Source organism: Phocoena sinus, chromosome 3 (genome assembly GCF_008692025.1).
Source record: "Phocoena sinus isolate mPhoSin1 chromosome 3, mPhoSin1.pri, whole genome shotgun sequence".
NCBI classification, from domain to species: Eukaryota; Metazoa; Chordata; class Mammalia; order Artiodactyla; family Phocoenidae; genus Phocoena; species Phocoena sinus.
In genome coordinates, this window is record NC_045765.1 from 11515858 (window position 1) to 11780601 (window position 264744).

General features: G+C 54.3%; 12 protein-coding genes, 1 long non-coding RNA gene and 2 pseudogenes across 41 annotated transcripts; 7 read left to right on the forward strand and 8 right to left on the reverse strand.

Annotated features, from left to right (window-relative positions):
- Nucleotides 1-11025: 11025 nt before the first annotated feature.
- On the reverse strand, nt 11026-16056 carry TMEM59L (transmembrane protein 59 like). Of its 5 annotated transcripts, none has more exons than XM_032625591.1 (8): nt 15799-16051; nt 14742-14901; nt 14547-14656; nt 13256-13321; nt 12582-12684; nt 12116-12233; nt 11896-12013; nt 11026-11650 (listed from the first exon to the last, which is right to left on the reverse strand). In XM_032625591.1, the coding sequence occupies exons 1-8, from the start codon at nt 15958-15960 to the stop codon at nt 11522-11524; spliced, it is 966 nt and encodes a 321-aa protein (XP_032481482.1). In that variant the 5' UTR covers nt 15961-16051; the 3' UTR covers nt 11026-11521. The 5 variants fall into 5 exon arrangements, with proteins under 5 accessions (XP_032481482.1, XP_032481481.1, XP_032481480.1 ...); XM_032625590.1 differs by having other exon boundaries at nt 13256-13408; XM_032625589.1 differs by having other exon boundaries at nt 11896-12233; nt 15799-16053.
- A 6428-nt stretch (nt 16057-22484) lies between these two features.
- CRLF1 (cytokine receptor like factor 1) lies at nt 22485-37678 on the forward strand. Of its 3 annotated transcripts, none has more exons than XM_032625585.1 (9): nt 22485-22725; nt 27348-27629; nt 27966-28095; nt 28263-28432; nt 29446-29603; nt 29738-29906; nt 31834-32021; nt 32135-32177; nt 32695-33037. In XM_032625585.1, exons 1-9 carry the CDS (start codon nt 22614-22616, stop codon nt 32706-32708), a joined length of 1266 nt encoding a protein of 421 aa, XP_032481476.1. In that variant the 5' UTR covers nt 22485-22613; the 3' UTR covers nt 32709-33037. The 3 variants fall into 3 exon arrangements, with proteins under 3 accessions (XP_032481476.1, XP_032481474.1, XP_032481475.1); XM_032625583.1 differs by lacking the exon at nt 32695-33037 and adding an exon at nt 35708-37678 and having other exon boundaries at nt 22570-22725; XM_032625584.1 differs by lacking the exon at nt 32695-33037 and adding an exon at nt 35708-37678 and having other exon boundaries at nt 22571-22725; nt 32130-32177.
- On the reverse strand, nt 33283-35692 carry REX1BD (required for excision 1-B domain containing). Its single transcript, XM_032625594.1, is given in 5 exon segments — nt 33283-33514; nt 34068-34217; nt 35191-35325; nt 35328-35429; nt 35432-35692. Coding segments are annotated over 5 exon segments (414 nt in total). The 5' UTR covers nt 35454-35692; the 3' UTR covers nt 33283-33509.
- UBA52 (ubiquitin A-52 residue ribosomal protein fusion product 1) lies at nt 37525-39986 on the reverse strand. Of its 3 annotated transcripts, none has more exons than XM_032625595.1 (5): nt 39923-39986; nt 38908-39021; nt 38558-38644; nt 37808-37910; nt 37525-37722 (listed from the first exon to the last, which is right to left on the reverse strand). In XM_032625595.1, the coding sequence occupies exons 2-5, from the start codon at nt 39008-39010 to the stop codon at nt 37629-37631; spliced, it is 387 nt and encodes a 128-aa protein (XP_032481486.1). In that variant the 5' UTR covers nt 39011-39021; nt 39923-39986; the 3' UTR covers nt 37525-37628. The 3 variants fall into 3 exon arrangements, with proteins under 3 accessions (XP_032481486.1, XP_032481487.1, XP_032481489.1); XM_032625596.1 differs by having other exon boundaries at nt 38908-39018; nt 39923-39966; XM_032625598.1 differs by having other exon boundaries at nt 38908-39924.
- A 146-nt stretch (nt 39987-40132) lies between these two features.
- On the forward strand, nt 40133-44260 carry LOC116750660. Its single transcript, XR_004349054.1, has 3 exons — nt 40133-40261; nt 42131-42174; nt 43660-44260. It is a non-coding gene; the product is annotated as an uncharacterized LOC116750660 (long non-coding RNA).
- KXD1 (KxDL motif containing 1) lies at nt 40648-48303 on the reverse strand. 2 transcript variants are annotated; one of them, XM_032625592.1, is made up of 5 exons: nt 48162-48303; nt 45462-45583; nt 44269-44421; nt 42807-42853; nt 40648-42004 (listed from the first exon to the last, which is right to left on the reverse strand). In XM_032625592.1, exons 2-5 carry the CDS (start codon nt 45560-45562, stop codon nt 41775-41777), a joined length of 531 nt encoding a protein of 176 aa, XP_032481483.1. In that variant the 5' UTR covers nt 45563-45583; nt 48162-48303; the 3' UTR covers nt 40648-41774. The 2 variants fall into 2 exon arrangements, with proteins under 2 accessions (XP_032481483.1, XP_032481484.1); XM_032625593.1 differs by lacking the exon at nt 48162-48303 and adding an exon at nt 48127-48147.
- A 4723-nt stretch (nt 48304-53026) lies between these two features.
- Nucleotides 53027-62688, forward strand: FKBP8 (FKBP prolyl isomerase 8). 8 transcript variants are annotated; one of them, XM_032627559.1, is made up of 9 exons: nt 53027-53154; nt 54541-54863; nt 57207-57376; nt 57531-57619; nt 57915-58135; nt 58706-58878; nt 60781-60858; nt 61359-61490; nt 62149-62688. In XM_032627559.1, the coding sequence occupies exons 2-9, from the start codon at nt 54566-54568 to the stop codon at nt 62233-62235; spliced, it is 1248 nt and encodes a 415-aa protein (XP_032483450.1). In that variant the 5' UTR covers nt 53027-53154; nt 54541-54565; the 3' UTR covers nt 62236-62688. The 8 variants fall into 8 exon arrangements, with proteins under 8 accessions (XP_032483450.1, XP_032483452.1, XP_032483451.1 ...); XM_032627561.1 differs by having other exon boundaries at nt 57918-58135; XM_032627560.1 differs by lacking the exon at nt 53027-53154 and adding an exon at nt 53253-53277.
- Nucleotides 62689-70515: 7827 nt separating this feature from the next.
- ELL (elongation factor for RNA polymerase II) lies at nt 70516-152517 on the forward strand. The gene is given in 13 exon segments (XM_032625191.1): nt 70516-70669; nt 122615-122662; nt 129373-129453; nt 129455-129495; nt 129871-130034; nt 132198-132472; nt 136004-136128; nt 141558-141654; nt 142891-143365; nt 148065-148131; nt 148354-148525; nt 149680-149724; nt 150310-152517. Coding segments are annotated over 13 exon segments (1842 nt in total). The 5' UTR covers nt 70516-70534; the 3' UTR covers nt 150427-152517.
- Nucleotides 152518-155789: 3272 nt separating this feature from the next.
- ISYNA1 (inositol-3-phosphate synthase 1) lies at nt 155790-159189 on the forward strand. 2 transcript variants are annotated; one of them, XM_032627076.1, is made up of 11 exons: nt 155790-155963; nt 156070-156198; nt 156349-156510; nt 156902-157034; nt 157127-157320; nt 157515-157664; nt 157747-157962; nt 158075-158239; nt 158349-158462; nt 158536-158753; nt 158879-159189. In XM_032627076.1, the coding sequence occupies exons 2-11, from the start codon at nt 156079-156081 to the stop codon at nt 159078-159080; spliced, it is 1674 nt and encodes a 557-aa protein (XP_032482967.1). In that variant the 5' UTR covers nt 155790-155963; nt 156070-156078; the 3' UTR covers nt 159081-159189. The 2 variants fall into 2 exon arrangements, with proteins under 2 accessions (XP_032482967.1, XP_032482968.1); XM_032627077.1 differs by having other exon boundaries at nt 155933-156198.
- A 230-nt stretch (nt 159190-159419) lies between these two features.
- Nucleotides 159420-176402, reverse strand: SSBP4 (single stranded DNA binding protein 4). Of its 9 annotated transcripts, none has more exons than XM_032627086.1 (17): nt 175326-176394; nt 167162-167234; nt 166730-166791; nt 166560-166644; nt 163102-163191; nt 162311-162370; nt 162156-162225; nt 161929-161996; nt 161777-161844; nt 161414-161459; nt 161287-161322; nt 161171-161186; nt 160978-161048; nt 160821-160899; nt 160403-160431; nt 160040-160263; nt 159420-159785 (listed from the first exon to the last, which is right to left on the reverse strand). In XM_032627086.1, the coding sequence occupies exons 1-16, from the start codon at nt 175382-175384 to the stop codon at nt 160054-160056; spliced, it is 1122 nt and encodes a 373-aa protein (XP_032482977.1). In that variant the 5' UTR covers nt 175385-176394; the 3' UTR covers nt 159420-159785; nt 160040-160053. The 9 variants fall into 9 exon arrangements, with proteins under 9 accessions (XP_032482977.1, XP_032482972.1, XP_032482975.1 ...); XM_032627081.1 differs by having other exon boundaries at nt 161132-161186; nt 175326-176391; XM_032627087.1 differs by having other exon boundaries at nt 159430-159785; nt 160156-160263; nt 161132-161186; nt 175326-175647.
- Nucleotides 176403-188250: 11848 nt separating this feature from the next.
- Nucleotides 188251-192058, forward strand: LRRC25 (leucine rich repeat containing 25). 2 transcript variants are annotated; one of them, XM_032625366.1, is made up of 4 exons: nt 188254-188439; nt 188959-189758; nt 191626-191802; nt 191932-192058. In XM_032625366.1, the coding sequence occupies exons 2-3, from the start codon at nt 188968-188970 to the stop codon at nt 191762-191764; spliced, it is 930 nt and encodes a 309-aa protein (XP_032481257.1). In that variant the 5' UTR covers nt 188254-188439; nt 188959-188967; the 3' UTR covers nt 191765-191802; nt 191932-192058. The 2 variants fall into 2 exon arrangements, with proteins under 2 accessions (XP_032481258.1, XP_032481257.1); XM_032625367.1 differs by having other exon boundaries at nt 188251-188361; nt 191626-192058.
- A 2523-nt stretch (nt 192059-194581) lies between these two features.
- On the reverse strand, nt 194582-196979 carry GDF15 (growth differentiation factor 15). Its single transcript, XM_032625369.1, has 2 exons — nt 196666-196979; nt 194582-195495 (listed from the first exon to the last, which is right to left on the reverse strand). The coding sequence occupies exons 1-2, from the start codon at nt 196946-196948 to the stop codon at nt 194852-194854; spliced, it is 927 nt and encodes a 308-aa protein (XP_032481260.1). The 5' UTR covers nt 196949-196979; the 3' UTR covers nt 194582-194851.
- A 384-nt stretch (nt 196980-197363) lies between these two features.
- PGPEP1 (pyroglutamyl-peptidase I) lies at nt 197364-256550 on the reverse strand. Of its 3 annotated transcripts, XR_004349042.1 has the most exons (6): nt 256424-256550; nt 254293-254345; nt 238011-238127; nt 229219-229451; nt 198221-198407; nt 197364-197463 (listed from the first exon to the last, which is right to left on the reverse strand). XR_004349042.1 is itself a non-coding variant. In XM_032625370.1 (5 exons), the coding sequence occupies exons 1-5, from the start codon at nt 256455-256457 to the stop codon at nt 224128-224130; spliced, it is 630 nt and encodes a 209-aa protein (XP_032481261.1). In that variant the 5' UTR covers nt 256458-256550; the 3' UTR covers nt 221861-224127. The 3 variants fall into 3 exon arrangements, 2 of the variants coding, with proteins under 2 accessions (XP_032481261.1, XP_032481262.1); XM_032625370.1 differs by lacking the exons at nt 197364-197463; nt 198221-198407 and adding an exon at nt 221861-224320; XM_032625371.1 differs by lacking the exons at nt 197364-197463; nt 198221-198407; nt 229219-229451 and adding an exon at nt 221861-224320.
- LOC116750572 lies at nt 210810-212132 on the reverse strand (annotated as a pseudogene).
- LOC116750573 lies at nt 235698-236569 on the forward strand (annotated as a pseudogene).
- Nucleotides 256551-264744: the final 8194 nt, after the last annotated feature.

Consider the following 264744-nt stretch of genomic DNA (forward strand, 5'->3'; position numbering starts at 1 on the left):
TTTGAGGTTCATCCACATTGTAGCATGTGTCAGTGCTTCATTTCTTTTTATGACTGGGTAATATGCCATAGTATGGGGATTTCCCTGGCAGTCCAGTGGTTAAGACACTGCGATTCCACTACAGGGGGTGTGGGTTCGATCCCTGATCGGGGAACTAAGATCCCACATGCTGTGTGGCATGGCCAAAAAAAAAAAAATTCCACAGTATGGATGGACCACGTTTTGTTTATTCATTCATCCACTGATGGACATTTGGGTTGTTCCTCTCTTGGCGATTGTGACTAGCGTTGCTGTGAACATGCGTATACAAGCATCTGTCAGAGTCTCTGTGTTCACTTTTGGGGGGGCACAAACCTAGGAGTGGAATTGCTGGATCACAGGTTAGCTCTATAAGGAATTTTTTGAGGAACTGTCTTGCATTTTCTTTTCTTTTCTTTTCTTGTTTTTTGGCCTCATGGCGTGCGTCGCTTGCAGGATCTTAGTTCCCCAATCAGGGATTGAACCCGGGCCCTCAGCAGTGAAAGCGCAGAGTCCTGACCACTGGACCACCCGGGAATTCCCTGCATTTTCTTTTCTTCCTTATCCTCTGTCATCTCCTCAAGGGATGGGGACTCTGTTTTCTTCCTGGCCACTCCACAGAGCCCTGGGCAGCACCCAGAATGTTAAGTAGATACACGATGCATGAACAAATCCATGTGACTGTTGGCTGAAAAAGAACTCTTAGGTTCTCTGGGTTCTCAATTTCCATATATGTGAAATGCGAATGGACTCAATCCTTCCCTTGGTAAGAATTAGTCCTGGGCTTCCCTGGGGGAGCAGTGGTTAAGAATCCACGTGCCAATGCAGGGAACACGGGTTCGAGCCCACGTCCAGGAAGATCCCACGTGCCGCGGAGCAGCTAGGCCCATGGGCCACAACTACTGAGCCTGCACTCTAGAGCCCGCAAACCACAACTACTGAGCCCACACGCCACAACTGCTGAAGCCCGTATGCCTAGAGCCTGTGTTCCGCAATGAGAAGCCACCACCATGAGAAGCCCACGCACTGCAACAAAGAGTAGCCCCTGCTTGCTGCAACTAAAGAAAGACTGTGCACAGCAACGAAGACCCAACGCAGCCAAAAATAAAATAAATTGAAAAAAAAGAAGAGGGAAAAGAATTAGTCCCCCTTTCTCCAAAAAGGCTGTGAGCCTGACACTCAGATGCCCACAGTGTAAGCACCATGGGCTGCTAACTCGCCCCAAGCAAACAGTCACCAATTCTGCATCTCTTCCTCCCACTGCTGCCTCCACAGATGCTCAATGGCCGGAACCTGAACAGCAGAGAAGGTCAAGTGCAGAGATGGGGAGGGGCTCCTGCAGTTACACAGCAATGGCTTTGGGCTCTGCGCCTTAAGGAGTGGGCCGTCTGGGAGGCTGAGACAGAGACAGCTCTGGGGAGCCCCACCTCAGTTGGAGCACTGGGGGCAGACGCCAGTCCACAGCCAGGCAGGGCCAGGACTGCTGCTTAGAGGTGAGCCAACCCCAGGGAACCTCATGCAGGGTGGGCAAAGGAGGCCCCAGTAACTGATCCCCAGTGGAAGTGGGCTCTGGGCGAGGGGAGGAATCCCAGCTTCCTCCGTTGTTACTATTAATAACATAGTAGCCACTATGGGCCAAGTGTTGTGACATGTCCTCCCAGAAGCTTATTCCTATGAGCCAGGGGTCCTGGTAGCTCCCCAGGACCAAAGTCACATGTGAGTGTCTGGCAGAGCCCAGCCTCAAGCCAGATCCAAATCTCACCTCGTAAAAAAAAAAAAAATCTCACCTCGTTTCAAATCTACACTCTTCACAGCTGACTCATCCCCTCTCAGCCTCAGTTTTCTCATCTTTAAAATTGGCGCACACCCAAGGGACGTGAAATCGGGTGTTTAAACAAATACACATGCACACATGTTCACAGCAGCATTAGTCACGACCGCCAAAAGGAGGAAACAGCCCAAGTGTCCATCAAGTGACGAATGGATAAGCAAAATGTGGTCCATTCATACAATGGACTATTACTCAGCCATGAGAAGGAATGACGCTCTGACACATGCTATAACGTGGAAGAACCTAGAAAATATGCCGAGTGAAAGAAGCCAGACACAAAAGGTCACCTTTTGTATGATTCCATTTATATGAAATGTCCAAAACAGGCAAATCCTTAGAGACAGAAAGCAGACTGGTGGTTGCCAGGGGCTGGGGGAGGGGGGTGGGGAGTGGCTGCTAATGGGAACAGGGCTTCATTTCGGGAAAAATGGAAATGTTCTGAACTAAACAGAGGTGATGGTTGCACAATATCGTGAATGTACTAAATGTCACTGAATTGTTCACTTTAAAATAGTTAATTTTAGGGAGTTCCCTGGTGGCCTAGTGGTTAGGATCTGGTGCTTCACTGCCAAGGGCCTGGGTTCAATCCCTGGTCGGGGAACTGATACCCCTCAAGCTGCACAGCAAGGCAAAAAAAAGGTTAATTTTGCATTATGTGAATCTCACTTCAGTAGGGAAAAAAGGGGGAGGGGCATAGAGACCACGTCCTTCCAGGATTGTGAGCGGGGCTCAGTGACAAATAAACATAGTTGCCCTTTATCTTGCTCTCTCGCTGTCACCCCAGCCGGCCTCACTGCAGCGCCCCCTTGAAGTCAGATCTGCACCAGGTCCACCTTCTCTAACTTTACCTGCCGTCTAGAACGTTTCCTGCCTGGGTCACCCTCCCGGCCCACCACCATAGCTATATACCTCCTAAGATCATACTGGGTACTCAGTGACCTCCAGACTTTGACCCTCATCCTCATAACAACCTTGCAAAGTGGGGAAAGTGAGACTCAGAGAGTGGAAGCGTCCTGCCAAGGCTCAGGAGCAGGAAATGGAGCCCCCAATCTCCGACTCCGAAGCTACGTACGCCCTCTCCAGCACCCCATGCTGACTCCCTCTCCTCCTTTTCTTCAGGCATTCAATGAGCACTTATTGACAGCTTCCTATGCCCCACACCCTGTGATGGGCACGGAGTACATGCTCCAGACAAGGCTGAGACAGCCATACCCCCAGGAGAACAGTCTCGCTGAAAAGAAATTGAATAAACACCCTCACTGTACTGGGTTGAATGGTGTCCCCCCAAAGACATGTCCACCTGGAACCTCAAAATATGACCTTTTTTGGCATAAGGGTCTTTGCAGATATAATTAAGGTAAGGATCTCAAGATGAGATTATCCTGGATTGGGTGAGGGAGCTAAATCCAATGACTTGTGTCCCTAGAAGAAGGGGTAAATCCAAACAGAGGGAAGGCCATGTGAAGATAGAGGCAGAGATTGGAGGGGTGTGGCCACAAGCCAAGGAATGCCTGGAGCCACCAGAAGTTGGACGAGGCAGGGAAGGATCCTCCTCTAGAGCCTCCAGAGGGAGCACAGCTGCCGACACTTTGATTTAAAACTTCTGGCACGGCAGAAGGGCTGGTCAGTGTGGTCTCGTGCACCCTCCCATGTTCTTCAAACCCACCACAGGTCTCTTCCTCCAGGAAGCCTTCCTGGCTGCTCAGCAGAGATCCCATTTCCCCTCTGCCTAGTCTGGCTGCCTAGCCTGTGTCCAGATTGGGGCCTTGCCAGGTTTCCAGCCTCTTGAATCCAGCACTGACTGGCAGCAAATCTGTCGGTGAATGAATAATATTTTCTTGTGCTGGCTCTGCTCTGGCTTTCCTTCGTTGCTTCCAGCCTTGCAGCTCTCTTGGGCCTCCCAGTGTCCGCACTATCACCCCAGAACCCGGCCCCCACTGGCTTCTCCTACAGGGCGAGAGGGTCCCCAGCCCGAGCTCCCTGTGTGTGACTTCTTCTAGGGAAGAGCAGAAAAACCCAACATTGAAGACAGATGGAGCCAAGTTTGCACCTTCTCTGCAATTTTTTTTTTTAAGTTACCATTTACAGAGTGTTTTCAATGCCCAGAACTGTGCATTCTCGTGTATTCTCACCACACCTCTGAACAGTTATTAGTGTCCCCATTTTACAGATGGAAAAGTGATGGCTCTTACGCTCATCTGGTGGGAATGTCAACTGGTACAACCACTTGGGACAGCCGTTTGGCAATATTTGCTAAAAGGGAGTATTTGTACACTCTGTGGCCTAGCAATTCCAGCCTTGGGCATTTTACGAGTGTCCTGGGGCTGCCACAACAAATGACCACAAACGGATGGTTTAAAACAGAAATTTACTCTCTCACAGTTCAAGAGACCAGAAGTCCAAAATCAAGAGGTTGGCAGGGTTGGTTCCTTCTGAGGGCTCCGAGGGAGAATCACGCCTCTCTCCCAGCTTCTGGTGTTGTCTGCCATTTTTGTCATCCCTTGACTTACAGCTGTATCACTCCAATCTCTGCCTCTATCTTCACATGGCCTTCTTCTTGTGTCTCTCTGCATATTCATTTCTGTCCCTAACCAAGACACTCTCACTGGATTTGGGGCCCACCTTAATCCAGTTTGATCTGGATTCTTAGCTAAATTCCATCGGCAAAGACCCTATTTCCAAACAAGGTCACATTCTGAGGTTCCAGGTAGACATGAACTGGGGGGGATTTGGGGCACCACTCAACCCACTACAGGTATCCCTCCAACAGAAAGGAGGACAGGGATTCACCAAAATATGTAAACATAAATGGTCATAGCAGCCCCAAACTGGAAACAGCCCAAAGGTTCATCAACAGGTTGATGGTAAACAGACAACGACATGTTCAGTGATGGAATACTATGCAACAAGGAAAAAGAATGACCCACTACTACATGTATCCCACAAGGGATTTCACCGACACTAAGCAAAAGAAGCAAAAAGGACACATGTTGTGATTCCATTTACTTGAAATTCACAAACAGACCACACTAAACTGTGGTGACAGAGGTTGGGCCAGGGGGGCCACCTGGTGGGGGTCATCAGGGAGGCAAATCAGTGACCACAAAGGGACACGGGGCCTTGGGGTGATGGAAATGTCCTATATCTTGATTATGGGGCAACAGGGGGGATTACATTTGTCAAAATTCATTGAGCACTTAACATGATTGTATTATTAAATGTAAAGTTTGCCTCATTAAAGCTGATTCATTAAACAAAAATAGGGAGTTCCCTGGTGGCCTAGTAGTTAAGATTCCGGTGCGTTCACTACCGTGGCCCAGGTTCAATCCTTGGTAGGGGAACTGAGATCCTGCAAGCTGCATGGCGTGGCAAAAAAACAAAAACAAAACAAAACAAAAAAACAGGTCGGGGCTTCCCTGGTGCACAGTGGTTGGGAATCCGCCTGCCAGTGCAGGGGACATGGGTTCGAGCCCTGGTCCGGGAAGATCCTACATGCCGCGGAGCAGCTAAGCCTGTGTGCCACAACTACTGAGCCTGCGCTCTGGAGCCCGCGTGCCACAACTACTGAAGCCTGTGCATCTAGAGCCCGTGCTCCGCGACAAGAAAAGCCACCGCAATGGGAAGTCAGTGTACCACAATGAAGACTAGCCCCAGCTCGCTGCAACTAGAGAAAGCCCGTGCGCATCAAGGAAGACCCAATGCAGCCAAAAATAAATGAATGAATGAATGAATTTTTTAAAAAAAAGCAGGTCGGATGGAGCCAAGGGGACAGAGGTCAGATGTGGGGCTGCCTCTGGGAAGTGACTGGAAGGGGGCACAAGGAAGCCCCTGGGGGCTGGTGGGTACTCTGTATTTGGGTCACAGGAGTGTTACCATTCATTGGGCTGCACAGTAAAAATGGGTGCGCCTTGCTGTTTGTAAGTTACATTGGATTGAAAAGAAAAAACCTGGGGCTCAGAGAGGTAAGTAACTCACCCAAGGTTCCAGCAGGACAGTGTGAGAGCTGCCTACCCTGGAGCTCATCCCCACCTCCTGGTCTCATCACCCCCCTCTCTCCATTCAATCAACAAGCACTTATTGTGCACCTGCTATGCACCAGGGGCTAGGGATTCAACTGTAAGCACACGAGACCCGATCCCCGTCCTTCATGTTCCAGAATATTCTGGAATGTATATTCTAATGGGAAGGACAAACCTGAGACATACAAACCAATCAATGGCCAAGATCTTTCCAGATGTGATAATTGCCATGAAGGCAATGGGCTGAGAGTGACCGAGTGCGGAAGGACTGCTTTAACCAGAAGGCTGGGGAGAGCCCCTTTGAGGAGGTGATGTCCCAGCATTAATAAAGCAGGAGACAGAATGTTCTAGGGTGTTCTGGGACATTCCAGAACATTGTGGAAGGGCCCAGAATGTTCCAGAATATTCCAGGTGGAGGTAATGTGTATGGATCAAGCCAGGTGCCTGAAAGAGCCTGAGGAACAGAGGTGAGACCACATTGGCTGGGTTGACATGGGCAAGGCTTGGAGCTAGGAGGGAGCGTGTTGACAAAGATGTATTGAGGGCAGCCTCCTCAATGTGTGGGACACAGCTGTGACCGAGACTGCTACAGTGTCGCATCATTTATTAAACCAATCATCACACAAGCAAAGAAGCAATAACTTAATTGTCAACATGATAGAGGCTTGAGCTGGGGCGTAGTGATTTAGGGGGGCTGGGCTGAGCCATGAGATCAAGGAGAGACATTCGGGCTGAAAAGTTGGCTAGGAAGAGATCAGAGTCTTCCAGCCAGAGGGAACAGACTGTGTGCGGACTGTAGGAGCCACAGGAACCTGGTGGGACTGGGTGTGAAGGGGGTGGTGGGCAGCATCATGTGATACAGGACCCCTGGAGACTTCAGTTTCCCTGTTGGGCTCACACCTGGCCCCAAGCAGGGACTTAAGCAATCCTCAGCTGGGATCTGACTTAAGCACTCCTCAGCTGGGATCTGGCCTGCACCTGACCCCCCTCACAGAAGAGAGAGACATGAGTCCCCATTCTTCCCTCCAAGATCTTGCAGAGTGTCTCCAGGGACGCCTCCCTCCCTCCCTTCCCACCCCTAGGCCCAGACCTCAGGCCTGTCGCCAGGGAACCAGGACTGCAGGTTGCCATGGCAACCCTCACTACCCAGACACATGGGCGCTCCTGCTTGTTGCCATGACACCAGCCACCCACCCACCTTCCACCAGGCCTGCACTGGGGTACGAGAGGAAGGCGGAGGGAGCGGCAGAGAGGGTGGCATCCCAGATGCCTTGTGGAGCTGGGGGGAGGGCTGGGGACAGACGAGGAAACTGAGGCTCAGAGAGCTGCAGCAAGTCAGGACTTATCTGTGGGTAAGCTCTATGGACACCTGCCCCTGGGAGGAGCCTCTGATGGAGGTGAAGGGCTCCCTCTCTCCTAAGACTCCAGAAGAGTCTTCACTTGGCACTTGAGGCCCCTTCTCTAGTGAAGCCCTCAGAACGGCAGGTTATGTGAGTAGGTATTACTTTTCTCTGAACGTACACACACACCTTCAACACGCATACCCATGCACCTGTGACACCCTCCCTTCTCCCCGGATTCTACCCATCCTTCAAAGCCCAGTTCAGCTGCCACCTCTTTCAGGCAGCCATCAGTCACCACCAGCTTGGAAGGGAATCCTCTCTCACCTCCACACATCTACAGGGCTCACAGTTTCTACCCGCACCGAATGGCGTTACGCATTCCACAACTATGAGGGATCCGATCTAGGCCCAACCCTGGGCTGTTCACCGGGGTTTCAAGAACGAATGTGCTAGGGACTTCCCTAGTGGCGCAGTGGTTAAGAATCTGCCTACCAATGCAGGGGATGAAGGTTCGAGCCCTGGTCCGGGAATATCCCACATGCCGCAGAGCAGCTATGCCCGTGCGCCACAACTGCTGAGCCTGCACTCTGGAGCCCACGAGCCACAACTACTGAGATTAGGTGCCACGCTACTGAAGCCCACGTGCCTAGAGCCACCGCAATGAGAAGCCCACGCACCGCAACCAAGAGTAGCCCCTGCTCGCCGCAACTAGAAAAAGCCCGTGCGCAGCAATGAAGACCCAGTGCAGCCAAAAATAAATTAATTAATAAATTTTTAAAAAATAATTAATGCACTAGGGAATTCCCCAGTGATCCTGTGGTTAGGACTTCATGCCTCTCACTGCCAGGGACTCTGGTTCAATCCCTGGTCCGGGACCTAAGATCCTGTAAGCCGTGAAGCAAGGCCAAAAAAAAAAAAAAAAAAAGATTTAATGCACTAGACACACAGCAGCATACAAACAAAGCTCTCTGCCCTTGCAGCTCAGTCTTGAGAGAGGGGAGGGAGGACAAAGAGACCGGGATCAGTCACAACTTTTCAGTTCCAAGGAACCCAACACAAACTGGCTTAAGCTAAAAGATCAAGGACAAGATGGCTTCAGGCACAGCCTGATCCAGGACTTGCAGCAGGACTGACATTCTCCCAGCTCAACAACCCCACTTAACAGGGCATGTCTCTCTCCCAATAAATCCCACCAATACCAGAGGAAGCTTGGGTCATGCTGCTCAACTTCCCCTGAGCCACATAGCTTTGATCAAACCAAACCAGAGTTCGGTTAGAAAGGAAGATGAGGGTGACAAGGTGACAGGTAGATTCCTACCAAGTCTATGATGGTGTTCTGAGCAGAGGGAGCAACTATAGCAAAGGTCTGGAGGCTGGAACATTGATGTCCCTTATGTCTTCAGACTAAAAGTTTGGAGGAACATAAGAGGTGGTGGCTGCCAGCTTGGTGAGGATTAAAAGCCCTTAAAAGGTAAGCAGAGGAGGTACTTCCCTGGTGGTCCAGTGGGTAAGACTCTCACGTGCATGCCGCAACTAAGAGTTCGCATGCCGCAACTAAGAGTTCACATGCCACAACAAAAACCAAAAAAATCCCGCATGCCACAGTTAAAAAAAAAAAAAAGAAAAGGTAAGCAGAGGAAATTAGGTGGTGTCCGAGGGCAACAGGGAGCTTGTAGGAGAGGGACAAGGTCAGACTTGTGTAGAGAATGGACGTGACTAGGTGAGGCTGCTTCTGGGGTCTGAGAGGGAAACAGGGAGACACCCAAGCAAAAATAATTGCTGGTCACCTGCTCCATGCCAGTTCACAGGTGAGACCCTAGGGAGCTGCCTTCCTGGAGCTCATAAAATTATGTTAAACGAGGCTGACATTGAAGCAAATAATTATTAATCGACTGTAAATGTGGTAAGCACAGGGAAGATGAACGGGGAGCTGAACGTGGGTATAACAGGGGATGCTGGCCGAGTCTGGGGTGGTGGGGATGTCTTTGGTTGAGGAGGAGCCCTTTTTGTTGAGAACTTTGGTAGAACAGGGCTTTGAGGGTGTTGCTGGCAGAGGGAGATGCAAGTGTAAAGTCCCTGGGGCTGGAAGGAACAAGGTAGGGTCGAGGGATCCAGAAAGAACCCATGTCAGCAAGGGACAAAGCCTCTGTAGAAGCGGTTGGAGATGCTAATTGGGCCAAGTCATGGGGGTCCTTGTGGGTTCGTGTGGATATTTGGGCTCCTCATGGCAGCACTAGACCCCAGAATTAGGGTAATCATTTAAATAGATAATGGTGATAATTGCACAACATTGCAAATGTACCTAATGCCCCTGAATTGTACTCTTAAAAACTGGCTAAAATGGCAAATTTTATGTGATGCATATTTTTTACCACCACGAAAAAACAGAGGAAAAACCTTAAATGTACATCAACTCAAACTAAAGAACCAGGAAACAGTCCTTGAGTCCCACTAGCCAGGGCTGTGCAACACCATGTGGCTGCGGGTGGCGCAGACAGAACGTTTCCGTCATCACACAATGTTCTGCTGGGCAGCGCTGGCCTGCCATCACTTCTCACCTCTGTCCAGGTCTTATTTCCTGGTGACGTGCCCGGGGCTGCTCTGAAAGCCTACACTGGGCCCAGAAATGTACTCAGGGGCCTAAATTGTCTTTATGTTGAGTCCTGATGCTCATGATATCAGGCAGGGTCCTGGCAGCAAGCAGGAGCCAGTCAGAATGGAAGATTCAGGAGAGCAGTAATAAAGGGGATATTTACAAAGGTGCAGCAGGGCTGGGTAACTGACATGGGGTGGTGCAGCACACAGGATGGGCAACAGTGGGGAGCTGTTAACACGCCCAGGCTGAAGGCTCATTTGGTGGAGTTGTGGCATTGGGTTGGAGGATGCAGGGAGAGAAACCCCCAACTTCTCACTCCTCCTTCCTTCCACCTCCTGCTGGTGGCCCCCCGGCTGACTCTAGCAGAGGCTGAGGGCCCAAGTGAATCAACCTCCCAGGACACAGGGCGGGGTGAAGGGTGGTGGGGCAGATAATCAGCCCCACTCAGCTCTCTCTAACTCACCTTCCCCCAACCAGTCACCCATCACCCACAGCCTCCATCAGACCTTGGAAATCTGTGCCACATTGACCACCATGTCCCTCATCCCAAACTCTTCCCAGGAGATGCGGCCCCCACCAGCCAAGAATCTCTGGTTGCCAGCAACAGAAACAACTCTAGCCTACTTAACCAAAAGATTTACTGGGAGGATCTTGGGGAGTCTGCTGAATGGACAGGAAGGATGGAGTGCCATGGCTGTGGCCTCATCAGGGTGGGCTGTTCCTGTCCTACAAGACTCCTCTTGAATGCAAAGTGCAGGCAAGAACGCCAAGTCTGGACCTCTTGGGTAAGGAAGGGGAGAGAACCTGTGGACAGGACCCTGAGACTGCCCCCAAGGGGGCAGAGCTCCATCCCAAAAAGAAAGGCGGATGGAAGCCAGGTGGTGACAAAATTAACAAATGTCCTCTTCAAGATGTGACCTGTCCCTTTCACAGGAGCCACGTGGAGGCCCAGGAAGGGGCACTGACCCACCTGGGCCAGGCAGGTGGCACAAGCCGCTTATCCAGAGTCACCCCTAGTTAGGAATGTGATGTGCGCTGGGTAGCAGAGGGGCTGTCCTTCCAGGTGTCAGCTGGTTCTCACCACTCAAGCCACGGGGAGTTCCCGAAGTTCACCTCCCCCATCTCAGAAAGGGCCTGGTGGGCAGGGGTCATGGCCACGTTCAGGCCAGTCCCCAAGAGACAGGTGGAAAGACCAACAGAAGCAGGCTCAGTCCAAGATGGGTTTTATATCATGGTTTATTCCTCCCGACCACCATGCTGCAACTCCCAACATGGAGCTACCCACCACCTCCCCTCTTGGGGGTGGGGGGCCTCCTCTCACGAGGCTACATCTCCGGTGGTGGGGTGGGGAGAAAGGGGGAAGCCCTGGAACAAAGCGGCTCCCCTGTGGCCTCAGCCCCCCAGAGGGGAGAAAGGAGGAAGGACGAAGGCAGCACAGAACTGGGGTTGAAATACTCAAGAAGCTACACGATAGAAGACAAAAGTAACACGCTCTGGGGAAGCGGGGTGTGGAGGAAACAAGGTCAGATCCCGCCCCCCAGGAGGGGCAGGGCAACCCCAGGATGGGGGGGGAGGTGGGAGGGGGAGGGGCGGGACTGGAAAGAGAAGAAGAATTTGGGGAGAGGAGGAGCCCAAGGACCGTCCCACCCTGACCCAGACTCCTAGGCAACGGGCAAGTGAGACCCAAGGAGCTCCTGAACTTGGCAATGGAGGCCTACAGCTTGGTCAGGTCCAGCTTCAGCTTGTAGGGCGGGGGATTGTCTGCAAAGGCGTGCGACGGGGGAGGGTACAGGGGCCAGTCTGGCTCTACCATAAAGCCCTTGTGCTGCTCCAGAGACAGGGGCTGCAGGAGGGGGAAGAGGGAGCGAGGGCTATGAGTCCCCAACCTGGCAAGGCTCCTTCCCACCCCTGACCTGAGGTTGCCCCTACTAAGGGTGGGAGTTGTTTCCCCCATTTCATAAGGGAGTGAAGAAACTTGCCTAATGTCACGCAGCAAGTCAGGGGTCCCTGCCTCCATGGGAGAGGGGGCAGCCCTATCCAGACGAGGGAGCAGTTCTCCTCCCACCCCTGCCTGTGGGCCCCGCCCACCTGGAACTTGAGGTGCTGGCCAGGTGCGGTCACCAGGGTGGAACAGCTCAGCCACAGCATCACCAGCACGGAAAGAAAGAGGCAGCAGGCCAGGATCCAGCGAGGAAGCCCGGAGCGCCTGCCCCACCCGGCAGGCACGCTCAGTGCCCCTAGTTGGGCCAGATAGTCACTCCCCTCTGGCCCCAGCCGCCTCCACCATCCCCAAGGTTCTGCAACCCACCGGGACATGCAACTGAGGAAGTCGTTGTCCTGCAGCTCATCGGACTCCACCTTGGCCTTGCTGCTGGTCTTGACTCGAATCTTGGCCTTCCTTACCTTGTCCAAGGGGCCTACAGGGTCTGAGAGAATAGATCACCTCTCAGCAGCCTCCAGGCCTTCGCCAAGAGGCGACAGCAGCCATGGAGAACAGAAAGGAGGCCAGGACCTGGGGCAACGGGGCATTGGGTCCTGGAATAAATCAGAACCCTGAAAGATGGACCACGGACCCTGGGAGATGAACCATGGAACCCTGGGAGATGGACCATGGAAACTTGGGAGATGCACCATGGAACCCAGGTAGATGGACCAAGGAACCCCAGGAGTTGAGAGATGGAAATCCCAATCCTCAAGGGCTCATTTGTCAGGAGAACCCCTTGTGACAGTGGAGCCACCTGTGGAAGGAACACTGGTCTAGGCTTGGACCTTACCAACATGCACCTCCAAGGCCTCAGGGTGGGATCCCCGCCAGGTCACCTCCACTCGCTGCAGACGGGCCCCCTCATGCCCCAGGCTCTCTACCACAGGCTGGGTCTGGGCCAGGAACAATACAGCACAGAGAAGCCCTTTAGAAAGGCACCATCTTGGCCCTAGGAGGCACCTCTCTGTGCCCCCTGCAGGTTACATTGTCCCAAGCCCAGCTGGCACCTAGTTCCCCTGGGGACAGAGAGGACACCCTCTATGGAGCTGTGAGCTGTGATACCAGGGATGCTGTTCCCTGCTAATGTGGGGCCCTGATTTGTCTTGCTCCTAAAGTAGGGATGTGATCCAATGCGTGCCAATAGAATCACAGGGATTGGCTGAGGGGTTATCACATGACTGAACCAGGGCCAATCCGCTTAGTTAAAACCTCAGAGAGGTTGTCATCTAGAGCCTCAGGCATCCACCCTGCTGTGAGGAGGGATGTGCTTGCCTGAGAATAAAGCCACCAAAAAGGGCAGCAGAGTCCAGCAGTGGAGTGAGACACTGAACCCCTGGATCCAGCTGTGCCTGAAGCCAGTTTCCTGTGGACTTTGCATCCCATGAGCCAAGAACCAACTCACCCCACCTTCTTACCCTGACCACCCAACCACTGCTCTAGTGCGGCCCCTGCCAGAGCCCTCACCTGGAACACCACCACCTTCCCATTGTCAGTCTGCAGGTAGTATGTCCAGGTGGAGGAGACGAAGCCCTGCGCCGAGTTGACAAGGTCATTGCAGAGGGTGGAAAACAAGTCCAGGAGCGAGAGGGCCCCACTTGGAGCTTCCAGGACTTTTCTCTGCCAGGGGGAGGCCCAAGGCACAGAAATGTCACCAATGTAGGGCATTAACCAGTGGGAGGGGAGCTGGGAGAATTGATTGTGATCAAAATTCACTAAGTGGTTTGAGGCAACAGGGCTTCATACAATGAACACAGACCTCAGCACTGTATTTGGCTGACTGTGTGCCCTTGGGAAAGTGGATTGCCCTCTCTGATCCCTGAAATGGGGATGATTCTCTTCCCTCGTGGGGTTGCTATGAGATTTCAACTAGACAATGGTACAAGTGCCTAATACGTAGTAGCTACTATTATTAAAAATATCACCATCATTGTTCTTATTTTGACAGCATCAGGAGAGAACTCAGAATAGGAAGAAATGATAGTGCACTGTGCTTTTATGAACAGTGAAAGCCTGGAAGGGGTGGAGGAAAATGAGTGAAGAGGGAAAGGGCTTTCTGGGGAATCCCAGCCCATGCGTTTCTGGCTGTGATGAAGGATTTCCTGTGCCTCAGCTTCCCCTGGTGCAGCGTTTTCTAGACTCTCTCACAGACTCTGATAGGTGAGCAGTTATTATTTCTCCCTGGAGTGGGGGGAGGGGTACTACCTGTGTGCTTGGGAGGCTGCTCCCTGCACCTCCGTTCTGAGCCACCCCAGATGAGAGTGGCCACTTGTCCATCACGAGGAACGTGATTAGACCAGTAGCTGGCATGTAGGTGGTCAGTAGTCAGCTCTTGTGGCACTGAAGATGAGGGAGGTGAGGGGTGGTCACAAGCCCTAGTGGCACTGGCTTTAAATCCCACCTCTGCACAGCCCTGTGTGACCTTGGCCAGTTGCTCTGTGGGCATGAAATGAGGATGACACTGTCTCAGGTGCCTCCGGGAGGCCCAAGGAATTGAGGACAGGCTGAGGTCAGGCCTGGACCAGGACAAACGCTTGCTAAATAATGTAAACGGTGGCTGTTTTGGTGGCAGCAGGGGAGGGGAGGGGGAGAAGTCAGAGATGATAATTGAGCCTTGGGATGTGAAATGGCTTAATCAAGGACACCCAGTAGGCCCCGAATGGAATGGAGAGCTTCAGAGACGCTGGATATGAATGCAGATTTGGGGGGTAGAGGAGAGGGGGCATGGGCCTGGGGCCACAGGTGGGAGGGCGCCCACCTTCTGCTCCAGCTCAGGCTCGGCTTCGGGCTCCGGCTCTGGATTCTGGCTCCAGCAGCCCTCGCTGCAGGCCTGCTGCTCTGTCTCCTTCACGTAGGCCTCCACACAGGCTGCAAGAGGCAGGAGAGGGTGACTGGGGGCACAGCCCTTCCCAGGCCACCTCTCCCCACCCTGGCCCACCCATCCAGTCCTTACCTGCTTCACACTCAGCCTGTGTGGCATTGGGCTTGGAACTCCTGGCCACGAATCGGCAGATGGAGAAGAGGCGGCAGCCTCGCTCGCAAGCACTGATCAGGACGGCCCTATTATGCGCATTCGCTTTCCGGGACTCAGTGGGGTCCTCCTCCAACTCCTCCTGGAAGCGAAGATGTGGGGTTCAGGCCAGGGGAGGGGCAGGAGGAGGGCAGCGCTGGAAGCCCTCATGTGAGGAGGTAGAAGATTTGATCCCCCCCAAACCTTCTAAGGAGTTTGGGATGAAGTTGGGGAGGAGGCTAAGCATATTAGCAGGGGCTCTTAGCTCTGATGAGGAGAGAGGGAGAGGGGGCTTGAGAAAGAATAAACAACGGAGGTTGCTGGGTTTGGGTAATGGCTGGAAAACTGCGGAAGATCGAGGGAAATGGTCCCCCCCAAGGCTCCAGGGAGGAGGGCTTCTCAGGCCTCAAGAAGGAGGGGGGCGCTCAGAGGAGGTTTTGTCACCCTTCAGGCCTGGGAAAATTGGGATCCGACTGGGGGGGCATGAGGATAGGAGTGGGGGCTGGTAGCTCTGAGGGGGGGAGGGAGGAGGATGTGGAAGCTGCTAGGTTAGAGGGGGAGGAGAAGGGGACTGTCAGGCCTGAGGAAAGTGGGGGTTGGACGCCCCAAGGGTCCTTGCGCAGCAGTGTGGAGCCAGAACCCTCTAGGTAGCATCAGGAGCCCCAGTCTCCTCCCTGCCTCAGGCTTGGAGAGACTCCAGCAACACCGAATTCATCGGAAGGACCCGCATCCCTAGAGGGACCCCACGGCCCCTCCCCTGCGGGAGGAACATCCCCATCCTCATCGGAGGGACCCCCGACCCCTGCGCTCACTACCATCGAAGGAACGCCAGCCCTTCCCCCACCAGAGGGACCCACCCCCATTGGAGAGCCCCCTTCCCTGACCCCTTCCCCCTCCGAGGGACCCTTGTCTCCCGCTCCAAATGGGGGGAATCGCATCCTCAACCCATCCCCCATTGGAGAGATCTCTGGTCCTCCCGCTGGCGCCGCATGCGCTTCACCTGAGCGGGCTGCGGATTAGGGTAGCGGTCTCGGCACCGCAGCTGGCAGCTCTGCGTGTCCCCGAGCTGCAGGGCGAAGGGGTCGCGGGCAGGCGGCGCGGGGGTGGCGGGCGGAGGCTGCAGCAGCAGCAACAGGAACGGCATCAGGGCGACCGAAGCCATGGCCAGGCCGGGCGCAAGGAGCGCGGGGGACGCCGGCTCCTGGCAGGCGCGGAGGATGCGGCGGCGGCGGCGGGGACCGGTTAGCTGACGTCACCCGAGCGAGGCAGCCTGGGAAGGGGGGGTGGGGGATGCGGAGAACTGGCGGGGGAGCGGCGCTGCGGCACCGTCAGGGTGCGGGCAGGGCGAGGCAGGTGGATCGTGGCCCTTGCCGTCTGTCCCATCTCGGGGGTGCCATGACACCTCCCTAGTATCCACGCACGAGGGATCTCAGCCATCGCTAGGGGCCAAAAGGAAACAAATAGGGTGGTAGGGTGGGGGAGAGATCTATTCTCCAGGGAAGCAAGGAAGGCCTCCCGGATAGGCAACGTTGGAGCTGGCCACGCGAGGAGGCCGAAGGAACAGCGAGGGCCCTGAGGAGGGGATGAGCTTGTTGGAAAAGGAAGTAGGAGGGCGGTGGTCGTGGCTGGAACCCAGCCAGAGAGTGGAGATGGAGGGTCGTGAGTGTCGCAGAGCTGTGTTAGAGAAGGCCTTCTGAAGGTCTGTGTCATCATCTACTTTGGTACCCAAGACAGAGATCCGGTAACGTGTGCAGTTTGCCTCCTTTAGGAAGCCCTCCCAGACCCTCCAGGGCTCCCCCAGCCTCTCCTCCCTCTGACCCAGCCCTGATCTACAAACCTGGGGGATCTGGTCCCTGCTCTCCCAGACTAGGGGCCCCTCGGCCTGGGGCTGAGAGGGAGGCGGCACAGAGATGTTGATAGGGGTGATGGGGTGCTGCTAAAATTTCTAATTCTCATGGGAAAACTTGGGACAAGCAGGAACACTTCTGACTTCCATCGCACTCCAAGGTGACAAGAGTGTAGCCCCATGAATCTTGGGTTAGGAGGTCCCCCTAGCTTCCTCTCCGGCAGGCATGGGAGTGAGGGCTCCCCTCTAAGCCTGAGATCTTGCAAAAATGACACCCTCCCTCTCTCTGGCGTGCCCCGCGCAGGTGTCTGCCGCCTGCGCATCTTCCATCCACCCTCTGCCTCAGCAGACAGGGCGGCAGCCACTCGGGGTTTGCGTGTCAGAGGGCGCCGTAGGTTCCGGCCGAGGAGGAGGGGACTGGGGGGGGGGGGTGATGGCTGGCAAGCCCCCTCCCCCGGCCGGCCGCCGCCCTTTCATCTCCGCGCCTCGGCCAGCCCCCACATGGCTTAATCAGGCGCGGCTGTGCCTGGCGGACCCTGTACATCTGGATCCCCGCGCGGCCCTCCCCCGTCCCGCCCCTCCCGGGCTAGGCTGACGCGACCCTGCGGCTAGGGCCTCCAGCCTGCGGTTTGCGCGAGAGCCAGGGAACCCCGCATCTAACCCACCGCGCGCCAGGCCTGCGCCTTGGGAAACAGCCATTGGTTATGACCCATACTGTTCCCCGTTTCACAGGTGGGAAACCTAGTCCCCAGGACCCTTCCGCAGAGCCAGGTTTCAAGCCCACACATGTCAATTCCAGAGCCCAGCGCGCTGAAGCCGTCCACAATTACTGTTCTTCATTCATTCCAAACAAAACACTTCCCAAGTGTTTTCTTGTAACAACCTATAAGGAAGAGCTGGCAGCGTTGTCCAATTTACAGCTGAGGAAATTGAGGATCAGGGTGGCAAAGGGGGTCGGCCCAGGTGACAAGCGAGGGAAGCCAAGGGAGGTGGGCAGACCCCTGCCAAGACTAGGAGGTGGGGAGTCAGGGGAATCGGGCTTAAGAGGCGTTTCTTAAACCACAACAGGAAGGAAGGAGACCCGCGCCTTTTTAAAAGCGGAAGGGGATGGGGCTTCCCTGGTGGCGCAGTGGTTGAGAGTCCGCCTGCCGATGCAGGGGACACGGGTTCGTGCCCCGGTCTGGGAGGATCCCACATGCCGCGGAGCGGCTGGGCCCGTGAGCCATGGCCGCTGAGCCTGCGCGTCCGGAGCCTGTCCTCCGCAACGGGAGAGGCCACAACAGTGAGAGGCCCGCGTAACGCATAAAAAAAAAAAAAAAAAAAAAAAAAAAAAAAAAAAGCGGAAGGGGAAACTGAGGCTGGAGGAGTTGGGACGCTGGCCTAGGTCGCTGGAGAGGAGTGAGAGGGTTTGATTGCCTCCCACTCACCCCCTTTTCCGCTGCAAGAGGCCGCCTGGGGCGGGAGCGGAAGGAGGACTTGACCCCGGCCCCCCAGGTGAGCCCCCGCGCCCCTCCTGCCGTTCCCGAGGGAGCAGGTCCAGGTGAGGGGCAGGCGGGCCGGCGGGCGGCCGGGGTCGGGTTTCAGGAAATCCGCCAACATTCCTTCGGGGCTTAAGAGGGAAAGTTGACTCGGCGCCGCCCCTCGCGCCCCCCCCACTTCCTACCCCCCGGGGCGGCAGGCGGGGTGGGGGGGCGGGGGGGGGCGGGCGCTGCGGCCGGCCTGGGCGTGAATCAGAGGCGGGCCGGGAGTCCGGGAAGCGGCAGCCGAGGTCAGGGCGGGCATCGGACAAGCGCCCTTTATCCCTTCCCGCCCTCGCCACGACCCTGCTGACCCCCACCCCCAAGCCGGGTACAGCCTGGGGAGCGGGCACGGCTCCCTGGCGCCGGCGGCTTGCAGACAGTGGGTGGGGGGAGGGGAAGGGGCACAACTGTCACCCCCAACATAGCTGGCGCCTCCTGGAACCCAGACGTCTGAGGTTCTCCAGGGTGCAGAGAGGCAGGGAACCCAGGCCTCCGAGGCCCGGTAAACACTGGCCCTGACCCAGACACAGGCAGCTCTTCACTCCTGAGATCTCACCTCCAATGCCTATGGGGTCTGGATTTTTTTAAGTATAGACTGCACAAAGCTTGGGACCCAGGCAACCCAGCTCCCCAGGCTGAACTTCCAGGGTGGAAATGATAAAGCCCCGCCTTCCCTTGCACACATGTCCTGAACCTAGGTTCTGCTGTCCCAAGCCCACGTCCAGGCGAGACCCTCACTGTCCCTGCTTCCTGGGCACACGGGCCTGGAACACAAGGCAGCTAATCCCATACTGAGGGGTCTCAACATGGGAGAGGCAGCTCTGTGCCCTCCTCACTCCCAATGTGACCCTGAAGGGGCTGTTACCACTGCCTCTCCCTGGGGCCCCCTCAGTGCCCTGGAATTATGCAGGGAGCTGGGCTGGAGGCTCTCCCCTAAGGTAATCCTTAGGTGCAAAGACTGAGGAGCCCCTCCCCCATGTGGGGCCCTCCCTCCATCTGCCACCTCAGTACATTCCCAGCCACCTTCAAGGACTTGGGTCAATATTTGTCAGAAGTTCCATCAACGCTCATTCCCCTTCCTGCACAAAGAGGTGGTGGGACTGATGAGGAAGGGGTTAAGCCACCTGGAGAACCAAGGGCAGGGAAGGGTGCACCTAGAGGCCAAATCACTTTCCTTAAAGTCAAAGGCTTGAGGTAAAGGTCACCCAGAGGGCAGAGGGTATGCTCCAAGGAGGGGCTGGGTGAACAACCCATACCCTTCTACAGGTAAGGATCAGAGAGGGGTGGCTACCAGGTTGGGTCACACAGCAAGTCCAGGGCCTGGCTGGGACCCCAGACAGCATGATTCACTGGGACTGAACTTTCTTGCTACTCTGAGGCACTGAGAATTCTCCATCCTTTCATTTTGCAAATGTTCACTGAGCTCTTCTCCTGTGGCCCTCACTGGGCCCAGCATGAGGTCCTAATGGCTCTCAGGGTGCTCACAGTCTAAAGAAAATATCTCAAGAGAAAGATGATGTTCGAAGAACTGTGTTACAAAGATAATTTAAAAAGGAGAAGGGGATGGAGGGTGCCTGGGTAGGTTGGGGGACCCCTCTGAGAATACTTGACCTGTGACCTGACAGAAGAGAAGGTGCTAACCGGTGGAAGATTTGGGGGAACTGCATCCCTGCAGGGGGAAAAGCAAATGTACAAAGACCCCCTGATAATAAGCCTATGTGTTTGGGAGAAACGGGTGCAGGAGCTGGAGTGGAGTGAGGGAGAGGAAGAGAGATGAGAAGAGAGGAGAAAAGGAGGGGGGAGAGGGTGGCAGGGCAAAAAAGACCTGCTTTGCTTCTTTTAAAAGCTCCTTCTGGGGCTTCCCTGGTGGCGCAGTGGTTGAGAGTCCGCCTGCCGATGCAGGGGACACGGGTTCATGCCCCAATCCAGGAAGATCCCACATGCCGCGGAGCCGCTGGGCCCGTGAGCCATAGCCGCTGAGCCTGCGCGTCCGGAGCCTGTGCTCCGCAACAGGAGAGACCACAACAGTGAGAGGCCCGCGTACCGCAAAAAAAAAGAAAGAAAGAAAGAAAGAAAAGGCTCCTTCTGCCTGCTGTACAGACAAGGGCAAGGGGATTTACCCGGGAAGCCTAGGAGGAGGCTGGGCGGCATCCCAGACGGAGATGGTGGGGCCTGGAGCCGGATGGGGTGGAGGAAAGGGGTCCGAATCTCAGAATGGGGATGTGTTTTGGAATCAGCCAACAGGATTTGCTGATGGATTGGACGTAGGGGATGAGCGAAGGAGAGAGTTGTCACGCGCACCTCCAGGTCTCTGGCCCGAGCACCTGGGTGGATGGGGGAGCCTTCTCCCGAGACTGGGGAATGACTGGGGAGGAGCAGAGACTGGGGAGGAAAATAATCAAGATTTTGCTCCAGAAGCCTGAAGTCCTCCAGGAGGGAGTCAAACGTTGCAGGACAGAGGTTGTGGGGGAGGGGGTGGTATATATCCTGGAAACACAATTCCAGCCAAGAACTGCCACCTCCACTTAACTCTCTGGACCACCTGGCAGGTGGGACTATGGCCCCATTTTTCAGAAGTGACAAACTGAGGCTCCAAAAGAATGTGCCCCCGGTGCCAGACACTATGCTAAGTGTTTAGACCGTGGAGCCTTCTGCTACGTTGCAACTTCCCACAGAAACCCTTAGGCTGGCTAGGAGTCACCCACTGTGCTGAGGAGGAAACTGAGGCAGAGAGGCCTGGTGTGCCCCAGTAAACGACAGTGCAGTATGCCAGGGCTTTACTCTCTCCTTCACAAACCCATCCAGCGTCCAGAATGGGGGACTAGAGGGGCGCACCCCGGACTCCATCCTTTAATCCTCTTTTCTGACAGTCTGAGGTCTGAGTTGGGGACCCAAGTAGCAGGGGTGGAGGGCAGCCGTGAGCAAACGCGATGGGAACTCCTGAGACCTCCTCAGACACGTTTACCTGCTTGGCTGGTTAGGGACCAAGACGGAGGGTCCAGATCTCTAAGGGAACCCCTGGAAAGGGGAGTTAGAGCCCTTTCCCTCTGAGGGCACGCGGCTGGGGGCAGGGCTGCGACTCTAACAGCCGGGCTGAAGGCGGCCCCGGAACTCTCATTTCAGGCTCCCCCTCCACCGGGGCCTTGGAGGTCAGGAGCCCTTTTATCGTGGGCGCCCGAATCGGGTGGGGACCAAGAGGAGGGGGGTGAGGCGCCCGGGCCTGGAGGGGTCCCGAAACCCAAGCAGTGGCCAAAAATAATAACACGGAGAAGGATCCCTATGCAAAAAAAAAGGAAGACAAACTATGCGTCGCTCGGGGCAGCCGGCGTTACCTGGAGTCGGCGGGCGGCGGCCGCCCGAGCGATTAGTCACTGCGTGGCGCACCCCACCCGCGGGCCGCTGAGCGGATTTTTCGGTGGGGAGCGGTGTCAGCGAGTCGGGGGGCGCCTCCTTACCGCTCTCCTCCTGGGAATCTGTCCTGCCCCGCATACGGGACCCGCGCAAGCCCCCGTCCCCTTTCCCACGGGGGCCCATTTCTCCCAGCCTCCCCACGCGGGAACTCCCTACTGAGGCCCCCGGGTGCCCCCAAAGAACCTCAGCTCGGTCCCGCTCGAGGGGGACAGCTGAGCCAGGGTAAGGTCCAGGGACGCTGTGCCTTGCGGCTTTTTCTCCGTCTTCCCTCCAGCAAAGCCTGGGGCCGAGGCTTCGCGCGCTGGAGGACCAGAAGAGGCGGGATGAAGTGGGAGGGGGAGCGCTGGGCCAAAACCCGTGGGACCCGCGCGCCGATGGCGTGGGGCGGGAGGGAGGACGACTTTTAGGCCCCTGGGGAGGAAGGGGGGCTGGAGATGGGAGCAGGCGGGGCTCAAGGACCGCTCAGTGGGGGGCGGGGCCAGAGTTCGGGTGGGGGCCGAGACAGAGGATGGGGGGGGAGGAGCGGGCGAGGGCTGGGGGGCCTCAGGGGACGCCGAAGGGGCACATGGCTGAGAGCAGGGTGCAGGGAAGTGGGCGAGGGTATGGAAACCCGACTGGGGGCTCCAGGTCCCAGATTCGGGGTAGGGAGCCTGGAGCTCGCGGGGTTGGAAAGGGAGGTCCCAGGTCGGTAAGGGTAGAGTGGGGAGTTTGGGGCTGCGGGAAAGGGCGCGTGCGGTGCGCGGCGGGGCGGAGGCCGGACGGGTGGGGCCCGCGGTGCCCGCGGGCTGGCGGGCGGCGGGGAGGCCGGTGCGGGGCCCGCCGCTCGCCCCCCCCCGGGGGCCGGGCCGGGGGCGGGGCCGGGCGGGGCCAGCGGCGCATTAGCGCCTTGTCAATTCGGTTGCTCAGACTTGCTCTGGCCTCCGCGCCCGCGCCCAGCGACGTGCGGGCTACTTGGCCCGCGCCCCGCCTGCGCCCCGAGTCCCTCGCCGCCGCCGCTGCAGCCGCCGCCCGCCGCGCGCCCCCGGCAGCGCCGGCCCCATGCCCGCCGGCCGCCCGGGCCCCGCCGCCCAATCCGCGCGGCGGCCGCCGCCGCTGCTGCCCCTACTGCTGCTCTGCGTCCTCGGGGCGCCGCAAGCGGGATCAGGAGCCGGTGAGTAGCCGGCGCCGTGCTCCCCTCTTCCCGCCTGGGCCGAGAGCGTGCGCCCCGGGGGCAGCCGCGGGGGGAGGGGGCGCGGGCGCCACCTGGACGGCCCGGGAACAAAGGAAGGCGCCCCCGGCGCGGCCCTCGGGGCATCCTCACCTGTGGGGCGCACGGCGCCGAAGTCCCCTGGCCCGAGGGTCCGGCTTCCGCTGCCGAGGCCTTTTTACCTGGGCTCTCCTCTGGAGGACGCCCGAGTCGGCCCAGGGGGGTCGAGGGGCCGCGCGGCCTGGGACCCTCTGCACTCCAGGACGCGGTGGGCGCACGCGATAGCGTCTGCTGACTCGGAGACGCGGGGACCGCGGGTCACCGCTCTTGGGCGGCGGCGCACGCGGTAGGCGCGCTGGGTGCCGGCCCTGAGCCGGGCCCCCCCGGGTGGAGGGATGAGCCCCGTGAGGAAGGCGGGGCGGGAGGGGGCCGCTCTGGCCGCCTGGCGCGCGGCCCGGGGTCCCCGGGGACGCGCCTCTCCGCGGGCCGGCGCCGCCGCCCTCCCCCTGCGGGACCCCGCGCGCGGGGGTCCATGGAGTCCTCTCCACTGGCGGCGCTCAGAACTGTTCCCGGCCACGCTGCGCCGGGCTAGGAGACTCTAGCGAGAGAAATCTTTGTGAGAGAGTGGGTGAGAGTGAGAGGGAGCGGGACCCAGCGAGTCCGGGCACCGCAGGCCCAGCCGTTGTTGGGGGGAGCAGCCACCGGGAGCCCACAGCCCCCGCAGGCCGAGACCCCCGCCCGGGTGGGAGCGCCTGGCCTCCGGTACTCTCCGGTCCCCCACCCAATGCACACCCCCGCCAGGACACGGTCTCCACATCCAGACCCACTCTGGGACACACCCAGAGACACACAAAGACTCACACTGGCTTGTGGCCCGTCACCCTCGCCCTCAGATGTGCACACACTGCATCCCAGATGTACATTCGCACACCATCGGGGCGCACACACACATTCCATCCCTGACACACACACATTCACGGTCACACTCTTTCCGAGGGAGAGGCAACACAGGGCACGCACGCAGGCACAACCTGCCCTGGATGTTCGCAGTCACTCCACGCACCCCATCCAGGCACACAAGTCGACCCGGGTCGGCAAACACTGCACCCCAGGTGGGCCTACACTGCACAGAGCTGTTTGCAGGCTCCCTGCGGTGCTCTTTCAGAAAGAGCAGGGTCCGGTGTCCTGGAGGCACTTGCTGAAAGCCTAACATGCCCAAGGCTCCTGGGCAGGTGAGGGGCTGTCCCAGGCCCTTCTGGGGTTCCTGATAGCTCTGCCAGGCAGTGCGCAGCACCTGTGAATGCCACCTTTAGTGGCAGGCTTTGTTTCCCAGCCAGCAGAGCGGCAGGCAAAGGTGGTGGTGGTGGAAGGATTGTTGTGCGTGTGTTTTTTCCTTTAAGGGGGAAGAAATGAAAGATTCTCACACCTCGGCAATATGTTTCTACTTACGGTGTGGTGTGTCTTAGCACCTGACCAGCAGGCGGGTGGGTCGTAAAGCGTCTGCAGGTACCAGCGGGACAGGAGATGGGGACCCCCATGGGGACCCCGGGTGGAGGCCACCCTCCTGCCTTGTTTGCAGAGAATCTCACACTTTTCCCTTTTAAAACACATGGTGTTCCTTTTTAATAACGGCAGTGGCTCCAGATTGGGAAGGGGGAGAGAAAAAACTTTTAAAGGCCCCAGCTCTGCGGGAAAGGCGGGGAGGCAGGGAGCAGGGGAGGGGGGCTGTCCAAAAGCCTAGCCCAAGGATCTGCTTAAGGGAGCCTTCTAGGAAGCCCCCCAAACCAGGCCAAGGGCCCTCCCAACCTCAGTGGGCTGTCCCCAGCTGCTTTGCCTGGGCTGGAATGTGTGCCTCCTGGTCCCAAATGCCTTGGCCCATTGTCTGGGGAGGCCTGGAGGGAGTGCACCAGCCAGCCAGGGACCCCAGAGCTGGGAGGGGCCCTAATCCCAACAGTTGCTAGGCACTGCAGTGTGCTGGGCCCTCTGGACGTGGTGAGCTCATCTCATTCATCTCCCCAGCAGGTAGAACGTATTATCCTCCCATTATACAGAGGAGGAAACTGAGAACAGGGGAGGGGAAGCCAATTGCCCAGGTGCCCCAGCCGAGATGGGCACCCACATCCCAGGAGGAGAAGGTCTCCCTGTGACCTTTCCTGCTGGAGCTTGGGGTGCGGGACTGGCCTGTCCAGGCCCGCCTGGCCTTGCCCTCTTGCCCTGTCCCCCGCCCAGCCCTGGGAGGGCAGCTGCAGCTGCTGGCAGGCAGGCCACACCAGCCCAGGCCAGGCTGGTGTGGCAGAGGGGCAGTGCCACAGCCAGCCAGGACCCCCCTGAGAGCCCCCTTCCTGGACTGGCCGTGGGGGGTGAGTGGGGGACAGGAGGGCCGTGACCCACCCCTGGAGGTTTGAGAATGGGCCTGGGGTCCGGGCAGGCCTGGCCGTGCCTCCCACCCTGCTGGGGGGGGCCCAGGCAGGAAGCGGTGGGTGGGCCGGGGCAGAGACGCTGGCACGCCCGAGTTCATGCTGAAGGAATTCCGAATTAGCGGGCGGCTGGCTGCCTGGGACCTCCAGGGCGGCCCCCTGGCCCCCCGCCCCCCAGCCGCCCCCGCCTCCTCGGCTCTGGCCGGCACAGCCGGCTCCTTCGCACGGACGCTGGGACCTCCGGCGAGCCCTGGGCCAAGCCCCAAACGCAACTGCGATCCCAGGCTCCAGCAAGACATGGCCCTCAAGCCAAGTTTGCCCCGGAAAATCGTCAGGGCTGGCCCCGGGAACTGTGTCCACCCCATCTCGCCCATTTGGGGCAGTGAGAGCCAGCACAGGGCAGCCGCTGGCATTTAGGGGCCTCCCAGGGAAACCAGGATCACCCTGTCCTTGGCTGCCAGGGAAGCTGGGCTGCCCCTGCCTCTCTGCCCCCCTGCAGTCCCTTCTTACAGCTGCCCAGTGATCCTTTTAAAATATAAATCCCTCCCTTGCTCAGAACCCTGGAATAACTCCTCCCTGCAGGTCTGGCCCCCTGCTAACCTCCCAGACCTCATTTCCTACCACCCCTGCCCCCCCAGTATCTTTGCACTTGCCGCTCCCACTGCCTAGACACTCTCTTTTGTATATTTTCATGGCTACTTCTTTCACTTTATTCACATCTCAGCTCAAATGCCACCTCCCCAGACAGGCCTCTTGGGCCATTTAGCTGCCACCACTGATTCGTGCTTTATTTTCTCCCTTACGTGTTCTCCTAGACATTTATTTGTTCTTTTTCCTACTGCTCCTTTGGATTCAAGGTCCAAAAGGGCATGAATTTTGGGTATCTTGTTCACCATTGTGCCCTCAGGTCCTGGCACACTGTAGGTGCTCCTTGAATGAATGAATGAACGAACAAATGAGTGAATGAGTCCTCACTACCACTCTTAGTGGAGGGAGGGGCCCCTTCCCAAAGTCTCAGAGAAGTAAAAGAACTGGGTTAACCTCCAGAGTGACCTGGGGGCATTCGAACCCAGCTCAGCCTGGCTTAAAGATCCCATAGGGTTGTCCTTAAGACAATATTTTCACTCTTCTCAAACAATCTCATGTGGCTGATACCATGATGCCTACTTCCCAGGTGGGGAGACTGAGACTCAGAGGGGCATCAGGGGCTTGAACTGTGCATCCCCTCCCCCTCTTCTGTGCCTTGGTTTCCCCTTGGATAAAAACAGCTCTCTTTTAAGCTCTCATCTTTGGACTAGAAGGCTTCTCCAGTGGAAGGCAGGAGGAAAGGCATCAACCACGGCATCCCAGAGGCCCCTGTGCCCAGCACCCAATTCACACACAACCCAGTTTAGGAAGTCACTTCCCATCTGATCTTCCCAGTGGCCCTGGGGACCGTGATTTTACTTGTTCCCATTCTGCAGATTAGGAAAACTGAATCGAGGGAAAGCATGATGCTGGCAAGTCCCTTTGGATGGGGGTGGGGAGCCTAGAGCTTGCCACGGTCACTTTCAATTCCAGTGGCAGTGCAGAGACCGAGAAATATAGGTTTAAATAGTGTGCCCTTCTTCTATTTGGTGACCTTAGGCAAAGGACTCCATCTCTCAGAGCCTTGTTATTTTTTTCATCCATAAAACGAGCAGGATTCTAGTAGGGGTCAGAGCACCCCTTTTTAGAAGTGCCTTCCTCCCCACAGAGACACATGTGTGAGGTTCTGGGGGTAGAAGAGAAAGAACACACAATCTGTTACTTCTAATTGTCAAAAATAAAATGGAAAAAAAAAAAAAAGCAGAGTGTGGTGGTTGTCAGAAGTATGTGCAAAGCAAGAGGTACTTGGATCTGAGCGAGGTTTGTAACCACTCAGAAAGCCCTGAGCAAGTCAGTGAGGAAGTGCTTTGGGAGGACCTGAGTTGTGGAATCAGACGGTCCTGAGGCTGAATCTTGGCTTTACCACCAACCTTGGGTTTGTCACTTGACCTAATAGAGCCTCAGTTTCCTTCTCTGTAAAACGGGGACAATCATATAAAGCTCCTTTGCAGGACTACCGTGAGTCTTGGAGGGCCTAGGATGGTGGGGGATGCTCAGGGCAGCCCCATCCCAGGCCTGACAGGTGCTCCTCTCTGACCCCAGACGCGGCTGTGATCAGTCCCCAGGACCCCACGCTCCTCATCGGCTCCTCCCTGCAGGCCACGTGCTCAGTGCACGGGGACCCACCAGGGGCCACCGCCGAGGGCCTCTACTGGACCCTCAACGGGCACCGCCTGCCCCCTGAGCTGTCCCGAATGCTCAACGTCTCCACTCTAGCCCTTGCCCTGGCCAACCTCAACGGATCCAGGCAGCAGTCGGGGGACAACCTCGTGTGCCATGCCCGTGACGGCAGCATCCTTGCCGGCTCCTGCCTCTATGTTGGCCGTAAGTGGGCCCCCAGGACACCTAGGGGTAGCTCTTGGGGGCAACATCTCCCTCTGGAGAGGGGCATGAATCACGGGTCCTCTGGTCTGGGGCTGAACGATGGGTATACTGGCATAAGTTGAGAGGTACAGGCCACTAGGGTGGGAATGAGAACCTGGAGACCATCCCCCCCACAAGACCATCCTCAAGAGAGCCATGCAGGTGGTCCTGCCAACATCTGCTCTGTCCATCCTCCTTCCGCTCCAAGGTGGGGGCCCCAGCTGGCAGCCAGCAACTCCCCCTTTCACCTGTCCACGGCCCATCCAGACCCTCAGCCCCTGCACCCCCCTTCCGCAGTTCCCCCAGAGAAACCCTTCAACATCAGCTGCTGGTCCAAGAACATGAAGGACCTGACATGCCGCTGGACGCCGGGGGCCCACGGGGAAACCTTCCTCCACACCAACTACTCCCTCAAGTACAAGCTGAGGTCGGTGGTGGCCCTCGGGTGACATGTGTTCCGACCTGGCTGTGTGGCCTTGGCCACGCCTTCCCTCTCGGAGCTCTGGTGTCCTCTCTGCACTCCGGGGCTGCTGGGGGGAGGTTTGGGGGCCCAAAGGGACCCTCACATGTCCTCCTCCCCTCCCGCCCCTGCAGGTGGTATGGGCAGGACAACACATGTGAGGAATACCACACGGTGGGACCTCACTCTTGCCACATCCCCAAGGACCTGGCTCTCTTCACACCCTATGAGATCTGGGTGGAGGCCACCAACCGGCTGGGCTCGGCCCGCTCTGATGTGCTGACACTGGACATCCTGGATGTGGGTGAGCCCTACCCCCCCCGCAGGGCCAGCCTGGCCCACCTGGGATCGACCCCCTCCCCCTCGGCCCCCACCAGCCCAGCCACACTGCAGCTCAGCTGAGGTCTGCGCTGCTGGTTGGGTGGGAGAAGCTAGGCATCCACCCGTCTGTCCCCAGCCCCCTGAAGCGGCCAGGATACCCCTACTCTGTGGAGAACACCTGGCCTGGCTGCCTCCCCCTCGGCAGCCCAGGTGTGCTGAGGGGGGCCCCCGGGGAGCTGGGAGGGGGGCGCCCAGGTCTGGAGGCGCCCCAGGAAGCAGCAGCCTGTAGCTGGGGGGGGGCGTGCAGGCGGGAGGCAGGAAATGGATGATCTGCGAGCAGAATTGGGCCTAATCTAATTAGGGTGTTTCTCAGCCCCAAGCAGGCCTGTGCCTTAACCCTTTCGGCCCCTCAACAAGGCCTCAGGGGAAGAGGCCAGCCCTCCCTGCTGCCCAAAGGGCTCCCAGAAGGTTCCTCAGAAGTGTTGCAGTGACTCCGTCCTCCTGCTTCCCACTTTGCTTCCTTAAGTCCTGAAGCTGCAGTGGGCATGTTCTAAGCCTCAGTTGTCCCTTTGCACCGAGCAAAGCCGTCACGTTGAGGACCTTTGTGAAGTTGGAAAGAGCAGGAGGTGGGCAGTGGGGGGGTCGGGGGGAGCTTCCCAGGAGTCTGGCAGCCCGAGGGCTCCCTGGTCTCCTGGGCATAATAATAATAATATCATCATGCAGGCAGTGTCTGCTTTTTACATAGTTCCCTGAAGATAGGATTATGTTTCTCCTGTCACAGATAATAATGGTGATAACAGCTAACATTAATTGAGTGCTTCTAGGTGCTGAGTGTTTCCTGAATATTATCTAATGTAATCCACCCGTCCTGAAGGGGGGAGAGGGGAGAACGGAGGCAGGTGCCATCTAAGCCACGTTCCCTGGTATTTGGACTCAGACAGGGACCAGCCAGGTCCAAAGAGAGCCCGGTGACTAAGCCCCGCCCCGCCCCCCTAGTGACCACCGACCCCCCGCCAGAAGTGCACGTGAGCCGCGTAGGGGGCCTGGAGGACCAGCTGAGCGTGCGCTGGGTTTCACCGCCTGCCCTCAAGGACTTCCTCTTCCAAGCCAAGTACCAGATCCGCTACCGAGTGGAGGACAGCGTGGATTGGAAGGTGCCCGCACCCACCCCCCAGTTCCGCTCCTCCCTCCTCCTCTCGCCCCTCCCCACCCCAAGCTGCCCCTGCCTCTGACCCTGCCCTTGCCGCCCAGGTGGTGGACGACCTCTGACCCTGCCCTTTCTGCCCAGGTGGTGGACGACGTGAGCAACCAGACCTCCTGCCGCCTGGCGGGCCTTAAGCCAGGCACCGTCTACTTCGTGCAAGTGCGCTGCAACCCCTTTGGCATCTATGGCTCCAAGAAGGCAGGGATCTGGAGCGAATGGAGCCACCCCACGGCTGCCTCCACCCCCCGAAGTGGTGAGCACCCCAACAGGGCTGGGTGGTCCTGGGACCAGCCCCAAACCAGTCTGGGCCTCTGTTTCCTTGTTTCCTTCAAGAGAGCAGAGGTCTCAAACTCTTGGCCCCGAGGGCCAATTGTGGCCCTTGGATCTATTTTCTTGGCCTGTCATTTGGAAAAAAAAAGTTTGACCTACTGGCAGACTTTTAAAAACAATAAGTTAGAACACAAATATCCTAGATTCCCTAGAAAAATTGTCTAGAAAATGTAATAGGACGCAGCCAGAGTTACTCCACAGCCCCCATCAGCAGAGGCTGCCCCTTAAGTCAGGGCCCTTACTCTTTCAGTTGCGCCATCCCCACCTGGCCTGTTTCACCCACATGTACCCCTTCCCCAGCCCCTAAGGGCAAGTGAGTTTGAGACCCCTGCTTCTAAGATGATGGGCTGCCAACTCTCCCTATGACCGGCTTTGATTTCCCCTTCTGTTAAAGGTAGCGGGACGGGATGATCAGGGGCTGGGTCTGATTCCCTTTGCGGTCGGCGGGGGGCGGGGGGGGGGAGGTATCTAAGCCCATGGACCTCCCTTCTCTCCTTTGTGAAATGGTATGAACTCTTATTTGGTACGTCTGGCCTCAGCTTCCCTATCTGGAAAGTGGGGATGGTAATCATGCCTGCCTCAAGCTACTGTGAGGGTTAGATGAGAGATAACCCATGGAAAGTGCTCTCATGGTGGGTGCCACCCAAGCGTTTGCAAGTGGTAGTTACTGAGACTCCCATCCCCTGCTCCCCTAGTGGTTTCACCTAAGAGAGGGCCCCTTTTCTGAGATGAGGACACCAAGGCCCCAAGGTCACACAGGGATCTGAACTCAGTTCCCTTGAAGTCCTGGCTCATGCTCCTGGGGTGATGGGGAAACCAAGGCCCAGAGAGGATCCCGGAGTCAGGGAGTGGCAGAGCAGGGCTCCAGCCAGTTCCCCAGACCCCATCCCGGGCCCCTCCAGGTTCGGCGGTGGGCGGGAACTAGCACAGCTGGGAGGGGCCTGAGCCTTGGCCCCTGCTCGTGCCCAGCACCTGTGATTCTTGCACGTGAGCCAGCAGGCGGCTGCGTCCGCTGGGGAGGCTGGGGAGGCCAGGAGAAGCCGGCAGGGGCGGTGGGGGCCGGGGCTGTGCCAGGGCCTGTCAGCGGGTCCCCGGCGTTATTTATGACGTGAGGCCAATGTCCTTATCCACCAGCCTGCTCAGGGCTGGCTGCGGCCAGCGACTGGACCGACAGGCCGGCCTCCCACCTGGCCCTCCTGGCCCACTCCCCATCCAACAGGCTGTACTCTCAGGCCTGTCCTGGGGGCTTGCCCCTCCCCCTCAGAGCCACCTCGAATTCTCTGTCTCCCTTCATCTCTCTGTCACTCACTCTCTTTCTGTTTCTATCTTTCTGCCTTTCTTGGTTTCTGCGTCCCTACACCCCCAGTGTCTCTGTCCCTCCCTGCTCTGGCTCTCCATCTCTCGAGCCTCTGCATCTCCTTGGCTGTCTCTCATTGCTTTCTCTCTCCCTCTATCTGTCTCTCCTTGCCTCCATCGCTCAGTCTCTGTCTCTCTCTCTCCAGCTCTTTCTCATCAGCGTCTCTCTCTTCCTTCCTCTGCCCCCTGCTCTGTCTGCTTCTCATCCCTTTGGCCCTGGCCTCTCTCTCCTCCCCCGCCCCGCCCCCTTCCACTCACACCTGGCTCAGGCCACGGGAATCGGGTTCCTAGAGGGGATGTGGAGGAGGAGCCCCTTCCTTCCCCTGCCCCCTATCTCCTTGGGGGCGCAGCTGGGCTGCAGTGCAGGGCTGGGCCGTGGGGAGGATCGGGTCCCATAGAAACAGGGAGGGAGGTGCCCTAAGGGAACATCCCTCTCCTGCCCGCGCGCGCCCTCTGCCGGGCGCGCCCTGACGCTGCCTCTCCGCCCCCATTAGAGCGCCCGGGCCCGGGCGGCGGGGCGTGCGAGCCGCGGGGCGGCGAGCCGAGCTCGGGGCCGGTGCGGCGCGAGCTCAAGCAGTTTCTGGGCTGGCTTAAGAAGCACGCGTACTGCTCGAACCTCAGCTTCCGCCTCTATGACCAGTGGCGAGCCTGGATGCAGAAGTCACATAAGACCCGCAACCAGGTAGGAAGGAGGGACGCCCGGGCGAGAGGTGGAGGGGTGGGGCCAGGGGGGTAAACGAGCTGGGGAGGTAGGTCCTCAGCCCTCAGACACTGCCTCCTTCCTTCCAAGCACAGGACGAGGGGATCCTGTCCTCGGGCAGACGGGGCGCGGCGAGAGGTAAGGGGGGCCCAGGTGGGTGGCCAGGCAGGGAGACAAGGGCCCCTCCCGGTGGCCGTAGGCCACGGGCCCTCCACCCTCAGCCCTAGTTACTGAGGTGCAATCCCTTCCTCCATTTCTTACCAGCATTTACGTTTCTCTTATCAGCGTTTACGTTAACACCTACTGTGTGCCTGCCCCTGTAGCCCTTAGTCTAGTAAGAGCATCCAGACCCCTTTAAAATGTCCAGAGGGGAATGTCATCCTCAGGGATGAATGCACATAGCCACCTGGTAGCATTATATGAGCGCCTACTGCATACCGGCCCTGTGTCAAGCACATTACCTGCAGGACACCCCATGGAATAGATATTACTTTTCAGGTGGGAAAACCGGTGCCTAGAGAGGGGCAATAGCCTACCCAAGGTCACCCAGCTGAAAGTGGTGGAACCAGGACCTGAACTGGGGCCTCCTCATTTGCTCTGTGCTCCTGGCCCCTCCCAGGCTCCTTGCTAAGCCTGGCTTCCCCTCTGCCTGCAGGTCCTGCCAGATAAGCTCTAGAGGCTGGGGCTGCCCTCCCTGCTGCATGGAGACCCAGGGGCCACCCCCAGACTGGGGGCCACCTCTGTACCCTCACCTCAGGGTGCCCCAGCCCTCTCGGCAGCAGCTGGGGTGAGCACTCTGAGCTCCGAGGGCCACAACAGCTCTGGCCTCCACGTGAGGTGCACCCCAGTGGGGGGATGTGTGTGAGGGGGGCTGAGCTTCCCAGAACGCCTGCCAGGGCTGGGGGTGAAAAAGGGTCATTACTCCCCCCTACCCAGGACCACTCCAAAGAGTCTTTTTAAATAAACAAACTATTTAGGTGCCCTGACTGTGAAGGTGAGTTTGGGGCTAGAGTGGCCTAGGGTGGGGGCTGACGAGGAATCCTGATGACCCTTTGGGATGGGAATCTTGACCTCCCAGAATTTCTGACTCTCTCCATGATCTGAAATATCTGGTTCCAAACTCCTTGGAGAGTGTGATTCAAAACACCAGAGTTTTTACACTCATGGAGTGGGGGAATCTTGCACCTGCCATCCTTGGCTTTGTGGGATCCCACCGCAGCACAGAGAGACAGTGGAACAGCTGCAGACGAAACGTTCTTTAGGTTCTTTATTATGAGAGGTGAGGCGAACTTGGAGAGGGTCAGTGGTCCGGTGGGGCATGACCCCAGCCAGCTGGCAGTCGGGGCAGAGCGCTGTATTTCCCATTTCCCATCTCCTTTGGCTTGTCCCTGGGGAGCCACCATCACTCTGCAGATTCTGCATCAAACCTGAGATCCTGGAGAACCTCGCTGATCGCTTCCATGGTTTTAATTACCCTACAAGAGTGGAAGGGAACTATAAATAAAACCCAGATGGGGCGAATTAGCCGCCGCTGCGCAGCTCCGAAGGGGCTGTAGCCAGCCCCGGGCCCTCTTGCCTGCCGCCAAACCTCCAGGCAGCGCTAGCAGCCAGAAGGACCATTTAGGTGCCTGGGAGGATGGGTGGTCCCACGGGTCCCGAGTGGCAAGAGAAAAGGCCATCTTGGGTGGGTGTGTGCCATCAGGAAGGTGTGCAGGGTGACTGTGGCACATATCCAGTGGGTGTGCACACGTGTGCGCTTGGGGGGCCAAAGGAAGGAATGTGCAGGCGTGTACCGGGTGGGGCCTGGGCGACCATGTCCAAGCTCGGAGTTGAGCCATGTGAGCAGGATTGGTGTGTATGAGGTGCGCAGCTGTGTCCTGGGAATGCACAGCGAGTCTAGTGTGAAACTGCATAGCCTGTGCGCTGGGGGAATGTGTGTAGTACATCTAGGAGTCACCGAGTGAGTACTCTGGCGTGCGCACCCTAAGGGTCGTGTGCGGATCTGCCCTTGCCAGCCCTGGGGCGCACCTGGCTGGGGGTGGGTGCCCAAGGGTGCATGTGCAAATCTAGCATGGTCAGCCCACTGGGAGGCGGTGCTCACTTCATCTTCAGCTGGTGCATCTGCAGGTTGTCCTGCCCGGTCAGCTCTGGTGTCCCCATCAGCTGCAGCAGGGCCACCTGGTTGGGGAATAGGCAGCAAGGAGGATGTCACAACTGGCAGAGGCCACCCCCTGCCCTCCCACATAGTAGGTTAGAAGAGACACTGAAGCACCGGGAAAGGCAGCGCAAGGATGGGGCCACAGCAGGTGCGAGTCTCAAGGGGCAGTACTTCGCGCAGGAGGAATCTAGGATTAGGTTTAGGGGGGCTCCTGAGGAGAGGGGCCGAGTGGGCGGGCCCTAGAATCAGTGCAGAGCGCAACATGGTCATGGCCTCCTGTAGGCGGGGAAGGGGAACAGTGGTGAAATCTCAGGCAGGGATAGGTGGGCGGGGGCGGGGGTGGGGTGGGGTGGTTGGGTTGTGAGGGTTGTGAAGTAGGCGGAGTCTCAGGGACCTGCCAGGGAGTTACAATCCCAGGGTGGAAGTAGACCGGGATTGGGTCTCTAAAGCAGCGTGGCCTGGGAATCCCAGCGTAGAGTGATGTGGGCGTGGCTTCGCGTGGAGTTGGCCTGGGAATGGTAGTGTATCTTGGTCAGGATTGGCTGTAGAGGCAGAGTAGGCTGGGCCTTGGATCCCTAGCGGGAGGAACAGGCCCAGAACCTAGGCTGGGATCGAGGGTGTACCCGGAAGAGGACCTGGCCTGGAAATCCAAGGCCCCCAATCAGCAGGGGGTCGAGTACCTGGCCTGGGGCGTTGGGACAAGCCAGGGCGGGGTAGGAGCATTGTAGGGGCGGGGTCTGGGATAGAGTGGGCGTGTCCTGGGACTAAAGATCTGGATGAAAAGTGGGGGCGGACAGGAGGGGGCTAACCCTGAGACTCTCGAGTGAACTTAGTGGATGACTGAGGTGGGGCAGGAAGAGGGGGTGCTGGGGCGCCAGGGGCGGGGTTCGAGGGGACGGAATCTGGCCCCTCCCCCAAGGGGTGCACAGTGGGCCAAGGCCCGAGAGACAAGACGAGGAGTAGGGGGATACATGGAGCGGGGCGGGACCTAACCGTGGCCAGGCGCGTCTCCTCCAGCTGCTGCAGCCTGCGCACGTGGCTCGCGAGCAGCGGCTGCGCTCGGGGTCCGGCTAGCTCGGCCTCCACCGCCAGCACCTCCCGCGAGGCGGCGGCGAAGGCCTGGGTCACCTCGTGTACTGTGCTCCGGTAGCGCGGAAAGTCGTAGGGCGGGCCGCTGCTCAGGTACTGTCGGTGGCCTCTGCGGCAGGCGGGGATCCTGAGGCTACGGCCCCGGCTCTCAGGCCCTGCACCCGCATCGACCACCTGAAAGCCCTCCAAGTGTCCCCTAAACCCCAGAGTGTGGAGGACGTTCTGACGCCCGCAGGGTAACCCGAGACGGGCCCACCCCTGCGCACGCGGAAGGGAGCGATCTGGTCTCCCCGCAAATCCCGCTCCACCTCTGACACCGCGGCCCAGTGGGGACCCAGTTCCTCCCCCAAGGCACGCTCATCCCCGGAGCGGGCTGTGGGCTAACCCCTCCCCTCCCCTACGCCCTCACTTACTCCTCCAGCCGGCGGAAGGCCTGCGCGCGCTCAGCCTGCAACTGGTGGATGCGCTGCACCAGCGCCCGTATCGCGGCATCTTTCTACGGGGCGAGGGGCACGGCTAGGGTATGAAGCCGGCGCCCCCGCGCCTGCACCGCCCGCCCCGCGCCTGTTCCCGCTCGGGCTCGAGCTCACCCAGGGCCACACCAGCTGCTCGCGCTCCGGGGCTCCAGTGGCTTCCGCATCACCGGGCACCGCGGGGACAGCGGACTCTGCCGCGGCCTCAGTGATGATCATGACTGCGCAGCTCTGGTCCCACCCGGGAGCAGGTTGCTCCGCTGCGCCTGGCGCCCCCTGCAGGCCCGGAGGCCTCTGGAGCCAGCTTGTGGCGACCAGCTAACCTAGAGACCCCAGGGGAAGAATGGGGAGCGAAGACTGGGGGCTTCTCAGGCCTGACACCCTCCACCCACCTCCACCCCTGTGCTTGTTCCCGACCGGCGCCTGCTTTAACGTTTTCGACCTTAAATGTACGGTTCTGTATACAGCAAGGCTGTCCTTCGGCTTGTTTCTATGCAGCTATGTCAAAACCCGACTTCAGGGCTTCCCTGGTGGCGCAGTGGTTGAGAGTCCGCCTGCCGATGCAGGGGACACGGGTTCGTGCCCCGGTCCGGGAAGATCCCACATGCCGCGGAGCGGCTGGGCCCGTGAGCCATGGCTGCCGAGCCTGTGCGTCCGGAGCCTGTGCTCCGCAACGGGAGAGGCCACAACAGTGAGAGGCCCGCGTACAGAGAAAAAAAAAAAAAAAACCCGACTTCACTTCCTCACATCCCATCCCCACTAATATAAAAAAAATTGAATCCAAGAAGTGATAGCCATCATCTAATGCCACAAGGTTGTGACAAGAGTGGGATTTGAACACAGGTTCTGACACTGGAGAATTCAAGTCACTGGCACCCACAGGTTCTGTGTGAACTGCTTTGAAGAGGGGGGCCTGTGCAAAAGGCCCTGAGGTGGGAGTCTGGTGCAGGCCTGAGGTCAAGGGTGGGGGATGGGAGAGTTCCTATTAAGTACAGAGAAGGCCTGGGAGCTGGACATAAACTGCCTAGTTTGAGCTTCAGGAAGCTTCCTCCTCCCTTCCTCCTCCAGGAGTGGACACAGGGTAGACCAGAAAGATGGTGGTGGCCTGGCCTTAGGGAGGAGGGGGCAACTGACAAAAATGAAACTCAACTGAGGCCTGAAGTGACAGCCTTTAGCTGGCACTCCAGGTCTCAGCTGTTCTCAAGCATCACCGTCTAGGCCTGGGTTGTCACCTACAGGAAGCCCCAATCACCCCAAGACAAGCAGAAGCATGGCGTTGTCAGGGCACTACCAGCCCTCACCTGGCAGACATCAGTCTTGGGTGGGACCCAGGAGCTCCTAAAGGTCAGTCAAAATTGAGAACAGGTATTTTACGCTAGGTGGGGTGTTCCTTCCTACCCCACCATCCACCTACACCCGAACACCTCCAGGCCCCAGACGTGAGGGTTGTTAACGTGCCTGAGCAGGTCCCACCGGTCCCTAGGCTGAGGTCTTTATTCCCATATTACAGGTGACAAAATCCAGACGGTCGGGCTCACTTAGGCTACGTGGCAGAGGGCCAGGAGGGAGACTTGCCTGTGCTGTGGTTATGACAACTTCAGACATGAAGGGCAGAGACCACAGCCCACTTTACTGGTAAGACAACTGGAACCCAGGACAGAGGACCCCCAAGAGCTATGAAGAACTGACTGACAGGAAGTCCCTAAGGGAGATGCCCGCACCTCAGCCACCTCCCCACTGGACAGACCAACCACATGGACACCAGTTACTGCTCCAGTCAACGAAAGGGAAACTTTACTGAGGGCCCAGGGCCATGGGGCTTAGGCAGGAGGCCACCCTGCGGGCAAAGAAGCAGCCGGTGGAGGGGGCTTATTTGACCTTCTTCTTGGGGCGCAGGTTGTTGGTGTGGCCACACTTCTTCTTGCGGCAGTTGACAGCACGGGGGTGCAGGCGAGCGTAACACCTGTGCGAGGACACGAGCGAGTCGTGAGGGCACATCCCGACCCCCACCAGGGCCAGCCCACACCCCCAATCTGAAGAGTACATACTTGCGGCAGATCATCTTGTCGCAGTTGTATTTCTGAGCGAGCTGGCGAAGGGAAGGCTCGATGATGCCACCTCGCAGACGAAGCACCAGGTGCAGGGTGGACTCTATAGGAAACGAAGGGCAGAGAGAGACAGTGACTGAGCCTAGGCTCACCACCTCAGTCCCACAGGTGCAGGGCAGCCTCCAGTGCCCTGCAGACCAGAGCTTCTCATGTGTGACAGGGACACATCGGAATCCGTTGCGTGTTCTATGTGTAGATGGACACACCAGCCCAGCCCACCCCACAGAACCTCCACGTTTTTATTTCCCACCAGTCCTCGGGGAGGCTGAGACTAATATAAATATACATCAACAGTGGTGTCCATCTGGGTTTCCCCAAGGGCAAGGCAATTTCTAAGTGGTGCGAGGACGACCTTTTATTTTCCTAGGTAAGACATTTAAATCTTTTGCTGCAAAAAGTGGTGCCGATTTTCTTTATAGTAACCACGCTGAGAAACACAAGAATTAAAGAAAAAAAGTGAATAAGAACATGAGAAACCATCGCCATTTGGAAATCCTGGTGGAGATCTTGAGATGGCTTTCCAGCGATGGAAACAGTACCTTACAAAGCAATACTCCCTAGCCCTATCTGATCCTCACCTTAAGAACAATCCTCCTCTACAGCCCCCTCCCGGTGCTGAAGAGGCTGTTAGCTACCCATCCTGGGTCCTAGGCCTCACTGAGGTCCTGTCTAGCCACCCCACCCCCGTACCTTTCTGGATATTATAGTCTGACAGAGTGCGGCCATCCTCCAGCTGTTTGCCCGCGAAAATCAGACGCTGCTGGTCAGGTGGAATGCCTAAGAAGAGAGCACTTCAGTTACTAAAGCTCTGGGAAGAATACTACCAGCAGATCTCCCCTCCCTCCACAGGGCTGTGCCAGGATCACCCAACTGTCAAAAGGGAAAATGAGGTAGAGCGGACAAGCTACCTTCCCAAGATCACACAGGGGAAGCACTGGCATGGCTGAGATCTGTTCAAGCACCCATTCGCCAAGGGACAGCAGATCCTCAGCGCTGAAGGGCCCCTATTTTGCGGAGCACCCAGCCCCAACCCAACTCACCCTCCTTGTCTTGGATTTTAGCCTTGACATTCTCAATGGTGTCACTGGGCTCGACCTCTAGAGTGATGGTCTTGCCCGTCAAGGTCTTCACAAAGATCTGCATCTCTGCGTCTGCTAGGGAGACAGGGGGGAGAATGGACGGATGGAGTAGTGAGCACTGAAGGTCTGAGCAGCCCGAGCTCACAGGCTGGCCAGCCTTAGTTCCTGACAGCCCTGTGCCGGCATCGACTTCAAATGCAGGCCTGCCCCAGTGCCTGTTTCCTTCCACCCTGCAAGCCAGCAGCTTCGTCTTTAAAGATGGAACGAAAAGTACAGGTCTACGGCACCACCTTGCCAAGAACGGTCTGGAGGTCCCATCCTTCCTCTCCTCCGCCAGCCCCCAGTCTTCCTGCAGCCGGGGTGGGAATCCCATCTTAGTAGCAGCCCCCCAACACACAAGCTTTCCTCCCTACAGTCCCTTCTCCTAATTCCAAGCTCAGACACCCAAAACTTCCTTCTGGGTTACGCCCTAATCCTCAGACCACATTTCCTGCCTTTGATCCAATCCATAAGTAACAACAGCCAACCACGTGCCTGATACTTGTTTACACAGGTATTTCCGTTTTTTCACTTTCCAAGTCTAGAAAACGGCTGCTACTACCAGACTCTACTTACAGATTTAGAAAAGGAAACAGAGACCCAACTCAAAGGCTTAGTATTTTTAAATGGACTGGCAGAGTGTCTGCCACGAGACAAAGTTACAGTTAATACTCCTCCCCATTAAATCGGATCTGCCCCGAAGGACACATCCTCGCCCCAAAGCCTCGTCAGATAGCTGAGGCCGGCGGAGCGGGCAGGCTCCTCTTCCAAAGGCCGGCTTCCCTCCCGGGGCCCAGTTCGGGCTCGGAACCCGGCCCAGTGTGCCTTGCTAAGCCGCCCCACAGGGCCTAGCTCGCCTAGAAGGAGTCCAGGCCGTCTCCTCCGCTGCCTGGGCCCCCGCAGGCTACCGCCCAACCCTGCCCAGGCCATCACGTACCTGCTCCGTCGTCTCGTTGACGAGAAAGAGGGCGGTTGAACCGGAAACCGCCGATTCGCCGCCGAGGGCGCCTGCGCACCGAGCACGCTGCGCGTCTGCGTCACAATCCGCGCCGCGCCGCGCCCCGCCCTCGGCCCCGCCCCGCCCCTATGTTGCGTGCGGGCGCACGAAGCCGAGGTGCCTGTGAGCGGCCGCTGCCCACCTGCCTCGGGGTGCGAGCTCCGCCCGTCGCGTCACGTAGGAATAATGCCGCACCTTTCCTGGTGTTTCTGCTCGCTGTTTCCAGGCCGCCTGAAGACTGCCCGCACGTAGCGGGTGCTCCGGAAATATTTCAACAGAGTAGGGGAAACTGTTTTGTGCTAAAGTGGAGGCATTAAGCAGAGGGTCTGCGGGTCCAAGACGCAAGGGTCGAGGCAGGAGGCGGCGTAAGGGCCGAACGTGTTGGAGCCACTGGAGGCCGGCCGCTGTGCACAGATGGATTAAAGGGCGGGTCCGTACAGGAGCACGGAGAGCAGGTGGGGTGGTGCATTCACCCAAGGAAATGGGGTGGGACCCAGGGTCTGTTTAGGATATAAGACGGAGGAGACTCAAGGATGGCTAAAAAGTGCTGGGCGCCGGAAAGCGGTGAGAACTGAGAAGATACCTGCGGGTTTGGCAGCGTACCTTATTTCCTTGAACACTTCCCGGCGCCCCCTATGGACCAGGCAAAAGCAGACACTCTGAAGTCTGGGAAGAGGCCTTTAATAACATAATTTCTAAGTGCTCCAAAGATGAGGGGACTCTGTGAGAGTGTCTGATGGGGAATGAGACCCCAGCTCCTTGAGGAGCCCACCTTAGGGCTGAGATTTGGAGGAGGAGTTACTCAAGGAGGTAAAGGAATAATGTTGTGGGCACTGGGAATAGCACATTTGAAGGCCTGGTTGGTGACAGGAAGTGGGGTTATTATGGTTGCCACCACTGGAGACTCCCACTCAAAGCACAGCAGCCCACTTCTTTCCAGCTCAGTGGTGCCTGGCTGTCCATAACCATCCTGTCCCACATCCAGCACTTGCCCCCATTCTGGACTGCTGGGCCCAAGGATGGAAGGAAGCCACTGCTAGGTGCACCCTTCCCTTTTTAGTAACAGAGTCTTTTTATTGATAACTTCCCAACAGCATCTGTAAACATCGGGTACAAAAATATTCTGCTTAACTCTGTTCTCCGAGGTGGCTCGGCTTGCTCCACGGAGGCCCCAGGAGAAGCCTGCTGGGCCCTCAGGGTCCACACCTCTGGTCCGAGAAACAGGGCCTAACCAGGCTCGGTGCTGAGGGGATGGCTAATCTATGCCTTGAGGCTTCTACAACTGTCTCAGAAACCTCTTTGAGATAATGATTGGAGAAAGTATTCAATACTGTCATTGGAGGAAGGGGCAAGGAGACCAGAATTAGTAGGCACAGGGGTGGGCTGGGGTGAACTCAGACATGACAGTGCTTGGCCACCTTGAGGAGGTCCTGACCAGGGTGCTGGGACAGAGGACATCTGGCTCTGGTCTCTGGGAACCTTTAGGTGTTGCTCAGAGCAGACCTCAGGCCTGGCTCTGCACCCAACCCGACTCCAGCTGGACTGGTCATCCCCTGGCCTGGCAGAGGGGTCTACAGAAGAGAGATGTTCTCAGTGAGGAAGGAGGGGGAATGATAGATCCCCAGGAATTCCATACCCCAGGGAGGGAGACTTGTCCCCCAGTGAGCCCCAAATGACAGAGTAGGGTGGCAAAGCTGACTGTCTCAAGGCAGCGTTACCCACTGCCACCTCAGACATCTGGGCAGTGGCACCACTGCTGCCCTGAGACCCGTCTGAGCTCCTGGGAGTAGGGCTACTCGCCCGGCATCTCCTCGTCATCTGTATGGCTGTGGCCATTGATGGCAGGGGAGCCGGGCCGGACGTGGGACAGGTCCTCGAAGCCGGGGCTGAGGGAGGGCGAGACTGTGTCGGGGCTGGTGTCACATGAGCCCGTGCTCTGTTCCGAGGTGGCAATGGTTGTTGTGGTGCTGGGCGGGATGGGGTCTTCATCCTCGTCTTCCAGGAGGGACGCCTCCGGGATGTCTGGGGGAAGGAGGCCCAGGAGTTGGCTTAGTCACCATGCCAGGCACTGTGATGAGGGATTAACTGGGCCCAGGACCCCTGACAGCTACCCCCACCCCATGGGACATAACTTGGTTCATTTTACAGATGAGGAAACCGAGGTCCAAGCAGGTGAGAGGCCTCTCTTTAAGGTGAGGTAAGGTAAAGACTCAGGTTCTCTGGGGTTAGGCCTATGTGGGCCCTGGGGGCAAGTCTGAGCCTGGCTCTGCCCTCTTGACTGTGTCACCTGGGCCAGGCCCCTCACCTGCCCGTGTCTCAGCTCCCTGCTCTATAAACTGGGAATGATGGCATTGCCTTTATGCCTGTGGTTGTCAGCGGCCCTGGAGTGGGGAGCTGTTGGCCCATTCTGCAGACTGGGTAAACTGAAGCTCAGCATGGAGGACGCTGTGCTTCCTCTGACAAGTCACTGCCCCTCTGGGCACAGTCCCCACCTCATAGGTGTTTGTGGGTAACAGCCTGGCTCGTAGGAGTACGTGACATTCACTGGGCTAAGGACTGTCATCATTCTTGTCCACATTCCCTCGTGTGACCTCCCCCAAGGGAGGAGGCTCTAGTCCCAACACCTGCTCCGCAGGTTGCCAAGAAGATCAGGCCAGCACTCCCGCCCCTGCCCCAGGTCTTACTGGACCCACTGCCCACTAGGGCCCGGGCTTGGTGTCAGCCCTTGAGGTGACCTTCCAGAAGCCAGCCCTGGGCTGAGGGCCCTGGCATCCAAGGGCACAGAGCCCAGAAGCGGGATGTAGGAGCTCTGGGTGACACTTACGGCTGAAGGCCTCCGGGTGCTGCCTGGCCAGCTTCCCTTTCAGTGTCCTGCAGGGGAAGGGAAGGCACACAGGGCTGAACCTGCAGAGTGCGCAGGCTGGGCCCGGTGCAGGCCAGGAACCTCCCCGTCACTGCTTGTCATACTCTGCTCCAGGGCTGGAGGTAGGACTGGGCGCTCAGCCGGCGGACCTCCCACCCCCGGGACGGATGGCAGCTACCCAGCTGTCACCCAACTTCTGCGTGTCCTTGGTGCTGGCTCTGCGTGCTGGCTGGGCCCTCTACCTGCAATGCCTCATGTCTAAACCTCTTCTACCAGGACAACCTTCCAGGAAGCTTCCCTTCCCCTTGCCTCAACAGGCACTCCTCTGGGTGACTTGTCCTAGCTTGTCTCTCCATCCCCGGGGTGAGGATGTCTGTGGGGGCCAGGAGTGCTGACTATCCACACCCCAAACACCGAACACTGGCACTCACTAAACTGAACTTCACAGAGAAGCACCTGCTTCCCTTTTTAACCTGGTTTTTCCTTTTTACCTGAAGTAATGCAGTTCTGTTTACAAAGAATTACAAAAGGCTCTTCAGAGCAGTCTCTCACCCTTGACTATGGCCAGCCAGCACTGTCCCCCCCAACCCCCTCCCCCGAAGTACCACTGCTGCTGCTGCATCCCTGCCTGGGTGGACACACTTATCTCCTTCCTGAGTGACACAGATACACACAAAAGGTGTCAACCCTTGTGGTTCCTACTCTACTTCCACCCCTGCAACACCACACATGGGCAACCAGCCTGGTGAGATGCCCCAGAAAAGATACGCTTTGATAAAGGATTTATCCGGCCTGTCTTGTGATTTCTGCACAGAGCATGCTCCAAGGAAACATGTTGCCCTCAATCTGTGGCACCTGCTCTGCCAGCAGATGCGGCTGCCCCCGGAAAAGAAGAAGCAGCACAGTCAGCCAGAAATACAGCTGTAGTGCCAGCTTGTTCCAGGCCTCGGCGCCCCAGCAGCAGTTGTTAACGGCAGCAGTGGTGATAGGAGCTCCGGGGGCCGTGTCAAGCATTCTATGTGGCTAGGGACTTGGACATCATCTTTCTCTGTCCTCATGGAAACCAGCTTGAGAAGGACCCGCAAAATCTGGCAATCTCATTTTCCTCTTGAGAGAAGTCCTGGGTGGAGGCCAAGGGGGACATAAGGCTAGCCTTTCACTGTCTGCTCCTGCCTGCCTTTTGCATTATGGGTCTGGCACTATGTTGCATTTTCAAAAAAGGAATAAAATTTAAATTGAGAAACTCCAAGATTTTCAGATCTTCTCTAATACTAAGTGTGCAATGAAGCCTCGTAAAACAAGCTGAATCTCCCCACCGCCCTGCTATGTGGAGAGGACGGCCCTTATTGAAAAGAGGAGGAACCCTCTTTTTAGGCTCAGAGGCTCAGAGCAGGAGGCAGAGACTGGAGAGCCAAGCACCCACCTGATCCTGCGGAAGATGCTGTCCAGGTCCCGTTTCATCTCCACCAGGGTCCTTGTGTGGTGCAGAAAGCGCTCGCTCATCTGCTGCAGGCGGGCACTTGACAGGTTGTTGAAGTTGAGCAGCATCTCGTTTGTCTTCTCAAAGCGGTCCAGCCTGGTGGCGGAAAAAGGGCACCAACTCCTCTGCTCAGCCTCCAGGTCCCTGCCAACTGATCCTGCTAGGCCCTTTCCTGCTCCATGACCTTTGCGTAGACCATTCCCTTGTCTTGTGGAGCTCTACCTGGTGTTTGAGCCAGCTAGCAAACTCCTATTCAACTTTCAAAACCCTACTCAAAAATCCTACTCAAGTGTACCTTTCTCATGTAGCCTTAACCCTCTCCCTCAAGTAGACTCTTTGACACTCTGACTCCCCTAGCCCCAGCTTCTTTCTCTTGCCCAGCCCTGATACCCCGAGACCAGGAAGGTTCAAGTCTGATTTTGTCTCCCCTCAGTCTGGGAGTTCCCCAGAGTCAGGTCTGAATCTGAACTAAAGACCTAGGAGGGAGATGGGTATGCTGAGACCCAGACATATCCAGCACCACTGTCACAGGGCAAGAAAGGTAAGGTATCAGGTCTGTGCTGTGTTGTAAATGGAAGGAAGAGCCTTTGGCTTAAAGACACAAAAATGAAGCCCCAGGAGACCATGTTTCCCCCCGAAGGTTGTGTCAGCCCTTCTTCCCCACAGAGCAGGCCGGAATTAGGGTGAGGCTATGGTGGACACAGTGCCAAGCCCCAAAGAGGGCAAAGGCCATTCACAGCCCTTCCAAGTGACCCTGGGTGCTCCACAGAGACAGCCTAGGCTCTGAGAGAACAGGTTCCCAACAGGAAGTGAGTCGACTGGCTCCCTTAAATCCCCCAGCAGTTCCTTCCTTATCCCCCTCAAGTCTCCCCACCCCAGGCCTCGGGAAAGGAGCTGCTATGGTCCCCGCCAAACTGTCCGCAGCTGCGAAACTGTCCCAGAGCCCTGCTTCCTGTGCCAAGGCCTCGCCTTCAGACCAGGAAGGAATTTACTTTGGAGCCAGCCAACAGATTTGCTCATTTCCTTCATTTTATCACCAGTGTGGGCCCGGGGCAGAGGCGGGCAGGGCAAGAATGCTGGCCAGCAAGTGGATTCCTTCCCATACCGGGGGCCCAGGGCCCTTGGCTTCCACTCACATGTTCTTCTGGGCCAGGATGATGGCGTTGACATCGTCTGCATTCACCATGCTCAGGATGCGGCTACAGAAGACCCTCGAGGCCGAGTCCGGGGGGTCCATCTCTTCCTCCTCCTCCGCTGCCTGAAACAGGCAGGAAGAAAGTGTTTTCAGTCTGCATCAGGAAGTGGGGGGAGGTGGGATGGAGAGGAGGGGCTGGGAACCCCACAGGCCACCTGTCCGTAAGTGGGTCATGCCACCTGAGCCTCAGCTTTGTCATGCCAGGAACTCGGGGGTGTTTCGAGAACCACAGGAGCTCCTATTTATAACTTGCACCCAAGCACATCACAATCCCATCACCCCTCCCACCTCCACACCTGCCCCTCTCCATGTGCCCAAAGCTACAGGCACCTTCCTCCTGCATTGACCTGCCCCCCTCCTCCTGGCTGCCCCCTCAAATCATCACCCCCTCCAATGCCTTTTCTCCCAAGAGGTCTTTGATGACTACCCCTATTCTGGTCACTTACCACTTCACCTTTTTTTAATTGCTCCACTGTCTCATCGCTTCCTGAAATTATCTTAGTTATCAGTTAACCCTTTTGCCTGTCACCCCCACAGCAACATTAGCTCCAACAGAACAGAGGCGTGTGTTCTTTCTTGCTCGTTGCTCTGTCTCCAGAGCCCAGCCCAGAACCTTGTTCACAGCAAGGGATTGCCCGAATTTAGTTTGATGAAGGCAAACAGAACCTTTCAAACTCAGCTCTGAAGCTAGACTTATATCAGCAAGTTAAAGCCAAGAATTTCAGGCACTGGCAGCCAGGCTGTGGGCCCCAGCAACCCAGATGGCTCTGTGGCTCTTGGCTCCCAGCTTCCCTGGCACACAGATGCTATCCCAGCAGGTGGGGACTTCCTGGACCATGCTAGGGCAGGAGGGACCACAGCTTCAGCACTGACCCTCCTAAGGAGGTTCAGGAAAAACCCAGAATCCTGACATAGCTTGGCTCTGAGGTCTGCACGTTTAATCGTCGACTGAAAGGCCCACTTGCAATTGGTTAAGATTCACACACAGGATCAGGAAGGGCTTTCGGAGCCCACTTAACTACCCTCCTCTTTATTTAGCACCTACTGTATATTAAACAAGACACCAATTTCAAACCCTGACAATTGTTACCATCCTTATTTATACATGAGAAAATTGAGGCTCAGAGACTGAGGAACTAGGCCGTTGTCGCACAGCCAGTGAACATGGGTCACAACTCAAACACCCACAGACCACAGGATCCACAAATATGTGACTCTGACGTTCAGTAGCTACCTGTGACAGGACAGCTGCTTCTTGCAGCACCTGATTCCTGCCAGACTTCTGATTGTTTCCAGAAATAAACCTGAAATATGGACTTCTTTTTCCTGTGAAATCGCCTCATTTACAAATGTTAGCAACTAATATTTTTCTTACCCCAACACCATAGAGGCCAAAAGTACATATCTATTTGTGCCCAGAATCTGGCTATCAGTTTGCAGCCATTACGTGCCTTCTGGAGATAAACTGCCACACCTGACGAAATCCACCACCTCCCCAATCACCATGTTTGAGCTCCTTCTATGTGCCAGGCATGGACACCCACACCCTCCACATTTCCAAAGAAGATCATGTATAAAGAGGACACTTGGACTCTCAAAGGACAGAATGTGGCGGGAAGCCCACAGCTAGAGCCTGGCAGGTGCAGGATTTGGACCTGTGGGAAATGGTTCTGCTACAAAGATGGGCTCTTTCCTGTCTCTGGCTCCCAGATGTGAGGGCTGAGGGATTCAAGGCACACTCCCCCACCAGCTGCCTCTCACAGGAAGCCTTCCCTGACTAACTGCTAATCTGGCCCACATACAGAGTGGAAATGACCCAGCATGGGCTCTGATCCCTGCTCCAAATATATTTATGGGGGACACACGCAGAGAGGGAGACTGTGTGACCTTGGGAGAGTCACCTCACTTCCTAGATCCATTTTCTCACCCAGAAAATAGGTATAACAAAGAATCTGAATCTCACAATGCTGTCTGTGGGGACTAAAACCAATAGTGCTAAGAGGTGCTGGGCTCGGAGCAGTCAGTTTCTCCAAGTGGAGTGTGAAGAAATCCTAGGACAGGGCCCGGGAATCAGTATTCTAATGAGGGCCTCCCTAGTGCTTCCAAGAATACAGAACAAACACTTATATAGCACTTCATTTAATCCCCAGTCTCCCCTACAAGGGCATCTCCGAGGGCACCAAAGGCTCCCAGGGGTGGGCTCAGGTCACACACCAATACGGAGAGGCGCCGCAACTCCACCCAAGTCATTTAACAGAATTTAATTTGGCTGCCCAAGCTCAGCAAAACCCGCGAGGCGGGGCGGGGCTCACAAATCCCCTCATGCCCCGCCCCTGTGAAGCGGGAAACTGAGGCCCAAGCAGGTCAACGCCCGATTCCGGGAGACACGGCACAGCCTGAACACAGGCGGCCCCAACTCCCGCGCCTCGGATACATACTCGGCCCATGGCGCCGCCCGCGCGTCCACCGCGCAGACGGGGAAACTGAGACCTGTGCGCAGGAGGGGTGCCCAGATGTTGCCAGCGGCGCGCCCCACCCCGCTACAACCCGAGGACCGCTCCCGACCCGGCCCGGCTCCCCAGAGGCCCCTGCGTCCCCAGCCCCACCCCGAACTCGGCCCCGGCGTCGGTGGCAGCAGCACCTGCACATCTGGCGGCCTTGCTCGCGCTTCCGGGATGGCGCCCGCGCCGCCACGACGTCACCACGCACCATGCGTGCGAGCGCGCGTGGCGGCGACGTGCCCTGGGCTGACTTGCGTGCGTGGAGGCGCGGCAGGAACGGGTGGAGCTTAGATGCAGCTTCTATTTGCGGGCGCATCACAACAAATAGCCAATCAAGCAGTCTCTCTCGCGCCTGCGTAGTTTCCAAAGCCTGAGCTCCAAGGCAGCCCGGAAGGGGGGAGGGGAATGGGAAGGGAGGATGAAACAACCGATTTTATAGATAGTAAGACTGAGGTCCGAGAGCGGCAAGCATTCCCACAGGGTCATATAATCCTCGAGTGGGCTGTGGTGGATCCAGACCCAAATGTTCTGCTTTCCAGGCTGGGAATCAGATTCACTCGGGTTCAAACACCCTGCTGCGTTTTTGGTAATCTTTTTCTGGGCCAGGATCCTGCATTGCATTTAGTCATGTCTCCTTGGTCTCTTCCACTCTGTGACAATTCCTGTCTTCCTTAATCTTTCATGACCTTAATACTTTTGAAGAGTACTGGTTTTGTAGAACACCTAACATTATGGGTTTGTTCAATATTTCCTCATGATTAGACGGAAGTTGAGCAGCTTGGGAAAGAATCCCACGAAAGTGATGTTTCCTTCTCAATGCATCATATCAGGAGACACTGGGATGTTGATATGTCTCATTGTTGGTGACGTTAACTTTGATTACTTGCTTAAGGCAGTGTCTACCAGCTTCTCAACTGTCAAGTTACTCTTTTCCTTTGCAATTAATAAGTATCCTATGGGGGGATACTTAAGAGACTATGTAAATACCATTGGTGTTTTGGTCTTGGGTTTTTTTTGTTGTTGTTTACATATTTTTCACCCTTTAGTTTTAGCATCCATTCATGGCTCTTGGCAGCAATAATGATTACTTACTATGTGTTTGCATAATGGTGATTTTTAATTTAATTATTAATTGGAATTCTGTTGTAAACAAGAGCTGTCCATTCTTCTCAATTATGTATTCAAGTATTTATATCACTATGGAGTCATGAATATTTATTTTATTCTGTGGCTTATAATCAATTTCTATATTATTTATTTTACTGCCCCTTTAATTTAGCTCCTATGTCCTTTTAATATGTCTTCATGTTTCTGTGAGTACGTCCTTACTTTTGGCATCACAAGATGTTCTGTGCTTGCTTTGGAATATCCCTGGAATCAGCCATTTCTCCAAGGAGCCTGGTTCTGCTTCTTGGAGAATGGTATTTAGAGACCAAGATCTGGGTGCTGGGTGTGCTCACTGCTACCCAGGTATTATTGCTTAGAAACCCTCTCAGCAGTCAGAGCTAGGAAATACATGTATGTCTACTAACCCATGCATATACACATCTATTTTTAGTTCTATATCTGTTCCCTTGTGTCTCTACTGAAAACCATGAGTTCATACTGAGATGAGGATGTGTTAAGTGAGATAACCCAAGTTAAATGCATGAACAAAATGGGGCAAATAGTAATTGCTTGATAAGTGTTAGCAATTATCATTAGTTTCTGGGGTCTTATGAAATGTATGTTATATATTATATGTCTGATTTTTCTGTGTCTCAGTTTGTTAACTGTGAGTCTGGGTGAACCTAGCATCTGCCTCTTAAGGTTGCTAAGAGCTTGAGAGATACACACATACCCTTGGGCACATGGAAGACTCTTTGAGAGCCCTGGAATTGGCATATCTGAGTTCTAATTCCAGCTGTCACATCCTAGCTCGGTAGCCTTGAGCAAGTGGCTTAACCTTAAGAAATCATGCAGGTTAATTCCTTACAAGAGGGGTCCCCAACCCCGGGCTGTGGACCAGTACTTGTCCTCGGCCTATTAGGAAACAGGCTGAACAGCCGGAGGTGGGCGGCGGGTAACCAAGCAAAGCTTCATCTGCCACTCACCATCACTCCCCATCACTCACATTAGCACCTGAACCATTGCTGGCATTACGGCCTGAACCATTGCCCCACCCCACCCCCATCTGTGGAAAAATTGTCTTCCACGAAACCAGTCCCTGGTGCCAAAAAGTTTCGGGACCGCTGCCTTACAACAGAGTTTGGCCCATTGTAAGCCCTTGGTAAACTGAGGGTAAACTCTATTATTACTCTCACACTCTCCTGCCTTCATTCATTGAAAAGTAAATGATGATCAGGAATCTTATACATTCTTATAGTTCAACCAACAGTTTTAAAAATTGTTCAGTAAACCCTCTAGTCACCCCTTCTGGGTTTGGCCCATATTCTGAGAATCCAGAAAATACTCAGTCCCTGCCTAGCCTTGGAGGATGAAGGAGAGTCTGACACAGACAATCCCAGCCCTGAAGGGAACAATGTTGGGTTAGAGGGAGGAGAGACTCAAGGCTGGAGGAACCTACAGAGTGGGGTTTGAGGACTTCTGAAGTCCAGGAAGCAGGTACATCTGGATGGAGTTTTGAGGTAGGATTAGGAGTTTTGCAGGTGCTGACAATCATTCAGGACTGAGGGGATCACAGGAGCAAAGACAGGATGGTGGGAAAGCACATAGTGTGGATTTGATCTTTTAAGAATTGTGGAGCTCCATGAACCAGACAGCAGCCAGTGCTGAGAAGAGCCTGGGTGGCGGCTTCTGGGTAAAGTAGAACTGTGGCTCTGTTTGCATGGCTTTGCCAAGCTGTAGCAGAAGAGGCCCAGACTGGAGAAACCAAGCTTTTCAACGGGTCTCTTGGGCTCTGTTGGAAGCCAGGGAACAATTACGAGGGACCTGGAAGGGGTGGGGCTGCACATTGAAGCCAAAAGGGACTTGGCTGGTCCAAAATGTTTTCCTTTTTTATTTTGTTTAAATTTTATTTATTTATTTTCTTGGCTGTGTTGGGTCTTTGCTGCTGTGTGCGGGCTTTCTCTAGTTGCGGCGAGCCAGGACTACTCTTCGTTGCAGGGCGCGGGCTTCTGATTGCGGTGGTTTCTCTTGTTGCTGACCACGGGCTCTAGACGTGTGGGCTTCAGTAGTTGTGGCACATGGGCTCAGTAGTTGTGGCTCGCGGGCTGTAGAGCGCAGGCTCAGTAGTTGTGGTGCAGGGCTTTGTTGCTCCGTGGAATGTGGGATCTTCCCAGACCAGGGCTTGAACCCATGTTCCCTGCATTGGCAGGCGGATTCTTTTTTTTTTTTTTTAATTTTATTTATTTATTGATTGATTTTTGGCTGTGTTGGGTCTTTATTGCTGTGCGCGGGCTTTCTCTAGTTGCAGTGAGCAGGGGCTACTCTTCGTTGCGGTGCATTGGCTTCTTATTGCTGTGGCTTCTCTTGTTGCGGATCATGGGCTCTAGGTGCACAGGCTTCAGTAGTTGCAGCACGCGGGGTCAGTAGTTGTGGCTCACGGGCTCTAGAGCGTAGGCTCAGTATTTGTGGCACACAGGCTTAGTTGCTCCGCAGCAGGTGTGATCTTCCCGGACCAGGGATCGAACCTGTGTTCCCTGCATTGGCAGGCAGATTCTTAACCACTGTGCCACCAGGGAAGTCCTCCCCCCCCCCCCCCACCTCTTCAGACTGGGCAGCCTTCCTTCCTCCCTGCCTTCCTTCCTTCCTTCCTTCCTTCTTTCCACAATGATTTCCCTGAATACCTCCCCCTGTTTTGTGCCATGCAGCATGTAGGCCTCAGGACTAAAACAATAAGAAACAATGTACCCTTCTCAGATTTTGGGGGTCTTCCAGTCTACCGGGTGAGGCAAAAGTCAACTGATGGCACAGACACAAGTGAATCAGTTATGAAGTGGAGGTTCATTTTACCAAGACTGCGGCCAATCAGGACACCTGGCCTTGCCATGGGGAGGTCAGGGATGGCTTCCAGTAGGAGGTGACCTCAGAGCACCTATCTGACAAGTTACCGCCAAAAGCCAGTTACCTTCTCCAGTGTTAGCTACCTCCAAAAGCCAGTGTCCTGCTCATGTATTCATTAATTCATTCAATTATTCATTCATCTATTGAACTCCCATAGGGCCTTAAGCATCATTCAAGGAGGTGGTGAGGACAAAACAGACAAAATTCTTTCCAGGCTGGAGCAAAATGGGGGGAAGGGGGGAAGCAAAAGAATGAACAAGATCATTCTGGAAGGGGGTAACTGCTGGGAAGAAAATAAAACAGAGTAAAAAGGAGTAAGTGCCCCCTCTTTCAAAACATGAGCCATAAAAACCCTTCTAATCAATGCTGCCACCTTCTCCTGGGGCCGTGGGCACCTTATCATGCTCTAACAGAAGGTGCAGGGAGGAGGGACTCCTCCCAGTGGCCCTGCTCTCTCAGCAGTTAACCTAGCTGTTATTGAGTTCCTCCTGTATGCACCAGGCCACCCTCCCGGGATTAGACAGACCAGGTGCAGGGGCGGTGTAGCGGGGCGGAGGTTCTGTGTGCTCTTGGGCACGTCGCTCCCCCTCGGGGTCTCGGGTCTACAGAAGTAACTAGCGGTTCAGAGTGGGTTATCCAGCAGTCTGGCTGCCCTGACCTGCAAGCCTGAGCTCCTTAAGGAAATACCATTTAGTGTTGTCCTCCCAACAGCCCCCAAGGTGAGAGTGCGCGCATAGAGGTGTTTATCCCCATTTCACAGATGAGCAGAATGAAGCTCAAACAGGGGTTGTATGTCTTGCCAAGATGCGCGGCACTGACCCGAGAACTGACTCGGATCTTCAGCCCCCCGCCCCCGCCTTCGCCTCCGCCCTCGCCTCCGTCAGGGGTTGGCGCGACGGCCTCTGCCCCTTTAAGAACGCCCCACGGATGCAAGCAGGAAGGGGGCGGTGCCTGTGCCTGAGACGGATGTGCTCGCGCACCAATGGACGCTGCAGTCACCGCGGCGGCGTCCAATGGGCGCGGTGAGGGCGGTGCTGGGCACCAGAGCCTGGTTCCCGAGGCGCGGCGGCCGCGGCTGGGGGCGGGGAGGGGGGCGCAGGACCCCAGGCTGGGGTCCCGGAGCCGGAGGCACGTGTCCCGGGGCGCCGGCGGGGTAGCGCTGGCCCGGAGCGCTGCCCGGACCTGGGCTAGTCCGGGGGCCGGCGCGGCGGGGGCTGCGACTGCTAGGCGGAATGAAGGGCCGCGGGGGAGGCGAGCCGGGGGGCGCGGGGGTTCTGAGTGCCGGAGAGGGCGCGGCCTGGTGAGGGCTGCTGGGGGTGGGGGCCACGGAAGGTCAAGGGCAGCGGCTGGGGGCGCTGCCGGCGGAGACGTGCAGTGCCGGGGGCGCCCGAGGGTTGCGGGGGGTCGGGAGCCCCAGACTGGTGGCGTCAAACAGGCGTGGGGCGTTGGGAACTTGGGTGGGAGGTTGACGGTAGGCCAGGCCGGTGCAGGGGGCGTCTGGAGAGCGTAGGGTGTTATGGGATGGGGAGGGGGGGCGTCTGGGGATATCAAGGTGTTGAGGGGCGACGGGCCAGCTGTGGGGGAAGCTGGCCCGGGCTGGTGTCGGTGCTTGGGGTGGGGGGAGGGCTATTTATGCGAGCGCAGGAGATTGTGAGGGTGGGGGCTGGGAGGGTCTCAGAAAATGGGACCCGAGCCCCGAAGGAGCAGGCAGGTGAGGGTTAGGGAGGGGATGCTGTGGGTTAGAATGACGGCTCTACCACCGCCAGAGCTTGGGGCCTGGGGGAGGCGGACAGTTCTTGATGGTCCAAGGAAGAAGCCGTGGGGGTCTCGACCACTCCTCCTCAAAGGAGGCTACTTTGAGAAGGTGGTAAGAAGGCCTGAGGAGAGGAGAAAAGGCTCCCAAGGAATGGCTTGGGTCAAGGTCCCTGGTGTTGGGGGCGGTGGTATTAGGTTCAGTGTATGGAAGGAAAGCCTTGGGGTTTCTGGGTGGCTCCCCTTAGGAGAAGGGACAGCTGGAGGTGGGGAGCTCTGGTAAAGATTCAGTTATTTTTCCCTTGGGCTCTAAAAAATAGTCTCCCCAAGATCTCGGGGGTTGTCCCCCTGAAAAAAATCCCAGCACCAGCTCTGGACATTTAAGCAGATAAAGCCCTAGGTTCAAATCCTGCCTCCTGTGGTTGGCTTGCTCTGTGACCTTGGGCAAATGGCTTTGCCACTCTGGGCCTCAGTTTCCTTTTCTGCAGGGGGAATGTTCCCTACTTCCCCGGGGTGTTTATAAAGATTAAATAATAGTTAATAATAGCTAACACTGTTTGAACCTGATGCCAGGGCTTGATGAGTGGGTTGTTAAATCCTTTGGACAAACCAGGGTTGTTACTCTACCCACCCTGTGGATGAGGAAACTAAGGCCTGGAGCCCCTGAGTCACACAGCAAGTGATCGGCGGTGTGGAGAATGGAGGCAGAGGAGATTTGAGGGGCTTGGTGGGATTCTTACCCTCATCCATTCTCCCCACCAGGGCCAATTCCCATCCCCCCAGCAGCATGGCATCCTGTGCTGAGCCCTCTGCTGCGGACCCTGAGCCCACTGCCCCGCCACCTGCTGGGGTCCCACCACTTGAGGACTTCGAAGTGCTGGACGGGGTGGAAGACGCAGAGGGCGAGGAGGAGGAGGAGGAGGAGGAGGAGGAGGATCTGAGTGAGCTGCCGCCACTTGAGGATGTAGGGCAGCCCTCACAGGAGGAGGCCGAGCAGCCCGGGGCCCTGGCCCGAGAGTTCCTGGCCGCCATGGAGCCAGAGCCTGAGCCCGCCCCGGCCCTGGACGAGTGGCTGGACATCCTGGGTAAGGAGCAGGGGTGGCTCGGGTTGACCGACAGGGCCTGGACAGCTCAGGTTCAGGAGTGACCTTGGCCTAGGCCCTCTCCCCCTGAGCCTCATTTCCCCATCTCTGTTGAGAAGGAGGTTGGAAGTAAAACATGTGGTAACCACGATGATCGCCAGCCATAGGCAGTTGCTCGAGACACTTCATGTTTATGGCCTTTTCTTGCCTCCCCACCCCATGACTTGCTTTCGCAGAGCTGTTAACAGGGCTCAGAGAGGCTGAATCACTTGCCCAGAGCTGCACAGCCAGCACAGCAGGCACTGGCAGCTCCCAATCCCCACTTTTCTTGGCATTTGTCTGGCAAGTGCCTGTCCCCAGAACAATGTGTCCTGAGGTCAAATAGATCTGTGGAACATTCCATTTTGTTCACCCCTGTGTCTGGTTCATAGTATTCATTAGTGTGCTAATTGTTCAGAAAAGTCCTGCAAGAAAGAAACTAGGAGAACCCACACATGTGCCACCCCCATGTACCCCATCACAACGACTCTAGAAGATAAACACAGCGCTACTAGTTCTGATATCTAACACACTAAATAATGCTAATGACCACACAAATAATAGTAAAACATTATTACTACCATCATTAGTGCTAATGATACAGTAATATCAAATAATACTGGTACTGGTAAAATCTAATTGGTACTGATTTCACCTCCACTACAGATATAAACCTTACTGCACCTAAAAATAACACCAGGTGATATTTACTGAGCATTGGTTCTGTGCCAGGCCTGTGCATCATCTTATTTTATCCTCACAACAACCCCACGATGTAAGTCCTACCATATCCCCGTTTTACAGATAGGGGAACAGGCTCAGAGAGGTGAAGACACTTGTCCAAGGTTGCACAGCCTCCTTGGCTGTATTAAAGTTTGGGAAGCTCTTCTCTAATGATATTAAGAGCTGCCCTGCTCCCTGCCTGAGCATGAGGATGGCTCTGTTTGTTTATATTCGAGCCAGCTGCTTTCTGAAGTCAGAATTCAGGCTTCTAGACAAGGAAACTGAGGCCTTGAGAGGGGATGTGATTCTACATCCCTGGGTTTACCTGGGTGAGAGGCAGTGCCTGGTTGAGGTCCTACCAGCATATCCACTATTAGTGCCCAGAAACCTCAAGACACAGGGGTCTCTTGGCATCCACTAGATCATTGGTTCTCAAACTGGATGCAGGGGCATGTATAAGTTGGGGAGCACTGCAGAAATTTGGAACACTCTAGAATATTCCATAGTATTAATAGATCTCTCTGCCCCTAACCTTTAGACTAGGGTCTACTCAGACTCATGGTAGTATTTTCTAGACCAGTGGAATATTACGGAATACAGGTACTTGTTGGAACATGGGTGACTGCAGATGATGTCAGTCTGACGTGCCCCATAGGTGTAAGCCCTCTATTGCCCCAGCAGTTGTCATGGCATGACAGTGGGTGTCATCATTGCGGGGGCTCCTTGAGTGGATTCATGAGAGCACGGGGCCTCATGCCTGGTACTCAGTAGGTGTTGGCTGTGGCCATTTGGCCATTCCTAAGATCGTTTGGGGTATGGGGGGGAACATAGTGGTCTCTTCGGCAGCTGGAGGGGGGCGTTGGGGGCTACTTTTGCTTATAGGTCCTTCTGTGATGTGGTGCTTTGGTCGGGACACAGTCCTGGCATCACAGGTGCTCTGCTAACCAAGCAGACTACTCACTAGGTGTCACCAGGATACCCCCGATCACCCCATTTCATGGCTGGGTAAATTGCGGTCCACATGTCACAGGGCTGAGATTGGAACCGGAGGAGGGAGGAGAGGGTAGCTCCAGAGTCTCATTACTGGGTATCCCTGCTGCCCTGACTGTGGTAGGCAGGATGGCTTTTCTCAGCCCTTTGTCCTCACTGAGCCTTGACTTTCTTTTTTTTTTCTTCTTTTGGCCACGCCGCCTGGCTTGCGGGATCTCAGTTACCTGACCATGGATTGAACCCGGGCCACAGTAGTGAAAGCCCGGACCCGGAATGCTAACCATTAGGCCACCGGGGAACTACCTTGGTTTTCTTAAGATAACAGACCAGCCAGCGTTCACTGAGCCCATCCTTGGAGCCAGTATCGTCAGTCCCCAAATCAATCCTTTCATGCTCAGTGTCCAAGCCGGGGACACCGAGGCCCAGAGGCATGGGGTCACCTGCCCATGGCAGAGTCACCACTGAAAACTCAGCTTGTACCCTGGTGCTGTGCCACCCCCAGGATAGGCAGGGCTGGGGAGGGGGGAGTGCCCAGGGGGCAGCTGCCCATCTGAGCTGCTCAGTGACAGGCTGCTTGTCCCTGCTCCATGGCAGGGAATGGGCTGTTGAGGAAGAAGATGCTGGTTCCAGGCCCACCAGGCTCAAGCCGCCCGGCCAAGGGCCAGGTGGTCACCGTGCAGCTGCAGACTTCGCTGGAGAATGGCACACGGGTACAGGAGGAGCCGGAGCTGGTGTTCACTCTGGGTGACTGTGATGTCATCCAGGTGGGAACGGTGCAGGGCCTGGGCAGTTCTGGGTGGGGAGGGGCTGGGGTGAGATGCAGGGGAGGTGGTGGTGGTGGCGGCGGCCGGGTGGGTGGGCACTGCTGTGCTGCACCTGGACCCACTCAACTCATGCCGCTCCCCTCCCCGACCCCAGGCCCTGGATCTCAGTGTCCCGCTCATGGACGTGGGAGAGACGGCTATGGTCACTGCTGATTCCAAGTACTGCTACGGCCCCCAGGGCAGGTGAGTACCTGCTGCCTGCAGGGGTCCCTGTGAGGGTGAGGAAGTGGGTGGGACGGGTTGCTCCCCCATCTCACCCCATCTAGGTGCACATTTTATAGAAAAGGAAACAGGCTCCGGGAGGGGAACTCCCACACCAAGTCATGGAGCTCAAGAGTAGCAAGAGTTAACTTCCCTTGTGTTTCTACTGAGGAGGGGGTGACGGCCCTTTCCCGCCTGTTCCCACTGAACCTAGTGTGTCTGGCGTTCAGTCATGGTGGCCGCTGGGTCTGAGTGCTGTCCCCACCCCATCCCCCAGCAGGAGCCCATACATCCCCCCACACGCGGCCCTGTGCCTGGAGGTGACCCTGAAGACTGCCGTGGATGGGCCTGACCTGGAGATGCTCACGGGGCAGGAACGCGTGGCCCTGGCCAACCGGAAGCGGGAGTGTGGCAATGCTCACTACCAGCGGGCTGACTTCGTGCTGGCCGCCAACTCCTACGACCTCGCCATCAAGGCCATTACTTCTAGTGCCAAAGGTGACCGCCAGGTCGAATCCCAGCACCTCCTCTGCAAAGCCATCCCCACTAGTGCTAGAAACTTCAAGCCACAGAGGGCCCCAGATTCAAAATGTTCTAGAAAATTCTAGAATATGGATAGATGTTTATGCCTAGTCTTTAGATATTTCTAGACTTATATCCCAGGTCCGTGGACTGTTACGGAGTGCAGGTAGGTGTTGGAACGTGGGTGACTGCAGATATTGTCAATCCATGATCAGGCCCTCGTTCACTTAGGCTCCATTTTTGTCGACTCCTTGGGAGTGCCCTGAGGACGGCACTGGTCTTGGCCCGTGTTAGAGATGGGGAAACTGAGGCCAGAGAGGCCTGAGGTCCCCCAGGGAGTAGGTGGTAGAGGCCCCAGCACTGGCATCTTGAAAACCCCCCATTTCCTGTGACTGGGACGCTCAGAGACCCTTCCCCCCGAGTCTCCTCCAGTACCAGCTGCAGCGGGGTGGGCCTAGGCCTGGGTCACATAATCCCTCTGCAGATGGTTGTGGGCGGCTGGCGGTGTGGTAACAGTGGCTGTAGTTGAGTGCTGTCCCCCAACAGTGGACATGACATTCGAAGAGGAGGAGCAGCTCCTGCAGCTGAAGGTAAAGTGTCTGAACAACCTGGCAGCCTCACAGCTGAAGCTGGACCACTACCGTGCAGCGCTGCGCTCCTGCAGCCTTGTGCTCGAGCACCAGCCCGACAACATCAAGGCGCTCTTCCGCAAGGGCAAGGTGAGCTACAGCTCACAGGCAGCAGGCGGGCAGGCTGGCTCCCTGACCTCAGAGCAGTGGCGCTGGTCCCAAACCCTAGATTTGAGATAGGCACAGGTATCAGTCAGCCAAGCTCTCTGGGGTATAAATGGGGAAACTGAGGCTCAGACAGGTGCAGGGGTGTGGCCTGGGTCACAGCAATTCATTGACTGAGGCCAGATTTTTTTTTTTTTTTTTTTGTGGGCTGCACTACACGGCCTGTGGGATCTTACTTCCCCAACCAGGGATCAAACCCGTTCCCCCTGCATTGGAAGCGTGGAGTCTTAACCACTGGACCACTAGGGAAGTCCCCTGACTGAGGTCAGATTTGAACCCTGGGTCTTAGGTTCCCTCTACTCCCCGACACTGCCCTTTGGCCCATTGGTAACTGTTCCTTGCATATAACCCTTTGTGACTCCCATCTCCCTCAGAGTAAAAGCCGGGTTCTTACTTCAGCCTTTAAGGCTCTGAGCTATCTGGTCTTCCTCCTGCCATCATCTTCCAGTGTACTCTTGCTTTTTTGCATGCTGCTTAGCTTCTCCACTACTTGTTGCCTGGGCCAGGTCTGCTCCTACCCCCGTGCCTTTGCACAGGCTATGTTCTCTGCTTGAGATATTCATACCTCAAATACACCTATGGGTCCTTCTCTCACCTCCTTCAAGTCTTTGCTCTGATGTCACCTCCTCAGGAAGTCCTCCCTACAACACCCACCCTGACCCTCTGCCCTGCCTTCATGTTTCCTGTGTCACTGTCAGCGTGGCCAGGTGTCATGCCTCTTGTCCATCTCCCTTACCAGAAGGTGGGGATTTTGTATGTTTCCTTGACTGCTAAATCTCTAGCCCTTCAAACAGAGCCAGGCATACAGTAGGTGCTGAGTAAGTGCTGGTAGAATGTAGGAGTGAATTTGGCCTGAATGGATTTGACTTTAATTGCTTTTGTCCCCATCTCTGTTCATCTTCACTCTGTTGGGATAGGGGGTGCTTTCAGCATTTTTTAGCAGTAAACCAAGGAAACTGAAGTGCAAGCAAATGCAGAGTCACCTAGTGTGTTAATGAGAGGCCTGAGCAGGCCAGCCAGCATTTTTTAAGTACTTTTTGTGTGTAGAGTTCTGCGTAGAAACGGAGAGGAGAGAAAAGATGTTGTCCCTGTTTTTCAAGGGTTTAGAATCTTCCTGTGGGGAGTGAGACCGTCTGCTCATGTAGCCTTATACATGTTTGGGTCTGCTGGTTGAAGGTGATGGAAAACTACTCAAATAGATTCAGCCAAAGGAATTGACGACGTGTGGAACTGCCAAGTCAGGGGTAACTGGCTTCAGGCACAGCTGGATCCAGGTGTTTAGAAATGTTGTGCAGGTGCTGTGTCTGTCTGCCGCATTTCTCTCTCAGGCAGGCTCCTCTCTCAGGGTGACCAAGATGCTCCGTCCTGCTCTGCCAAAAGCTCCAGGCTTCCATCCCTTCCACTTAGCAACTGGCCTCTCAGTGGTACCAGCAGAGTTCAGGCTGGATCTCACTGGCTGGCTTGAGTCACATGCCTGGCTCTGAATCATTCGATGTGGCCAGAGCTTTGGCAGCATCCATTTGGCTTCTCGAGCCAGCCGAGGTGGTGAAGGAGGAGGAAAGACCAGCACCTGGGTCTCCTGCACAGGATGAGCCAGACACCCAGGAGAAGGAGCAGGTTAGGGGAGTGACACCAAGCCTGGTGGTCTGCTCATGTAGTCTAAGGGCTCAGGGGAGCAGTGTACGGGTGACTGGACCCCCGGGGCACTTGCTAGAGATACATTTGGGACTAGTCAGGTGGCCAGGAGCCTGGCAGGGCTGGGTCTCTTGAAGGAGAACGTGGCCCACCGTGGGTCCAGGATGATATACTCCCCACTTCCTCCCACAGGTGTTGGCCCAGCAAGGCGAGTACAGTGAGGCCATCCCCATCTTGAGAGCAGCCCTGAAGCTGGAACCTTCCAACAAGGTGAGCAGAATGGGGGCACCCTGGGATTTGCTGTGCCGGCCTGTCTGGGAAGTTTTTCCTGTGGTCTGCCCCTTAGCCTTCTTGCTGTGGCTCTCCCTATGGTGTTTCTACCTGGGAAGTGGCAGGGGGTAGGTAGCTGAAGGGCCCCAGCCCACCTGCTGAGACCCTTATTGACCCTTGCATAGGCAGTCTGGACTCACCCCCAACAGGGGTCCCAGAGGCCAAGGGCACTAGCCAGCCTGGCCAATGCCAGTGTCTTCAGCTTTCTTCCCAGAACCTTCCTCTCTCCTGGCCACCCTTGCTCCACTCCATCTTCTGGCTTCCTAGGAGGATGGAGATAGCAGCCCTCACTTCGCCGATGCCCAGAGAATAGCTGACAGAATTCCCATGTCCCAGTGGTTCCAGCCCCGAAGGGCCCCAGAGCCCCAGAAAGGCAGACTGCTAGCAGTGATCGTTGGCTTCTGCTGCCACCTGCTCTCACAGACACCCCCCTCTCACAGACGATCCATGCAGAGCTCTCAAAGCTGGTGAAGAAGCACGCGGCCCAGCGGAGCACTGAGACCGCCCTGTACCGGAAGATGCTGGGCAACCCCAGCCGGCTGCCTGCCAAGTGTCCTGGCAAGGGTGCCTGGGTGAGCTGGGGCCGGTGGGCACAGGGAGGCTCCCAGAGTAGGGGCAGGGGCTATGGGCAGGGTACGCCATGCAGAGGGAGTTTCTTCATTTTGCAAACATTGATGTCTTCATGAACTGGGGTGTTGTGGACCATGCTGGGGACACAGAGAAGCCCCAGTGCTGTGTGACCAGGACTAAAGCAGAAGATAAAACACAATCTGGGGCTTCCCTGGTGGCGCAGTGGTTGAGAGTCCGCCTGGCGATGCAGGGGACACAGGTTCGTGCCCCGGTCCGGGAGGATCCCACATGCCGTGGAGCGTCTGGGCCCGTGAGCCATGGCCGCTGAGCCTGCGCGTCCGGAGCCTGTGCTCCACAACGGGAGAGGCCACAACAGTGAGAGGCCCGCATACCGCAAAAAAAAAAAAAAAAAAACACACAAAAAAACACAATCTGGAGGGCTCAGGGTGGGGCTCATCCAGAGGGAAAGGGGAGGTGTACCAGAGGAGGGGACATTTGGCTTGAGTTTTGATGCATGAGTAGGAGTTTTCCAAGAGGCAGGCAAGGCATTGTCAGGCAGTGGTTTCCTGGGAGGCCTTTTTGGGGCCTGTTGCTAGCTGAAGTGCAAGACATCCGTGTTGACCGCTGTCTAGCCTCCTCTTCCCTCTCCTTTATCCACAGTCCATCCCATGGAAGTGGCTGTTTGGGGCAACTGCTGTCGCCCTGGGGGGCGTGGCACTCTCTGTGGTCATCGCTGCCAGGAACTGACCACCCAGGTGGCTGCCATCCCCTCCACTCACCGTGGACCCCACCCTGCGCTCCCTAACTCCCCCAGGCTCCCTGTCCACTGCCCTAACTGGCCTAGCCCCCTCCTCTGGGGCGGGGGCAGTGAGGTTTGGGGGTCGTGTGGCCCAGCGAGCAGGAGGGACTGAGCCCTATAGGAGGAAAGTGAGGCAGGGCCCGGGCCCCACGTCCAGCCCGGAGCAAGGGGGCCGTCATTCCTCCAGACCCAATTCCCACCCCTGACCCCACCCCCTGGGTTAGGTCCCAACAGGGTCCAGCCTCAGTTTCTCCTTCCCAACAGGCCTGGGGGCAGCCCTTCCCCCACCCATTTTCTGTCCAAGCGCCAACTCCTCCTGCCCCGCCTGCTGCCCTCTGTCCAGGTACCCCACCCCCCACCCCCCACCACACACACAGTGAAATAAAGCCTCCCACCCCGCACCCTGCTGGCTCTGGAGCCTTCTTCCACCATCGCTTGGGGCTGAGCCAGAGACAGCCTGTGCCTTGTCCAGGGTCACACAGGACCGTGGATATGGCCAAGCCAGGACTAGAGTGGGGGTTGTCTGCTCTCAGGTCACAGCAAACCATCTTTACCAAGGGGGAAACTGAGACCTGGAATAGCGGGGCGTTATGCTCAGGGTCCCTGGTCAGACTCTGGGGGGGTTCACAGCTAGCTATGCTCCTTACCCCACCTCTCTTGACTCTGTTGCCTCATCTGAAATTGGGGACCTTGATGGGACCTAACTGGGGACTCTGCTGAGCCCTCAGTGACCACAGGGGTCTGGCTGTGCAGCAAGAGGACAGGCCCATGTCTGGGCAGCAACATAGCCAGTGCAAAGGCCTTGGAGCAGCATGGAACCTCGTCTGTTCAAAGTTGATAAAGGTGGGTGGTCAGCAGAGCTGGACCCTGCAGGGCCTTGGGGGCTATGGGGAGGGGTTGGGTTTGATTCCAGGAGCTCCATCCCATCTCCTTTTCCCTACAACCCAGGGCTGTTGGAGCTTCTTTCCAAAATGTTGCCCACTGTCACAACCAGGACAGCCAGAGCCGGTGTTTGGGCCTTTATTAACCTGAGTTCCTCTCACTGCTGCTGTCTCTGAGATAGACCACACAAGTGTTCGGCCTGCCCCCATCCCTTACAGTCCAGGAGTAGAAGCAACTGGCCACAGCCACCCAGCAGAAGGTGGCCATCAGGCCTGGAAACTAGATCTTTGCCCTGCCTGCTCCAGGCCTTTGCTGGGCCACCTGGATTACTCTCAGGGCATAAATTGGGGTGGCTTGGACCTGCTTCTCCTCTCCACCATTCAGCCCCCTTAGGTTTCTACCTTGTCCTCAGACAGGAAGGGGGCTCCATGGAAGGTGCTGGGGCGGGGACCATGGGTTGGCCAGGCTCAGGAGACCTGCATCTCAGGCAGGATACCCCCTCTTTCCTCAGTCTCCTTGACTTCAGACTGGGAAGCTGGCCTGAAGGTTGGCCAGCGGGACTGTGGGCCAGCTGGGGTGACTTCCTGGCCTGGGTGTGAGAGTCACCACCGCTGACATTCCTGAGCACTGATTGTATGCTGGCAATGGGGTTAGTCCACTGTTTACCCACAGCAGCCTTGTTCTGTGCCCATTTTTCATGTATTCTGGGGACAAGTCCTTTGTCGTATAGGTATATTGTGAATGTAGTTCCCACTCTGTGGCTCACTTTTCATTTTCTTAATGATGTCCTTCAAAGAGCAGATATTTAAAATTTGATGCAGTCCAATTTGTCAGTTTATTTTCTTCCATTCCATGTGCTTTTTGTTAATATTTGCTGAGCCCAGCTTGTAGAGATTTTCTAGGTTTTCTTTTAAACGTCCTATGGCTTTAGCTTTTGCATTGAGATCTATGAGCCACTTTGAGTTAATTTTTGTATGTGGTGTGAGGTTGGGGTTGAGGTTCATTTTTTTCTTCTTTTAAAAAATTAATTAATTAGGCTGTGCTGGGTCTTAATTGCAGCACACGAGATCATCGTTGCTGCATGTGGGACCTTTAGTTGCAGCACACAGACTCTTAGTTGCGGGCTTCCCTGGTGACACAGTGATTGAGAGTCTGCCTGCTAATGCAGGGGACGTGGGTTCGTGCCCCGGTCCGGGAAGATCCCACATGCCGCGGAGCGGCTGGGCCCATGAGCCATGACCGCTGAGCCTGTGCGTCTGGAGCCCGTGCTCCGCAATGGGAGAGACCACAGCAGTGAGAGGCCCGCGTACCGCAAAGAAAAAAAAAAAAACCTCTTAGTTGCGGCGTGTGGGATCTAGTTCCGTGACCAGGGATCGAACCTGGGCCCCCTGCATTGGGAGTGCAGAGCCGTAGCCGCTGGAGCACCGGGGAAGTCCCCATTTTTTTCCATGTAGCCATCCAGCTGTTGCAGAAACATCTGTGGGGAAGACTTACTTTTCCCTAGTGAGTTACTGTGGCAGCTTTGTCAAAAGCAACTGACCGCACATGTGTCTTTTCTGGACTCTGCTCCATGGTGAGGGTCTCTGTGTCCCCTTGGCAGGTTCCACACTGTCCTGAAGACTGTAGCTTTTTAGTAATGATGGAGTCAGGCTGGGTGTGCCTGACTTTTCTCCATGGTTGCTTTGGTTGTGTCCCATTATTAGCTGAGCAGACTAAGGCCCAGAGAGGAGACAGCTCCTGTCCAGGGTCCCACTACCTGGAAGCAACAGGCAGGATTTGGCCCAGGTCGGCCTGCCTCCAGAGCACATGCTCCACCCACCAGCTGGTTCTGCATCTTACTGCAAGTTAAGGCCAGGAGATGAGAAAGGCCTTGAATGCCATGGCCAGATGTGTGACTTTAATGTGTTCACCCCCTTGGTCATTCCATCCTCGGTAGTCTGAACAGGGTTGGGGTGAGGAGCCAGGGCATCCAGGACGAGGGGCATCGAAGTTGCCCTAAAGGCACAAGGAGGCCTTTGGTGGGTGGCAAACGGTGCTTGCTCCTGGTTCAGGCATAGCATGTGCAAAGGTGTGCTGGCTGGATGGTGCGTGGTATGTTCAGAGGACAACTAGGATGGATTCTTCTTTCACATCAAAACGTATACCAGTGCCTTCTGTGTACCCTGTCTTGGGCGATGACTCAGCCTGAACTTGCCCTCGAGGGGCGCGACTCTCAGTGGGCTGTGAGTTGGAAGTGAACATGGTAGAATGAGCTTTGCGTGTGAGAGCTCATGTCTCCCGAGCACTTCAGTGGGATGACCTTTGCATACTTCCATCTCATGTCATCCTTAAAGGACAACTTCCCGGTGGGGAGTGTTGGCTGGGGTCACCCAGTGTGGAATCATCAGTGTCTCTGAATGCTTGTGTTCTATTTCTCCTCCTGGTGGAACTCACCTTTACTCCTCATCATGCAGATGGAGCTGGTTCCCCACCAGCCTTCAGGGGTGGATCTGCAACCCAGGCCTGACCAATCAGAGCATTCTAGCCCCCTGGCCACAGTGATTGGCTCCTGGGTGGTCACGTGACACACAGTGAACTATTAAAGCCTTCTGTGGTACTTCTGCTGGAGCCATGAGGGCACCTGGAGCCCCACCTGCTTTAGAGTGGTAAAGAAATAACTCATCAGGCCTGGGTTGTCCAAACTATGCACATTTAAAGGACTGGCCCTTGACTGGCACCTGGGAGGTCACCTCTAGACTCTTGGAATGTCCTGACTGGTATAAGTGTTTACCTGAGGTCGTGGGCCACACCAGATAGTCCATGCTAACAATATGATTTAGGGTGGGGGCTTTTGGCCACATGGTATCAGTTCAACCTCTGGATGGGCTGGAGACTGAATTTCATCGCATGGGTGGTCAGCCATATCTGCATGACTGACCCCTCCTCCCCAACAAAAACCCTGGACAAGGCTCGGGTGAGCTTCCCTGGATGGCAGTATTCCATGTGTGTTGTCACAGCCATTGCTGGGAAAATTCAGTGCTGTCTGCAACCAGAAGCTTGTGCCTGGTTTCTCTTGGTTTCTGCCTTATGCACCCTTTTCCTTTGCTGATCTTTATCCTTTCGCTGTGATCAACCACAGTCACGAATGTAACAGCTTTTCTGAGTTCTCCTAGTGAATTATCAAACCTGAGGGCGGTCTTGGGGATCCCTGACAACAGATGTCTTTACCCCCATCCCGAGAAGAGCTGTGAGCGCCCCCCTACCCATTGCACAAATGAGTCCTGAGGCCCCAAAAGGTAGACTTGCTGGCTCTGAGGTGCCCAGCTAAGGGAGCACCGGAGCAGGCTGCTTGCTGGCCACCCCACCATGCAAAGGGGCCAGCTCCAAACTGAGTGTTCTCATGGATCATCACGTTCCCTTTGCTGCAAAATTGTTTGCTTCAAAATCCCAAAGGTCCATTTGCTCTGACTTAGCATCTCAAGTTTCAGGAAGTTCTGGGACAGATGTGCAGAGATGTGTCTCTAAGGGCTGTGCGTTGCAGAAGTTTTAAGGAGTTTCTAAGATTTCTCATCCTGTGTCATCCCCGGTCTGGAAATGTGTTAGACCTCACTCCCATGATTGTGTTGTTATTGGGCACAGTTTACCTTAAGATAACCTGGGTGGGCCTGACCCTGCTGGTTGTAGAAGAGGAAGTCAGAGGGATTCAACATGAGGGAGGTCTCTATTGCTGAGATGGAGGGGGCCACGTGGCCAGCGCCTGAAAGTGGCCCCCAGCTGACAGCAAGGAAGTGGGGACCTCAGTCCTACGACCACCAAAAAATGAGTTCTGCCAACAACCTGAAGGAGTTTGAACACAGATCCTTCTCCACTTGAGCCTCTGGATGAGGACACAGTCAAGCCAATACCTTGATTACAGCCTCATGAGACCCTGAGCAGAGAACCAGTTAAAACATACTAGACTTATGACTCACAGAAACTGTGAGATAATAAATGTTCCTTATATTGAGTCACTAAGTTTGAGATACTTTGTTACACAGCAATAGGCAGCAATAGCAAACTAATACATATATTAGCGATAGCCAACTAATGAATAGTGGGTGTTCATCCCAGTGCGGTTTAAAAACCCACAAACTGCAAAGAACATAAATGTCTAACGGAAAGAGGTTATGTACATAAACTCTTGTAAACCCATTAATAATAATAACAATTTCCATGACGATGCCATTTGCCTTTGGTCTAGGGCCAGGCTCTTGGGTAAATGCTGTTATTATCCCTATTTTATGGATGAGCAAAATGAGGAACAGAGAGGGTGAGACACATCCAAGGCTACAAGGGGTGAGGGTCAGGCTAGGGTCACTGTTCCCATCACAGAGCTAGACCTTTTTCAATGGGCTTGTTAAGTGGAATGTATGTTGAGAGGCTACTCAAGGTGATCAACTGGCTTCCAATTTCTTGGGTGACCTAGTTCTTAAAGGCTTTTGGAGAGCATGCCAATGCCTGATGATTTCCTCCATTATCATTTCAGGGGTCCTGTTGGGAGCCACTGGGGCATTCAGTGTAAAGTGGAGAAAAATCAATACTTGTTACCAAGCACTACAGCCCATGGTTGCATTGTTCCTAAGTCTTTTAACTTCTCTAAGGGCTCAGTTTCCTCATCTGGCAGATGGGACCAAGCCACTGTATCCACCCCGAAAGGCAGTTGTGGGTGCCAGACACTGAGCACAGAGCCTTGTGTGTTTTAAACACTCTACGTGGGGTGACTCTTACTAGTACTGTTGTCTGTTTCTCAGATGAATCCACTTACACTCAGAGAGGGGAAGTGCCTTTCCCAATGTCACACAGCAAGCTGGTCAGCACTTAGAGCTGGCTCCTCCCATGTTCTACTCCATTCAGCAGTCTGGCTGTCTCTCCCCTCCCCATCCTCTTAACTCCAGACTGCCTGCTCCACAGCTACCCTTCTTGCCCTTCTGTGGCCCTTCTAGGGGCAGTGCAGCCCTGGCCTGCTCCAATATTTTCCTGGCCCAGCCTCCGGATACGCAGTTGGCCACAGCAGTGGGTAAATGGGTCAGCGTGTCTGAGCAAGTGCTCGCATGTTGGTGGTAGGATGATCTGATCCTAGGTGAAGGGTGGAGGATCCCAGAGCTTTGGCCCTGAGCTCAGACAGGCTGGAGTTGGAATCTCTGCAGCAGTATTTAAGACCTTCCAGATTCTCCGAGCCTCGCTCTCCTCATCCCTGAAATGGGCTGATAGCTGTGTTGTGAGGATTAAATGAGATCATTTATTAATTCAACACATATTTCCTGAGCACCTACTCTGTGCTAGGCCCTGTGCTGGGGTTGTTCAATGAGGAAATACAGAAAGGGACCCAGGTACCAGAGGCAGGATGAAGGGTAATCAGGAGGGCTCTGGATCAGAAAGATCCAAGTTCAAAGTTCCAAGCAGCCCATTCACTGGTAGGGTGAATATCGTCACATGTTGCCTAACCCTTTTGAGCCTCAGTTTCTCCATTTGTAAATGGAGATATTAATGACAGGTATGGAAAAAGGTTTCACAGAATCTAGCATTGCCTTTAGGGTCAGCAGTTCATGATCGGGGGTAAAGAGATGGTAGTGCCAGCCTGGCACTGGTGGGCAGAACTAATGAGACCACCTGGGTAGAGACATACACCTTCACCTTCCTGTCTTGCCTCAAAATATTCATTCTATGACCACCGTAAATTAGATTCAAGCGAGAAGGAAAACAACTCAGGAACTTTTTGCAGGTCAGAAGACCCAGGAGCCCAGGAGGAGCTTTCCTGGGCAAGCCAGAGCTGGTCTTCAGCTTTAGTTTCCCCACATGTAAAACAAGAAATTGATAAAATGGCGCAGTTCCTGTGAAAAACAGTTTGGCAGTTTCTCAGAAGGTTAAACATAGAATTACCATATGACTTAGCAATTTCATTCCCAGGTATAGATCCAAGAGAAGGGAAAACATCTGTCCACACAAAACCATGTACATAAATGTTCACAGCAGCACTATTCGTAATAGTGAAAAAGTGGAAACAACCCACATGTCCATCAGTGGATGAATGGATAAACAAAATGTGGTTTATCCACACAATGGAATATTATTCAGTCATAAAAAGGGATGAAGCATTGATACAGGTAACAGCATGGACTAACCTTGAAGCCATCATGCTGAGTGAAAGAAACCAGTCACAGAAGGTCACATATTGTATGATTCCATTAATACGAAATGTCTAGAAAAAGCAAATTCATAGATAAAGTAGCTTAGTGGTTGCTAGGGCCTGGGGAGGGGGGTGAGGAATAACCTGCTTAGTGGGTATAGGGTTTCCTTTAGGGGTGATGAAAATGTTCTGGAACTAGATAGTGGTAGTGACTGCACAGCACTGTGAATGTACTAAATGCCACAGTATTGTACACTTTAAATGGGTTAATTTTATATGTGAAATGTTTTTTTTAATAGGAGAACTGGACAACCACCATCTCTCAGGGCCTGTGGGGATGTAGGATTTTATTCTATTAAAAGTCTACTCTTGGGACTTCCATGGTGGTCCAGTGGGTAAGACTCCGCGCTCCCAATGCAGGGGGCCCAGGTTCAATCCCTGGTGGGGGAACTAGATCCCATACGCATGCCGCAACTAAGGCCCAGCGCAGCCAAAATAAATAAATAAATATTAAAAAAAAAAAAAAAAAGTCTAGTCTTATTGCGAGCAAAGTTTACCAACCCCAACAATTCCCCAACAACCCTAAGGAAGCCCCACCAGCCCAACCCAGCGTCCAACGCGCGCTCGGTTTGCATAGTCACGCCCACCCACTCAGCCTGCAGCTGGTTCCGCCCCCCCCCCCCCCCCCCCCCCCCACCAACGTGTTTTGCGCCGGCCTGGCCCCCTCCGCGCCCTCGTTGGGGCTCTCAACAGAAGCCAAAGGCGGAAGACTTGGAGAGACTGCATAAGTAATACATCACGTCAGCGGCTGGTGGGGCGGGGCTTCGACGGGCCTGGTTGTCAGGGTCATGAATAATACACATTGAGGCGGGGCCTGAAGGTGGGCGCGTGTCGGGGCGGAGTCCGGGCACGAAAGTGGACACCTCTAGAGTCTTGAGAGGTGGGGCCATCCGCGCCTTATGAATATGCAGGAAGTCCGGGCAGTGACTGTGGGCCTCACTAGGCCCGCAGGGTGGCGTGGCCAGCCGTGTCTCACGAATAATGCAGCACGTCGGCGGGGGGTGCGGCGGCGATTGTGGTTCTCGCTGGATCCGGAGGGGGCGTGGCCAATCGCGTGTCATGAATAATGCAGCGCGTCAGCGGGCGGCGGGGTGGGGCGTGGCCGGCGCGCCTCCGGCCCTGGAGCCGGGAAGGGGGGGCGGGGGAGTGATGGTCGCAAGATGGCGGCGCTGAAGGAGGCTCGGAGCTACGGGCTGTCGTGCGGGCGAGTGAGCGACGGCAGCAAGGTGTCCGTGTTCCACGTGAAGCTCACCGACAGTGCCCTGAGGGCCTTCGAGAGCTACCGCGCCAGCCAGGTGAGCGGCACGGGGCTTGGCGCGGCCGTCGGGGACGTCGGGGCGCAGGTCGGCCTCGCGCGTCCCTCTCCGTGGCGTCCTTGCCTGGGGGCTCGGGGTCCGGCGTCTGAGGTGCTGATCGCGGGTTCCTGGGCCAGTGGGGCGCGGGGTGGGCGCCTGTCCGGCTCGGAGCGCGGGGAGCCTCGGCGCGGGGAGACGACCCTGGCGGGCGGCCCAGGGCGGCCGAGGGGCCCGAAATCGCGCGCCTGGTCCGGGGGACGTCTGTGTCGGCACCTGGAGGCGTCCGGGGCCTTTCCCGACTTACCCGGCACCTGGGCAGGAACTCGTTTTTTCACCTGACCAGGGGAGGGGGTGGAGGCAGCGCCGTCCGAGCACGGGAGGTGGGGGTTTGGGACTTCTCAGTCTGGCTCCTTGCAGGGTGGCTGGTAGGGAAGGCTGACTGCACTCCTGGGGAGCAGCTTTTCCGTCTAGGACGCTGTCAGGGTGGGTCAGTGGGGCACTGCTGTCGGGGCATCTGTGGGGTCCTGTTCCGTTTGTTTATGGAGGTTGTGTCTACACTTGGGGGCCGTCTTTGATGCTTTCCAATGAGGCCTCTGGAGTTGGGTTCACTCTTGGTTCTTGTGAAGGGGAGTTTGGGCAGAACCTGACAGCTTGTCCCCAACTCCCTAGGTGAACCTGAATCACTGGACACCTTTAGAAAGTGGGAGTGTTTTGGGGAGGGAATTGCTGGCATGGTGCCTCTCCCAAGCTGGGAGCCTGTTGTGGGCACCTGGGGAGGAGCTCTGGCCACTGCACCTGGCTGCTGACTCAAACTTCTCAGGGGCCGATTTGGGCCCATCTCGGGAAGTTCGAGGCGTTTCAGTTCTGCCACCTGGCCCGGGGGGTTGGGGAGAGGCTTCTTTCTACCTTCTTTCAGGCCTGACTTTGGGGCACATCTGGGGCCCGTGGTCAGAAACTGCTTCTTCCCATTTCTGTTTGTGTCATGGCGCCCTCCTCCTGTGTTGGGACAGAAGTTGCAGGTGCCCAGTGGTCAGGTCCTGAGGGGAGGTGGTTTGGGAGCCCTTTTCCTCCTTTCCTGGAAAGTGGGGGCTTCATAGTCAGTGGCTGTAGGGGGAGGGGTCTGGCATCAGGTTCAGGGAGGCCCTGCCGTGTGCGTGTGTGTGCGCGCGTGTGTACTGGGGATGGGGGGGCCTCGGGCGGGTGAGGAGAGAGACTAACTAGGAAGGAATGTGGCTTTCTTCCTGCCCTGGACTTGTTCGGCACCATTAGCTAAGCTGGGAATTTCTTCCCCTGTTTTGTTCCCAGTGCCCACCCTTCCCGCTCTTCTTCCCCCTTTTTTGGACAATTTCCTTCCTGTCCTCATGTCTCAGTTTCCCCTTCATAGAACCGGGATTTCATCTTTCTAGAAGAGTGAGTTCTCACCTTGTCAAAAGGGATTCCCCAAGGTGAGGCTGGGGTGCCAATGCAGGTGAGGAGGAGGGGGCACGGTGGCCAGCTTGAACCTCCTTTCCTTGTGGAATTCCAGCCGGGAGTCTTTTTCCCAGGGCAGTTCTGACTTGTTCCCCTGGAAGGCAGGATTTCCTAGAAACAGCTGGGGGAGAGCTTATGCGTCATGTAAATAAGGTGAGCTTGGTACCTGGTCACTGTGAGTTCGGAGCCCCGCCTTCCCTGCCATGCTGCCCTCCCTTGATCTAGTTGTCCGGAAGGCCTGCCTGTGCGTCCACCTCATGCTGTCACGCTGCTATTTTTAATTTAGGGTGTTGGTTACATCCCCTAAGCTGGATCTTCCTCCTGTGAGGGTGAAGGTATAACTGTAGACTCAAGTTCGTCCCACGGAGAGCCCAGCTGTGTATGTTTGTGTTGATCAGCCGGAAAGGGCTCCCTCGAAGAGCTTCTCCTTCTCAAGCTACTCGTGTTAACTTGGCTGGCTGGGCTAAATTTTGAGGGTGACTCAAACTTTCATTTTTCTCAGAGGCTGACTTGTCATTTAAGTTACTTGGCAGTTTTGTATTTAATCTTATCCAGTGGGCAATGTAGTGGACTGAAGTAAAATCAGGGCAGCTTGGGCACAGTCAGTGTTCTTGGGTGGTGGGCATGGGGAAGGCGACTTGAAGAACTTGTTTGTGTGACTAGTGAAGTGTACTGGTTATTAACAAAACCCCATATGTTTGACTGTCAGTAGCGTCTAGAGTTTTCTGTTCTCTAGCGCTGTGGTTATATGGTTCGCCAGTGGCAACTTGTGGGGAGGGTTTTTACTTTTACAAAATTTTTACAGTTGCCCTTGAACAACACAGGTTTGAACTGCCCGGGTCCACTTGTATGTGGATTTTTTTCACTAAACACATACTACAGTACTAGGGGACCCACGGTTGGTTGAATCTGCAGATTCAGCACTCAGGATATGGAGGGCCGACTATAAAGTTTATAAGGGATTTTTGACTGCTCAGGGATTGGTGCCCCTAACCCCCGTGTTGTTCAAGGGGCAACTGTAATTGCAAAGAGGTTTTTACAGACTCAGATGTGGCAGGGACCTGGAGAGGAGCATCCTTCAAAACTTTCTCTGTGGCTCCTGGGAGCCTAGCTGTTGGAGTAGCCGGAGAAGTCCCTGACAGCTTCCCTCTGCAGAGAGGTCTGGAGTCTGAGCTGCCTTTGTACAGACCTAGTGGCCAGCCTGGAACATGGTGGAAGGTAAAGATGTAGTCATATGTGCAGCTGCCACCGTCCAGACTTGGGCTTCACGCACTCTTGAGTGCATCCCAAGGCACTCCCATGGATCTCCCTTTTCACCGTGATGGGTTACTTCCGGGAGAGAAGAGAGGGGAAGCGTAAACACAACCCATCTTTCCAAGACAGCATCAAGCGCCTGTTCAGAGAAGTGTCCCTGACGGTGATTGAACGGAAGTGGCCTTCCCTGGGGCACCTCCCTCGACCACCTGAGTATTTCATCCTCGGATTTGGTGGGCTCTGTTGCTGAGTGATCCTCCCCTCCCCAGATTAAAAGGTCTTTGATGAAGAGTAGCATATTGTTGTTCAGGAAAAATTGAGGGCCCAGGGAGGGGCCCAAACAACCTGGGAATTGGAGCCTATCTGGGTTTGAATCTCTGAATCTCGGCTCTACCTGCGTGAGGCCTTGGGTCAGTGCCTGACCCCTCCCAGTCCAGGTCCTCCTCCTCAGAGCTATGAGGATCCCAGTGGCTGCTCTGGATCCTTCTTCTCTTTAGGATTATGAGTGTCCCAGTACCTGACCCCTCCCAGCTCCAGATCCTTCTCTCCGGACTCAGGGCCCTGCCCTCTCTGAGCTCTGGCTCCTCCTCTCAGGGCTGTTGGGATTCCTTTGGCACACGTGCGGCCCTCAGTGCAGCCCTGACCCTTCCCAGGTTCTCAGCACTTGGTGTCGGTACTCAGGGCTGGTTCCCACCTGGAGGTTTGAGCAGAGAATATAGGAGAGCCTGGGCTCCTACATTTTCCCAAATCTGATTGAGCGCCTGGTCTGTACAGGGACACTGCTCAGGGGCTGGACATTTATAAGTGACCAAATGAGTCCCCGGTCTCTCGGGCTGGCATTCTAGAGGCAGGAGACAGATGATGAACAGGGTGGCACAGAAATCATCATGAAGAGCTTGTCAGCAGTCATTGTCAGGAAGGAAATAAAATGGGGCGATGTGAAAGGGCGCTGCCTAGGAGATGCCAGAGCTGAGGTCTGCTGGGCGAGGGGTCCCCTGGGGGGAAGGGGTGTGAGTTCCAGGCATGGCACATGCATAGGCCTTGAGACATGAGGGGCTGGGGAGGGTGTTTGGGCAGGGGGCAAGGCCCAGGTAAAGACGTGGAGGCAGCTGCAGGGCTCTGTCCTGGGACGGGCTTAGGAAGAGGAGGTCTGCAACAGTACTCTGTGACTGTTCTGACCCACGCTAGGGGCTGCTTGCCTGCTGCTAAGGGGCTAGCTGCGTGGGTGTCAGCCTGGCCACCGGTGGCAGGAGGAGCCTTAATTTAGCCTCTACTCCCCTCCCACTGTGAGGCCCCAGGAGGTGGGTTTGTCTCTCCTTCCTGGGGGGCCGCCCCACTCGGCCCTAACTAGGTCACTTCTTGCCAGCCCTGTCTGTTTTTCATATGAGCTGTCTTTATTTTTTTAATTTTTTTGGCTGTGTTGGGTCTTCGTTGCTCCACACAGGCTTTCTCTAGTTGTGGCGAGCAGAGCCTGCTCTTCGTTGGCGGTGCACGGGCTGCTCATTGCGGTGGCTTCTCTTGTTGTGGAGCACGGTCTCTAGAGCGCAGGCTCAGTAGTTGTGGCACACGGGCTTAGTTGCTCCGCGGCATGTGGGATCTTCCTGGACCAGGGCTTGAACCTGTGTCCCCTGCATTGGCAGGCGATTCTTAACCACTGCGCCACCAGGGAAGTCCCCGAGCTGTCTTCAGGAATAGCTAAATTTGCTGCCCCTCCTGGCCTCTGGCCAGGCCCTGTAAGCCCTTTGTCCAGGCACGTGTCACCTTCTTGACAGTTTTGGCAGGAAGGCTAGCTTATTGTTCCCACTGTTCATTGGGGGCAGTTGAGGCTCTGAGGGGCAGCGTTGCCTGCCTGAGGTCATGCTGACTGTCCTCACTGGCCCAGGCTGCCTCTCCAGTTGGGCGGGAGTTTGAGCCACAGCTATGAAAGGGAGTCCCACTGTGGTCTCAAGTCCTCATGACATGCCAGCATCCCAGGGTCCCGAGAACATTGGTGACATGAGTGGCCATGCAAATTCCTGAAGTCGCCAGCTTTGACTGTACCGTGCCCTCTCCCCTGAGAAAGCTTGCAGGTGATAACCAGTGCCTGTGGATTGTGCCCTGCATGCCAGCGCTGGCCTGAACTGTACATGTTACTTCATCTTGTCCCCTGGCTGTCAGCCCTGTGGTGGGGAGCGGTTCTCAATTCTCAGGTGAGGAAACAGGTAAAGACTCTGGGAGACCGAGTCACCAGAAGGAGTCTCCCAGCTGGGATGGGGCTGAGAACCGGGCATCTGGCTGGAATGCAGTATGTGTGGCCTTGAGCTTTGTCTTCTCTGAAGGGTGGTGGCCGAGTGGACTGGGCTGGCCCATTGGTGTCAGGAGCATGACGTAGGGGTTCGGTTTGCATGTGTGTTTCAAGGTGGGCACTCAGTAGGTCTGGGTGGGGTGAGTCCCTCCCAGAGGCGCATGTCTCATAGTTACTGAGGGAAGGCGAGCAACCTGGGGTATGGAGTGAGTGCTGGTCATTTCTGCAGATGGCCTATGAGGCTGTGTGAGTGGCCAAGCCCCGCATCTGCCACTGTGACCCTTGACTAGGCTTCCGGCAGCCATTCACCATGGTGACTGTGTGTAAACAGCCGGTGGCTCTCGGAAACCCACCCTCTGTTGACTCATCGGCAAGGCCAGAGTTCATCACCCTTGAAGTAGTTTTGACATCACACCCGGATTGTGACATCTCTGGGGAGTCCTTGAAAAACAAGACTGTTTCTCCTGTTCCGTGCATCTCTTGTCCCGGAGCAGACACTGGTTTTGGGAAATCTGCTTCTTCATGGCAACAGCCCTGCTCAGCGTGCCTGGCTGGAAATCCATCCTGTGCCTTTGGGTTTGCCTCCCCTAGGTCCTTCACTTGTAGGGCCTTGCTCCCTTGCTCTCTGCCTTTATGACTTTCTCCTTGGTCTGTGACTCGCGTGGCCTGGAGGTGTCTGAGATCTCACCTCTAGCGATACGTGGCCACTCTGCAGTCACCCAGAGACCACAGGGATGCTTTCCAGAACAATCCCTGCAAACAGCCTCTGACCTGTAGTGCAGTAAGTGACACAGACAGCCACCATGTGCAGTTTTATCACTTTGCTTTTTAATAAAGAAGCTGGTGTCCAAGTAAACCATTCAGGGGGAGATCTCCTGTTCCCACACTAAGTCGCTGCACTGGAATCCGATGCTAATTATATCCTCCTAGCTGGGTCCCTCCCTGGCCACACTGAGATGCGGCTCCTGGCTGAGTCACCAGGTCAAAGGGGTGCGTTGGTGACTCGCCACAACCCTTCCAGAGGGGAGGGGGCCTCACATGTCTGTGAAGTTTGTGGGGTCACCGAACTCCTGTTTAAAAGCGACACATGTCAAAAGTTTCTTTCTTTTTACCACAAAAGCTGTAGAGTTCAGTGAAGAACACTAGCAATTCTCTGTTCCATGGGCTGTTGTTGGCACCTCAGCGCCTTCCTCTGTCTTGGATCCAGAGGAAATGGACATCACAGTGGTGTCCTCATATAATCTTAGGTCTCGATTCTTTTTTATCGCAGTGCTAAACTTTGTCTTTTAGTGGCTTTAGTCCTAGTCTGCTGTCCGGTACTGAGGGCTGTGCAGAGATGCTGAATTGCAGTGACAGGCATCCCTGGTGTACCTGTGCATTTGAGAGTGGAGCTGGAGGTTGCAGGTGCTGAACGGTGCAACTACTGTATGTTGAAATCGAGGCCCAGGAGGGATATGGTCTGGTTTGTGGTGTTGGATGCTCAGGGAGGTCAGGCCTAGAGGTGGGGAGGCTGGGGGTGGAGACTTTGATGGCCTGAGCTGGGGTCCACTGGGGTCGGGCAAGGGGACAGATGTAGAAGTATTTGGGCTGTACCTGGTTGGGGGAGGTGGACATTTCTAACCTTTCCTGATTCTGGCCATAGGGCAGAAGTGTCTTTGCACGCTCGGCTTACTGTCATGCCTGAGCTGGGTTTGTGAGAGTCGGGTTATGCAGGGCTTGATGAGACGCTGATGGTCACCTCTGGAGTGACTCTTGGCTGGAGGAAAGGCGACTGTGGCTGATCAGAGAGCTGCTGCAGGTCTGTGGTGGGTGAACAGCATCAGCATCATCGTCATTGATGTGGAGCGAGGTGGAAGACGTGCGTGTGCAGCCGTGGTGATGCTGCTTCAGGGCCCGTGTCTTTCTGGGTTGCTACCTTTGTCTCAGGGTGTGGATGTCATGAGTTTCTTGCCAGTGTCCTAACCAGTGCAATTTGAAGGCGGTTTAGAACGGATGTGGTGGCCTTGGAAGCCAGCAGCCTTTCTTTTTCTGGTTCTTGGATTGTGTTCGTTGCTCAGGGGCAGTTGGATAGCAGGTTTCCTTTATTGTGCTGGCATTGACCAGTTTCTGGACAGTGGGTGTTCTGGACACTGGGGGAGCCAAGGCTGGGCCTGGACATAGGGGCTGCACCCTGAGACAGCATTTGGGTGTCAGTGTCACCCCAAGTCAGCCTCATGGGCAGGCGAGCAGGTGGGCTACGCCGTCCAAGTGCAGATAACATTGGGTCGAGGGCCCAAGGCTTGCTTAGCACTTCCCAGGGTTCCCAGGCACACTCCATAACAGGAGGTCCTGGAGAAGTTCAGCCCGCCTTGGACTGCTGTGCTTTCAAGAAATTAATGAGCTGCCGATGATCAAGGGCTGTGGTTAATACTCCACATCACTGCTCCATCGTCGGTGTTCTCCTGGTAGACCTTCAGAAAGGGAGACTGCGGCTTGGCGGGGGCCCCGGGCTGCTGGCTCCCTCCCAAGCCTCAGTTTCCTGGGTTGAAGCAACACCTGCAGTTGTAGTGGCCTCCCAGGTCAGATGGGCGAAACGTATGGATGCTGACCACTCCTGCCCCCGTGTGTGTGTGTGTGTGTGTGTGTGTGTGTTTGTGTGTGTGTGTGTGTGTGTGCGCGCGCATACTCTACAAATGATCTGAGAAAGTGAAGCCCTTCAGAATTTAAAATATCTACTTCTTTGCCTCTATCGTCAAGGATTTTTTTGTAAAGTAAAGAATGACTAGATTAAATGGATTTCCCCAGTCTTTTTTAGCCACTTTCCTGCCTGGAAGTCCACCGCACTGTGTCGGAGGGAGCTGGGCCCTCTCATGCATCCCGCTTCTTGATCCCTCGAGCGGCCTCAGTGGGCACTACTGATGGAGCAGGCAGTGAGCAGAGGCCAGATGGAGCTGAGGAGGGACAGGAGGTCGTGCCCGGGTTTCTGGAGACGTGTCCGGCTGGGCCTGGGGATGACTGCTGAGCCTACTGGGTTTGTGGCTGCTGCCGGCAGAGTGTGAGAAATCAGCCCCAGAGCCCAGGATATGGTGGCTCCATCTTTGCCTTCAGGTTGTGCTCAAGCTTGTGAGTATTGGGGAGTCACACAAGGGCAGTCTCGAGGGGCCAAACTCCCTCTCCATTCGAGAATGCTGTTCCCTAGGTATGTGAGGAGGGGTTCCTGGCCCTTCCATCATCCAGCTTGGCTGAGTGTGGCCCTGGCAAAGGTGTGCAAAAGCCGAGTAACGAGGGGCCACCCTGTCCGCCCCTGCCCTTTCCTGGGCCCCTCGGCTTCTTTTTGGACAGGAGTGGCAGGACACGGGCATGAGAGGCCTGAGGAGTCCCTGGCCTACCTCTCTCCCCATCTGGATGTATGCCCGTGGCCTTCGTGTCCTGTTTATTAGACTGACTGACTTGGTCTCACCCTGCAGTCCCCACATCCCTATGGGGGAGGCCAGCTGAGGGCATGGTGATGATGGCTGCCAGGCGGGAGAAATGCAGCGGCGATGGGGAGGGAGGTGCCCTTGGGAAGCAGGGCAAGTGAAACCATCCGGGAAAGGCCTAGAATGTCAGCGTGAGATCTGAGAGAGCGGCTGAAGGAGGGAGGCTGGTAGGGAGGCTGGGAGGGTGGAGCAGCCAGAGGAAGTTGGGGGTAAGGAGTGCCTGAGCCAGAAGTTGGGGTTAATTTCATCATCCAGGGAAGCCGTGAGTGAGTAGCTGTGACTCCTCTGCTTTGTGTGGGTGTAGACGGCTGCAGCCCCTTCCTGGGGGCTCCCTGTGGAAGGCTCGACCCCATGGCTGATTTCACTGTTTGCATGAACATTTTCCCTTGGGGGCTTCCTCCTGTGACAGGCAGGACTGGGGCCAGGGTTGTGGTCAGGGAGGCCTTGGGAGTGCTAAGACCAGTCAACCCCAGTCTTTACCTGGGATCTCTCAGAGCCTTTTCTAAAAAAATTTTTCATTATTCTTATTTTTTATTTTTTGTGCGGTATGCAGGCCTCTCACTGTTGTGGCCTCTCCCGTTGCGGAGCACAGGCTCCGGATGCTCAGGCTCAGCGGCCGCGGCTCATGGGCCCAGCCGCTCTGCGGCATGTGAGATCTTCCCGGACCGGGACGCGAACCCGTGTCCCCTGCATCAGCAGGCGGACTCTCAACTACTGCGCCACCAGGGAAGCCCTATTGTTATTTTTTATCTTTTTTTTTTTTTTAAGAGTGAAACCATATATAGCTGAGGCCACTCCTATTTATTTATATCTGTGTTGGATCTTTGTTGCTGCACACGGGCTTTCTCTAGTTGCGTGGAGTGGGGGCTACTCTTGTTGTGGTGCGCGGGCTTCTCATTGCAGTGTCATCTCTTGTTGCAGAGCACGGGCTCCAGGCGCGTGGGCTTCAGTAGTTGTGGCACATGGGCTCAGTAGTTGTGGCTTGAGGGCTCTAGAGCACAGTCTCAGTAGTTGTGGCCCACGAGCTTAGTTGCTCAGCGGCACGTGGGATCTTCCTGGACCAGGGCTCAAACTCGTGTCCCCTGCATTGGCAGGCGGATTCTTAACCGCTGCACCACCAGGGAAGTCCTGTTATTTTTTATCTTTAATTGTAAAATTCACATAACATACATTTGCCATCTTAACCATTGTTAAGTGCACAGTTCAGTGGCATCAAGTATATATATTCACATTGCTGTGCAGCCATCACCACCATCCATCTCCAGAACTTGTTCATCTTCCCAAACTGAACCTCTGTCCCCATTAAAAACTAACTGCCCGTTCCCCTCCCCCAGCCTCTGGCAACCACAATTCTGTTTTCCGTCTCTATGAATTTGATGGCTCTAGGGACCTCTTAAAAGTGGAATCGTACAGTATTTGTCCTTTTGTGACTGGCTTATTTCACTTAGCCTAATGACCTCAAGGTTTGTCCATGGTGTAGTATGTGTCAGTATTTTCTTCCATTTTAGGGCTGAATAATTCTCCATCGTTTTGATCTACCACTTTTTGCTTATCCATTCATCTGTCAGTGGACATTTGGGTTGTTTCCACCTCTTGGCTGCTGTGAATGATGCTGCTGTGAACATAGGTGAACAGTTATCTGAGTCCCAGCTTGCAGTTCTTTTGGATATACACCCAGAAGTGGGATTGCTGGATCATATGGATCATATTCTATGTTTAACTTCTTTTTTTAAAAATAAATTTATTTATTTATTTTTGGCTGCTTTGGGTCTTCGTTGCTGTGCGCAGGCTTTCTCTAGTTGCGGCCAGCTGGGGCTACTGTTCATTGCAGTGTGTGGGCTTCTCATTGCAGTGGCTTCTCTTGTTGCGGAGCACGGGCTCTAGGTGCACGGGCTGCAGTAGTTGTGGTGCCAGGGCTCAGTAGTTGTGGTGCATGGGCTTAGTTGCTCCGTGGCATGTGGGATCTTCCCAGACCAGGGCTCAAACCCATGTCCCCTGCATTGGCAGGCAGATTCTGAACCACTGCGCCACCAGGGAAGTCCTATGTTTAACTTCTTGAGGAACTTCCATACTGTTTTCCATAGCAGCTACACCATTTTGCATTCCCACCAACAGTGCACAAGGGTTTCAGTTTCTTGACATCCTCACCATCACTTATTTTCTCCTTTTTTTTTTTTTGATACACGGGCCTCTCACTGTTGTGGCCTCTCCCTCTCCCGTTGTGGAGCACAGGCTCCGGACACGCAGGCTCAGCGGCCATGGCTCATGGGCCCAGCCGCTCTGCGGCATGTGGGATCTTCCCGGACCGGGGCACGAACCTGCGTCCCCTGCATCGGCAGGTGGACTCTCAACCACTGCGCCACCAGGGAAGCCCTATTTTCTCCTTTTTTGATAGTAACCATCCTGATGGGTGAGAGGTGATCTTGGAGCCTTTAAAATGTACTAAGATGCTTGTGACTCTCTGGTGAGAGTTAAGGTCTGAAGGGCCTCTGGCACTTGTTGGACCATTGATAGGCTCAGGAGTTCCCTGTGAAGGTGACAGAGAACCTGACCCCAGCAGAACGGAGGCATGTTGGTACCCACACTTGAGGTGGGCTTGGGCTGGCTTCAGGTCCTGCCTGAGGGAAGATTTTGAGAGGGTCACCCCTGGGAGCAGATGACAGGAAGGGCAGGGAGAGCAGGTGTGGCCCCACCCTGAATGAGAAGCTGTGGTCAAGTGGAGATGACAGTGACAAGGGGAGGATAACAGTAATGAGTTGAGATAGCAGTGACTGTGTAGGAGCCTGGGCCCAGTCAGGACCCGGGTCTCTAAGTTGGGAGAGTTAGTACGTACCTTGGGTGGTCTGGAGAACCTGTGGGGGGGGCAAGCAGTGGGGACTGAGGGCCAGGGAAGGGTGGGAGTGTGTGTGACATGGGGTCAGCTCAGGTAGCTCAGCTCTCTGCCACCCTCACCACTTCCTGCCCTTCCAAAGGCAAGACTTCTGTGCTCCCCACTCCCCCTAAAACCAAAGAGAGGCCCTGAGGTCATGTGACAGGGAGGGTCTGGGCTTCTCCCTGCGGGCACCTGAGGCTGCTGGGCCCTACCCTAGTCATGAGCTCCGATGTGGCAGAATCTACTCGACTTTTGTGAGTTTAGCAGTTTGTGTCCCATGTTGAATCACAAGGGGACTGTTTCAGAAAATGGGCTTTCTTCCAGGTGGGAAGCGGCTTGGAGACCCCAAAGGTCAGGCACTGCCCTTTGTGGGGCACTGGGCAGGTACAGGCTGAGCTTCAGCCTTCAAGACCTCCAGTACCGTTGACCCCGCTCCTGCCCTTGACCTGGCCTCAGGGCCTGTGTGAAGGTGCATGAGGGGGAGGAGGAGCAGTGTTTTTTTCTGGACCCAGTGGGCAGATGCAGCCCGCTTGCCCTCGGGGGGGACTTCAGCAGGTGGGCTCCCTGTGCAGTCCTGCTTCTGCCTCCAGTTCTCTTGCATGGTGTGTGTGCATGCGTGCGCACGCACAGCGTGCACCCTGGCCCCCATGCTTTTGGTTCCCTCCATCCAGGGGAGGCTGATCTGAGAGGGCCCGAGGGCCCTGGTTGGGGTGACCACCCTGTTATGCTGCCCTGGGCTCAGGGTGACCTTGCCTTCTCTTACTACCCTGAAGAGAGTAAGTGGGCCGGGAGGCTCCTTTTTCCTTTTAAAGTTTTATTTATGTGTTTATGTATTTATTTAGGCTGCACCAGGTCTCAGTTGCAGCATGTTTTAGTTGCGGCATGCAGGATCTTTTTTTTTTGTTTTGGCTGTGTTAGGTCATCGTTACTGTGCGCGGGCTTTCTCCAGTTGTGGTGAGCGGGGGCTATTCTTCGTTGAGGTGCGCAGGCTTCTCATTATGGTGGCTTCTGTTGTTGCAGAACACGGGCTCTAGGCGTGCAGGCTTCAGTAGTTGTGGCACCCGGGCTCAGTAGTTGTGGCTCGTGGGGCTCTAGAGTGAAGGCTCAGTAGTTGTGGCACATGGGCTTAGTTGCTCCGTGGCATGTGGGATCTTCCCGGACCAGGGCTCAAACCCGTGTCTCCTGCATTGGCAGGCAGATTCTTAACCACTGCGCCACCAGGGAAGCCCATGCAGGATCTTTTTTGTTTTTAGTTGTGGCAAGTGGGCTTCTTAGTTGCGGCACGTGGGATCTAGTTCCCTGACCAGGGATCGAACCTGGGTCCCCTGCATTGGAAGTGCAGTCTTTTTGGGGAAATTCAGCTTCCTGCTGTGGACCTTGTGGTTCTCCCCACATCTGGAGGGAGTGATTTAACGGTCCCGGTGCAACACTTCCAACAAGGGGAAAACCCACTGAATTGAGTCAGGACAGCCTAGCTCACAGGGGCTAGAGTGGGGGCAAGCTCAGCTTGGCCTCGCCCTTGATGGTGGGTCCCTCCCTGCCACATTTTCAAGGTCCTGACAGTGAGCCAGTGCCACATCGCCCTTCTGACTGCTCCCTTTACCTGTGGGATTAGTGGTGGAACTGATGGGCCTTCTTTTTGGCCCTGAAGAATCTGAGGTCTCTTGGGCCCAGTGTTGCTGCTGTAGCTGTTGGCCCCCAAGACCAAGGCCTTGGTAGTTTGCCACCATGTTAGGTGAACAGAATCGGATAAGGATGCTGATGAAGTGCACTGTTACGGCATGTTCCTTTTTTCAGTGTCAGCCTTAGAATCTAAAATGAGGGCCAAATCTGGCCCCCACCTGTGTTTGTAAATAAAGTTTTTTTTTTTTTTTTTTTATTAATTCATTTATTTATTTATTTATTTTTGGCTGTGTAGGGTCTTCGTTTCTGTGCGAGGGCTTTCTCTAGTTGCGGCGAGCGGGGGCCACTCTTCATCGCCGTGCACGGGCCTCTCACTGTCGTGGCCTCTCTTGTTGCGGAGCACAGGCTCCAGACACACAGGCTCAGTAGTTGTGGCTCACGGGCCCAGTCGCTCCGTGGCATGTGGGATCTTCCCAGACCAGGGCTCGAACCCGTGTCCCCTGCATTGGCAGGCAGATTCTCAACCACTGCGCCACCAGGGAAGCCCTAAATAAAGTTTTATTGGGACGCAGTGGTGTTGTCTACGGCTGCTTTTGCACTGCAGCGGTGGCAGAGTTTTTGCAACAGGGACTATCTGGCCCTCAAAGCCTGAGACATTAACTCTCTGGCTCTTTACAGAAGAAGCCTGCAGTTGCTGGTCTGGAGTGTTGGGATGGGTGTGTTTAGCAGACTGTTGCTGTCCTGAGGGAAAGCTCAGGCCTCGGACCCCTGGTCCCTGGGCTGTTGCCTGCAGCCCTGTGAGCCCTGGCAGACAGCTTGCCATGGCATCTCAGGGCTAGACCGATGCTTCAGAGGGTCCTTTTTGTCCAGCCTCTTCATTTCATGGATGGGGATGTCTAGAGAATGGTGGTTGGCCCATGGTCACATCAGCATAGATAAATCGAGCCTCAAACCCAAGGGTGTCCACTCTGGGACTGCCTGCCCTCCCAATTTCATGGAGACTCCGAGGCTTCCTGCCCTTCTTGTGAGTCACTGGGTTTCCTGGGAGCAGCTTTTCTCAGGCACAGTGACAGGTTTGGCACAGCTTCCAGTGGGCCTGGCCTTTTTATTTGTGACCTTCTGGTGAACTCTGGAAACATAACTGTGCAGCCTGGGTGGGAAGGGCTGTGTGCGTGTCCCTGGCCGAGCTGGTAGGGTGGGCGTCTGCCTCTGATTCGAGTCAGGCTCTGGCTGAAGTCCTCCTCGTCCCTCAGCCTCAGCTCCATGGGTGTACAGTGGGGCTGGTGTCACCTTCCGAGGGGAGATTGTGCCCAGTAAGGGGTCAGTTCCCACAGTGTTTTCGAATGTGTTTCATGACATGAGGAACAGTCAGATGACAGTGGTTTCAGATGGGTCCCTTGTGTGGAGACGACGGACAGCAGGCCTCTCCTGCTCCCCAGGAGTGAGCTGTCCTCAGGCGGGGCCCGGGGGTTGGCGTTCGGTGAACCTTTGGAGTGTTCTCAGCTCTGGACGAGTGCTACCTGTAGTTAGATTCTGACAAGTGCCATCTGTAGATGATTCTGAGTTGGACACTAGAGAAGGCCTTCTTGGGCAGGCCTCTGCCAAGGGGCCGCGGTTTCTGGGTTCTGTTCGCAGAAATGGCATGATTTTGCTGTTATCTGATGTCATTTCTCCCTTTGTAGAATCAGATGGGACTGTTGAGCTGTGGCAGGGTGGGCAGGGGGACGGTGTAGGGGGAAGTTCGAGGCAAGGGGGAGGTCCACAGGGGGATCATACTGGGGACATCCCAGGGTGGAGAGACTGCTGGGAGATGTCTAGGGCAGGGACAGGCCACAGCTAGAAGAATGTGTTCCTTCCTCCTCTGGTTGTACTGTTTTTGGTATTGGATGCTCACAGATGTCTGCTGGTTCCAGCAAAATATGCTCAGCTCACAGTGGATCTGGCTAGTGCGATGAGGACAACCAGCCCTAGTCGCCTATGTCCAGCTTGTCTCCAGCCTGCTCTGGGGAGCGCACCAGGCCCATGCTTGCTCCCTTACCTGTGCACAGCGTCCCACTAGTCGAGAGCCTTGTTTGTAGAGCCACATGACATGGTGATCCGTGCCAGCTTGCCCTGACAGGAAGCGGAGCTGTGTTAAGAAGGATTCTGAGGTGGTGTTTGGCCTGGAGTGTAGGATTAATGGTATGTGGCCCCTGGCCCTCCCTGGTCTTAGCCCTGCCATCTAGCATCTCTATGGGGAGGGTCCCTTCTTGTTATTGAGCAGGTGAGGTTAGTGACCCCCCAGGTGAGCCTGGGCTGTGAGAGTGGGGCCAGCGAATGGGGCCTGCCAGTGCCTGGGTATGCGGGGCTCGGCTCACAGGCTGTCAGTGGAAGGTGGACTGATGCCATGCTACAAACGCACAAAGCTTTGGACCTCTTTTTCCCCAGGGGTTGAAGGTGACTCTCCAGGGTCTGTGCCCCAGAGCCGTGGCTCTGATTGCACTTTGTCCTGGGTCTTCACACAGCTCCTGCCACCTGCCTCTCTTCCTCCTGGTTTTGGTCTCTCATGTAAGAATTCACTGAGGCCTGGATGCTTTCGTGTGACAGGAATTGCCAAGTGTGTGATCTGCTGGGCACAATTCAGCTTTGGTGAGTGGCTGGTCTGAGCAGACGTGGCTTCTGCCTCCGTGCCCTCTTCTTGGAGCTCCTGGTGCTGTTCCTGGGGCTCAGCCATTCAAGAGCGAGCACACAGAGTGGGTGTCCCCCTGCTGTTGCTTAGCTCAGGGGACGGGGGAACTTGGAGGTGTTGAAGCAGGTCACTGGAGGACGCAGGGCCCAGGCCTGGGGCAGTGAAGCAGGATGCCTCGAATTGGCTGAGCTGGGGCTGGTTTTGAGCCAGCCTGCAGACCTGGGGAGGCTGCACACTGCTCCGTGTTCATATGGGCACCCAGCAGGCCTAGGTACAGAGGTTCCGGGTGTCTGAGCTCTGTACCTCAGACAGCTGAGGGCCGGGGTAGGGAGGCAGGCCGTATTGTTTCTAAACTCTCACTGGTATTGACCATGCATGGGCTGGGTGGCTGCAGAGTGCAGCGCAGGACACGGGTTGGGGAGAGGGGACTGGCTGGACAGTGGCACCACTCTCTGGACCTCATTTTACCCCCCCGCGGGATGGGGGTCATGTTGCGGGGTCTGTGCCTTCCTTCCATGCTGCAGCCCTAGCTGTCTAGCAGAAGAGTCAAGGCCTGGGGTGTCTCTGAAAGGTAGGCGTTTGCTCCTCTGTTGGAGCCATAGGCCAGGGATCTCCTGGGTGCAGTCATCATAGACCTCAGGCTAGCCGGCTCCTCTGCTGCTCAAGGTTATGGGGTCTTTGCGGGCCCTCAGAGCCTGTCGACTGGGCAGGTTGGTGGCCAGACTTGGTGGTGGCTGTACAGTGCTTAGCAGAGTGGGCATGTTCCATTGTAAATAGCATTTCCCATGACAGCCCTTAGAGGACATTAGAGGTGGTGAGCGGGGACACAGTTCATGCACAGACGCTGCCGGGCCTTAGGCAGGATGCAGGCTGGGGAGCTCTGTTTGTTTAAAGTTGGGTCTTGTGTTCTTGGTTGTTACTTATTAAGCCATTGATTAACCTTGTGGGTGGTACCGAGCTGGCCTTAGGCCTGGCAGGTGGGGTCTGAGCTCTGCAAGCTGGCCAATTCTGGACGGAAGAGCATTGTTGCTTTGAAAACCGGGTGCTGGGATTGAGGATTCTGGAGCCTGTAGTTGCTTCCCCTTCTGTCCCAGTCATAGATGAACGTGACTGAAATCAGACGTGCACAGCAGTTTCACATAGGCGTCCAGGAGGAATCCTGAAGTCTGCGGAAAATTTAGGGGAAATTTAGAACAGTGATCCCCACGTCATCATTTTCACTCAGGATGTGCATTGAGATTTTGGTAACTCAGAGAGTCACAGGACTGCATTTGAAAAACAGAACAGGAGTGGCGTCAGTCAGCCCACGCGGGCAGATCCCTCAACAGGGTGGCTGGCCTCCTGCCTCTCTTCAGTCCCCTGCACCGCCCCAGCCTGTCTGCATGGTGGCCGAACACCCGTTGCCCAGGGCCTGAAATGAAATAGTGTGTGTGTGTCCTCTGCACACTGCAGCCACCTGGTGAGTCCTCCCCAGGCTCTGAGGCCCAAGCGACGCCCTGGCCGCAGGGAGTAAGCAAGTGGGATGCTGACATGTGGGGTCCTGGTCAGCCCCAGGCATCTGGCCCAGAGCACCTGTCCTTAGGTGGACAGGCCGGGCTGTAGCCAGGCCCCAGGTGTGACATCCCAGTTTTGGAGTGCCTGGCCCTGTGCCGAGCGTTGTGGGTCCTGAGTGAAGAGCGACAGTCCCGTGGGCTCTAATTCCACCTACAGGTCAGGAGGGTTTGCTGGAGAAGGAACATTTGCTGGAACCTGTTGGAAAAGTGGAATTCCTGGGGCCAGAGCCGGTGGTGGGGAAGAGCCTACACCCCAGGAGGCCCAGGAGGCTGTGCTGAGGAAGAAGCCCGGCCCTCTCCCAAGAGTGCTGAGATCAGACAAACAGGTCAGAGTGCTGGGGAGGGTGGCCAGCACACGGCACCGGAGGGCACAAGCTTCAGGAAACAGCGTGTGTGCCTGTGCCTCAAACACTTTTCCTCTAGGTCTCTATGGGCCTCTCCCCCCACCTTTGTAGTCTCTGCTCAGAGGGCTCCTCCGTGTGTCCCCGGCACTCAGCGTGTCCCCTGAGGTGTGAGTGCTCCTGTCCCAGCGTCTGGCGCCACATCGGCACTCTGTAGCAGCAGGGTGAACCATACCATATGAACATGTGGTGGGACCGTGTCCAGGAGGGGTGCAGGCCCTGTGTGGTTGCCTTGTCCAGCTCACTCTGCCCAGTCTGTTCTGTCACTCCAAGGGCCAGCATCCTGCTCCAGATTCAGGATGCCGTCAGCTCAGCTCCCTCAGCAGACCCCTGCCCTGGAGGCCGTGACTGTTCTCAGTGGGGGGACTCTCCTCAGTCACATGTGTCTGATTCTCTCCCTTCCTCATTCTCCAGCTCTGCCAGATTCCTTTTCCAAATATAAAAGCTCTGCCACCTCCTTCTCACCAGCTTTATCCCAGTGCTCACCCCAGGGTGGTGGTATTCCCTCCCAGAGCACCATAAAATCCCCTCTGGAGTTGCTTGGGGCAGCAGCGCAGGCCCCAGGGTGGACAGTGCCGCTGGAGGACCAGCGGCTCACGACACCTCCTCTGCGGCGGGTCTGGGCCTGGTGTGTTATGCTAATTTGAATGTTTTTCTTTTTGAGCAGGGTTCCCTTTTTACCAAGTAAAACCAGCTTAAAATGCCACTTTATAAAGCAGGTGACAGGGATGACTCTGGTGGGGGCCGGGGAGTCCTACTGGGTGGCCCATGCCATGGGGGTTGGGCCCCAGCTCTGCCCAGGAACCCTTGGTGAGATTCTGGCCTCATCCTGGGCAGTGTCCTCCCACTCCCAGGGCTTTCCAAGCCTCCACAGCCTGCCTGGGTTGGGGGCACCCCAGATGGCAGCATTGGGGCATTTGCTTGGTGCCCCGTATGCTCCTTCCTGGGCATTGGCAAACCTTGCTAGGCTGCTGAATGCTTTCCTCAGGTAGGGGCTTTTGGATTCTGCATTTATGGGCCCAGAACTTCTTCCCTAAGTGGGCTCAGAAGCAAAAAGAGGAAGGTCATTGAGTTTCCTCGCAGAACCCTGACCACGCTGCACGCACACGTTCCTGCTCCTCTGTCCTGGAGATCTGGGATGCGGCCGCTGGCGTTGCTGCTCTTTGTCTTCCTTCATGGATAGGGTTTGGGAAGCCCAAAAAGCCGCTGTTTGGGGTCCTGGAATGTCCTTGGTGGGGATATTTGACCTTTTGACTCTAAAGGTTTCCTCCTAATTTGGCTGGTTGGAGGGTTTTCTGTGGTGGTGTGGTCCCCATTTGCAGAATTGACAAAGGCCGGCTCACCCTGGGTTCTGGCTGCCCCAGCGGTCTGCAGCACCGCTGTCGCCAGTGCCTCCACCTGGAGCAGTTGATGCAGGCCTGCACCCCTCCCTCCCTAGGGGTCTGTGCCCCTTGCCCCCCTCACCTGGGATGCCCTCTGTCCCCTCCTGACTCACTCCTGTCACACCCACGACTCACGGAAAGCACTCTGTCAGCATAGATAGCTCTGTGGTCATGGCTCCCGGAAGCCTCCCTGCACCCACAGACACGGGGCCTGCCGTGTGTTCTTGTGCCGTCACCCCAGGGTCGCCGTGTCTCTTCTCTGGTTACACTGCTTTCCTGGAGCCCTCATTCATCTCTGGCTGGGAGTGTGGGTCCTTAACGGGATATCCAGCCACAGTGATAGGGGCCACTCCTGTCCTACAGAGCTCTGGGACATTTGGTGGCCTAACGTGGAGTTTCTGCCACCTGTTACAAACCCCTCATTTGTAACAGCTGGGTGGTGTTGCCACTCACTGCTGCTGGGGGCCACCTGTGGGCGGCGATGTGTGATTCACAGGGCTCCCGGGGACCCCGCTGCCCAGGCCCCAGCATTCTCTCCTTGACAGCCAAAGGCCTTTCTTTGAAAGTCTCCTCGGGAATTCCCCGGCAGTCCAGTGGTTAGGACTCCTCGCTCTCACTGCCTAGGGTCCGGGTTTGATCCCTGGTCGGGGAAATAAGATCCGACGAGCTGTGCAGCACGGCCAAAAAGAAAAAAGGTCTCCTTTTTAGTGTCGGTGCTCTTGCTGCCTCCCCTCCTTCCTGCCCACCAAGAAGCACACTCCTGGAGTCCAGAATGCTCCCCAAGGACGGAGTGTGCATGAGAGGGCCTGGCACACACCAGGCCTTTGCCGTGAGCCTGTGAATTTGATTGGGCCTTCTCTTTCTGGATCAGTGGTTTCCGACTTTGTTTTGCTCTTACATGGTGCAGCCAGCTCTTAGGCACCAGCCAGGTGTGTCAGACCAGTGGGAAGTGCCTCACTCCCACAGAGCACACCCTGCTGAATGCTGAGGCCCCTCAGGTCCTGCCCCGTGACTCCAGTGCAGCCTCATCTGCTCCCGTGAGCAACTGGCACCTGGCTCAAGATACTTGGCCAGCCCGACCACAGACTCGAGGGAGGGCCAGGCTCTGCTGTCCTGTGGGTTGTGCCTTGTTCCCCACTGCCCCTAGCAGCTGACCTTTCATGCCACCTCTGTGAGCGTGTCCCAGGACGTTTCCCACTTCTTTTTGCATACTAGATTGTCCTTTTCTTCCTAATTTTGTGGTAGTGCTGGGCAAAAATGGTATCTCTCATTTGTGTTTTCTTGGTGGCATCTCACGTATTTTAGCCACTTGTACTGTCTTCTCAGTCTGTGCCACTCGTCGCCTTTTCCTCTTGGTGTGTGTGTGTCTTTGAATGGGGCTCACTCCCGCGCCAGTTAACCCCCTCAGCTCTCTCACTGGGTGCCACCTGAGTGCTGTCTGCTCTCCAGAACGGCATTGCGGCGTGGTCATTTCTTCTCCCAGGTGTGACCCACCACACACTTTTTTTTTAAAAAAATACATTTATTCATTTATTTATTTATTTTTGGTTTTGTTGGGTCTTCATTGCTGCGCGTGGGCTTTCTCTAGTTGCGAGCGGGGGCTACTCTTCATTGCTGTGCGCGGGCTTCTCACTGCGGTGGCTTCTCTTGTTGCGGAGCATGGGCTCTAGGTGTGTGGGCTTCAGTAGTTGTGGCACACGGGCTCAGTATTTGTGGCGTGCGGGCTTAGTTGCTCCGTGGCATGTGGGATCTTCCCAGACCAGGGCTCAAACCCATGTCCCCTGCATTGGCAGGTGAATTCTTGACCAGTACACCACCAGGGAAGTCCGAGAGCCACCACACTCTTGACCGAACAAGATCGCCTCGGTTTTGGCTTGGCTGTCCCTGTGAGTGACACTTACTCATAGGCTCTTCTCTGGCAAGTCGGCTGTGTAAAGCTGGCAACCAGCAGGCCATTTGTCACTTGCTTGAGTGTGACCGTGGACCCAGCTGGCCAATGACTTTGAAGCACTTAGACTGTGCTGTTAGACTATTTTCCAGGGTCTTGGGTTTGCTTCCATTTACCTCAGTGACATATTAGTGGGAAAAACGTGCTTGTGGATTGGAAAATACTAGTCTGTATAGTCCCTCTTGGTTCCCAAAGTTATTCCATATATATATAGTGTTTGAGCCCACGCCAACTTCAGGAAGCAGGGGTGGTCAGTTAGGGCCACTGTGCCAGGCCATGGGAGGCACTGCTTGTCCCTGGGTCAGAGTGAGGGCTCACTGAGAGGTCCGGGCTCCTGTGCCATGCTGGCCTTGGCTGGGATGAGGATGTGCCATCCATCAGCCCCAACACACAGCTGCTTCCCTGAAGGAAGCCATAATTCCCCCATCATCCCTTCATCCTGCAAGGGTGGTTCCTATTTCTACCTTTGACAGAATCAATTCCTTGAGGAGGAATCTGCTGACAGGTCCTGCTTGGAGAAAACTGGATTTGACCTGCAGGATTTCACATGTCATGACCAGAGGGTTGATGGGGCTGCTGTTAAAGGAATCCACGACAGACGTCTGCGTGGTGAGTGCTTGGTGAGCACCATCTAAGGGGTTCAATCAAATGCTGAACATGCACTGGGGTCCTTACGGAGATACCCACCACGTACATGGCAGATGTGGAAACATGAGTGTGGCTAGTAATCATGTTTTACTTAAATGAGCTTATTATTATTACTTTTATTATTATTGACTTGTTATCACCTTGTTGAATATTATTTGAGGTCATCAATACAGTTTTGGGAAAGGTTCCCTGGCTCTGATGGTTCCCTTGGTTTGGGGGGTGGGGTGCTCCCTTTGTCTGGGTCTGGCCTGTCAGCCGTCCCTGGTGGGGACAAAAAAGGCAAGAACAAGGTCATTCCCATTTCTCAGATGAGAAAACTGACCACACAGCTGGTTAGAGGGTGGTTTCCCTCACTCTGGAGGTCCTCGGAGGTCTCTTGGCCTTGCCTTCTTCCTTGCGTCAGGGTTGTTGTTTGTTTTGTTTTGTTTTAAAGAGTGTTGCAATACTTTATTTTCCAGCGTTCAGAAACTGAGAGGCAGGAAGGAGCCGGAGGTCACGTGCGTGGCAGAGCCGGTTTGTGCTGTTCTGTACGTTGTTTCAGCACAGCCCCGTGTGACCAAGCCAGAGAGATTAAGTGTCTTACTTAGGTCACACAGCTCTTAAGTGGCAGATCCTGAAGTGGAAGCAAATCCTCTGATCGTAGTTCTGGGCCCTGAGACAGAAGTTTTGCTTTTGAGTCCCAGCAGCTGCTGAAAGCCCCAGTGTATCATTCCTGTTCTTAAGCCTTTGGTTCCCTGTCTCTGCTTGGACCGGTTGACTGATGTGGAAGCCTGGCAGGTGCACTGCTCCGATCTCCTATAAGGAAAGGACAGGACACCTCCAGGTGCTGCCTCAGCTTTCAAGCAATGCCCAGCCCTTCCTCCCCAGCTATGGGTTGGGTTTGAATGGCTTGGAGTGGTGTGGAGGAGGGGACCCTGGACCTTGGAGCGGGTTAGAACCTTTTGGCTTATCGTCCCTGCATAAGGCTGTGAGTTTCATGTGACGTTCTCCTTAACCCAGCCCCCGGGGCAGCGTGGTGGTGATATGAGGCTGGACCAGCCGAGGGCCCCCAATTTCACCTGACCTCTCATCCTGGTTGATTCTGTGTTCCTAGCCTAGAAGTCCGGAAAGCGTTTGGACTGTACTGTGCAGTCTCACTGCCGATGCACGCGACTGTCAGTGCCAGCGAGACACTTCCGTCTTCCTTTCCTAAATAGACCTTCTGGTCCTCCTTCCGCTGAGGCGGCTGGCCTGGAGTCCTGCCAGGTTCTCCTTCTGTGATGGCGCAGATTGTAAGCTGCTCCCGAAATCTAATTTCAGGCCTGAGATAAAACGGTTTTGTTGACCTGAGGTTGTTGAGTAGGAAGACAGGAGACTTGAGTTTTTCCTTCTAGGGGTTTCGTGTTGCTGGAGTGATGTTTGCTCGCTTAGAAGACTCGGTATTCCGGCCATGGTGAGGGTCCACTGTGCTCCTCCTGTCGCTGAGGCTGGCCTCACTGTGTCTCCTACACAGACCACCCTTCTAGAAACTTTAAAAAAAGTTGTTTCTTGCGCCTGACCTGGTTTTATTTATTCTCGAGCTCAGGAAGACATGTTCTGTCACTCACAGGTGTGGCACGTGGCTGGGTCTCCTCAGGTTTGGCCTGTTGAGCAGCCGAGTGGTGGAGGCAGCACTTTCCTGGGTCACCCCTCGGGAGACTCTGCTGCTTCCTGAGCCTGGAGGTTGCTCTGGCTCCGTTGTCTCCGAGATTACAGAATGCTCACTGCAGGAGGCTCCTGCCTCTTTTGGAATCTCAGCCAGTGTCCGGGCTTGAGGTCCTCCTGTGTGAGGCAGGGGCTGCACCACCCCTGGGCTCACGCATGGCTCTCCTTTGCTCCAGCATGCCGCGTGGCACACGCTCAGGCACGGCCGTCGCAGCTCGAGGTTGTCAAGATCTGAAGTTTGGCTTGGTGATGCCTAAAGGCACCTGTGTGGGGACCTGGCCGGTCTGGGTTGAGTCCTCCTTCCCTCGTCGTGGGGCTCAGGCATGGCCCGAGCCTCCGTTTCTCCCTCTGTGAGGAGGGAGCAGTTGCCCCTTCCCTGGAGGTTGCGAGGGACTGAGTGGAGTGTCAGATGAAGGGCCACGTGAAGGGGTGTCCTCTGCTCATCGCTGTCACGCTGGGGAGAGGATGCACTCGGCCACACCTCCACGCCTGTCCAAACCCTGGTCATCGTCTTTTGGGGCGTGCAAATCCTCGCCGTCAGGGCAGAGAGCAGGTGTGCCAAGGAGAGGCCCCTTCTGGAGAGTGCAGGGGACTCTGCTCGGCCCTCCTCCCTGAGCCCTGTCACCCCAGGCTCAGGTCAGAAGGTCAGCAGAGGCACTGGCCTCTGCCAGATCTTTCCCTCAGCCCAGGCTGAGGTACTTGGGGTCAGCCCGCCCATCCCCTACCCTGGTGCAGACTCCCCGGAAGTGGCTGTGCAGGGGACCTGGCTTCTGCCGGCCCTGCCTAGCGCCGGGGTCCCCTCTTCCCTCCCATCACTCTACTCTGCCCAGCTCAGCATCCTTAAGACTGGTCTCTCTGTTTGGACCGCCCCCCCCACTTTCCTCCCTCAGCTGCAGTGGGGAGCTAATGGGGACACGAGTGAGAAGGAATGGCAGAGGCCAGCAGCTCCCATCTGGGGTCTCCTGCTGCTCCTTACTGGCTCCTGTTCTGTGCCCCAGCTGCCCAGAGCAGTGGTTGACACGCGCGTGGGACCAAGCAATGCCCCTTTGGGTGCTCAGGCCCTCTCTCCCTGCTCCGTTTCCCTGGTCTGGCCTCCCTTGAGGTCTGTCACCTCCCATCCTTCTGGTCTTGGCTTAGCGCCCCCTCTCATCCCATCAGAACAGCCTCTCCCAGTGTCACTCTATTGTCCACTCTTAAACTGTGCCAAGGGACCCTGAGTGGACAGGGCAGCGTCTGTCTTATTGGCTGCTGGGTCCCCGCCTCCTGCCTCCATCCTTCCAGCTTGCTGTAGTGCTTTTGCTGCCTTCTCCAGCTATTAAGTCCTAGGCAAGATGGTTCTGAGATTGTACCTGCCAAAGGTGCCAGGTGTCCAGGTGTTGCCAGCTCAGGAAGTGGAGGGAGAGGATTCCAGTCTGGCATGGGCAGAGCCAATGCAGCTCTGAAGGCAAAGAAGATGCTGGGAGATGCAGTTACCTGGTCTGGCGCCCAGAATGCTGGCAGATGAGTGTGGGGTGGTGGGAGGGGTCCAGCTGAGCAGAGGTAGGGAGTTGGAAATCTTCGTCTGTGGTCTTTAGTGCCAGGCAGCAGAGAGGAGGGACCTGGGGGGATTTCAGGGAGGGTCTTTGGTCTTTGGGGATCCTCATGCCCTGGGATAGATTTCTAGTATTGATTTTTGTTTCTGATTACCTGCCTGGTGAGAGAGACCTTACTGTGCCCTTGTAGGACAGGTCACCTCTTAGGGGTCTCTGGGACTGTCCCCTCCGGAGGGCACCTGTGTGCTGGGACCAGAGCAGACAACACTGGGAAAAGTGATCAGTGACCCAGCAGGCCTTTCCCAGGCTGCAGGGTAAAGGACAGTGTTTCCCAGGGACCAGGTGGCTGGTGGGCCCTCTCCCTTTGTCTGTGGGGCTGTCTAGGTATGGACGCCCTGCCTGCCCTACCCGTTGGGTCACCTGGGTAGGTTAGAGAGGGAAAAATATGCCATGTTCTTGTCATTTCATCCTCCTGAGTGGGGCGTCTCGCTCCCATTTAATGGTCTCTGGTTTTTGCCCAAGATGAAGGCCCAGACCCTGCGTTCAGGGGAGCCCAGCCCTTTCTGCCCTGGCTAGCAGCCTCAGAGGGGACAGAGGTGTCATTATGCTGCCTAGAGCCCAGGCAGGCTCTGCAGTGCTGCAGTACAGAGACGGTGTTTTTTGGTAGGTGCTGGGTAGAGCTTCCCAGCAGGGCCTGGTGGGCAGCTCTGGTGACAGCGGCCCCTTCTCACCACCCTGGGGTCTGAGCTGCCTGTGACGGTCTCCTTCTTTCCTTTTTAGATTCTCATACAAATCCCTGGGCTTGTAGAAATGGTTTGTCTTTGGTACATCCCCCGCTTTCCTTCTTAGTTACCCTCCTGGTCTGGTCTTGGTGCAGAAGACGAAGGCAGCCTGCCCTCGCCTCTGCTTGTCCAAGTGGCTTTAGAAACCGCACCAGATCAGGAGCAGCAGTTTGGCCCAGCCTGCTCTGTGAGGTGTTCAGAGCTGCCCTTTTCATTTTGGGGGTGGGAGGAGGTCTTAGGAGGAATTGCTGGGTGTGGGGGGAACAGGTACTTATTCTAGCCTTTCCTGGTGTCATCTCAGCCCAGCTGATGGAGGTCCGACTGAGGCCAGCACACAGGCTCTTCCTGCCAGGGGGTTTGGGGAGATGGGGCAGGAGGGACAGCCACTCCAGGGAGTAGGCAGCCTGACGCTGCAGAAGGGCAACCTGAGTGAGAAGGCGAGGCTTTAGAGAGGGGCTTGCTCAGGGGGAGGTACTCCAGACAGGCGGAGAGGGGGGGTCATTCATTTCCAAATGTCCTCTCAGTTGTGTGACATCTTGTGGTGCCTGCATGCACCTGTGTTCATGATGTAATAATGGCATTTTAAATAATTGGAACCAAATGTTCTAGGACTCAGCCATGTGTTCCCCACTGCATGGAGGACCCCCCCGCTCCGTGGGCATCAGCAGTACTGGTGTGGAGGCCGGGGTGCTGACATTCCATGCCTGAGTTAGCACTTTACGTGGCTTATCTGGTGATTCCTCACCCCCAACTTTCTGAGGCCAGGAGTAAATAGTGTTTTAGAGACAGTGGATTAGTGGGGGTAATTTTTTTTGAACACAGCCTACTTTATAAGCACCTTCCCAGTCAGGCTGTCATGGCCACACCCTATTTGGGGCAGCTCCTGGTAAGTCACTGAATCACAGACAGGGGCCTCGGCCCTTTCTGGGCATGATCCCTCTCAGATGCCTAAAATATGTAGAATTACCAAGGAAATGTGCTACACAGAGAGTGAATAAAGTATTAAAAAGGAATGTGTGACCTAGTAACAAATTTATTATGTTGATGTGTTAAGTGATGAGATCTAGCAGTGGATCTAGTTGCTGTAATTTTGAAATTGTGGTGAGCAAAAATGGTGTTTGAAGACAGCAACAAACCATTATTTGATGTGCTAAAGCATATCAGAGTTAATACTGCTCATAACTGCTGTAGTTTGTTGCCTGCCTTTGTAACTGAAGGAAATGCTAAGTTACAGTTAGTGGAAATAGATGTGTTTTTTCTTCCCACCCAAATTCAAGGACGCCCCAGATGTGAGCCCTGTTCTGTACACTTCTTCCGATGTAGGGCCCTCAGCAGCTGTCTCGGGCATGGACCTCTGTAATCTGCTGTGAGGAATGAGGAAGCTTCCTAGTCTCAGTCTTGGAACCGGGGCTCCTTTGAGAGCTGGACAACCCCTTGGCTCTGGCCAGAACCTCTTGTGGTGCTAGGACGTCAGAGAGGTCCCAGAGGAGGGCGGGGATGAGTTGGGAGCCAGCACCAAGGACCCCAGGGCCAGTCTGAGACAATCTGAGTATCAGGATAAGTAAGGACTGGAATGCACTTGAGACCATTGCAAAAGGCAGTCCATGAGTCTGTCCATATCAGGGCTCTCCAGAGAAACAGAACAAATAGGAGTGAAGGAGTGAGAAGAGACTTGTTTGCGTGTGTGTGTGTGTGTGTGTGTGTGTGTGTGTGTGCGCGCGCGCGCACGCGTTTGGCTGAGCCTCGCGGTTTGTGGGATCTTAGTTCCCCGACCAGGGATTGAATCCAGGCCATGGCAGTGAAAGTGCGGAGTCCTAACCACTGGACCAACAGGGAATTCCCTTGTGTGTGTTAAAAAAAAAATTCTTTTTATTGAAGTACAGTTGATTTACAATGTTGTGTTAATTTCTACTGTGCAGCAAAGTGATTCAGTTATACATATATATACATTCTTTTTAAAATATATTTACTATTATGGTTTATCATAAGGATATTGAATATAGTTCTCTGTGCTATAGGGTAGGACCTTGTTGTTTATCCATTCTGTGTATAATAGCTTACATCTGCTAACCCCAGCCTCCCACTCCATCCCTCTCCCACCCCCCCTCCCCCTTGGCAACCACAAGTCTGTTCTCTATGTCTGTGGGTCTGTTTCTGTTTCATAGATGGTTCATTTGTGTCATATTTTAGATTCCACATATAAGTGATATCATATGGTATTTGTCTTTCTCTTTGACTTACTTCATTTAGTGTGGTAATCTCTAGTTGCATCCATGTTGCTGCACATGGCATTATCTCATTCCTTTTTATGGCTGAGTAGTTTTCCATTTTATATAGGTACCACATCTTCATTATCCATTCATCTGTCCATGGACATTTAGGTTGTTTCCATGTCTTGGCTATTCTGAATAGTGCTGCTATGAACATAGGCGTGCATGTATCTTTTTAAAAATTATTTATTTATTTGGCTGCTCTGGATCTTAGTTGCGACATGTGGGACCTAGTTCCCTGACCAGGGATCGAAACTGGGCCCCCTGCATTGGGAGCGCTGAGTCTTAGCACTGGACCACCAGGGAAGTCCCATATGTATCGTTTTGAATTAGAGTTTTTGTCTGATGTATGCCCAGGAGTGGGATTGCTGGATCATATGGTAATTCTATTTCTATTTTTAGTTTTCTGAGGAACCTCTATACTGTTTTCCATATTGGCTGTACCAACTTACATTCCCACCAGCAGTGTAGGAGGGTTCCCCTTTTCCCACATCCTCTCCAGCATTTGTTATTCATAGTTTTTAAATATTTATTTATTTTATTTATATTTATTTTTGGTTGTGTTGGGTCTTCGTTGTTGTGCGTGGGCTTTCTCCAGTTGTGGTGAGCAGGGGCTACTCTTCGTTGCGGTGCACAGGCTTCTCATTGCGGTGGCTTCTCTTTTTGCGGAGCACGGGATCTAGGCGTGCGGGCTTCAGTAGTTGTGGCACGCAGGCTCAGTAGCTGTGGCTCACGGGCTCTAGAGCACAGGCTCAGTAGTTGTGGCGCACGGGCTTAGTTGCTCCGCGGCATGTGGGATCTTCCCGGACCACGGCTTGAACCCGTGTCCCCTGCATTGGCAGGCAGATTCTTAGCCACTGTGCCACCAGGGAAGTCCTCGTAGAGTTTTTAATGATGGCTATTCTGACCGGTGTGAGGTGATACCTCATTGTAGTTTTTTTTTTTTTTTTTTAAAGACTAGGTTTTATTATGGTTTCTAATTTAAACTTGAAAATATGTTTCTATTTGTTTTTTTTTTTTGCGGTACGCGGGCCTCTCCCTGTTGTGGCCTCTCCCGTTGCGGAGCACAGGCTCCGGACGCGCAGGCTCAGCGGCCCATGGCTCACAGGCCCAGCCGCATCTGTGGCATGTGGGATCTTCCTGGACCAGGGCACGAACCCGTGTCCCCTGCATCGGCAGGCGGACTCTCAACCACTGCGCCACCAGGGAAGCCCCTCATTGTAGTTTTGATTTGCGTTTCTCTTAATAATTAGCAACGTTGAGCATCTTTTCATGTGTCTATTGGCCATTTGTGTTTGAGAAGAGACTTCTTGTAAAGAATCGAGTCATGCAGTCATGGGGGCTGGCAAGTCCAAAACCTGTAGGGCGGGCTGGCAGGCTGGAGACCCGGGGAAGAGCTGATGTATCTTGAGCTCAAAGGCTGTGCGGGGGCAGAAGTCCTCCTTTTTCCAGAGGATCTTGGTCCTTTTTTCTCTTACAGCCTTCAACTGATTGGGGGGGTTGTGGAGGGTAATCTACTTTACTCAGAGTCTATTGATTTAAATGTTAATCACATCTAAAAAATGCCTTCACTGCAGCTGGTATTTGACCAAGCAGTTGGGTTCCCTGGCCTAGCCAAGTTGACACATGAAATTCACCATACTGCTGATGGTAGCATGTAAATAAATTAGTGGGGAAAAGGGAGGGCTCCTGCTTATGGTGGGATGCCGAGGCTGCCAGAGACAGGGACTGAGTTTTACAGTCACCACCGTGAAGCTGTGGAGGGTGGGGCTGGCTGAACCCGGGCTGTGGGTGGAGAGCAAGCGTCTGTTGTGACCCGCATGGGGAGAAGGCAGACCGAACAGGGTGGCCCTGCCTGGGTGATCAGAGTTAACCGTCCCAGAAGGGCAGACAGGGCACTCGCAGAGGGGAATGGGGTGCCGTGGAGGACGATGGTCACCTCCCGTCATGCGGATGGAGCACAGCGTAGTTCATCACAGTTACACTAGGTAGACCCAAAATGTAGCGTGCTCTAGTAAAGAAAAGGCAGGGGCGCCTGTATCCTTCAAAAATGTCAATGTCCTAAATGTCAAAGAACAGCCAAGAGGGCTTCCCTGGTGGTGCAGTGGTTAAGAATCTGCCTGCCAGTGCAGGGGACACGGGTTGGATCCCACGTGCCGCGGAGCAACTAAGCCCGTGTGCCACAACTACTGAGCCTGTGCTCTAGAGCCCACGAGGCACAATTACTGAGCCCACATGCCACAGCTACTGAAGCCCGTGAGCCTAGAGCCTGTGCTCCGCAACAGAAGACACTGCAATGAGAAGCCTGCGCACCGTGACGAAGAGTAGCCCCCGCTCGCCACAACTAGAGAAAACCCACACACAGCAACAAAGACCCAATGCAGCCAAAAATAAACAAACAAACAAACAGCCAAGAAACCTCCAGATTAAAGGTGGCTGATGAGGCGGGGTGGCTCAGTGCTGTGTGCTGTTCTCCTCACTGGAGGGAGGGCAGTGGCAGGACACCACCGAGCCAGGTGGCAACGTGGAAGGTAGACAGTGGTGCACAGTGTCCCGTCAATAATGAACATGGTGAAGCTGGCGGCTGTCATGTGGTTTACTCCTAGGAGACGCACTGAGTGTTTAGGGGTGAAGCGCAGTGATGTGTGCAGCTTACTCTCAATCGGTTTGGGAAAGCAAGCATGCGCACCCAAATCTATATGTTATGGCGTGCATGTGTGCGTAGGGGCAGAGAGCTTGCGGGCAGGTGGGGAAGAGTTAGCGGCAGGTCAGTGTGGGGTTTAAAGGTATTTGGGTATTCTTTGTGCCCTTGCAGCTTTTCTGTGAGCTTGGGATTATTTCCAGACCATATTTAGGAGAGATAGCCAGGCAGGGACGTTTGTTCCCTGCTCCCGGAAGCAGCGTCTCACCTGCCACACGGTGTGGTTAGGGCTGGCTCACGTCTCTACTCTGCATGCAGCTGAGCCCTGACTTGGGTGGCCTGGTGCCAGACCATCTGCCCTGGAGACCAGCAGTGATAGGACATCCTCCCTCCTGGGACTCATCTTCAGACCAGCCCAGCACGTCTGTCAGGGAGATGTCCTCACCTGGTGGCAGGAGTCCGAGTGAGCGTGCCCCACTGGGAGCCTTTCTGAGGAAGCCTCAGTTGAGGAGTCAGCCGGATGAATCCAGGGAAGAATGCCTCGGACAGTGGCTTGGGGGGTTGTCACACAAGTGCTGGGTTTGAATATCGTAAAGGGGGTCACCGTGAGCCCCCAGGGCTGCAGGATGTGATTTGACGAATGCTTGTAAGAGTCCTGGAAGGACTCCTCCTCATTTACATCTACACTCTGTTCTTACTCAGATCCGCAGTTTGCTCAGCAGAACTCCAGCTGCCTCCTGGCTTCTGGGGCGCATCAGCTTTACACAAATACACAATGCTTAATCTCGTCACTTTGAGCCGAGATCAGTCACTTCTGTTTTTAGGCAGGTGACAAGATGTTCTGTAAAAAGGTGGCTGACGGTTTCAGACTTCTGGCTCATTTGTGCTTTCAGGGCAAGACTCTCCTCCAGCAGGCTGATGAATGAAAATGGATCTGCAGAAACAGGAGCGCCCTGTGCAGCTCCGGTGAGGACGCTGGTCAGCCAGTTGAGGAGGGTGACAGGAGCATCCAAAGCAGCATGGCCCCATTGATGCTGAAGGAAAGGCAGTCAGGGGAAAAGGTCTGTCCTAAAGTAGTAGAGGGCCCTCCGCCTCCTGGTTTGGGGGGCCGTCCTGGGTTTGAGTGTGTGCTCTGCCGCTTCCTGAGCTGGTGACCTTGAGCAAAGCTGCTGGCTTCCCTGAGCCTCAGTTTCCTCATGCACCCAGAGCTGATTGTGGAAACACGTGACCTTGTCCACGGGAGGTCCCCACGGTTAGGCTCTTGAGGGCCAGTGGGTGCAAGCTGCTGGCAGAACACATGCTGCTCCCACCCCAGAAGAGACCAGCATTGCTGCCCCACCCGCTCTGCAGGATGGGCCCAGTTTGGTGACATTTCTCGTTGGGCTGTTTGCTCTGGGGGCAGGTCATGTTTCTGGGGGGGCAGTCAGTTAGTGGACCTTGGTGGACACCTGTGCACAGCTTAACCCAGGAACAGGGCTGATCCTTTTGCTGATGGGAGCCAGGTGGCAGCTGATGTGTTTGGAGAGGCGGCCTGGGCCAAGCGTCACTCACTGCTCACCTGCCGGGGGCCCGTGGACACATCTCTCAGAACTCCAGTTCAGAAGGAGTGTGGTGGAGGCAACCCGCCCCTCAGACTTCCCAGTCAGCCCGTCTGTGCTCAGAGGGGGCTGTACTCACCACCCGGCAGCGGCAGCTGGCAGAGAGCCCTTTGAGGGGTTGGTCTGAAGCCAGTGGCTGGGATGACAGCTGGATGGGCAGCTGGGCCCTGCCTCCCTGGGCTCCAGCAGCTCCTGAGTGTCCAGAGTCTGAAAGTCCAGGTTGTTCCAGGAAGGCCTGTTCTGTCTGTCAGGGTGATAGAGGATCCTCTTGTTCCCAAAGTCTGACACCTGGGTCTGTCGGAGGCCAAGCAAGGATCGGAAGGGACTGATCCATTCTGTGCTCTGATAGTGATGAGACCTGAGTGCCCGACAGCCACACGGGTCCTCACTGTGGAGATGCTCTGCAGGTGCAGGACTCAGGGCAGCGTTGGCTCCCAGGGCCTCCCCGAGGGTCCAGCACAGCCTGGCCTCGGCCAGGTCAGGTTAGGTTCTGTTTCTCAAAGACAAGTTTAAAAATATGCCGATTTCATACAGCCTGCTCCATGTCAGACCCTGTGAAGTTGAAGGCTTTCTTGGGACATGTAGCTGGTAACTAGGGGCCCATATCTGAGCCAGCCACCTGGCTGCTCAAAGCCCTATCCCCAAACTGTAGGCTGCACCCAAGCCCAGCTCCGTGCATGGTGCCCTAGTGCTCCTCCAGGAGAAGGAAGATCGTGGGCTGAATTCAGCGATGTTGGCTTTCTGAGGCCTTGCTGCCCAGAACACACACCTCACACGTGTTTGTTTGTCACGTTTGTTCTTCTCTCTCCTGCCCCACACATTTGAGGGCAGGCCAGGACGAGCCCTGGGCCCAGTCAGTGCCCACCCCCTGGTGCCATAAGAGCAGGTCAGTGACCAAGGGACCTGTAGGCGGGTCCCAAGCCCTAGGCCATCTTTTCTCCCGGATTTTTTTTTTTTTAACAAATTCTTGTTTTATTTCTTTTGGCCCTGCCACGCAGCTTGTGGGATCTTAGTTCCTGAGCAGGGATTGAACCCGTGCCTTTGGCAGTGAAAACGCAGAGTCCTAACCACTGCACCACCAGGGAATTCCCTTCTCCCAGATTTTGATGGCTCTTTGAGACTATTGGAGTTTTCTGGCTCAAAATATCAGAGTTGGGCTTCCCTGGTGGCACAGTGGTTAAGAATCCGCCTGCCGAGGCAGGGGACACGGGTTCGAGCCCTGGTCCGGGAAGATCCCACATGCCGTGGAGCAACTAAGCCCGTGCACCACAACTACTGAGCCTGCGCTCTAGAGCCCGCGAGCCACAAGTACTGAGCCCGTGTGCCACAGCTACTGAAACCCGCGTGCCTAGAGCCTGTGCTCCGCAACAAGAGAAGCCACCACAATGAGAAGCCCGCGCACCGCAACGAAGAGTAGCCCCCGCTCGCCGCAACTAGAGAAAGCCCGTGCACAGCAACGAAGACCCAACGCAGCCATAAATAAATAAAATTAATCTTTAAAAAATATATATATATATCAGAGTTGCTAGAAAGAGAGAGGTTACCCAGCTCTCTGGGGAGGTTGGCTTGTCCAGACGTTTCTCCAAGCCTCTAGGATGTCTCTGGAACCCTCAGGAACAGTATCCCAGCCTGTGCTCCAAGGCCATGTCTCTGACCCAACCTTGTGGTGGAGGCAGCCTTTACTGCCCAGCTGCTCGAGAATCGGCTCTATTCAGAGGCAGTCTCCCTTCCCGGGGTCCCCAGCTGGTGAGTGGTGGTGTGTTCAAGGCAGGGTCTGCATGGTGAGGCCTTTTCTGTGGTTCTGAGCAATTAGGATTTACTCCTTTGCAGTGGTAGAAGTGGCGGAGGGTGTTGAACATGGCCTTGAGCTGATGCCTAAAGCTGGTCAGAGGCTGGTGGGGTGGAGAGGTAACATGGACTGGGAGCATGTGTCCGAGGTGACACGGTGGGACCAATGCTGAGTGAGCTCCTAGGCTGGGAGGGCGGATCCCTGACCTGGCAGCTCCCAGATCCAGATTGCAGGTCATTTGTGTGTGTGAGAAGGACATACAGGAGAGTGACCCTGCTGTGGGCACCAGCTGGAGGCCATGGGGTGGGGTGGGGGATCACATCCCAAAGGGGAGGGAAGGCCGAGTTCTCAGCCATGGTATTTATTTGTCTGTAATTTGTGCCTGCATCTCCTGGGACAGGTTTGGGGTGCTTTGCAGGTGATGAGAAGGGAGCAACTCGAGCTGAGCCCCATGCCGAGATGCAGACCAGCATCCTGGGCTGCGCCCCAGAGTACCCGGGCCATCTAGGTCAAGCCCTCAGCTTCCTCCGCTGTTAAGATTCCATCCTCGTCACTGCTGTCTGGGGGGGAGAGAGAGAGAGAGAGAGACAGAGAGACAGAGAGACAGAGAGAGCAAGAGAGAGAGAGAGACAGAGAGAGAGAGAGAGGGAGAGAGGGAGTGTGTGTGTGTGTGTGTGTGTGTGTGTGTGTGTGTGTGTGTGTGTGTGGTCATGTTGCCCCCAGGCCATGGGAAGAGGACAGGTTTGGGCACAGTGAAGTTTGATGCTGAGTTCAGTGCCTGTCCCTGGCAGTCCAGTGGTTAAGACTTCGCCTTCCAATGCAGGGGGTGTGCGGGTTTGATCCCTGGCCGGGGAGCTAAGATCCCATATGCCTTGCGGCCAAAAAACCAAAACCTACAACATAAAGCATAAGCAGTATTGTAACAAACTCAATAAAGTCTTTAGAAGCGGTCCACATCAAAAAAAAATTCTTTTTTAAATATTAAGAAAATAAATAAAAAATAAAAAGGAAAAACAAGCCCACTCAACATTCAGGCTCCTGGCGAGGCACGTCAGAAGCGCAATGGTGCAGAGTGCCCCAGGTATCTTTCTGCCTTTTTGTCTGCATTTCCGGAGTGCTTCCATCAGCCTTGTCAAGGGCTCCCTGAAGGAGAGTAAGATGAGGCCAAGGACACAGCTCCCTGAGGTGGGCTTCTGCTCAGAGGGAGGGGGCCTCAGGTCCCCAGAGCAGAGCAAGGGGCCTGGGCTGCAAACTCCAAGACACGGTGCTGTGGTTCTTTGCATAAGCTTGCTCTGTTCCCACAGGGCAGCGGTAACACAGACAAGATGAGATCCGAGGTTTGGCCATCTGGGGACAGGGAGCTGAGTCCAGCGTGTGGACCTGGCTCCTCCGCAGGCTGTGCTCAGTGCTGCAGGCTGCATGTGCCGGGGGCGTGCAGCAGGTACTGACGTGGGGCGGCTTCTTAATGTTTCTATTTGAGGAAAGGCAGATGGGAAAGATGAAATAATAACGAGGCAAAGGTGTTGAAAAGAGGGCCTGGCGCAGGCGTGGGTTGCAGAGCTCAGAGAGGTGGCAGGGTTGGTGGCTCATGAGCGCACACTCCCCTGGAGGCAGGCCTGGGATGTGCTGCGGGCAGCTGTGGACGGAACAGGGCTCAGCGGAATAGGAGCACTTTAATGTGAAGAATTGTTTAGCAAATGTTTGTCTCATCCCATTATGACAGGGTCACGTGCATTTCACAAAGAGTTTGGATAAATTGTGAAATTGGGATACAGTCTAATGGGGCGGTGACCAAGCATGAGCCGTGTGAGGGCCCCAGGACTGGCCTTCCTGTGAGGTTGGGATCAGCTCTGCTGGTGGAGTGGGGCCCCCAGCCCTGCCCTGTGACCTCCAGCAACCCTGCCCCCGCTCTGTACCTTATTTTCCTCAGTCGTAACAGCAGGAACCCTGATATCTGAGTAGTGGAAGATGGGAGTGAGCTTCTTGATGGACGCCTGCTGTCCTTGATACCACAAGTCATCATGTTTAATTTGGCTGTGATTTCCATGGAGAGCCTGTGCCCAGCAAGTCCGTGCAGCTCCCCTCCAGTCAGGGTTCAGATGCCGCCCACCCACCGACATTTAAGTAGAGCACACACCAGACCCTGCCCTGCGGGTCCTTTTGCCCTTCCTGTGTACTGACGTCCCCTGTGCTCTGACTTGTCCAGTGACCCTCTGTAGAGTCACTGCTTTGGACACCTGGGGCAGTCATGTCGGCTGGCACACGAGGGACATGGGACCCAGCAGGGGAGTGGTCTTGGTCCCACATGGCCTAGGCCCGACTTGTTGGCCTTATGGGTGTGTGAGCAGTGGAGCAGCATGTGCTGCCACTCAGGGTGAGGCAGGGGTGTCAGGGGCAGGCAGGACACCACCTACCCCACTCCACCCCACGGGTGTTGTGAGGCTGAAACCAGATGATGTCCTCAAACCCTGCACCATCTGGCTGGTCAGCACCCAGGGAGTGTCTGGGGTCATGATGCAGAGAGCATGCAGACATGGGAATCTGAAAGAGACCCTGCAGTGGGATCTGGGGTGGGGGTGGTGTTGGACTCAGCAGTTCTCTGGAACTTCTTTTTGTGGAGAGGAGAGGGAAATTGGTAAGAATTTAGAAGATTTTAATAAAATGGAGCCATTTAAAAAAAAAGAAAGGAGCAGGACTTCCCTGGTAGCGCAGTGGTTAAGAATCCACCTGCCAATGCAGGGGACACAGGTTTGATCCCTGGTCGAGGAAGATCCCACATGCCGCGGAGCAACTAAGCCCGTGCCGCACAACTACTGAGCCTGTGCTCTACAGCCCAAGAGCCACAACTACTGACCTCGCACGCCACAACTACTGAAGCCCACGCGCCTAGAGCCCGTGCTCTGCAACAAGAGAAGCCACCGCGATGAGAAGTCTGAGCACCACAACGATGAGTAGCCCCCGCTCGCCGCAACCAGAGAAAGCCTGCGCGCAGCAACCAAGACCCGACACAGTCATAAATAAATTAATTAATTAATAAATTAATTTTACAAAATAGAATTAAGGACTGCTTTTTGAAGGACATTGTTAAGAGAATAAAAAGACAAGCCACAGACTGGGAGAAAAATCTTTGTAAAACTCATCTGCTAAAGCTCTGGTATCTAGGATATAAGAAGAACTCTCAAAATGCAATAATAAGATGACCCAGTTTTAAAAAATGCGTTGGAGATTTGTATAGCTTCACCATAAAGATTCAAGAATGGCAGATTAGTCCATGAGAACATTCCACGTCATTAGGGAAGTGCAAGTTGAAACCACGAGATACCACTTCACACCTACGAGAATGGCTAAAATAGAAAACCTGACAACATTAAATCCTGACATGGGCGGGGAGCAAGTGGAACTCTCCTTCCTTGCTGATGGGACTGCAGAATGTACAGCCACCCTGGAAGCCAGTGTGGCCATTTCTCATGAAGTTAAACATACACTTACCATTCGGACCCAGCCGTCACGCTTCTGGCGGTTCATCAGGTGAAATGAAAATGCGTGTCTGCACAAAAACCTGCATGTGAATGTGTATAGCAGTTGATTCATTAGTTCCCCAAACTGGAAATGACCCCAGTGTCCTAACTTAGTCTGCAGATGGATGAACAGACTGTAGTATGATATGGTGGGTTAATACTAAGCAGTAAAAAGGAATGAACTTCTGGTGACAGCAGCGTGGTTGAATCTCCAAGGCATTATGCTAAGTATTGTGTGGTCAGCCGGATAAGGGCCCCCTTATCTATTGATGTCCAGGTCTTAACCTCTGGAAGCTGTGAATGTGACCTTATGTGAAAAAAACGACTTTGCAGGTGGGAGTAAGTTAAGGATTCTAAAGCAGACTCACAGATACAGAGAACAAACTAGTGGTTACCAGTGGGGAGAGGGAAGCAGGGAGGGACAGTATAGGAGTAGGAGATTTTTTTAAAAAGGGTTATTGTGGGATTATTTGAAATCATGTGGGTGAAACTTCTGAAAATTGTAAAGCACTGTAGAATTTAAAGAATTTTTCATTCAATAAAAAAAGTTTTTAAAAGTTTAAAAAAATAGTAAAATATGATAAATGTAAATCTATGGTTAGATCAAAAAAAAAAAAGCCACGAAAAAATTATTTTAAAGAGTTAAGGATTCTGAGATGGGATTATCCTGGGTTTATGGGCCCTAATTGTGATCACAAGTGACCTTCTAAGAGAGAGCAGAGAGAGATTTGATGCAGAGGAAGAGAAGGTGATGTGACTACAGAGGCAGAGGTTAGAGTGATGCGGCCATAAGCCATGGAATGCCTGGAGCCTCCAGAAGCTGGAAGAAGCTAGGAAGGATCCTCCCCTAGAACCTTCGGAGGGAAGTCAGCCCTGCCAGTGACGCTTTGATTTCAGCCCAAGGATACTGATTTCTGGCCTCCAGGACTGAGAGAATAAACTTCTGTTGTTTTATGCCACCAAGTTATTGGTGACTTGTTACATAGCCACAGGAAACTAATACAGTATGATTCCATTTATATGACCTTCTAGAAAAGATGCAACCATAGGGACAGAACACAGATTGGAGGTCACTGGGGATGAGGGGAGAGTTGGAGTACAGGTGGGCATGTGGGAATTGCAGCAGAAAGGAAGGTGGCCCGTTTGGTGCTGACCGTGTTTATTTGCTGACCCAAGAAGAGCAAACAAATGCATGGGAAGGTGTCAGGGCCAGTTGCAGGTGATTTACATCTGTTTTTCTAATCCTCAGGATGTCTTAAAATTTTTTCCCTAAACTTTCTGTGCACTTCTGTGACTTTAGATAGGAATATTTGCTGTGCTGGCCACCATGTGGGTCCTGATTTACACCTGGCTTATGGCCACTTGGAATCCCTTTTCTTGCCTTTCTTTACATGTCCCTTCACATAATGATGAATGTTGTGCCGGCCAAGGGGAGGAGCTGCTGTGGGCCCCTGTGCTGGCCTGCCATGCCCTTGCTCTGCTGTGACCTCATCAAGTAAGGGTAGAATCTTATCAGTGTGTCCGCCCAGGTTTCCCAGCTTGGCCCTGAGCTGGCCACGCCCACAGGACTGATCTGGGGATGCATCCCAGGCCCTTCTACCCGCCTGTGGTTCACACAAATGGCCCCTCTTGGTCCCAGACACTGTCTAAACTCTCTGTGGTCTCAGCATCCCACTCGGAACATGCCAGGAAGTCGCAGGGAGGATTCCTGAAAGACGTTTCCCAATCGTCTCTGCTTTACTGGAAATTGGGGGACAGTTGCCAGGAGGTTGGCTGACAGGCTTTTTCTCAGGACCTAACCTCCCCCTTTGCTGGCCACGCACTGCTCAGGAGAGGTTGGATCCCAGCTCTGCAGAATCAGCTCAAGGGCTACGTTTGTGCTTTGTAGAATCAGAAAGACAGACTCTTTAAGGAGGAACAGAAGCCTTCCCTCCCATCACTTTCCACAGGCACCTCTGAGTTACGGGGGCTTCAGGCCACAGGAGCGTGCTGCCTGGGCACAGTTGCCACTGCCCCCTGTGGGCACTTCAGGACCGAGAGGGGCAGTGTTGGGTACTGATGCTCCCCACGTTCAGCCAGTGGTGGGCATCCTGGGACTGTGTCCAGATCTGCCCCGTCCTTGATGGTCCTTCCACCTCCACTGGCTCCAGCCCTTTCCCCCACGTGAAACACCAGCTCTGTGCTCACCAGCCTCACACCCTCCCACACCGTCCATTCAGTGTGCCTTGGGTGGAGGGTCTTGTACATGTACACTTAAAAAAAAAATTATTGTGGCATAGGGAGGGTGGGAGGGAGGGAGACGCAAGAGGGAAGAGATACAGGAACATATGTATATGTATAACTGATTCACTTTGTTATAAAGCAGAAACTAACACACCATTGTAAAGCAATTATACTCCAATAAAGATGTTAAAAAATATGTATATATATTTATTTATTTATGGTTGCGTTGGGTCTTCGTTGCTGTGCACGGGCTTTCTCTAGCTGTGGTGAGCGGGGGCTACTCATTGCTGCGGTGCGCGGGCTTCTCATTGCAATGGCTTCTCTTGTTGCAGAGCACGGGCTCTAGGTGCACAGGCTTCAGTAGTTGTGGCATGCGGGCTCAGTAGTTGTGGCTCATGGGCTTAGTTGCTCCGCAGCATGTGGGAATCTTCCCGGACCAGGGCTTGAACCCATGTCCCCTGCATTGGCAGGCGGATTCCTAACCACTGTGCCACCAGGGAAGTCCTGCACTTTTAAATTTTTAAAAATTATTTTATACAGCAGGTTCTTATTAGTCATCAGTTTTATACACATCAGTGTATACATGTCAATCCCAATCGCCCAGTTCATCACACACACACACACACCCCCACCGTGGCTTTCCCCCCTTGGTGTCCATACGATTGTTCTCTACATCTGTGTCTCAATTTCTGCCCTGAAAACCGGTTCATCTGTACCATTTTTCTAAGTTCCACATATATGAGTTAATATACGATATTTGTTTTTCTCTTTCTGACTTACTTCACTCTGTATGACAGTCTCCAGATCCATCCACGTCTCAACAAATGACCCAATTTCGTTCCTTTTTATGGCTGAGTAATATTCCATTGTATATATGTACCACATCTTCTTTATCCATTCGTCTGTCGATGGGCATTTAGGTTGCTTCCATGACCTGGCTATTGTAAACAGTGCTGCAGTGAACATCGGGGTGCGTGTGTCTTTTTGAATTGTGGTTTTCTCTGGGTATATGCCCAGTAGTAGGATTGCTGGATCATATGGTAATTCTATTTTTAGTTTTTTAAGGAACCTCCATACTGTTCTCCATAGTGGCTGTATCAGTTTACATTCCCACCAACAGTGCAAGAGGGTTCCCTTTTCTCCACACCCTCTACAGCATTTGTTGTTTGTAGATTTTCTGATGAAGCCCATTCTAACTGGTGTGAGGTGATACCTCATTGTAGTTTTGATTTGCATTTCTCTAATAATTAGTGATGTTGAGCAGCTTTTCATGTGCTTCTTGGCCATCTGTATGTCTTCTTTGGAGAAATGTCTATTTAGGACTTCTGCCCATTTTTGGATTGGGTTGTTTGTTTTTTTAATATTGAGCTGCATGAGCTGTTTATTTTTTGGAGATAAATCCTTTGTTGATTCGTTTGCAAATATTTTCTCCCATTCTGAGGGTTGTCTTTTCGTCTTGTTTATGGTTTCCTTTGCTGTGCAAAAGCTTTTAAGTTTCATTAGGTCCCACTTGTTTATTTTTGTTTTTATTTCCATTACTCTAGGAGGTAGATCAAAAAAGATCTTACTGTGATTTATGTCAAAGAGTGTTCTTCCTATGTTTTCCTCTAAGAGCTTTATAGTTTCTGGCCTTACATTTAGGTCTCTAATCCATTTTGAGTTTATTTTTGTGCATGGTGTTAGGGAGTGTTCTAATTTCATTCTTTTACATATAGCTGTCCAGTTTTCCCAGCACCACTTATTGAAGAGACTGTCTTTTCTCCATTGTATATCCTTGCCTCCTTTGTCATAGATTAGTTGACCATAGGTGCGTGGGTTTACCTCTGGGCTTTCTATCTTGTTCCACTTTTTATTTTAAATCTTTTCACATGGGTATGTGCATGGGTTGTGGGACAGAGATGAGAATAACGATTGCCCCCTGGCTGTCAGTCTCACCCTCTGAGCTTTTACCCATCTTGTCTCAACTTTTCCCTGTGCCCTCCTCATTTCCCCATTTTTGGTTTGTTTGGTTTGCTAGAGCATCTTTAAAACGATCCCAGGTATCTTTTCATTTCATCCATGGCTATTTTAATCACTGTGTTGAATGTCAACAGATACAGACTTGTGTTTTTTAGACATCGCCTCCGTGCAGCTCCCTGAGAGCACCCTTGCTGGCTCTCCACAGGCTCTTCACTGAGGCTAGTTCAAGTAGGGTCCACGCAGAGCCACACGCGACATTCATGTTAAGTCTGTGGTAATTTATAGCACTCCATTCTTCCCCTCGAGCCATTCATCTGTTGAAGAAACCAGTTCATCGGTCCCAAGGAATTTCCCATGTTCTGCCCTGGCAGTCACTGTCCTCTTTGCTTTCCACGTGGCAGCAGCTAGCTCAGGGCTTCTCGGCCTTGGCTTCACTGACATCTGGGGCTGGGTTACCCTGTGGTGGGACCATCCTGTACACCGTAGTCTGTTGGGCAGAGTCTCTGGCCTCCATCAGATGCCAGGAGCAGCCCCCCACAACCAAGTCATGACATCCTAAAATGTCTCTGCGTGTCGCCAGTGTCCCCTGGGGCAGAGTCACCCAGTGGAGAACTGCAAGTGTAACTTGTTGCCTTACCCACTGCACTTCCTACAAACTGGTTGCTAGACCTGGAGGTGGATTTCGTAAGCCACTTCCTGTTGCTTCACCCTCTTAAGTGTTCTTCTCCATGGGGAGAGAGAAGAGGATCCCAGCCGTAAGCTTCCTTCTCGCCCTCGCCCCATCTTAGGGAAGAGGAGTTTTGGGCCAGGATTCACACCTTCTCCCACAGGCCTGCCTGTTCCCCTGACCGTCACTGCCCTGTGCCCACCCTGTTTTTTCTTACATGCATCAGCATCTTTATTAAACAGGTTTCTTCACCCAAGTTGCGCCCCCCACATTGGGGAGCTGCCTGGGGGCTGAGTGACCTCAGGGCGCGGATGCCCCTGCCCTGCTGTGTTGAGGCCTCCCCACTGCCCACCACTGCCAGGCCTCCCAACTCAGCCCTGGGCTCTCAGTCAAAGCATGGCACTAGCAGTGACACTTGTCCCGAGCAGCTCCTGGTTTCATCCTCCCTGCACTGCTAATGGGAGATGGTGTTCTGCTACTTGGGGTGCTGACAGGGCCGGTGTGGGGGTCGGTGCCTGCTGCTCAGGAGGTGCCACACTGGGCAGCTTGGCCCCGGGGGAGGGCGTGACCTGTGAGCGTGTGATGTGAGCGACACAAGCCCTCAGAGGGTCTGAAGAGACTAAGCGTGTCGTGTGTAATGCTGCCAGCCTGAGGCATAGCCCGTGCATGTACCAAGTGTGACAGGCATGGAGATGGGTGGTGTTGTGCCTGGGGGGTGTGTGTCATGGGAAGTTCCATTACCTGGTGGCTTGTTAATCACCGTCTGAGGGCTGACCCAAAAGCTGCTGAGGAGACAGGGAAGTGGGCATTGCCCGGGCTAGTCCGTCAGTCCCTCTTGGTCCCTAAAATGTAGAGGAGGTAACAGGGTGGCAGGTACCCCTAACAAGCGGTGCGTCCCTGATCCTGTGAGCTGTCAGCTCCTGCAGGGAGCAGCCAGCCAGAACTCAAGGAAAGACCATGTTTGCACGTTCAGCCCATGCACCACCAGGGGCGTCCTAGCTGCTGGGGTCCAGGGCAGGCTGGGTGGGTCTGGAGGGTGACGCTGGTCCTACTATAAAGACACCTCTGCCTGTTTGCTCAGAAGACACTGTTGGTACCACATCTACTTTCTGAGAGGGCCCACGAACCGAGGGAGACCCCTGTCTCGCTCATACCACGGCTGCCCTCAAACCTTGCCTTCTCGGGCTTCCCTGGTGGCACAGTGGTTAAGAATCCGCCTGCCAATGCAGGGGACACGGGTTCGAGCCCTGGTCCGTGAAGATCCCACACGCGGTGGAGCAACTAAGCCCATGCGCCACAACTACTGAGCCTGAGCTCTAAGGCCCGTAAGCCACAACTACTGAGCCCACATGCCACAGCTACTGAAGCCTGCACGCCTAGAGCCCGTGTTCTGCAACAAGAGAAGCCACGACAATGAGAAGCCCATGCACCACAACGAAGGGTAGCCCCCACTCACCGCAACTAGAGGAAGCTCGCACGCGGCAACAAAGACCCAACACAGCCAATCAATCAATCAATCAATAAAATAAAAAAACAAAAACCTTGCCTTCTCACCCACGGCTGCTGTCTCTGCCACCCTTGCTGCCTGCAGTCCAGCTCAGCATCTCCGCTTCATCTCCTTACGCCATGTGCACTGTGCCCCTTACTTGTTCCTTCCGTGTGCAGTCACGGCCATGTGGTGTCCTCTCTGTGTCCAGCTGTCCCACTCTGTGAGGCATGGCCTGGGACCCTCGAGGCTCGGGAAGTACCCCTTGAGGGCAAGAACGGGTAAATGGTCCGACCAGGCCAGAGGTGCACGTTCAGCATGTCCAGCGGCAAATGTGCGAGTCCACCTGCTCCACGTCCCCAGAGCTGAGGTGCAGGAGGTCCGGGTCAGCTCTGGCACCGGGAGACCATGCCTTCCCAGTTAATCTCCTGCAGTGGGTCAGATGGTGTCAGGACCCTGGGACAGTCTGCTCCCATCTCCCCCTCCTCCTCCTTGCCCCTGGTTGCCACCCATTTAGTGTTGCACATCCAAATCCCGCACTTCATTATTGTTATTTATGCCTTCAACTATCAATTATCTTTTACAGAAACATAATGAGAAAAAGGTCTTTCATGTTCATAAATGTTCACCATAACCTGACAGTCTTCATCCTCTGTGCAGATGTGCATGTCCATCTGGTGTCACTCTCCCTTCCTCCTAAAGAACTTCCAGAACCTTCCTTGTAAGGCAGATCTGCTACAAACAGACTCTCAGCCTTTGTCTCAACAAGTCTTTATGTGACTTTCTCTTTTCACTGTATATGGAGTTCTGGGTTGGCAGTGTTCTGTCCTCAGTATTTTGAAGATGTCCTTCTGTGGTCTCTGAGCTTGTTTCTGACATTTGGCCTCGTGAGCGCTTCTCCGTTTGTGGTGCATCAGTCAGCCCGCTGCACTTGTTTGCTTATGGTGTGTTGCCACGTGGTTCTTTGTTTTCTGCTGGAGCTTCTTAGGTCAGTGGATTTATAGTATTTGCCACATTTGGGGGTTTGAGGCCATTATTTCTTTGGATATCGTGCCCTTGGGATTCCAGTTACATGTATAATGGAATTCTTAGTACTGTCCCACAGTTCACCACGGCTTTTTTTTTTTTTTTTTTAGTAATCCTTTTATTTTCCCATATGCATGCACACACGCATATCTACAGAGTTCTTGTCGGAGTGTGCAAGCGGCGTGGGAAGACAGTTTTCACCTAACATACGTTTCTGGGCCATGGCCCCGCACCGCCATCTACGCAGCACTCCATGGCAAGGTTCCAGAACGTCCCACGCAGCCTTGCGGTGCTCATTGCCACGGTGAGACATCTGGACGTCTTCCCCATGTCCGGGCACTACTTCGGCTTTTCCGTGTTCCTACTCACACAGACTGGCCTTGGGCGCCCGTGGTAATACTCCTCCCCTCGTGCTTCCCACGCCTGGATTTCCCACCGTCTAGGGCCACGGGCTGGCCTTCCTCACCTCCCACAGTCTTCAGACATGCAGCCGGGCTCACCAAGGCTTTGTTCATTTTCCTGTAGATTTTTTTGTGTGTGATTCATTTTGGGTAAATTGACATTACTTTGTCATCAGATTCACTAACCTTTTCTTCCACAGTGTTTAACGTTAATCCCACCCAGTAAGTATTTCACCAAGATACTGCATTTCTCAGCTCAAGAAGTTCCATGTGACTCTGGTACTTCATATTCCTCTTCTCACCAGTTCAAGGTTCCCTTTAAGCCCTTGAGCATTTTAAATTTAGAATAGTTGCTCTAAAGTGAAACCCTTGTCTGATAATTCCATCTTCTCTGTCCTTTCTGGGTCTGTTTCCATTGACTGATTTTTCTCCTGGGTTAAGGTTCACATTTTTCTACAGCTTCATATGTCTGGAGAGTTGTGGGTTTTGGATACTGTGTGTTGTAGATTCCATGGGATTGTCTGCTGGATTTTATTGTCTTAAAGCGTGTCAGTTCTGCTGGCTGCTGGCAGGCAGTTCGGTTAGCAGGGGATCAGCTGATCTTGGGGAAGCTTGTTTTTGAAATTTCTTAGTAAGGGTAATAAGAGAACCCCTTAAATGAGGGCTGGTTTAGCTCCACTGCTGAGTGGTGCAGTGAGGACTCCTCTGGGCTGGCTGTCTATGGCGTCTCCTGGCCCATATTCCTGGGCTTGGGGCCCCAGCCCAGGGAGAGACCCGAAGCCTTCCTGGGCAGCAGCTCAAGGCCCCCTGCAGGTGCCAGGAGCTGTCCCTCTGCACTGTCCCTACCTTCATGGGCCTCTGCCCGCGCACGCAGTTCCTTCGGCCTCCCTGGCCCGTGGTCCAGAGGTTCCTAGAGGCAGTGAGCTGAGCAGTCCAGAGGCTCCCTTGGCCGTTTCCCTTCTTTCACATCTCTGGCCAGTGCTGCCTGCATTCACTTTGAAAGCATCGTTGTGTGTTTTGTCCAGCACCCTAGTTGTCACCAGTGGATGGCTTGTCTGGTCCCAGGTGGTCTGTCTGGCCCTGACATGGGGGCCTGCTTGTGAAGAAACTGAGAAGATTCAACGGGACAGCTATCTGTCCATTCACCCCTCCATCCATCCACTGAATATTTCCTGGGCTTGGGTGGCCCACCATGGCCTTCCAGTGGTGGAAAGGCCTGCCCCCTCTAAGTGGAGTGCAGGGCATGAGTCACCGGCCTAATCACCAAAATCCCCAGACAGAAGGTTGGAGGTGACTGCAGCAGACGTGGCTGTGTCCTCCTGGGGTCAGCCTACAAGTCCCTGAAGGGCTCAGAGAACAGGAGGCTGCAAATGTGTGTACCACCCAGCACAGAGAACCGTGGAGGTGGCAGGTGGAGTTGGATCCTGGCCCTGTGTGGGTTTGGGCGAGTCATTTGACCCTCTCTGATGCTTGAGGTTTGTGGTGGAGTTTAGCAATAACAAGCCTAAATGCAGCTCTTAGCCTGCGGCCTGCAGGATGTGTTCCTGGGTGCCATGTGCCCTGGTCCCGTGGTGCCCCCCCTGCTCAGGATGGCTCTGGGTCCTGAGCCTTTACCAGGCTGTTAAGACAAGGGAAGTGCAGGCGGGCTGTTCCTCAGGGATCCTGGATCTTTGGCTTTCAGTGTGGCCTGCCTACAGGAGGTTGGAAGTTGCCGGCCTGGGGCCTTGAGGCTGCTCTGCCCAGGTTTCCCCGGAGCCTTCAGGAGCAGCCAGCATCAGACCTGCACGGTGTGCAGCGCTGCTGGTAGACCACAGCCACTCCTACTCCCACCAGCCCAGTGGCCACCCACTGGAGTCAGGCACAGGCCTTTGATGGGTGGGGCTTGTGTCCTGAGCGCACCCAGTGGACACCCAGCAACCTCCAAATGAGGGTCCCCATTGGCGTCCACTGCAGCTTGCTGGTTGGAGCGGGAATTAGCCCAGATGGTCCTGTCCTGCCTTGTTTAACAGCAGAGGGTGGAAGTGGGGCCATGGCCCCAGGTGCTGGGAGGCACCTCTGTCATTGTGAGCGACCCATTATGACAGGGTTTCCAGAGGGGCCCACGGCACTTGGGGTTACCCTCAGACTACCTGCCCCACTTTGAACCTGACTCAGAAGGAAGGGAGAGAGCCGATGAGTTTATCACGTGACCAGCTTCCTTCCGATAGTTTCTTGGAGGTGACAGGGCTGGATGCACTTTGAGTAATTCAAATAAAGTATTTTTGCTTCACAGTAAGCACCTGAAAACTTCTGTTTCGATCTAAAACAGATCTCCATTTCAAGTAGCCCCTGCGCCACAACAAAACAGTATGTGCCAAAGGCCACTTTGGTGGATGTTGAAGACGCACAAGTAGTTTTTAAGTACATTTTAGAGCGCTTTAGAGGATTCTCTTTTCTTAAACCTTCTTGTAAAAATTTTAATTTTGTTGTGCTTCATTAAAATGTTATTGGGCCTCCAAGCTGGGAGTCTGTGACAGGTGGGATGGTCACATGCCAGTGTGCAGGACACTCCAAAATCAGAGACTCCTGCAGCCCTTGGAGAGGTGCCCTGGCCAGTGCCTGTGTTTCCTCCTGGAAACCGGATGCGGGGGACACAGTGGTGAGCAGGCAGCTTACCTACAGGCACCCCATGTGGAAAGGTCTGCAGAAAGGATCAAGGCTGTTGCCCCCAGGACAGAGGAAAACTGATGGGTGAGAGCCACAGCCAGCTTAGGCAGCTGCATTAACCCAGATCACTGAGGGTGGGCCCTCTGGTGCCAGCAGATGTGCTTTTGACTGCTCTTGGCCGCCAGCTGTTCGGCAGCATGGGCTGAGTGCCATTAGAATACACCTCAGGGGAGGGACTTCCCTGGCGGTCCAATGGTTTAGACTCTGTGCTTTCACTGCTGAGGGCCCGGGGTCAATCCTTGGTCAGGGAACTAAGATCCCACAAGCTGCAAGGTGCAGCCAGTCAGTCAGTCAGTAAACAAACAGCCACGGAGCAACTAAGCCCGTGCGCCACAACTACTGATCCTGCGCTCTAGAGCCCGTGAGCTACAGCTATTGAGCCCACGTGCCACACTACTGAAGCCTGCACGCCTGGAGCCCATGCTCTGCAACAAGAGAAGCCACTGCAATGAGAAGCCCGTGCACCACAACGAAGAGTAGCCCCCGCTCGCCGCAACTAGAGAAAGCCCGCGCACAGCAACAAAGATACAACGCAGCCAAAAATAAATAAATAAAATAAATAAGTAAATTTATAAAACAAACAAACGAACGTACCTCAGGGGAAGTCCCTGGCGGTCCAGTGATTAGGACTCTCTGCTTTCACTGCCGAGGGTGCGGGTTCCATCTTTGGTCAGGGAACTAAGATCCCATAAGCCGTGGAGCGTGACCCAAAAAAATGGAAAAGAAGAAAAAAGAATACACCTCAGTCATTGACCAAGTGTCATTGACTCCTCTCTTTGTTCCAAAGTCTTCCAAATGGGGGCTCTTGTCCCCTCTGCCGGCACAGGGGCTGGTGGAATTTAGACAGGTCTTGGCTTGGTGTCTTTTTTGCTAATAACGATGGACAGGTGACCCATCACCTACACGTGTGTGCGCACGCGTGTGCGTATGCACGCACGTGCGCACCGTGGTATGAGTGAATTGCTCTGTTGTTGATGAGAAGGACCTGGCCTGATCCTCCTACTGGAGGGAGGAGACACCACAAGAACCCATGTGGCCCGGACCCTGGTTCTGTGATGAAAGTCAGGCGGCATGAAAGTCAGGGGACACACACTTGAAGCCAGCCCTCCTGGCATAGTGGAGGAAGCTTGGGATTTTAGACCTCTTGGCTAACTGCTCTACAGTATAAAGTCTTATTCTTGGTGCCCTTGGGAACTGAATGACTTTGTGAGAAAGGAGTCTCCCAAATAACTTGCTTGACAACTAGGCCAGTTAAATGCTTCACTAGATGGCCCACAGGGAGTGTGTGATCCAGGGGTTGGATGGCCCACCACACCATCGAGTCAGCCAGGCACCAGGGGGGCTGCCCTGATGGAGTCTCTTCTCCATCCTCCAAGGGAAGGTGCACCCTTCTTAGTTCCTCTCCTTCGCTCCCTAAATCCGGGCTCGCGTCATTGCTGACGTCATGGCCCTTGTCCCCCAAGCCCCTGGAACACAGAGGCTTTGCTGTGTGTGGATGACAGACACACATGGTGCTGTGGTTAGCCCCGAGCTGAGTCTTGCATAGAGGTCTGGACCGAGAGACCTGGGGGCATGAGAACCAAGTCCTGCATGCTCTTTACTACATGGTGTCCCACGTCTCTGCTCTGGGCTTTGCACTTGCTGTTCCCTGGTCAAGAACACCCTGACTTCCTAGCTTTCGTGATCAGGTGATGTCAGTAGAGAGCTCCGTAATAACGACCGACAGGGTGGCTTTACCTTGACGCTGTCTTTGCTGTGTTCTTGTGTGTTCTGCTGTTTCCCTTCCACCCACTTTATATCACTCTTGCACTGAAAAGGGTTAACAGACGGGAGTCTCTCCCCATGTTCAGGTGGTGTTCCTCAAAGCCCACACGAGTCTTCAGAGAAAGACCCTCTGTATGCCCTAGGGCAGGTCACAGCATTATGGAGGCATCATTTGTAACCCATAGAACTTCCCCAGTTTAGGTGTATAGTCAGTGAGTGTTAATGTTCTCCCCAAGAAGTTCCCTCCAGCCCTTCTGCAGCCACTCCCCACTTCCAGGCACTCACTGATCTTTAGTTTTGCCTTTTCTGGAACTTTATATAGATGGAATCACCCATCGTGTGGTGTCATATGTTGGGCTACTCTCACTTAGCTGGTGGCTTTGAGGTTTGTCCACGTTGTGTCCATCAGGAGTTCGTTTCTTTTTATTTCTGGGTAGTAGTCTGTTGTTTCTCTGTCCACCAACTGATGGACATTTGGGTTGTTGGCTATTTTTTGAATAGTAAGAGTAATTCTGCTATGTACATTTATGTATGTTTTTTGTGCAGACATATATTTTCATTTCTCTTGGGTTTATCCCTAGGAATGGAATTGCTGTGTCGTGTGGTAACTCTGTGTTTAGCCTTTTAAGAAACTGCCAAACTTTTCTACAGCACCTTGTATGTTCCCACCAGTAAGGGACGAGGGTTCTGGGGTGTTGTCTTTTTTCTTTTAGCTAGCCCAGTAGGTGCCTGTGCCGTCTCTTCCTCACTGATGAGTAAGGGCTTCTGCCGTGCTTATTGGCCACCTGCAGGTCTTCTTTTTGATCTCTGTCTTTAACCCATTTCCAAGCAGAGGCCATTTAAATGTTGCATCTGCAGGGGCCCAGCTAGGCGGGGCCCCCACCGGTGCTGCTCCTCTAGTACTCTGAACAGCAGCCCAGGCAGTGGTCTGGTTGTGGTTTGCGGGATGGGTCATCTGGTCCTGAGCCTGCTTTGAAGGGAGCCTGGCCCCTGTCTCAGCAGCACGGTGGCCCTTGTGCCTGCAGGGGCTGGAGCAGCACAAGGGGCTGGAGGACCTCCCATATCTGCCAGCCTGGTGGTGAGGAGTGTTGTGCTTTAGAAGTGTGGGGTGGTTTCTGGGGGGTCAGATCCCATGGAGGTAAGTGCTGGAGCTCCGTGTGACCTCTCAGGTCTGCTCCAAATGGCAGAGTCCTTGGAGATCCTTGGCAAAAGGGGAGGCTCCTGGTAAGCAAAGTGGGGTGAGTGTGTGGCCCACAGGGTCCAAGCTGGCTGAGCCCTGTCTCCCTCACATGCCTACAGCCCTTGGCCCAGTTGGTGACGGGGTCACGGGCACCAAGATGCCAGTCTGCCCATTGGTTGGTTCTCCCCACATGTATGTAGCTCCTCTACCCACCCAGGGCTTGCGGTGGGCCTGACATTCTGGGTGGGGAGCAGACAGGTAGCCACTCCAGATGCTCTGAGGGAGACGTGGGGGGGCCCAGGTGGGAGAGCCTCCCCTCCTTCTAGGGGGCGCTAGGGTGGAGACCTGAGAGGTGGGCTCTGATGGAGGTGGGAGAGCCCAAGACTTTGGCACCCTGTGGAGGAACTGGGGAGGACAGTGGGCACAGAGGCCAATTTGGGCCCTGTGGGTTTGGGGGTAGAGGGAAGGGGTTGTGGTGACAAACCAGCACCACCCTGTCGGGTGATGTCTGCTACACAGAAGGTGGGTGCTGAGAGCCCCAAGATAGATGAGAAAAAGAGGTGCGACCCTCCATCTGGATCCGTGTTCTTTCTAAAATTCCGCCAGAAGGCTGATCTCTGAATAGCTAAAGCTTAAATTATTTTGAGTTTTTTGGTGTATTTTTTCTTGTGACATTTGGAAATTCCGCCACTCCAAGTGCAGTGACAAGCTGCTCTGAAGCTGTGACGTGGGAGCTGGGCAGGCATTGGGCTCTGTCCTGCCAGGGTGTTGGGGGGCAGGGCGTCACCTCACCAGCCTGCCTCCTGGCTGGTGGTGCTCACCCACCCCGATTCCTTTCCAGTGGGGTGTTTCTGAGGCAGGATGACCTGGGCTGTTGTTGGTTTTGGGAGAATGGTGAAAGGGGGCTACCCATTGCCTGTATCTTCACTCTTGCCTCTCATGTGTACCTTCAGCCCTGGCCCCTGTGCCATCTGAGGAACTCCTATTGATCCTTCAAAACCCTGCTCCAGTAACCTTTCCTGTAATTTTCAACATGTGTGGGTTTTATTTCACCCCTCCTGAAAACACTGTCCTTATCTGGCTCCTTGTATGACTGGGAAGTGAGTCTTTGGATTTCCAGATATCTTTATTGACATTTTTCCATCTTGCTTTTTTGCAGGACTCTGTTTCACTGAGACCTTCGATCCGATTTCAAGGAAGTCAGGGGGTGAGTCTTTTTTTGGTCTTAATCATATTTAGAATTGTGGAACTGGTGTGCTGCCTGCCCTGTTAGGGCTTGCTGGGCACAGCAGCCGGCTGGGAGCAGTGTTTTGGCCCCATCCACCTTTGTGCCAGGCTGGGCCCTATGCTGAGTCAAGGTCTGCCTCTGGTTGCCTCCAGGCTGGTCCTGTGGCTGGGGCCACACCAACAGGCCATCTGTGGCCTGAAGGCAGCTCTCCTGTCCAGTGGCTCTTCAGTCTCTCCCACTTCCTTCCTGTAGCCGCCAAACCCCTGTTCTGACTTGATCTCTGTGCTGATTCAAAACTATGGCCCCAGAGCCCAAGCAAGCCTGGAACTGTGCCCCCCCAGGGTGGGACGCTTGTCTCTGTTGGTAGACCTGGGACCATGGGTGTTTGTCTGGCTTTTGGTACTGGGCAGGGGAGTTATAGAAACTCAACATTCCCATTTTTTCGTGAAAGGTATTTGATTCTAAATAACCATCTTACAGAAAAATTGGGGAATGGAAGAAAGGGTGGGTTGTCTATAATCCTTACCCCCCCAGGTCTTAGGACCCCCATATCGTCCACCTACCAAAGGTGCTTGAGAACACTTTAGTTTTTCTTCTAGTCTTCATTGCAAGTCTTTTTTTTTTTTTTAAATCTGAAGAGTTGCCATATGTGTCTAAGTCAGTTTCCACCTGACAGCCTGCTGGCTTCTTACAGAACCAGGGGTTCTGTGGGTTTTGTCCCAGCCGGCATGCTCCAGAGAGATGGAGCCTTGAGGAGATATGTGTTTGCATGTGCAGATACATTGATACCAAGAGATTTATTGCAAGACATTGACTCATGTGGTAGTGGGGCTGATGAGTCTGAATTCCATGGGGCAGGTAGGAGCTGGCACTGGGGTTCATAGGTGAGCTTCTTCCTCCTCAGGGAGGCCTTAGTTTCCTTCTTAAGGCCTTCAGCTGATTGGATGAGGCCCACCCAGAGCATGGAGGGTCATCTCCTTAAAGTCCGCTGGTCGTGGGTGTCACTGCATCTACGGAGTACCTCCACGGCACACCCAGATTACCATTCATAGAGTCTTTGGGGGCTGTGGCCTGGCCAGGGGAACACACGAACTGACCATCACCCCAAGACCAGTCAAGGTCGGTGAGGCCCTTAAAGGCCCCAGGGCCCTCCTCCCGACACCAGCCCCGCCCCCCCTGCCTCCCCGTGCCTCCTCTGGGGCTTCCTCCACACCTTCATTGGCCCCATCAGTCTTCTGCCAGTCACCCTTTTGCAGCCTCCACTTTATCTTCCGTGAGACATTTCCCCAGGGGTTGGAGGTCAATGCCGGGCTTGCTGCCAGACTGGCCCAGTGGCGCCCTCTTGTGGCCCATGATCACTCTGTGCCCTCAGCAGCCGTGGGAAGATGAGGAAGCCAGTGCACGGATTGGTGTTCATTTATCCAGTGAGCGATGCTTTCTAGTCAGCAAGGCACCACGTGGCTGCTCATAGAAGCGCTGTGAGGTTCTCCTGGGTTGTACCCCGTGTCGCCCAAATTCCTGTGCAAAACCTAAGAGCCACATCCATTCAAGTTAGGGGTCCCAACATCTTAGTTTACACTTACGCTTTTGCCCACATTTCCTTCCTTCTGGCATTCCTCATGTGTAATGGAGTTCCTAGAAAGTTCTGAGGGTGTGGAGGCCCTGCGCTGCAGCTCGGGGCAAGCCAGGCCATGAGTCTCCACTAAGAGGCTATTCCCTGTCTGAGACCATGTGAGGGCTGGAGGGGGCTGTGTGACGAGGGGGGTGCTTTCCCAGCTTGCTGTGAAGGATCAGGTGCTAAGTCTGCCCCTTATGACCTCTGGACCTTGTCCTTCTCCTCCTGGGCATTGATGGAATGTGACCATTCCTCCCTGCCAGGTGTGAGAGGCGTGGCCTGGTGCCAGGCACACGGCGGACTCTGTCCTGACCAGGCCATACCTGCATGGTCACCCAGAGCGGAGGAGGGGAGGAGGCAGGGTGCCTCGCTCTCCGCTCCCACTTCTCCCGGTCGCTCCGTACACTCCACCTGTGAGGTTAGAAATAGAGTAGGAGGCTGGCAGGTGGAGTTGGGCAGGCTCATTCAACGTTCCTGATGCTTGGGCTGACTCGATGTTCCGGACCCCGTGTAGGCCGACAGGGCCCACTTCCCAGAGGCCCATGAAGCTGGCAGACTGAAGATTGAGACCCTATTTGCTCCTTAGTTCAGGGACCTTGGCCAGATCTTCTCCCTCTGTCCCTTGGCCTCCCTGCCCAGGAGATGGGCCACCCACCTCAAGGGTTGTATGCAGGTTAACATGGCCTTAGGAGAACCAGAGTCCTCCCTGCAGTCCAGAACCCGCTCACTCAGTTCCTGGTGCTAATCCCCACCTGATGTGAATGCAGTACAGCTGGCATAGGGTCTCGGTGTCACTCAACTCCTGGGTTGGGAGTCACATCCAGTCCAGCCACCTCCCCGCCTGTGCTGTGAGCGCCACAAGGGCTGGGTGCTGTGCGGCTGGGCCCCGGTGTTGGCTGGTTCCTTGGGGCGACTGTATGGCATTGCCAGTTTCCCCAGAGAGCCTGGCCCCACCTGTAGCACGTCCGTGATCTAGGGCATCTAGGGCATCGTCTTCAGAGCAAAATGCCCACCTTTGTTTCATTTGCCGTGTACGTGTGTGTTCTCTGCCCTCTCACAGACACTGAGCTGGCTGACCTGGGCCCCTCTGCCATCAGGGGTCACTTCTAAGTTGTCAGCCCTTGACAGCTGGTGAAGTGTCAGGCGGCAGAGGGGAAAAGAAAGCCCCACTTGGCCGGCTGCAGCCCGGCACTCTTCAGTTGATGAAAAAAGAAAGAAAGGGAAGTAGGGTTGGCATCCAGGGCTGTTGAAGGCATTTGCACGTGCTGCAGCAGGAACCCAAACGGCAGTTCACAGAATGAGGTTTGGTGGCACTTGTCGAGGGCCCTTGACTGGTGTCTCTGTGATCTAGGAGCCAACTCCGCGGGAATCATCAGGGATGTGTGCAAGATTGAGCCACAGGGGTGCTTGTTGCTGGGTCACAGGGATGGAAAGCCCGGGAAGGGGCGGGCAGGTGGGCGGGCGTTGTGCACTCCCGCTTCCCAGGGCCCACAGCGTGCGGGGAGTGGCTCTCGAAAAGGAAATAGGTGCTTAGAAAGCGCCCTGGGTCTGGGGTTGAGGAAGCTAGCCTCCCAGTGGGCGGAAGAGGCCACTACAACGCTTAGGAGTTGTATTTAGCTGTGCAGTAGTAACTCTTTACCCAAAATATACTTTATTCTGAGGGTTCCCTGGAAAAGAAAGATAATGAAAACAAACGTTCTCTGAAAACCCCTCTGGCTGGAGAGAGCCTGGCTCCTCAGTTTGGTTCCTGTGTGTGCCTGTTTTGTCTTGTTCTTACCTGACTGGAATACCAAGTGCTCCCCACCATTTATCCCCCACCCAGCTCGGGACTTGATTTGTCTCGTTGAAGCTCCCACCTGCACCGCAGACAGGCCAGGCCCCGCAGGTCTGGGGGAGGGCTGCCGGCCTGACATGGGACAGATTTCAAAGGGGGTTGATTTAAGGGCTCTGGCAGGGACTCGACCTACTCGCAGCGGAACCAACACGCCCTCTTGGGCCTTAGGCCTCAGAGGCGGATGTCAGTCCCTCAGGTGCCCAGGACCATTTGGGATGGGACAAGGCTGTTTGTTGCTCCAGGTCCATCTGTTCGTCTGTGCACACAGACACATGGCAACTCCCTCTGCCTCCCCATAACCAGGAGTTGGGGCTAACATCAGATGCACCCAAACCTGCCATGCTCGGGCCAGCTGAGGGCCACGTGGCAGCTGAGACCTGGTCCAGAAGGCACACGTACTGCTAAGCGGGGCCCAAGTTTCAGAAAATGTGTCGAGCTCTCCGCTGTCACAGAGAAAGCTGCGCATTCCTGAGCCATTCGTGCCCAGCTGGCTGGTTTCCCTGCTGGTTTCCAGTGACTGGTAGCCATTAACCAGCATCGTTAACCAGCAGCAAAACAGCCTGTTAACCAGAGGATTCCATAGGGGGTGGTGCCACAGAGCTGGGAAGGGCCTGGGGCTTCAAGAGCCTCCAGTGCCAGGCTCCAAGCAAGCTCCCCTTCCCACCGTCCTGCAGCCCCAGTAGCTGCACAGACCCTCCTCTGGGCTCTGTGCTGTGCCCCTGCCTCCAGGATTTTGGAAGTGGCCATACATACCCATGTGGAAAAGGTTCTCACAGGGTAAAAGGATCACACTGAAGGTTCCACCACACCCCTGCCCAGAGAGAAGCACGGTTGCATCAGGACTCGTGCTGTGCGTACCCTCTCCTTTCCTCCTAGGGGCGATAGCCTGATGGGGACTGTGGCAGCCATGGCAGCCACTGCCCTTTGAGCAGACTGAGATGGAAAAATGCCACCTGGGGAGGCCTGGTCTCTGCCAGAGCCGGGATGTGGCGAGGGGAGAGGATCAAGGTCAGGATGGAGGAAGAGCCACCCGTGTTGGGGTTCAGGCTCCATCGGAAGTGCCTTTTGAGTTTTCTGACTTCGTGGTGCACAGTCTTCCTGCCACATTCTGGGCGACTGCATCAGTGTGTACCTGGCTGCGGGTGCATCTCCTACAGTGACCCTCAGAGGCATCTGAGTGCTGGGTTTTCAGTTACTTCTATAGTGGAGAACAAAAGTCACATCTGCAAAGGGACGAGCAGACAACACAGGGGGGCTGCTAGTGCTGGACGAGATGCTGCACACGCACTGGAGCGTGTGTGTGTGTGTGCGCGCGCGCGTGTGTGTGTGTGTGTGTGCATGTGTGTTTTCCTGCCCGAGGTGAGTGATAGCAGGCAGTCTGGGTTTGAATTTTTTAGATGCTGAGTGTGAGCTGCTCCATCTCTTTTTGACCCTCATAAAGAAACAGGTGTCTGTGTTGAGATTTAGGGCCTGCGTGGCTGGCCAGGGCCGACCTGGCATTGCCACCCTGCTGGTCTCCTGCATGGACTTTGGCCTCACCTGCCACTGGGTGTGTGTCCTGGGGGGGCCCTGCCCCCGAACTGCATTGACAGGATCATGCTGGAGGGCCAGGAGGGAGTGCTGGACAGACCCCAGCTGGGTGGCCGGGTGGAGCTGGGCCAATGGGGCAGCCTTTCTCCTGGGCAGCATTCATCCTGGCGGGGACGTGGGGGACAGGGATCATCATTGGCCCAAGGTCATTTGCAGTCCTTGGACGGCTGGTGCGGACTGTCCCTCTCCCCCAGGCCAGGCTCTTCCTGCCCTGAGCGGCTGTGCCTGGGAGCCACTCTGTGACACCTTGGCTCTCAGTGTGCACAGCGGGGGCCTCTCTTTGGAGCAGGGACTGGCTGTGCATTGAGGGGGTCCTGCAGCATTTTGAGCCAGCCCTGGGCTGTGTGACCTCCCAGCTTCCCTCATGGGTCTACACACCACCCTGAGGGCTGGGGCAGGGGAGCCGCCTCCCTCCCTGTGGCCCAAGCTGCTGTGTCCTTGCTCTCACGGACAAGGCTCAGACAGGCTGAGCTGCCTGCAGTCACACGTGACGGCTGGGCACAGGGCAGGGGTTCAGCCCTGAGCCGCATTCTGTCCAGTGCTGGTGAGGTGCGTTAGCGTCCTCACACAACCAAAGAGGAGACGCGCTCGCCCTGGCCTGCTGGGCTGGTGCGACGGCCCAGGAACGAGGCCTGCTGCCCCTTCTTGCTGACCACCTGTGACCCCACCTTGTGTGTCTGCCTAGCTGTGATGAGCTCCTGTGCTCAAGCCCAGGGATTACTTTAAGGCTGGTCACCTCTGGTGACGGGTTCTGGAGGCCCTTCCACTGCCTGCACAGGGGCTGGCAGCTGGAATGTCAGGTTTTCCTGTCTGTGTTTTTCAGCAGCTGCTGGCCTTCACCCAGTGTGGGCATGGGGCCAGAGGGTAGGCCTGGAATAAAGTGGCCTTTGGATGTCCTGCCTACGCTGAGCCCTGCACTTTGGCCAGGACTAGTGCTGTCTGTCTGTCTCTCAGGCAGGCCGTCTGTCTGTTCTTTCTGGCGGCTGTGGCTTTGCCTCGCTAGGCTACAGTGGTGCTCTCTGAAGTTGGGGTTACATAAACCATGGCACACGCATCCCCTGTCATGGTTGATTGGGGGCAAGTGCTGCCCCTCTGTGAGCCCCTCGGGGCCCGTGCCTGCCTTATTCACAGACACCCAGGTGGAGTCAGTGTTTGGCCTGGAGGAGGTGGAGAGGGCGTTGCTAAGTAGGAGTGCGGGTCAGGACATCTCGACCTCTCAGCATGCCCTGCCCGCTGCTGACGCCCACCCATCTTGTCTCATCTCATCTTTACGGTTGTCCTGAACCAGATCAGCCCTGTTTGGTGGGGAAACTGAGTCATGGCCCAGCTTGGGGTGGGGTCCCTGCCTCTGGTTGTGTGCTGAGTGCTCTGTGCTCCTCAGACTGAGTTGCCATTGCTGCTTAGAAACCAGACACAGGACCCCACCCCCCTGCCACTGCATGAGAACCCAGGACCCACCAGCAGCCTGTCCATGGTGACACGCTGGTCCTGTCACTGTCGGGAAAACAAAGGTGCGTTTCAAGGGAATGTGGTTGCACATTCCCACTGTAAGGGGCATGCTTCAGGGATGGGCCCGGGTCCTGTGCTGCCCATCCTGTGGTCCCCTCTGTGCTGTGGACCTACTGGTGATGTCCCCCCTTCTGCACGCAGCACATCTCCATCCCCCAGCCTGACTGCCCCACGGAGCCGCGGACGTTCTCCTTCTACCTCTCCAACATCGGCCGTGACAGCCCCCCAGGGCAGCTTTGACTGCATCCAGCAGTACGTCTCCAGGTGAGCCTTGCCCAGGCTGCCTCAGGTCTCCCAGTGGGCAGACCCGCCTCCCCCGACTTCCACTGTGGCGTCCCCTGCCGCAGCCTGCTGTGCAGATGTTTACCCACCACCTCCAGCCCCAGCGCCCCTTCTTCCCCTTCTCAAGTGAGCTACCCTGGCTCCTTACAGTGTGTCCAGGGCACAGGTCTAGGTCCTGGCGTGCCACCTGTGGCCCAGGGACCTGGGTTCCCTTGTTTCTTTCGGGTCAAGATGTGCCTTGAAGAAACCCTGTTGCCCAAGTCAGCACCAAGCCCCATTTCTTGGATATGGGGGTGGTGACCATCTCTCCTGGTCATCCCAGGTGCTCATCCCGGCTTCTGGCCCCTTGTCTTGCAGCCATGGGGATGTCCACCTGGACTGCCTGGGCAGCATCCAGGACAAAATCACGGTGTGTGCCACCGACGACTCCTACCAGAAAGCGCGGCAGAGCCTGGCACAGGCTGAGGAGGAGACGCGGAGTCGAGGCGCCATCGTCATCAAGCCCGGAGGCCGTTACCTGGGTGAGGATCAGGGCCTGGGGCTCCACCTGTGGGGGCCTTGCACCTGCTGGGCAGCTGTCGGGGGAGCAGGAGAGACTCAGGGCCCATCCAGACCAGGAGCAGGAGTGACGGGTTGACAGAGGTAGGATGAGCTGGGTCAGTGTTGGGTCAGGATGGAAGGTCCTTCCTGGGTGGCATCTGCTGCCTTCTGAACCCAAGATGGACTAAGGGACCCGAGAATTCCAGGCATTCTGAATCTCAGGGCTCCTCTCCCAGGCTGTAGCCTCAGGGACCTCTACCCATCACGGAGACTCACCCTACATGAAGCCAGAGCTTCGGTCTGTCCTCCAGCTGCCACCCCTGCCCTCACCTGCCCAGATGTCTCCTTCCCAAGACCGACGTGGCCGGGGCAAGGTGCAGATGACGAGATGCACCCTGTGGCGGGCGGCCTGCTGCTGTGTTGGGGCCAGCGAGGGGCCGTAGGGTGGAGACCAGGAAGGAAACACATTGATCTCTGTTCACTGGGAAGGCTCTGGCCCCTCAGCATCTGCTTGGAAACAATTTCAGTGAAGTCGAGACACTGACAACATTAAAAGTATAGGGAGAAGAGTACTATCTATTTATCCATTTAGAAAGCCCCGTCATCTTTCTGTAGTCTTCCCGCCTCCTGGATGCAGATGGAGTTAAGGAGTCATTGGAATGTGTTGCCCGGCAAGAAAGCCCTGAGAGAGGTGTGAAACGGCTTACAGCAAGGGAGAACTTGATGGCTTTGGGGGTTTTTTTCTTCTTTAAGGAAAAGCAAGAGCGTTTCACATTGCTCCAAAGAGCATGCGACTTTCCTTGCTTGGCAGTGGGGTTGGCTCTGAATGAAACCCCAGACGGTGCGGGAATCTGTCCTGCCTGTCAGCGCTGGGCCCCAGTGGATGTGGCTGTAAGTGACCAGGGAGCCTGGGCCCTGGGCTGTAAGCTGCCCAAGAGGTGCCAGCCAGAATCTAAAAGGGCTTCAGAGCCTGTTTTTGCTTCAAGATGCAAATGTGGACATTTGTACACATTTGAATAAATTTTGAGTGGGTCTTTTAGCCAAAAACTTGGTCCAAAATTCATGTTACGGTGCCATTTCGGGTACAATGAAGGTTTTTGCAGTAGTTTACGTTCTGGTGGAAACGCTCGTGTCCTGGCCTCTTAAGCCACCGACGTGCACGTCCTGGGTGTGTCAGGCCTCTCTACCCACCCCATTTCGGCCCATCAGATGGGTCCTCTGGGGACGAAGTCTGGCCCTGAGGATTCTAAAAGCACTTCTTCCCTGTGTTCATTTGACAAATCAGATTTGAGGGATACATGCAAAAGGAAGTCGTCGTGGAGAGGTTTCTGGCCCAAGGATTCAAGATGTGCGCTGACTTTGCTCAGCAGTCCTCGTTCCTGCAGTGGCGGGAGCGCCGTCCAAGGTGGAGTTAATGACTTAGGAGTGGAAGCAGCCTCCCTCGAGAGCAGTGCTGGAGGCTCCGTGGAGGATCCCCTTGTACGTCTCTGTTTGCAGCAAGAGGGTGGGGGATCGGCCTGCTGCCCCCGGGCCTCCAAGCACAGCCAGGTCTGCCCAAGGAGCACTTGCCAGGGCCACAGCTGGGGAGCTGCTCACACCCTGGGGTCTCTAGAGCAGCTGCCCAAGTGGCCCTGACGCCTTTATTTTCCTTCTCCTTTTTCATAAAAAAGAATGACGGATCCTGTGGGACCAGCATAGTGCTGTGGAGTTCCGTCCCTGGGTGCCTGCCTCTGGCAGCTATGGGACTCCCTTGTTAACATCAGCCCCCTCTCCCCATATGGGTCAGGTGTTTTGGGTCCCCAGGATGTAGGCTGCCCATGATGAAGTCAGTTAAGGCTCTAAGCCCGCTTCTCTTTCCTGTAGCTCCCGCTTCTGAGACTGTGTGGCCCTGCAAGTGCCCACTGAGCTGTTTGTGGTCAGCAGGTGGCAGTCTCGGCCGCCCAAGGGCCCCACTGAGCAGGTGGGGCTGGACGAGGCTTGAATTGCCTTCCTCTTGGGCTTAGTGAGAGCTTGGGGCTGTCGGCCATCGGCCATCCACGGGTGTCCACGAGCTCGCTCAGGAACTTGGCGTCGGCCCCAGGCAGGGGGACACGGTGGCCACTCCCTCACCCCTTCCAGTCCCTAATGGCTGGCTCTTGTTGCAGGCAAAAAGGTTCAGTTTCGGAAACCGGCCCCGGGGGCAGTGGATGCTGTGCCCTCCCGGAAGCGGGCGACCCCCATCAACCTGGCAAGCGCCATCAAGAAGACCAGCGCTGGCAGCGTTAGCGGGGGCAGCGGGGTGTCTCAGAGGCCCTTCCGTGATCGGGTGCTGCACCTCCTGGCGCTGAGGCCCTACCGGAAGGCCGAGCTGCTGCTGAGGCTGCAGAAGGACGGCCTGGCCCAGGCGGACAAGGACGCGCTGGACGGCCTCCTCCAGCAGGTGCGTGCTTGCCCTGGGCTGGCCTGGGCTGCGCATGTGGCACTCACTGTCCAGGGCCCTCCTCCTTACCAGCTGCGGACACACAGGCAGTGCGCATAGCACAGGGGATCCAAGACTCCAGTCGCACACGGTTTTTAGAATTGAACGAAGTCTGAGGAACCCGCAAGCGTGAGTTAGCAAGAGCTCGGGCTTCACAGTCAGACAGCAAGGGCCTCCTTGTTGCTCATCAGTTGTGGCTCCAGGCAAGCGGCTTCACGTCTGGACCCTCAGGCTTCCATTTGCGACTGGGGCATGACCACAGCACCTCTCTTGGGGTCAGGAGCTAAGCGGGCAGGAACGTGGTGCCAGCAGGTGGAGCCTGCTGTTAAGCAGCCGGGGCTTTGGAGCAAGGGCGGTGGCCCCAGCACCTTCCTGAGGCCCTGCCCGAGAGGAGGCAACTTGAGGACCCCTGAGAAGGCGAGTGGCTCGCTCCGGCTTCACCACATCAGCTGGGCCGTGTGGATACCACTTTGCCATGAAGTGGGGATGGGCCACCTCAGAGCGCTGTGGGGATGGCACAGCCAGCGGCAGTCACGCCAGCATCCTGAGGAGGAGGCGTGGCCCTGCCTCAGGTACTCTGGGCACTTGGATGGTGCCTCCTGTAGCAGAACGTACACGCCGTGACCATCAGTAGCTATGTCTGAGGATGAGTTTCAGATTTACCGAGTTCTTCAGCAGGCCTCTGGGCACTTCTCTTCCCCATCCCCAGTGCAGTCCAAGGCTGCTGTGACCACATAGCACGTTTGTTGGGAGGATGTCGGCATGGCTCGCATCCCCCCGTGCTCTGGCTGGGGTCCCTGTGTTACCCATTACCCCCCGAGAGTTCAGGGCAAAGGGAACGGGTGAAGAGGGAAGAGAGGCCTCTGTGACATTCCCCTGCATTCCAAGGCGCAGATGCAGGTCTGGGCAGGGGCTGGGCCCCATCCACAGAGCGAGCAGGTGAAGGGTGCCTCCCCCATCCTTCACCCAAGGAGAATCCTCTTGTGTCCTGAGGGCTGAGGTGCTCACCAGAGACTCATGTTACTGTCAGGAGCGCCCATGTCCACTCACTGGGTGCCTTTGTGCGGATTTGGCCTCCTGAGCCGCTGTCCCCCACGTGGAGGTCATGCTGGCAAGGACTGAGCAGCACTGTTTCTCCCTGCAAGCTTAGGGGTTGGCTCGGGGCCTATTAGAAGACAGATGCATGGCTCTGGAGCCCAGAAGTTTTCTTTGGCAAAGGGGCTTGCCAAAGCACCCAGAAAGCTCTAGAACCAGGAACAACATTCCCAGGGCGCTCGTTTCCTTGGAAAGTCGCGTGCCGGCCTTGCCCCTGGGAAATTGGGGGAAGTATGTGGGAGGCCCTTTCCCTGGGCTGGGGGCCACCCAGAGCTGCCTCCTGCAGCACGGGGTGACCGCAGCAGGGCTGAAGGGAGCTGGACAGAGGCATCAGACATGAGCCAAGACTGGAGACAAGTGCGGCAGCCACGCCCACCCCTGGCTGTGCCCGTAGCTTGCATTGCCATCCAGCCAGGCCCTCAGCCCCTGGTATAGCGTTCTTAGAAATGCCCTTGCTCCCGCTCTCTAATCTTGTTCTGTTTGTGCCCAGAATAAAAAAGCACAATGCAGAATGTGACCCTTAGCTGACCGAGCACTTGATTACACCTGAGATTTACCCACTGAGCAGCCCTCAGATGTGGCAGGGATGCCAGGCGCAGTTCTCTGGAGAGAGAGGGGTCTGGTGGTTCTGACTTAGGTCTGCGTGGGGCACTGCTCCATTTTTAACCCCTGTGACATTCTCATTGCTCCTGGTCCTTTCCTGGGACCAGAGAGGCACCATACTGGGCTCCAGCTTCTCCAGTGGACTTGGGTTTGGCAGCTCCTAGGGGGTGGCCCAGCCAGTGTCTTGGGGTAGAGCATCCTCCTCGTGCCCGCTCTGATTTCTCCTAAACTGCCCCAGCTGCCTTGTGCTTCTGTGTTTACTACCCAACTTGTTCTCCGCAGCGGTGTGGGGGGCAGGAGGACCCCCGCCAGCTTGGGGATGGGAAGGTGTCGGGGGCTGTGCCTCACCCAGGATGCTCATTTCCAGCCCCCGCAAGTGACCAGGGACTCTGATGAACAGCACTAACAAAACCACACTGCTCAAAGGCGCCTTCTCTATTCCTTCTGTGAAAACAGAAAAGATTTAAGGCGTTCCATCTTCCTGGTGGGAGTGTTGACGGGTGGGTGGCTCTTCCGGAGAGCATTTTAGCAAAACGTATCAAGAACCATAAAAATGTTCAGAGCCTCTGACCCACTAATCCCACTTCTGGGAAGCTGGCTGAAGAAAACCATCACCAGCATGGAAAAACCTGCACAAGTGACATCTGTTTATGCTACAGAGAAACTGGAAACGGCGTCAGCATCCAACAAAGGAGAAACGTTTGAGTACATCACAGTGTAGCCACTTGGTGGAATATTACTCAACCATTAAAAAATACTCCTTGTGAAAACTGCTGTGATGTGGAGAACTTGTAGTCTCAGTGAGAGCGAAAAACAGCGTGCCAGCCACATGGCTACACACGCGTGTTCTGGAGACCATGGTGCCCAAGTGAGACACTCAGGGAAGTGCCCGCTTCAGGTCAGGGGCCTGAGTTCCGTCAAGCTTCTTACGGCAAACGTTTTAAATCCATCTTCGCAAAGAGTCTTGGAGACAAGCTCAGCTTTTGTTAACCAGCAGCAGCAGGGCTGGCTGGTTGCAGGGAAGGTGGGCTCAGCCTGGCCCCTGGAGGCACCACTCACCGAGCACCCCAGTCTCGGCCGACTCTGCCACAGGAGGTCTGAATCCGAGAGCGAGTATGTTAGTCCATCGGGCTGCTGTAACAGAATACCATAGACTGGATGGCTTATATACCACAGACATTTACTTCTCACAGCTTTGGAGTCTGGGAAGTCCAAGATCAAGGCGCTGGCAGATTGGGTGTCTGGTGAGGGCATGCGCCCTGGTTTATAGACAGCTGCCTTCTTACTGTCATCACGGGGGGGGGGGAAGGGGTGAGGGAGCTCTCCGGGTTCTCCTTTATAAAGACACTAACCCCATCATGAGGGCTCCACCCTCATGACCTAATCACCTCCCAAAGGCCCCACCTCCGAATACCATCACCTTAGATTAAGGGGGTTAAGATTTAACATGGACTTTGGGAGGACAAAAATGGTTCAGTCCATAGCAGGGGGATGGGCTGGTGATGGAGTCTTGGGAGTATAGATGGCAGCCTCCCCTTTTTGGAGCCAACCTGGCCTCCAGCAGCTGTAAGACGTGTATATATGGACCGCTGCCCTGACCCTTCTGCACCCCGAGGGTTGCTGTGCTGGCACGCAGGGGAGCTGTGGAGTGAGGTGTTGGCTCGGGGAGGGAGTGTGCTGTCCCCTTTCCCCTTTCACGTCTATCTCCGCCTCTCCCTGCCCCCTCGCAGATGCTTTCAGGAACATCTGTCTCTCTCGGGCTTCACACAAGGTGACACCAGCTCTGTCTTGCAGGTAGCCAACGTGAATGCCAAGGATGGCACGTGCACGCTGAAGGACTGTGTATACAAGGATGTGCAGAAGGACTGGCCCGGCTACTCGGAGGGGGACCAGAAGTTGCTGAAGCGGATGCTCATCCGGTAACTGCCTCCCTATCCCTGAGCAAGTTCCCAGCTCCTGGACCTGGGGCAGATCTCATCCCAAGGATGCTGGAGGGGGCCTCATCTGGCCCCAAAGGCTGCAGGGCCCGCAAGCAGGATGGAGGGGTCTGTGGAGACTGCCTGGGTGGCCCACCGTGTCCTCCTGTAGGGAAAAGGCCAGCCCTTACCGAGTGGGGTGGAGGGTGTGAGTCACCGTCTTGAACACCAGAATGCCCGGACAGAAGGCCCCAGACCGTTCCTTCTGCCCGCTCTTGCCCTTCCTGTCAAGGTTGCTTCCAAAACCTGCACATCCCCACAGGCGTCTGCTGCGGGCCCTCTTTCTTAAAAAGAGCCTCTCGAGGACGAGAAGCAGAGAGAAACAAAACAAAACTCCCCACAGACAAGATTAAGCAGCATTAATTAAATGCATCCCCTCTCTGGTTAATTGGGACCCAAAGTCAGGAGTGGCCACGGTAGCTCTAGGGAGAAGTGGGTAAGTAGGCCCCCATCTGAGGCAAGCAATTAATGATTTCCTTCTCAATTGATGCCTGGCTCCGGAGCCCGGGCTGTGAAGTGAAGTGCTGTTCAGAACAGCCTGATATGCTAATTAGTCCTTAAGTGATTTCTCAGGGACTTGGAGCTGTTTATGAAGGGTTTGGGGTTTTTTGTTTTTTTTAATTTTTTTTTTTTTTTAAGTTTAGCTGTTTAAAGCAGTAATTGCGTCTGGAAAGCAGAGCTGAGTCGGGGCTGGTCTAGGTGAACCCTGAGTTCCTCCTTGGCCCTGCGGGACACTCACCTGCTGTCCCGGGGTCACTGCTCTGGCTGTCTGGAGGTCTCTGGGTGCTCAGGGAGGCTGAGAGGAGACGGTCTCAGCAGAAGGTGCCCCCCCGGCCCCCACTGCCCTCTCTGGGGGTCCTCTGTTGCCCCAGCAAAGCACATCCTGGGTAGGCAGTCACCTCCTGCAGGTGTTCACATCTATCACGTTTTTTGGCAAAGGGTTGAAATAGTCACTTACACCCACCCTAGTGCTTTGAGGTGGCCAGGGGCACATGGGGGGGGGCACCTTGAGGCTGCTTCCACTCTTCCTTCCTTCAGAGCCTCTCACTGGGTGCCTCTCGCTGATCTCAGACCCCAAGCGTCTTGGCCTCCCAGAGCTCCCGGGAAGGGGTGTGGCCGAGAGCAAGCAGCCTGTCTGCGTGTGAATGGGTGTGGTTTGTAGGAAACAGCGCCTGGGCTGAATCTTGAGGGGTGTTAGGTGGGAGGTTCCTAGGGATGCGGACTCTGGATCTCAGTATAATGCCAAGCTCAGGCTTCCTCCCTTGTTTTCGCTCTGGGCTGTCTGGATGCTCTTCTCTCCGTCTGCGTGGGCCGCTGGGAGAGCAGCCTCGCCGCCGGAAGCCTGTTGGGAAGCCGACAGCTCCTACTGCCCTTGGAAGCGTGAACTGATTGGCGCGCAGAGGGCAGGGTCAACACCCCTGATGCCCGCAGCCACACAGAAGGTTTCTCCAGGCGCCCTTCTGCACAACTTGTTTTTCTTTAGGTTGCTTCCTCCCTGAAGAAAGCCCCAGTTATAGCAGGTCTTGATGCTGTGGTCTCACGGCAAGAAGGAAAAAAACAGGATCTTGGGGTGTTCCTGTTGTTACAGGCAGGGTGTGGGGACTTGTGTCACCCCAGGGCCTATAGCGCCTCCTTTTCCTACAGCTTGTTCCGAACTCGCACCTGACTTAAACATGCTCCTGCTTCCAGGGTCTGCCTGGGCCCCTGTGGCTTTGCTCTGCACAGACGTGCACTCCCAGCATCTCGGCTGTTGACCTGGATGCTTCCTCTGTGCTTTTAGTCCCCACGTGTGTAGCTGCTTGGGCCTGGCCTGTCCCAGGAGGAGTCTGTGGGCGTCGCAGTGCAGGATGAGGCCTCAACTCCACCTGGCCCTGAAATCAGTCACCCCGGCCTGCCTGTGTCCTGGCCTCACCTCCCCCAGGGCACAGCCTAGACAACCTGAGCCTCAGTCCGTCTCACACGCATCATGCTTTCCCTGGAGTTGGTAACCTGCTTGGCCGAGTTGTTACTTTCTCTGCTCAGCGTTCTGTGTCCTTCATGTCCAACCCCAAGCTCCCCGTGGTTGTCCCGTGGCCTTTTATCACTATCAGGGGATCAGGGGTTCCACCGGGAGCTGCCCCCGTCCCTTGCGGGTCCTTCTGTTCCTGGGTCTGTGATTCTGCCCTGGGGTTGAAGGGACGCAGCTCTTGGAGCATCTCTCAGAGGAGAGGGCTTTGGGAGGTCCATCTGTCCTATCTTCACGCCTGGGTGGCCGTCACACTGAATTGGCAGTTGGCGAAGTCTAGTCTTCCAGATAGGAAGGAACTTTCCCTCTGTGTTGAAGACCTGGCCCCCGGTAAGGCCACGGAGGTTCCCTTCCTGGCCCTGTATCCATCTGCATGGTCACAGGATGGCCTGGCGGGTGCTCTGGGACCGGCGCCCCAGCCCTTGCAGTCTGAAAACTTGCCTCGTCCTTCTTCCCGTCCTGGGCGTGGTTGTGAGAGGCCTCACTGTCCTCCCTCGCCCTTCCTCTCATTCTGCCACTGGGGGCTGTGCGGCACCGTTGTCTTCCCTGTTGTTTCTTTTAATTTCTTCTACTTTTGGAAGATTTCTTCAGCTTCTCCCTCTGTCTCTTTTTTTGCCACTGTTGCTAGTTCCCAAGGTGCAGCTACCACTTCTCTCTAGTTCCAAAGCAGTCACCCCAAAACGAAACCCCACGTTAACAGTCACTCCCCGTTCCCCCTCTCCCAGCCTCACTAATCTGCCTCTTGTCTTGATGGATGTGCCTGTTCTGGATGTTTCATATAAATGGGATTATGTACTCCAGCCTTTTGTGTCTGGCTTCTTTCACTTGGATTAGGTTTTTGAGTTTTGTCCACACTGTAGCACGTGTCAGAGCCTCACTCTTTTTTATGGCCGGGTAGTATCCTATTGTGTGGGCATTTTGTTTATTCATTTATCTGTCCATGGACACTTGGATTGTTTCCACCTCTTCATGATTATGAGTAGTGCTGCCATGAGCATTCATGTACCAGGACACGAATATAGCTGACATCGATTTTCAGTTCTCTCAAATATACACTGAGGAGTGGAATTGCTGGGCCATATGGTAATCCTGTGTTTAACTTTCTGAAGAACTGCCAAACTTTTTCTCAGTGGCCACGGCATTTTACATTCCCACCAGCAGTACACAGTTCCAGTTTTTCTACATCCTCACCAACACTTGTTATTTTCCATTTTTTTGATTCTAGCCATCCTGGCAGGTGTGAAGTGGTATCTTATCATGGTTTTGATTTGTGTTTCCCTGGATGACTGATGATGTTGAGCATCTTTTCATGTGCTTATTGGCCATTCGTATGTCTTCTTTGGAGAAATGTGTATTTAAGTTCTGTGTCTTTCTAAGGCTATTAAGGATGGTGCTTTTCTCGTGGATTTAAAGTTTTCATCCCCTTACAGAGTCTCTCTTTCTTTTCAAATGCATTTTCCTGTCTATTTTGGGGTCTGACATTTGTTGCCTGGAAGCCCGGGTGCGCAGCCTCTTCAGGACTTTCCCATAGGCAACTCAGCCTCCTCAGGAGCACTGCTGAGGCGTTTCTGAATCCCCCATAGGCCCCTCTGTTTCCTCTTCTCCCGAGGCCACGTCTCTGTCCATCCTGTGTGGCCCGAGCATCCTGGAGAAGGCCTGGGCTCCTTCACTCCTGAACATGCTGTGGGCTCCCTTCCCTGCTGCCCCACAGCAGGCCGGGACCCAGAGCAAGGCTCTGGGGGGACAGCCTGGCAGGGGCCCCTCTGCTGAGGTTCCTGAGGCACCCATCCTGGGCCCGTGGGGTTCTGTGGCCTGGGACTCCGTTTTCTTGGATCCCGTAGGGCAGTCACCACTTGTACTTCTGCATTGAATATCATTGCTCATTTCTCTCTCTTTTTTTTTAATAAATGTATTTTATTTATTTTTGGCTACGTTGGGTCTTCGTTGCTGCACGTGGGCTTTCTCTAGTTGTGGCAAGCGGGGGCTACTCTTCGTTGCGGTGCGCAGGCTTCTCACTGCGGTGGCTTCTCTTGTAGCAGAGCACGGGCTCTAGGCACGTGGGCTTCAGTAGTTGTGAGACGTGGGCTCAGTAGCTGTGGCGCACGGGCCTAGTTGCTCTGCGGCATGTGGGATCCTCCCAGACCAGGGCTGGAACCCGTGTCCCCTGCATTAGCAGGCGGGATTCTTAACCACGGCGCCACCAGGGAAGTCCCCTCATTGCTCTCTTTTTCCCTTTCTCTTTTATGCCTTTTTAGTGGGGGCTTGAAAGAGAGTGGATGTAAATACCTGGTTCTCTGTCTTTAACCGAAAGCTCTGGTTGCTTCCATGTGGCTGGAGCAGCAGACTTGCCCTCAGCCTCGTGGATTGTGTTGCCTCAAGCGCCTGCATGTTTCGGGCCTTTTTCCTGTGGCTCTGCTTGCATTTTAGGCCACCGTGGAGGGGACAGCAGCAGTTGTCTAGAGTATGGCTGTTGGTCAGGGGCGGGGCTCTGCTTGTCACTGGTTAGAGCAGCGTAGACATGGCCCTGGACCTCAGCTCAGCTTCCCTGCAGGGCGTGGAGGGCCCTCGGCACCACTCCCAGCACCTGGCCAGCTGCCTGGGCTCCCATGAAACGCACAGTCTCTGGGAGTGCAGGAGGCTAAGCGGAGAGCCCCCTCCCCCCCGCCGAGCCGGGGTGACTGTCGGGGGCCTCCATTTGTGTGTCAGGCATTGGGGTGTTTCTTCTCTCTTCCCTGGCTACATTGTTGTGCTCGCGTCCCGCCGGACTGGTGGCCACCCCTGCCATCCCTGGAGGTGCTGTGGCCTGGGCTCCCAGGACGATGGGAGCTGAATCTGGAAGGCCCTCCCACCACAGACCAGGGCATCTCAGTCCTCTTCTGTGTTCTCTGTTTCTGCAGTGAGTGTTGTTTATTAGGATGACAGTTGTTTTTAAAAGTGAGGACCAGCACCCCAGTGACAGCAGCTCCCCTGGGGACACAGCATGGATCTTGAGTGTCTGGTCAGTTTTATATGGGTCCTTGGTCTCCATGGTAATGGGAGTCTAGATGAGTGGGTGGTCATCTGACCCTTCTCTGGGTGCAGAACACCCAACGGGACAGTCCTCCTGGCAGTGAGGCTGGGACCTTGGCCGCAGGGCAGCTGTGGATAAACCCAGGGTGGAATGCGCTCAGGCTGCTCTCTGCCTGCCGGGCCCTGGTGTACCCATCACACTCAGCCCTGCTCTGGCTCTGCTCTGGAGTCAGGCCCTCCCCAAATCACTGGGCGTGAATGGGACAGCGTGGTGTCAGTGCAGGGACAGGTGGGCGTGTGTGCGCCCCACAGGGCACTGCTGAGGATCCCTCCAACCCACCCTGCTTCTCCTTTGCAGGAAGTTGTGCCAGCCACAGAGCTCAGGTGGCCTCCCTGGGGACCTTGCGGCCAACAGTCCTCCAGGCGAGCATGGGAGCTCAGCCTCACCCCCTCAGGTAGGAGCGTGGTGGGGAGGGAGGGTGGGTCTCACCAGAGCCAGTGGGCCTGACCTGACCTTGGTTCTTACGGAGCCTGTTGGGCTTTCGGCTCAGGGCTGGCAAGCTTTCTTGAATGAGTGAACAGCTGGCTGGGGGTTGGGTGTCCTGGGCCTGGGACTTGGTTATGGTTCCTTGGTTTACCTGTGGGTATGTGGCTGAGGGAGGGCAGGCTGCTGAACCACACTGAGCCTCCTGCTTTCTCTGTATGGTGGGCGCTCCTGCCTCCCAGGGCTGTTGGAAAATCAAGTGTATGGCTGCAGCCCAGCCAGGGCCCAGTGGGGTCCTATGAGCAGTGGCCACGGCCATGTTAGTCAGTAGTCGGGAAGGGCATTTGGGGGGGGCCTTGCTGTTGGGGGCTTGATCTTCACCTCACCGTTGCTCGAGCTGTTTGGTGAAAGCTCTCCCCACCCACCTGCGTGCTCTGACTTATGAGTCCCATGTCTCCATCCCTGCTTGGGAGGGGCCAGCCCCTCTTCTCCCTCTTCCTCCTCTGCCCTGGAGGCACCCAGCCTAGGCCCATGACCCTTAAAGCCTCCCCGTGGCTGTAGGGCCGTTGTGGAGAGCAGAGGGCCTCATTTCACTTGCGTCCCCACTGCTTCCCTCTGATCCTGGGTTGCCCATCTGCCTTCTTTCTCCCTACCGCTGCTTCCCTGGTCCTGGGCCACCTGGTCTGATCCTGGCTCCATTCCTGTGGTCTGGCCTTGCCTCACGGGCCTCAGTGTTCTTGTCTGTGAAATGGGGATGAAGCCTGCACCATGTCACAGGGTTGCCATGGGGATCCAAGTAGTCAGGGGCCTGGAGGTGTTGGTCCTGGCCTGTGGGGCTGCCCTGTGTCACTCAGATTGGCTCTGTCACTCTTCCCATCGTCCAGGGATGGGACGATGCTGAGCCCAGTGATGTTTTAGACCAGTTCCCAGAGGTGGCCCTTCTGGGCTGCAACCAGGTCCACTAATGACCCAGCGCCCTTCCTCCGCTCTGGTGGCCTCTGGGCCCAGCTGAGAGCTGAGACCCTGGGCAAGCAGCCGCTGCTGAGCTCTGGGCATCCTGGGCCTGGCTAGTGTTCGCGCGCCCCCATGTGGTCAGCGTGGGCCTTGCGTGTGGGCACTGGGTTTCCTCCGGGCCTGCGGTGCCCAGCCTCTCCGCAGTAACTCTAGGCACAGGCTCCCCTCTGAAATTGTCTCCTTTCCTTCCCAGAAACGGCCACAGCCTCCTGATTTCATCGACCCTCTGGCCAACAAGAAAACCAGGATATCGCACTTCACCCAGAGAGGTCAGCCTGCAGTCAATGGGAAATTGAGTGTGCCCCACGGCCGTGAGGCCCTGCTTCCCACCCCGGGCCCACTGGCTGGTACAGACGCCCACCTGCCCCTGCGGCTGGAGCCACCACGGGCCCACGACCCCCTGGCCGACGTCAGCAACGACCTGGGCCACAGCGGCCGGGATTGCGAGCGTGGGGAAGTGGCCGCCCCGGCACCTACTGAGTGCCTCAGCCTGCCCCTGCTGACGGACTGTGCCCAGCCCAGCAGGCCCCATGGCACCTCCTTGCACGGCAAGTCCAAGAAGAAATCCAAGAAGCACAAAGACAAGGAGAGGGCGGCTGAGGACAGGCACCGGCCCCGGCCGCCAGACCAGATGTCGGGCCCCCTTGGAGCCCCACCAGTCGCCCCGGGTAGGTGCCAAGAGGCAGGCCTAGGGGCAGGGGCTCTGCAGGAGGGTGTCACCAGGAGCCTGAGCACCGGCCCCATGCCCACCACCCTCACTCCACAGAGTGCCGAGAGGGCTGCCCACGAGCCCCCACTTCGGCTCAGCTTGCACATTAGGCCTCTTTGCCTCCTGTGTCCTCGCACCGGCTCGTCTGTGACTGCCCTGGCATTGTTATTCTGAGAGCCTCTGGCAGTCCTGTGTGTACCAGGCCAGCTCTGGGGGCCAGGGGCTTGGAGCCTGATGGAGCTGAGGCTCACGGGAGGAGACATCACACAGGGAGAGCAACAGTTCCAGGGCCCAGCTCTGGCTACGGGGAGGTCCCAGACACAGAGAGAGAACAGGGTGGGACTGGGGCTCAGGGAAGGCAGTGGGGGGCAGGGCCTGGTGGAGAGGGAGGTGGGCAGCCCCTGGATCACCAGGGACCTGGTGTGGCCTGCTAGGCGAACATTTCAGCCTGTGGAGAAAGGGTTTGGGAGGTGGGCCCAGAAGGAGGTGGGAGACTGTCCATAGAACAACAGAAGGTAAGAGCCAGAACACGGTCTTGCAGTTGCAGCCTGTGAGGAAGCTGGCAGTGGAGAGACCCTCAGCAGGATGAGGGGTGCAAGGCTGCCCAGGGCCATGTGCTGAGCAGGGAAACCTTCTCAGGCCCGGGGCACTGGGGAGGCGCATGGATGGGCTAGGATGGCGGTGGGGCTGGGGTCATGTCCCCCAGAGCCGCCCCGCCTCCAGTTATAGCCCTAGGCACCTGAGCCGAGCATCCCTTGTGGCTACTGTCAACCCCAAGAATAATTCAGGAGGCTGCAAATAAGAAAATCGTGTATTTGAGGTCTTAAAAATTACAGTTCAGGAGACATAGATTCAGGTGAGCGCGAAAGAGTGTTCTGAGGAGGAGAAGGAGTCCGGCTTATAAAGACAAAAAGCCACGAGTTTGTTAAAGGTTGCCTGGTGAGGATGGTTTAACTCTGACGCAAGTCAGAAAATATTTGTTTTAGGTTAGGGGTCCAGTAAGTAGACAGTGTCACGAGTGTTTTTAGGGTAGGGGGTCTGATGAGTAGATAGGCTGTCACAAGTTTCTGGCAGATGACTTCATCGCGTCAGAAGGTCAGATTCCATCTAGGCTGAGACTGCACAAGTCACACTTCCTTAGTGGCCTCTTGGTTCCATTTTTAGAGAGCTCTCTTAGCAATAGGGACTCCATTGTGAATTTCCTTTCATGTAATTTAACCTTATCAGCATGTCCTGGCAACAGAGGCGCAGCCTCGGGCCACGTCACCTGCTGCAGCTTTCTGATTATTTCCTCAGGAGGGTTCCCAGCAGGGGGCATTCCTGGATGGGGTGGAGCCACTTCTCCTTAAGGCTTTTAAATTTGTCCTCACCTATCCTTCACGGGCTTGCCAGCCCCTCCCTCTGTGGCTGGAGGGCAGGTCCTGGAAGAGCAGGGTTGGTCCGGTGAAGACGGACATTGCAGTTCCGTCAAGTCCCCTGGTATTCCTCAACCCTGTTGCACGCTAGGCTTCCTAGCACCTGTGGGTGGGCCGCAGGAGAGAAGGCGGCCCCCCGGTTCCCTGAGCACACGCCATCTGATCCGGCTCCTCCTCAGGGAGACAGGCTCATGGGAGGAGACATCACACAGGGTCACAGAGACATCACTCAGCAAACTGCTGAGCAGCCGGGCAGCGCATTCTGCCCCAGATGGCAGAAGCGGATGCCGGATGCTGTGTGCTTCTGGCAGGGCCCTGGGTGGGAGCACTGTGGGGCCGGGCATCAGATGGGGCCAGGAAGATGCTGCCCGGGCCGGCCCACACGCAAGGCTCAGATGGCTTTGGGCCCTGCCCGGTGTGCGTCAGCTCCAGGCAGCTCCTCCCCAAGCCGAGGTGAGAAAGTGACATTTGGGGTCAGGCAACCCAGGGAGTAGAGGCCCCAAGGAAAAGGAAAAGGGTAACTGAGGCACCAGAAGCTGGGTCTGGCGCCAAGTGATCCACCTTAAGCCGTCTCTCAGGCAGCTCAAATGATAGTGGTAATAGGTGGTTGCAAAGCCCCCCCAAGCTCCCAGCACACACACACACACACACACACACACACACACACAAACACACACACACACCAAACACCACAGCTGTAACATGTCCCCAAGCTCCCAGCACACACACACACCACACACCACACACACCCCTGCTGTAACATGTCCCCAAGCTCCCAGCACACACACACACCACACACCACTGCTGTAACATGTCCCCAAGCCCCCAGCACACACACACACCACACACCACTGCTGTAACATGTCCCCAAGCTCCCAGCACACACACACCACACACCACTGCTGTAACATTCCCACCACTGCTGTAACATGTCCCCAAGCTCCCAGCACACACACACACACACACCACACACCACACACACCACACACACCCCTGCTGTAACATGTCCCCAAGCTCCCAGCACACACACACACACACACCACTGCTGTAACATGTCCCCAAGCTCCCAGCACACACACACACACACACCACACACCCCTGCTATAACATGTCCCCAAGCTCCCAGCACACACACACACACACACCACTGCTGTAACATGTCCCCAAGCTCCCAGCACACACACACACACACACATACCACTGCTGTAACATGTCCCCAAGCTCCCAGCACACACACACACACACACACACCACACACCACACACACCACTGCTGTAACATGTCCCCAAGCTCCCAGCACACACACACACACACACACACACACACACCCACACACCCACCACACCCCACCCCACCCCCCCCTGCTGTAACATCTGTTGTGACTCCTTCCTGGGTTGGGGGCACGTGCAGGCAGGAGCTACCCACCCACCGTTAACAATAGCATTGTTCTCTGAATGCTCCCCCAGCCTTGCTGGAGAGGGCTCCAGGTCAGCCCCTGAGGAAGCTTCCTCACCCTTATGTCCTATGGGGCAGAGGGATGGGCATCTGTTTAACCCACCCTTCTGCGTGACACTGTCCCCCTAGTCTGGCCCTGCTGTCCGAGCCCTGCCCTGTGATCGCCTCTGACCCTGACAGGTGTGGCGGCCTCCACCTGTCAGGCAGGTGGCTCAGCTCAGCCTCCCTGTGGCCCCCGCTCTCGAGGCCCCCCTCTGGCCATCTTCATCCCCCTATGCCGCAGGCCCACTCCTGGGTCCTACGCCCACCCTCGTGCCTGCCCCCGACTCTTGCTCAGGCTGTGGATCCCTCCTGTGGCCAGAGGGTGCCTTCCTGGGCAGGCTGGCATGCTGGGTAGAGGGCTTGGGCTCAGCCAGGCCAAGCTCAGGCACACTGACCCCTGTGTGGAATTGGGGGCACCCTCTCTCATTGGCACCCAGACCTGGGTCCTGCAGGGTGAACTCGCAGACATGTCCCTGCACCCCCTGCCCTGGGGAGGCACAGGAGAAGCTAGTGGAGGGGACACATGTGTGTGGGAACCAGCTCGGCTGGTGCAGGGGCAGCCAAGTGACAGCCTCACGCAGCCAGTGCCGGAGCAGGAGTGGGGACCACAAAGGTTTGCCACAGGCTGGACCCCAACAGTGTCTTGGGTGCCAGGTCAGTCTGACCCTAAGCCTCAAGGCGGAACACCCCAGGAGGCCTGTCCTGTGTGGGGTGTGGGTGGTGGGAGTGTAGACTAAACCTTCATGTATGTGCCTGTTGGGCTGCATTCTGGGGAGGCCACAGCCTCTTCAAAGATGACACCCAGGTGGGGGTGGGCTCCATCCATTGGTGGGAATGGCACCTCGCGCCGGAGTATAAAACCACAGGAGGGCTCAGCAAACTGCTGATCCACTGGGTGGGCTGCTTCCCTCTGAGAGAGGCACAAAAATAGGCACTCAGGATATGCTTCAAAGCGATAAAATTGCTTCTAAGTTGTGGGGAGGGGGAGGCCAGCTGGAACAGTTTCCCAGGGGAAACGGACCGGACTGTAGCTTTGGTCGACTGCAGCCTGGGCAGGCCTTGAGCCCTGTGGACAGTCTTGTGTCACAGTCCCTGGCCTCTCAAGCCACCAGCCCAGCCCTGTTCCGGGGCTGCCTCTCTGATCCTGAAGTCCCATCTCTGGTGTGAGGAACGGGAGGATGGGGAGAGGGGGTGGCTCAGACCAGGGACTGGAGCCTGCAGAGCCTGCGACTCCATCCACCGGGAGAGGTGTGGACAGGAGCCAGGGCTTTCCCTGGTGGCCGTCTGTCTTTGTCCTGTAGGGCTGGAGCCCGGGATACCCCTGGGTCACCGGTTTTCAGCTTAGTGATCCTTTACACGAGGTCAGTGGAGGCGGCAGAGACTCTGGACGAGTTGCCGAGGCTTTGCCCTGCAATGAATCCGTCCTTTGGGGTGCTTGCCGAAAACGTACCCACGATGCCATCTCTGCACAGCTGTGCTTTGGGGACACACACCACGCTGCCTCGCCACTTATCCCACGGGCTGAGGGCACTCCTGGCTGCAGCTGGACCCCCGAGGTGGCCAGACAGCACTTGCTCAGTGCTCATGCCTCCTTTGCCGGTCCTGGCTCCCGCCACATGGCCTCAGCGATCCTCTGCACGCAGCGTCCCCTCCAGGGCCTTCAGACAGCAAGGCATCAACCTTCTGAGGATCTCACCGTGGACACACGAGCTGTGGACTCAGGAGTTATGCGTTTGCTCTTTGCAGGTTTAAATGGGACCTGCAGCAGCTCAAGTGTTCCCACGTCGACCTCGGAGACTCCCGACTACTTGCTGTGAGTACTTCCCTTGCCGGCTGTGCCTCTCCCCTCCCGGCCCCTGCCCTGCACGTTAGCAGAGGCAGAGCTGACCCCAGGCCACGTGTGTGAATTCCCGGCCCAGTCTGCTCGAGGTCAGGGCTGCTTCCTGGGTGGGGCCGGCCGCAAGGCTGTGGGCACTTCCAGGCTCTCTCCTGCCGCCCCCTGAGCCCCTCTTGCCCCTCTCTCTGGTCTCTCCAGAAAATATGCCACTATCTCCTCCTCGGAGCAGCGCCAGAGCTACAAAAACGACTTCAATGCTGAGTATAGCGAATACCGAGACTTGCACGCCCGCATCGAGCAGGTCACGCGGCGCTTCACGCAGCTCGATGCCCAGCTCCGGCAGCTCTCCCAGGGCTCTGAGGAGTACGAGGTAGAGCCCTGCCCACGCACATCCAATGGCTCTGCCCGGTGCTGGCATCCTCGGGCATGTTCCCTTGTATTCTGGGCTGAGGGCCCTGCTCGCCCCTCCTTCCCACTCCCCAAGTGGTTTAGGCCTGTCCCTGGAGCTCAGCGTCCTCAGCAGTGGGGCCGGCTGTGACCGACTTCGCAGGTGGGAGATGACCCACAGAGGCGGGGGTGGTGTTCCGAGCAGTGGAGACAGCGGGGAGCAGCGGGCTGGGGTGCCTGTGTCCCCATCTCTGAGAGCGCCTGGGGTCCCCTCTGCAGCCCACTACCCACATCACACGAGAATTCTCAGTCCCCCAGCCAGGAGGGGCTGGCCAGGCCACATCCCACGGCCCATCAGAGCCATCACAGACACAGTGGGGGGTGGGAGGGGATGGAGGGTCCTTGGGGTTCCCCCGCCCCAACCGTCTTCCTCTGGCCAAGGGCACCTGGGTTCCCCAAGCCATCCCCTGTGGGAGCTCACTGCAGGGTGCTTGGTCACCAGCCCTGGGACGCCAGCCCTCCCCCTTGTGCCACCTTTCAGCGCTGGTTACCCGACTGCAGGGCCAGCCCTGATTAATCGTGGTGTTGGGGTCCATCTCCCCTGGTGGAGGCCACTTGGGTTTCCAGAGGAGATGGCTCGTGATTGGGGCAGAGAAATGGGGCCTCTGAGGGTCTAGGACAGAAAATCCCCAGGGCATCTCTGTCCTCCCCACTCCCTGCAGGCCCCACAGGGACACTCCCCAGGTGGTCAGGGGGCCTCTGCGCTTGGCCTTGAACGGTGCACAGGCCAGCTGGGTGCGAGGGAAGGGGGCCGTCCCATCTGCTCTCTGCCTCCTCCAGAGGCTCTGACCAGCCCGCCCCTCCTGCCGCGAGGCCTCGTGTGCTTGTCCCTGAGGCTGGGCGCCTGCCCCTCGCTCCCCTGGCCCAGCTTCCTCCCCCACCTCCTGCACTGCTCATCCCCCAGCCTGCCCCCTGCCCCTCCTCTGCGCTTCCTCACGCCATCACGCCACGCTGAGGCCATTGTCCCCCGGCATGCAGTGACCTTGCAGGTCGCAGGTTATCAGGGAGAAGGGGACATTCAGTGGGGGTGTTCTGCAGGTAATGCATTGTTCGCTTTCTCTTTTGTTTTTCCTCCAGACTACTCGTGGGCAGATTTTACAGGAATATCGAAAAATCAAGAAGGTGAGTCTCCATCCCTTTGTTGGGGGTAGCTGGGGTGGGGTCAGAAGCTGTTTCAAGATGAGTGGCGCTGAAGTCTGGGAGAGGAGGGAGGGAGGAAGGGCCTCGCTGGGCTGGTCTCAGGCCCTCGGAGTAGCCCTCGCCCCTGGTCACAGCTGAGAAGCTGAGCCTGTCGTATGAGCTTGGGTGCAGCCCCCACCCCCACTCTCCCAGTGTTTGATGGGCACAGCCCCAGGTCCTTTCCGCCTCCCAGCCTTGGGCTCCCTGACAGCCTCCTGCGATGTGGTTCCACGACAGCAGCTCACGTTCCTGAGGGCCACGTGTGCCAGGGCGGCTCCCTGCCAGCCAGGCCCCAGCCCAGCGTGGAAGCTTCATGACCTATCTTGTCTCAGCCTCTCACCCTGGCTGTGACCGTTTCCCAGGGTGGAGCCGAGGGGCGGAGCAGGGGTCCCTGTCACGGCATGGAGAGTTCAGGCCGCAAGCAGGGCGAGTGGGAACCTGGGGCAGCCAAGCGGGGCAGCTCGAGTTCGGGTTGGGCTCTCAGCCTTGGCCGTGTGGGCGAGTGTCAGCCCGGCCGCTCTCTTACAGACCAACACCAACTACAGCCAGGAGAAGCACCGCTGCGAGTACCTGCACAGCAAGCTGGCCCACATCAAGAGGCTCATCGCTGAGTACGACCAGCGGCAGCTGCAGGCCTGGCCTTAGCTCAAGGCCACAGGGCAGGAGGCCCCACCCAGCCAGCCAGGCCAGCTCACCTCACCGGGCTGACCGTTCTGGATGGTGGGGGAGCTGGGGGCGAGGGGGAGCTGAAGATGAGGAAACAAGAGATTTATTTGAAAAAATAAACGTGAGGAAGACGCATTCATCTGAGCCAGGAACGCCGGCTTTCAGGGGAGTCCCTGCAGCCCTGGCGCCCACAGGTCACACAGACCCAGGTGGGGTGTCCACCTCCCCCAGGGCCCCACACACCTCCTGAGCAGCCTCCCCACCCAGATGGGCTCCCCAAGAAGCCCACCTCCTCGCCAGCGCCCCCCCCCGCCCCGCAGGGGCTTCAGCTTCCTGTCAGTGAAAGACTCCAAGGCCGGCCTGCCTGCCTGCCTTTTCTAGTTTTATACAAAGACAGCCACTTTTAGCTACTGCTTATGAGACTTGAGTCTATTTTTATACGAAAGAGAAAGCATCTTTTTTCTAAACCTGTGCCTCCCCTCCTTGGACGCCCAGGGTCTAGGCGCTGCCCTGTGTCCTTTCTACAGTATTACAGATGCTCGGGAAGTTAGGCGTTGTTTCTGCGAGCTCCAGGGCTCCCAGGAGAGAACCCATGGTGGGCGGGCAGGGGTGCCTCTCCCACGCTGGTCTCCCTCACACACAGCCTCTCCCTGGCTCTAAGAGGGCGGGCAGGGCAATGCGACCCCCGCAGCTCTATTTGGAAAACTCCAGCTGGTCCAGGAGCAGCTGCTGGGAGCCACCAGGCCCGCCCTGCTATTCCAGGCCCTCAGCTGTCAGGGGTCACTGGGAGTTTCTGTGCTTGTAGCCCGCGCTCTGCGGCAGCAGTGTCGGATTTTATTTTACTGTCTTCTCAATTCTCCCCTTTGCTGCTGCTCTTCATTTCGCACTGTTGAGACCAAGTGGTCTCCATGCTGTTGACCTCGCCCCGCCCCTCAGCCCACTTGTGGGTCCTGGGGTCGTCTTTGCAGAGCCGCCACGGGGTTTGCACTCAGGGAGGGGCTGGGGGGTCGATAGAGCCGGGGGCGGGGGGGCGGGGGCAAGAGTGAGCTCAGAAAAGGCGCCGGATCCACCCATTTTGGGGGTGCTGGCCCGAGGACACCCCAATTGCTGCTTAGTCACTGTGCCTAGTCTAATGTCCCCCAGGGCGTCAGGGGGCGTGCGTGTTTGTGTGTGAGGGACCCCCGGGCGCGGTGGGGTCTAAAGCGAGCGTTCACATGAATTCAAAGCCGTGTTCAGCCAAGCCACAACTGGGGAAGGTCATGGGGGTGGTTGCAGCCCACAGCCCAGGGGTCACGGGGGCGGAGGTGCTGCCGGGAGCCGTAGCAAGGGAGAGCGGAAATGCTCACGTAGACACGTCTAGTTTTCTGAGCTGTGGCGGTGTCTCCTAATGGCTTCCCAAAGAGCAGGCACGCCTGCATTGTGCCCACCCCACCCCAGAGTCTCTGTGGGACCCCTGGGGTGAGTGCCGAGGATGCTGATCCTTTCTGTTTCAACAGCTGTTGTTTTGTTTCTCATTTGGGATGGAGAGGGGGAAGGGCTGAGCAGACCCTGGGACCCCAGGTTCCCCCGACAGCCATCTTGTACTCAGCCTGGACGTGCAGACTCAGGTGAAACGGGAGCACTCAAGGAGGCCCCACCCTGGAGGGCCGAGCGGCCCTCTGCCCTGGGATCCAGTTCAAGGGACTCTCAGTTCAATTTCCTCCTCCTCATTGTTTTTTATTGTTGTTGTTTATTTTCTCCTTTTAAGGAATCATGAAGCTAAGAAAAGTTTTGTGCTTTGGGGGTTGATGGACAAAAGTTCTAGCTGATTAAATATGGTCTAACTTATTGATACTGGTTTTTTTTTTTTCCTTTTAATATTGTACTGTGGAGAAAAACTTTTGAGCCATGGAGTTGGTGTTTACAAGAACTTTTCACTTTTGCCAAAATGTTACAATTGAAAGGCGTCTGCATCTTTAGTTTCCTAATGTTTTCTTAGAAGAACTGGTGTCCTTTTTGTACACTAAACAGGTGAATGCTGATTTTTTTCAACCTACAATAAATTTCACTGAACTGAACCTGTCGGCCCAAGCTGGAAGTGTATGTGTCATTCCCTGGGGGTGGGCGGCTGGTTCTGTGTTGGGGTGGGTTGGGGTGAGGAGGCATGGTGATGGGCGGGGCACAGGCTAGTACTGCCAGAGCCACTGCCCGGGAATGAGGCGGGCAGGTGGAGGGCTGAGCTGAGGCGGAGGGCCCTGCAGGTAGGTGCCAGAGCAGGAGGCCAGACAGCCTGGTCATGGGTGAGGAATGTCAAGAGATGGGAGGTGGAAGCAGCGGGGAGCCATGGCCGGTGTATGAGAAGGGCAGTGCCCCCGTGGAGTGTGCAGGGTGGGCTGTGCCAAGCAGGGGGGTCCCCGGGGCTCCCACAGGGCCAAAGCCCCCAGTAGGGGGGCCACATGGGGCAAAGGGAGTGCCCTTATTTGGGGTAACAAGCTGTGACTGACTGATGAAACGGCAATGAGTAACGGCACTGCTTGATTATTCCTCCCGGGCCACACGCTGGGGTGGGGGGGGTCCCCTTGCCCCCCCCATGGGGACATGGACACCAAGGCCCAGTGGAGCCCCACTGGCTCAGGACACCAGCCGGATGGCCATCCTTGCCCCTTGTTCTAGGTGAGGAGAAGGCAGGGGGCAGGTTCTACCCTCCAAGGACACAGTGGGGGGGAATGTTTATTTTAGGAAGGAAAAGCAAAGAATAAGACCAGGATTAAAGGGGTCCAGGGGTCAGGGACTGTGGGCCTTAGCCTCTCTGGTGGCCCTGCTGGCCAGTGGCCTTGGCCTGAGTTCCGAGGCGGCCCAGGAATCTGAGGGGCGCGGGAGGGGAGGTCAGGCAGGCCCCATGGGGCAGAATGTACCCTGCTCCCCAGGCGGCCTGTCCGTGCTGTTCTAAGGGGTAACGATGTCCCTGCCGCCACAGCCCCGGGCCCAGGGCCGACACCTGCCTCCTTCGGCCTCCCGCGCCTCAGCCTCGCGTTGCCTACCCGCCTCCCCCACGGCCCCCACACTGCCCCATGGCACCATGGCCACAGGCGGTTCCCTGACCGTCCTTTCCCGAGCCGACGGCACCTGAGTCCAGTCCCTCAGGGGCCCAGCAGGGTCTTCCCACCCTCACGACCTGCACCGTGGCCAAGGGGCTTGGGGTCACCCACCGGCCCCTGCCACTTGCCAGACAGCAACATCCTGCACCCAGATCCTGTGGCCCCTCCTGTGCACCAGGCTCCATCTGGGCGCTGGCACTCAGCAGTGACCTCAACAGCTTTGCCCTTGCCCTCGGAAGCCTGCGGTCTGGTGGATCAGGGGTCTCCAGTCGCTCACTGCTCACCGCCAGGCAGCACACTGACCCCGTGTCACACACCCAGGCGGTCCCCGCAATGGCCTTACAGCACCAACTGACAGCTTGGAATCAAAGCAGCCACGTCCCTCCCAGCTGCCCCAACACTGACCCTCCAGGGACCCTGCCCGGGTCCGCTCTGCCCCCACCACCCTCCTGCCAGCACCTCCCACAGGTTGTCCTGTGAGTGCTGGGGTTTCCCAGGGCTGGGTCTTTGGGGACCTTTCTGTACCCATTCCTGTGACATCACACACAGCCTGAAGGTACAGCCTCCCGCAGATTCTCCAACACCAACTGGAGGTCCAACAGTTCCATTATCAGGTCTGGCATCAGACCCCACAGGTGAAGGGGCTCAGGCCCCCACTTCAGACACCTGCCACAAGTCCCTGGCCACCCAGACTTCTGACCAACCCGCTATAAATCAGGGGTTCCCTCCCGCCCCCTCAGGGGTTTGGTGAGTTGCTAGAATGGCTCACAGTGCTGAGGAAAACACTTCAACAGCCGAATGGAGGAGAAGCCAAGGGCAGGGTGTGGGGAATGGTACAGGGCTGCCATGACTCCTCCAGGTGGGCCACCCTCCCAGCACCTCCATGTGTTCCCCCGAATCCTGTTGTTTAGGGGTTCTTTTTACAGAGGTTCCATTACATAGGCATGATTGAGTAAATCGCTGGCCATCGGTAATTTTTTTTTTCTTCTAATTTTTGGCCGCACCACACAGCATGCGGGATTTTAGTTCCGCAACCAGGGATCTAACCCTCGTCCCCTGCAGTGGAAGGGCGGAGTCCTAACCACTGGACCACCAGGGAAGCCCTTGGCCATTGGTGACTGAACTCAATCTCCAGCCAGGAACCGGGGACAAAACCCAAATATTTATTATAAGGAATTCCCTGTCCCCAGCCCTGAGGGTCTGCCCTGGTCCTCAAACTGCCTCCCTCTCCCTCACACCCAGCCCTGTTTCATCTGCCCCTGAAACCAGTCCCCCAGGTTTTTGCCTGGGCAGCTGCTCTTCAGATCGTTGATAGGAGATGTCTGATTATCTCAAGACCCCTTCCAGCAGCCACCTCCTCCAAGCAGTCTGCCCTGCCCACCCCTGCCTCTTAGGTCCCTCTGGCTGGGAGTGCCCCAAGTCCACTTCTGAATCCCCTACACTGGGGTCCCTTGAGGGCAAAGCCTGGACCAGAGTCTTAGAGCCCCCACTCCCCAAGGCCAGGCTCTGACCAAGTTTCCTGCAAACGTTCCCAACGATCCACCTTTTGGGCCAGCTCCAGCGGTGGAAACTTTCCAGCCGGAGGAGGCCGCTTGTTTTGGAAAGTTCCTGGGGGAGCCGCCCCCGCCCGCCTGCCGAGTTCCCACGCTCCTTTATCACTGGGCGCTTAGAGGGGCTCAGTGCTTTGCAGGCCTAGCTCCTCCCAGCTGGCCACCTCTGCCCTGCCCATCCGCTTCCCTCCTTTCCCCACAGAACAGTCTCTCCCCCTGCCCCCACTCCAGCCCGGCCCTATCAAGCCCTTCTGCTATAGGTGAGGACACCGAGAACTCGAGGACTCGCCGCCACCCCCGCTCCATGCGAGCCCTGTGGGGGTGGAGTGCCTGGTGGGTGCTGCTGCTCAGGAAGTGGGAGGAGGAGGCAGCCTGGGCTGGAGGAGCGTCTCGCGTTGAAATCCGAATCCTGACTTAGTCTTCTGCCTCAGTGTCCCGTGCCTCAGTTTCTCCAGAGACGCGCCCCCTGGTCCCCCTCACGCAAAGAATGAGCTTCCTAGCCTAGCTCCACCTCCTGCCTTGTGGTTGGGGCCTGGCGCTCACTTACAGCCTTAAAGTCCTCTTTTGTAAAATGGGGATAAGCGGCCGCGGGCCCTAAGTTAATCACGAGCGCCGAGCTAGGGCCGGGGCGGCGGGGGGTGGGGATGGGAGGTGGCTGCGGCCCACGTGATTGCCGGGCCGGGGACCAGATAGCCGCGGAAGCTCCGGGCAAAAGGGCCTCGAACCCGAGCCCCACAGCCGGTGCGCGCCCTCCCCCCCGCGAGCGCCCCTCCTCCCCTGCGCGGGCGGAGCGAGGGGCGGGGCGGGGGTGGGGCCGCGGCTCTTTTCTCTGGAGTTCGCGCGCCCGGAGCCCTAGCTGTCCCCCGCTGTGCCAGCCGACTCCGCGCCGGTGAGTGCCGCCCCAGGAGGGGTGCAGGCTCCCCGGGGACCGAAGTCGGCTTGGCCCGGCCGGTTCTCGGGTCCCCTCTGACCTCCTGGCAACCCCGCGCCCCCAGCTCGTCGCGATGGAGGCCGCAACTGAGTTCGTGGTCGAGAGCCCCGACGTGGTCTACAGCCCCGAGGCCATCGAGGCGCAGTATGAGTACCGGACGACGTGCCTCAGCCGCGAGGGCGGCGTCCTCAAGGTAAGCGAGGGACCGACCGGGCGGGCCATGGGACTGGGGGAACCAGGGAGCCGGGAGGGAGCGGGAACTGCCCAACTTCTGCGACTCGCGCCGTGCAGTGAGGCGGGAGGGGCCTGCGGCCTCGCGGCTCACCGAGCTGCCCGCCCTCAGGTGCACCCCACGTCCACGCGCTTCACCTTCCGGACCGCCCGGCAGGTGCCCCGGCTCGGGGTCATGCTCGTCGGCTGGGGCGGGAACAACGGCTCCACGCTGACCGCTGCCGTGCTGGCCAACCGACTGCGCCTGTCCTGGCCCACGCGCACCGGCCGCAAGGTGGGGGGTCGGGCGAGGCTCGGTCGGAGAGAAGGCTTCGCAGGAATCCATGCGGAGGGGGAGGGGCTCGACGGAGGAGTGGGCCCGCAGTGGGCAGGGTTTCTGGCTGTGGGCAGGGTTTCTGGCTGTGGGCTGACTCCGGGGAGGGGCTTCCGCGGGTGGGCGGGGGGAACTCCTCAGGGGTCTTGCGGGGGCGGAGCCTAAGGTGTGGGAGGGCTTCGGGGTGGGACCTCAGGAGCGGAGCGGCTTCCGCCCCGGCTTGGAGCGCCATGGGGAGGTGCCCCAAAGTACGGCGGGGCTTGAGGGTGCCGATAGGGGTCCTGGCCAGCTCATGGCCCACGCCACGCCCACTCTTCACTCAGCCCCCTCTGCCCACACCCCCCCAACCCAGGAGGCCAACTACTACGGCTCGCTGACGCAGGCGGGCACTGTTAGCCTGGGTCTGGACGCCGAGGGCCAGGAGGTGTTCGTGCCCTTCAGCTCGCTGCTGCCCATGGTGGCACCCGACGACCTCGTGTTCGACGGTGGGCGGGGCCCTGGGTCGGGGGTGGTGTGGGAGGCGAGGCCTAGAGGGGCCCAGGATTGGGGCCGGGCCGAGCTTGAGGGTCCCCCCCAGGCTGGGACATATCGTCGCTGAACCTGGCGGAGGCGATGCGGCGCGCGCAGGTACTGGATTGGGGGCTGCAGGAGCAACTGTGGCCGCACATGGAGGCCCTGCGCCCGCGGCCCTCCGTCTACATCCCCGAGTTCATCGCAGCTAACCAGAGCGCGCGCGCCGACAACGTAATCCCGGGCACGCGCGCGCAGCAGGTGCAGTCCCACCCCGCGTCCATTACCCCTGCCACTTGTCCTCCCTCCCCACCACCTGTTACCCCTCTTTTGTCCCCATGCTTCCATCCCGAGGGTCAAGGTCCCACTTTGCACTTGGGGAACTGAGTGGCCCAGGCCTCCAGAGGTCGGGGGAGCCTGTACAACCTCCTCCCCCTCCATCCCCCCGCCCCCAGCTGGAGCAGATCCGTAGGGACATCCGCGACTTCCGGTCCAGCGCCGGGCTGGACAAAGTCATCGTGCTGTGGACAGCGAACACGGAGCGCTTCTGTGAAGTGGTCCCGGGCCTCAATGACACCGCTGAGAACCTGCTGCGCACCATCCAGGTGGGCGCACCCAAGGGGTGGAGTAGGCCCAGGGCCAGCCCCCGAGAACTCCTCTGTGCTGACTGCTCGCTTCTGCCCGCAGCTGGGCCTGGAAGTGTCGCCCTCCACCCTCTTTGCCGTGGCCAGCATCTTGGAGGGCTGCGCCTTCCTCAATGGGTCCCCACAGAACACGCTGGTGCCTGGTGCCCTCGAGCTTGCATGGCAGCGCCGTGTCTTTGTGGGTGGAGACGACTTCAAGTCGGGGCAGACCAAGGTCAAGTCCGTGCTCGTGGACTTCCTTATTGGCTCTGGCCTCAAGGTGTGTGGGCCTGGGGGGCTGCTCAGCTCAGTATGGGGGAGGCGTGGACCCCGAGGGGTGGGCTTGTGTGCTGCGGGGCCTGCAGCTGCCGCGGGTCTCCTTGCCCCCGCAGACCATGTCCATCGTGAGCTACAACCACCTGGGCAACAACGACGGGCAGAACCTGTCGGCGCCGCCACAGTTCCGCTCCAAGGAGGTGTCGAAGACCAGCGTGGTGGACGACATGGTGCACAGCAACCCAGTGCTCTACTCGCCGGGCGAAGAGCCCGACCACTGCGTGCGTGGGGCGCAGGCGTGGCAAGGGGCAGGGGTGGGGTGGGGTGGGGTAGGTTGGTGCTCCCCACAGAGAAGGGCAGGGACCCGTGTGACCTCGTGCCGCCCCCCAGGTGGTCATCAAGTACGTGCCATACGTGGGTGACAGCAAGCGTGCCCTGGATGAGTACACATCAGAGCTGATGCTGGGCGGTACCAACACGCTGGTGCTGCACAACACGTGCGAGGTGTGGGGCAAGAGGGGGCAGGAGTGGGGCTGCCCACCAGCCCGGCCCACCTCCTGACCCGCTGGCCCCACAGGACTCACTCCTGGCCGCGCCCATCATGCTGGACCTGGCCCTGCTGACTGAACTGTGCCAGCGTGTGAGCTTCTGCACCGACATCGACCCGGAGCCGCAGAGCTTCCACCCGGTGCTGTCGCTGCTTGGCTTCCTCTTCAAGGCGCCGCTTGCGCCACCGGGCAGCCCAGTGGTCAACGCGCTCTTCCGCCAGCGCAGCTGCATCGAGAATATCCTCAGGTGTGCCCCGACCCTGGGGATCCCCACCTATGGCCCAGATGTCCACTGGCGGGGCTGTGCACAGGGCCTAGGGACTGCGGGGCAGTCTTGGGGTCTGGCCCCGCTGAGCCATGACCATCTCTCAGGGCCTGCGTGGGGCTCCCGCCGCAGAACCACATGCTTCTGGAGCACAAGATGGAGCGCCCTGGCCTCAAGCAAGTTGGGCATGTGGCCACCGCCTGCCCCGTGCCTTGCAAGAAAGGATCAGCGCCAACTGCCCCCAATGGCTGTACTGGTGACGCCTATGGGCACTCACAGGCTGAGGCACCCCAGATGCCCACCACCTAAGGCCATGGCCATACAGCTCCCCTGTAACTCCTGCCCCCACTGCTCCTCAGCACGCGACCCTTCCGGGCCCCCTTCTGACAGACAATAAAGCCAGTGCCGCTATGAGCCACACCTGTGGATGCTTGGTGCCTGCGACCTAACCCTAACGGCCCCCAATACCAGCCACATCTCCCTTTTCCACCAGCTGGACTTCTACCTACCCTTCCAAACTCTGCTGTCCCAACTCTCAGGGGCTTTCCAGAACCCCCGGGGGAGGGGGACTCTGCCTAACCACAACCCTTGAAGGTTAGGCTAAGCAGGCTGTGGCTGTGAGCCAAAGTGAAGAAACCCGAGAACAGATGCCAAAAACCAAAATCGAGTTGTGTTTATTGTTGGGGCCCACCCCTGCTCTCCAGGGGAAAGGAAATCCCCCAAGGAGCCCCCTGGACAAAACAGAAATGGCGGGAAAGGCCCATACAGGAAAGAACGTCTCTGAGGTCCTTGCGTTTTTTAGAAAATGAATGAGTCCTTCGCGCGGGGCCTCCCAGCCATCCAAGCCTTGACCGGGAGTCCAGTTGCCCGCGGTGTGACCTCAGACCCTCACCCTGCAGACCACCCGAGCCCCTGGACCTTGGCCCCGGGCAGGGGCGCTGGGCAGAAGCCGAGGTCGGCAGTGGGCAAGGGGCTGCGGCCCCATCACACGCTCATGGTCATCCCGGGGGAGTACTGCGGAAAGACGAGGGGGTGGCGCGCGGGGGCCGGCTCAGTTCCGGCCTAGGCTGGGACCCGCCCCCGGGGGGAAGGGGGAACAGGGCGGGGTGGACGTGGGATGGAAAGGGACCAGGTGTTGATGCGTGGGGAGGCCGCCCTGGGCCGCGGGTCCCAGGGTTGGGGTGGGATGTGGGCGGGGCGGGGCGATAGGGCGGGCCTGGGGAGGGGAAGGCGGGAGGAAGGGAAGGATGCCGCGGCCGCCCCCCCACCTGGCCCGCCGCGGTCACGGTCTTGCTCTGGCCCCCCGGCCGCCCCGCCGGGGTCTGCCCGCCAGGCCCCTCCGGCCCGACGCCGCCGCGGGGGGGGAGTCGACGCAGTCGCTTACGCTTTCGCTCGGGAACGGGTGCAGGAAGGTCCCGGCGGCCGCCATCTCGCCGTCGTCCCGCGGGGTGCCCGGGGTGTTGCTCAGGCCGGCCACGGTGCCGGGGGAGCTCTGGGGGCGGCCGCGGTCAGAGCGGAACACCCCGCCCCGCGGCCCAGGCCCCAACTGCCGCGCGGCCCAACCAGGACTAGGCCTCTCCACGCGGGCCGACCCCGCAGCCCCGCCCCCCGCAGGAGCGCGGCCCCCTCACCTTCGGCAACCCGTCCAGATCGCCCGAGCCTGTGGACCGACAGACGGCGGTGACGCGGCTCAGACGCGCCAAGCCGGCTCCACCGACCCCTTCCCGAACTTCCCCGGCGGCCGCGGCCCCTCCCTCGGCCCAGCCCACTGGGGCACCGCCGGGGGTCCCAGGCGGAGGGCCCAGATCTGGGGTGGTGGGCCAGTGCCGGCGGCCGGGCGTCCCCCCGGTTTAGTTACTGGACCCTCCCCGCAGCGCTGCCAGCCCCAGTCACTGAGCCCAGAGAAGCTCGGGGCGCGCCCCCAACGCCGGCTAAGCACAGAGGCGGAGGGGCTGAAGGGGGCCGCCAGGGGGCGCACGAGGCTCGCGAAGCAGCTGGGCGGGGGCGTGTGCGTGGGTGTCTGTGTGTCCCGGGACTCCGCCCACTCACCCAGGGATCCGTTTACATGGTGAGGCTCCATCGCACTCATGGCGGCCATGGGGGCCTCCGGACCAGGGCCAAGCGGGAACTGCAGGCAGAGGAGCAGCTTGGGCCTCGGGCCACCACCTCTCCGCCCCCACCCCGACCCCCGCAAGCCCCAGCTCACATTAGCCCTGCCGGCGCCTGGCCCGATGGGGTTCATGATGGTGTACATGTTCTCGCTGGAGTTGGTGGAGTCTGAGGCAGCACGTGAGGGGGGGGTGTGTGAGAGGGCCTCACCCAAACACACCCCTCCCTATGCCCCGCCCAGGCTGTAGTACCTCCAGGGCTGGGCATGATGGGTGTTCCAGGGGGCCCACCTCCTCCTGGGGGTCCCTGCACACAGAGGGAGACACAGAAGGTGAGAAAAGTCCTCCAACTGCCACCCCACAACCGCTGCCCCCAGGTCGGGTGTCCCAGCTTCGGCATCACTCACCGTGTAGCTGCCAGGGGAGGAGGAGGAGTAGGGGATCTGGGGAGATGGGCAACTGTGAGCAGCCCGCCCACTCTACCAACTCGTACACTCCTAATCCCCCCCCCACCAACGCCATCCGGACACTCACCGAGTTGCCACTGGGGCTGGCCCATGGGCCACGCACTCCGGGTCCCCTAGAACAGACAGTGGTGGACCCTGGGTCTAAGCCACCCCCCCAGCACACACTCCCTGACACCCCCAGCCTGCCCCACGTGCCCTCAGAGCAGCAGATGTTGGCCGAGAAGTAACCAAGCACAGATGCCAGGCCAGCCTTCAAATCCCAACCCCATCCATCACTCACTGGTCTTTGAGCCTGAGTTTCCCCACCCAGCAGTGGCGTAAACAGTATCGGGGCTGTTGTGCGGCTTCGGGGTCTGCCCCAGCATACCCAGCCCATGAAGCTGGGTGGTGACCCGCATGGGCACACTCCCGGGGTTCCTGAGGGCCTTACATGTTCATGGTGGGCAAACCCGGGCCAGCAAGAGAGTTGGGTGGGGGCCGCATGCCACTTCCGTAGCTCTGTGAAGGTAAAGGGGCCGTGAGAGGGCAAGCCGAGAGAGGGCAGCCCCTGAAGCTGCCCTGTCGCCTGGGCCCAGCCCTTACCTGGGGCCCAACGCTGGTCATGCCCCGTGGAGGCGTCACCCTCTGCATCGGGCCCATGCTCGAATGACCTGGGGGCAGAAGGAAGAGGGCTCAGGCCGCGGCCGTTCCCCGGTGTGGACAGGCGCTGTGCTGGTGGTTGGGGGTGTTCCTGCACGGTGGGCGGCGGGGAACTGGCTCTGGGATCCTGACGAGCGGCGGGGGACAGCAGCGGGAGCTTCCCTACTCACCCTGAGCACGTGGGGAGGGGTCCATGGCGCCAGGGAGGAGGGGCTGGGAACCGGGTAGGCCCACGGGAGGCTGCGGAGGGGGAGTGGCAGCACTGAGTGTGGGTGCCCCCACCCCGGCCCAATTCCTGACCCCCCTCCCCTCATCCGTCTCTCACCTGACTCGGCATCCGCAGGGTGGGCCGAGGGCCCCCTGGGAACCGCGGTGACATGAAGGGCTGGAAGAGGTGGGCCGGGGATCAGCACCTCCCCCCACCTACTCAGCCCCCAAAGCTACCCGCTTCCTGCCGCACCCGGGCCCCCAGCCTGGATACTCCCCCTCCTCCAAGACCAGCCGGCAGACCTCAGCCAGCCGCGCCGGGGGCGTGGGAGCGCAGTGGGACGGGCCCAAGAGCCAGGGGGAGGGGTGTGCGTGCTCGAGGGGGCGGGGCACCACAGGTCCTTACCGGAACCTGAGGCCCCAACCATGGGGGCGTTGGGGTTGTGGGGGGGAGGCTGGGAGCCGAGGGGGGGCCCTAGAAGGACAGAACCAGGTGGGTTGGGAGGAGCGAGGTTGGGAGGAGCGAGGTCACCCGAAGTTCCACGGTTTCCTGTGGCTCTGCTGAGCCTGGCCAGGGAGGGGAGGGGACACCGTGGAGGCAGGAGAGTGGGCCAACTAGCCCCATCTGCGGGACGTGGCGGGGGTGGGGTGGACCCAAAGGGAGAGGTCATGGGCAGGACCCGTGGTTCAGCGAGCCAAGCTGTGCGGCCCCAGGCGCCCCGACACACACAGGCGCAGGCCTAGTGCAGAGACCCCGCCCCTCCCGCAGCGGGGGCCCAGGCCAGATGGCCCCTCCCTCACCAGCACTATCGAGGCCCGCAGGGGCATACCCACCCCGTCATTGCCCCTGCCTGTCACCCTCCCACACAAGCCCACCCAGGGTCAGGAGACAGGGAGCCCCAGCTATACCTGGAAGAAGCCGGGTGCCATGGGGCCTGATGCCATTGCATCATTGGGAGCCATGCTCCCCATCACCGGGCTGGGGGCCGCTGCAGCGCTCTGCAGGGGTGGGGGAGATGGCAAGAGCCAAGTCAGGCCACTTCCTGTCCAAGTGTTTCCTTCTCTCCTCAAGCAGCTGGCCCCATGGAACAAGGAACCCAAGCCATCCAACTACTCAGACACGGGAGGATTTGCGGGGTGGGGGGAGGCGGCTCTAGGTGAGGGAAGAGCTGCGGCCTCCGTCCCCACCCTGGCTCAGCAACCAGATGTGCTGGGTGGCCCTCGGCAAGGGCTCTGCCTCCTTGGTGAACCCGTGACCCTGGAGGTGATCAGGGCCCAGCCTGGCTGAGCCCACAGCTCAGGTGATCAGGGACCTCAGCCCCCTATGTCCCCACCCTGAGGATTCCGGGGGTCTGAAAATGCCATCCACCCAGGACTCCACTGCGTGCCACATCCTTCTAGCACAGGCTTGTTGTTTTGGTCTGAATCTAACTTCAGATGGGTGGGGGCACAGTCCCCCACTCCCAGCCCAAGCCAACCAGCCCTGATTCCTCCTGCCTGGCAATGCAGCTTAGCTGGGCCCCCAAGACACCTCAAATCAACAGACAAAAAAAATCAATAGACAGCTTCAAGATGAACCTCCCTCCCAGAGGGCTCCTCCTTGGAGCTACTGTACAGACCACTCCCCCTCCTCCTCCTCCAGGAAGGAGGGGAAGGAAGAGCAGAACTCTGCAGTGGGGTCTCCAGGCCCCCAACCTCTCTTCAGATGGAGGAGGGGAGAAGACCGGGTGCCTGAGAGGGGAGTTCCCATGTCTGCCAAGGGTGGAGATGCTGGTGGCAGGCCCAGAGTTGGCAGGGGGACAGGCTGACAGGCCACTTCCTCTGGTCGGTTCCAAGTCCCAGGCTTGTCTGCCTTTGGGGCCCACAGAGCAGGGGGAAAGGGGGAGATAGAGGCCTAGTCTTCAGGGCAGAGGAGACACATCAAAAGGATAGGGAAGGGGGAAGACACTGCAGGCATTGAGTAGAGCACTTCTCTTAAGGCCCCTTGACTCTTGCGGCTGCATCATCTGCCCTCCCCCTCTGCCTCCAGGCCCCAAAAGGAAGAGGCTGATCTGTCTGGGTCACTGCTGTCCCTGCAGCTGGCACAAGCCAGCACACAGGGGCACTCAGGGATTTGTGGAACTGCAGCCACTTGGGTTCCGAAGAGTTAAGCACTTAGCCCATGGTCACACAGTGCATCCTGCCCTACAGAAGTGGGGAAAGGGGCCCCTCGTCTGGGTCGGAGCAGGGCCCCTGGAGTCACACCCTTCCCTTTGGGGACTGACACCTGCCCCCTTCTTGCTCCTTCTCAAAGGTCAGCCTCTAATGGATTTCTACCCAGGCCCAAGTTGGGAGGGTACCAGTGCGAGCACTCGCAGGGCCCAGCACAAATCTTTGAAAACCCAAGTGACCCCGGGGGTGGAGGGGGACGAAGCTCTAAGCCCCTCTCCAAAATGCTGGGTCACCCCTGCCCTCCACCTCACCCTCTCCCACAAACACAACACGATGGCTTAGAGCAGCTACTCTCGCTGGCGCCGGCCTCAGTGGCTGGAGGGAAACAGCTCTGAGCCCTGGGTCTGTCCACCCCTCCCCAACCCTTACGGAGGGCAGGAGCGCAGCCCCCCTTTCGAGCCGCAGCAGGCGCCAGAGCATTTCCTGGTTGGGGAGGGTGGTGGTGCGGGTGGCTGCCGCTCCAGACCGTGAGGTGTGGGGGCGGAGAGAAGATGGGGCTCCCCAACTCTAGGCCTTGAAGGGTTAATCCAGGGGTGGGGGGTGGGGGGTAGGGCCCACCCTCCCGGTCGGGTGACCTGAGCTGGACCCCCCAAGTCAATCAACCACCCCCAGAGGCGCCAGCCTGGCCTGCGTTGCCATAACAACAGGCTGGGCGCGCTCGCGTTTCCTGGAGACGCCGAGGTTGGCCCCCAGCCGGGAGGCTCTGACTGAGCCCCCTCAGGGGGCGGAGGGCGGGAGGAGGGAGCCCCGACTGCGAGGGAGAGGCGGCAGGACGCCCCTTCACCCCACCCCCCGTAAGTGCGGAGGTGGGGCAGAACGTGTAGCTGGCTTCAGTCTGCTGACACAGGGACCCTGTCACCCCAGGGACGGGGCGCCACCCCCCTCCCCTGACGCGCCCTGCTGCCATGGTAACCAGCAGCGCGCCCCAGGAAGCGCGCTCATTCCGCTGGGAGACCGCGCTCTCCCCTCCCCGGAGGCGCCAGGCTCGGGGCGGGGACGAAGGCAGGCGCGGAGAGGGGAGGGCTGCGCAGCCCGGGAGGGGAAACAGAGCTCAAGGGGCCCAGGAGAGGCAAAGGGAGGAGCTGGGGGCTACATTGGGGAGAGAGAGCTGGGCCCACGCGGAGTCACGCACGCACACAGCTACACACACTTCTGTCACCCCAGTTCTGGCGGGACCACAACATGAATAGTGGGACCTGATGGGGGTGAACAGCAGCGACCTCGGCTCCCATAAATGCGCATACAGCGTGCATGGGGCGTCTTCAGGGATATGGTGAACCCCAGCCTTCTCGGGCTGCACCCTGGCCCTGCAGAGGCCTGCACGCCTCCACAGGGGGGCCTCTCTGTTGGCGAGGCCGTGCGTGGTGTGGGACCCAGACTAACCGCAGAGGGCCGGGAACAGCCAGGCCCTGAGGGGCACAGCAGAGCAGAGGGCTCAGGATGTGAAGGCGCCCACTGCAGGAAGAGTGGTTGCAAGGAAGGGGGGAGGGCAGGGGGAACCTCTCTCAGGGGCCAGGTGGCCAATCCCCACAGGCCAGGGTGAAGAAGTTAAAGGCAGGGGGCTGCCATCTCCCCATGACAAGGTGCCGCCCGCCCCCTCACGTTACCCACCCACCTCTCGGGACAGGCCTCTGACTCCCACTCAACTTGTATGAAACTGAGGCCAAAGACGTGAAGTCAGCAGCCCCAGTCGCAGAGCAAGGTTGGGAGATCTGCCAAGTGCTCGGCCTCTCCTGCTCCAGGGTGCACAGGCAGTTAGCCGTCCCCCAGCACCCCTGCCTGGGCCCCCACCCCAGAAGGCTTGGAAAGGCTGGGGTGGGAGGGGACAAGCAGTGGTGGCCACCCGTCCGGCCCCGCATACACGGAGCTAGGGAGGCAGGAGCTGTGGTACTGTCTACCTGGTTCCACATGGGGTTCACGTGAGGGGGAGCAAAGGAGGGGCTGGCCTCGGGAGGGTGTGGGGCTCATGGGGACCATCAGGAGTTGGGTGCAGTGGGGGGCAGAGGAACCCCACAGAAGCCATGATCTCAGGTCAAACCCCACAGCCTGGCCCACTAGCCCACCTGAGCCAGCTTCTGGCCATGCAGCCCCCCAAGGCCACAGAACCCTGCCCACACCCGTGAGCCCTGCTCCCAGCCCCTGGGGCGGGGACTCACGTAGTCCTGGAAGGCCTTGGCTTCACTCGAGTGCTCGCACGCCTCTCTGCGGTCGGGCGCTGCACAGTACAAGTCCCAGAACACGCTGTGGGCGGCAGGGGGGGACGATGGTTTCCCCACGCGCCCCCCCCACCCCCCCCATGTCCCACCCACACCAGCCTTGCGCGCACCACCACCAGGAATGCAGGAAGCCGGGGGGCTCCCCCAGCGTAATGTTCTTCTCCCATCGGATCTGCAGGGGAGAGGGAAGGAAGGTGAGGGCTAACGGCCTGGCCCTGTCTGACCCCTTCCCCTCCCAAGAGGCAGCCCCAACCCAAGCCCGGGACCCAGGATACACCGGGGCAGGAAACCAGCAGATCAGAGCAAGGGAGCCAGGAGGGGGACAGCTTGGTGAGGACAGGGACAGAGGAGCGGGAGACAGATCCTCAGATGGATGGGCAGATACCAGGATGCCAGCCCCGCCGCTCTGCAGCCCTCAGTTCCCAGGGCACAACCCAACCCCACCACGGAGACCTGATAAAAATGGGTTAGGGAGGACCCCAGGATATGGGTGCCAAGGAAGGGGCTGGCTGTGGGGGCCCTGCCTGGCCAGGCCAGCTTACCTCGGACAGAAAGGTCTGGGCTGACTTCTGGGCACCAACGTGCAGCAGGTACTCATACACGTACAGCGCCAACCTGCAGACGGGAGGGGTGGGGGCCGGCTCAGGCTCTCAGGAGGTCCAGGCAGACCCAAAGCTCTGCCCCGAGGGTCCCTGGGAGGGGTTTTAAGGTGCGGCACCTGCCCTCTGGTGGGAAGGTGGAGAAGGGCAGGGGCCCCGCAGTGAGCCCCTCATTGTACCTACCACCTACTGCCAGCCTCACTCACTTCCCTCTGCTGGTCTCCCCCTCGCCCCACCTCCCCCACCCCTCAGAAGAGATGGCCTCCTCACCAGTTGCTCAGCCTGGCCAATTCCTACACATCCATCAACACACAGCCTGCAGGCCCCTCCTCTAGGCAGCACTCCTAGCAGTCCCCAGCCCCCCACCTCCAGGCCAAATTCTGCTCAGTTCAACACCCCCCTGATGGACCAAGTCCTGGCCCCATCCTGCCAATGCTGAGACCTTATAGCAGCCTTGGCCCCAGGGAGTTCCTCTCCTTGGAGAAATGGCTCCTGGGCTTCACTCTAGTTTGTGCTCTGGGTGGGGTCTCCCAGCAGGCACCCTGGGCCATGTGGCCAGGGCCCAGCGCCTAACTCACTCCCACCCTCACCTGCCAAGGAAGAAAAGGGGCTCTCTGACCCGAGGTCTTCCTCCTCCAGGTTTCCCTAGACCCCATCCTTTTCCTCAGGATCAGTTCCCATCCACCAGTGGTGGCTATGACATATCCATACCAGCCCCCCAAGGGGGAGTCTGGGGAAATGGGAGGTAGGGCCAGCAGTGCCACTCAGCTGCCACAGCACCGCCCTGTCCAAATGCCCACAGTGCCCAGTACCCCTGGACACACCAACTCGGCCACTGCCCACCCCAAGAGCACAGGCCACGCTCCAACCAGCAACACCATCCACTTGCCCACACAGGGAGGCCGGACCATCCACATTGCCTTCCAAGCCTTTCCATCCTTGGCCTCCACCACACCCCAATCTGTCTTCCACACCCGCCAGCAGAGGGACAATTCCCCACCCGCTAGGGTCACCCATTCCCCAGCCCCCACTCTACCAGTACCGGCCCCTCCGGGCACCTCCAGGGTCTTCCTACTACCCAGCCAGGCCCCAGGTGGACCGAGGGGAGTCTGGATCTAAGACCGGGGGCTCCCCAAGGGCCAGCCTGAGGCTGCTCCGGTGAAAGCTGTAGGCCCTTCCAGATGCCTCCCCGCTCAGCTGGCCTCCCTCCCCTGGCTGATGGCCCCATCCTGAAATAACCTTGCTTTGACTCATGCTCCTGCTTTCTCTCACCCTTCCCAGCCAGGCTGCTCAATCCTCACATCCCAGCCCCCTCTGCAGAGCACCCCCGCCCCCAGTTCCAGCTCAGACCTCACCAAGGCAGTTCTAGCCCTCTGTCCCAGGCCCCACCCCAAGGCTTCTGCCCTTGCCCTGGACCCTCTCTTCCTTCCTTCATCCATCCATCCGTCCTTTCAGTCATTCATTCAACAAACATTCACCTCCTTGAGCAGTGAACACAACAGACCCCTGTCTCCCTGGAGGCTACCTGCTCACGGGGAGAGACGGAGAAGCAAAAATACAAAGGAGGAGGTAAGTCATCTGGTGGGGTGGAAGGTAGTGTGTGCTACAGAAGTACAAGGGGGGGACATTAGGGAGTCCGGGTGGGCAGCTGAACCAGGGCAAGGTACGTTACACCACGCGAGCTGTGACAGCCACCGGAGGGACAGAAACAGGTCACAGAGGGGTAGGATTTGTGGGGCTCACATAGTCCTGAGCATGGGTCTCCCCCAAGACTGGCCAAGGTTCCTGCCTCATCATCACACCCCTCTCAGCAGCGCCTCCAGCCCGGGCGCCCCCAGGTTGCAACATCGCACCGCGGCAGCATCCACCCTTCTCCAGTCCAGTGGTCTTCCTCACCCCCCCCAGCCTCCAGGCTCACCTGTCCAACTCACTCCTGGGACCCCCCCTCCCTTTCTAGAGGTTTCCTGAGCCTTCACGAGTGGACTGCATCTACCAGGCCTGAGTCCATCAGTGAAGAAATGAACATGAAAAGTCAACGGGGCCAGAGGAGACCTGAGCAGCTCCAGCCTGCTCACCAACCGACCCTCCAGGCAAATAGAGAGGTTTGAAGAGATCCAGCTGGCCCCCTGCCACCTCGGGGAACGGTGCAGGGAATGAGGTACCCAGAGACAGGGAGCAAGACAGAGTGGGGGGATCCAGGTAGGCTGCCCAGAAGGGAAGCGCAGCAGGGCAGGGGGAGCACATGGGGGGCTGCAGTCTGGCCCCACCTCCACCAAGAGCAGAAGCCTCTCCTCAGGGTTCAGGGAGCCTCCTGGAGAACATGTTGGCTCCCACTAAGGCCACCAAGGGCTCTATGCTGCCAGCCCATCGGGTCCCGCTCCATCACCTCTCACCCTCCACTGGCCAGGGGTGGCATCGGACCCAGGATGCAGGTCCCGGAGCCCACCACTGCCAGCTCTCCTCCCTCCTCCGGCCCTGCCCCAGCTCTCCTCTCTTCTCCCTGGGTGGCCTCCCCTCCTGCTTTGATGTTGATGACTGACGTGGTGCAGCTGCCCACAGGATTCCTCCAGCCTGGCCTCCCCCGTGAACTCAGGGTCTGCCGTCCACTTGACATCTTAAAGGCCCAGCCCCACCCCAGCTTCTTCCTCTCCTTCCCCTCCTGTTCCCTGACCTGGGTGGTCTTGACTCACATAGGTGTGGCGCAAGTGTGAAGATCCACCTAGCTGTCCCCCAGAGATCACTACATTTATTGAATTTAGGGGAAAAACTTAAGGAAAAAGCACTCTCTCTCCTGATTCTGAGCCTTCTCCCTGCCCTCTTCAGCACACACTTGGTCCAGGCCACCACTATCACTTACCTGGATTTCAACAGGGCCCCTCTAGGGGCTGCTTCCTCCCCTCCCCACCAGCACTCCTCACTCAGACCCTTCAGTGCCTCCCACACACGTTGGCCACTCTCTACCTCTCCACCCCAGGGCCTTTGCACAGGCCATTTCCCTGCCTGAGACACTTCTGCTAGAGACCCTCATGGCTCCAAAGTCACGGGGCAGAGGCTTCCCTATCACTTCTAACGGCAGCCCTGCTCCATTCTCCACCTGCCCCCCCCATCATATTTATCTCCATTTGACACAAGGCCCTCTGCTTACTGCCTGCAGCCCCCACTGGATATAGCTTTGGGAGGGCGGGGACCTCGTCTCACTCCTGAGCTTACACAGCGCTGGGCATCCTGGGCCCCCAGCCACCCCAATGAATGAACCAACCAACCCTGAACCCCCTCGCTCCCGGGATGTCCGGTAGGCACTTATGAAGGTCAGCACTTACTTACTATTCTGATGTTAAGAATTTGGGGTTTTATCCCAAGAGCAAAGAGAAGCCAGAGAAGGTTTTCAGTTTTGCTTGATTTCTCTTATATGCTGGTACTTTAATTTTTATCAAGATCAAGTCTCAGAGAACTGTGAGCAGCTTTGTTTGTTTTCATTGAAAACTTTTGAAACCTGGACATCTGGTCAGGTTGTTTCAGGACCTCCAGGGCCCGCCACTCAGGGAGGGCTTATGGCTTGCAGGTCACTGTCTAGGCCCTGAGATGGGTTGTGGGAAAGGGCCTGGGCTCTGGATCCAAATCCTGGCCCCACCCCAGCCCTGGTCAGCAAATGACCTGCAGAATGAAGAGCCCACCCATCAGAGGGGCTCCCGATGCAAGAGGGCAGGAGATGGGAGGGAGTGTGGGGTGCACCGGGGGCCCTCCCTCCAGAAGGAACGGTGACCTGGAGGGTACAGGGTGCCCGGACCTGGAGTGCTCACGGGGAGAAGCTGCAGCTTGCACAGGGAAGTGGTGACAGAATGGGGTACTGGAGCCTCCTGGACTAAAACGCAGCAGTACTACCTTCATCATCCAGAATTACCATAATAACCAAGAATTAAGGTAAGAGGTGCTCCCTGCCAGGCTTCCCCTCCCCTTTAAAGCCCCTGGAGGCACATACTGCTGGGGGCTGGGAGAAGCCCTCTCTACTCAAGGCCTTGTGTCACCCCCTCACCCCCATCTAATCCATCACCAGGTCCCACCGATGCCCCTAAGGGACTCTCCAGCCTACACATTTCCTCCCTCCCCTCTGCCACCCTCATGGCCAGGCCTTCAGCTCTTAAGAGCCAGGGTGGTGGCCACCCGCCTCACCGGCCTCCTGGCAGCCTCCACATTTGCCCCTTACAGCCTTTCTCCTACCCAGCAGCCAAAGTAACCGCCCCCACTAACAAATTCCATCCCAGCATTTGCCCCCCAGATACTGCCTCAAGACCTTCCCAGAAAGCTCCCCTGTGTCCACGGGCTCTGCTCAGCCTCCAGGACTCAGTTTGGGGGCTCCTTTCTCAAGAACCTCTTACCTATGCACCCCCCTCCAACAAGGATGCCCACGGGCATGGGCACCTGGAAGCCCAGCTAGGGATGGGACAGACACATGGTGAGTCCCTTGCCTGCTGGGATAATGAACAAACTACCTGAGGTGATGTGCCCATATCAGAACCAACCCTGGGGACTTTCCTGGTGGTCCAGTGATAGAGAATACTCCTTCCAATGCAGGGGACGTGGGTTCTGTCCTTGGTCAGGGAACTAAGATCCCACATGCTGCTGGGCAACTAGGCACGTGTGCCACAACTACTGAGCTCACGCACCTCAACGAGAGCCCGCGTGCTGCAACCTACAGAGCCCACACGCCCTGGAGCCCACGCGCCACAATTACAGAGAGAAAACCCGCTGCCACAACTAAAGAGAAGCCCGCGTGCCGCAACAAAATCATCTGCATGCCTCAACGAAGATCCCGTGTGCAACAACTAAGACCTGACGCAGTCAAAAATAAATAAGTACTAAATAAATCTTAAAAAAAAAACAAAAACAAAACTAATCCTGGGAGAAAAACACAAGACGCACAGTGACACTGACAGTGACCATCACTTACGGAACTATTCTAAACCCACGTGGCAGCACTTAAAGTGTTCAAGGATGTACACACACGATGCAAACACTTAGATCTCTCCCCTCAACTTAGGACAGCACAGCCTCTGGGGCTGGAAGGGGGAAGGGATGCAAAGGGGACACAGGGGCCTTCAACTGTCCCTGTCACCTTCATCTTATTTAAAGAGACCTGAAACCAGTGACCGAATGCAAGCGCTAGTTAGTTCTGGGTAGGAAGTGATCTCGGGGTTTCCCTGTAGGTTGGAGTGTTCATCATTTACACAAGGAGAGGCTGTGTCTTCCTGCAGGCAGCCCACTCAGACCCCAGCCTCCCTCTCGCCCACCCTGCCATCCCTTCCTTGTATTCCCTGGACCCAGCAGTCACCACGGTTTGCTGTGAGCCCCCAAGAGCAGGGACCCACCATCTGTGCACCAAGCAGGCACTAAGTCCATTTCTGGGACAGGCTAGCCCAGACCTAGTGCTGAGATGGGGAGCCAGAGGGGGCTCAGGACAGGGGCCCAAGAAGGAAAAAGAGGAAGAGGAGGAGGAGTCAGGAGGGTGAGATCAGGGAGGAAAACAGTCCTGGAGAGTCGAGCAGTGGAACCCCCTTGACCCCATTTCACGGAGGAGGAAACCAAGGCCCAGAGACAGGAAGTGGCGTGATTGGTGAATGCCTGTGAGGGGTGCTCTATCTGCAGCCTCTCACCCAGTCCTCGTGAGAATCCTGCAAGGCCGGCTGTCCGTGTTTCAGAGGGGAAACTGAGGCTCAGAGCAACCAGCCTGCCTCTCTAGTGTATCAGCCCCAAGTATCTGAGAGCTCTCCTGTGCCCCAGAACCTGAGTCTTCAGCAGGGTCCTTCCTCTCCAGGGCCTGGCATCCCCGTCAGTGAAGTGGATGCCACCATCTGGTGTTCTCCAAACTTTCTTTAGTGGCAGAACCTCGTCTCCAAGCCAACGCTGCTACAGGACCCTCTCGACAAGAAATGGATGAGCGCAGGATCGCTCTGGCCAAGAAGTCAGATAACCCCCTCTTCTACCCCTAGCCAAGAGCCGAGGCCTGGTTCAGACTCAAAATCTCTCCTGGACTGTCTAGTGGGATTGAAACGCACTCCAAACCCCATGACCCCAGCTCAAACCTATTTCCTCCCTTCGCTTATCTCCACGGCCACCCCCTAAGCTGCCACCATTAGCTCTCTCCCAGATAACTGTGCCTGCCTCCCCCAGGTCTCCTGGCCCTCTACCCTCACGCGACCCCCAGTAAGCCCCACTCCACAAAGGAGCTGGAGGGTACTTTGGAACACAAGCCTCTCTGGCCCACACAGCACATCCCCACCCTGGGCACCAGCCCCAGCTCTTTGGCCTGGCCTCGCCCTAGGGCCTTTGCACTTGCTGTGCCCTCAGCCATCAGCTCTTCCTCCAGGTCTCTGCACACCTGACACACCTCCTCACAGTTCACTACCGCCCACTTTCCCATTTTGCTTTTCTCAGAGCATAGCTCCAGATCCTTCCATTGGCTTGCTGAGTAACTCACTTGCCTCCTAGCTAGGATGTGGGCTTCTTCAGGGCCAGGGCCTGGCTTCCCAACCACTACACCCCAAGACCCAGCCCAGCACATGTCTGAACAAGTGAACGATTCCCACTGGGGGAGTGGTAGCCCCCAGAGCCCAGAAGCCAGGGTACAAGGATGGCTGGAGATGTGCCAAGATCCCCAGGAGTGGGGTGGCTACACCCCCCCTGCTTCCAACCTGGGCAGGAGCCAGGTGCCAGTTTCAAAAAGTCTTCCTGCTTAATGGTGCTTGGAAATGGACCCCAACCTCATAACTGTGCAGACAAGAGAGGTCTGGAAGGGCAATCATCTGTGCAGCATCTCCTGGCCAGAAGAATCTCTTCTCCAAAATGACCCCGAGGCTGGGTAGAGAATGGACACTCATCCTTGGGTTGGGGGGAGAGGTGGTGTCCCTATGTCAGTCCAGGAAGAAAAGACAGGAGACAGCCCATATTCAGGGCTCCTTTTCACTGCCCAGATGTTTAAGTCCTCACTCCCGCTCTGGCCCTCAAAGAGAGTCATCATGGGACCTCTCCCCAATAACTCAGCCTCCTAACTGCTCCAGCAGCTGGTTTCCCGCCCTAGGTGGCTTGACTTCTAGGATCCTGCAAATCAGCCATTGGCCATCAGACATCAGAAGCCTTCTCTTTTCCCTGGCACTTTAACAATATCACAAACTGTTGGGTGCCCTTGCTGTGAGACAGTCACACGTCCTAGCACCTTTCAAACACTCCCCAAACCTAAGAGACAGCACTGTTATTATGTCTGCACTTCTCAGGATAGGAAAATAAGCCTAAGAGGGAGTGCTCCCTCACCCAAAGCCACAGGGCAGGTAAGTGGCAGGGCCAGGAGACAAGCACAACAGCTCAGCTTCTTCCCCACCCCAAGAAGCTCTGAGCGCCCTCCGCCCCTCACTGCAGAGTCTGGGAGTTAGGAACCTGCCCCTCTACCAGCCTGAGACCATCTGCTACCCACGGCCCAGCGCCATGCCCAGAACAAGTGGGGGCCCCAGGACTGTGATCCTGAGGCTTCCCCAAGGGCCCCACCCAGCTGCCCCAGGCCCGGCTGGACAGGTGGCCTTTCAGGGGTGGGGCCGGCGCCCCTCAAGCCCTTCTCACGTCTCTCAAGCTTTCGGTAAGCAGCGGGGGAGGGGGGAGGCGCCCAGAGCGGCCAGTCTCGCCTGTCCGGGAAACTTCCCCAGAGGATGGGGGAAGCGGCACGAATGGCGACTCCGCGCGCACACGCGTTCGCAACCTCCCACACCCAAGGCTTAACCGTCGGGAAGGTCTCGCGACCCTCTAGTCCCGCTCGAATCTCGCGCGCCCCCGCAATCTCGCCCCCCTCGGGTCTCCGGGGTCCCTTCTACTCTCACGACCTCTCGAATCTCGCGCGTCCCCTCAAATCTCGCGACCCCTTAAGCCCCTCACGCCCCTTGGGTCTAGCGAGCTCCCCAGTACCTCGCGACCCTCCAGCCCCTCCGGTCTAGCGCGCCCCTTAAATCTCGCTCCTGCCCCGCACCCACGTGCCCCACGCGGTGCCCGCCGGCGTTAGGGTCACGGAAGCAGCGCGGCCACCGAGCCCCGCCCCCGTAACCACGGTCCCGGACCACCGACTCACTTCTCTCGTGCCTGGCTGTCGGAGGGCACGGCCGAGCCCTTGCCCCCCTTGGCGTACATGCTGCTCCGTGCCGCCGCCGGGGCCCCACACCTGTCAGGCGGCGCCGCGGGCCGCGCTCCCGGTCGCCATAGCTACCCCGCGCCCCGGGCCTCACCGCCCCGAGCCCCGCGCGGGCATCGCGGGCATCGTCCGCGCGGGGGAGCTCCAGACGGCTGAGACGGCGGCAGCGGCAGCTCCAGCTTTGGCTCCGGCCGCGGGTTTTATTTTCTTCCTCTCTTCCCTCAGCGCGGGCTGTTCCGGGAAGCGCGCGCCCCCTCCTCCCGCCGCGCGCGCCCCCGCCCGCCGCCTCCCCGTCGCCCGCGGGCGCCGCTCTTAAAGGGGCGATGGCGTGAGCGCGGGTGGGTCCCGCCGCCGAGATCGTGGGCCGGGCGCGCACGCGCAGTGCCCGCCGCGGGGGGAGGGGGCGCGGGGATACACATACTCGGTGCGACTGGGGACAGCCGCACGGGGACACACAGCGGGACACAGCTGATCACGGCTACACACACACTTTCCAGATACACCCAAATTGTACACCCAAGAACACAGCCACACACTTAGTTGCGGCTACATTCTCCGACACAGGACTGCACACGTAAGTCTCTATAGCTACTGGAACAACTACTGATAGCCCCGTAAAGCTACAGGCAGTTATACTGGGTGTATCGCCCCGCAGAGCTACCCACGCCCAGCACGGGTGGGAACCGCCACACACACAGTCTGCCCAGGGATACACTGTCATACACGTAGGTATACACAGCTCAAATAGTGGCTGTTACAGAACATTGAAACACACTCGACGCTCACATACGCACACAGCCGCACAGAGACAAGCATCGGCACCGCTATGCCATAGCTTCCAACAGCTGTGGAAAGAGCCCACGCAGCTACTTGCTGTCACCCTGGGGCACACCGTCGCAGCCTCCCGAGGGCTCCACACAGGGACCTGGGGTCTCACCGAACCACAGATGGCTCAGTCACACGCAACACACAGTCACACAACACAGATACATGCAGCACAAAGACACCACACAGACAAGAAGCTCCTGGGATACCCAGGCCACACCCTGGGAGCTACCCTGCACTGCCCCACAGTCACACTTCCGTGTCAATTGTAGGTGCTGCGTGACTTGACTGACTGGGTCATTCCCGCTGGCTCCGCCTCTCAGCCTGTGCTGCCAGCTGTAAATATTCCAACTTTAATAGCACCTTTGCAGCAGTCAGGGGTGCAGGCAGTGGGCACCCCATTCTCCCTCCTAGGGCCCTTCTTCTCCCCCCAGGAGGTGTGCAGAGGTGGAGGCCGACACCGAGGCAAGGACACCCGCAGGGCAGGGGTGTCTGGGGTGGGGGCGGAGGCCTGTGTGCCAAGGTACCTGTGGGCAGTGTGCGCCGGACGTGCGTGGGCTAGGTGGCGGGAGGCGGTCCAGTTGTGACTCTAGGTCTAGATGCTTTTGTGAACGTTTGCCATAGGTTTTTTTGTTTTTCTTTCTTTTTACGACCACAAGTGTGTGTGTAAACACGCGGTTCCTGTGTGAGTGCACGTGTGCGTCGTTGTGCGTGGGGGGTTGGCAGGCACCCAGTCGCTGTCTGGGCAACTGTCCCTGGCTCTGCGACAGTGGTTGTGTGTCCGCGGCGGCCGTGCGGGGCCGAGTGACGCGGCGTCAGGTTTTGTGCACTAGTGTGTGTGCCTCCCCGAATGGGTGGATTGCTGGCTCCCTGGGACGTGTGTGGTGTGGCTGTGCGCTCACATTTCCTGTGTCGTGTGTTATGTGATGATCGGAGCGCCCCTCCCGCTGCCGGCGGACCCCCCATTATGCCTCCAACGGCCTCCTCCCCACCCAGGTCTTCTGCCGGGCGGGAAGTCTTGAACCGCTGCGGTTCCAGACAGGCGAAGAGGAAGGGAAGGGCCAGGCCGGCCCCAGCCCCGCCTCCATCCCGAGGGGCCACGGCCAGGGGGGGAGGGGGGGACACGCCAACCCTTCCCACTTCCTGTCCAGCAGGTCGTCCCCTCCCCCAACTTCCTCTCCCGCGGACCTCCCGGGCCCCGGGCCGGCGCAGAGGAGGGGCCCGCGCTGCTCACTAATGGGGGCGCGGCAGGCCAGCTTCAGTCGGACGTCGAGATGGGGACTGCCCGATGCCCTGGGGGCCACCGGTGAACGTGGGCGTCAAGGACACCCTCGTCGTAATACCTGTTCCCATTACCGCTCTCCAACAACTACTCCCGGCCAGGCACAGAGAGGGTGTGACTCACCCAAGCCACACAGTGTATTGGTGACAGCTGTGAGTCCCACGGACGCTCCCACCACCACCCCAGGCGCCCCCATCTATCTCCTAATGCTCTGTTGCTCCCCAGAATTCTGTGTGCCCTGGGCGGGTCCATGGCCCTCTCTGAGCTCCGGTTCCTTAAGTCGATGTGAGTCTCCATCCTCCCCACAAATATTTATTGAGTGCCTCCTGTGTGCCGGGCTCTGTGGACCCAGTCGGGACACGTTGCTACTGCTTGTGGAGCAGAGGGTCTGATGGGAAAGGCGGACAGTCAAAAGCTGGCGAACAGTAGGATAATTTCAGGGAGTTCCACGTGATGGGCAGAGGGAGGGGACCCCGGTGAAGAGGACGGGGCGACCGCAGGGGCGGAAGGCGGAGGGAGGGAGGCTGGGAGGCGGAGGCGCCCGTGGCGGGGCTAGCTGCGGAGGGGGAAGCGCGGCCGGCGGGAGAGACTAGCGCGGTTCTCATGGCAACAGGGACGGATCTCCAAAACACTGCCTCGGCGCCGGCGGAAAAGTCGGAGAAGAGCAAGCTCTAGCCCCCATGCGGCGTCCGGGGAGCTGAGCCGCGTGCACAACCAACCAGAACGCACGCCTTGCAAAAACATATATATATATATATATATATATATTTATTTATTTATTTAATAAGGGGAGGGGGTGGATCCGAAAGATATGGAAGAAGAATGTTCAGATTGTAGTCACGGCAAGTGCAAAGGTCCTGAGGTGGGCATACGGTTAAAGTGTTGGAGGCAGAGCGAGGAGGGCGGGGGGAATGGAGGAAACGGGTCGGGCCATTCCTGGTGGGGACGGGTTGGGCTTTGTTTTAAAAAAGGAATAAGGAGCCACAGGAAGGTGTGTAGCCGCGAGGGGCGGGATCTACGTCAGGATTTTAAGAAGCTCCTTGGGGCTGCCAGGTAGATCGGGATGGCGTGGAGGAGGCAGGGAGGTTGACCCGGTAAGAGGCCCTGGAGGACCTGACAGGCCCGGGAATTGATTTAGGAGCCGGTGTGGGGGCGGGGGACGGTAAGCAAGGATCGCTAAGGGTTAAGGCTGGGCCAGAGACCTGCGGCTCCTTTGCCGGCTCCCGGTCGCCCCCGTGTGGCTGCCGGGGACTGCAGCCCTGAGCTGGGTCTCTGACTCTTGGGACCACCGACGCCCCCAAACCCCAGGCCCTTAACGTCGGGGTCGGTGCCTGAGAGAGTCCGAAGTCGGCTCTGCTTGTATTTTAGGGGGATTGCCTGCAGAAGGAGCCATCCCTCCCCTCACTCCCTTCCAACGCTTCCATTCTTCAGACCCACCTCTCGGCCTTTGCACTGGCCGTTCCTGCCTCCTGGAGCGCTCTTTTCTCTGGCTCTTGGCCTGGCCTGTTCTGGCCTCCTTCGACTTTTGGCCGCATTGTTCCTTCTTCTCCCCCACTCGCCCTTCTCTTTCTCCTCCTCTCCCTCTTTTCCCTTCTCCTCCTCCTCCATCTCTCCCTCCCCCAACTCCTTGCCTTCCGTGGCCATCTCCTCCAGATTACTGGTTCTGCACTAGCCTTGGTTGGACTTGTCACTGTTATGATAAAATAATGCCTAAGTCATCTGTTGGCAGCCTCCGCCTCCCTCTGGATCTGCTCTCCCTGCAGACACAGCGGTAGAGGTCCATGAATATGTTGCTTGAGTCGTTGGGAAGGCTAGTTTGGGTTTTCCCGATGATGGTTTTTCCTCTCCACAGCAGGTGGAAGCAGCCCGTTAATGGGGAGGGGGGGACGGGGGAAGGGAGGGATTCGGGGAGGGGCCAGGATCCAGGCTGGAGACCCCTGCAGCCCCTCCTCAGCCGTGCGTGGGAGGCGGCCACAGCTGGGAGCAGGGTCTGCGCCGTGAGACGTTTCCTTTCAGAAGCTGTAATTATGGGTAATTTTCTAACTGCAACACAAAAATTAAAACCCAAACAACACCGGGAGGGAAGAAGCCACAGCAGCTGGTGAGCACCGGCGCAGGCTGGGCTGCGGGTTCCAGCCTAGACCTGGTGGGAGGAGCAAGTAGTGGGGGAGGAGGTTGTGAAGGGACACAGGGCGGAGGGTCATTAAGACAGGCTGGACTCTTTGGACAGCCAGCAAACCCTTGTAGTCTCGGGTTTGCAAAATGGGGGTTATACCCCAAGGCTGATCACTTGGAGGCAGAACTCCCCGCTTGGAAGATCTGGACCTGAGTTTGAACCCTGGCGCTGTCGGTCTGGCTGTGTGGCCTTGAACCTCAGCCCCCAGGCTCTCAGGGTCTTGAGGAACTCAGGCGAGAGAAGGGACGCAGGAGGACTGAGTGGAGGAGCCTCAGTCGAACCTACAGCTCACTCCCCCGTTCATCCTCCGTGAAGCTCAGCCTGAGCCAGTACACTGCCAGGCTTCCAGCACCTTCCATGGCTCCACAGCTCACAAATCAAGACTCCGCCCCTCCGCCCTGCACTTTCCAGAGTCAAACTAATCAGTAGAAATTGGTACGCCCAGCTCTGATCAACCCTTAAAATCCTCCCAGCAGCCTCCTGAGAGAGGCAGCACTTTTTTCTCCCCATGTTACAGAATGGGGAAACTGAGGCCCAGAGAAGCATGAAGGGAGATACATGGGCGACCCAGAGGCAGCACCCCACTCACTGGAGTGCCCCCAGCTCCCTGTCTGGGTCTGGGATACACTGGGAGATTGGAGGCATTTCGTGGAAACCTCAAGAGCAGGGAAGGGAGAAATGGGGGAGGGAGAAAACTATCGCAGCTACAGAGAAGGTTCTGCAGATAAATCTGAGGCTCAAAGCCGGGGAGCCACTCGCCCGGGGACGCACATTCGAGAGTGGAGGCACCGGGTCCCACTTTGGGGTGCTCTGGCAACGCCCCTCCCTCACCACCTCTCTCTGGAGCTCCGCCTCTCTTCCTGTGGTGTATTTTCCATGGCAACCTAAAGTCCTAAGATCCCGGGGCGGTACAGGGGGAGGGGTCTTTTCTTCCCTTTGGGTGGGGGGCTTCCTCTGCTGAATAACAGCACTGGGGAATGGATGCTCACTAAGGACCAGAAACTGGTCAGTTTTGTCCATGATCCTGTTGTCTGCACCCAGCTCATTCCCACCCCAAAGCCTCTGCACAGGCTGTCCTCCCGGCCTTGGACACCCTTCCCCAGCCCTTCCCCATAGCCCGCCTCTCTTTGTCCTTCAGGCCTCCGAGAGGCCCTCCAACCATCTGGATCACATTGCCCTGTTGGGTTTTCCCGCAAATCTTATTTTTGCACGTTGATTGCCAATGTCCCCAGTAACCCATGAGTTCTGTGAGGGCAGGGAATTCTATCATTTTGTTCAGTGCTGTGTCCCTAGCACTTACAAGTCTTGGCACACAGGCGCTTAATAAATACCTGTTGCCGACCGAATGAGTTAAAAATTACCAACGTCCCCTCTGTTCTGGGGTCTGAGGCCTCCAGTACCCTCCTTCAGGGGTCTCAGCCTGAGAGCGACACAGACCATCTTGAACTCCCCCCATCCTCGCCGTGTTGGTCGGGATGGAGTTTGGGAGTCAGAGAAGTGGGAGGGACCAATTCTCTGCCTCTGCCAAAGCCACCAGAACCTGCAATCCCGAGTCTGGCCACACGAGGGCAGCAGAGATTCGCAAGTACAACTCCGGAGGGTCCCATTGGGCCTCGCCTTAGCGCGCCTTTGGAGTGGCTCTTGAGACCCCAAGTTTCAGGCTTGGAATCTGGTACACCTCTGTTGACCTTGCCCATGCCCCCAAGTAGGCTTCCAAATATATATTTACATAGTTATCTACTGAATTATTTCATGGCAAAAAAGAAGAAAAATACAGAAAAAATCACCCAGTTCTCCCATCCCCCCCAAAGTGTTCTCATTTTGAGCTCTTACCTGCACATGTTTTTTTCCTTTTTTGTCTGTTTTCTTTTTTTTTCCCCTCAAGAGGTTTTCTTTGACAAACCCTCTTCAAAACTGCAAACCGCCCTGTCTTTCTCTCCAAATCCCCCAAATTCTTTTTAACTTTTCCTCTCCCCAGCCCTATTATTTCCTAACCTCCTTTAAATTTGCTAATTTACGGTTCATCGTATCTCCCCCAACCTCCCACCCCTCCCCCAATTCACCTTTCTAAGGTGAGAGTTTTGCTGCATCTGGTAGGTGCTCAGTAAATATTTCTGGAAGGAAGGAAATCTTACCAAAAGTAAAAAATAAATTAAATAAAACCTAGCAAATAAGCTAAATAACCTTCTTAGCCCTGCCACCCCCAGGCAGCCACTACCATGAAGTCAAGTCTAAACCTGCGCATCCAGGAGCGGCAGATTGTCATCGTGTGCGTGCAATGGCTCTGCACACGCTTCTACGTAGATGCAGACAAATGAATCTTGTCTGAGCACAGTGTAGCCTAATGGTTAACCACACGGTTTGAGGGCTCACCCTCGGTTGCTGTAGAGCCTTGGGCAAGCTACTCAAACACACTGTGGCTCAGTTTCCCCGTCTGTGAAATGGGGGGATAATGACAGTTCCTACCTCAAGAAGCTATGGTGAAGATGACATCGCTTAATAGCCAGTGCTTGGCTGCTGCTATTTATAATTACTTAAAATGTTTTAAAAATCTGACGGCTTATAATGTTTCTTTATATTCCTCCACCTATCTTAATTTGGGGCCCCCTGGTCCGGGTGAGAAGAGAGACGGGGACCTGCAGGGGGCGCCAACGAGCAGGCTCCACAAGACTGGGTTCCCAGTGGGCCCTCAAGAAGCCCGCCAAGAGCAAGTGCCTCTGACACGTCCTACCCGAGGGAGGAGGGAGGAGGAAGCCGAGGCGTTTCTAATCAACTCTCCTTCCGTCTGTGGTCAGGGTAGCTCCCAGGAGAGCCGTGTGGGCCAACAACGTGGCATCCTGTGACCAGAGCAGCCTCAGCAAAGAAATGCCTGTCTGGCAGGTGGAGGATGCTTGCTGACCGCAGCTGCCCTGGTGCCACATTTTGTTTGCCCACCCCTCTCCTAAAGGCATTCTTTGGCTTCTAAAATGTTACTGTAACCAACGAAGCTATGTGACCTCAAATAAGGTCTTTCCATTACATTCAAAATCAAGCTTTACCTTCTGAATTCGATTTTTGTGCGTGATGGACCATTTACACCTCCCCCACCCTTAGGACACTCAGCTGTGTATTAGTCACACACGGCCCGGTACCAGGAACATGCTAACGTTCACATCTGTCTCCCAGCCCTTCACGGCCACCTTGCACGGTGGTTTTCACTGCCCTCATTTTGCAAAGGAGGAAGCAGAGGGACGTCCCTGGTGGTCCAGTGGTTAAGACTTCGCCTTCCAATGCAGGGGGTGAGGGTTCGATCCCTGGTGGGAGAGCTAAGATCCCACATGCCTCCCAGCCAAAAAACCGAAACATAAAACAGAAGCAATATTGTAGCACATTCAATAAAGACTTTAAAAATTGTCCACATCACAAATAAAATTGGGCCTTCCCTGGTGGCACAGTGGTTACGAATCCATCTGCCAATGCAGGGGACACAGGTTTGAGCCCTGGTCCAGGAAGATCCCACATGCCGCGGAGCAACTAAGCCCGTGCGCCACAACTACTGAGCCTGCGCTCTAGAGTCCGCGAGCCACAACTATGGAGCCTGCGGACCACGATTACTGAAGCCCAGGCACCTAGAGCCCATGCTCGGCCACAAGAGAAGCCACCACAATGAGAAGCACACGCACCACAAGGAAGAGTAGCCCCCGCTCGCCGCAACTAGAGAAAACCCATGTGCAGCAACAAAGAGCAATCGCAGCCAAAAATAAATACATAAATAAATAAATTTATTTAAAAAATTACAAAGGAAGAAGTGGAGGAACAGAGAGTTTGAGGTACTGGCCCCAGGTCACACAGCAATGAAGTGGCTCAGTGCACTGTTTGCTGAATTAACGCATGGAGGTCTGCAGTTGCTGGAGTCTGCTCACATTCCAGGTTTGCCCCTAGGTTGCTTGGCCACCTTAGCCCAGCCCCTGGGCATCATAACTGCCTGTGGTCCTGACCAGCCAGCTCCAGAGCTCCTCAGAGGCCTCAAGATCCCCAGGCCCTGTAAAGGGCTTCTACTGTGGCTTGGGCTGCCTAGCAACCTGCCCTAGACCCTCCCTGGGGTGAGACTGGATTCTAAGAGTAGCTAGACCAGAGCCAGGGGATGGGGGTGTCGGTAGTTCAAAGGCTGTCACAGGGAGAATGGAGACGGCAGGAAGGGGCTGAGGCCGGAGATTTAGAGGCCTCACCCTGGGGAAGCTCGGAGGTGGAGAGGGGTTGATTCCAGATAAGTGTGAGAGCCTCGGGACAGAACTGGAGGTGGATGTGGGGAGGGGAAGCCCTAGGCCCCTCTCCAGCTCCCCAGACTAGGGGCTCCTGGGGACACACCGAGGCCTCACTCAGCACAGGGTGCGTACTGGGGATCAGAGGGTGTTGGGTAAATGTGGCAAAACTGTGGGACCACAAGTTGGTGGCCCTGAGGCTGGGTTACCCCAGGGTACTCCCCGCATCTCTGTCTTTGTCTTTGGGAGGGGTCTCTGAATTTCTTCTAGGTATCTCTGGGGTCTTGGGGATGTCTGAGTTTTTCTGGGTTTCTCTGGGGTTTCTGAAGGTCTCTAGGTGTCTCTGAGGCTCTACAGAGGTCTCTGTGCTGACAGGTTGACCCTGCCTGGGATTCATATGGGCAGGAGGGGGAGTATGAAGGTGAGCCCTCTGGAAGTTTCTGGTTCCTCTCAGCCAGGTTGAGGGCCAGGTTAGCCCCTCTTCCCACAGCCTAGCCATGGCCTGCCAGGGCTGCAGCAGGAAGGCCCAGGCCCCAGGCTCCCCCAGACCCACCTTCAGAACCCACTGTCTCAGGCCCCAAGCCGGCCTGTCCCACGCCCACATAGTCCACCCCAAGCCTGAGTGTCTGGCCCTTTAGTTCCTCATTTCCTTCACTTCATTTCCTCATTTCCTCCTATTCTAAGAGGCCTCAGTGTTGGAATCCACCCACACCCAGGCCCGCCAGCTGGCGCCCCTCTGTCCCTCTCATCCTAAAAGCCTGAGTTCTTGTGTGTGCTTGTTGGCTGATTTCAATGTTTGGATTGAACGTGTTGACTGTGATTTGTATTCACATGACATGATAGGATTCTAAAGGAGAAAAAGATAAAAACATGCATGGGGAGCTTCTCCCTCCCATCCATCTGCCACTAAGAGGTAACCCCAGGGTATTTGTTTTTCCTGTTTCATCAAAAGTTTCTATAGGGGGGCTTCCCTGGTGGCGCAGTGGTTAAGAATCCACCTGCCAATGCAGGGGACATGGGTTCGAACCCTGGTCCGGGAAGATCTCACATACCACGGAGTAAGTAAGTCCGTGTGCCACAACTACTGAAGCCCGTGCACCTAGAGCCAGTGCTCTGCAACAAGAGAAGTCTGCACACCGCAATGAGAAGTAGCCCCCGCTCACTGCAAATTGAGAAAGCCAGTACGCAGCAACGAAGACCCAACGCAGTCAAAAATAAATAGATTAAAAAAAAAAGTTTCTGTAGGAAGCTGCTTCCCCCACCCCACCCACCGCCCACCCCCCCACCCCCCCCACCCCCACCCCCGCCACCAGTTAACATATTCATTTGAAGACATCTACTCTCACCCACTCTCGCCCCAGGGCCTTTACACAGGCCATTCTACTCCCTGCATGCCCTTCCCCCACCTCCTTACTCAATAAGCCCCCTTATCCTTTGCGACAAACCCTCCCTTGATCATCCCATTAAAAAGTTGCCACCCTCCCTGCTTGCTTCCCAACTTTACTTTCTCTGCCACCTGTTACATATTTTTTAATTAATTAATTAATTTTTGGCTGCGTTGGGTCTTTGTTGCTGCATGCGGGCTTTCTCTAGTTGCGGCGAGAGGGGGCTACTCTTCATTGCGGTGCATGGGCTTCTCACTGCGGTGGCTTCTCGTTGCAGAGCAGGGGCTCTAGGTGCACAGGCTTCAGTAGCTGTGGCATGCGGGCTCAGTAGTTGCGGCTCGCGGGCTCTTGAGCGCAGGCTCAGTAGTTGTGGTGCATGGGCTTAGTTGCTCCGTGGCATGTGGGATCTTCCCGGACCAGGGATTGAACCTGTGTCCCCTGCATTGGCAGGCGGGTTCTTAACCACTGCATCACCAGGGAAGTCCCATATTTTCTTGATAGATTCCGCATATTTCCAGCCTCCCCGACTACTACAAGAACTCCACGGGGATTGGGAGTTTGTCTGTTTTGTTCATGGTTGTATCTGCAGCTCCTAGACCAGTGCCTGGCACACAGTAGGAGCTTAATAATTGTTTGTGGAGGAAATGAATGAGTCCTTATTGTTTCATGGAGATCTATAATTTCATTTTCATGACTCTGTAGCACCTCCCAGGATAGATGAGCTGTTATTGATCTAACCAATCCCTTAGGTGGTTTCCAATTTTTGTTTTCATAAAACAAACAATGCTGCAATGAATCATCCTGTAGCTCTGTCATCTTTTTGCCTTAAAAATTTTTCTTTTCATTGAAGTATAGTTGATTTACAATATCTTATAAGTTTCAGGTGACTTTTTTTAAAAATTGTGCAAAGTACACTTAACAAAAAATTTACCACTTTAGCCACTTTAAAGTGAACAATTCAGTGATTTTTAGTACATTCACAGTGTGTGCAACCATCATCCCTATTTAGTTCCAGAACATTTTTATTACCTCAAAAGGAAACCCCATCCCCATTAGCAGTCACTCTCCATATCCCCCTCCCCAGCCCCTGATAATCACTAATCTACTATCTGTCTCTGTGGATTTGCCTGTTCTGGACACTTTATATTAATGAAATCATACACTATGTAGCCTTCTGTGTCTGGCTTTCTTCACTCAGCATAATGTTTTTGAGGTTCATCCACATGTAGTGTGTATCAGAGCTTCATTCCTTTTTATGGCCAAATAATATTCACTGTATGGATGGACCACATTCAGTTTATCCACTCATCAGTTCCTGCCCCTGTCATTTTGTAAACATGAAAATATTCAGGAGTCCCAGGAGTGGGATGCTGGATCAGTGGGCATGTGCATTCATAATTCCTGTGACAGGATGCCTTACATCGGGCTGCACTACAGATGCTCCCCCAGCAATGTGTGGGGTTGCTTGTTTCCCCACAGCCTGGCCAGCACGGGGTGTCAACACACTTTTGAATTTTTGCCCATCTGATAGATGGAATCAAAGAGTATCTCAGAGAGATGGAATCAAACAGTATCTCAGAGTTGCTGTGATCTGCTGTTTTTTACTAGGAGTGAGTATCTTTGGGTTGTTGAAGAACAAATTGTAGCCCTTCCCCAAAGTCTCAGTTCAAGACCTTTGACCATTCGTCTGAGTTTGGAGATGGAAAGGGGGCAGAGTCTGAGGAGAGGGGAAAGCGTGGGGGAGTAGACTCCAGCCTCCCAGAGTCCAGGAAAGACTCTTGACATTTATCCCATTTTACAGATGTGGAAACTGAGGTACCATTTTACAGATGTGGAAACTGAGGTACAGAACAGTTAAGGTCAAGCAGTGAGCCAGGGGCTGGAAAGGATTTGAACCTGGTCTGCCTGAAGCCCGGACCCCAGTGAGGTTGAGACTCTCTGCCAGCCTACCTGTACCCATTCCCTCCTCAATCTCTCTTGTGTCACTATCCCTCAGGTCTGACTCAGCTCCCCCTCTCCCTCTGGGACTCCAGGCTCCTCAAAAGGTTTGCCACCTCCAGACCCCGGACTCACTCCAGAAGAATCTTTTGACACAGTGCCCCTCCCCTGCTCACATACCTGCTTGGCCCTGGGAATAAAGCCCCACTCCTCCGCCTGGCTTTGGAGGCCTGTGCTGCCTCCCCAACCTGCCCATGTCACCAGTTCCTCCATTTAGTCTGTCCCTTCCAGCCACTCCTAACCACGCTGTCCCAGCCGGCCATGCTTTCTCAAGCTGCAGGACCTTTACTCCTGCTGTGCCTTCTGCCTGGAATCTGCAATGCATTCATTTCTGCCTTCCACTGCAACTCATCCTCCAAGCCCCAGACTCAACATCCCCCCCCACCCAGGGAGCCCTCCTCACATCCCTCCTGCAGCATGGAGGCACGATTTGTACATGAGGAGAGCTCTGATCTTGTGGGAGAGGCTAGGAGCTTGGAAAGTCAAAGGCCGTTTGCCAAGGAATCCTTGGCAAACTCCTACTCATGTGTTGAAACCCCAATTCTAATGTCTCCTCTCCAGGAAAGCTTCCAGTACCCTGTCCCTCACTCTGGCCTTGACCTGACTCCATCAGACTTGGGGTGCCTGTGTCCGGTTCTGTCTTTCTCCGAGACTGGTTGCTCCTGAAGAAACTGGACAGGACTGAAGTCTCTTGGGGGCTCAGCATGGATGATGTTTGTTGAACGAATAAATGAATGCATGGGTTGGGAGTCAACTGAGCTGAGACCAGGAAGTGAGCTGATGAGGTAGCAGTTAGTTGGGGTGTTACTGGGGGACATGTAGTCATTGGGTTCCAGCAAGAAGGAAGCAGGCTGCCCCTGCCCTTCCCGTAAGAATCCTGGTCCTTGAGGCCTTTCAGCGGGGAGGGGGTGGGGGCGGGTCTCTGTATCTTCTTCATTCTTCCCCTCTGCACTTCAGCCGACACCAGTTCCTCTTCTCCTGAGTCGATGGGTACAGAGCCTGAGAAGCGCCAGGCACCGCAGTGGATCCGGATCCGCGGAGAGTCAGACCCTCTGACCCCCGCGTCCAGGTGAGCCACGACGCAGACCCTCGGCACCGGAGACTTCTAGCACGACCGAGGCCAAGGCTTGGCAGGGGGACCAGAAAGGTAGGACGGAGGCACTAGAACTTGGGTCTGTGCAAACCACAGCTGGTGGGACCCCGTCAGCAGCACCCCCCACCCCCACCTCCAGCCCAAGACTCCCAACAGCCTGCAGTTCGGAAAAGAAAGGCAGAGGGGCGGGGTCGTTTCCGGGGCAACGGCTCATTTGCATGTAGTCCCGACTTGGCCAGAGAGGGCTCCTGAAATGTTGGGGGAAATTGGGCAACTTAGCCCGAAGGGGCTGATCTCAGAGAAGGGGAAGGGGCTGTCTGGGTCAGGTCTCCTCCTCGCCTTCCAAGCCCCTGAGGCATCCCGGTTAGGTACCCATTCCCCGGAAGGGGAGACTGAGGCAGGGGGCCAGAGCCAATCAAAGAGGAGCCACCAGCGGAAGGGCTAAGTTTTAACACTTCAGAAGTGGCCTGAGCTGCTCTCGGCTATTAAATATATATATAACAAACATAGGTGGCGAGGGGGAGGGTGACCCCAGACTGAGATTGGGGCTTGGATTCTGGTGTCTCCACCTAGGTTGCTTGCATGGGAGGCGCCCCGGTATGGGTGCTGTTGGTGCCGCTGCTGTTACTGCTCCATCCAGGCAGCCAGGAATTGTCGTGCCATGTGTCCTCGGGGGGCGTGAACTGGACCAGGGAGTTCACGGACACATGCCTGAACTTCAGCGGTCAAAACCTGAGCCTGCTGCCTCAGAACCAGTCTCTGCAGGCCAGCAGTATGCTTCATCTCGACCTGTCTGGGAATGGCCTTCGACAGCTCCCACCGCTTTTCTTTGCTCACCTGGGAAAGCTGCAGGTCCTGGATGTGACCAACAACCCCCTGGACCTCGTGGACAGGGCACTGGCCGAACACTGTGACCTGGACCTGAGGGCTGACTGCAGCTGTGTCCTGTTACCCTGGCACGAGGTCCGGCGGGACAACTGCTCTGGCCCACAGCCTCTGCTATGCCTGGATGTGTCCACCGGCGCCTGGCACAACGTCTCTGCCTTCTTGGAAGTGAGCTGTGCCCGTCCCCTGACCATGATAACCATAGGAGCGCTGGTGGCCAGTGGAAGCCTGTTCCTCATGCTTGCCATTGCTGGCCCAGTGCTGGCGTGGAGACTCCGTAGACATCGGGTAGGCAGTAGCCGGGGCATGAGAAAAATGTGGGCTGCTCAGAATGGTCCCAGGTGTGGCTCGGGCCAGCAGCCACGGTATAGTAGCCGGGGCCTCAGCCCTAAGCTCCCAGCAGCCACCCTGCCCAGATCTTCCACTTCTGACTATGAGAACATGTTTGTGGGCCAACCAGCTGCCAGGCACCAGTGGGCTGAACACAGGTGAGTGACCCACACACATCTGCTTGCAAGACTCTGGAGCCAGATGGCCAGGGTTCAATTCCCAGCTCTGCCTCTTACAGGCTGTGTGATCTTGGGCAAGTCATTTCCACCTCTCTGGGTCACCGTTTCTTCACCGATAAGATGGGGACAATAACAGCCCTCCGCCTCATGGAGTTGGGATAAGAATTGAGTTCTTGTGTAGGAGACAAGTGTCCCTCTCATGACCTGCAAACCCGGCTTCTGGTTGCCAAGGATTGGGAGAGAGGAGGCAGGTGTTCAAGGCAGAGTCGGGGTTCTGCGGTAGCGGTCAGCGGCCTGGGCTCAGATGTCGTGTGACCCAGGGCCGTCTCTGAACTTCTGTTTCGGTCTCTGTAAAATGGGACAGCACTCCGGTCTCCTTCTGACACATAGGAGATGCTAAGAGAGCCATCTGTGTCTCTCTCTACCCCACAAAGCCCTGCCTCCAAAGTTGTCTGGGCTTAGATAGATGGGTTCAACTTTTCCAGGTTGGATGAGGGAGTGGAGGGGATTTCAGGGGGGCAGGCACAAGGAAGGGCAAAAGCCTGGCAGTGGGAGAGAACAGAGAATCTGCTGTGGATGTGTTTTGAGAAGGCAAGACATCAGGGCTTAAGTTGGAGGGGGCTGGGAGGATCCAAGCAGGAAGGGAAGAGGGTCATGGCTGGGTTTTGCAGCAGCAGAATCCAAAAGGTGGGGAGGCCTGTGAGAGACTATTGGTTAGAAATAAGAGAATATGCAAAGCAGATGCAAATATGGCTCAAATGCAGAAGTGGGCTGAGGTAAGGAGTTGAAGGCACCACACTCCCTAAGGCAGCTTGTGTTCTGATGCTTGCCTCTGCCTCGCTGTCACCAAGACCTCAGGACCAGTCTCCTCTAAAAACACTGTTAAGAATTGGATGTGTCAATCCCAACCTACATTTTAAAGTTGCAGAGATGGAGGTTCTGGAAATTCCCTGGTGGTCCAGTGGTTAGGACGCTGTGCTTTCACTGGTGAGGGTGCGGGTTCAATCCCTGGTCGGGGAACTAAGGTCCTACGAGTCGTGCGGTGTGGCTGAAAAAAGAAAAAAAGAAAGAAAGAAATGGAGGTTCTGGAAGGCAGGGGAATGACATGCCCAAGGTCAGAAGCAGAAGCAAGAAACAAACCCTGAGTTCCATCCCCATACAACCATTTATGTATTTGGAGTAAATTATACTAAAGTACAGATGACTGATAGACACCATTTACCCAAAGTGGCCTTTTTTACAAGAGGATCGGGGGTGGAGGTGTTAGGATGTTCTGGAGGCAGGAAAGTTCTTCTCTGGGTGTCTTGCCCACCATAGCAAGACATTCCTAAGAAGCTACCTCCTCCCTGATCCATTTTGTGGATGGGGAAACTGAGGCTCAGAGATTTATTTTTGTATCAAGACCACAAATTCAGCTGCTTCTGGGGACCTGGTGAAAATATTTCCCATCTGAAGGGGCACTGGTTCAGCTCCAGCTACTTGTGTTCCTGTGGCTAGTGTGACTAGAGCTTCCAGTTTTTCAAGAGGAAAACAAAATCTAGAATTTCATGTAAAAAATGGGCAACAATTTCAACTTTAAGGAAGAAAAAAAACCCTACTATGACTCAGGGTCCTTGGACCACAGCGTTACAATGCTGAATCCACAGACTCTTCCCTGAATCAGTGCCCCTTACTTGCTTTCCTCACAGAAAGTTGGGCCAGGCTGGGAGAACACTGCCCCATGACTCACTTTTCTCATATGTAAATATTAGGAGTGGACTCAATCGCCCTGAACTACTTTGCCTCTCAAAGCTGATGTGCCTGCTCCCTGAATCCTACCTGCCCTCCCATCTGTCTGTCCCCACAGGCCTCACCCTTCAGAGGACAACGACTTCTACATGAACTATGAGAGCCGCCACCATGATTCCCAGCCTGTCTACTGCAACTTGCAGTCGCTGGGCCAGGCCCCATCGGATGAAGAAGAGTATGTGATCCCTGGGCGCTGAGCCTTCAACATCTCAAACTCCAGCCTACCCCCTTCCAGGTGACTTGGGGCACCCTGGATCTTCCCTGGCCTCAGTCTTCCCATCTGAGGAATGGGGCCAGGGAAGGATCATCCTTGAGGCCCCAGGGAGGCTCTGCAGCCCCCTCCCTAGACCACTCTGCTCCTCAGGCCACTCGGCTGCTAGAAGTGGAGAAGGAGAGACCCCAACACAGGGATGGGAGGGTCAACGTGTGAACTCTGTCGTCACCCTCCCGTTGGTGTGCAAGTATTGCCCAATAAATTCTGCGGGACAGATGAGGCTGCTGGGCTTCCAAGACGAGAGCTCTGGGACTCCCAAATTGCTCCCAACCCCCAGTCTCTCCCCTCTGTCACTCTCAGGCCCCCTTCTCAGGTGCCTGGTATCGTATCCAGACTTGCAGGGCAGCCCACACTAGCCTCAAAGGGATCCTTATAACTCATGAATGGGACTGCGCCCCTCCCCTGCTCACGCACACTCTATGGCTCCCCACTGCCCCCAGATTCTCAGCCTGGTGGTTGAGACCTGCGTGACTGAGCCCTGCCCAACCCACTGCCCTCTCCCATTCCTCTGCCCTTCTGGTCTGAGCCTTCTCTCCCTCAAGCTCACCTCCCTCCTGAAGCTTTCATTTTCTCATGTCATTTACCCATGCCTTTCCTTTTGCCCAGATTGCCACCCCCTTCCACGTTTTCTCACTCTTAAGCATCTAAATACAGATGCAGAACTCTGGTCTGGGCATCAGGAGGCATGGGTCCACTTCCTGACTCTGCCATTAACCCTCTGGGCTTCAGTTCCCCCATCTGTAAAACAAGGTGATTAAAATTGGCCTCTAAGGCTGGTTTAGCTCTAATACGCTGAGATACCTTAACTCATCCTTCAAGGCCCAGGTGCGATGCCAATGCCACTCTGAGAACCCTTCCCTGGTTCCTCCTCAGGCAGAGTTCATCACTCCCAGAGCTCAGTGTATTTCAAGAGTTTGTTCAAGCTCATGCCTCAGCTGGGTTTCCTGTCAGCTGCTCCCAGCCCGACTCCTGCCAAGCCCCCAAACTAGGGGAGACAGAGATGGACACAGACACCCCCAGTCCTGGGAGGTCAAGCCTGGGCCAGAAGGAGAGATGGAACGACGGTCCCCAGAGGGAGATGAATGAAGGAGCTTAAAAAGGGCTGTACGTAAGAGGGGAATCTGAAGTGTGTTTTGAAGGATGCATAGGTGTTCGAGAAGTAGAAAGGACAAGGCACACTGGGCAGGGGGACCAGCCTGGAGGTGTGAAAAGGCACACGGGCAGCAGTGTCCGGCAAAGGCAACATTTGATGTTTGGGGAGAAACTCAGTATGGCAGCTGCTACCTTTGGGTGATCTTGACATTGAGTTTAATTTTGAGGTTCCCTTGGCTTCCCCAACACCTGGGAGTGACCCAGGGTGGGAGAGGCAACCTATGAGCGTCTTCAGCTTCCTTGCACCCCTTGCATCCCTGCCCTAGACACTACTCGAGCCCCCACTCCTGCTGCCAAAAATCTGTCTTCCTCTGCTCACTAATGCATTGCCTGGGTTGACCTCTTTGCATGATTCTTAGTACAGTCAGCCACTTATGATTTATACTCAATTTGTACTCATTTGTCCCTGCACTCAGCTGAGCTTGAATGGAGTGGTAAAATTTTGCCTACGTTGTTCCTTCGTGTCCTCAGTGCCCAGCCATGGCCTGGCACAAAGTGGGTACTCACTGAATACATTCAGGGGCACCTGCAGTCATTCAGATCTGCCTCTGGATGGTGGGGTTCACAGGGGACACATCTCACTCACTGCTGAAGCTGGGTGCTCTGTCCTCCAGACGCCCATGACAGTTCCTCAGGGTGAACAGGCAAGTGGGTGTGGGGAAGGGGCTGGGCTTGGTACATCTCAGCAATTCTAACATCCTAAGGAGGAAAAGATATAACCTGGGAGATGTGGTGTGCATGAAAACGTTCTTCACAACTTACTTCTCCCTGCTCTTTTTTTTTTTAGTTAGTTAGTTAATTAATTTATTTTTGGCTGCGTTGGGTCTTCGTTGCTGTGCACGGGCTTTTCTCTAGTTGTGGCGAGCGGGGGCTACTCTTCATTGCGGTGCTCAGGCTTCTCATTGCAGTGGATTCCTTTGTTGCAGAGCGTGGGCTCTAGGCCTGCGGGCTTCAGTAGTTGTGGCACACGTGCTTAGTTGCTCCATGGCACGTGGGATCTTCCTGGACCAGGGCTCGAACCCATGTCCCCTGCTTTAGCAGGTGGATTCTTAACCACTGTGCCACCAGGGAAGTCCCTCTCCCCGCTCTTTTTATATGAAAGGATAAAGGCATGATTAACATGAAGGGAGGTGCCACAAACAGGAGAGGTAATGGGACTCTTCCAGGTCGGGGGCAGATTCACACACAATGCACGTGACTCTGGGCTGCCTGTGTTTGGAAAGGTGACCCCCATGGAGGGAGAGAGAGCAGGATGGCGATAGAGACAGGGCCAGATAATTACGGAAACAGGAGTACTGAGAGATCAGAAGAGATGGAGGGAGGCTGAGACCCAAAAGGGTCTCAGAAACAAAAGCAGAGGAATAGGGAGGTAGAGAAGCACAGAAACAGAGAGAGGGATGTCCCCGGCTGTGCTTGAGGAGCATTGGCATCGTGACCACCGTCCAATCTCTTGGCATCCCCAAGAACATCCTGCCACCCATTCCCCGGACTGTTCCAATCATCTCATATCAGCTCCCCTGAGGGAACTGAGGCCAGCGGGGGTGGGCTCTTCCCAAGGTCACCAGCTCCATCCTGGACACCACAGGGGTCAGGTCAGACAGCTTCATTTTTATTACCAGAGTTTTCCATAAACGCACACCCTGTCAGACCACGCCTCCCCAGACCTCCAGTCCCCAGGCAGATCACCCCAATAAATTAATAATAAATACAAACATAAATACATAGGTTTGGGCCAGGAGGGAGCAGACAGCAATGGTTAGGAATCGGGTATTTCAGGTTCCACGAGCCCATCAGACAGACAAGGACAACTGAAGTCATTTCCATTGCATTTGTGCCATAAGTGAAGGACCAGGGCTGCTCACACGCAGTGGCAGTCCTTGGCCACGAGGTCGTGGAAGGGCGTGAGTGACACGCGGCCGTCGCTGTCTTGGTGCATGAGCACCACCGGATCGTAGCTGGCTGGCACGCAGCATGGGGCAGGCGCAGCATCAGGGTTCAGACCATGCAGACGCGCTTGCATCTGCGCGTGCGTGTTAGCCGATCGGAAGTGGCTCGGGCACGCGCCGGTGCACATGCGCACGTCCAGCTCGCGCGGCGCCAACACCCAGTCAGCCCAGCCCAGGTCCTCGAGCGACGCGCGCAGGCTCTGCAGGCGACAGCAGCGCCCCTCCCCTAGCGGGCAACCGTCCCGGGTGCGAGCATGCGCGTGGCGTCGCCCCCTGGTGGCGCTTGTCCGCCAATGCAGCTCAAGCTGGGGCTGTGCAGAAGACAATGCCTCCAGCAACTGGTCCGGTCGCGGCAACGCTCGCAGGCGTATTGCGGGAGCCCGGGAGCTTCCGAGGCTGAGCTGACGCTGTAGTGGCCGCGTCACGTCCCACGAGCTCCGCGCCTTCGGGGACAGCCGGAGAAGGGCCCTTTGCAGGCGGGAGGCTGCAGGGAGCCCCTCAGTTAAGTCGACCCGGGGGATGCGCAGGTGCAGGTGGCCGCCTGGTCCAAGTCGCACTATGGGAGAGAGGGAAACCAGTCATTCACGGGCCTACTGTGTGCCGGGCGCGGGGTGGTGGTGGTGTGTGTGTGCCCATTTCCTCCGACACCCCAAGCTAGATCTTACCTCAGGGCCTTTGCACAAGCTACTTCCTCTACCGGCCACACTCCTCCCTGAATCTCAGCATGGCTGGTTACATACCACTCCAGCCTGCCTAAAATTGGCACCGACCTATTTTATTTGGTTGTCTATTATTTGCCTCCCCCACCAGAATCTCAGCGGGGATTTCTGTCTGCTTGGTCACCACTGTGCCTGACACATAGCAGGTGCTTAGTTAACGAGCTACTGTGTTTTCAACTCTCTGGTTTCCTCCATATCTGAGAAACGAAGGGTGTCTGGCTCCCCAGGATTCTCATACCTCCAGGCTGGTACAGATGTTGGGGATACTGGGGAGACTGAGGTTTGAGGGCTCGCAGCCCAGTCACTAGGCTCAGAGAGAGGGAAGTTTTCCTGGAGTCCCACAGCACAAGTGGGATTAGGGCGGGATAAGAGCTCTTCCTTCTGGCCTGACATCCTCCCCTCAACTCCCAGTTCCTAGCGCAGCCCACATCTCCTTGCACCCCCTCCATCCGCTGGAGGCTCGGTGGAGGGCGTGAAAATACTCCACTCCCTCCCTAAGGTACCAGTCACGTGCAACTTTAGCAGTGCCTTGGCGCGCGATTGCATCAGATTCGGAACCAGCCCAAGCAGGTTCTGCGCATCTCTGTGCACCACTCTGTCCCTTCCCCCGTCCCGCCCTTCTGCCGGACCCCTGGATCCTTCCCACTGGAAATCCCCCTCCAACCCTTTCCTCACATCCAAGAGCAGGGACCACGTCCCCTCGCCCAAACTTGTCTCTGGGTTCTCCGGACTCTTTGAGTCTTCAGTAGAGCCTCTGGATTCTCTGGCCTTAGTTTCCCCATCTGCCACCCGGGGAGGTGTTGTAACATCTCAGGTTGGCTAAGCCTCGCCTGGTCCTGATGCAAACCCAGCCTTTAGTTCCCCCATCAGCCTCGAGGGGTGACTTTCTTGCCGGGTTCACGGATGGGAAAACTGAGGCTCGGCGGCAGGTCTAGGGCTCTATGTCTGAGAACCACTGGTTAAATGATGGGAGCTACCCAGGGTGGGGTCTCCGAGATTTTACTCACGCTTTGGAGTGACTACCAGGACTTGAGGAAGGGGAATGAGGTCCGGGTTCAAGTCTTCCCGGGTCTGGTTCGCTCGAAGCCGGGTCAGCAAATCTTCGTAGCGTTTCCGCAACTCCCGGAATCTGGAGACATCAGGACTGGAGTGCACGTTTGAGGGTCCCGGGAAAGTGGGGAGGTGCTCCTGGGCCAGAGATAGGGCGCCTTGCGACGGCAGCCAGGAGAACATGAACAGCATCAGCAGCATCGGAGAGCAGTGTGGTGGTGTCGGTCTCTGCCCTGGCATGGCTGTGTTAGTTAAGCTCTAAGCTGGGACTGACCGGACGCTGCTGGACTAGCCTTTATAGTCCCCGGACTTTGTCCGCCCCCGCCTGCCTGGTCCCGCCCACCGTGGGTGCAGAGTAAACACTCCAGGGACCACAACTGGGCGGGGTCTTCGGCTGCTTTTCAGGGGGCAGTGCTTTCTGATGGGTAGGAGCTCCTAGGTATGCTGGGAAATCCCCCTCAGGAGCCTCTCTGAGCCTCAGTATCCTCTTCTGTGAAATGGGGACATCATCCCAGCTTGGTGGACTGGAGGGAAGAATAATTTTCTCAAAAAAGATTTATTACTATGTGCTAAACTCCACAACAGGAGCTTAAGGGATGAAGTGGCTTTTTCCCTGATGAGATTCCTGCTCTCCCCTCTTTGCTTAGGGTCAAAGGCTGAAGATAGTGAAAAACAAAGGGAGCAGAGGGAAAAAACGGCCAGAAAGTGCAACCTGGGGCAAACCATTCCTCTCCATCACACCTCTATTTCTTCATCTGGAAAATAAGGAAGGATTGAGACTTTCACTGGAGAGAAGGTCAAATGAGGTGTAAAGGACAGGACCAGGCACATAGCAGGTGCTTGATAAACTGGGTGTTTTTGCAGTTACTCATCTTCAGCTGGGGAACTCCTATCCATTCCTCAAAACCCTACTCAGAAAGCCCCTCCTCCAGGAAGACTTCTCTGATGTTTCCTTTCCAGGCTCAGCAGGGTGCTTCCAACCCCATGCCTTCCTCCAGCCCAGCCCTGACCCCACAGCGCTGGGAGTGTGTGTGCTTGCTTGTCTCTGTCTGCCCCAGACTGGGGGTTTCTTGAAGGCTTGGGCAGGGATGAAGCTACTCTGGGCCCCCATCCTTTGGCTGGGCCTGAAGAAGAGGTGGCAGAGAATTGGGGTGCTGGGGCCTGGGGCAGTGAAGGCTGGTATCAAGTCCAGCCACCAGAGGATAGAGGGGTAGAGGGTGCCCCAGGAACATCCTTTCTCCTGGGGTACCCAGCCCTTGCTCTACTGCTCAGGACTCCTGGCCCCAGGCATCCATCCCTGTGCCTACTCCCAGCTTCCTGGCCTCAGGATGGGCCACTGTGCAAAGCAGATCGTGGGGGTGTGTAAAGTGTGACGGGGTGTGTGCAGGCAACAGATACAAGGAGGGGTGTCACACAGCAAGGCTCCTACTGGAGAAATGGAGTCCAGGCCCTCCCCACCTCCAGCTGTGTGAGTCCCACCAAGCCTCTGGCTCCACTGGGTCTCAGCCTCACCTTCTGTCAGTGGGATTATCTCCCAGCTATGGGGGTGGAGGGCTGAGGCTCTCGATGTGATGCCCCGGGCATTCAGCAGATGCTTAGTAGAGACGTCTCTCTGCTCACGTCACCATCATGTCCAACTGACTGCAGCTGGTTGGGAGGCTGGACCAGTCCTCTTCTTTCCATGGGACTCATTTCCTTTCTAGGGATAAGGAAACAAAGACTCTGAGGGGCAAGTAAGGTGGGTAGAGTTGTAGGGGACGATCTCACCATAGGATCTTGCACGTGTCCACACAGGCCACGCAGACCTCATCTGAGTCTTGTCAGAATGCCTGGGTGCCCTGGGAACCCAGAGTTTGGAGGCCTGGGGGGAGTTTCTCGGAAGCCGTTACCACTCACCTCCTTACCTCTCTTGGAAAGCTGTCATGGGACAGCTTCTCATGCCTCCCAGGTATGAGCCTCCCCAGGAAATTAACAGAAAATTCAACTTTTAAAGTGAACAGGACTTCCCTGGTGGCGCAGTGGTTAAGAATCCGCCTGCCAATGCAGGGAACATGGGTTCGAGCCCTGGTCCAGGAAGATCCCACATGCCGCGGAATAACTAAGCCCATGCGCCACAACTACTGAAGCCCGCGCGCCTAGAGCCCATGCTCCGCAACAAGAGAAGCCACCGCAATGAGAAGCCCGCACACCGCAACGAAGAGTAGCCCCCGCTCGCCGCAACTACAGAAAGCCCGCGCGCAGCAACGAAGACCCAATGCGGCCTAAATAAATAAATAAATAAATTTTAAAAATAAATAAATAAAGTGAGCAATTGAGTGGCATTTAGTACATTCACAGTGTTGTGAAACCACCACCTGTGTCTAGTTCCAGAATATTTTCATCACCGCAAAAGGAGACCCCGTCCCCATTAGCAGTCACTCCCCATCCCCCCTCCCCCAGCCCCTGGCAGCCACTAATCTGCCTTCTATCTCTATGGATTTGCCTGTTCTGGACATTTCATATTAAACATTCTTTCCCCACATGAACAATTCTCTGACACCAGCTGGGTGTCCTATAATTCAACTCAGTTATGGCACTGTCTACCCAGAGATAGCATCAGACCCCATGGCTTAAGGGCTCAGTATACCACAAGACTGCCCTCCACCACCCCTCTTTAGATGCCAGTCACAAGTCCAGGTGGTCACCTGTACTTTTGACCAATGGCTATAAATCAGAGGTTTCCATAATCCCTTCCTTGGGTTTGATTAATTTGCTAGAGCCAGTGAGAGAACTCAGGAAACCCATTCACTCACTAGATTACAGGTTTATTACAAAGGATATTAAAGGAAAGGGAGGGACTTCCCTGGTGGCGCGGCGGTTGAGAATCCGCCGGCCAAGGCAGGGGACACGGTTCGACCCCTGGTCCGGGAGGATCCCACATGCCGTGGAGCAACTAAGCCCTGCGCTGCAACTACTGAGCCTGCACTCTAGAGCCCGCGAGCCACAACTGCTGAGCCCGCGTGCCACAACTACTGAAGCCCACGCACCTAGAGTCCATGCTCCACAACAAGAGAAGCCACCGCAATGCAAAGTCCGTGAACCGCAACAAAGAGCAGCCCCCGCTCGCCGCAACTAGAGAAAGCCCGTGTGCAGCAACGAAGACCCAACGCAACCAAAAATAAATAAATTTATATTAAAAAAAAATAAAGGAAACGGATCAACAGCCAGATGGAAGAGATGCATAGGGCAAGGTATGTGAAAAGGGCATGGATTTTCCATGTCCTCTTCCAGCGCACCACCCTCCCAGCACCTCTGCATGTTCATCAACCCAGAAGCTCTCCAAAGCCCATCCTTTGGTGTTTTATGGAAGCTTCATTACATAGGCACAGTTGACTAAGTCATTGGCCATTGGTGATTGAACTCTAGCTCCAACCCCTCTTCCATCCCCGGCATTGGGGGGTATGGGGAGGTTGGGGCTGAATGTTCCAACCCTCTAATTGCATGGTTTGTGCTCCTAGCAACCAGCCTCTATCCTTGAGTTGTTTTTCAAAAGTCACCTCTATAACATAACGAAAGACACCTTTATCTCTCTCTTCACAGGAAATCCCAAGGGTTTTAGGAGCTCTATGCCAGAAATGGGGTGGAAGACCACATGTATATTTCTTATTATAAGTGACAATATCACATATATAAACGGAATCGATCTAAACGGCAGCATGTGGCCTTTTAGATCTGGCTTCTTTCACTCAGCGTGTTTTCAGGGCTCATCTATGTTGGAGTGTGTATCAGTGCTTTTCTCTTTTTTATGACTGAATAGTATTCCAGCATATGAAGGCACCACACTTCATTCATCCATTCATCCGTTGACGGTCATTGGGTTGTTTCCACCTTTTCAACTATTGTGAGTAGTGTTTTCTCGAACACATACATGAAGATTTGAGGACCTGTTTTCAATTCTTGTGAGGTTGTACCCAGAAAGGGAATTGCTGGATCATATGATCATTCTATGTGTAACTTTTTGAGGCATCACAAAAATGTTTTCTACAGCCCTCTGCCTTTTTATTTATTATTTTATTTTATTTTATTATTATTATTTTTTTGCAGTACGTGGGCCTCTCACTGCTGCGGCCTCTCCCGTTGCGGAGCACAGGCTCTGGATGCGCAGGCCCAGCGGCCATGGCTCACGGGCCCAGCTGCTCCACGGCATGTGGGATCTTCCCGGACCGGGGCACGAACCCGTGTCCCCTGCATCGGCAGGCGGACTCTCAACCACTGCACCACCAGGGAAGCCCTGCCTTTTTATTTTTAAATTTTTATCAAGATATGACTTACAGAAAGCAAAAAGGCCTAATCTTAGGTGTTGAGTTCGATGACATTTCACATAACCACCTCCCGAAATGAGGTTCCAGAACACTCTCAGCTCCATCACTCTCCCTACCTTCAGATAACAGCTGTGTCCACCTCTGTTACCATGGATGAGTTTGCCTGTTTCCTAACTTGATGTAGACAGAACCAGCCAGTACATCCTCTTTTCTGTCTGGTGACTTTCACTCAACACCATGGCTGTGAATGGCTGTGTTCTTCCCCTATTGTGTGCCTTGTTCTTTTTCCTTGCTGTATAGTATTCCACTGTGCATGTCCAGTAGTGGAGCTGCTGACTCATGAGTGGGTGTCTGTCACTTTACGAGCAGGACCAGTAATTAGTTCCCTTTATTCCTGGAACTTCACAAGGGGACACAGCCCGTGGGTGGTCCCTAGGGACAGGAAAGGATGACATTAGCTCCATGGTGGTTTCCACTTCACCAAATTCTGGAATGCTGGCAGCCAGGCCGATCTGGCTCCCCTTCACAGCATTGTTAGCCGATGACCTCATGGCCAGTCCCATGGCCAAGCTGGGAGGAACAGTGGGGCAGGCCGCAGGCAGCCAGCCAGTGATGAGCTCAGTCGGCCGGGACCCTGCATTCCTCACTGGCAGCTTCCACGAGTCCCAGAGGCCACGCCACGGCAGAGGTAAACAGAGCACAGAGGCCGGGGGTCAGGCTGTTTCCTCCACTTGGCTTAGCTCCCAACCTCCTAGAATTTTTCCTCACTTCCTTCTGTTGGCCGTAGGCACCCTCATCAGACACACGCAACACGCAAGAAACAACCCAAACCCAGTTGTTGGTTTCTCATTATGTGAGGCAAACACAGTCATGACACAAGATCCAGAAGAGGTGAAAAAGCAGGTTATTAAAAAATCTCTGAGTTCGACGGACAAGGAGAACTGCTGTCCTGTAGCTGTGAACGTCCCTCCAGGCCAAAATGTTGCCTGTGTCATCGATGGGGGTCCACAGGCAGCCTGGGTTCAAATCATGGCTTAGTCCTTGAGATGCCAAGCAGATTTGGGAAGCATTACTAATCTCTCCAAACCTGTTTCTCAGTGCAGCCTGTTTCTCAGTATTACCCTCTTATAGGGCAGCACTGAGTAGATGAAGTTGGATTGGAGCTACACTCCCCAGAACTAATAACTATTGGTATTATGGGTAATTGGCCAATAATGTCTCAGCTTCAGCTGGAGTTGAGCTCAGATAGGTCTGGGCAAGCTTACTTAGAAAGAATGGCCCCCACTGGCAAACTCCTATTTACCTCTTAAACCCCAGTTTGATGCCCCATCTTCCAATAAGACTTCCTTGTTCTCTGCCTGGGTTCCCTCAGGCTGAGGGGCCTCCCTCTGGCCTCATCCTGACCACACAAGGCTGGAGGGTCTGAGTCTGGCTCTGTGCCCTGTCAGACCAGAGCTTTCTGGGACCAAGTCCCAGTATCATTATGTTAGTTTCCTGTGGCTGCCATAGTAAATTGCCACAAACTGGGTAGTTTAAAACAACAGAAATTTATTCTTTCACAGTTCTGGAAGCCAGAACTTTGAAATCATAGGTTGGCAGGGCCTTGCTCCCTCCAAAGGCTCTAGGGGAGGAGGCTTCCTTGCCTCTTCCAGCTTCTGGTGGCCCCAGGTGTTCCTTGGCTTGTGGCTGCATCACTTCAATCTCTGCCTCTGACTTCCCATGGCCTTCTCCTCTTCTCTGTCCATCCCTCCTCTTCTCTAAGGACACCTGTCAGTATGCAGTAAGTCTCCTACGTGCAAACGAGTTCCATTCTGAGAGCACGTTCATAAGTCCAATTTGTAAGTCCAACAAAGTTAGCCAACGTACCCAACTAACACAATCGGCTATATAGTACTCTACTGTAATAGGTTTATAATACTTTTCACACAAATAATACATACAAAACAAACAAACACACAAAAATAAAGAAAACATTTAAAATCTTACAGTACAGTCCCTTGAAAAGTACAGCAGTCCAGTACCACAGCTGGTATACAGGGGCTGGCATCAAGTGAACAGGCAAGAAGAGTGACTGACTGGAGGAGGGAGAGGAGGTGGGAGATGGTAGAGCTGAGGGATCATCAGCAATAGGAGACGGAGGGCAAGCTGCAGTTTCACTCACGCCCCACGTTGATGGAATGTATGTTCACATCTTCGAAAGTTCGCAACTTGAAGGTTCATATGTAGGGGACTTACTGTATTTAGGACCCAGTGTAAATCCAGAACAGTCTCATTTCAAGATCTTTAACTTAATTACTTCTGCAAAGACCCTTTGTCCAAATGAGGTCACATTCACAGGGACTGAGGGACCTGTATCAGCTCATCAAGGGAGGTGTGGTCCAGAGAAGGGCCATGAAAGTCCCTGAGAAGCATCACAGCAGTGAGTGATGGCGATGGTGTGGAGAGACACCTACACCTGCAGCAAAGGGTGGAGCAAAGAATAAATACCAGGGGAAAAATTTTGAGCACCTACTGTTACCAAACTGATCTCGGGTCAGCTCACCCTACACGCAACAAAGCCAATCTACGGACACCAGCTTGTGTTGAAGGAAAGCACAACGTTTATTGCAGGGCACCAAGCAAGGGAGCGGGAGACCAGCCTCCAATCCACTCCACCTTGGCCCCTGAGTTAGGAGTTTTTTTAAAAGGGGAAGAACAAAGAGGCTGAAATTAATCATCTTGTGACATTTCTGTTTTTTGATTTTTTTTTGCGGCACGTGGGCCACTCACTGTGGCGGCCTCTCCCGTTGCGGAGCACAGGCTCCGGATGTGCAGGCTCAGTGGCCATGGCTCACGGGCCCAGCCGCTCTGCGGCATGTGGGATCTTCCCAGACCGGGGCACGAACCCGTGTCCCCTGCAATGGCAGGCGGACTCTCAACCACTGTGCCAGCCAGGGAAGCCCCTCTGTTTTTTTTTTTTAATCAGAATTGTACCCATTCTTTTCTTCTTCTTTTTTTAAATATTTATTTATTTGGTTGCACTGGGTGTTAGTTGCAGTGCTTGGGCTCCTTAGTTGTGGCATGTGAACTCTTAGTGGCAGCATGCATGTGGGATCTAGTTCCCTAACCAGGGATTGAACCCATGTCCCCTGCATTAGCAGGTAGATTCTTAACCACTGCACCACCAGAGAAGTCCTGGAGTACAAAGAGTCTTAACTACTGTGCCACCAGGGAAGCCCCTGCTGTGACATTTCTTTTTTTTTTTTTTTTTTTTGTGGTACGCGGGCCTCTCACTGTTGTGGCCTCTCCCGTCGCGGAGTACAGGCTCTGGACGCGCAGGCCCAGCAGCCATGGCTCACAGATCCAAACGCTCTGCGGCATGCAGGATCCTCCCGGACCGGGGCACGAACCTGTGTCCCCTGCATCGGCAGGCGGACTCCCAACCACTGCGCCACCAGGGAAGCCCTGTGACATTTCTTAATCGTAGTTTCAGGCATCAGGATATGTCCGGTTTACGATTCTCTGGCCAGGTGGTCCATGGCCCTGGGGTCTGTGAGCCCATCTCGCCCTGGAGAAACAAGCTGAGTTTGTATGTTAGCGATGTTATCTGCAATAGCCATTTTGGTACATTAACGATGTTATCAACATCAGCAATTTTAATCATCTGACTCTGGTTGATTAGTGTTCAGTTAGCACAGGATTGAGGTCAGACGGGACAAGAAAGGGAATGAAGTTTGGGATCGAGGGATTAATCCTAAACTTGGTAAGGGAACTCGGTTTTAGGGGGGCTCAGTTTCACTGCTATGTGTCTGGCACATAAGACATAATCCTTATAAGACCTGATGGGGGTGGATGATGATCTTCACAGGTGACAACCTGAGGCCGGAGAGGCATTGTGCCAAGGCCAGAAACCAGTGAAGCTGGGCTTGAAGCCCAGGCCAGCCCCCTAGCCTGCTCTGTCTCCCCCAGACCCTCTAAAAAGAGGGGATCTGGCCACCCTCAGGGGCCAGCATGAGATGTGGGGCAGCGAGGAGGAAGACGAATTCTCCCTCTACCCTTCTGAGTTCTTGGCTGAGACCCCGTGGAATAAAAGACAGACTAGCAAGAGAAAAACACACAGAAATTTAACATGTATATCTCGTGTATATATGGGAGATACAGAGGGAAACTGAGTAAAACTCCCCAAGGGGGCCCCAGCCACTCCCTTAAATACCATCTTCTGCTAAAGACAAAAGAAGGGTGCTGGGCCTGGGGTGGGTGTTGAGGCCAATTCTAGGAGGTGACCAGGAAAAGCACAGTGAACAAGGGTAAGATTCGTTCTGCAGGTTTTAATTTGTGCTCTCTCCACTGATAAGATTCTCCAGGGATTTAAAGCCAGGCTCTTCCTCCTCGTACAGAGAGGGAGACACACTTAACAAATGGAGACTTCTTTTATAAATGTAAATGCCGCTTACAAAAGCATAACTTCTACTCTGTTTTCAGAGTTTCTCCTGTACCTGCAGTTTCTCAAAAGAATCTTTATGCCAAAGAGGCAGGCTCTGGAGTGGCACCTTCTGCTACCCTTCAGATGGGACTGATGAAATTGCAATGTGGGGCATATGATGGGCTTGCAATACCTGGGCATTGTGGGAAGAACCCAGGCTCAGGGAAGGGAGATCCAGGTTCGAATCCTGATCATGCCAGTTCCTGGCTGTGTGACCTTGGGCAGGTGGCTTGGCCTCTCTGTGCCACTCTTCCTTCAATGTCCTGAGTCCTGGACAGGCCACAGCTGTGAGGATCCACAGGTCTTTCTCCTTGTGCTCACGTGAGAAGTGCTTTAAAGGAACTCATCTATTCATTTATCCATTCACTCCTTCATCCATTCGCTCCACAGATATTTCTTTAACATCTATTATGTGCCAGACCTCCTTTCAAGTAGCAAAAGAAAAGTCCCTAGGCATGGGAGGAGTAGAGGAAAGGGTGATTCTGGCAGGGGAACACAGCATGTTCAAAGACCCTGAGGTCAGACAGGCAATTCCAGGCACCAGGCTGGCAAAGGAACTTGAAAGCTGACGCAGGCCCATGAGGCCATTCACAGCAGACAAGACTGGTTCAAATCCGAGTTTGGCTTCTCCTTGGCTCTGTGGCCCGGGCAAGCAAGCACTTCACATCCTAGAATCTTTTCCTTGTCAAAGGTAGTTTTCCTCACCTGGAGAGGTTTTTTTGCAGCTCTTCACAGTCAAGGTAAGTTTTAAAAAAAATCTGTGAGCATATGTGAATGCACCCCCAAAGGTGCCCAACTGATGGCCGGGGTTACTTGAGCAAAGTCACTTTTAGTTTATTTTATTATTAAAACAATTAAAAAATTATTTTCCATTATGGTTTACTACAGGATACTGAACGTAGTTCCCCTATGCTATGCAATAGGACCTTGTTTTTAAATAAATTTTTTAATTGTGGTAAAATACATATTACATGAAATGTATCATTTTAACCATTTAAACACGTGCAACTTCGTGGCATTTAGCACATTCTCAGCGTGGTGTAACCATCACCATTATCTATTTCCAGAACTTTCCCATCACCCCAAAAGGAAACCATGTCCCCATCAGCAGTCACTCCCCACGGCCCCTCCTCCAGCCCTTGGCAGCCACGGAAACTGGCCCCAGAGAGTTGACAGAAGCAGAAGCCTAACAGGAATTCTTGAGCTCGTCTTGTAGAGCAACAGATAGGGGAACAGCTTGTTGAAACCCCTCTGCTTGTAAGCTGTCTTCACTGATTAAGCTTGAGTTAGTTATTTTTTCTTTCATTCTTTTCTTCCTCTTTTTAATTGCATACCTTCCCAGAGTCACATAGCCCAGTTGTTTTACAGGAACTTGGAGTCAGCTCTTGTTCAACTAAGGCTGATGGGGACCACTGACCCCAAAACTGGGCCCGTGCAAGCATTGAATGAATGGCCTTTTTTTTTTTTTTTTTTTTGCGGTACGCGGGCCTCTCACTGCTGCGGCCTCTCCCGTTGCGGAGCACAGGCTCCGGACGCGCAGGCCCAGCGGCCATGGCTCACGGGCCCAGCCGCTCCGCGGCATGTGGGATCCTCCCGGACCGGGGCATGAACCCGTGTCCCCTGCATCGGCAGGCGAACTCTCAACCACTGCGCCACCAGGGAAGCCCTGAATGGCCTTTTGACGTCAGAAAACTCCACCCTCAGATCATGCTAAGTGCCTCCATTTTTGAAGATGCAGAAACATGTAACCCAGATACGCCTGTGCAGAACACTGATTACCTCACATTTTCCCCTACCTCCAATCACCTTTTCCTATGCCCAAGACCACCCTGCTTCTCCCATAAATATCCCCACCCCTTCGTCTTCGGGGAGGCAGATCTGAGACTTGTTCTCCCATCTCCTCGCTTGGCTGCCTTATGAATAAATTCTTTCTCTGCTGCAAACCTCAGAGTCTCAGTGTTTGGCTTGCTGTGTGTCAGGCAAATGGACCCAGTTCGGTAACACTGATATCAACATGTGTGTACAAGTTTTTGTTTGAACACCTGCTTTCGGTTCTCTTGGGTATATATCAAGGAGTGGAATTGCTGGGTCACGTGTTAATTTTATGTTTAACTTGTTGAGAAATCACCAAGCCTTCTCCTGTCAGTTTTATTTTTCATTATGAAATATTCCAGGCATATACACAAAAGTATCAATAATAAAGTAACAAACACCCAAGTACCCAGCACCCTGCTGAAGAAACATTCCCAAGAGAGCTGAAGCAACATTCCCAAGAGAGCTGAAGCCCGTGTACACCTCCACCACCCACCACTCATCAAGCCTTTGTCTAAAATTGGGATTTGATTTGATCATCCCCATGCATGCCATATATACACACACACACACACACACACACACACACACACACACACACACACACATATATAGTAAGTATATTTAAAATTTTATCAACAAAATGGTGCAGTATGCAGCTCCAACCTCTCCTTCCCCTACAGGACCATCAAACAAAAACTATCAGAATTGACTTTGTTAGAACTCTGGAAAACAGAAATTTGTAACAACTAAGTGCATGTTGAAGCAAGAAAAAGGCAACTTGAAAATGGTAGGAAAACTTTGTGGCATTTCCACTTGCCCTTGCCCCACCCACTCTGCAGCTCGGCTGTGGTTTTTTTTTTTTAATTTTTATTTATTTTTTATTTTTGGCTGCATTGGGTCTTCATTGCTGCACGCAAGCTTTCTCTAGTTGCAGCGAGTGGGGGCTACTCTTCGCAGTGGTGTGCAGGCTTCTCATTGTGGTGGCTTCTCTTGTGGAGCATGGGCTCTAGGTGCGTGGGCTTCAGTAGTTGCGGCATGCGGTCTCAGTAGTTGTGGCTCATGGGCCCTAGAGCGCAGGCTTAAGTAGTTATGGAGCTTGGACTTAGTTGCTCCGCGGCATGTGAGATCTTCCCAGACCATGGATTGAACCCACGTCCCCTGCATTGGCAGGCAGAATCTTAACCACTGTGCCACCAGGGAAGTCCCACAGCTGTGGTCTTGTAGCAGAAATAACCCACGTTCCCAGTGCAGGACCCTGGTCCTTGGATCTGGTGGGAGCAGTGCAGATCTTATTCACAAATTATTGTGTAGGTCTATTCTAACCTGTCTGGGGCTTCTTGAAGGACTGACATGGGTGCTTACCTCTGAACTGCCTAACTTGGAGCTCGGGCTGGAAAAGTGGTGGGTGTTACTCAAAAGCACTGCAAGCTGAACCAAACACATACAGACACTTAGGGCAAAAGGTTACGGTCAAAACATATTATCAACCACTTAAACCCTGAGAGGAAAATCTGGGGGATGTTATTTGGGAAATGAGGACATTCAAAAGCACCTGTGTATATGGAGGGAATTTAGAAATCCATGTACACACCCAGGGGCAAGACTTATGCTCAGAAAAGAACTGAGAAGACTCTGAGCTTCACCTCAGGCTGATCTGTAGTCTCAGTACAAACCTGGCTAAGAGTTAAAGGAGCATTCCAGCCCAGAACCCATCTACAAACACTGGGAGACGTGGATTTTGTTTGTTTGTTTGGGTTTTTCATTTTTAGCTCCTGGCATTCAAGGAAATCTCTGTCAAGACATTAGCCGAACATGAGCTAAATGGACAGAGACATCAGTGACCACACATGAAAAGGAATACAGTCTTTCCAAAAGTAGTTTGGAAAAGTACCTAAACAAAAGGAATACTACAGCCTTCAACAATTCAAAAACAAAATCAAAACAGCAAAACCCTCAGGAAGGCGTAGAACCTGATTTCCAGAGTTTGCCACATTATAATATTCAAATGCCTATTTTTCAACAAAAAAATCACAAGACATGAAAACATGAAAGAATGGCCCATTCAAAGGAACAAAAGTAATTGACAGAAATCATCCCTAAGGAAGCCCAGACATCAGACCTACTAAACAAAAACTTTAAAACAACTATTTTAAACATGCTCAAAAGCTAAAGGAAAAAAGAAAGAAAAAAAAAGCTAAAGGAAAACATGAAAAAAGAACTGAAGGAAATCAGGAAAATGGTTTATGAACAAAATGAGATTATCAATAAAGAGACACAAATTATAAAAAGAAACCAAACAGAAATTCTGAATCTGAAAAGTACAATAACTGAAATGAAAAATTCACTAGAGGTGTTCGACAGAAGATTTGAGCAGGTAGAAGAAATAATCAGCAAACCTGAAGACAGGACAATTGAAATTATCAAGTCTGAAGAGCAGAAATAAGAATGAAGAAAGGTGAACTGAGTCTAAAGGACCTGTAGGACACCATCAAGAGGACCAACATATATATTATGAGAGTCCCAGGAGGAGGAGAGAGAGAGAGAGGAAGGGCAGAAAGAATATTTGAAGAAATAATGGCCAAAAACTTCCCAAATTTGATGAAAGATACAAACCTACACATCTCAGAGGCTCAGTGAACTCCAAGTAGAATATACTCAGACCCACACTGAGACACATTGTAATCAAACTGTTGAAAGCCAGAGACGAAAAAGCAAAACTTGAAAGTATTAGGAGAAAGCTATTTATCAAGTACAAGGGATCCTCTATAAGATCAACAGCCAGTTTTTCATCAGAAACCCTAGACTCCAGAAGGCAATGAAATGACATATTTAAACTGCTGAAAGAGAAACTGTTGACCAAGAATTCTATATCCAGCAAAACCGTTCTTCAAAAATAAGGGAGAGGGAATTCCCTGGTGGTCCGGTGGTTAGGACTTGGCGCTTTCACTGCCAGGGCCCGGGTTCAGTTCCTGGCTGGGGAACTAAGATCCCACAAGCTGTGCTACATGGCCAAAAAAAAAAAAAAAAAAAGAAAAAGAAAAAAAGAAAGAAGGAAAGAAAAAGGGAGAAATCAAGACATTCTCAGGTAAGCAAAAGTTGAGGGAGTTTGTTACCATTATACTTGCCATGCAAGAAATGCTAAAGGGAGTCCTGCTGGTTAAAATGAAAGGACCCTAAACAGTAACTCAAAGCTGTATCTAAGACTTGAAGGGAGAAGTAAATAGTTCTACAATAACAGTTGGAGACTTCAATACCCCGCTTTTAATAATGGATAGAACATCTAGACAGAAGATTAAAGATATGGAGGATTGAGCAGCTCTCTAAACCAACTAGACCAAACAGACATCCATAGAACACTCCAACAGCACAATACACATCTCTATCAAATGCACATGGAACATGCTCCAGTATAGATCAGCTATTAGGCAAAAAAGCAACTCTCAGTACATTTTTTGGTATCATTTATTTAATTTTATTTTTTATTGAAGTATAGTTGACGTACAATATTATATAAGTTACAGGTGTAGTCTCAATACATTTTAAAAGGCTGAAATCATCTCCAGCTACAATGGAATAAAGCTAGAAATCAATAACAGAAGGAAAGCTGTTATGTTCACAAATATGTGGGTATTAAACAACACTCTTTTTTTTCCGCTGCAGAAAGTTTTATTGTTTCCATTTGGTCCAAGGCTTGGGAGAGAGCTCCAGGGTGGTTAAAAAGCTGCCTAGTGGCTGCAGAGACGGGCTTCAGGCAGAAGCTCTGATGCCAGAGGGGCTCCTCAGAGGCCGCTGGACTTCAGAGACTCCTAATCATGCTCGAGGGTGAGTACTTCCTAGAGATACTCACCCAGCCCAGTCTGGGGACGAGCCAGCCTGTGGAGGTTGGTTAGGTGGCACCCATCTTCTTGATGAGTTTCACCCCCTCATCTAGGAAGTGGCTCTCCAGGAAGTCACAGAGGTGGGGGTCTGCATGGGCAGAACCCAGGTTATGCAGGTCCAAAAGGGCCTGGTTCAGGTTCTTCTCAATGAGAATGGCGTCTTCCATAGCGTCCTGGGTTTTACCCCACTCATCCTGAGATGGCTTCTGCACATCCTGGAAGAGGGCACGGCCGCCGCCCTGGTTTTGCATTTTCAAGAGACACTTGGCACCCTCGCACTTCTCTTCGGCCAATTCGAGGAAAAAGTGGCCCACGTCCTCCAGAGCCACATCGTCGGGATCAAACTAGAAGCCCAGAGAGAGGTAGGTGTAGGAGACCCACAGATGCATGTTGACCAGGCGGTTGGTGGCGGCCTCCACCTCAGTGGAATAATTCTGATGAATCTGGGAGCTCATGGTTGATCGGTAATAAGGAGTTAATCTCGAAAACTGGTGTTGGCTGGTCCCGGTGACCGAGAATAACCGAGTGGCTGATTCTGAAGGTTGTGACTGGAAAAAATGTTGGATGGTGGTCAGAGGCTGGAGCAAAGGGTGTCCCTGGGTCTGTTCCATCCAAACACTGTTGAAGCAAGAGACAGATGCACGGGACCGCTGAGCACACTGCTAACACACTCTTAAAGAAACGATGGATCGAAGAAGAAATCACGAAAGCAATTGGAAAATACTTGGGGATGAATGAAAACAAAAATACAACACGTTAACGAACGAAACTTGGGTCCGCTCGCCCACGTGCAGTAAAGCCAATCTATTGACTCCAGGTTGTAGTGAAGGAAAGTGCAGCATTTATTGCAGGTACCAAGCAAAGTGTCCAGGTAGCTAGTGTTCAGAACACCTGAACTCCCTGGTGGCTTTCAGGGAAAGGTCTTTAAGGACAAGGTGAGGGAGCGGGGTTGTGGGTGTGTGATCAGCCCATGGACATTCTTCTGATTGGCCAGTGGTGAGGTAATCGGGAGTCAACATCATCAACCTTCTGGTTCCAACTGGCCTGAGGTCTATGTGCTTGTGGGCAGCATATGGTTACCCTTTTCCGCCTGGTGGAGGTTTCAAGTATCTGAAAAACAACTCAAAGGATGTGGCTCAGAATATTATCTATAGCCCTTGAGATGGAACTAAAGGTTCTTGACTTTGTTTAATGGCTAAACTAGTATTATTTTGTCTTGATTGACTGTTTTCCCTCCTTTCTGCATTTTCTCACTTCTCTGATTAAATTTATGCTTTGGAACTTGAAGAAGGCCTAGGAGCCTAATGTTCTTCTACAGACAAGAGGCAGGCAGAGGACATGGTGGGGTCATGGTGGGGGGGTCTGTCCCAGGAAGGCCCCATAGGGTCCTGGTCAATTATAAACATACTAAAAGTTATCAAGAACCTAACTTTATACTTTGAGGGAGTAGGAAAAGAGGAGTAAACTAAAATCAAAGGTAGTAGAAGTTAGGAAATCATAAAGATTAGAGCAGACATAAATTAAATAGAGAATAAAGAAATAATAGAGAGACTTCCCTGGTGGCGCAGTGCTTAAGAATCCGCCTGCCAACGCAGTGGACGCAGGTTCGAGCTCTGGTCTGGGAAGATCCCACAGGCCGTGGAGCAACTAAGCCCGTGCACCACAACTACTGAGCCTGCACTCTAAAGCCCGCAAGCCACAACTACTGAGCCTGTGTGCCACAACTACTGAAGCCCATGCGCCTAGAGCCCGTGCTCTGCAGCAAAAGGAGCCACTGCCATGAGAAGCCTGCACGCTTCAGCAAAGAGTAGCCCTCCCACTCGCCGCAACCAGAGAAAAGCCCGTGAGCAGCCGTGAAGACCCAACTCAGCCCCAAATAAAAATTAATTAATTAATTAAAAACCAAAAAGAACCCAAAAACTTCGGGATTTCCCTGGTGGCCCAGTGGTTAAGACTCTGCGCTTCCAATGCAGCGGACATGAGTTTGATCCTTGGTCAGGGAGCTAGGATCCCATATGCCACGCCGTGTGACCAATAATAATAATAATAATAAACCTTCCAAGAGAGAAGTCCAAGACCAGATGGCTTCACTGGTGAATTCTGAATCATTTATGGAATAATACCAATTCTTATCTAATTCTTCGAAATAATAGAAGGGGAAGTGACAGTTCTAACGAGGCCAGAATTACTCTGATAATAATGACTGGTAAACATGTTGCAAGAAAAGAAAATTACACACTGTGAATAATAGGAAAAAAAATATATTTATATATATTGGTCTCTGCCCCCGGTTCCTGGCACAGAGCTCCTGAAAACCTTGTAACTTCCTATGTGATAAGAATACTCGGAGCATCTTTTGTTCTAATATTTGGTCTTTGACCCTAGTTCCTGACACAGAGTTCCTAGAGCCTCTGGAATTTCCTGGGTGATAGGAGTGTCTTTTGTTGTAATGATGGGACTGGGTGGGCTCGTGGATGGCTCCTGGATGGGGGCTGGTCACCAGAAGGGCCAAGCCATGATTAGGAGTTTGGAATTTTCAGCCACACTCCCTCCCCCACCATTCTCCAGAGAGGGGGGATGGCCTGAAAATGGAGTTAATGATTGATCATGCCTACGTGATGACGCCTCCATAAAGATCCCAAAAGAACCGGGTTCAGAGAGCTTCCGGGCTGGTGAACACGTGCAGGTGCTGCAAGAGGGCATGGAAGCCTTGCGCCCCTTCCCGGATGCCTTGCCTTCCACATCTCCGTATCTTTTTCATGTTCTTCTTCTCTTTTTTTTGCCGTGGGCGGGGGTGGGCTTAAAACAGTAGCAATTTATTTTCTCACAGCTCTGGAGGAGACAAGTCTGAAATCAAGGTATTGATAGAGCCACGCTCTTTCTGAGACCTATAGGGAAGAATCCTTCCCTGCCTCTTCTAACCTCACATGTTTGCCGGCAATCCTTGGTGTGCCTTGGCTGGTAGATGCATCACTCCAATTTCTTTTTTAATTTAATTGAATTTAATTTATTTATTTTTGGCTGCGTTGGGTCTTCATTGTTGCATGCGGGCTTTCTCTAGTTGCGGCAAATCAAAACTATGGTGAGATACCACTTTATTTATTTTTAAAACTTATTTATCTATTTGTTTGTTTGTTTATGGCTGCATTGGGTCTTCGTTGCTGCACGTGGGGTTTCTTTAGTTCCGGTGAGCGGGGGCTACTCTTCGTAGAGGTGCGCAGGCTTCTCATTGCCGTGGCCCTCGTTGCGGAGCACGGGCTCTAGGCGCCCGGGCTTCAGTAGTTGCAGCGCACGTGCTTAGCTGCTCCGCAGCATGTGGGATCTTCCTGGACCAGGGCTCGAACCCCTGTCCCTGCATTGGCAGGGGGATTCTTCACCACTGCACCATCAAAGAAGTCCCGAGATACCATTTTATACCCATTAGCATGGCTATTAGCAAAATAAGTGTTGGTGTGGAGAAATCGGAACCCTCTGGGACCTCTGGGGGAAATGTGAAATGGTGCAGCTGCCATGGAAAACAGTTTGGCAGCTCCTCACAAAGCTAAGCACAGAACGACCGTATGATCCAGCAACTCCACTTCTGGATATATATTCAAAAGAATTGAAAGCAGGGACTCAAACTGAGCTTGTACACCAATGTACACGGCAGCACTATTCACAATAGCCAAAAGGTGGAAACAATGCAAACGTCCACCAATAACTGAATGGATAAACAAAATTTGGTATATCCACACAATGGACTATTACACAGTCATAAAAATAGAGTGATGTTCTAATCCATGCTGCAACGTGGATGAACCTTGAAACATTAGGCTGAGTGAAATAAGCCAGTTACAAAAGGACAAACATTATATGATTCCACTGGTATGAAATGTCTAGAATATGCAAATTCATAGAGACAGGAAGTCAATTTTAGGTTACCAGGGGCTGGAGGAAGAGGGGGTAGAAATGAGGAATTATTGCTTAACAGTTACAGAGTTTCTGTTTGCGGGTGATGGGAAAGTTTTGGAAGTAGATAGTGGTGTTGTACTATATGTATGCTCAACATTTCAGATGTACTTAATGTCACTAACAGTCCACTTAAAAATGGTTAAAATGGCAAATTCTATGTATATTATATATATTTTACCACAATACAAAAATGCAAATTAAAAAACTTTATAAAAATGGTATCACACTGTTACAATTATTTTCACTCAAGGGTCTGGATTGGAGATTTTTGCCTGCAAGTCTGGCCCATCCTTTTTCGCTGCTGTATAGTACTCCATCGTAAGAACACACCCGAATATTTCCCAAGTTTCCAGTTCCTTCTTATTATGAACCGTGCTGCTGGGAAGGCATGCACATGTAGGTTTCTCTAGGGTTCACACTAGGACCAGGAGGGAGGGTCCAGCCATCCTCAGCTGTGTTAGCATGGCCAAATTGTTCTTCTGAGTGGTCAACCCAATTCCCACGCCCATCACCAGTGACTCTGTCCCCTGCCTAATAGTGAAATGGGATCTCAGTGAATTTTTTTCCCTGATGACTAGATTGAGCTTCTACTTATTGGTTGTCCTGGGTTCATCTTCCCAGAATTGCCTTTTCATGCCTGTACTGCATTGAATAGTGTGTCCCCAAATTCATGTCCACCAGAACCTCAGATTGTGACCTTGAGGGTCTTTGTAGATGTAATTATTTACATTAAGATGAGGTCATACTGGAGTAGGGTGGGCCCTAAATCCAATGACTGATTACTTTGTAAGAGGCCACATGAAGATGCAAGCAGAGATTGGAGTGATGCAGCCACAAGCCAAGGGACGCCGACCAGTGCCAGAAGCCACCAGAAGCCAGGAGAGCGGCCTGGGACCAATTCTCCCTCACAGCCTCCAGCCCTGCTGACACTTTGATTTGGGACTTCTGGCCACCAGATCTGTGAGAGAATAAATTTCTGCTGTTGTAAGCCAGAAATGTAAGACCCAGTTCGTGGTCATTGTTATGGCAAAAACAATGCCATCTGCCCATTTTTCTGTGTGGTGTTTTTTCTTTCCGTCTAGTGTGTCTGGTGGAGTGGGGGCACTTCATATGTCCTGGGAGCTATTCCTTGGTCAGTTAAATGCATCGCAGGTATTTCCTCTCTGTCCCTGGCTTATCTTTTCAATTTCTTGATGGATTTTTTTTTTTGGTGGCCAAAAGTTTGAAATTGTGACTGATTCCAAAGGACTGTCCCAAAAGTATTCTATTTTTTCCTTGTCAAGAGCAGGTTTTCGTTTTTCAGGCGGTTAAGCCTGGGGTATGATTTTCTCTCTTCCGTGATGCTTTCAGCCGGCCATGACTTCCCTGCCTTCGGGGTTTGGGCCTCTGCCAGCGCCCCTACCTCTAAGAATCAGAGCTCAGTGAGGGAAGAATGGGGACAGCTGAGTGTGAGTCAGCAGGGCCTGGGCTGCAGGGGGAGCGGGGGACGGAAGTGGTCAGCTCAGGCCCTGGGACCAGCTGTGCGGATTCCTGGCTGCGGGTGGTCACCAGCACAGCCCAGGCCGGGCAGGAAGTGGGCCAGCTGAGGCATCAGGCTTGGGGCCCCACATGCTCACTGCCCGGAACCCCTAAACCCCCACCTCCCACCCACACACACCCCCCTCCTGCGCCCTGGTTTGCATGCCTGCTCCTGCAATGGTTTCACTGACCACAGTGTGCATTTATGGAGCACCTGCTGTGCGCTAGGCCCTGGCTGAGTGTGGACCCCCAGCCCTGCCGAGTGGCTGGGGGAATCAGTTCCCTGACACTGGGGGAAACTGAGGCCCAGAACAGGGCAGCCCTGTGCATGACTCACACAACGTGGTGCCCCAGTCTCCCGGCATCCCAAATCCTCCTCCTTGGCTGGCTGGGGACCTCTCCACCTCTAGGTGTCCCCACCCTAAACACGGCAACTTAGAAGAAAAAGCAGCTAGGAAGTTTCCACATTTTCTCTCTTTGCCTCCCTCAGTCCCTCTCTCTCTCTCCCTTGTTCTCTCTGCATTTCTGTTTTTCTGTTTCTCACCACCACCCCCATCAGTGTGTGTGTGTGTGTGTGTGTGTGTGTGTGTTGGGGGTGGGGGCAGCCTGAACGCACCCCTCCTCTCTTCCAGGGGACCAGGACACGTCCGGGCAGGTCTGGACACTCCTTGTAGAAACTGCTGAATGCCTAGTGGCAAGATGCCAGGGCAGGAAGGAGCCAGTAGGAAGGTTGAAGAGGGTGTGCAGGAAGGCCTAGTTTGGGATTTCTGGTGTGGTGCTTTGCCCTTCTTACCCCCACCCAGGCCTGTCACACTCAGAGTGTCCCAAGATGACCTCAGCATCTTCCCCCAAAACTTTGGGATTTGAGGGATGTATAGGAGTTATCTAGGTGTAGATGGAGGAGGGGGGACTTCCAGGCAGAAAAGACAAGCTGGGGTCAGCAGAGACAAGGGAAAAGGGGTTCAGATGTCCAGCAGAGGAGTCTGGCTTGCTCCTGTGGGCCAAGGGGAGCCACCGAGGGTGTGAGAGGTGGAGAGGGGCCCAGGCAGATCCCTGGAATGGGATGGACTCTTGTCTGAGACCCTCACCTTTAAGACCGAGAACATCCAAGCGAGAGCTGAGGGAAACTCTGTTGAATGGGGCCAAGGTTTACCCTTGAATGAGCCTCCCTGAATATACCTTAGACCCTTCAGCTGCCTGTCTGTCCGCCATCACAGCTGGGACCCCTGCACTGCACTCCCAGCCTGGAAGCTGCTGGTTTCCTGGTGTGTCCCCAGTCCAAAGCCCAGTGCACAGTAGGTAATTTATAAGTTCCTGGAGCAGCCAAGAGGAGATGGGGCTCTAGAGGCAGGGAACAGGCAGGGTGGGGGCCTCGGCTGGAGGAGGCGCCTGGCCTTCAGGGGCGTGTCATCCACCTTCCCCTCCCCGGAGGCTCCTGCGCCTCCCTGCGCCCCCTGTTGGCCTCAGAATGGAACACCCAGCCCCGACCCCTCTCCTCTCTCCCATAGCTTATTGCACACCTATTATGTGCCCAGTGCTGTTCTGGGTGCAACAGACACAGGGGACCCCAGACAGACCTGCCTGTCCTCCGGGACTCCCATAGAACTAGTCAGTTACTACCCAGAGTATGTTGGCACGGGGGTGGGGGGGAACCAGGCAGCTATGGGAGGCAGAGGAGGTACCTGGACAGCCAGGAGGGCTTCCTAGAGGAGGAAGTAATAGTAGTTGTACTTATTAAGTAAGTACTATGTGCCAGAGCTGTAAAAGCAGAATCTCACTGAATTCTCACACAAGGCCCATGAGTGTGGGGAACTGAGGCTCAGGGAAGTGGGCCTCAGATCGTCCCCCACCTCTTAGCTTCTCATAGCCTTTGGAATAACACCCAGACCACTCGCCAGGCCTTGAGACCCTGCACCATCAGCCCTGCTACCCCTCCCACAACCCCTCCACCTGAATCACCCAATCTCCTCCACACACAGCCATCCCTCTTGGCCTGCAACTTGTAGGGTACAGTTGAGGTCAGGGGGTTTCTCTCTGGGCAGCATGGCCAAGGGTAGGCGGCGGTTCCCGTTGAACCAGGGAGGTGAGGGGAGGTTTCCAGGATTTGGGAAAAGGATCCCCCATGTGAAAAGGACACAGCCCCTTCCAGTGACCACAGGAGCATCTGTATGGTACACCTGGGACCCTGCTCACAACCCGGGGCCGTGGAAAGAGCCAGCCTTAGAAGCAAAACCACTGTGCTATAGACACCTCATCTTGGGGTGCAAAGACCTTGGGGGCTCAGGGACTTGGAGGGGGTACCCCGTCCCCTGGGACCCATGTTCCCCAAAACAAGCCATTTCCTTACTGCTGAAGCCCCTTCTTCTTTGAAGGCCACTGACTCTGGAGTGTCCCCATTCCTGCTGAGGACAGACACAGGGGGATGACCGAATCCTGTTTCCGGTGTTCAAGCTGCTCAGTCCAGAGTAGCCGGCTTGGGTTCACATTCCCGCCCCTCCTCTCCTTGGGACAAGGGGCTTCAACTGACAGAGCCTCAGTTTCCCCAGCTGTAAAAGGTGGTAATAGCACCTCCCCCACAGGGGAATTCTGCACACACTGGGGGTCAACATGATCACGATTCAAATCCCACCCCCCACCCCCCTTGCTGTGTGACCATAGGCAAGTTACTCAACCTCTCTGTGCATCAGAACCAAGGCAGTGGGTTGTAGGAGGTAGAACACTCAGTACAGAAATCCTCTCATCATTATCCATTCAGCACACTCATTGCAGTGGCCACACACCAAGTACCAGGTCACACACCAAGCACCAAGGACAGAAATACTGGTGATTTGAGGCCCCCTCTGCCAGTTGATGACCCCAGGTTGAGGATGACCCTGGCGGATGACAGCTTCTCACAAAGACACACAAGAAATTGCATATTTCAACTGTTTTATTTGCTTTCTGGGGTGTCAAGTTTGGGGTCTCCCGGGGTCCAGCCCCCAGCAAAGTCTGGCAGACCCTTGCCTGACCTGGGGTCCCAGACATGGCGCTTTCAGACAAGGCACTCATAGGAGTCTCCCTGGGTTCAGGGAAAAGCCACCCCGAAGCTGCAGGGGCTGGACCCTCCTTTGGGGACAGAACACGGGGTCACCTTCAGCGGGAAGGGTTTTTCCTAGAGAGAGATTTACGACAAGATAGAAACCTGAGATGTTAAGGGAGCCCCGGAAACATGCCTGGGTAGGAGGAAGGCCAACTCTGTTTCCCACGATCCAGATGGGTCTCCCGTGGCATCCAGCCAGGCCTTGGGTGCAGAGAGCCCAATTCCAAACCGGCTTTCTCTGGGATTTCCTCAAAGTGTGAAGGACACAAAAGCCACTGGCCCCAGGTCCCACCCCTGCAAATGGCTTGGGTGAGGCCGGTCTGGGCAGCGGGGAACCAGGGCCTGGGGGTGCTTCTCTCTTTCCCATCCTGTCCCCTTTCTCTGTGCCCCATGTGTACTGCAGAGGCAGGCACTTCTGTGGGTCTCTGGGCAGCTGAAGGGAAGCCTTGGGTGAGGAGAGGGAGGAGGAGAAACAGATCTTAAGTGGGGGGAGCAGCTCGGGCTGGACTGGAGCCCTTGGGGGTCTAGGAACCCCTGAAACTCAAGCTGTGACAACTGCCCCTAAACTGGAGGACAGGATCTCGTAGCAGGTATGCCCAGTGTCCGTCCAAGAACTAACTTTCAAGATGTGGATTTTTGGCAAATGTCCTTTCCCCTCAACAGCCATTCTGCCCTGGGTCTGAGGGGGATCCTGGCCTTTAACACACTTCTTCACTGCAAAAATGGAGATGTTTTTTCTCCCAGTGGCAGCCCTGGTCCCTTTACAAGGCACTTGTTCCATGAGAAGGGAAATTTAATTGGGGTTATAAAAACAAAGCCCTTTTTAGCTCCCCACAAGTCTGTGGAGGCCATGAGACTCTTGGCCACGAGGGATGACCTGACAATAAGGCAGCAGCCTCTGCCTGTATGACCACCATCAGCACCTCACGCTGGCTGCAGGCTTGAGAAGGCTTCCAGTGGCCTCAGGGCAGAGGCTGGGCCCCCAGAGGAGAATGGGGCTTTGTCCCACCATCCCAGAAGGGGACTGCTGGGTTCAGACACTCCAAGAGGTGAAGAGGTCAAAGGTCAACAGTCTAGACAGTGGCAGCAAAAAACAGGCCAGTGTGGTGGGTGGATTTCCACGAGCAGCTCCCTTCCCCCTCCCGGTCACCCCTCGGGGGAACAGGCTTGTGGGTGTACATGCACACCCACTGGCCTGGCTTCCTGGCAGAAACTTCTAAGATAACAAAAAGGCATCAACAACAGTATACTTTTCCAGTCGTCCCCTTGAGCAGGCCCTTTCTGTTCTAGAAGTTTCCACGCCAGCAAAGAGCAGGGTAGCTGAAAACTATTTTTCTTGCTGAAACTATCACAATCTGACCTTTCCCCAAAGACCTGGCACCGACTGGGAAGCCATGACCTCTGCCCACCACCCCCTGCTGCCCCACGGCCCTGTCTCTCTCAGTGGCCAGGAGACCTTGGCTGTTCCTTGATTGGACCAGGTGAGCCAGGTGGCACCAAGCCCAGTCCACCAACTGGAATTGCTGCTTCTTCCCACCTTTCTTTCTATCCACTCCGTCTTATTTCTTTTTCGAGCTATGTACTCACATGCAGACCGCCGACCTCCTTTTTGGTGGGAAGCGGGGCGTCAAAGGGGCTTAGAGAAGAATAAAGTTATAAGGTGCGGAGGCTCTGGCACCTTAAAGGAGACGCCATCACCCGACGCCCAGATCACTGTCTCTGCCCCCATCCCCCACCTCAGTACCCTCCACAGGACTCACCAGAGAGAGGTCCCCTCCACTTTCCTATGAGTCCACCCCCAGCATCACTTCTCATTTTCCCCCCACCAGCCTTCCCGCCACATCCCTCAGCCCATCTTTCCACCATTAACACTCACTGCACCCACCCCTTCTGGCATTGCTCACCTCCGTACATGCCAAGCTGCACCCATTTCACAGGCTCATCCCTTTCCCTATTCTGTGCCCTCGACAACCCAGACTCTGAAATGACAAGGCAGAAGGAATGAGACTTGGCCCCCCCCTCTTCTCACACAAGGACATTTTTTTCCGGGACCCAACAAATGCAGACAGATATACCATGGATTGAATGGCTGAGTTTGCCCCAAAGAAAATGATAAAAAGTAATTAAAACAGGAAAATTTAAAAGCTGGCAGGGAGCGAGTAAAATGTTTAATGGCTATCTGATTAAACAAAAATGAGCTATGCGCTCTGCGTCATGAACAAGGACAGGGTTCTGGTTTAACTTGAGGAAATCTAAAACCATGGCAGGAACACAAAAATGACACACACACACTCGACAATGATCAGACAATAAATTATATCTCTAAGTTGCTAAACCACATGGTGCTTTAAACAGAGAAGAGAAGGGAGGACAAAAGAAAGATGAAAATGCAGAGTTTGGGGATGGTGTGTCTGGGTTCCATGGGCACCCAGCTAAGCTCAAACCTGGCTCACTTCCAGTCTTCCCTCCCTACTCCAGCTTGCCTAGGTCCATTTCCTCCTCAGAGCCCCACAGATCAGATCAGACCTTTAGAGAACAGAGCTAGTTAGAGCCAGATGCCATTCTTAATAAGACCTCTGGGGGACCCCCTGGCCTTGAGCACCCCCCCCCCCGCCTCCTTCAAAAGAGCCACAACCTCTGCTCACAGAAGCCAGCTGAGTGAGCAGATGCCATGACATCCTATGCTCCAGATTTCTCAGGAGACTGCAAACTCGGACCAGGGATGTGGAGGGGGCATTTCTGGCAGAGGGAGGGCTGGCATGGAGAGGGGAGCTAGGCCCTGATCATTTTACCCTGCGGGCCACGGTACACAGCCACCATACGCTGACCCCACGTCACCATATGCCATATGCTGACCCCATGTCACCCACCTGTGCCCACTTTTCCCCTCCAGAAAAAGCCCAGGACTCAGAAAATGCATTTCACTCAGAAACCTATCAACCTGGTCTCCAAGCGACACAGTAGCTTAACGGAGGCAGCAACCACCCTGGGCATCGGAACAGGAGGGAAAGAGGGCGAATGTTTAAGAAAACAAAACAAAACAAAACTCTCAGCTGTTTTCAAAAGAGCTGCATGCTGGGAAACACCAACATGATCCAACACAGCATCAGACTACAGCACGCTTCACACTTAGTGAAGCGATAAAACTGCGCGTTCTCCAAAAAAAATTGAAGAATACTTCGAAAACGTGTGTTTTCCTCACGGTTGCTTCTGCCACCCCCTCTCTCTGATGGGTGTCAGGGTCCAGCTGAATTTAGTTGCCTCCTGGGAGATGTCACTCTCAACCCTGCTGGTAAGTTCAAAGTCACCAGGGAGTGAGATAAAAATTTACCAGGGACTGAGATAAAAATTTACCGAGTCCTAGGCACTACACGAAGCCTGCTGGCTGCCCCACCGCTCTCCTGGTCAAATACACCAGCACACATGGAGCTCAGCCCCCAGACTCCATTTTGGCCCTCTCCCCTTAAGGAAAACAAGCACCAAGACTGAAAATCCAGGTCAGATGTGGGGTAGGTTTGCAGCTCCTACGCATTTTTACATTAAAAAAAAAAAAAAAAGTCATGTGCGTGTTGAAATGAGAGTCTGCTTTCCCACCGGCAGCCCGGCCCCAGTGGCCCCATGGGTACAGCTCACAGCTCGGTCGTTGAAAGGGTCAGCCAACCCTTTCAGTCTCCTGGGGCACCAGCCACCCCCCACTCCCCGTGGTCTGGCCATGGGCCCAGTGCCACAAGCCCCAAGCAAGGGGACCTCAATGTCACCCCCAAAACAAAGATGTAGGTCCAGTGTTCAGGGCAGGAGGCTGAAGGGGCTGCACCCCAGGAAAAAGAAAAGACACTTCTGTGTTTGGCTAAAGCCCGCGTTTTAACCAAAGGGAATATAAATTACTCTGTGCCCAAACTAGCACTATTGTTTTTAAAAAGAGAATAAGAAAGAAATAAAAAAGCCATGCCACGTCCCAAGGTGGCCCTTGCTGGGGCTGTCCAGGCTGCTGGGACATGGATCGGGGTAGAGAGTCTCCATGAGCCATTTACATTTGGGAAGAAACAGTCACGGACGGAGGGAACTCTGGAATCCCTCCACCACAGACTTAGAATGGCAGGTAGCCCCAGCCATGGGATCACGGAATAGAGACACCTGATCGGGGTTCTCTGCAGAAATCAGGACCTCCCGGCTTCCTGGCTGTCACAGCTGTATCCCCAGATGCAAAGAGAAATAGAGAAAAAAATCTTCACTGAGGCCTTCAAATCAACCAGTGCTTTTGCCGAGAAAAAGGGAGAGGAGGTGTGTAAGTTGGCATATTTGATCCAAAACAGATCCCCAGCTGATGGGCTCGTCCTTCCCGGTCAGGCCCCGGAGGGCGGACGTCTCTCTCAGGGTCCCTGGCAGAATGAGGTCTTGGGAGGCCTGAGCAGCAATCAGTGTTTGTGGCAACGGTTGAGTTTGCCTTCTGACTGCTCTAGGACGTCCAGCATCTCCTCGATGATGGCCTGAAGTGCCCGGCCCAGCTGGTCTGCATTGTAGGGCTTGCCCAGAGGGGGCACGTGAACAAAGGCTGAGCGGCCGTGACTCTGGTACAGAGAGGTATAGTAGGCGAAGTCGCAGAGGTACCTAAGCCACAGGGCGTGGGGGATGGGAAGGAGACCAAATGGGGTCAGAGAGTGAATGTTCCATTGAAATCCATCATAAGGCACCCCCCCGCCCCAACCTCACCAGTCATCCACAAGACGGAATACTGCTTCTCCCTCCCCAGGCCAGCAAATAAATAAATAAATAACTCCAAGTGCTGGGGTATACGTGGGGAAGGAAGCAGTGTGAGATGCTGCTGGCTGGGATACAAATTGCCCCAGGGGAGGGCAATCTGGCAGGCTAGAAAAATTACAAATGTGCAATATTCAATATTTTGTGATAAGCCTTAATGGAAAAGAATATGAAACAGAATATATATATATCTCTTTCAATCACTTTGCTGTACAGCAGAAATTAACACAACATTGTGAATGAACTATACTTCAGTAAAATTTTTTAAAAATAATTTTTGGGCCTCCCTGGTGGCGCAGTGGTTGAGAGTCCGCCTGCCGATGCAGGGGACGCGGGTTCGTGCCCCGGTCCAGGAAGATCCCATATGCCGCGGAGCGGCTGGGCCCGTGAGCCATGGCCGCTGAGCCTGCGCGTCCGGAGCCTGTGCTCCGCAACGGGAGAGGCCACAACGGTGAGAGGCCCGCGTAACGCAAAAAAAATAAATAATAATAATTTTTTAAAAATTACAAATGCATAGACTTTATGACCTGATGTTTTGAGTGTTTAGACTACGTCAGGAGCCATCTGCACACGAGCACGAGAAAGACGGACAAGGTATCCGCTGCAGCATGGTGTGTAAAAACAGAAAAACAGGAAGCAACCGGCTAGGATCTGAATGTCCCCCAAATCCCCTCCCACCCTGTGAGGACACGGCCAGAGGTCGGCAGTCTGCAACCTATAGGAAGGCCTTTATCAGAACACCACCACGAGGGTGGCTGGATCCTGAACTTCCTTGCCTCCAGAGCCGTGAGCAGTAACTTTCTGTTGTTTATACACTGCCCAGTCTGGGGTTTTTTTTTTTGGTTATAGCAGACTAAAACACCACCTAAGTGTCCACTGACAGAGGAGTGGCTTAATAAACTCTGGTTCATCTGCATGGTGGAGTCACATGCCCACAAGTGCAACCAAGGAAGGGAACTCTCATGAAAAGGCACACCACGTAACCCCATCCACGTGAAAGCAAAGGGAAACAGGACAAAATTCGAAAGTAGTACACCAGATGCCCTACACATGTATGGAAACATATGTGTGGGTGAGTAGGAAGGGTCATAATTTAAGTCTCTCATTTAACCGAGGGATCCCTGGGGCGGGGAGGGGCGGGGCGGGGAGGAGAAAGGGCAAGAGAATCTTTCACAACAGGAAAGTATGAGAGTATACTCTAGAATTATCTGAGTAACTTAAAAATTAATTTTAGGGGAGTTCCCTAGTGGCCTAGTGGTTAGGGTTCCGGGCTTTCGCCGACAGGGCCCGGGTTCAATCCCTGGTCAGGGAGCTGAGATCCTGCAAGCTGTGTGGCGCAGCCAAAAACCAAAAAAAATATTAGTTGAAAAAAAAGACAGCCTGCGTGCCACAAATACTGAAGCCCGTGCGCCTGCAGCCCGTGCTCCGCAACAAGAGAAGCCACCACAATGAGAAGCCTGTGCACCGCAGCGAAGAGTAGCCCTCGATCGCTGCAACTGGAGAAAGCCCGTGTGCAGAAACAAAGACACAATGCAGCCAAAAATAAATAAATTAAAAAAAAATGACTGGTGGGAGGGGGAAGGGGCAATATAGGAGGAGGGGATTAAGAGGTACAAACTATTCGGTATAAAATAAGCTACAAGGATATATTGTACAATACAGGGAATATAGCCAATATTTTATAATAACTATAAATGGAGTATAACTTTTTAAAAATAAATTTATTTATTTCTTTTTGGCTGCTTGGGTCTTCGTTGCTGTGTGCAGGCTTTCTCTAGCTGCGGCAAGTGGGGGCTACTCTTCCTCAAGCGGGCTTCTCATTGTGGTGGCTTCTCTTGTTGCAGAGCATGGGCTCTAGGCATGCGGGCTTCAGTAGTTGTGGCACATGGGCTCAGTAGTTGTGGCTCACAGGCTCTAGAGCACAGGCTAGGTAGTTGTGGTACGCGGGCTTAGTTGCTCCACGGCATGTGGGATCTTCCCGGACCAGGGCTCGAACTTGTGTCCCCTGCATTGGCAGGTGGATTCTTAACCACTGCGCCACCAGGGAAGCCCAGGAGTGTAACTTTTAAAAACTGTGAATCAGTGTATTGTACATCTGTAACGTATACTATTGTACATCAACTATACTTTAATTAAAAAAAAATTAAGGGACTTCCCTGGTGGTCCAGTGGTAATGAGTCTGCCTTACAATGAGGGGGACACAGGTTCAATCCCTGGTCAGGGAACTGGGATCCCACATGCCATGGGGCAACTGGGCCTGCACGCCACAACCACTGAGCTCAGAAGCCTCAACTAAAGAGCCCAAGTGCCACAAACTACAGAGCCCACGTGCCCTGGAGCCACGACTAGAAAAGAGAAAAGACCTGCACGCCACAGCTAGAGAGAAGTCCATGCAACACAATGAGAAGAGCCCGCGTGTGGCAACGAAAGATCCCACATGCCACAGGGAAGATCTCGCATGCTGCAATTAAGACCTGACGCAGCCAAAAATAAATTAAATAAAGAAATAATAAATAAATCTTTAAATAATAATTAAAAAAAAAAGACTGATGGTAAATTTAGCCACTTCATTCTGTCAACTGAATTTGCCACCTGCCGCCTTTGGACTGGAGAGGTGTACAAAGTGTTGAGAAATCAAGGTATCTGGTGTTGAGAGGGCACAGAACAGAGAGGTCTGGGAGGCTGGGGAGTCCTTCCCAAGGGGGCAACATTTTGGAGTTAAGACCTGAAAGAGGTATTATCAGAGGGAGGTGAGCTCTGGGCAGAGGTCTTAGCATGTGCAAAGGCCCTGATGCTAGAGTGAGCTTGGTGTGTTTGAGGAACAGGAGGAGGCTGGTTTGTGGGTGTGGAAGGCAGTGGTGAGGCGAGAGTGAAGGCAGAGGAGGGTGGAGAGGTGGGCAGGGGCCAGACCACACAGAACCTGTGCATGGTGGAGAGTTGGGATATCATTCGAGGTGCAGTGGAAGCTGTAGGAAGAATTAAGCAAGTTAGGGACATCATCGGACTTAAATTAATAGACCCTCTAATAGGCTGAATAGTTAGTTTCTGTCCCAAATCTGTGTTCATCTAGAACCTCAAAATGTGACCTGATTTGGAGATAGGGTTTTTGCAGATGTAATTAGTTAAGATGAGATCACAGTGGTTTAGGGTATGTCCTAAATCCAATGATTGGTGTCCTTGTAAGAAGGCCACATGGGGACTTCCCTGGCTGTACCGTGGTTAAGACTTCGTCTTCCAATGCCGGGGGTGTGGGTTCGATCCCAGGTCGAGTAACTAAGATCCCATGTACCTCGCAGCCAAAAAACTGAAACATAAAACAGAAGCAGGGACTTCCCTGGTGGCGCAGTGGTTAAGAATCCGCCTGCCAATGCAGGGAAAAACGGGTTTGATCCCTGGCCCAGGAAGATCCCACATGCCGCAGAGCAACTAAGCCCATGCACCACAACTACTAAGCCTGCGCTCTAGAGCCTGCGAGCCACAGCTACTGAGCTCACATGCCACAACTACTGATGCCCGCGCTCCTAGAGCCCAAGCTCCGCAGCAAGAGAAGCCACTGCAATGAGAAGCCCGCGCACCGCAACGAAGAGTAGCCCTCACTCGCTGCAACTAGAGAAAGCCTGTGCGCAGCAACGAAGACCCAACGCAGCCAAAAATAAATAAATAAATTTATATATTAAAAAAAACTAGAAGCAGTATTGTAACAAATTCAATAAAGACTTTAAAAATGGTCCACATCAAAAAAATCTTTAAAAAAATAAAATAAAAGAAGGCCATGTGAAGACACACACAGGGAGGAAGGCCGTGTGGAGGTGAAGGTGGAGATTGGGGTAAAGCATCTCAAGGCGCGGAACACTCAGCGTTGTCAGCAGCCCCCATAAGCCAGAGAGGCATGGAACAGATTCCCCCCAGCACCTCCAGAAGGAGCCAACCCTGCTGACACCTTGATTTTGGAGTTTTAGTCTCCAGACCTGGGAGAGAATAAATGTTTGTTGTCCTAAGCCACCAACATGGTAATTTGTTATATATAGCAGCCACAGGAAACTAATATAGAAACTGACTGCTTAGGAGAGAAGGACTGTCAGGGTTGGGGTAGAGGTGGCCGAAGGAACAGCAGGGAGACGGCCAGAGCAACGTGCAGGTGGAAGATGCCGGGGTCCACAATCCACACACAATGAGTTCCAGAAGCAGAATCCGTGGAACCTGTTTTATATATATATATATATACACACACATACACATATATACTTAACTCTGTGCCTTATGGATGGTGAGGTTTATATACTGTGAAATTCTATGTAAAAATATCATGTATAATACTGTTAAAATATCCCATGCGTAAAAAAAATTATCCCATGCTTTAATCAGGTGGTAAATCAATTATGTTTTCAGAAGTGAAAAAGAGGGTTTCCCTGGTGGCGCAGTGGTTGAGAGTCTGCCTGCCGATGCAGAGGACACAGGTTCGTGCCCCAATCTGGGAAGATCCCACATGCCGCGGAACGGCTAGGCCCGTGAGCCATGGCCACTGAGCCTGCGCATCCGGAGCCTGTGCTCCGCAACGGGAGAGGCCACAACAGTGAGAGGCCCGCTTACCGAAAAAAAAAAAAAAAAAAAGTGAAAAAGAAAAAGTGAGCACTTGGCCCAAAGAGGCTAAAGTCAAACACACTTGGCTTGTTCAACACCCAGCCTGGGCTGATGTAGGAGGGAAACCCCTACTCACACCTACACCATAGGGCCCCATGGTGCCTTACCTGCCGGCATCTTGTGAGATGGTCACTGACACATCCAGGCCCAGTGTAGTAACCCTCTTACATACAGCGTCCATGTCAATGATGGAGTCAATGCTTTCAGGCCCATCCTCCACACAGCACTGGGAGCCAGGGCAGAATCGGCAGTTGTCCAGCCCCTTGTAGCCCTTGTTGTGCCCGCACTTCTCCAGCGTGACTGTGGTCGCCATGCCTGACACCCCCACATGCACCACCAGCTGCAGACAGATGGGCAAGGCTTAATAGGGTCTGGTCATGGGACTGGGAGTCCCCCCAGGCCAAGGAGAGGGCAGCATCCTCACAGAGCTCTGCTGGGGGTTACGTGCTTTCTGACATCTTGCTGCTGGAATAGACCCTACAGTCACTCTTACAGAAAGGTGTGCCAAGTGAAACATGCAAGAATGTGAAATATGCAAAGATGTTCATTGCAGCTTTGTTATTACAATCAAATATTGGAAACAACCTAATTAGCCATCCATGGTGGGGGGGGGTGTTGGATAAGTAAAGTATGAGCTACTTTGTAGCTGTTGACATGCCCAAGGCAATTCTGTGTGAAATAATCTTCAAGACATATTGCCAAACACAAAAGGCAAGGTATAATTTCCAGGAATCTAACCTAAAAACAATCAAAGAGATAATAATTTGCCCATGGTCACTTCGGTGTTATTTATAAAAGTGAGGAAAAAAACCCCAAAACATAGAAATGACCAGCATGCCCAATAATAGGAGAATGGTTGTATTAATTACTAAATATTACCCAGCTGTTAAAATAATGTTAAGGGAGAATTTTTCATGACCTGCGTGATTAAATGCTCATGATAACATATTTATAAGAGGCAGGATACCAAATTGAATACAGCTTAACTTCAAATATTAATTATTTGTGTGTATGTTTATATACAGAAAGGGCACTGTAAGAAAATATGTGAACATTTAAAATAAAGACTGATGAGCACACTGTGCCATATGGCAGTCACAGGACACATGTGGCTGTTGAGCATTTGAAATGTGGCTGATACAAACTTTTTTTCTATGCATTTTCTTTATTTGATTATTGGTTATTTCCCTACGGTGATATATGTCACAGTGACTTTTTTTTTTTTTTTTGACTTTTTTTTTAAACATCTTTATTGGAGTATAATTGCTTTACAATGTTGTATTAGTTTCTGCTGTATAACAAAGTGAATCAGTGGTATGTATACACACGTCCCCATACCCCCTCCCTCTTGCGCCTCCTTCCCACCCTCCCTAGCCCACCCCTCTAGGTCATCACAAAGCATCGAGCTGACCTCCCTGTGCTATATGGCTGTTTCCCACTAGTATATATATGTCAATGCTACTCTCTCACTTCGTCCCAGCTTATCCTTCCTCCTTCCCATGTCCTCAAGTCCATTCTCTATGTCTGCGTCTTTATTCCTGTCCTGCCCCTAGGTTCATCAGAACCATTTTTTGTTTTTTAGATTTCATATATATGTGTTAGCATACGGTATTTGTTTTGCTCTTTCTGACATACTTCACGCTGTATGACAGACTTTAAGTTCATCCACCTCACTACAAATAACTCAATTTCATTTCTTTTTATGGCTGAGTAATATTCCATTGTACATATGTGCCACATCTTCCTTATCCATTCATCTGTCAATGGACACTTAGGTTGCTTCCATGTCCAAAAATAAACACAAAACGGGCTTCCTTGGTGGCGCAGAGGTTGAGGATCTGCCTGCCAATGGAGGGGACACGGGTTCGAGCCCTGGTCTGGGAAGATCCCACATGCCGCGGAGCAACTAGGCCCGTGAGCCACAACTACTGAGCCTGCGCGTCTGGAGCCTGTGCTCCGCAACAAGAGAGGCCGCGATAGTGAGAGGCCCGCGCACCGCGATGAAGAGTGGCCCCGGCTTGCCGCAACTAGAGAAACCCCTCGCACAGAAACGAAGTCCCAACACAGCCAAAAATAAATATAAATTAATTAATTTTTTAAAAACACACATACAAAATGGATTAAAGACCTAAATGTAAGGCCAGACACTATAAAACTCTTAGAGGAACATATAGGCAGAACACTCTATGACATAAGTCACAGCAAGATCCTTCTTGACCCACCTCCTAGAGAAATGGAAATAAAAACAAAAATAAACAAATGGGACCTATTGAAAATTAAAAGCTTTTGCACAGCAAAGGAAACCATAACCAAGACGAAAATATAACCCTCAGGATAGGAGAAAATATTTGCAAGTGAAGCAACTGACAAAGGATCAATCTCCAAAATACACAAGCAGCTCAATATCAAAAAATCAAACTACCCAATCCAAAAATGGGTGGAAGACCTAAATAGACATTTCCCCAAAGAAGACGTACAGACTGCCGACACATGGCTGATACAGATTGAGATACCAGTGCAGCACACACACCGGTTTCGGAGACTGGGCATGAAAAAAGAATGTAGGGACTTCCCTGGTGGTCCAGCGGTTAAGACCCTGCGTGTTAAGACTCGACTGCAGAGCACGGAGATCTCACATGCCGCGCGGTGCGGCTAAAAAGTAAAAAAAAAAAAAAAAGTAAAATGTCTCATTAATAACTTTTAAAATGTTGATTACACATTGACATAATATTTTAGAAATAAGGGGTGACATTTAAGATATTATTAAAATTAATTTCACTATTTCTTTGTATGCTTTTTTTTTTTCTGGCCATGCAGCTTTTGGGATCTTAGTTCCCAGACCAGGGATTGAACCCGAGCGACGGCAGTGAAAGTGCCGAGTCCCAACCACTGGACCAGGGAATTCCTTCTTTGTATGCTTTTCAATTGTGGCTTCTAGAAAGTTTAAACTGTCCCGTGTAGCTGGCATGGTAACGTCTAGCGGGCCGTGATTCTGAAGAACATAACTAGCCAGGAGCGGGGGCTATGCTACTGGATGCCTTAGCACCCACACTGTGTTATCTGGTGCTCCATAAACCAGCGGAGCATCAGGTAACACTGTAATTCCTGTGAATGCAAAAACAAAATAGCAGCTAGCTGTAGTATAGAGGGTTGAATGGTGACTCCACCACCACCACCAAAAAAAAAAAAAAAAGAAAGAAAAGGAAAGGTATGTCCCTGTCCTAATACCTGGAAACTGTGACTGGGACCTTATTTGGGAAAGGGTCTTTGCAGATGTAATTAAGTAAAGGATCTTGAGATGAGGTCCTCCTGGATTATCTGGATGGGCTCAAAATCCATTGACGAATGCCCTTAAAAGAGACACACAGAGCAGGGACAGAGAGAGAGGAAAGGAGAAGGTCATGTGGAGACAGTGGCAGAGGATAGAGTGATGAGGCCACAAGCCAAGGAATGCCTGGGCCACCAGAAGCTGGAAGAGACAAGGAAGAATCCTCCCCTAGAGCCTTTGGAGGGAGCCACAGTCCTGCTCATGCCTTGATTTTGGACTTCTGGCCTCCAGAACTGTGTGCTTATAAATTTCTGTAGTTTTAAGACACCTAGTTGGCAGTCAATTGTTACGTCAGCCACAGGATGCTAATCCATGCAGTACGATGCTTAAACAGTACTTGCGGGTGAGCACAAATGTACATGAAGATGCATGTGTGTGAAGAAGATGTGAGTGATGACAATAGCCATGGTACCAGTTAACCACTATTAAGAGCTTACTATAGGGACTTTCCTGGTGGTCCAGCGGGTAAGACTCCACGCTCCCAATGCAAGGGGCTTGGGGTTCTATCCCTGGTTGGGGAACTATATCCTGCATGCATGCCGCAACTAAGAAATCTGTGGGCCACAACTAAGAAGTCCGCATGCCACAACTAAGAGTCCACATGCCGCAACGAAGATCCCGTGTGCCAAACTAAGACCTGGCGCAGCCTAAATAAATAAATATTTTTTTTTAAAAAAAGAGCTTACTATAGACCAGGAGTTCTCCACCAGGGGTGAGCCTGCCTCCAGAGGATGTTTGGCAACATCTGGAAACGTTATGGGGTATCAAACTGGAGACACAGTGCTCCTGGCATCTCATGGGTGGTGGTCAGGGATGCCGCTCAGCACCCTACAGTGCACAGCACAGCCCATCACAGAGAAGGCTCTGGCCCCAGTGTAGCTGAGAAACCCTGGAGTGGGCTGAGAATTGTTTATTGCCCTACTGGCCTCATCTCTCTCATCCCCACCACAAACTCATGATGTTAGTGCTTGTGATAGCGAGATCTATAGTAAGAGATATACATTTGTTGGAACTTCCCTGGTGGTGCAGGGGGTGAGACCCCATGCTCCCAATGCAGGGGCCTGGGGTTCGATCCCTGGTTGGGGAACTAGATCCCACACGCATGCTGCAACTAAAAGTTCTCATGCCATAGCTAAAAGCCCGCATGCCGCAACTAAGACCCGGTGCAGCCAAAATAAATAAATAAATATTAAAAAATAAAAAAGAAAGAAATATTTGTTCTTAGTTCACTCTTCCTGGCACAGAGCTCCTAAAACCCTTAGAGTTCCCTAAGTGATGAGAGCAATAAAGGTGTCCTGTTTGGTTAATTTTTTTTTTTTTTCTGCTGCATGGCATGTGGGATCTTAGTTCCCTGACCAGGAATCAAACCCATGCCCTCTGCAATGGAAGCGTGAAGTCCTAACCACTGGACTTCCAGGGAATTCCCCTGTTTTGTTAATGAGGTAACTTTTGGAAAGCACCTTAGAATGGGGGCTGGTTGCCAGGGGAACCAACCACATGATTAGAGGGTTGGAACTTTCAGCCCCACCCCCCTACCTCAGAGGAAGGGAGAGGGCCTGGAGATGGAGTTCAGCTGGGGAGAGTAGGGTGCTCGGGAGGGCGAAGCAGCATATGCTCGGGAGGGCATAGGACAAAGCATACATCGTCCTATGCATCTCTTTCATCTGGCTGGCTGTTCCTGAGTTATATGCTTTTATAATAAACTGGTAATCCAGTGAGTAAATGGGGTTCCTGAGTTCTGTGAGCTGCTCTAGCAAATTAATGGAACCCAAGGAAGGGGTCATGGGAACCCCTGATTTATAGCCAGTTGGACAAAAGCACAGGTAACAACCTAGACTTAAGATTGACATCTGCAAACTATTTTATATAGAATGGATAAACAATAAGGTCCTACTGTAGAGCACAGGGAACTATATTCAATATCCTGTGATAACCATAATGGAAAAGAATAGTAAAAAAAAGAATGTATATATATATGTATAACTGAATCACTTTGCTGTACACAACATTGTAAATCAACTATACTTCAAAAAAAAAAAAAAAAAAAGATTGGCATCTGAAGTGGAGGGCAGTCCGGTAGGATGGAGCCCTTACCCTGTGGAATGTGATTCTATCTCTGGGTAGGTAGTGTCAGAATTGAGTTGAATTGTAGGACCCACAGCCGCTCTCCAAGAATTGCTTGGTGTGTGGGGATAACCCCACCCACGCGCTGGAATTGGGTGGTAGAACCTTAGTACTTCAGTCACCCCTCGCTTCGGTATCCACAGGAGATTGGTTCCAGGTTCCCCCCCCCCCCCCCCCCGCTTCAGATAGCAACATCTGGGGACGCTCAAGTCTCTTACCTAAAATGGCGCAGTATTTTCATATAACCTACTGCACATCTTCCTGTATACCTCAGATCATCTCTAGATTACTTACGATACCTACTAGAATGCAAATGTTATATAAATAAATAGCTGTCAGCTCAAGGCAAACTCAAGTTTTGCTTTTTGGAACTTTCTGAATTTATTTCTTTATTTTTTTTCTGCACTGCACGGCTTACTGGATGTTAGTTCCCCAACCAGGGATTAAACCCGGGCCCCCAGCAGTGGAAGCATGGGGTTCTAACCACGGGACCACCAGGGAATTCTCTGGAATTCTTTTTCAAATATTTTTGATCTGTGCTTGGTTGATTCCTGACTATTATTATTTCCACCTGTCACAGGAGGAAACTGAGGCACGGGAAGCCCAAGGAGCTTCCCTGAGACCTCACAGCTCATCAGTAGCAGCCTGGACCCAAAATCCTTCTTCTTTATTCCTTTCTATATAGTGAGACATTTTTAAGACATGTTCATGCCTTAGGTTTTCTTTTTAGCTAGAATAAGGCAGCACTATATAGACAGTAGAGGAAAAAGCTCATTCACAGAACCTTCAGTCACATCTCACTGAGCCTCCAGGTCCCCCTCTGTAAAAAGGGACAAATTCTAATTTTTATAAAAAATAAATTTATTTATTTATTTTTGGCTGTGTTGGGTCTTCGTTTCTGTGCGAAGGCTTTCTCTAGTTGCGGCGAGCGGGGTCCACTCTTCATCGCGGTGCGCGGGCTTCTCACTGTCGCGGCCTCTCCCGTTGCGGAGCACAGGCTCCAGACGCGCAGGCTCAGTAGTTGTGGCTCACGGGTCCAGTTGCTCCGCGGCACGTGGGATCTTCCCAGACCAGGGCTCGAACCCGTGTCGCCTGCATTGGCAGGCAGATTCTCAACCACTGCGCCACCAGGGAAGCCCCCAAATTCTAATTTTTAAAAAAAAGTTTTGAGGGAGCTTCAAGGATGGCGGCATCCACGGCACTGACTCTGCAGGAGAGCCCCAGCATGAGAAAAGCAGTGTCGCTGATAAATGAAATAGATATAGGAAGACTTCCACGATTGCTCACCCCAGTTCTTTAAAAACTTCACCTGACGGCTGAGAATAGTTTCAGTGAAGAAGAGGAAGAGAGACTTCAGGCTGCATTTTCTCTCGAGAGACAAGACCTTCACCTAGTTCTTGCAACAGTATCATTCATTTTAGAACAGGCCGTATATCACAACGTGGAGCCAGCTGCTTTGCAGCAGCAGTTAGAGAACATTCATCGTAGACAAGACAAAGCAGAAGCATTTGTCGATGCTTGCTCGTCTACGGGTCAAGAAACAACTGAAAAATTCAGGCACCCCACGAGCTGGAGACGGTCGGATGGCAGCTTAACCTTCAGATAGATGGCTCACTCTGCCCAGGCAAAACTAAAATCTCCTCAAGCTGTGTTACAGCTAGGAGTGAGTAATGAAGAGTGGAAGAGCCTGAAGGAAGTTCTTGTGGAATTCAGTCACAAGGAACTGTTTGATTTCTATAACAAGCTTGCGACCATACAAGCACAGCTGGATTCCCTTACAGGACGTTCTCCAAGACTTGTTTCTCTATACACTCCTGCCACCTTATTATTTTGCACTGAAGATAAACGGCCAGGTTGTGTTTTCTGAAGGATTCATTCACTTTCTTCTTGTAAATTATATGGCTTATTGCTTCTTATCACAGTAACAGCCAAGGAAGATCGTGGTTCTGAGTACAGATGTTCTAATATACATTCTCTAGTTCTGTGAGCCAACAGCAAGCAATTGTTAAGAACGCTTCTGTTTTAAAGGAAACAAAAGTGAATATCACATTGTTTTTACTGTCCTATTTTTGCTTTATTGCCTGACCTTTTTGATTTTTACATACTTGATGATACTTTTATGTATCAAGAAGGGTCCATGGATACAAAGTGTAATGTGTACCTTAGGACACAGAACTTCATTAATTACAATAATAAAAATAAGAAAGTAGCCACATTCAAAAAAATTTTTTTTATTGGAGTATAGTTGATTTACAATGTTGTGTTTCAGGTGTACAGCAAAGTGAATCAGTTATACATATATCCACTCATTTTTAGATTACTTTCCCATATAGGCCATTACAGAGTATTGAGTAGAGTTCCCTATGCTATACAGTAGGTCCTTATTAGTTATCTATTTTATATATAGTAGTGTGTGTATGTTAATCCCAACCTCCCACTTTATCCCCCCCACCCACCCACCCCTTACGGGACAAATTCTATTTGAGGTGCAATGAGAGGGCTTCTTAGAAAGGAAGATGCCTCCAGCCAGCCCTGGAGAATCTGAAACAGCAAGCTAGGGTAGGAAGTTGAGTGAGGCCCCCCCCAAAGGGGACTGGGACTGCACTTGTCAGAGATACCAGCCCAGGTAAGTTCCCAGATGGCTCCTGCCCAAGGTCTTGGCTGGGCCAAAACTACCTCTGTGGAAGGGTGTGGTTCCTGCCTGTCTGGCCTCCATTCCATCACATCGGGTTAAAACCACTGCTCCCTCCCACAGCTAATTTCCCTTTGTGGACCACCTCCACTTCTTCTCATTCTAGGAGGTTTGGAGAGAGGTGACACCACCCTCTGGCCACCGGAGTGGGCATGTGCGACTCAGGCTTCACAAATCAGAGCATTCCTTCTTCCCCAACCATAGTGATTGGCTCAGGGACTGGCCTGTGACCCAAGCCAGCCAATGAGAATCAGCCATAGACCTTGGGGAATTATTTGGAGGAGAGGCGTTCTCTTTCTGCTGAGCGGCTGAGTTGGGAGGATATCAGCCAGCAACCACCTATCTTTGCCACAGCAAAAGCAAAGTGGAAAGCAAAGCAAAGCTACGTGGTCAAGAGAGGAGGCTGATGACATTGGGCGACCACCTGAATCAAGCTATCCTAAAGCATCCAACATTTGGGCTCAAGCTGGGTTGAGGTGTGATTCGACTGTGACTTATAACCAAACAGGTCATGACGGATACAGAACTCAAGTGGGACAGAACCAGGCTCTGTGAAGTTCCAGATGTTTGCTTTCCTCCCTCACCTCTAAGGGTAACCCAGGAAAGTGTGGCACTTTAGGAAATAAGGCTGTGGCATCAGCCATGTGATCACAGCAGGAACAAAGTCACACGAGCCATCCATGTGTGGGGCACCCACCAGCAGGTCCTGATGGGGAAGCACCTACCTTTACCCCACTCATCTTTGCCCCATTTACCTGTGGACTGTGCTTCTCCCACAGAGCGGGGATGAGCCTCTGGACTGTCTTGTACTCCACTGGAATCTCATACACGTGCAGGTCCACGCTGTCACCGAGCCCCAGCTTCTCCAGCTCCTGGGAGCAAGAGCAGAGGAAATGTGGCATTAGGTCAGAGCTGCAGGGATAACTAGATCCCTGGGGACAGAGTGACCTATCCTCAGAAGACAGGCGGGGTTCCTGACTAACTGTGCAGAGCGGGAAGGCACATGCGCTGGCCTATCCCAAAGCTCCTCCCTCAGCCCCTTCCCCACCCACTCTCTTAGCATCTCCGTGGGCAGCAGCATGATACCATGGCCTCTGAGGCTGGTCTCCTGGATTTGAACCCTGCCTGTGGGAGGAAGGGCAGTGACTTGGGCAAGTCACTTAACCTCTCTGTGCCTCAGTTTCCTCATCTGTAAAATGGGGATAATAAAGTACTTACTTCACAAGGTAGTTATAACAAAGGAAGGAACTAATTCACGCTAAAGAGTTCCAAGCAATGTTTGGCATACTGTAGGGACTCGAATAATGTTGATTACCATTACTACTATTATTTTTGTTGTCTGTTATTATGCTCTCCCTTTGTTACACCTGTTAAGAATTATTTCTAGACTTGGTGCGTGGTAGATAGCAGGGTCTCAATATACACTTACAGATGGACCCCACTCCTTAGGGAGCCTCTAACCATCTCAGGAATGAAGGGGTTTAAGAACATCATTAATTATAAACAAAAATGGGCTATGATGACCCCAATGTTCATAGCAGCACTGTTTACGATAGCCAAGACATGGAAGCAACCTAAGTGTCCATCAACAGATGAATGGATAAAGAAGATGTGGTATATATATAAATGGAATATTACTCAGCCACAAAAGAGAGTGAAATAGGGACTTCCCTGGTGGCACAGTGGTTAAGAATCCGCCAATGCAGGGGACATGGGTTCAAGCCCTGGTCCAGGAAGATCCCACATGCCGCGGAGCAACTAAGTCTGTGCACCACAACTACTGAGCCTGTGCTCTAGAGCCTGCAAGCCACAACTACTGAGCCCACGTGCCACAACTACTGAAGCCCACGTGCCTATAGCCTGTGCTCCGCAACAAGAGAAGACACTGCAGTGAGAAGCCCACACACTGCAACGAAGAGCAGCCCCCGCTCGCTGCAACTAGAGAAAGCCTGCACGCAGCAACAGACCCAATGCAGCCAAAAATAAATAATTAATTAATTTTTTTAAAAAAAGTGAAATAATGCCATTTGCAGCAACATGGATAGACCCAGAAATTATCATACTAAGTGAAGTCAGTCAAGCAGAGAAAGACAAATACCATATGATATCACTTATATGTGGAATCTAAAAAAAAATGATACAAATGAACTTATTTACAAAACAGAGACAGACTCACAGACACAGAAAACAAACTGATGGTTATCAAAGGGGAAAGGGCAGGGAGGGATAAATTAGAAGTTTGGGATTAACAGATACACACTACTATATACAACACAGATAACCAACAAGGACCTACTGTACAGCACAGGGAACTATATTCACTATCTTGTAATAACCTATAATGGAAAAAATCTGAAAAAGAATATGTATACATAAGTACATACATATATATGTATATATAACTATATATCTGGGAAAAAGGGCTATGATGGATCACCACATGCGTACTTTTCTGGGGAAACACGGATGCTTTCCTCAGATTCTCAATGTGGCAGAGCCCATGACTGGACCTCCTTCCCCCAGATGGGCCACAACCCAGAGCACAGCAGACCCAGAACCAGCTTTCCCGGAGGAATGATGATCCTGGCAGCTCTGGAGTCCAGGGGTGAGCAGAGACGCTCAGGGATGAAGGTTTCAGCTCAATATCAAAAACTAAGCATTCTTCATGGTAAAATTAATACCCCAAATAATGATTATCGGTCAGGCTGTTTCATATTATTCTCAGATCTCATGCAGTAATTTGGACATGCTACCACTGGCGGATGTTACAGAGTTCTATGGGCAGGTCCCAGGCGAAGCAGTTTTCGCATCTGGCCTTGCCGAATTCACTAGAGGTGAGCTCTTATCTTTTTTTTTTTTTTTTTTTTTGTCACGCTGCGCGGCTTGTGGGATCTTAGTTCCCCGACCAGGAACTGAACCCAGGCCCACGGCAGTGAAAGTGTGGAGTCCTAACCACTGGACCACCAGGGAAGTCCCTAGAGGTGAGTTCTTGCATCTCCTGCAGCGGCTGCAGGATTTCTTTCTCTGGTTGCCTTGACCTTGCTGTACCCACGCTATCCCAGATCTGTGCCCCACTGACTGCAGTTGCTCTGGAGAGTATCCGATGCCTGGAACAGCAGGTCTTTCCTCACTGATAGATAATTCCAAATTGCTCCCCAGAGAGGTCACCTGGAGACAAGGACATCTGGAGGGTAGGTGGGGCGAGGCAGGTGTGTGTGCGGGCGAGAGTCTCAAATGTCAACACCAGGATCTGGGACCCCAGCCCTCTTGCTAAGCCCAGTTACGTGTGAGATCAGGAAGCCCTCCCCGCCGGACAGAAGAGGGCAGAGCGCAAACCTGCTCCCCAAACGTGGTGCACGGTGAGCTGCAGACACTGATGGGTAGAGGGCTGGGGGGGAGGGTGGTTATATTTTGTGTGAAATCTATTTTAAAAGACACTAAAGAGAAAACTTTGTAAAATATTTAATTTCTCCCACAATCATTTTTCTTAGTCACTAATATTTTTATTCTTCATGCTCCTTTGTCTTCTCAACTCCCTGGACTGTGGTGATAGGAATCAGAGGGGACTTTCTTCAAGAGTTTATGGATTCAGAGACGAGGCAGGCCTGGTGCTCGCTGGCACATAACCATGATTCCTACCTGACCGTATTGTTTTTTACACCATTGAACCCCTGAGAAGTGCTGGAGGTTTTAGATCTGTGCTCCCTGTTTCCATTCCCGTGATTTTATCAATATTCACCCTGTTTGTGCACGCTGCACGCCCGGAGTGATTATTTTGAATGGCCACACATTAAAAATAATAGGATGTTATAGACCACTGTTTGCTTGACGCTTGTTGGATACACCCAAGTTTTGTTTTGGCAAATTGATTTGGAGATCAAGCCCCATCTCCTCCCCAGCACTGCCCCGGCCTCCTGTCCCCCAAGGCAGCATATAAAATCACAACGCAGGCTTTCCCTGCTTCCGCTCTGCTGTGGCTCCTGCCACGCTCAGAATAAAAATCTTAACTCCCCACCACAGCCCACGATGCCCTGAGGGGTCGGGATGCTGCCCTCCTCTCCCTTTGTCCCCCTTCTGCTCACTTCTCCCAACACAGCCTCCCACATACCAGACTCACTCCTGCCTCAGGGCCTTTGCACTGGCTATTCCCTCCACTTAGAATGCTCTTCCCATCACTTTCCAGTCAGTTGACTCCTTAGCCTTCATGTCTCAGCCTCCCAAGAAGACATTCTGGATGCCCAGCCTGCTCTACATGCTCTCTCGGTCCCACAGGTCAGTGTCCTGGCCACGGCGCAAGATGTGCACACATTAGGTGCTGGTGAATGTCGGCTGAACAAGGGAGCAGTTCAAGCTTGGACTGAGAACAAATACAGACCCAGGTGAGCCTGGGCAAGTACCCGACCCTCCTGAGGGTGCCTTGTTTTTCTTAACTGTAAGTGGGGGTTTGGACTCACTGCTGGCTGTGACCCCTTTCCTTTTCATCCTTTCCTACATTTAAAAGTAGCTCCTCACTATTTGCAACAGCTGAAGTATCCATCACTGGATGAAAGAATATAATTAAATGTGGTCCATCCATACAGTGGAATATTACTCAGCCATGAAAAGGAATGAAGCACTGACACATGCTACAATGTGGGTGAACCTTGAAAACATCATGCATGATGATGAAAAAAGCCAGACACAAAAGGTCACCTATTATATGACTCTGTTTATGTGAAATGTCCAGAACAGGCAAATCCACAGAGACAGACAGCAGATCAATGGTTGCCAGGGGCTTGGGGACTGGGGATGGGGAGTGACTGCTAACGGGGACAGGATTTCCTTTTGGATGATAAAAATGTTCTGGAATTAAGTAGAGGTGGTGGTTGGACAACACTGTGAATGTAATAAATGCCACTGATTCGTACACTTTAAAATAGTTTTATACTATGCAAGTTCATCTCAATTTTTTTAAAAAGGAAAAAAGCAGCTCTTAATTGCATGGATGGTGGAGGGTAGGAATCAGGGGTTGAGCCTCTAGAGCCAGGTGACCAGGTTTGTTCTCCCTCCCCTCCCCTCACTCCCTGGCTGGGTGACCCTGGGTAAGTCACTCAACCTCTCTGTGCTTTAGCTCCCTCATCTGTAAATGGGTGAACAGTAGTACCCATGGCATAGGGAGAAAAAATAAAACAATAGAAGAAACTAGAAAAAATAAAACAATGTTAAATTATATTTTAAAACATTAATGTGTTTCCTTTAAAAAAAATCCAAAAAAATCCCCAAAAAATCTAAAAAAAATCCAAAATTTCTGCCTAATATGGCATAAGTGAAAAAAAAATAGACAAAATGTGTAAAATAACAGTTTTCAGACGTGGAGTTGAGGAGTCAAACCTGAGGTTCTAGAAAGTGTAAGAAGGCTACAGTTTGCAGAGTGGAGTCATGGACAGGAGGTACCTGAGGGGAAGAGGAGGTAGGGGGAGGGAGAGGAGGGGGGAGGGGAAGGGGAGGAGGGAAGTAGGTAGAAAGGAGAGAGTGTGTAGAGAGGGAGAGAGGAAGAGAGAGGGAGAGAGAGGGAGGAAGAGAGAGAGATCGCCCGCATGCCGCAACTACTAAAGCCCGAGCACCTAGAGCCCAAGCTCCGCAACAAGAGAAGCCACTGCAATGAGAAGCCCGCGCACCGCAACAAAGAGTAGTCCCCGCTCGCCACAACTAAAGAAAGACCGCACGCAGCAACGAAGATCCAACGCAACCAAAAATAAAATAAATATTTTTTAAAAAGAAAGGAGAAAACCCTGCTATGTAACCATTGTAAATATAAATTTAAAAAAGAAAAGAAAAGAAAGGACACGGGAATTCCCTGGTGGTCTAGTGATTAGGATTTCACTGCCGATGGCCCGGGTTCAATCCCTGGTCAGGAAACTAAGATCCCTCAAGCCACGTGGCATGGCCAAAAAAAAAAAGAAAGAAAAAGAAAAGAAACAGGACCAGAAACAACACAGATGGTAGAATTAGTAGATAAGGACATGAAAATAGTTGGTATATATATATTTTTTTTCTTGTGGTACGTGGTCCTCTCACTGTTGTGGCCTCTCCCGTTGCGGAGCGCAGGCTCCGGACGTGCAGGCTCAGCGGCCATAGCTCACGGGCCCAGCCGCTCCGCAGCACGTGGGATCCTCCCAGACCGGGGCACGAACCCGTGTCCCCTGCATCGGCAGGCGGACTCCCAACCATTGCGCCACCAGGAAAGCCCCAAATATGCTAGACTTTTTTTTTTTTTTTAGTTGGAATATTTTTTAAAAGCCAGACAGATCAAGTTTGAAGCCCCCTCACCCCGAGTCTGGGTCCCATTCCCATACCTCAGAAGAAAGTACTGTTAACAGCACACACATCCATGCAGACCTATTTCTACCCCTTCTACACACCTATCTGAGAAAACACATAGTATTTATTTTTACATCAATTGCATCCTTCAGCAACTATGCTTTCTCCACTCAGCAGTTGGTTTTGGAGATCTAGCTACATTATTACATGTAAATCTTGTTCCTTTCCCTTTTCCCTGCTGCATAATATTCTATATCAGAAATTAGCTGGATTTAAACATTCCCCTACACTGGAATATTTAAGTGGCTTCCAATTTTCCTCAGTTTTAAGCCAGACTGCAGCAAGCATCCTTGTGCACATTCCTCGCACCCATGTGTGAAGCATAAATGCTAAAAAGTGACCTAGTTGCACTACAAGATCAGAATATGTATGCTAGTGAGTGATACTATCAAATTGAAGCCTGCTTTTCTTTTCTTTCCTTTTTTTTTTTTTTTCTTTTGGCCACACCACAAGGCTTGCAGGATCTTAGTTCCCCGACCAGGGACTGAACCCGGGCCACAGCAGTGAAAGCCCAGAATCCTAACTACCAGGCCACCAGGGAACTCTTGAAGCCTGCCCTTCTGACCTCAGACTCAGTATATACTAGAGGTAGGGGAAAAACTTAAGGGTTTATAAATGAAACTTCCCTTAATCCCCAAAAGGAGACCCAGTGAGCTCTTTTCCATCTTAAAAACAAATTCAGTGAAACCAAAAGTACAGACAATAAAAGAAAAAAATAGAGAAATTAAAGATTTCATAAAAATGAAAAAAAATTGTGAATCAAAGGACGCAATAAATAGAACGAAAAGACAGCACCTGGGGTGAAAGAAAATATTTGCAAACCGTGTATCTGACAAGGGAATTTCTATCTAGAATACAGCTGACCCTTGAACAACACGGATTTGAACAGCATGGGTCCAATTATATGCATATTTATTCTCAACAGAATACTACAGCACCACACAATTGGAGCTTGGTTGAATCTGCAGATGCAGAACTGTGGATATGGAGGAACAAAGCATATGGAAGACTGACTGTAAGTTACAGATGGGTTTTCCACTGTGCAGAAGGTAGGTGCCCCTAACGCCCAAGTTGTTCAAGGGTCAACTGTATATAAAGAATGCTTACAACTCAATAATAATAATAACCTAACAATTTAACTTTAAGATGGGCAAAGGACACGAGTAGACATTTGTTCAAAGAAGCTATACAAGTGGCCAATAAGCACAAGAAAAGACGCTCAACGTTATTAGTCATTAGGGAAATGCACATCAAAACCACAGTGAGATATTATTTCACACCCACCAGCATATCTTAAAAAATTGGAAAGTAACAAGTGTTGGCAAAGATGCAGAGAAACTGGAACACTTGTGCACTGCTGGTGGGAATGTAAAATGGTGCAGCCCCTGTGGAAAAACAGCTTGGTGGTTCCACAAAAAATTAAACATAGAATTACCATATGATCCAGCAACTCCACATCCAGGTATATATCCAAAAGAACTGAAAGCAGGATCTTGAACAGATCTTTGTATATCCTTGTTCATAGCAGCATTATTTACAATAGCCAAAAGATGGAAACAACCCATATGTCCATCAGCTAATGAATGGACTAATTAAATTTGGTATATCCATACAACAGAATACTATTCAGCCTTAAAGAAGAAGGAAATTCTGACAGATGCTACAACGTGGATGAACCTTGAAAACATTATGCTGAATGAAAGAAGCCAGACACAGAAGAACAAAAGCTATATGATTTCACTTATATGAGGTCGCTAGAGCAGTCAGACTCATAAAGACAGAAAGTAGAATGACGGGCACCAGGGACTGGGGGGCGGGGAGAATGGGCAGTTAGTGTTTGGGGACAGGATTTCATTTTGGGAAGATGAACAAGCTCTGGAGACGGATGATGGTGATGGGCGTACGACAGTGTGAATGTACTTAATGCCACTCAGCTGTACACTTACAAATTGTTCAAATGGTAAATTTTATGTTATGTATATTTTATCACAATTTGAAAAAAGAGAAAGCAGGAAGCTACAGTCTATATCAGTCTCCTTACCTTTGAATGGCTCCCTGAACACAGACCCTAAAGGCATCTGCTGTGTGCTGACACCAGGGGCTCTCAGAAGCCTGTTAATTTTTTTTTTTTAATGTGAACTTTTTTTGTGTGTGTGGTACACGGGCCTCTCACTGTTGTGGCCTCTCCCGTTGCGGAGCACAGGCTCCGGACGCGCAGGCTTAGCGGCCATGGCTCATGGGCCCAGCCGCTCCGCGGCATGTGGGATCTTCCCGGACCGGGGCACGAACCCATGTCCCCTGCATCGGCAGGCGGACTCTCAACCACTGCGCCACCAGGGAAGCCCTGAACCACTTTTTTAAAAGTCTTTATTGAATTTGTTACAATATTGCTTCTGTTTTATGTTTTTGTGTTTTGGGCCGTGAGGCATGTGGGATCTTAGCTCCCCAACCAGGGAGTGAACCCGCACCCCCTGCATTGGAAGGCAAAGTCTCAACCACTGGATTGCCAGGGAAGTCCGTCAGGAGCCTCTTAACAGGAAGACAAACAGCTTCCCTCGGGCCTCTGCCCCTGAGTCCAGGATCTGAGCACATTACTCCCTGCAGCCCAAGCCGTTCCCTGTGCACCAGACTCTCTCCATTGGAGATTTTGAATTTGGCTCTTTACCAACTGTACTTCATTTGTTGAAAGCTGGGAACTGTCAGATTCCATTTTGTTGTTGTTGTGTTTTTTTGTTTGTTTGTTTTGTTTTTTGTTTTTTTGCGGTACGCGGGCCTCTCACTGTTGTGGCCTCTCCCGTTGCGGAGCACAGGCTCCGGACGCGCAGGCTCAGCGGCCATGGCTCACGGGCCCAGCCGCTCCGCGGCATGTGGGATCTTCCTGGACCGGGGCACGAACCCGTGTCCCCTGCATCGGCAGGCAGACTCTCAGCCACTGCACCACCAGGGAAGCCCCAGATTCCAATTTTAAATCCTCCACAACTTTCTGGAATTCCTTTCTGCCTTTTCTCTCAATCTCAATGGAAAACCTAAAATCTACGGAGTATGGGACTTCCCTGGAGGTCCAGTGGTTAAGACTCTGAGCTTCCACTGCAGGGGGCTCAGGTTCAATCCCTGGTTGGGGAACCAAGATCCCACATGCCATACAGCATGGCCAAAAAAAAAAAAAAAAAAGAAATGAAATGAAGTGAAATAAAATAAAATCTACAGAGTAAATATCCACTTCCAAGCCCTCCACACACACATAATTTGCAGGAATTTCAAATTCCCAACTGCCTGGGCAGGAGGAAGGACCCAGATATGTGAAGGCACCCAATCTGGGGTCCTCCTCGTTTCCCTTAAATGATGAGCTGTGTCCCTTTATCAGAGTCTTGAACATGTAGGGGAAATGGGGATACACAAACTTTTCATCTTTTTTTCAAACTTTTCATTTTTAAGGAAAGTGGGGACTTCCCTGATGGCACAGTGGTTAAGAATCCGCCTGCCAATGCAGGGGACACGGGTTCGAGCCCTGGTCTGGGAAGATCCCACATGCAGCGGAGCAACTAAGCCCGTGCACCACAACTACTGAGCTTGCGCTCTAGAGCCTGCGAGCCACAACTACTGAGCCCACGAGCCACAACTACTGAGCCCACATGCAACAACTACTGAATCCCACGTGCCTATAGCCTGTGCCCCGCAACAAGAGAAGACACTGCAATGAGAAGCCCGCACACTGCAACGAAGAGTAGCCCCCGCTCGCTGCAACTAGAGAAAGCCTGCACGCAGCAACAAAGACCCAACACAGCCACGGAAAGGAGTGAAGCATTGATTCATGCTGCAACAGGGACGGACCTTGAAAATGTTATGCTGAGTGAGAGGAGACATAAAAGGCCGCATTCAATTATGTTTTCAAGAGTGAAAAAGAAAAAGTGAGCACTTGGCCCAAAGAGGCTGAAGTCAAACACACTTGGCTTGGGCTTCCCCGGTGGCACAGTGGTTGGGGGTCCGCCTGCCGATGCGGGGGACGCGGGTTCATGCCCCGGTCCAAGAGGATCCCACGTGCCGCGGAGCGGCTGCACCCGTGAGCCATGGCCGCTGAGCCTGCGCGTCCGGAGCCTGTGCTCCGCAACGGGAGAGGCCACAACAGTGAGAGGCCCGCGTGCCACCAAAAAAAAAAAAAAAAAAAAAAGTTCCTATAAAAGGGTTTCATCTTCAAAGAATTCATGGAAAAGGCTCTGACAAGTACAGGTTTCTGGTAACTGACTATACTGCTGAACTGAATGAATAAGCATTTTCAGAACTCTATTGGAAAACTGATGAACTCATAAAAGTGCTAACAAAAGATCAAGATGAAAAACAATTACATGGGACTGAGTGAACTGATGAGGATGATGATAATTTGTGTGACTTTCTGTTTGAATAAAAAAATAGAGTTAAAAAAAATGCATTTCCAAAAAGTGAGCCTGAAACCAAAAAGGAAAGAAGTGCTCAAGGATGATACAGGAGCCAGCCTGAAGGGGCTGCCATGGGCCAAATCGGGGACAATTTGAACATCAAAATTAAGAGAGAAGGATGTAATAACCTATACAGGAAAAGAATCTGAAAAATAATAGATATATGTATATGTATAACTGAATCACTTTGCTGTAGACCTGAAACTAACACAACACTGTAAACCAACTATACTCCGGTATAAAATAAAAATTAAAAAAAAATTAAGAGATTATCATCTGTTGAAGACGGTACCCATGAGTCCACGCAGATACAAATAAACTCACAGAAGGTCTTAAAAAGTGTCGAAGGTAAGATGGAATCAGAAAACCATCATTTGGCAAGCATCATACTAAAATAATAACTGATTCAGGTGAGACTCACCAGGGGATGCTAATATGGTCTCAAAGTATCTCTTTACAGGGTCTCAAAGTATCTCTCTACGGATACTTTTTCATCACAAAGGGCAAGATAGTAACTTTGCAAAGAAGAAATCCATCAGACCTCACCTTTAGCAAGTGATCAAGGTCAATGATACCAAGAATGAGACCCAGCAATATAACCAGTGCCTTGGGCTTCCCTGGTGGCGCAGTGGTTGAGAGTCCGCCTGCCGATGTAGGGGACTCGGGTTCGTGCCCCGGTCCGGGAATATCCCACATGCCGCGGAGCGGCTGGGCCCGTGAGCCATGGCCGCTGAGCCTGCGCGTCCGGAGCCTGTGCTCCGCAACGGGAGGGGCCACGGCAGTGAGAGGCCCACGTACCGCAAAAGAAAAAAAAAAATCAGAAAATATAACCAGTGCCTCCTGATATGATGCGCGGAGAAGGACACAACATTACTTCTGTGGGATTCCTGCCCCCAATACACACACAGCCTCCATCTAGTCATGAGGAAACACTGGAGGAGCCACCCTGACGGACACTCTCCAAAGGACTGAGCAGTTCTTAACAAACATGTCATGCCATGAGACACAAAGGAAGACTGAGGAATTTTCCAGACCACAGGGGATTAAAGAAATGGGACAACTGAACCCTACATATAATCTGGAACTTTCTTCTGCTGTGAAGGACATTAACAGGGTGGTTGGCAAAATCTGAATAAGGTCTGTAGATTACAGAATTGTATCAATGTCCAATAAGCCTGATTTTGACCACTGTGCTGAGGCTGTGTTTTAGGAAACACACGGTGACTTATTTAGGGATAGAGGAGTATCATGGCTGCAACTGACCCCTAAATGACACACAGCACAACAGTTCCTCAAAATATTAAACACAGAATTACCATAGGATCCAGTCATTCCACTTCAGGGTCTATACCCACAAGGACTGAAAGCAGGATCTTGAAGAGATATTTGTGGGCCCATGTTCATGGCTGCATTATTCAGAAGAGCTAAGAAGTAGAAGCAACCCGAGTGTCTACTGACCAATTAATGGATAAGCAAAATGTGGTATATACAGCTTGCGACCAGGCAATGGGATCTACATCAACCTTCAAGAGGAAGGAAATCCTGACACATGCTACAACACGAATGAACCTTGAAAACATCGTGCTAAATGAAATAAGCCAGGCGCAAAAGCACAAAACTGTATGCCTGCATTTATATGAGGTCCCTAGCACAGTCAGATCCACAGAGACAGAAAGGAGAATGTGGTAGCTGCCAGGAGCCGGGAGAGTGAGGAATGAGCTGTTAGTGTTTAATGGGGACAGGGTTTCAGTTTAGGAAGATGAAAAAGTTCTGGAAACCAACGATGGTGATGGCTGCAAAACAATGTGAAGGTACTTAATGCCACTCAGCTGTACACTTAATAATAATGGTTAAGGTGGTAAAGCTTATGTTATATATATTTTACCACAGTTTAAAAAATGACTTGGAAGTCAAAAACATTTTTAAACTATATTTAGCTACCTACCTATTTATCTATAGAGAAAGAGCAAATGTAATATAATGTTAACACTTCGGGAATCTGGGTGTGAAAGGACTTCTTTTTCATCCTCTCCTGCCGTGGCTGGGAGGAGAAGTCTCCAGCAAAGACATCTCAGCATAAGGTAAATAATCTCATCTATCTTTACATCCTGTCAACCACGACCCAACTTTTTCTTACCCTCCTGTCCCCCACAGCTTGAAAGTTCCCTGCCCCCTCCCGTTTCTTTTCCCCATGGCCCTGGCAGTGCTTTCTGGCAACATGATGAAAGTCCAGTAATGAAAAGAATCCATCTCCCAGGTTAAGTGAGGACTTAAAAGGATCATCTTTATTTGTTCAGAGTTTCACTCAGGGAGTTATCCCCAAAGCTGTCCACGGGACAGGCCACCCATATGCCCAGGCAAGTCAATTTGGTGGAAGAATCTCTATGGGCAGGGGGGGTGGGGTACTGAGGATGCTACTAACTCGGTTAGTGACCAAGTCAAGGAACCCTCTATACGGCACAGTAACCCTCCCGGTGGCCACGACATGTGATACGCCAAGGTCGGACCCCCAGCTCAGGGCAGCAGCCCCGCCTTATGGATCCTGTCTCTGCCCCTCTCCCTTCACCCAGCAGAACAGGTGCTACATGCTGAGCACCACTGCCCGCCCAGAGTAACTCAAGGGTCTCTCCCACTGGGTGATGTTTACCAAGCCATTAGTGGGAAGAATCGCCCACATCGACTTTTGACAGTAGGAAATGACCTGGTGCCACCAGGGAGCCATGGAGTGAGTCACCTTCTTGTCCTAACCTTTCCTCCTCATGTCCTCTGGGTCCCCACCTACCATCTCCCTATCTGGGGGAAAAAAATAAACTAAGAAACCCACCATCAAAGAAATATACACACCCCGTGGCCAGCATCCCCACAGACAGGCGTCCACATGCCCGCTAGAGATCCTGAGAGGGGCATCCTTGTTGCTTTACTCTTAGGGAGCAAACCCTGAAGCCCCCAGTGTCAGTGCCAATGGGAGGAGGGGTGGGTCGGGAAAGGAAACAGTTGTCCCCCCGCCACACACACACACACACACACACACACACACACACCAATACAGGCTGAGGAAAAGCGGCCGGTGCCAGAGGAACACAGAGGCTGTGCCATCCCATTCATTTCTTTGCAGCTTGAGACCAGGCAAAACTCATCTGCGGTGACGGAGCTCAGGAAGCAGCGGAGGAGCGATGGGGGGGCGGGGGGTGGGGTAGCAGGAAAGAATGTTCTGGGTTGATGGGAATCAACCACCTTGATCGAAGTACTGGTGACATGGGCATAAATACTTCTCACCAAAGTGATGGGGGCACTGAAGATCTGTACATGTTTTTATACAAATGATTCCCCAATTTTAATAAGGGCAATGGAGGGGGAGGAGCAGCTGTACCATTCATCTGAAGTTAAGAGAAGTAGGTGGCCCGTAATCAAGCGAAATTCTTGGCCTCTGACCACTTTCTGCTCCAAAAGGGCTGGACAGTTCTCCTGGGGGGAGGGTAGCAGCGCACCCCAAGTCCCACGACAACCTGCAGCCAGCACAGCTGCCAAGCACGGACTGTGAAAGTAACGGGGCGTGTGCACCCCAGACAACACATTGTCTACACCCCATCTACCTGACAAGACCCCGCCGCGCGGCTGCGTCTGACTGATTCCCTTGACCCCATAACAAAGACCCGCTTTGTTCCCTGGTTAATATCCTTAGCAGGTCTGTCTAGACTCACTGTGGCAGTAATTGTCCTGTGATGTCACCAGGACCTGTGACCCGACTCCTCCTTGCCCCACTTGGGCAGAGAAGCCTACAGATGGCCCCAAGCCAAGGGGGTCCAAGCCCTCAACACCCACCTGAGCCTCCTAGGGCGAGAAAGACCCGCAGCCAGCATCCCACTCCCACCACCCAAGACCTGCGGGGAGAGAGGAGACTTGAAAAATGCAGTCCCTCCTGTGTGGGGTGCCAGGGGCAGTGGCATTTTTTCCTGGGAAAGAGGAAAGGAGGGGTGCCCCTCTGTCCCCAGAACTCCAACCTCCAGAATGTGGCTGGTGGGAAACAGTTCACTCTCTGGTGGGGCGCCAGTTCACCCAGGGCATGAAGGAAGGTCAGATAAGAGAGGAGAGAGACAGAAAGAAAGAGAGAGGGAGAGGGAGAGAGAGAGGGAGAGAGAGAGAGAGAGAGAGAGAGAGAGAGAGAGAGAGAGAGAGAGAGAGAGAAGGAGGTGGGAGAGGGAGAGAGAGACACACCCAGAGAGAGACTGAGAGTGACAGAGAAACAGAGAGAAGGGGAGAGACAGACAGAGAAGTGAGTTGGTCCCTGGCAGAGGAGAAGGAGTTCCTTCCACAGGTGGCAACTCGAGCTTCAGAAAAATCAGTTGGGACAGGAAGTAACAGCTGCTCACTATGCCTCACCAAACACCCGTCTTCAGCTTGAGGTGACAGACATCAATGGTTGCCCACAACTCATGTCTGGATCACACCAAGAACACTCTGAGGCATATTTTCTTGAGGGACGGATTTGACCCATCTGATGACTACACCCTTTCCATGGGCAAATCTGTTTTACCCAGAGTAACTGAAAAGCACCACCAGCGGCTCCTAGCCACCCCATGGGTGGATCCGGCAGATGCTCTGCTGTGCAGAAGGCATGGGACCCAAGTGCAATTCCATTGACACCAAGTTCTAGAACAGGTAAAACGCACCTGTGGAGGCCATAAAGTCAGCAGAGAGGTTTACACCCGGGAGTGGGGTTGGCAGGTGGAGTGGGAGTAGCTGGGAAAGGACACAAGGGGCTTCTGCAATGGGGAAGAACAGAGAAGGGGCTGAGAATGTTCTAGGTCTTGATCTGGACTCAGGTGCTGCGGAGGTACACATGTGTCAAATTTCATGGGCTAACACTGCTGTGCGCACTCGGTATGTATGGGCAACTCCAGTTTTTTTGTTGTTGTTGCTTTTTTAAGGGAAACAATTGGATCTGGGAAGGTTGGAATTTTTTAGCTGGGGAATGGTGGAGAATTCTCTCTTCTTGTCTCATAAAGTTGAGGAAGAAAACTGAGAGTCTTCTAGAGGTGAGGTCTGGAGAGACGGGTGACTGAAATATAAGGGGTATGTCCCCACCGGCAGCAGGATGAAAAGCTGCCATCTTCCACCATCTGAGTCCCAAAGCTCAGAGGGATTTCCAAAGATTGTTTAATTGATTTTTCTCCTATTTAGATGCAGATCATAGTGTCTGGGGCCCAGGAATTCAGACACACGGCTTTGTGTCCACTCAGCCCCGTGAAGACTCCTGTCTGAAACTTGCACAAAGCCAGACACACAGGTCTTCAGAAACACGCTGTTTCCTTTTTGTCTGGGGCTCCAGGGAGCGGGTGCGACGAGCAGGGCCTCAGACATGCTCCCATCTGCGGAATCCTGGGGATCCTGTCCCTCTGTTCTGCTAGCAAAGCGGGGTGAAAATTTTTAAAAAGGGAGAGGAATGTGGCCAAGATTTTGAGGTCTGGAAGAAGGGTAACAAAAAAGGTGGGGCACTCCAACTGGGAATAGACACACTGAGGTTTCAGCTTGGAATTTTCTCCGAATTCAGGGCTCTGGAGTGGAAAGCAGGGGATGCTTTAAATCAAGAAGCTAATGGGCTAGGATTAACACGAGCTTGGCTCTGGTCCGTGCAGATCTGATTTATATAAGGAGGAAACTTTTCTCTCTTTCTCTCTGCCCATTGTTCCCCAGTCTGTCCCTCCAAATGCCCCAGCTGACAAAGAAACTGGAAGGCTCAGGACAGCGGGAGAGACCTCCTCCCTCGCAATATGCAGCCTTTGCTTCCTCCAGCTGCCAGGAAGCAACACTGAGGGTCACTGCACCCCCTCTACAAGGTTAATACATCCCCCAATATCCCTGCCTGGTCCCCCAAAACCTGGCTGTGGCATGGGATACTTCCGAAGAAATGCCACTCTGGTTTCTGAACTGGATGACCTCAGATAACTCTCTCTGTGCCTCAGTTTCCTCATCCATAAAGTGGGCACAAGAATAACTGCACCTAAGGGTTGTTGGGAGAATTCAGCATGCTGGGCAGCAAAAAACGCTTGGCGCAGAGCAAGCACTCAACAAACGCAAGCTACAGTGGTAACTATCTGAGAGGAAGTGTATATCAGACTTAAATATCTCTCAGGAAGCTTCACAGGAGACGTTCTCTTCGTAGGTTACTTCCTTTCTTTGGTGTCAAGTATTTCCAGGGGAAGCCCAGCCCCAAGCCTGATTCCTCCCCTCTGGATCCAGTTACCTGGACTGCAATCCAGCTGGCATTCACAGCGTGTTCCCCAAAGGGGCCGAACCCTGAAAAAAATAAGAAAAGCAGCATGTCACCACCCAGCAGCCCCTCCTGGCCTGCCCAGACACAGGCTGCTGCTTTCATCCAGGAGAATGGAGCAGGGAGCTTTGGGAGCAGCTGCCACCTGGGACAATGTCGGGGGCCTGGTCCCAAGTTTGGGATGCACCCAGTGGCCCTTCAGAGCCCTCCATCACACAAACTTGTCTGCTCTTAACAGAAGCTGTGAGTCCTTTCTCGTCCTCACTTTCACCTGACCTTCATGCCCAGCAAGAGGCCAGTGCCCTCCTTTTGCCCCAGAAAAGGCTGGCCTTGTTCCCTTCCCGATTTCTTCCCCTATCCCTGACCCCCAAATATAATATAATTTTATCATTGTCTTTGTGCCTCCTCCCTGGACTCTGGAACTGCAGGGCCACAGGCGGTCTGTGAATCATCACCTGATAAGGAATGGCCCTTAAGGGATGCATGTGTATATCTCCCAGGTCAGGCTGTCCAGACATCATCCCACCACCGTCCTCCCTACTCACTCAAACTCCAGGCCCCATTTACAAACCAGATTCTCACCTGAGGATGTGCTAAGTGCTCTGCATGCCCTGTGGCATTCAGCCTCCCTGTGCCTCTCTTTCAGGCACGGGTGTTTCCTGGGCCCATTTTAGAGGAGCTGGGACTGAGGTACAGAGAGGTGAAGCCAGCTGCCCAAGGTCTCACAGCAAGAAGACAGAAGAGCACAGATTCAAACACAGACCCACGAAAGTCTGTGGCCTCCCTCTTCTAATCGCCCCCAACACACCTAAAAAATAAACCTCTCTAAAAAATAAACCTCTCTAAGAAAGGCTGTCATTGAACCATGGGTCACTCCAGTTGGGCCAAGTGTCCCAAGTGGTATCATGGCCCTGGGAGGGTACTGTTCCCTGGATCAGCAGGGGGCCCCCAAGTAGGGTCAGAACCTCTCCACCCCTTTCCTCCTCCTGCATGGACCAAGTACGAGTCCCAGCTCAGCCACTTACAAACAAGGTGACCTCTGTGAGCCTCAGTTTCCCCCTCTGCAAAATGGAGGCAGTAAAGATTTAACGAGCTCATGCAAGAAAAATGCCCAGTCCCGTGGCTGCCTGCTGAGTCAGGACTAAAGTAATAAATAAGCAGATATAGGAGGGCTGCAGGGGAAAGTGACCCTCTGGCAACTTGACACACCTGTTTGTCAGATAAGTGGCTTCTTCCATATTCCTGGGAATTCCAGGACCAGCCCAAACCTCCCTGGACCACAATATACCTGTTCGAACCTTAGCTGGATTTCTCACTCTGACCCTCCTGACAGGGTCAAAGTACCGCACCACCCCCCACCCCGACCAGAGGCCTGGCAGAAATTGACCGCACACGAGGCTCCGAGGTGGAGTCTCCTAGAGAAGAAGCAGTTAGTTTTGCGGAGTCGGTGACAGTGGGGCAGGGGTCCAGGCTCACCCACAAACAGCCCAGGCAGGAAAGATTTTGACCAAGACAGTCCTTGGGACAAGCGGAAGAACGGCCGGGCACCCGAGGTTCCCCAAACTTCACCTGCCCGTGCCTGAGGGGAGCAGCGCCCCCGTTAGCGCAGGGCTCGGGGAGCAGTGGCTGGCAAGAGATTAACTTATCACGGGGCACTTCCTGCCCGCAAATCGACCTTTGTCCCCTGGGACCGGGGGTGGTGACAAACCCGACCTCGGGAGGGGCAGGGAAGAGTCCAGTCCAGCCTGCCGGCCGGGCAGACACAACAAACAAGTGCCCGGAGGGTCCCTGTCCCCAACCGGGGAAGGAAGGAGGCCAGAGGGGCCTGCTCCGTGTGGGGCACTTGGCAGGACACCCACGTCCTTGCCTGCCCCGACTCCTGACAGTGGGACCACAGGGGCGCCCCCTTCTCCACTTTCTCTGTCGCGCGGACTGAGCTGGGCTCCCGCGGGCGATGACATCTTCCAAACCTGGGAAGACTTCTAGCACCTGCCCCACCCGGGCCACCGCGCTTCTTCCGGCCCCGCTGCCTCCGGAGCCGCCCGACCCGCCCCCGCCACGGGCCGCGGCTGCCGCGGCCGCCATCAGAGCACTACCCGCGTACCCGTCACCACCACCGCCTTCCTTGGGTGTTCCATGCCGGGCTCAGGCTGCGCCTTTGACCCACTCCTGTCCGGCCCGGCGAGCCCGTCGCTGCCGCTGCCACCGCTCGGCCACCGCGCCGCCCCGCCCCCAAGCCCGGCCCCGCCCCGCCCTGGCCCCGCCCCCGGCCGGGCCGCTGGGCGTGCGCGTCCCCGCGACCAAGACGCAGAGTGCACGCCCCATCCCTAACTCTCCCCACAGTAGTGCGTGGTTGCCCCCACTCCCCAACCTCAGTTTACCCACCCGTACGATGGGGACAGTTCGTCCTGCAGGCTGTGGCCGCTTGAACTCGAGTCACACGCTGGGGACGAGCCTGTTATGCATTCCACAAAGTTCACCGATCGCTTGCTGTGAGTTATATCGGTGCCCCCCACCTCCCTGTGAGCAAGGCTCCATTATTCGGCCCCTTTTACAGATGAGGAAACTGAGGCATAGTTCGGAAGGCCATTCACCTAAATCCTCCTGGGGTCACAGATGCGGCATTCAAGCCAGGAGTTTGAGGGAGGGATGAAATAAGGTGAAAACCGGGCACCCACAGCTGGGTGGTGCCCAAAGCAGGCTCCTGTGTTGCTAAGGAGGCTGACGTAGCCCCAGATACCTGGGCCTGCCCTCCCTCCTTCTCCCCAAACACAGCTGCTCTAGACCCAGCAGTCCTCCAAGGGCCCACCCAACACAGTCTCACTTTAGGGCCTTTGCACCACTTGCTGTTTCTTCTGCCTGGAACATACCCTACAGGTTCCTGCAAAACTAGTTGCTTCTTCAGGGCTTAGCTGGAACATCACCTCCTCCTAGGGGTCCTCCTCACCCTGGCTGAAATCCCCCACCCCAACTCACCACCACCCCAGTAGATCCATCTCATTTCCTTGTTTCTCAGAGCAGCAATCACATTCAGAAATCATTCCTTTATAGGCACTGCTTTTCTTTTTTTAATTTTTATTTATTTATTTATTTAGGGCTGCACGTCGTGGGCTTTTCTCTAGTTGCGGTGAGTGGGGGCTACTCTTCATTGTGGTGTGCGGGCTTCTCATTGCGGGGGCTTCTCTTGTTGCGGAGCACAGGCTCTAGGCACGCGGGCTCAGTAGTTGTGGCTCGCGGGCTTAGTTGCTCCCCGGCATGTGGGATCTTCCCAGACCAGGGCTCGAACCCGTGTCCCCTGCATTGGCAGGCAGATTCTTAACCACTGGGCCACCCGGGAAGCCCGACACTGCTTTTCTGGTTTATTTCCCTTTTCCTGCCCTGACTTCCAGAAAAGGGTTATGTCTCCATTAGAGCCTTGTGCCTGGCACACAGTAGGTCCCCAACCCACATTCAGCAGAGGCTAGCATTCTTCCAAATATAGCCAAAAAATACGGCTGAGTTTCTGGCCACATCCTTAGAAACAGGACTGGACCTTGGACGTGGGTCACTGACATCTCATTCCAAGCAGCTTTGGCCCAGATTAGTCAGGGTGCTGACCAAGGACCGTCTGCCTCTGGCCCAGGCCTCAGAATATCCAAAGCAATGTTCTCTGAACTGCCCAGCAGCCTTGTTTGCAAGCTCAGACCAGAGGTCACACACTCAGTGGCTATTTTGGTCTCTGGCAGTTTCAGGTAGAATTCAGAAAGTCTGAAATCCAGCCTGGGCCAGCCGTGGGAGCGAGACCTCAGCCAAGTAGAAGAAAAGAACAGAAGAAAAATCTCACCAGGAATCTGGTTTTATAACTCAAACATGTAATAAGTGTCTGGTACAAAGTGCATGTATTGCTAGAAGCTGGGGCTGTGAAGAGAGGGAAACCACAGAGGGTTTCATTTCCCCCCCCCCATCGCAATGGGGAAAAAAAAAAAAAAGGAAATTGATGACACCGAGTTAGCCGTGATCAGAAAAACTGAGTCCCATGCTACTGCCGAGAGTGACGGGGGTAAAAGTTAGTATTCACTGGATGCAGGCCCTGTTTAAGCACATCACTGATGTTCTCTTTTTTAATATCACAAATCTTCGGAGAGAGGAACTATTCTTCTCCCATTTTGCAAGTAAGGAAAAGGGACCCAGAGCAGCTAAGCCGCTCGTCCCAAGTCACACATGGAAGGGGCTGGGATTTGGATCAGAAATAAGTGGGTGAGTCCTTAGGGAAGGAAAAGCAGGACCAAAGTCCAAGGAAGCACAAGAAGGGCCAAAGAAAGCTGGCTAGATGGGGCTAAGTTGTGTGTTCACAGAGAGAGACACAGTCTGGCTTTGCAACAGTGTAAGAAGTAGCTCAGTGCCTGTGAGGGGTGAAGTGAAGGGAGGGTGAGGGATGGAGAGCTCTTTATTTAAAAAACCAAGATGGTTACATTGGAAAGCCAAGTGCAGAAAAGTGGTGCAGCTACTGTGGAAAAGTTTGGCAGTTCCTCAAGAAGTTAAACATGGTTACCATAGGCCCCAGCAATTCCACTCCTAGGGATAAAGCCAAAATAATTAAATAGGTCTCCAAATATTATAGGTGAAAGTTCATGACAGCACTATTCACAATCGCCAGAAGAAAAGAAAACAAATGTTCATCAACAGTTAAAGAAACAAACCGTGGTCCATTCATACAATGGAATATTACTCAACAGTGAAGAGGAATGAAGCACTGACACATGCTACTGCATGGATGAACCTTAAAACATCAGGCTGAGTGAAAGAAGCCAGACTCATAAGGCCACATACTGTATGATCCCATTGATATGAAATGTCCAGAACAGGAAAATTCAGAGACAGAAAGCAGATTAGTGGTCGCCAGGGGCTGCAGGAGGGGAGGTGGGAAGTGACTGCTAATGCGGACAGGGTTTCTTTTGGGGGTGATGGAAGTGTTCTGGAACTATATAAGAGGCAATGGTTGCACAGCATGGTGAATGTATTTAATGCCACTGGATCGTATACTTTATTTTTTTAATTGTATTTTTATTAATTTATTGGCTGCGTTGGGTCTTCATTGCTGCATGTGGACTTTAGTTGTGGCGAACGGGGGGCTACTCTTCATTGCGGTGCGCGGGCTTCTCATTGTGATGGCTTCTCTTGTTGCGGAGCACGGACTCTAGGAGTACGGGCTTCAGAAGTTGTGGCTTGCGGGCTGTAAAGCGCAGCCTCAGTAGTTGTGGCACACAGGCTTAGTTGCTCCGCGGCATGTGGGATCTTCCCAGACTAGGGCTCGAACCCGTGTCCCCTGCATTGGCAGGCAGACTCTTAACCGCTGCGCCACCGGGAAGTCCCTGGATCATACACTTTAAAATGGTTGAAGTGGTAAGTGTTATGTGTATTTTATCACAATGATTAAAAAAGAAACAGCGTGGAAGCACTGATGGAATGAAAAACAAATGTCAGAGTAAGAAAAATGTGTTTGCAAATGCAGAAAATATCTGAGGAAGGAAGAGTAATAAATTGATAACAGTGGGGGCTTTGGGGAGGGAACCAGAATATGGGGGAGGTGAAAGTGGGGGTGGAGGGGAGACACCCTCAGCATTTCTTCCACTGTGTACATACATGGACTACTCAGAAATAAAAGACGAGGGCTTCCCTGGTGGCTCAGTGGTTAAGAATCCACCTGCCAAGGCAGGGTACACGGGTTCCGGGAAGATCCCACATGCCACGGAGCAACTAAGCCCGTGAGCCACAAGTACTGAGCCTGCGCTCTAGAGCTCACGAGCCACAACTACTGAAGCCCACATGCCTAGAGCCCATGCTCCGCAACAAGAGAAGCCACCACAACGAGAAGCCCACGCAACAAAACAAAGAGTAGCCCCTGCTCTCCGCAAATAGAGAAAGCCTGCACAAAGCAACAAAGAACCAACACAGCCAAAAATAAATAATAAATAAATTTTTTAAAAAAGAAAATAAAGATGATACACTGTCTTTTTTAAAAACACCACTCGAGGGGCTTCCCTGGTGGTGCAGTGGTTGAGAGTCTGCCTGCCGATGCAGGGGACACGGGTTCGTACCCCGGTCCGGGAAGATCCCACATGCCGTGGAGCGGCTGGGCCCGTGAGCTATGGCCGCTGAGCCTGCGCGTCCGGAGCCTGTGCTCCGCAACGGGAGAGGCCACAGCAGTGAGAGGCCCGCGTACCACAAAAAAAAAAAAAAAAAAAAAAAAAAAAAACACCACTCGATTTTTTTAAATTGTGGTAAAACCATAAAATTGACCATTTTCAAGTGTACAGTTCAGCAATGTTAAAAGTACATTCTTCACATTGCTGTGCAACCAACCTTCAGAACTCTTTTCATCTTGCAAAACTGAAACTGTACCCACGAAACAACTCTCCATTCCCCCCCCACCCCAGCCCCCGGCACCCACCATTCTACTTTCTTTCACTGTGAATTTCAATACTTCTAGGGATTTCATATGAGCAAAATCATACAGTATTTGTCCTTTTGTGACTGGCTCATTTCACTTAGCATAATGTCCTCAAGGTTCATCCATGTAGTAGCATGTGTCAGAATGTCCTTCCTTTTTAAGGCTGAATAATATTCCACTGTATGAATGGGCCACATTTTGTTTATCCATCTATCCATCAGTGGACACTTGGGTTGCTTCCACTTTTTGGCCATCCTGAGTAATGCTACTGTGAACATGGATACACAAGTATCTTTTTGAGATCCTGCTTTCAATTCTTTAGACCATTCAACTTTTCTAACTTCCTATTTGGAAATATTTTAAGACTGACAAAGTTGCAAAAATAATTCCTTCTCCATGGACACTTAACTAAACCATTGTCAAAACCAGGATATTGGGGCTTCCCTGGTGGCACAGTGGTTAAGAATATTCCTGCCAATGCAGGCGACACAGGTTCAAGCCCTGGTCCAGGAAGATCCCACACACGGCGGAGCAACTAAGCCCATGCGCTGCAACTACTGAGCCTGCACTCTAGAGCCCGGGAGCCACAACTACTGAGCCCGCGTGCCACAACTACTGAAGCCCACACGCCTAGAGTCCATGCTCCGCAACAAGAGAAGCCAATGCAGCGAGAAGCCAGTGCACTGCAACGAAGAGTAGCCCCTGCTCGCCGCAACTAGAGAAAGCCCGGGTGCAGCAACGAAGACCCCACGCAGCCAATAAATAAATCAATAATTAATTAATTTTAAAAAAAAAAACAGGAAATTGACGGTACGATGTAATGGACTCAGGTACCACACCTTATTTCCCGGAGTTGTAAAAACAAACAAACAAAGAAACAAAACAAACAAAAACATTTCATTTGTGAAGAATTTTTCCTTTTAAATTTCTATGCAATATTCTTAGGGAGAGAATGGAGGGCAACAAGTGTGGTGGTTAGAGCCAGATCGCCTGAGTTCAAATTCTGCCTGGTTCCTCACGTGGTGCCTGCTCTCAGATGAGTTATTTTCCCATTCCAAACCTCAGTTTCCTCATCTGTAAAATGGGGATCAAAGAGTACTGGGGCCCCAGTGAGTCCTGGGAAGGAAGGTAAAGTATATAATAGGAGTATTAACATAGATAACAATGTGGTCACACAGAGTGTCTTCATGGAGCATCTTTATTTTTTTTATTGTTGTATAGTTGATTGACAATGATGTGTTAATTTCTACCGTACAGCAAAGTGATTCAGTTATACATATATATATACATTCTTTTTCATATTCTTTTCCGTTATGGTTTATCACAGGATATTGAATTTATTACCTGCACTATACAGTATTTTTTTGAATAGAATGCGCTGTTTGCATATGGAAAGATGAGTGTGATGTATTGCTTAGTCAATCAACAAACCCACAGTCTATCCAGTTTCTTCCACATGCTCTCTCTCCATGCCAACCCCAATCTCTCCTAACACGTGTCACTGCTGTAATTTCACTTTTATTCATACACTTGTGCAGCTGCCGACTGTCTCCCTCTGGACTGTGAGCCTGGGAGGGCAAGGACCTGATCTGACTTGGTCACCGCTGTGCACAGGGCCCAGCACGAATCGGTGCTCAATAAATATGCTAAGTAGAGCAGAACCCACCATGCTGGCTTGGGAAAGAAGCTGCATTTCTCTGTGGGCTCCCACCCTGACAGCCCTGGGAGATTAGCCACAGACAGCCAGGTGGGGGAGGCTAGGACTGGAGCTGGATTCAGATCCCACCCCTAGAATCTCCAAGACTCTTCGCATTGCCAGCTCCTGCTGGGTGTGGCCTTGGGGGAGGTGGGAGAGAGTGGAAGCCCATGGGACCCCATGGCGCCTTCTTGGGGCTCCTTCCTTTTGGCTCTGCCAGTTCAGGGACTGGATGGGCCTTTTGGACGAGCCAGGCAGAGTGACATCTGGGTAGACATGTGCGTTTCAAAGGGTGAATGCCCCTTTTTCTCCAGGTGGTCTTGAGATGTGTGAGTCCTTTCGGGGGCTCAGACTAGAAGATGGAGCGGGTGCTTTTGTTACTGAACCAAACGGGTCTGCTCACCCACATGCAGTAAAGCCAATCTACTGACACCAGGTTGTGGTGAAGGAAAGTGCAGGGTTTATTGTAAGGTGCCATACAAGGAGAAGGGTGGCTCCCGTGGCTTGTGCTCAAAAACCCCAAACACCCAGAAAGGTTTCAGCAAAGCATTTTTCAAGGCCAAGTGAGGGAGGTGGGTCGCAGGGTATGTGATCAGCTTGTGCTGATCCCTGGCGGTCCAGTAGTTAGGATTCTGTGCTTTCACTGCTGAGGGCGCAGGTCTGATCAGGGAACTAAGATCCTTCAAGCCACGTGGCTAAAATTTAAAAAAGAAAGAAACAGAGAAACAAAGAATAAGAAATAAAAAGATGCATATAATTTTCTAGCAATTTTCTTTTTTTTCCCATACTCCTTTTGCGAAGTGGGTTCTGGTAATCCTCAGAAGCTGTGAACGTCGTGGCAGGAGGGGGAGGTGGGGGAAGCAGTTTCCACGTGCAACTTAAAACAGAAGAAAACAAAATTAAGGAAGATAAATCTTTTTTTTTAAGAACTTACATTAAAAAAAAATATTTGTTTATTTATTTGGCTGCATTGGATCTTCGTTGCGGCACACGGGGTCTCTAGTTGTGGTGCGTGCGGGCTTAGTTGCCCCGAAGCATGTGGGATCCTAGTTCCCCAACCAAGGATGGAACCTGCGTCCCCTGCATTGGAAGGCAGATTCTTTTTTTTTTTTTTTGCGGTACGTGGGCCTCTCACTGCTGTGGCCTCTCCCGTTGCGGAGCACAGGCTCCGGATGCGCAGGCTCAGCGGCCATGGCTCACGGGCCCAGCCGCTCCGTGGCATGTGGGATCCTCCCGGACCGGGGCACGAACCCGTGTCCCCTGCATCAGCAGGCGGACTCTCAACCACTGCGCCACCAGGGAAGCCCCCCGCCTTTTCTCTCTGTTTTAGAATCTAACCACTAAGCTCAGCCCACTGCCTGCTCCCGGGGGTTGGGGGTGGGGGAGGATTTACATATAATTTTTTAATGAATGGAAAATATTCTGTCTAGTGGAGGAAACATAGCTTACTCAACCAGTCCACTGCTGTTAGACATTTATATTCTTTCTGCTGTTTTAGAATTGGCAACATTGTTGCAAGGTCTTGGTATGGAGCAGTTCCCTTCACTTGCAAGACCTCCTTAGTATAAAATTTCAGAAGTGAATTACTTAGTTGCACGGTGTGACACTTTTACGGATTTTGAAACATAATGCAATTTCTCCCCCACTTAAAAGAAAATATATGTCTACCAGTTTCACGACAACCTTGCCAGCACCGAGTTTTATGATACCCCTCCCCCCCCTTTTTTTAAGTGGAGGATAGTGTATCTTTTTTAATTTGATAGGTACCTTGGTTCACACTCTTCAGGTTTCCGCTGTCAGAAATACAATTTAAACTGGACTGGAAAAAAATAGAGGAGTATTTTCAAGGGATAGGAAAGGATGACGATTTTCTGAAGCATCAGGTACAGCTGGATCCAGGATTAAACACGGCCAAGACTCTAAAGTGAAAATATGGCCATGTCTGTACCGGACTCACATTACTCCAGCTCTGCAATTCCAGGAGACTTCCAGGGAAGACCTCTGATTGGTTGAGCCCGGGTCATGTGTCCATGATGGGGGGAAGGAAAAACTGTGCTGACAGCCTAAAATAGCGGCCCATGCAAACTCTCACGTTGCTCCTACAAGTCAGGGTCAAGAAGGCTTAAGTGTGCAAATGAGCAATTACAGCGTGGTACAATTACAAACCAGGTAATGATGAAAATCAATGCAAGCTACTGAAGTTCAAAGTATAAGAGAAGGAAAGATTAGATTTGGGGGGGCAGTCATTGAAGAATTCACAGAGCAGCTATGCATTAGTGAAGGGCCTGCCAACTGCTAG

Excerpts from the sequence above, each read along its gene's own strand:
- TMEM59L (XM_032625586.1), bottom strand. The coding sequence starts at position 15,960 with ATGGCTTCGGTCGCCCTGATGCCGTTCCTGTTGCTGCTGCTGCAGCCT. Across the intron at positions 14,902-15,798 it reads CTAATCCGCAGCCCGCTCAG|GAGGAGTTGGAGGAGGACCC; the intron begins GTGAAGCGCATG and ends CTTCGCTTCCAG. Across the intron at positions 14,657-14,741 it reads ACAGGCTGAGTGTGAAGCAG|CCTGTGTGGAGGCCTACGTG; the intron begins GTAAGGACTGGA and ends TGCCTCTTGCAG.
- CRLF1 (XM_032625583.1), top strand. The coding sequence starts at position 22,614 with ATGCCCGCCGGCCGCCCGGGCCCCGCCGCCCAATCCGCGCGGCGGCCG. Across the intron at positions 28,433-29,445 it reads ACTGGACATCCTGGATGTGG|TGACCACCGACCCCCCGCCA; the intron begins GTGAGCCCTACC and ends CCGCCCCCCTAG. Across the intron at positions 29,907-31,833 it reads TGCCTCCACCCCCCGAAGTG|AGCGCCCGGGCCCGGGCGGC; the intron begins GTGAGCACCCCA and ends CGCCCCCATTAG.
- UBA52 (XM_032625598.1), bottom strand. The coding sequence starts at position 39,319 with ATGGGATTCCCACCCCGGCTGCAGGAAGACTGGGGGCTGGCGGAGGAG. Across the intron at positions 38,645-38,907 it reads TAAAATCCAAGACAAGGAGG|GCATTCCACCTGACCAGCAG; the intron begins GTGAGTTGGGTT and ends CTCTCTTCTTAG. Across the intron at positions 37,723-37,807 it reads GACAAGATGATCTGCCGCAA|GTGTTACGCTCGCCTGCACC; the intron begins GTATGTACTCTT and ends GTCCTCGCACAG.
- KXD1 (XM_032625592.1), bottom strand. The coding sequence starts at position 45,562 with ATGGACCCCCCGGACTCGGCCTCGAGGGTCTTCTGTAGCCGCATCCTG. Across the intron at positions 44,422-45,461 it reads ATCCTGGCCCAGAAGAACAT|GCTGGACCGCTTTGAGAAGA; the intron begins GTGAGTGGAAGC and ends TTCCGCCACCAG. Across the intron at positions 42,005-42,806 it reads GCACCCGGAGGCCTTCAGCC|ACATCCCGGAGGCGTCCCTC; the intron begins GTAAGTGTCACC and ends TCCTTCCCCCAG.
- FKBP8 (XM_032627558.1), top strand. The coding sequence starts at position 54,566 with ATGGCATCCTGTGCTGAGCCCTCTGCTGCGGACCCTGAGCCCACTGCC. Across the intron at positions 58,136-58,705 it reads CATTACTTCTAGTGCCAAAG|TGGACATGACATTCGAAGAG; the intron begins GTGACCGCCAGG and ends GTCCCCCAACAG. Across the intron at positions 60,859-61,358 it reads AGCTGGAACCTTCCAACAAG|ACGATCCATGCAGAGCTCTC; the intron begins GTGAGCAGAATG and ends CCCCTCTCACAG.
- ISYNA1 (XM_032627076.1), top strand. The coding sequence starts at position 156,079 with ATGGAGGCCGCAACTGAGTTCGTGGTCGAGAGCCCCGACGTGGTCTAC. Across the intron at positions 157,665-157,746 it reads ACCTGCTGCGCACCATCCAG|CTGGGCCTGGAAGTGTCGCC; the intron begins GTGGGCGCACCC and ends TTCTGCCCGCAG. Across the intron at positions 158,463-158,535 it reads TGCTGCACAACACGTGCGAG|GACTCACTCCTGGCCGCGCC; the intron begins GTGTGGGGCAAG and ends CTGGCCCCACAG.
- SSBP4 (XM_032627078.1), bottom strand. The coding sequence starts at position 175,384 with ATGTACGCCAAGGGGGGCAAGGGCTCGGCCGTGCCCTCCGACAGCCAG. Across the intron at positions 166,645-166,729 it reads TTCCTGCATTCCTGGTGGTG|CGTGTTCTGGGACTTGTACT; the intron begins GTGCGCGCAAGG and ends TGCCGCCCACAG. Across the intron at positions 161,187-161,286 it reads CCTCCCCTGGCAGCTACACG|GGACCCCCAGGAGGAGGTGG; the intron begins GTGAGTGATGCC and ends CTCTGTGTGCAG.
- LRRC25 (XM_032625367.1), top strand. The coding sequence starts at position 188,968 with ATGGGAGGCGCCCCGGTATGGGTGCTGTTGGTGCCGCTGCTGTTACTG. Across the intron at positions 189,759-191,625 it reads CACCAGTGGGCTGAACACAG|GCCTCACCCTTCAGAGGACA; the intron begins GTGAGTGACCCA and ends CTGTCCCCACAG.
- GDF15 (XM_032625369.1), bottom strand. The coding sequence starts at position 196,948 with ATGCCAGGGCAGAGACCGACACCACCACACTGCTCTCCGATGCTGCTG. Across the intron at positions 195,496-196,665 it reads CCTGGTAGTCACTCCAAAGC|TGCGACTTGGACCAGGCGGC; the intron begins GTGAGTAAAATC and ends TCTCTCCCATAG.
- PGPEP1 (XM_032625370.1), bottom strand. The coding sequence starts at position 256,457 with ATGGAACACCCAAGGAAGGCGGTGGTGGTGACGG. Across the intron at positions 238,128-254,292 it reads CCAGCTGGATTGCAGTCCAG|GAGCTGGAGAAGCTGGGGCT; the intron begins GTAACTGGATCC and ends TCTTGCTCCCAG. Across the intron at positions 229,452-238,010 it reads GGGAGAAGCACAGTCCACAG|CTGGTGGTGCATGTGGGGGT; the intron begins GTAAATGGGGCA and ends ATCTGTCTGCAG.